At 43.6% G+C, this 272,725-nt stretch overlaps 1 protein-coding gene across 1 annotated transcript; it reads left to right on the top strand.

The window, feature by feature from the left end:
- The first annotated feature begins 41,947 nt into the window (after positions 1-41,947).
- USP12 (ubiquitin specific peptidase 12) lies at positions 41,948-253,603 on the top strand. Its single transcript, XM_029602576.1, has 9 exons — positions 41,948-42,199; positions 142,226-142,306; positions 179,750-179,963; positions 212,770-212,999; positions 216,465-216,541; positions 221,428-221,511; positions 230,754-230,951; positions 241,891-241,969; positions 251,387-253,603. The coding sequence occupies exons 1-9, from the start codon at positions 42,152-42,154 to the stop codon at positions 251,486-251,488; spliced, it is 1,113 nt and encodes a 370-aa protein (XP_029458436.1). The 5' UTR covers positions 41,948-42,151; the 3' UTR covers positions 251,489-253,603.
- Positions 253,604-272,725: the final 19,122 nt, after the last annotated feature.

The raw sequence follows: 272,725 nt of genomic DNA, 5'->3' as shown, positions 1-272,725 counted from the left end.
AGCACAGCACGGGCTGTCTGAGAAAGCAAGTATTATGCTCTGTCTGAGTCCTGGTTTTAGGCTAGCTGAAGGAGAATTGGATTGGCTGCTTCCCTTCCCTGGTTTAGCTGCTCCTGGAGTGATAGTGGTAACTCCCTCCCTCAATGGAGTTTCCCCACAGTCAGAGGCCTTCTGGAAATATCTGTTGACTCATTTTTTTTTTTCTCCCCTGATTCCTCCCCCTATTCTTCCTAATCTCTCTCCTTCCCACCCTTCCACCCTGTTTGTTCCTTTTCCAGTATTCTACAGTGGAAGATGGAGATTCCTCAATAGTCTGGCTTTTTCTTAAGGAAGAGCTCCCTTCTCTGATCTCATTCCTTGAAGGTTTTGAATATTGCAGAGAGGTGTGATACTGATTTGGCTGAGGCCCCTATTATTGTTGGTTTAAAGAGGCCATACAAAGCCTTTCTTCTTTCAAAGTCTTTAAGGAACTAATTTTGTATGGAATAGGATTCCCCAGAGGCAAACTTAGGAGCAGGGAGGCAATAACTAAGCTTTATCCCTTAAACTCTCAAAGGGAGAAGCTTATGGACCCTAAGGTGGATGCACTTGTTTGTGTTGTCACCAGGAGGACTTCTATCCTGGTGGAGGATAGTGCTTCCCTCAGGCATGTGCAGGACAAAGATAGTCTGCCCTTAAACAGGTGTTTGAAGTGGCCATCTTCACTCTGCAGGTGACTTTGTGAAGTGAGATTGTAGCAAGGGCTGTTTGCACTTATCCCAGCGTATCTAGGAAAGCTCCTTGGAGAGTATTGGCTTCATCCTGGATGCTGCTTATAATTTGGTAAGACTACAGCCAGAACTATGGCCTCCATTGTGACAACAAGGCATTTGTCATGACTGTATAATTGGTCAGCTGATTCAGTATCTAAGACTCAGCTTAGGTTTCCCTTTAAAGGGAAAATTTTGTTTTCCTAGCATGTAGCAGATGGACTTAGGACCAATGGGTATAGTGTACTCCTGCTAGCAGTTGGAGACGGATCAGATTTCAATCTGATGTCAGCCCCTAGTACATATACCCCTGCAGGAAGTGCAGCTCTTCAGTATTTTCTGTCTCCATAGCAGTTAGGGACTATCTGCATGCTCTCACAGCGTTAGAACCAAATTCAAAGAAGAAAACCAAATTTTAAAGAAACAACCTACCTGAAGACGAGCCCCACTCTCCTGCGGTGATACCCTCGGGTCCCTCCCCCAGTTGAGATTCCTGAGGTGATTTCTGTGGTCCCTCGGAGGTAAGCCTCGGTCTGGCGGCCGAATCGCGGCGAGGACCTAGCCCCCGATCCTCTGGCGCGGCTGAGAGGCAGCGGGTGCACCCTAGAGTGCGGTGGTGAAGGTATTTGCCCTCTACCCCCGCAGCCGGAGACCGCCCAGGACGAAACCGGGAAGCGCCAAAGACAAGGTAAGGTAGAAATCTTCTGCTTGATTCCAGTCTTCGAGGATCGAGGAAGAGCACAGGTCACCGGCTGGGACCAGTGCCACTGGGTTGATCCGCCCTAGCAGGGCCAGGCCCCGGCTATTTCCAAGGGTCTACCCAAGTGGAGACCCTCCGAGGGGGTCGTCATATTGCCCACGTGCTCGCTGTTGCCATCTTGGCCCTATTCGCTGCGCCGTTCGCAGTTTCGGCCCGAGCACACAAAACCGAGCTAGGCGCACAAAGCACTTGTGCGCATAGACTTACACGCACATAAAACCTTGGGCGCATAAGTTGCACGCACAGAGCTAGGCGCATATCTATGGCTGGACGCACAGCTGCGCGCACAACGCACACACTCATCTTAAGCGCACCGGAGCGCATAAGAGTTTACGCGCAGACAGCCATGGCACCACCAGCATGCCACATCAGAGCCGCACAAAACGAGGAGGCCGCCCTGTGCACGCAGTGTGAGGAGGCTCTGGGAGATCCAGTTCAGGGCCAGTCCCACCCAGGGCCGAGTACTAGCTCCTCAGGGAGTACCCCGGACCTAGCAGATCCCAGTGGGACCTCCCCACAGACAGGGACCCCCAGGGATCCAGCGCCCCTCAGCTTGGATCCAGCGTCGATCTCATGAGTGGAGTTCTTCAAGGAGATTCACGCCTTTGTTCAAATGCAAACTGAACCTCCAGCTGGTCAGCCACATGCTCCGCCGGAGGACCCTCAGGCCCCAGGCCCTTCAAGACCCAGGAACAGGCTTCCACTACCAGAAGCCCCACCTATGGGGACACGGACATCTCTGAAGAGGAAGCTGAGCCCCTAGAAGAGGGAGCTCCCCCGGGGACAGAGCCTCATCGACCCATGAGACGCTTCTTCACAAAGGATGAGCTCCCGGCCCTGGTCACCCAGTGTCTGACGGAGCTCGCTATCCCGGGCCCAGGTACTTCGGGGGAACCTAAACCGAACCCCCTGAGGGTCTTCGTCAGACCTCTCGCCATTTCCCTCTGTTACAAGTGGCACAACAGCTGATTGACCTGGAATGGAATGCCCCGGAGTCCACATTCAAAGGGGGACGAGCTTTGGCAGGCATGTACCCCCTGGACCCAGTTGATGCCATGATCTGCGCGGTCTCTAAGCGCACCACTATCCCAGTAGAGGGAGGAGCAGCGCTCAAGGATGCACATGACCGGTGTCTGGAATCCATCCTCAAACAATCATTTGATGTAGCCGCTATGTCTCTACACATTGCGGCCTGCTGCACAGTGGTGACACGTGCCTGCTTATCCCAAACCAGGAACAACACCCCGGGAGAAGACATGGAACCAGCAGTATCATTCCTTGCGGACGCTGCCTCCGACCTAGTGCGTACAGCGGCCAGAGGAGTGTCATCTGCAGTGGCGGCCAGAAGGCAACTCTGGCTCCGAAGCTGGTCGGCCGACACATCTTCAAAAACACGCCTCACAAGGATGCCCTTCAATGGATCCCTCCTGTTTGGCAGCGAACTAGAGAAATTAGCCAACAAATGGGGCGAGTCTCCAGTGCCATGCCTTTTGGAGGATAAAACAAAGAGAAACCAGCGATTCTTCCCCAGGTCCTCCCGGGGCAGAAGTTCACAGCGCTTCAATCCTTACAGGAGCAACTATCAAGTGCCATGCCCTACGAGCAGGAACCAGTCCTTTCGGAACAAGCACAACAAGAGGGGTACCAGCTCAGGTACAGGCCCCAGCTGCACCCCACAAAGAGATTCAGCCGATCCGTCCAAGGGAAGAAGCCATAGGGGGCAGACTAACCCTATTCTACCGCAGATGGGTCGAGAACTTCGGACAAGTGGGTCCTAGCCGTCATTCGGGAGGGGTACTACCTGGATTTTCTATGTACCCCTCCGGACAAGTTCGTGGAGTCCCTAGCCATGACCTCTTCAAGAGGGCGGCAGTGGAAGCTACACTGTCCAGACTACTGGCCCTCGAGGCCATAACTCCTGTGCCTCCACAAGAAATAAATACTGGACATTATACCATCTATTTTATCGTCCCCAAAAAAGAGGGAACATTCAGGCTCATCCTGGACCTCGTCGGTCAACCGCCACCTGAGGATTCCCCGCTTCCGCGTGGAAACCCTGCGATCCGTAATAAGGGCGATACAACCTGGAGAATTTCTGACATCCCTGGATCTTTCGGAGGCCTACCTACACATCTCAGTTCATCAGGAACACTAGCACTACCTACGCTTCAAAGTCCTGAACAGTCACCATCAGTTCCGGGCACTACCTTTCGGGTTAGCCACAGCACCCCGGACGTTCACCAAGGTAATAGTAGTGGTGGCGGCAACACTGAGGAAGGAAGGAATTCTCGTCCACCCTTACCTAGATGACTGGCTGATCAGGGCAAAGTCCCCGGAGGAAAGCCACCAAGCAACCAGCAGAGTCATAACTCTACTGGAGAGCCTAGGATGGGTGGTCAACACAAACAAAAGTTTCTACAATCCTCACAGTTGCTGGAATACCTAGGAGTCCGATTCGACACCAAAGACAAGGTCAGCCTGACCCCTACAAGGAGATTAAAACTGTGGAACCAGCTACATACCTTGCTTGAACGATTCTCGTTCCACAGCATGGGATTACCTGCAAGTCCTCAGGCTGATGGCATCCACACTGGAAGTTGTGCCATGGGCGTGAGCCCACATGAGGCCCCTACAGTGCTCACTTCTATCACGGTGGAGCCCACGGTCCCAGATCTACACTATCACTCCCGGGAAGAGTCCGGAACCAGCTACGGTGGTGGCTGCAGGCCAACCACATGAACTGAGGATCAAGACTATCCTCTCCAACCTGGACCCTACTCACCACAGATGCCAGTCTACGAGGATGGGGAGCACACTGCGAGGAGTTAACCGCCCAAGGGCAGTGGAACGCAGAAGAGACGGGATGGAACATCAATTGCCTAGAAGCGCAGGCAGTCAGACTAGCCTGTCTGCGGTTCGTTCACAGACTTCAAGACAAAGCGGTCAGAGTAATGTCAGACAACGCCACAACAGTAGCCTGCATCAACCGACTGGGGAACCAGAAGCCAACAAGTGTCCCTAGAAATAGACCCCCTGATGGCGTGGGCGGAAGCAAATCTCCAGGAGATCTCCGCTGTCCACATCGTCGGGAAAGACAACATCACGGCGGACTTCCTCAGCAGGGAAAGTCTAGATCCAGGAGAATGGAGGCTATTGTCCGCAGCCTTCCAAATGATAGTGAATCGATGGGGGACACCGGACATGGACCTTCTGGCAAACAGATCTAACACCCAAGTGTCCAGATACTTCAGCCGCAGGCAGGAACTGCAGTCCCAGGGGATCGATGCCCTGGTACAGACCTGGCCACCGGGGACCCTGCTATACGCCTTCCCGCTGTGGCCCCTATTGGACGCAATCATTCACAAGATACAACTACACAGGGGGCTAGTTCTTCTGGTGGCTTCAGTTTGGCCAAGAAGACCCTGGTACGCAGACATGAGAAGGCTGCTGGTAGGGAAGCCCCTACCCCTGCCTCCACACAGGGACCTGCTACAACAAGGTCCGGTCCTCCACAAGGACCCAGCTCAATTCTCTCTTATGGTCTGGCCATTGAGAGGGCCCGCCTGAGAGAGAGCAGGTACTCGGGGGCTGTAATCGACACCCTCCAAGCACAGAAGTTCTCCATATCGTTAACGTACATAAGGATTTGGACAGTATTTGAAGCCTGGTGCAAAGACCACAACATCAAGTCACGCTCATTTAAAGTTCCCGTGATCCTGGAATTCTTACAGAATGGACTACAGAAGGGACTGTCCCTCAACTCCATCAAGGTACAGGTGGCCGCATTGTCATGCTACGGCTCCAAGAGCGAGGGCGACAGCATAGCCTCTTACCCTGACGTGTCACGCTTCCTAAAAGGAGTCAAACACATTCGTCCACCACTAAAGTGGCCGGTACATCTGTGGAATCTCAATCTCGTTTTGGATTTCCTAGCGGGAACCGCCTTCAGACCCCTCCGAGGACTGTCCCTCCTCCTGTTAACCTTAAAGACGGTGTTCTTGGTGGCAGTTTGTTCAGCCTGCCGCATCTCGGAACTACAAGCACTGTCCTGCTGTGAGCCATTCCTCAGGTTCACCCCGGGAGCCATACAACTATGCACGGTTCCCTCCTTCCTCCCCAAAGTGGTCTCACACTTCCACCTTAACCAGACCATCCCGCTACCAACGACGGATGGCTTGAAGAATTCGGAAGAAGCCGTAGTCTACACCACCTCAACATCAGCAGACTCCTATCCAGATACCTGGAAATGTCAGAACCTGTACAAAAAAATGGACCACCTTTTTCGTCCTTCACAGCGGAAAGAGACAAGGGGAAGCGGCCTCGCGGGCAACCATTGCCCGCTGGATCAAGGAAGTCATCAAGGCGATCTACGTAGAAACTGGCAAGCCACCACCTCTACAGGTCAAGGCCCATTCTACCAGAGCCCAGGCAGTATCCTGGGCAGAAACTAGAATGCTGTCGCCTGCTGCTGAGAGCTGCACGACGGCGACATGGTCCTCCATCCATACCTTCTCCAGATTCTATCGTCTGGATGTTCAGGCTCGGGAGGACATGCCATTTGCAAGGACAATTCTAAGTGGGTCACAGGCAGCATCCCACCCGGTTCGGGAGTAGCTTTTATACATCTCATTGGTCTGAGTCCATCTGCTACACGCTAGAAAATGGAGAAATTACTTACCTGATGATTTCGTTTTCCTTAGTGTAGACAGATGGACTCAGCATCCCACCCTTGGCTGCCGTTATGCATGGTCTTTCAAATGATTCAAGGGTAAGCCACGTTTTCATTTACCTAGGGCATCCACCCTGCCGGGTGTTGACGCTTTCCGGTTGAGTACACTGGTGGTCTCCAGCTATAGTCAATCAACCAGTTCAAGTTAATCAAGTTTTAATGTTTAACTAAGTTATGAAGTTGATTAACTTAATTTGATTAACTTGAATAATCAGTCAGTCACACATATATCCACAATGCTCTTCGAGGAAAATACTGAAGAGCTGCACTTCCTGCAGGGGTATATGTACTAGGGGCTGACGTCAGATTGAAATCTGATCCGTCTCCAACTGCTAGCAGGAGTACACTATACCCATTGGTCCTGAGTCCATTTGTCTACACTAAGGAAAACGAAATTATCAGGTAAGTAATTTCTCAATGGGAGAGGATCTGAAAAAGTTCTTGAAGGCCTTGAGTGAGTCTCTAAGGTTCCACAGTTGCCAAAGTATAAGGCCGAGAGATCTGCAAGGCCCACACTCTCAAGGATTCATTATCATGATGCAGTTTGAGGATGGCCTAGTTAGGTTTTCAGGTGGCCAGTGTATTGGACCTTTTGCTGCGATAAAAATAGGAGGAACCAAGAAAGGGGAATCTGCAAATGTTGTAGGTGCCAGGAGTGCTCAGTGAAAGTATGTGAACCCAGCCTTTGGATGTCATTGATGGACAGCTGTCAGCCTTCTACCCGAGGTGGATCTAAATAATCTCAGATAAATGAGTTCTGGATGTGATTGAGAGCTGTGCTCTTGAATATCCCATCCTATTTCAGCTGCTTTTATGCTATCCCCTTGTTCTTCTGCTCAGAAACAGGAGGTAGGTCAGGCAAATATCGAATATCTTCTGAGGTTGGGAGCAGTTGTTTTGGTACCAGCTTCTCAGAGTGGTCAAGGAAAGGTATTCCATTTTTTTTTGTAGTTCCAAAAAAGGAGAGCTCCTTCCATCCTATTTTGGATCTGAAACAGATTAAATAGAGCTCTGAGAGTGGCTTATTTCAAGATAGAGACCTTGAAGTGTATGATGGTAGCAGTTTGATAGGGGGAATTTCTAATATCCTTAGATCTGACTGAGGTGTACCTTCATATCCCAGTTAGGAAAATGGACCAAAGGTTTCTTCATTTTGCTGTTCAGAGGGGTTATTTTCAGTTTCAGGCCACTGTCCTTTGTACTGCTCCAAGAACTTTTTCCAAAGTGATGATGATGGTGTCAAGAAGGTATTATGGTTCACCTGTATCTGGAAGATTGGTTGATCAAAGTGAAAGCTGTCACAGCCAGAGTCATGCAGTTTTTGCAGACTCTGGGTAGAGTTCTCAGTTTCAGCAAGAGTGAACTGCTGCCTTCTTAAACCTTGGAATATCTGGGAGCGTTATTCAACACCCAAGTCAGTTCGGGTACAGCTGATGGGGGTGAGAAGTCAGCTTCAAGATCAGGTCAGAGCTTTATGGTTTGTGTCTCACAGCCTGGCACCATCTGCAGTAATGCTGGATCTAGTCCCTTGGGTGAAGACTCATGCAGCTGCAACAGTGAGCCTTGTTATGAAGATGGTCCAGGATTACTCCAGGAGACATCTGTTGCAGCGCCACACCAGGAAATGTTTGGAGTGGTGGTTAATATCGCATCATCAGGAACTGGAAGTGAACCTTGAAATTCCATGGATTATACTGACAACAGATGGCAGGCTCCTTGGTTGGGGTGACATTGTTAAGAACAGGAGCCTCAGGACAGTTGGATTCAGGAGGAGGCCAGATGCTCCATCAACCATTTAGAAACCAGAGCTATAAGAAAAGCTCTCCTGCATTTTGCTCCTCTACTTCAAGATCAAGCAGTCATTAATTCTGACAGTGCTACAGCAGCAGCATATGTAAATCATCAAGGAAGATCTAGAAGACCACAAGTGGGTCAGTTGATGATCTGGGTAGAAAATGTACAGATTCTTCTGCGAGTCCTATTGCAGGAGTAGAAATTGTGCAAGCATGTCTTCTCAGCCGGAGCTCTCTGGATCCAGGGGCGCGGTCTCTGTCAGAGGATGAATTTTTCTTGATAATGTGCAAATGGGGAATGCCAGTGATGGATTTGATAGCTTCCTGCGCCAACACCAAGGTGAGCAAGTTTTTCAGTTCAAGAAGGGAACACTTATCATCAGGGCTGGATGCTCTAGTTCAGCAATGGCTGTTGGAAAGGCTTATGTGTTTTCTCCTTGGCCTTTCAGCAACCTTTTTCATAGGATCTCTGCACACTGGGGTCTTGTGATCTTAATGGTTCCCGATTGGCTAAGATGTCTTTGGTACATGGATTTGGTAATGTTGCTTTATGGCGATCCATTTAAGCAACCACAATCCAAAGGGTTGTTGGTTCAGGGTCTATTTGTACTCAAGGATCTTTCTCTGTTTTGCTTACGCCTGGCCCTTGCGAGGGTTCATTTAACTAGTAGAGGTTACTCAGAGAGGGGCGAGAGTACTCTTATGAGCCAATAAAGCTTAAAAGTCTGTGGTGAATAGAAAGGGTTTTGAGCTCTGTTTTTAGGTCATGGACTATTGGCAAGGAAAATCCAAGGATTTTGGACTTCTACGGGAGAGAGTGGATAAAAGTTTAGCCCTCAATTCTCTGAAGATTCAGGTGCCAGCTATAGCTTGTTGCAGAAGTTGAATAGGTGACAAGTTTTTGGCTTGTCATCCTGATGTGTTTCGGTTCCTGCGGGGTGTAAAGCATAATGGGCCTCCTGTAAGGGATTTGATCTCTGCTTGGAATCTGAATCTGGTTTTGAGATTTCTTTCTGGTCAACCATTTGAGCCAATGAGGAAGGCTTCTATTAAACTACTATGAAGGCTGTGTTTTTCAGTGGCAACTTGCTCAGCCTGCAGAATTTCATAAATCCAGGCTCTGTTTTATATAGAACCAATTCTTAGACTACCTCACTGGAAAAACTATTCAACTGGCGCCTTCCTCTCTCTTCTTAAGGTTATTTCAGCATTCCAGCTAAGGGCTGCATTCATCATTCTTCGCAGAAGATTGTCAAGTCACTTTTCATGTGTGTCTCATAAAAAAAACCCAATTTCTTATCCTTTTTCTCCACGTCCATGAGACTGCACTCCCGCATGAAGGAAAACAAATTACAGGGTGTTCATACATGTCCCACTTCATACAGACAAATCTAAAAAACGGTGTGAAAAAACCACTGATGTCATATCCTCCTTTTTACATGTCAATCTCTCTTATCAAATCGCTCCTATCATATAGGTAAATGTTACACATAGTGGCAGAAAAAATAGATTTAGAGTTGTCAATGCTATCCAGTTATAAAATTGTGGATACGTCAGTTTTGCCGGAGATTAGAAAAATGCATCAGTATATAATTATATGCATCGGTCTAGTTTTATTTTATTCACACGTGTGGCTACACATGACCGATTTCTGCTTTTGTTTCTTTGGACCTTCCTTATCTCTGATAATGGGGCCGATTTTAAAACATGCACGCACAAATGTACGCCTGATTTTATAACATGCGCGCGCATGTTATAAAATCCGGGGTTGGTGGGCGCAAGGGGGTGCACACTAGTGTCGAGGCCTGTGGGAGACCAGCTGGCTTTCCCTGTCCCTCCTCCCCCCCGGTACCTTTATCACACAAGTTACGCCTGATTGCCGGCACAGGAGTCCCCGGCCATGTCTCCCACCACGCCCTCGGACCATCCCGCCTTGCCCCCTGCCCGCCCATTCAGAAAAGCCTCAGGGCTTACATGCGTCCCTGGGCTTTATGCGCGCTGCCGGGCCTTTTGAAAATAGGCCTGGCGCACGTAACCCCCCCTATGCGCGTAAATCCTTGAAAATCTGCCCCAATGTCTTTCTCTCCTTGGAAAGATGTACTCAGTTTTGGAGATGGGCACTTTAATGATCTCTTACCATCTGAACTTTTTTTTTTTTTTTTTTTTAAAGACAACGCAGTCAGTGAAGATTTAAAAAAAAAATAAAAAAAAATGGGAAGACGCATCAGCAAAAGATTCATCAAGAGTAGTCTACATGCATCCACTCTTTTAGAATATTGTTGCTACAAATGTATCCCTACGGGCTTAATAATTAATAAACCTCCAAATTTGGTTAAAGAAGATCAAGCATTTCTATGATCATGGGAAGCTATTTTATATTCTTTATTTATGAATTTTCAAAACAAATTAAAATTCACATTATTCTGTTTTCAATAACACATTGAAATTTTTAGGAGAATAAGTACATAAACACTTTTTTTTTTTTACATTACTAAAAATTAAAGGAAAAATAAATTTATTTCCTTATTCCCCAATTACCAAACGATATAGGGGTCCAAAAGAGCAGACCTAACTTAATCAGTTTAAAAGGAAAAACACATTCCTAAACAGGTAAGACGAAAAAATACACAGATCTCTTTAATTCTAACTACTTTAACTAGAGGAGTCTATCACTTGACCCTGACTCCTACGATCTTCCAGGAACCTTTCCAATTCTAAAGGGTCATAATAGACATATTTTACTCCGTCTACCCTCATAATGCATTTGCATGGGAATCTTATTATGATCTGGATTCCAAAAGTTCTAGCTAAATTAGCTAACATAATAAACTTTTTTCTACGTAATTGAGTGTCTTTTGCTACATCCGGGTAAACCCATAGCTTCTGACCTAGATATAAGATAGATCTATTCTGCATAAAAAGTTTTAAAATTTTATCCCTTTCTACCGAGAGGGCAAATTTTACTATTAGTGTTCCCCTTTTTTCAATCTGGTCACTAAAAGAAGTTTCTATGAGCTCGGTAATATTCAAAGTATTTTCCTGTGGGGGAATAGTTAAATTAACATTCTGGTTTATTTCACCCAAAAAGTATGCATTAACTATAGATGGAAATTTATCTGCTGGAAGGGACAGAACTTCTATAAAATAGTTCTTAAGCTGTTCTATGGGTGAAATCATCTTACATTTAGGGAAGTTTACAAACCTTAAATTAGGATAACGTACCACATTTTCTAAATTCTCAAGTTTCCTTGCCATAATACTTTCCCCTTTTATTATAGATGTTTGCACCTCTTTTATTTTACTTATCTCTACTTCCACTACTTTAAGAGTAGTCCCATTACTTATTACCTTTGGGCTTAATCCCTGCAATGTAGTCTGCACATCTATTATATTAACATTTAATTTTTCTACATTTTTTTGTAAAGACATAATGGCTGTCCAAAGCATTTCCAATGATACTTTTTTTGGATCCCTAAGATCTGCACTTGGAGCAGATGAAGTATGCAACAATTGAGACAGTTCCTGTTCTGAGGCACTTCCAGGGAGAGGGACAGGTGCACAAGCTCCCGCTGTCGTAGTAGTTCCAATTAGTTCACCAGATCTTTGATCCAATCGCTGGGGTAGTGAGCTTTCCCACTTCCCTCCTACCTTCCCTGCTGGATCTTCATGAACTTCCTCTAACGGGTTAACCAACGCATACGCAGTCCGTAGTATTGGAGAGCCTTGATCATAAATACCAGCAGGGATCGTTGGTGGTATTGGTGTCATTGGGACCCCGGGACTAAGGCTCACTTCTCCCGACAAGGGAGATATCTGCTCAAAATCTCCACTTGTAATGGGACACTCCGAGGTCACTTCTGTGCGAGGGTAAAAACCAGTCAAGGTAGTTTGTAAAGGGCCTAGTCTGGCAGGGGTAGAGGCATCCTGCCTGACTTTGCCTTTTCTCTTAGTATGGGGCATGTCAATATTGTATATAACACCTTATGGAAGTTACTCACTCTTTCGTCGTCAATATATAGGTAGGAGGATGAGAGTCAGCAATTTTCGGCTAGTTGGAATCAGCCTCCCTGCCTGTAGTGAAGCGCACGACTCGAATCGCCGCCTAAGCAACACGCGCCGACGGCGACGGGCGCCGATTTGCTCCTCAATTTAAGGAGCGGACGCTCCACTGACGTCACTTCCGCCTCCTTTGGAATCCCGGGAACCGGGTCTCTGCTGTACCGGGGCTTACCCTGGTTGTTATCGGGCAAAGCAGCAAGTGATGGCAGGACTGGTCGCCCCTCTCTCCTCCAGCTCGGGCCCCAGGTAATGCGCCGATTTGCTCCTCAATTTAAGGAGCGGACGCTCCACTGACGTCACTTCCGCCTCCTTTGGAATCCCGGGAACCGGGTCTCTGCTGTACCGGGGCTTACCCTGGTTGTTATCGGGCAAAGCAGCAAGTGATGGCAGGACTGGTCGCCCCTCTCTCCTCCAGCTCGGGCCCCAGGTAATGCGCCGATTTGCTCCTCAATTTAAGGAGCGGACGCTCCATTGACGTCACTTCCGCCTCCTTTGGAATCCCGGGAACCGGGTCTCTGCTGTACCGGGGCTTACCCTGGTTGTTATCGGGCAAAGCAGCAAGTGATGGCAGGACTGGTCGCCCCTCTCTCCTCCAGCTCGGGCCCCCCGGGAAGCTATTTTAAATAAATGTTCCTTGGACCTCATGATTTTGATTATTAAGATGACCAAGAAGAAGAATTTAAGGATGAACTTGATGTGGATTTAGAATATTTGAAAAAGAATGATCTATGTTTTGATGTGATATATGCAGATTACAAGAAGAATCTTGAGAAATTTACAAATGATCTGAAACGTATAAAGTTAGAAAAAATCAAGTGTGATGAAATAGATTATAAGAAAAATAATGTATATACATGGCATCAGCAATCGAAACGTGTTGAATTATAAAAAGCAGAAATACTTCCCAGCGCAAAAGTCAAAACCTTATCAAAATATGGAAGGGAAAGAAAATTTACAAGAAAATAGTCCGGTTCTATAGAGGAATATTAAACATATGAGGAAAGCCTCAGAACATACTCCTGATCCATCATTGCCTTTATTCACTTCTCCGTCACATACTGCTCACCAACCTAATCTTTTCTCAAAAAATGAACGTGTATCCCAGTTAGGAATCTATAGGTCAGGATGTACAAATGGGAAAAACCAGCATAGCGAGGGAAGGGGATTTACAGAGGGAGAGGGAAAGTTTTTATTACAACCAACAAAGTCAGACAACATGGTAAAGGGTGACAATAGAATCGTAAACATTTCAGAGCGTATTTTAAAAGAAAATGAATTACAGTTTTGAACAAAGGCTTACATTTGTACTTACACCTGGATATAATGCCTTTCAAACTTGAGTAGATTTATTCAAATTTATACAGAAGTTAAAGATACTTTTTCAAATAATCAATCTAGTAACTTCACACAATCAATTGTTCACAAACCGAGTAAGTGGTTACCAATGGGCCCTACAATGTTAGTAATGAAAGATCTAGAAAAAATTGAGAGAGAAAATAATCATGTATTTTATAATATTAAAAAAGAGGAGAAAGAGGCCATTGAAGGTTTACGTAACGACAAACATTGTCATTAAACCCGCAGACAAAGGTGGGAATATAGTGGTAATGGATCGCCATAAATAAAAAGCTGGGATTAGAAAATAACTCTCTGATACGATTTTTTATGAAAAGATAGCAAATAACACAAAAGAATGCATTAAGAACATAAAAAAGAGAGTGACTGTTTACTAACTATAGCAGACAACACAAACTGTTTAACTAAAAAAGAAATAGTTTCTATATCTTACTGAAAATTCATAAATCGATTACATCACTGCCTGGTAGACCAATAATCTCAGCCATTGGCTCCCTTCTTGAGCCCCTTTCTATTTTTATAGATCATTTTTAAGACCCCATGTGCCCAAGTTACCATCATACATAAGGGATTCTAGTAATATGAGCACTACACTAGAAGATCTGGATATCAGAGAAAATAATATCATACTTGTCTGTTTAGACACTGAATCTTTATATACCAACATACCACAACCTGAAGTGCTTGCTATTATTGAAAATGTTTTACACCCATGTGATCAATACAAACATATTCCTATTTGGCTCATTTTAGAATTAGCAAAAATAGCCCTCACAAAAAACTTTTTCAGATTTGAGAGTGATTTTTTTATTCAATGAAAGGGAGTGGCAATGGGAGCTGCTATGGCTCCATCCATTGCTAATCTGTATGTCGCCAAATATGAAGAAAAAATGCAGCAGGATAAATATGAAAACAATATTTTAATATGGCGTAAATATATTGTTCTAACAATAAATCATGATATTTATAGATCCCAAAAGATCTATAAATATCTCGGACTATGGCAGATATATTGATGACATTTGTTATGGAAAGGAGACACAAACTGATTAAATTTTTTTGGATTGGCTAAACACTTTGGATATTAATTTGAAATTTAATATGTCATTTTCAGAAAAAAGTTCCTTTTTTGGACATTTTAATAACACTGGAAGATAAATTTAGGCCTGGATTTATCAAAATGCGGTATGTATCGCATGCGATAGGAAAAGGGGTGTGTTTTATACTAATAGGCAGTTTCTCAATTTGCGCAAATACCTATGCTAAGTGCTAAGATAACGCAAATTGCGATAATGTTTTCGCACTTTGCAATATGTTCCAGAACTGTTGTATTTCCTGCATACAACCACTGGGTGGACCATTTTTAAGCTCTAGGAGAGTCAGCCTAGCTATCGGGGACAAGAGAGAGAGAGAGCGCCTAGCCGTAATGCCCTCATACTAGAGAGGTATTTATAGCTCTATATGAGGCCCACCTAGTAACTCGAGGTGAGGTTTAGGTGTTAGTGTAGGGGTTAAGGGCCACTTTGACTTTCAGAGTGAGACGCACGAACAGAACAGTGCTCTCTTGTGAAGATTTGATGTCCTTCGGAATGAGGAAACTCACCCAAAGATGAGATTTGTTCAATGTTCTCTCATCTTAGCTTGATGTTACCCAGGTAGAGAGTCCATCAAGGTAGGTTGAGAGAACATTGCACAAATCTCATCTTTGGGTGAGTTTCCTCACTCCGAAAGACATCAAATCTTCACAAGAGCACTGTTCTGTTCGTGCGTCTCACTCTGAAAGTCAAAGTGGCCCCTAACCCCTACACTAACACCTAAACCTCACCTCGAGTTACTAGGTGGCCTCATATAGAGGTATAAATACCTCTCTAGTATGAGAGCATTATGGCTAGTCTCTCTCTCTCTCTCCCTAGGTCCCTGATGGCTTGGCTGGCTCGCCGGGAGCTGCTTAACGCCAATCAAAAAGGTGGTGTTAAAATTTGCGTTAAAGCCATGCGATAGGGCTTCGCAAAACTGCTAATCCAGCCCGCCCCTAAATCTTTTTTTGATTTGCATCACACCGTGTGTTATGGTGCTTAACACATGCGAAAATGCCATAATGCGATTTGATAACTGATCCCCTGAGTATGGATATTTATAGAAAACCAACTGACACAAATACATTTTTAGAATATTCCACTTGTCACAATAAGTCTATGAAGAACAATCTACCATACTCACAGTTCTTAAGCCTGTGGTGTTTATATACAAAAGATGAAGTATTTAATAAAAGAGCAATAGACATGAAAGGTTTATACAAAAAAATTACCTGGAAAATCACAAACGCTGGGTATGAGAGAGCTTTGAGACAAGATAGAAAAGAATTACTGAAACCAAAAAAGAAGGTACATTCAGATAATATTGTATGTCCTTTAAAATACAATCATATGTCACATAAAATTATTAGTCCTGAATAAACATTGGGACATTCTAAATAATTTAAAATGTTTTGAAAAAAGTAGACTTAGGGCTAGCTTTTAAGACGTACGCGCGAGCGTAGATTTGTGCATGCAACCCAGTGCGCACAAATCTACGCCCGATTTTATAACATGCGTGCGTGCACACTTGTGCGCGCTGAGCCCTAGGGGAGCCCTGATGGCTTTCCCTGTTCCCTCCAAGGCCGCTCCGAAATCGGAGCGGCCTTGGAGAGACCTTTCCTTCGGGGGCCCCCCCCCCACCTTTATTTTGTAATTTACGCCTTAACCAACAGGACTAGTAATAAGTACTATAAACTTTAATTTATGTACAATAAAAATACATTTTAAGATTAGATCATTATCTGGGTACATAAGCAAGTAGAATTTGTTTATTGAAATGTATTTTAAGTTTATGTCAATATCAAAAGAAAAAATAAAACATTTTTAAACAATTTTTTTCATTTTTATAATATATACATATAGGGGCGGATTTTAAAACCCCTGCGTGCGTAAATCCTTCCGGATTTAAGTGCGCAGGGCCGCCTATTTTGCATAGGCCGCCGGCGCGCACAGAGCCCCGGGACGAGCGTAAGTCCCGGGGCTTCCTGTCGGGGGCATGGCGGGATGACGCGGTGTTTTGGGGGCAGCGACGTGGGCGTGGTTTTGGCCTGGGGGCGTTGCTGCGGCCTCTGGAAAAGCCCCTGGGACCGGACCACGGAGCGGGGCAGCCGGCCAACAAAGGTAAGGGGGGGGTTTAGATCGGGGGTGGGGGGTGGGTTAGGGAGGGGAAGGGAGGGGAAGGTGGGGGGAGGGCGAAGGAAAGTTCCCTCCGAGGCCGCTCCGAAATCGGAGCGGCCTCGGAGGGAACAGGCAGCGCACGCTGGGCTCAGCGCGTGCAGGTTGCACAAATGTGCACCCCCTTGCGCGCGCCGACCCCGGATAAAATCCAGCGAACTTTTGTTCGCGCCTGCAGCGCGAACAAAAGTATGCAATCACGCAAGTATTTAAAATCTGCCCCATATAGTTTTATCTGATTTATTTCTATAATAAACAATTTGTTTCATCATGAAAATTTATTAAGAACTTTAAGATCATTATAAAATTTGAGATCAAGATAGTAGATTGTTTGTCAAGTCTTATAAATTATTTACCATATATATGTTGCGCACCCTGCCTGCGGTTGGCCTGCGCGCGGCCCTGCTCATCTCCATGGCCCTAGCATGACTTCCCCTGCATCTGTTTTTAGCACTGCTCGACCTCCGTGCTCCACTGCTGCGGATGCCGAGCCTGTTGTGGCACATCTGGCTCGCAGAAGACCTGCACGCGCTCCTGCTTTGTCCCAGGTTCCCAGAGCATGTTCCCCAGTGGCGGCTGCCAACTCTGGGTGGCCTCAGCGCTCTGCGACAGCGGAAGCCGAACCCTTCACCTCTTGCTGGGCCTCACGCCGGGGCTCGGTGTCGTCCATCTTGCCTACCACGCCCATGCGCGGACTGCTCGCTCTGTTATAGAGCTGAGGGCGGGACCCAGCTCTGCCTGATTGATGCTAGGATAAAAGGAAGTTCCTAGCTGCACTTCATTGCTTTGGCAATCGGCCTTGTCAGTTGATTGCCTGCCAGCTTGTTCTCTAGTCTCGTCCTAGGATTTGCTTGTTCCTGCTTTGACCTCCGCCTAACTCCGGACCTTCACTTGCTCGTTACCTGCCCTGCCCTCAGCCTGACTTCATACCATCGCTTGCTCACCGTTTGCTTTGCTTCCCTTCTACTGCGCTCATCCGGCTCTGTGGGCACATTGGACTAACTCTTCAGGAGCCCCTGCGAGGCCCACCTAAGACCAAGTGGCACTGGTCCCTATGGGCTCCTCCCGGAGGCATCTCGAGTCTCCAATGGTGAAGACACTCTTGCCTCTGTCTCCGCTTGTGCTCCGTCCCTTGAGCAGGTTCCCTCTGCTCTCTATTCCAAAGGATTTCCTGCTCCAGGACAATGGTCCACCCCCGAGCGCAACAATGTCTTATTCCCAGTAGATATTAACTTCTTTATACATTTGTATAATTGGGCTTACTGAGGTAACTATTGATTTAATATAAGTAACTTTTTCTCTGTTCTTATTTAATGTGATTTGTTTTTTCTGTTTTTTTATTTATTAATTTTCATGCAAAACTCAAAAATTAACAGGATATGGCATGCAAGATAAAGTCATACATGGAACAAGAAGAACATTTAAACAAATAACAGTATGTGGTTCTGTTCTCTCTGCTGTTGGTGGTATTTTTACATGTGTATATATCCCCCCTTTTTATAATTGATTCATTATTTATATTTAACTTCCTATTAAGATTTTTGTGTTGAAATATTTTATCTATATTTAAATTTTGTGCGAATAATTTGTTTTTCTTTTCTATATATATTTATCAAATATTAAATTATTTTCACAGCCCCTGATGCAGCCGAAAAGGCGAAACAGGGCCAGAGTCGGGCACTTTTACTTTTAATCTGAATATTACATCTGCCAAAAGACATCTGTTTAGTTTTGTTTGTTTTTTTAACAGAATCTCCTTCCAGGCACCTCTTGTGTTGTCAGCTTGTGATAACCATTACTTATATACTCAATGCCTTGGGTCTACCTTTAGGAGAAGGCAGAATATTAAATGCTTATAAGTAAATAATCTAGTAATTATTTTATCCACGTCTACCAAAAGAGTCAGGACCCCTTAACTGGTATAATTGTCTTGCTAGGACTCAATTCATTGAAGTACCCTAGTAATTTGAACCAGCTGCATCAGTTGACAGATGTAAGAACTCTGCTAGTGCTGCTGTTACCTTTTGGGATACCCGGTTGGCAATATGTCACCCAGGAACAAATTTGCCTATATGGATAAGAGTTTGGTCAACAATCTCAGAGTAGAAATGTTAGATAACATTTACTAGAAAGTTCCTGTGGATTGGACTTGTACAGCAAATCAACTCATCTTGCAAATAAAGATAGACCTGTTTCGCAATCATAGCTAATGCAGTGGCTTGGACTTATATTCCCACTGGTGAGCAGACAGTTGTAAGCACAACTAGTATCCATCTTGGAGAGACTAATCAGGCAACAGAGGATCTTCGTCAGCCTTCAACAGTAGATAGAAACATAGAAATGATCTGCCCAGCAAGCTTATGCCAATATCTGCTGCATTGTGCAGGTTACCCCCCTGCTTATCAGTTTACCAGACCATAAACATCAGGGCCCTTGGATGCTGTTTGAATCCAATTTCCCTTAACGATTGCCGTGAAAGCAGAGAGCAGTGTTGGAGTTGCATCAAAATTATCAGGCTTAGCGCTGGATTTTAAAAGCTCTATGCGTGTAAATCGCCTTACAGGTGCCAGGTCTATTTTATGAAAGCCCGGCGACGTGCGTAAAGCCCCGGGGCTTGCAAAAAGGGGCGGGGTGGGCAGGGGCGGGGCCAGAGGCCTCTGACACAGCGGCCATTTGCTGCTGTGTTGGAGGTTCGCGTGCTGGCAGGCTGCTGGCATGTGCAACCTGTGCCTGCCTCCAGGCAGGGGCAAAAGGTTTGATAAGAATTGGGGGGGGGGGGGGGTTAGAGTAGGACTAGGGGAGGGGAAGGGGTGGGAAAGTTAGGTTAGGGGAAAGGGAACGGGGGAAGCCCGTGGGTGTCGATGTGCAAGGTCACTAGTGTGCATCCCCTGGTGTGTGCCAACCCCCGATTTTATAGCTTACGTGCGCTTGTGCGCACAAGTTATAAAATCGGTCGTACATGTGTGCGCGCCAGGTAGCACGCGCACATGTATGCCTGCTTGTAGGTCTTAAAATCTACCCCTTAGTGATTAAGGGTAGCAAGGGACGCATCAGCTAGTTACCCCCATGTTTATTTGTTCCACAATCCATAAAAGTCAGAGCCCTTTTTGGTTGCTCTCTGGATCCAATTCCCCCTTTTCCCCTGCGTTGAAGCAGAGAGCAATGATAAGAGTTGCATTAACAGTATCAAGGCTTACTTGTTAAAGGTAGCAACTGCCACACAAGCAAGTTACCCCCGGTTACCCTTATGCAGTCTTCATTTCCTGCCTCTAACTTTTAGGGATCCAGTGTTTATCCTATGCCCCTTTGAATTCCTTGACTGTTTTCTTCTTTACCTCTTCCAGAAGGGCATTCCAGACTTTCACCACCCTCTCTGTGAAGAAATATTTCCTGACATTGGTTTTGAGTTGTCCTTCCTGGAGTTTCATTTCATGACCCCTAGTTCTATTGATTTCTTTCCAATTGAAAAGATTTGACAATTGTGTATCATTAAAACCTTTCAGCTATCTGAAGGTCTGTATTATATCTCCCCTGCACCTTCTTTCTTCCAGGGTGTACATATTTAGATCTTTCAGCCTCTCCTCCATAAGTCTTCCAATGTTGACCCTTCACCATTTTGGTCGCTCTTCTTTGGATTGCCTCTATCCTGACTTTATCCTTTTTTGAGATTTGGGCCCCAGTATTGAACGCAGTACTCCAGGTGAGGCCTCCTTTTTTCTTAGTGGTTATTCCTCTCTCTATGCAGCCCAGCATTCTTCTAGCTTTAGCTATTGCCTTGTTGCATTGCTTCGCCATCTTTAGATCATCAGTCACTATCACACCAAGGTCCCTCTCCCAGGCCGTGAGCATTAGTCTTTCTCCTCAGAGTCCACTCCAGCATCTGATCAACCTCAGCTATTAATTAATTAATTAATTTATTTATTTAAAATTTTTTATATACCGACGTTCATCAGGGATATCACATCGGTTTACAGTGTAACTGAAATTGGCGCCTGGGAAGGCGTTTTACATCGAACAGATATAACGAAGTAACATATAAACAAATGAGGATGCGATTTACATCAAACAGATATAACGAGTTAACATAAGAACAAATGAGGGGGGGAGATAAGGGCGGGAGATAATCAAACAAAACGTTATGAGCAATATTTACAAAAATTTTACAAATATATATATAGTATCAATATATACAAAGTATTCATAAAAATAGCAATGTCCTAAAAGGACAATTGTGTAGAGTTGGAAGAGGGAGGGGAGGGGATGGGGAGGGGGTGGAGGCGGATAAGAGGGAAGGAGGGGTGGAGGGGGGTTAAAGGAGTTATTAAGAATCCTTATTCCAGACAGATCTAACACCCCTGAACAATCTGGCTCACATTATATTATTTATATATATCTTCTCATCCTTATTAACCTCCTTCCCTGTACGTACCGGATCAGTCCAGACTCCTGGGTTTTGCCTCCGCACCAGCAGATGGAGACAGAGCAAGATTTGACTGGCTCTGCCCTATATACCAGGGTGCCACCCACAGTCTGTCAGTATTACTCTGTCTCCAGCAGAAGGTCTGGGGGCTCCACTCACAGACTGATTTAAAAAAAAAAAAAAAAAAAAAAAAGGGAGATAGGTAGTTTGTGTTTGGTTTTATTACTAATTTAGAATTATGTTCATTCTATTTAAAACAAAAAAAACTTACTGAAGTAAGTCGAGCTCTCACTTGTCGGTCTTCGCCTCCCAGGGGGTTGGCAGGTCCTGAGGGGACCATCCCCCCTGGTTCTGCAGGTGGCTGTGGCTAAGGGTCGAGGGCCCTAACTGTGCCTTGGAGGCAGCCTAGCTTGGGATGATACCGGAGAGTCCGGCTCACTCACCCCAACCAGACCACTTCAGGACCCATTGAGTGGACAGCAGAGCAGGTCAGATGGCTTTCTTTTTTTTCCTTTTATTGTGGTTTTTACTGATTCTTGCAAAAGGGAATCAATAAAGACTGACAGGTTCTAAAATTGACCCCGCAAATGAGACAATTAGTTATCCTGGTGGATAGACTAACCTTTTATGTATTTTTGGGACAGTATAAAACACTGGAGTCTGTGGATTTTTTTTTTTTTGTTTTAAAAATATAGACTCAAAAAAAAACCTAATTCGTCAGCTCATTGAAGTACCAACTCAATTTGTTGTGCTATTTTCATAGTAGGATCTCCTGGTAGGCTTTCATAATAGTCAGGATTAGACAGTTATTGCATAATTTTCCCAACATAATCCATTCTATTTTGTACCACTAGTGCTCCTCCTTTGTCTGCTGGTGTTCTAACTATTTCTTAATCATTCTTAAGTTTCTTTATCCTTTTCCTTTATAGATTAAATGCTGGTTAAATAATGATGATTATCCCCTGATGCAAAAATAAACATTCGAAACATGGGACGTGTCAGGAGAATCAAGAGAGCATTATTTCCTCGCGTCAGGACAAATGGGTATACTGTGCTCCAGATAGCAGTTGGAGATGGAGTCAGATTTCAATCTGATATCAGCACTACATATACCCGTGCACGAGGCTCTGTTTCTCAGTTTTTTCCGTCTCCATAGCAGTTCAGGACTTCACGCACGCTTGCACAGCGTTAGAAAACCAAACTCCAAATTCAAAGAAAACAGAAAGAAAGAAAGAAAAAATCTTACCTACAGACGAGCCCCGCTCTCCTGCGGTGATACCTAAGGGTCCCTCCCCCCAGTCGAGAATTCCTGATGTGATTTCAGAGATCCCTCAGAGGTAAGCCTCGGTCCTGGCGTGGACTTAGCCCCCGGTGAAGGGAGCAGCTGAGAGGCAGCGGGCGCAAGACTGAGCGCGGCAGTGAAAGTATTCCCCTCTCCCCCCACAGCTGGAGACCACCCGGAAGCGCCGAGACAAGGTAAGGTAGAAAACATTTCATCTAAGTCTCTGGTCTCCGAGGCTAGGATATCTGCACAGATTGTCCCTCCGGCACCTGTCTAATTGGGTTGAGCAGCCCCATCCGGGCTAGACCCCGATCCAGCTCGAGGGTCTTTTCACGTGGAGACCCTCGAGGGGGGGGGGGGGGGGGAGATCTATCTTGCCCGCGTGGTCGCCGGCGCCATTTCCCCCCCTTAGTCACCGCTTGTCCGCACAACTGAGCCATGCACTTAAATACTTGTGCACACAGCGCCACACGTATATACGCCGTGCATGCAGCGATTCGCACAAAGGGTACTGAATGCACAACTAGGCCCATGCACACAGCCAAGCGCGCATCTTCTGTTCCTATGCACACCTGGAACACATAACCAGGCCTCTCGGCATGTGCATCTGTACAAGATACACACGCAAATCATGGCACCGCCGTCCAAGACAGCTTAAAGGCCCAGTCCTCTGCCCGGCATGCCACCTGAGAGCGGCACAGCCTGAGGTGACCTCCGCCCTGTGCCTGTTCGAAGAAGCTCGGGGGGAGCCGAAACAAGGTCCCACTCAGCCTGTAGAGGACTCCGGGTCTACCAGCGAGACTACCCCAGATCTCTCTATTCCAGACTCGGCCCTCCCACAGTAGGGGCCCTCGGGGAGCGCAGCCGGACCCAATGCGGTCTCAGGCAACTTCACCTGGAACTTCGTGGAACTACAATCCACAGGACCACCAGCGGCACAACCAGAACCTCCCAGGGCTCTCCTGGCCTCCACCAGATGAGCCGCCCCTGGACAAATACCTCCCCTTAGGGGAAACAGATGATTCAGAGGAGGGATCAGAAACCCTGGAAGAAGGGGAACTCCCTCCAGGAATGGAACCACATCGCACCATGACGCGCTTCTTCCCAAAAGACGAATTATCGGATCTCGTAGCCACGAGTCTGAAGGCATTGGCCATTCCGGACACATGCAACACAGCAGAGTCCAAGGCGAGCCCCTTCCTGATCGGGCTCCACCAAACCTCACGCCATTTCCCTATGCTACAGGCCGTACAACTGATCGACCTGGAATGGGACGCCCCAGAGGCCACCTTCAAGGGGGGGCTGAGCCCTAGAAGCTCTCTACCCCATGGTCTCCGTGACGAAAGAATTCCTGAGGTTTCCCAAGGTCTACTCCTTGGTCTGCGCCACCACAAAGTGCACCACCATACCAGTCGAGGGTGGGGCTTCCCTCAAGGATGCCAAAGACAGACGGCAGGAATCCATCCTCAAGCAGTCTTATGATGTATTAGCTATGACCCTACAGATCGCTGCTTGCTGCGCTGTGATATCATGTGCCTGCCTGGCGATGGCCATGGACACAACTACGCCAATAGAGGCAATGGACCCGGCAATATCATTCCTCATGGATGCGACCTCAGACCTGGTGTGCACCTCAGCCGGGAGCCTCTCATCCATAGTGGCATCCAGAAGACAGCTCTGGCTCCGAAGCTGGTCAGCCGACGCGTCCTCTAAGATGAGGCTTACGAGAATGCCCTTTAGAGGATCACTCCTCTTCGGAAGCGACCTGGACAAACTAGCCGACAAATGGGGTGAGTCCCCAGTACCCTGTCTACAGGAGGACAGAAACAAGAGGAACCATCGCCCCTCTCCCCGGGCACCCAAGGGCAGAGGATCCCAGCGTTATAGACCATACAAAAACACTTACCAAGCCCCCTGCCCCGCCGGCAAGGGGCAGTCCTTTCGGAACAGACACAACAAAAGAGGAGCCGGCTCAGGACCAGGTCCCAGCCGCAACATGCAATGAGAATCAGCAGACCCATCTACAGGAAGAGATCATAGGGGGCAGGCTTGCCTTTTTCTACCACAGATGGGTCAAAATAACGTCCAACAATTGAGTCCTATCCATCGTCCAAGAGGGATACTACCTGGACTTCCACAGCATCCCTCCGGACAAGTTTGTGATTTCTCCGTGCCACGACCCCTCCAAGAGGAAGGCAGTGGAAACCACACTATCAAAACTAGTATTTACATGTTTAGACTTGATCCCAGTTCCTATATCCTTGTTTAATGTAAGGCTGATTTATAACAGGAAGACCATACCATTTATATGTTATTTTTGATCCCAGTTCCTGTAACCCTGTTTGATGTAAGGCTCTCATTTTATGCTTCCCCCATTTCGCTGTAAACCGATATGATATGTACTGTTTGCATATGAATGTCAGTATATAAAAGTTCAAAATAAATAAAGGCAATAACACCGGTGCCTCTGCACCAACAAAATTCTGGGCATTATTCCATCTTCTTCATCGTGCCCAAGAAAGAGGGAACATTCCTGCCCATACTCGACCTCAAGACCGTCAATTGCTACCTGAAGGTACCCCGCTTCTGCATGGAAACCCTGTGTGCGGTCATAAGGGCGATACAACCGGGAGAATTCCTGACCTCCCTGGATCTGTCAGAAGCCTATCTCCACTTACCGATCCATCGCACCCACCAGCGTTTCCTATGCTTCGCGATATTGGGCCATCACTACCAGTTCCAGGCTCTACCGTTCGGGCTGCCTACAGCTCCCCGAACGTTCACCAAGATCATGGTGGTAGTAGCGGCAGCACTGAGGAAAGAGGGAATCCTCGTGCATCCATACCTGGACGATTGGCGGATCAGAGCGAAATCATCAGAGGAAAGGCAGCAGGCAACCACCAGAGTCAAGGAACTACTGCAGAACCTCGGGTGGGTTGTCAACACACCCAAGAGCCACCTGCAGCCCTCCCAATGCCTGGAATACCTGGGAGTCCGGTTCGACACAAAAGGGAACAAAGTCACCCTTCCCCCGACAAGGAGAAGGAGATTGATGGAACAACTACGAGCATTGTTGAATTCCACTCTCCACATGGCGTGGGACTATCTCCAAGTCCTCGGACTCATGGCATCAACCATAGAAGTCGTCCCGTGGGCAAGGGCCCACATGCGGCCCTTACAACACTCCCTACTGTCTCGATGGAACCCGATGTCTCAAAACTACTCCGCCCCCCTCCGGCTACCGGCGAAGGTTCGGAACCAATACAATGGTGGCTACAAGAAGCGCACCTGAGAGAGGGAACAAGCCTATGCCCACTGGAATGGACCTTGCTCACCACGGACGCAAGCCTGTGAGGATGGGGAGCCCACTGCCAGGAGCTAACGGCTCAAGGGCAATGGAATGAAGAAGAGTCGGCATGGAACATAAACAGACCGGATGCCTGAGCAGTCAGACTAGCCTGCCTACGGTTCAGCCACAGACTCCGGGGCAAATCAGTCAGAGTCATGTCAGACAATGCCACAACAGTGGCCTACATCAACCGCCAGGGGGGGGAACCAGGAGCCAGCAGGTGTCCCTGGAAATAGAACCCCTCATGATGTGGGCAGAATCAAACCTACAAGGGGTATTAGCCGCCCACATCGCGGGAAAAGACAACGTCACGGCAGACTACCGCAGCAGAGAGAGTCTGGATCCAGGGGAATGGACACTGTCGACAACAGCCTTCCAGCGGATAGTAAACCACTGGGGAACACCAGCCATGGATCTTCTGGCAACCGGGTCCAACGCCCGGGTTCCCAAGTTCTTCAGCCGAAGACAGGAACCAATGTCCCAGGGAATCGACGCCCTCGTCCAGACCTGGCCTCAGGAGGATCTACTCTACGCCTTCCCTCCATGGCCACTACTGGGAGGAATCATCCGCAAGATAGAACACCACAGAGGGCAGGTACTTCTAGTGGCCCCGGACTGGCCAAGAAGGCCGTGGTATGCGGATATGCGAGGACATCGGCGGGAAACCCTCTACGCCTACCTCCACACAGGAATCTACTCCAGCAAGGACAGATCCTCCACAAAGATCCAACGAGATTCTCGCTTACGGTCTGGCCATTGAGAGGTCTCGCCTGAAAAAGAGTAGATACTCAGGACCGGTGATTGACACGCTGCTCCGAGCGCGCAAGTTCTCCACCTCCTTAACATACACACGAGTATGGAGAATATTCAAAGCCTGGTGCGAGGACCACGACATCCTTCCATGGACAGTCAAAATCCCCATAATCCTGGAATTTCTGCAGGACGGGGTGAACAAAGGGTTGCCTCTCAACTCCATCAAGGTACAACTGGCCGCCCTGGCCAACTTCAGACTCAGGGTGGACGGTAACAGCCTAGCGGCCCACCCAGACATCTCCCGCTTCTTAAAAGGGGTCAAGCACATTCGACCATCTCTAAAGTGGCCAGTACCCCTATGGAATCTCAATCTAGTGTTAGACTTCCTAGTGGGAGCCTTGTTCAGACCAACTCGCGGTCTGTCCCTGCTCCTGACCTTGAAGACGGGGTTCCTCATGGCAATTTGCTCAGCCTGTCAAATCTCCGAACTTCAAGCACTATCATGCCGGGAGCTGTTCCTCAGATTCACGCCGGGATCCATACAGCTGCGCACTGTATCCTCCTTCCTGCCAAAAGTGGTTTTGCACTTCCATTTAAACCAAACCATCTCATTGCCATCTCCAGATGAGCATAAGGACTCAGAAGACTCACTCCTTCTTCGCCACCTGAACGTTGGCAGACTCCTAGTCCGATACTTGGAAAGATCGGAACCTGTACGAAAGATGAACCATCTGTTCGTTCTTCATTGCGGGAAGAGGCAAGGGGAAGCGGCCTCGCGGGCAACCATCGCCCGCTGGATCAAAGAAGTAATCAAGGCAGCCTACGTTGAGGCAGGCAAGCCCCCACCTCTACAAATCAAGGCTCACTCCACAAGGGCCCAGGCAGTGTCCTGGGCAGAAACCAAGATGCTGTCACCCGCAGAGATCTGTCAGGCGGCAACGTGGTCCTCCAACCACACCTTCTCGAGATTCTATCGCCTGGATGTTCAGGCCAAGGAGGACACAGCATTTGCAAAGGCAGTACTAAATGGGCCACGGGCAGCCTCCTGCCTGGTTTGGGAGTAGCTTTTGTACGCTAGGAAATGGAGAAATTTCTTACCTGATAATTTCATTTTCCTTAATGTAGACAGATGGACTCAGCACCCCGCCCATGGCTGCCTTGCAATCAAGAAGCCCCGGGGGAACCTCCCCCCAAGTGCAACACAAGCACGGGTAAGCCAACCCTTATTGCTACTTTAGACACCCATATTACCAGGTGCCGGTGCTTCTTGGTTGAATGCCTCAGCGGTCTCCAGCTACACAACTGCTAAGAAAAATGTATATTTTTGTAAACCATTATGATGGCTCTACCGAATGACGGTATATAAAACTCAACAAATAAATAAATAAATAGAAACCTCGTCATCCAATCCGAGTAATCAAGTTCACCAAATTAATCAACATTATCCAAACACACACATCCATAATTGCTTTTCGAGGAGAAAACTGAGAAACAGAGCCTCATGCACGGGTATATTTAGTGCTGATGTCAGACTGAAATCTGACTCCGTCTCAAACTGCTATCAGGAGCACACTATACCCATTGGTCCTGAGTCCATCTGTCTACACAAAGGAAAATGAAATTATCAGGTAAGTAATTTCTCCAATGCATCATATAAGATGTGTGTGTGTGTGTGTGTGTGTGTGTGTGTGTATATATTTGAAAAATAGTTTTAAATACTTCAAAAAATAAAAAAAGAAGAAAAGAAAAAGTGAACATTGTAAGAACTAATGATTATGTATAAAGCAAAGAAGGTCGGTTGACGGTAGTGCTTATTATGATGGTCCAACTATTTTTTGGTGTGTTAGAAGTGGGAACAACTGTTTATATTGGCGATACCCTAGAGGAAAGGCAGGATAGCGTAGACGATTAAATATCTCTTTTCCTAGCGTGTAGCAGATGGACTCAGGACCAATGGGTATAGTGTGCTCCTGATAGCAGTTGGGAGACTGAGTCAGATTTCAATCTGACGTCAGCCTACATATACCCGTGCAGGAAGCACTGCTCTTCAGTATTTCTCCGTCTCCTTAGCAGTTTGGGACTCTACACACGCTTTCACAGCATTAGAAAATCCAAATTCAAAGAAGAGAGAAAAATCTTACCTCTACAAAATGAGCCCTGCTCTCCTGCGGTGAGACCTAAAGGTCCTTCCCCCAGTCGAGAATTCATGAGGTGATTTCCGAGATCCCTCAGAGGTAAGCCTCGGTCCGGTAGCCGGTCACCGGCGTGGACTTAGCCCCCAGAGTGGCTGAGAGGCAGTGGGTGCAGTACCGAGTGCAGCAGTGAAGGTAATTTCCCTCTCCCCCTGCAGCCGGAGACCGTCTGACACGAGACTGGGAAGTGCCGAGACAAGGTAAGGTAGAAAACTTTCTTAGTCTCTGAGGCTCGGCGAGCTGCACAGTTCGTCCCTCTGGTGTCTGTTTAATCGGGTTGAGCAGCCCTGTCTGGGCTAGATCCCGATCCGGTATGAGGATCCTTCCATGTGGAGACCCTCCGGGGGGGTCGCCATTTTGCCCGCATGGTCGTCGGCGCTATTTACCCCCCTTGACTGCCGTAGTGTCCGCACAACTGAGCCGTGCGCATAGTGGCATACCAGGCACACAAACTACTTCTGCGCTCAGCGGCACGCGCATCTGGGCCGGGCACGCAGCTAGGCCTATGCGCACAGCGGCGCGTGCATCTCCGCTACTTGCATAGGTAGCGGTCTACACGCACAGCGTTGGTGCACCCAGAGTGCACTACTAAGCCTCCCAGCGCACGCCCCTACGCGCACAGACTTTTTTGAGCTGCTCCACACGCACAAATCATGACACCGCCAGCCAAGAAGACCAAGGGACAAGCCCTCTGTCCAGCCTGCCACCTGAGAGCTGCACAATCCGAAGTGGTCTCCGCCCTGTGCCTGCAGTGCGAAGAGGCTTGGCAGGAACCTAGACAAAGCCTCTCTCAGCCAGTTGAGGAATCCGGCTCTACCAATGATAGTACCCCGGACCTCTCTATCTCCGGCTTGGCCCCTCCCCTGATGGGCCCCTCGGGGAATGCCGCTGGATTCAATATAGACCCAGGGACAATTTCCTGGGTGGAACTCTTCAAAGGACTGCAAACCTTTGTCCAGGCGCATTCGGTGCCACCTGTGACACGGCCACAGCCTCCACCAGAAGACCAAAACCTTCCAGGCCCCTCTCGACGTGCCTCCTCCGGACACAAGCTTCCCCCTAGGGAACACAGACACCTCGGAGGAAGAGCCTGACTCCCTGGAGGAAGGGGAAATCCCTCCAGGAATGGAACCATACCAAACCATGATGTGTTTCTTCTTCAAAGATGAGTTACCAGATCTTGTTTCTCTGAGCCTGAAGTCTCTGGCCATTCCAGGCACAAGTGTCACAGCGGAACCCAAGATGAACCCTGTTTTGGTTGGGCTCCGAAAGACCTCATGCTATTTCCCTATGTTACAGGCTGTGCAACAGCTGATCGACCTGGAATGGAAGGCTCCGGAGGCCAACTTCAAGGGAGGACAGGCCCTAGAAGCCCTATTACCCCCTGGAAGCCTCAGCCAAAGAGCTCCTAGGGTTCCCCAAGGTGGACACCATGGTCTGCACCATATCAAAGCGCACTGCTATCCCAGTCGAAGGAGGAGCTGTACTCAAGGATATCCAGGACAGACGTCAGGAATCTATCCTTAAACAATCATTTGATGCCGCAGCTATGAGCCTGCAGATTGCTGCCTGCTGCGCTGTGGTGACATGTGCCTGCTTGTCACTTTCCAGGGACGCATCCATGTCTGTTGAAACAGAACCGGCGATATCTTTTTTCACGGATGCAACCTCCGACCTGGTACACACCTCAGCCAGGGGCGTCTCATCCATAGTGACAGCCAGAAGGCAACTCTGGCTCTGAAACTGGTCAGCCAACGCGACCTCCAAGACGAAACTCACGAGAATGCCCTTTACAGAATCCTTCCTGTTCAGAAGCAAACTTGAGAAGTTAGCCGACAAATGGGGTGAATCCCCAGTTCCTCGTTTACCGGAGGACAGGAACAAAAGGAACCAATGCCCCCTCTCCCTGCAGATCCAAGGGCAGAGGATCCCAGCATTTTAGACCATACAAAAACACATATCCAGCACCTCACCCTGCAGGCAGGGGCCAGCCCTTTTGGAACAGACACAGCAAGAGAGGAGCCAGCTCCAGTCCAGGCCTCAGCCACACCCAACAATGAGAATCAACAGACCTATCTTCAGGAAGAAGCCATAGGTGGCAGGCTTGCCCTCTTCTACCAAAGATGGGTCGAGAGAACTTCAGACAAGTGGGTCCTAACCATCGTTCGAGAGGGATACTACCTGGACTTCTGCAGCATCCATCCAGACAAATTTGTGAGATCTCCGTGCCACCTCCTCTCCCAAAGGATGGGGAGGTGGCATGGGACCACACTGACAAAACTACTCTCCCTAAAGGTGATAACTTCGGTGCCCACACACCAACAAAATACTGGGCACTATTCCATCTATTTTATCGTCCCCAAAAAGGAGGGAACGTTTCAGCCCATCCTGGATCTCAAGTCTGTCAATCACCATCTGAGGGTACCACACTTCCACATGGAAACCCTATGCTCAGTCATAAGGGCGGTACAACCGGGAGAATTCCTGATTTCACTGGACCTGTCAGAAGCCTATCTTCACATCCCGGTCCATCACAACCATCAGCGCTTTCTATGCTTTGCGATACTGGACCAGCACTACCAGTTCCGGGCGCTACCCTTTGGTCTAACCACTGCTCCTTGGACATTCACCAAAATCATGGTGGTAGTGGCGGCGACACTGAGGAAAGAAGGAATCCTCGTACATCCATATCTGAATGATTGGCTGATTAGGGCAAAATCTCCAGAGGAAAGTCATCAGGCGACCACCAGAGTCAAGACTACTGCAGAATCTCGGGTGGATCGAAAACACAACAAAGAGCTGCCTGCAGCCCTCTCAATCACTAGAGTACTTGGGAGTCTGGTTCGACACCAAAGAAGACAAGGTTGTGCTTCCCCCGACAAGAAGAAGGAAATTGATGGATCAGTTGCGACACCTGCTGAGCTGTGCTCGCCCCACGGCATGGGACTACCTCCAAGTCCTCAGCCTCATGACATCAACCCTAGAAGTCGTCCCATGGGCAAGGGCCCACATGTGACCACTACAACATTCCCTACTGTCACGATGGAACCCGATGTCCCAGAACTACTCAGTTTGCCTCCAGCTACCGACAGAGATGCAGATCTGGCTCCAATGGTTGGCTACAAGAAAACCACCTGAGCAAGGGCGTAAGGCTATCCCCATCGACCTGGGTCTTGCTCACCACGGATGCAAGCCTATGAGGGTGGGGAGCCTAGTGCCAGGAACTGACGGCACAGGGGCAATGGGACAAGGAGAGTCTGAATGGAACATAAACAGACTGGAAGCCCGAGCAGTCAGACTAGCCTGCCTACAATTCTGTTATAGACTCTGGGGCAAATCTGTCAGTCATGTCACACAACGTCACAACAGTTGCCTACATCAACCACCAGGGAGGAACCAAAAGCCAACAGGTTTTCCCTGGAAATAGATCCCCTAATGGCATGGGCGGAAGCAAACCTACAAGGGATCTCAGCCGCCCACATCGCGGGAAAAGACAACATCACTGCAGATTACCTCAGCAGAGAGAGTCTAGACCCAGGGGAATGGACGCTGTCGACCACAGCCTTCTGGTTGATAGTAAACCGCTGGGGAACCCCAGCCATGGATCTTCTGGCAACCCGGTCCAATGCCCAAGTTCCCAAGTTCTTCAGCCGCAGACTAGAACCATAATCCCAGGGAATCGACACCCTCATCCAGACTTGGCCACAGGAAGACCTGCTGTACTCTTTTTCCCCCATGGCTACTACTGGGCGGGATCATCTGCAAGCTAGAACACCACAGGGGCAAGTACTTTTAGTGGCCCTGGACTGGCCAAGAAGGCCATGGTATGCAGACATGCGAAGACTTCTTGTGGGGAACCCTCTGTGTCTACCTCCACACAGGGACCTGCTCCAGCAAGGACCGATCCTTCACGAAGATCCAACTCTATTCTCTCTTACGGTCTGGCCATTGAGAGGACTCGCCTGAAGAAGAAGAGTGGATACTTGGGGGCAGTGATCGACACCTTGCTCCACGCACGCAAGTTTTCCACCTCTCTAACTTACATACGAATATGGAGAATATTCGAACCCTGGTGTGAGGACCGCGACATCCTTCCACGGACAGTCAAAATCCCCATGATCCTGGAATTTTTGCAGGACGGCTTGAAGAAGGTATTGTCTCAACTCCATCAAGGTTCAAGTGGCTGCGCTGGCTTGCTTCAGAGCCAAAGTGGATGGCATCAGTCTATCATCCCTTCCAGACGTCTCCTGATTCCTGAGAGGAGTCAAACAAATCCGACCACCCCTAAAGTGGCCAGTGCCTCTATAGAACCTCAACCTAGTTCTAGACTTCCTAGCGGGAGCTTCTTTCAGACCTACATGAGGTCTGTCACTATGGCTCCTGACCTTGAAGACGACATTCCTAGTGGCAATAAACTCAGCCCGTCGCATCTCCAAGCTTCAAGCACTATCCTGTTGGGAACCGTTCCTTAGATTCACACCTGGATCCATACAGCTCCACACTGTCCCCTCCTTCCTTCTGAAGGTGGTTTCTCACTTCCATCTAAACCAAATCATCTTGCTGCCATCTCCAGAAAAGCAGAAGGACTCTGAAGACTCGCGCCTCTTTCGCCACCTTAACGTCGGCAGACTCCTAGTCCGATACCTGGAAAGATCGGAATCCCTACAAAAGACAGACCATCTATTCGTCCTTCATAGCGGGAAGAAACAAGGAAAAGCGTCCTCGCAGGCAACCATAGCCCGCTGGATCAAAGAAGTAATCAAGGCAGCCTATGTAGAGGCAGGAAAGCTTCCACCTCTACAAGTAAAGGCCCATTCCACAAGGGCCCAGGCAGTGATCTGGGCAGAAACCAAAATGCTGTCACCTGCCGAGATCTGTTGGGCGGCGACATGGTCCTCCATTCACACCTTCTCAAGGTTCTACCGCCTGGATGTTCAGGCCCAGGAGGATACAGCATTCGCAAGGGCAGTACTAAGTGGGCCTCCGGCAGCCTCCCACCCAGTTCAGGAGTAGCTTTTGTACATCCCTTTGGTCCTGAGTCCATCTGCTACACGCTAGGAAATGGAGAAAGTACTTATCTGATAATTTCGTTTTCCTTAGTGTAGACAGATGGACTCAGCACCCACCTACGGCTGCCCCAAAGAAATCAGGAAACCTCGGGTGCCAACCCCCGAGAGCAAGACAAGCACGGGTAAGCCAGACTTTACCTCTAGTTAAGACACCCATAGCTGCCGGCTGTCGGCGTTCTCGGTTGAGTGCACTGGCAGTCGCCAGCTGGAAATCAATTCAACTGGGCCAAGTTAATCAAGTTAGCCAAATTATTCAAACATATATCCACAATTGCTTTTTGAGGAGAATACTGAAGAGCAGTGCTTCCTGTACGGGTATATGTAGACTGACGTCAGATTGAAATCTGACTCCCGTCTGCAACTGCTATCACGAGTACACTATACCCATTGGTCCTGAGTCCATCTGTCTACACTACGGAAAACGAAATTTATCAGGTAAGTAATTTCTCCAATGGTATTAATGTACAGGAGCTGGGCCTTTTTCAGCAGAAAGGAAGCTCTGGCATGAGGAGTCATGGGATAAGGGTGAAAGCAGGTAGATGCAGGGGTAATCCTAAAGAAATATTTCTTTACGGGGGGTGGATGCATGGAATACACTCCCAGTAGAGGTTGTGGAGACAAGGACAGTATCTGAATTCAAGAAAGCAATGGAAAAACACATAGGATCTCTTAAGAAATGGTTGGGAGTAAAGAGGTGTGGATGGGCACATTAGATAAGGTGTATGGTCTTTTTCTGATGTCATGTGCCTATGATTGTTCATTATTACAATCTAACTGTATCAAGGGTTTAATAGCCAGAATGTAGCAACATTTCAAACCATGAATTATCTCAGAGAATCCTAAGTACTTGGGAATAAGTAATTTGAAAGATCTGTATCTTATTTTACATGAGTGTTGCCATGCTAGGTCAGACTAAGGACCATCAACTCCATCACCCTGTCTCCATCGGTGGCCAATTCAAGTTGCAAGTACTGGCAAATCCCATAAAGTAGTCTAATTCCTCTTCCTCATTCCCAGTGATAGCAATAGCTAATCTACCTGGCTAATACTGTTATAGATTTTTCCTCCAGCAACTTGTGCAAACCTTTTTTAACCCTGCTATGCTAGTTACCTTGATCACATCCTCTGGCAACAGATATCACAGCTTGATGGTGCGCTGAGTGAAAACGTACCTTCTACAATGTTTTGAATCTATTGGTTGTTGGCTTCATGGAGTGTCCCTTTTGTTTTAAAAGGGTAAATAACCATTCTTTATTTACCTGATCCACCCCATTCATGATTTTATAAACTTCTATCATGACCCATCTCAGCCATCTCTATTCCAAGCTGAAGTGCCCTAGCCTGCATAGCTACTCATCATGTTATTTTTGTCACCCTCCTCTGTACCTTTTCTAGTTCTGCTATGTCTTTTCTGAGATTGGACAACCAGAGCTGCACACAATACTCAAGCTGTGGTTGCATCATAGTTTGATATGGAGTCAATATGAAATTCATTTTATTCTCCATTCCTTTTCAGATTATTCTTAACATTCTATTTGCTTTTTCGACCACTGCCACCTACTGAGCAAAGGATTTCAATATATTGCCCACAAGGACTCCAAGGTTCTTTTCCTGGGTTCTGGCTCCCACTACTGAACCCAGCATCGTGTACCTGTAGTTGGGATTGTTCTCCTATTGATGAAGATTAGGACAATGACATTAAGATGGCATTATATTGTGAAGGTGAAAGCATATTGAAAGTAGTGGGGATGAAGCACTGAAGGGTTAATGAGACAGAAGAGAGAGTTTGGAAAGGGATATTGTGAGAGGGGCAGATAGAATGGCTAGAAGTTACTGGGAGGATAGACAGTGAGTTAAAAGATTACTGAACTGAAAATGGGGAGTGAAGACAATTTAATTAGGAGAGAGATTAGTTGAGAAATATTGTTTATACAGATGGGCAAATTTGATCACAAGTCTAATTAAATTATCCTCCCCCCCCCCCCCCTACTTCTGCATTTGTGCTTCTACATCCTCTCTTTTGGACGATATCACTGCTACTATCATTTCTTTAGGAAAAACTTCACAACTTGTTATGCATATCAGAATTCCAAAAACAGAAACATTTGAAAAAATCATTTATCTGGGAATGGGTCGTCCTCAAAGTGCTAGCCATGGTAATTGCTCTTCTACTTATTTTTTTTTTCTCAAAAAAATGTGCAGAATCAAGGGAAAAACTGCTTGACAACACCTGTAAATAACCCTGACATGCACATTTTGACTACTAATTTGTCCCAGTGGGAGTTTTTTTGTTAACTGCATTACATCTGAGGTACATTTCCTTTTTCTTTTCAAAAGTAGTCCTTCCATAAAGTGGCAGATTATCTTTAAAATTTTAACTATGATCCAAAAGTAACAATGCATCACTATGTATTGCCTGACTGTTGAGAATTTCACCCTGAAAGGAACCTGAGATCAGCTGGTCAGTGCCTTATAAAACTACCTACAGTCACTATTGGTGATGTCTCCCCCTGTCATCCCCCTCTTCCTCCCCCCAAGGTTGGACAACAGGAGGCAGAAGATCTAAGGCCCAGTCCCCCCTAGTTTCCTGCAGGTCAGGTGTAGACCCAGTAGAAAAATTAAAAAATTCTGAAGCAAATTTGCAAACATTTCCATCTTTTATATTACATTATGAAACTAAAGTAGTTTTACACTACATTTATTGGTATAATTTTATATTTTTATTGGAAGGCAGCAAATCTTTAGCTAGTCTGCTGCTCTAGGCAAAGCCCTAATGTGCCTATTGACCAATCCAGGCCTGAACTACAGTTCATTCAGCTAAGCTTAGTCAGGCCCACAACCCTTTATTTATTGTGTTTGGTCCGTCACTTTGGAAATTTTCCTGAAGACTTACGGAAGGAATAGTATTTTATAACTTTTAAGGCAAAGCTGAAGACACATAAATGTGTCTTAATACAGATGGTTATTTGACTCATGCTCTGGGGTTATATTGTGTTATTTTTTTTATTCATTGCACTTTAACTTATTTTATGTTTTGGATTGTCTTCCCCTGAGTAAATTCTGTATAAGTCCTGTGTTATATAATATATTACAACAAAATAAAATAAATTTCATGTTTTCAATGATTTTTTGTATTTTATTTTAAATTGTTTTAATGCTTCGTCTTTGAATGTATTTATGTGTACTACTTAGAATAATGGATAATGTGGTATATAAATGTTTTAATAAATATGTACACATGGAGTTTTTAATTTATATTTCTTCTGGCAGAAAAATGAAGACATTGCTAAACTTATTCTTACCCACTGTGGGCATCTTTTCAGTGATAAGTTTTGTTCTATCACATTGTGCATATGTAACTTAAAAATGTTTTTTAAAATTTATATTCCACCTTTTATGACACTTCAGAGTGGATTACGTTTAGGGTATGGAATGGCTCACCTAGAAGGAAAGGCTAAAGAGGTTAGTGCTGTTCAGCTTAGAAAAAATAGAACTGAGGGGGGTTATGATTGTGTAGACCTCTATCTTGAAAGGACTTGAACGGATAAATGTGAATCGGTTATTTACTCTTTCGGATAATACAAGAACTAGGGGCCACATCCTAAAGTTAGCAAATAGTTCATTTAAAATAAATCAAAGAAAATTCTTTTACACTCAAAACACAATTAAGCTCTGGAATTTGTTGCCAGATGACGTGGTTAAGGCTATTAATATATCTGTGTTTAAAAAAAGGTTTGGATTTTTCTTGGAGCAGTCCATAAACTTATTAATCAATAGGGAATAGCCATGGGCTCTATTTAATGTTTGGGTTTTTAGCAGGTACGTGTGACTTGGATTGGCTGCTGTTGGAGACAGAAAAAGCAAATTGAGATGGATAACTCGGGCATCAGTGGCACAACTGCAAAAGGAAAGAGTGAAGTGAATAACAAATCTCAACTAAAGTCTCATAAGGAGTACAGGAAAAGCAATAACCTTAAAGAGAGTACCTGGAAAGCTATGACCACAAATGCTCATAGTTTGGGAAATAAATTACCAGATCTGCAGGCCCTAATGACAGACGCAGAAGTGGACATTGTTGCTATCACAGAGACATAGTTCACAGAATCTCATGATTGGGATACAGCAATACCAGGCTATAACTTGTTAAGGAAGGACAGAGTGGATAGAAAAGGGGGAGGTGTGGCTCTTTATGTCAGAAACAATATCCAAGCATCTGAGTTGCAAGGAAGTTGGGGCCAGGAAGAAGCACTATGGGTCGACCTAAAAAAAAATGACGGCGCATCCATTTATATTGGAGTGGTTTACAGGCCCCCGAACCAAAAGGAAGAGCTGGACAGAGACCTGGTTGAAGACATCCATAAGATAGGTAAGAAGGGAGAAGTGGTGATCGTTGGTGACTTTAATATGCCAGATGTAGACTGGAAAATCCCATCTGCAGAATCTAAAAATAGTAGAGCGATAGTGGATGCCATGCAAGTAACTTTGTTCAAACAAATGGTATTGGAACCCACGAGAGAAGGAAATATACTCGACTTAGTGCTCACTAATGGAGATAATGTCTCTGATGTCCAGGTGGGCGCCCACCTCAGCACCAGTGATCATCAAACAGTATGGTTTAATATCACTAAAAGAATATGGAAAAGAAGCATAAAGACCAGAGTTTTACAGTTCAAAAACACGGACTTTGACGAAATGGGGAAGTACCTAGAGGAAGAACTAAATGGATGGGAGAATGAGAGAGATGTGGATCAGCAGTGGACCAATCTAAAAGGAGCAATCACCAAGGCAACTACTCTTTATGTTAGAAATGTAAAGAAAAGCAAAAGAAAAATGAAACCTATCTGGTTCTCAAAGGAGGTGGCTGACAAAATTAAAGCTAAAAGAACAGCATTCAAGAAATATAAAAGATCCCAAAGGGAGGAGCACAAAGAAGAATATTTGATTCAACTGAGGGAGATGAAGAAATTAATCAAGTTGGCAAAAAGTCAAGCGGAAGAGAGGATTGCCAAGGAGATAAAAAATGGTGACAAAACATTTTTCAGATACATCAGCGAAAAGAGAAAGGTCCAAAGTGGTATAGTGAAATTGAAAGGTGGAAATGATCAATGTGTGGAGAGAGACGAAGAAATGGCAGAAATATTAAATGAATACTTCAGCTCTGTGTTCACTGAAGAAGACCCTGGAGAAGGACCATTTCTACACAAGAAGCTGGAGGGTAGTGGAATAGATGAAAATCATTTTACGGTAGAAAATGTATGGGAAGAGCTAAAGAATCTGAAAGTGGACAAAGCCATGGGGCCTGATGGGATTCATCCAAGGATTCTGAGGGAGCTCAGAGATGTGCTGGCGGGTCCACTGTGTGACCTGTTTAATAGATCCCTAGAAATGGGAGTGGTGCCGAGTGATTGGAGAAGAGCAGTGGTGGTCCCGCTTCACAAGAGTGGGAACAGAGAAGAGGCTGGAAACTACAGACCGGTTAGCCTCACTTCGGTGGTGGGAAAAGTAATGGAGTCACTGTTAAAAGAGAGAATAGTGAACTATCTACAGTCCGGAGAATTGATGGACCAGAGGCAGCATGGATTCACCAGGGGAAGATCCTGTCAGACAAATCTGATTGACTTTTTCGAGTGGGTAACCAAGGAATTGGATCAAGGAAGAGCGCTAGATGTCATCTACTTGGATTTCAGCAAAGCTTTTGATATGGTTCCGCACAGGAGACTGGTGAATAAAACGAGAAGCTTAGGAGTGAGTGCCGAAGTGGTGACCTGGATTGCAAACTGGTTGACGGACAGAAGACAATGCATGATGGTAAATGGAACTTTCTCTGAAGAGAGAGCAGTTTTAAGTGGTGTACCGCAAGGATCGGTGTTGGGACTGGTCCCGTTCAATATCTTTGTGAGCGACATTGCGGACGGGATAGAAGGTAAGATTTGTCTTTTTGTGGACGACACTAAGATCTGCAACAGAGTGGACACGCCGGAAGGAGTGGAGAGAATGAGACGGGATTTAAGGAAGCTGGAAGAGTGGTCGAAGATATGGCAGCTGAGATTCAATGCCAAGAAATGCAAAGTCATGCATTTGGGGAGTGGAAATCTGAATGAACTGTATTCGATGGGGGGGGGAAAGGCTGATGTGCACAGAGCAGGAGAGAGACCTTGGGGTGATAGTGTCTAATGATTTGAAGTCTGCGAAACAATGCGACAAGGCGATAGCAAAAGCCAGAAGAATGCTGGGATGCATAGAGAGAGGAATATCAAGTAAGAAAAGGGAAGTGATAATCCCCTTGTACAGGTCCTTGGTGAGGCCTCACCTGGAGTACTGTGTTCAATTCTGGAGACCGTATCTACAAACAGACAAGGACAAGTTGGAAGCGGTACAGAGAAGGGTGACCAGGAAGGTGGAGGGTCTTCATCGGTTGACATACGAGGAGAGATTGAAGAATCTAAATATGTACATCCTGGAGGAAAGGAGGAGCAGGGGTGATATGATTCAAACTTTCAGATACTTGAAAAACTTTAACGATCCAAAGACAACGACAAACCTTTTCCAACAGAAAAAAATCAGCAGAACCAGAGGTCACGAGCTGAGGCTCTAAGGAGGAAGACTAAGAACCAATGTCAGGAAGTATTTCTTCACGGAGAGAGTGGTGGATGCCTGGAATGCCCTTCCGGAGGAAGTGGTGAAGTCCAAAACTGTGAAGCACTTCAAAGGGCCGTGGGATAAACATTGTGGATCCATCAGGTCCAGAGGACACGTATAAAAGAGCAGGTAGCAAAACGCTGCACGGAGCGGCAGCAGCCACAGAGGCATTCACGGAGCGGGATGCCAGTGGTAGGTGTCCATCTTCACGGAGCGGAAGGATGGAGGGCTGTCATCTCCCAATTAAATAAAAACAGGGATGGGATCCATCAGGTCTAGAGGATGCATATAAAGAGCAGGTACTAAAACACTGCACGGAGCGGCAGTAGCCACAGAGGCATTCACAGAGCGGGATGCCAGTGGCCAGTGGTAGGTGTCCACCTTCACAGATAGTTAATGTGACTTTCAAGGCATACTTCACTTTCAATGCATATCCAGCATAGCTCCCTGCTTCAGTGACAGGGGGAAAGAAAAACTAATACTTCACACATGTCCAGCATTGCCCTCTGCTTCATGGCCGAGAGCTATGCTGCCGCTTACCCAACTAATCAAACTTAATATTTCACTTGGAAGCAGCTCCATCACTGCTCTCTACATTAATAGTGGGGGTGAAAAGGGAATTAGAACATAAGGTTACTAAGAGCCAAGAGAAACAGATAAGTATGAGAAAAATAAGTGTGAAGCTTGCTGGGCAGACTGGATGGACCGATTGGTCTTCTTTTGCTGTCATTTCTATGTTTCTATATGGGGCTTGATGAATCCTTGGTCTGACCCAATATGACATTTCTTATATTCTTAGGTACTGTTGGTATTTTCCTATCCTCAGGGCTTGCAATCTAAAGGGCTGATTTACTAAGGTTTATTTTCTTATTCTGTGTCTGAGAAAACAGTTTTGTAAATCAGGCCCTAGGTCTGAGCCTGAGCCAATGGAAGGTGCAACTTTATAGTATATTCTGAACTTAGGAAGATATTTTAAAATGTTTGTGCTGTGGATATGATTCTAGCTGAACTCTAACATTTTATGTTTATAAAACAATTAACATATGAAATTCAGAGCTCCTAAATGACCCAGGTCAAGAAGGGAGACTTTTGTTGACTTTTGGTTTTTAAACTTGTATCTATCCCAATGCATTATGTTATTGAGATATAGTCCCTGCTTCTAAGATTTGAAATCTGTAGTGAAGGCACCATAAAGCATTAGGATGAAGTTCTCAGAAATCCACTATTGGCCTAAAATCTGCTTTCGTGACCTGGGATACCTGGCATATTTGGAAATGCCCCTCTACATTTAATTAGCATTTTCTTTTTTAAATCTATAGCACAACTGAGATACCATCAGCTAAGACAAACATTTGGAAAATATCAAAATACATGAAATTACAAAGTAATGAACACATTACTGCATGAGCCACAGGAGGCGCTTGCCAGTTTCTGGGTATAGCATTAGGTTTCTGTAATGCATGCTCCCAGCGCCAGGACCCTGGAGAAGCCGGCGGCTCGCTACGTTTCCTGGCTTTAGGACCCTGGCGAAGAGGGCGGATCGCTGCGTTTCCAAGCATTAGGACCCTGCAGAAGACGGCGGATCTCTGTGTGTTTCAAGCGTTAGGACCCTGGAGAAGGCGTCGGCGGCTCTCGCGCTCTCTCTGGCCCGGGAGCTCGCGCTGTTCCGCAGTCCGTGAGTGGGAGCGTGCGTGCGGCTCCGCTCTCTGCCTTCCTTCGCTGTGATTGGGTGGAAGATGGCGCTGGGCGGATGGAAATCCTAATGACAGTCTCCAGAATCGCTTCTATTTGTACCATGGTAGGTGCAGCGGCGGCGGCGGCGGCTCTAGGGAGCGGGAGAAGCTGGAGGCGAGGAGTGCTTGGGGGTTGCGGTTACCTTGTTGCGGCCGGCTGCAGTCTTTGGGCTGCGCTCCCTAGCTCAGTCCCTGGATGCAATAAGGCCTAGCCCTGTCCAGCCAGCCAGCAGCGATCCCGTGCCTTTCCTTGCAGGTTGGCGGGGTTGGGCAGCAAAGGCAGAAACAAGGACCGTTCTTTTAATGGAAATGCTGGGAGTGCGGGCTGGGTGCAGGAATCTGACCTAGGAGAATAGAAAATGAAGTGTAATGATGGGTTTGGTGTAATACATTATTGAAGCAATCCAGAGCAGTTGTGAGTGAGGAATCATAATGTGAACATCAGCAAATAATCGTTCACTGTAAAGACTGCAAACGAGTTTACAGTAGTGCTGAGGTTGATGCTTAAAGCTTCTCTGTGGACGATCTTTCCCCAGTAAAGCAAATGCTGCTGCACTTTTGGCTGCCCTGATAAGCCGTAGGACAGCCGCTTGTAATCTGTTTATAGCAGAAAGGGTCTGTGTGCACCTGTGTTGGTGATTTTGTATCTCTGTTGAAAAAGCCCTGCCTTTGAATATCCATTTGGTATTGCATAGTTTATGCAGTCCATTTTTTTCCACAAATATTCAGGATTTGGAGATTAACATTCTCTTTGTATTTGGAGGGATTTGTGAAATCACAGGTGCTCTTGTTGCACTCAGAGGAATTAATATTTGGAAAGAACAATATGTAGTTTTGGGGGTGCATTACCTGTTGCCTGGCTTGTTTTAGGACTAGTACACTTCCAATGGCTACTACCCGTCAAATAATTATTCTAGTTTCCTTTCTTACTATATTTTTTCCTGTGATTTTAATGCTTTTGAAAGGTGCGTGATTGACAGCACCAGAAACCAAAGTCCTCCATTTATCAACAGAACAGCTACAGCACAGGCAGTGTAAGATAACTAGGACCTTCGTTTTCAGATTTTATTTTGCCTGGGAATTTCAATGTTACAGTAAAAAAGAAATCAGTGGAAAAATGACTTTTCCCAATCATTTTTCTCCTGTATGTAATATTAAAAAAAAAAGGCAGTAGAAAAATGACTTTAATATAACATACAAGCCAAATATGATTGAAAAAATCTTTTTTTCCACTGATATCTTTTTTTATTGTAACATTGGTATTCCCAGGCAAAATAAAATAAAAACTGAAAACAAAGGACCCCAATGATAATCCACACTGCCTCAGTCCTATTTTAGAGGTGCAAGAGGGGAATTCTGGCTTCGTGCCTGGTGTGCAATCTTTGTCTTCTCAAGGCTGTCAACAGGGTCCTGTTATCATCAAATTATGATGGTGGATTTTTAAGTGATGTGGTCACCTAGCTATCTAGCAATGAACTGAACCCACCAAATTCTTTCACATAACTTTCTTTTTCTTTTTAATTTTTTTTTAACATGGTGATGATTTCTGGTCACTACTGAGTCCTATTTGAACCGGTGACCTGAAATGGAAAGGCTCTGTAATTCTGTGCCCTTCCCCCAACCATCCAGTCCCCTCTTCTTTTCTGCTGTTTATTACATTCCTGAAGGGACAAGAATGCATTTAAGTTTATTTTTGTGTTTAAACTCCGAGTGAGGGTAATTTTTAAAGGCATTTCCACAGGTAAAATTGTGCTCTACCCATGGAAAGGATTTGTTCTAAAATTGCCTGCCTGATAATATGGATAATTTTACCTGGGGGTGGAGGTAGGGAGGGGTTTGTATTTGTATTTTTGGGTTGGGGGGTTGCATTTTGGATTTTCAAACCTATACATATGATTTTCAGAAAACTGTTTTCATATGTTTTATCAGATGCCGTTGTGTACAGATTATTTTTTGGTGGGATAAATTTCAAAGTGCTTTTCTTTTTTTGCTTTGCAAATTGCTACAACTCATGCACATATGTGGGCTGTTACAGAATTACCCCTTTTACAAAACACTTCCCCCATACAAACAAAATAGGAGAAATTCCTTAGTACCTCTCGCCCTAAATTAAGCTCCCTTTGGGCTGATTTTCTTCAGAAAAAAAAGAAAAAATCCCCAGTTCACTATGAAGAAGCTATATCAGTTTTTTCAAAGAATCAATTCTTGTTTCTTGATGCTTTGTAGTTTCAACTTTTAGACTTATTTCAAAATCTCCTTTTCAACATCTGTGTGAGTTCTTAACAGATCTAAAAAATCACCATGAAGCCGCCTCTTTTTTTTTTTTATTCCTTTTGCAGTGCCATAGAGCAGACTACGGTTCATCTCTGGCTTTCCCTTCAGTTCTTCACAATTAAAGCTCCTCCATGCATTTTTTTTTGTTATCTTCTTTAATTCTGTTACTGTTCTTGTCTCTAGCACCTTCACTGTGAAGCTGATCCATGCATCTGTCACCCTTTTTGAGAAAAAATTATTTTCTAGTGTACAGGGCAACTCTCATCCTGGAGTGCCACAAACAGGTCTGGATTTCAGGATATCCACAATGAATTTGTATAAGATCTATCGCCATACGGTGGATGCAGTGCATGCCAATATACTTCATGCATGTTCACTGTGGATATCCTGAAAACCAAACCTGGGTGGTGGCACTATAGGGCCAGAGTTGGCTGCTCCTGTCCTAGTGCTACTCTTCAGTCTCCCTTGAAGCCTCATTTCATGACCTCTTGTTCTTTCTACTGAGAGAGGTTTGCTTTTGTGCATTGTTTATACCTTTGGAAGTATTTGAATGAATTTCTCTCATTCCCCCTCTCCCCAGCTCTCCTCTTCTTTAGGGTGTACATATTTAGCTCTGTAAGTCTTATCTCACAGGGCAGACTTTGCACCATTTTAGTAGGCCTTCTCTGAATTTCCTCAGCCCTGTTTTTCCTTTGGGAGATACAATCTCTACAGTTGGATATAATACTCCTGAAGAAGTCTTCCTATCGCCATGCACAATCTTTTTTTTTTTCTTTTTCTATTGGTTATGACTCTCTCTGTGCACCCTATATTCCCTCTGGCTCTGGTCCCTTCACTGTTGTGCTATTTTACTACCTTGAGATTATTTGATTATGATCACCCAGAGGCCGTCTCTTGTGCTTGATGCACATCAGCTTCTCACCCCACATAGCATACTTCTCCCTTGGATTTCTATCCCCTAAATAATTCTGCACGTTTTTGTAATGAAACTTAGCTGCTGAGCATTAGGGCCACATCGTGAGGCTAATTTTTTATTTATTTTTTTTTGATTGCTCTTCATTCTCTCCTCTTCCTCAACACTAACCACAATGTTGCAGATCTTATATCATCTGCAAAATTGACCTTTTCCTACTAACCTTATTATAGGGCTTCCCAATCCTATCCTGGGGACTTCACAGCCAGTTGGGTTTTCAAAATATCCACAATGAATGTGCATGAGATAAATTTGCATTTACTGAGTGTCCTTGATATGCAAATTTATCTCATGTATATTAATTGTGTGTATCCTGAAAACCTGACTGGCTGGGGGGATCTCAGGACAGAGTTGGGAAGCCCTGCCCTATTACAGTAATGGTCATAAAAAGAACAGAATCAGTCCTACAACAGATCCCTAAGGCACTTTACTGATCACTCTTCTTTTTCATAGCTCACTCCATTTATTGCTGCTCTGTTTCTGATTCAACCAGTTTCCAAACCAGTTAACCACCTTGTGGGTGCACCCCTGGCCTGCCCAGTCTATTTTGTCAGCCTCTTAACCCTTGCCTTGTAAAAAAAAAAAAAAAAATTGACTGGTGCCCCACTATATCTACTCCTTGGTAACCTTTGTGGTCCTCCCAGCGTGAAGACTGAGCAAAGTATTTATTTAGTGGGGTTTTTTTTCTTTTTCAGTCTCTACATTTTTCTCTTTTTCTCCTCTTAGGCTTGCAGTTCCATCTCTTCCTTTTACCAACATGCCTGAAAAAGTCTCATCACCTTGCTTTTATTGCCTTTAGGTATTATTTTCTTTCACACCCACCTTTGCTGTCCTGACTACCTTCTCTGCTTTCCCAGATATTTTTCCCTTTCCTCCCTTTTCTCACATTTTTTGTACCTTTTTTGAATGCCGATCATTTTTGCCCATACTTTTTCAGCCTCCTCATTTTGAAACCACCCTTCTCTTTGCTTCCTTATGTGAGTGGGGAGGATGCAAAGCGTGTGCGACTTTTAAATAAAATTTGCATTTTCTCAGGTCCTAACTGAACAAGCCTTTTTTGCAGTAAATTTGCATGTGTGTGTAAGGAACTGCACGCACGTGGAACTGCAGCTCGTTGTGAAATTTAGTTTTTTGTTAGCATCTTTTCAGTGTTCTATTTTGTGTACATGGTTGTTCATAAAGAACAATAAAACGGCAAAGCTTACATCAGAAGAAATCTCACTAAAAATACAGAATGTCGTCAACAACTAACATGGACAGATACAAAGCATATAATCTGCACAATGTAAGCCTACTACAAAATAACTCATTTTACCCCCCTTTCATTATATCACTGTACACAATGCCCCAAGTGCCTGGTTCTTGTCTTCAAAACTATCCAAAGAAATGCATTAAATAAATGAATGACGTAAATAAGTAGATAACAGATAATCTTCCAATCCCCACCGTAAAATCTGTAAAGAAAAGAAGTTCCTAATTATACTTTTATCAACACACTGATACAAATTATTCACAATCAGACTCCTGGCTCAAGGAGACAGGCTCTGAGTGTATGTTTCCCATATTGCCAAAAACTTTTGTCTTCCATATGAAACTAGCACAATTATGTAACACTAATGATTCCATGTATATCAAATTGTGCAAAGAATTCTTCCATTGCCAATAAGAGGGCGGAATCTATTTCCGCCAAACTAACAAAATTGTTTTTTTTCCCTAGGCTTTGCATGCAAAGAGAATGTCTTCAGTGTTCTATTTGATCATTTCATTTTGTAATTTGGATTTGGTTTTCAATTACAAAAAATAAAGTGGTATCTACAGTAATGGCAGTTTGGTAAGAGACAACTTCAGATACCTGTGTTCATTGGAAAGGTTCAGAATTTGGTTAGATATTAGAAGTATCTACATAAAAAAAAATTATATAAAATAGTACAATGTAAATAACTTCAGTCACGTCTTAGTAAAATACAAGTACAGGATGTGAATTGAGGATAATCTCTTGGCCTTTGGGCTGAGAATGAGAATCTAATCAACAGGGGGAAGTTAATGTCCTAATACTCAGTGTTATTGGAGTCATAACGTTACGATCATTGCCGAAGTAGGAGCATTAAACCCCTTGGCAAAAAGTAGAAAAAAAATGGTGTTTCTTATTTGCTGAGGTGATAGATTGTGGTAGATTGCTTTTAGCAAAGATTGTGGATCTGTACAATATGTACCCTGACCAGTGGACATAAAACCATTTGGACCTTGGTAAAACTGGAAGGATTAAACCTCTTTTGGGGGAAAAAGCTTCTTGGCTAAGATCTGAGTCATAAACCGAGAATGCTCTGTTCTTGATTTCTTGGTAGAGATTCAGAACCTATAAAATATGGAGGGGTGAATGCCCTAACATCTAACCCCACTGGCGACTTGAAATTATTTGTCCTCTGACCAAACCTGAGGATTAAACCTCTCATTAAAAAAAAAAAATTATTTGCTGTTCAGTCTTTTTGACTAAGATCAGTTGTAATGTCGGCGGCATAAGCTAAGGATGGTCCGTTATTGGCCTTTTGTCTCAGAGTGGTAACATCAATCTCTCTGATCCCATTGGTGGAACTGTTTGGACCCTGGCCATTTTGTGAGGCCATGGTCCCAACCACTTAAAGCTTAGGCCCATGCAAGCAGGGCTACCTGACACTAGAAGAAGAGACCTGCAGGATGGCTGCTGCGGTTTCCATCCTGCAGTGGCCAAAGAAGGGAGAGGGCCTCAGCCGCTGAAGAAAGGGTTTCTCGGTGCTTGAAGTAGATGTCCTGTTTTGAGTGGGAGCCTGTGAGTGTTGGGAGCAAGTGAGAGTGCAAATGTGCGAAAAGAACTTGGCATTGCTTGGGTTGATGGTACACAACTAATGTAAATTTTTGAAACCAAACAGAAATGGAAAAGATAAATATCCTTTAACATATCAACAAATTAAGAGATGAGCCTGTGTCTTTGTAGTGCTTTCAAGGATGTTCCAGGTAGACTCCTACAAAGAATTATAGTAATCAAGGGCCTGGAGAACCAGTTGGGGGGGTCATGGCTGACAACTAGAAACTCAGGAGCCAGGTATTCCAGAGTTATCTCGTGAAAGCTGCTGCAGTGCCCTGCCCTTGAGAGGACCTGTGGACTTATTCACAGAGTGCAGCAACTGCTCTCATGATTTGGGACATGAGCTTTCTTCTAGAATCCCTTCTGCACCTCCCTTGTCTCCTGCTCGGTTCAGGGATATTGGATGTGGATGGGCATCGGGGCCAGCATGGCCTCTAGAAAGGAAGGAGACCCATCTGGAGACAGATTACTGATGCCATTTGTGTCCCCTGTCACCTTCTGGAAAGAGCCAATAGCCAAATAACACAGAATAGTCATCACTTTCACTCCAGCAGCTGTGAAGGTGGTGTATACGGGAGGCTCGGTGTGCACACTGTTGCTCAGAGAGAGCGAGCTCTGGTTAGCCTGAAATCTATGCAGGCACTCTCTCTGTCAGCTCCTCTGCATCTGACCGGGGCTGAAAGGTTCTGCTGTGGGATGCTTGGCACCTCTTGTGCTCTGCATAAAAGAGTAAATGCATTCTTGGCATCCCTGACTGGTACCTCAAATGCATATCCTCGTCTAAGCCAAATGGAAAAGAAAGCACCACCCACTTCCTTCCCCCTTTCATAATAGGTACTAAAATATTGTAAGAAAGGAGCCAAGGAGGTGTTTCAGCTGTTTTAGGTCAGCAGAAATGTGACCGTTCCACTTTAGCTCTGATGGCGTTGCCCTTTGTGGTGGCACTGAACGCACCCTGTCAAACTGGTGCTGGGTGCTGCCGCTTGGTACCTGATTGAGAAAGGGCCATGTTGGCAGAGGGAGCAGGGCCGGTGCCACCACTGCCAGATCACCCCCCCCCCCCCTTCCTCTAGCTCATCGTCCAGGACCAATATTAGGATACCTGCTGCAGAGAAAGTGGGTAAAAGACACGGGATGTAGATTTAAGCAGGAGACTTTATCATTTCGTTTACTCAAAGTGCTAGAGAACCAGAGAGAGAGAGTCAGCTGGGCAGACTGGGTGAGCCAGCAGGTCTTCATCTACTGAGTTTGCTGCGTCTGCTTAGTAAGAAAAAGAAACTGGTAATAGACGGAAAAGAAACTGTTAGTGGGCGATTTTAGTTTTACGGATCCTACGGCTTGCTCGTGCTGTTGTGAATAGGGATTACCCGTTGAGAAATATTATTACGTTGTCATTTTTGTCTGATCCAAGGAAATACACATTTGGCAGCTATAGCATTTATGAGTAATCGGAGTGGCGCTTCACGGTGAAGAGATTTTTGTGTTATTTGTTAGTGTTTTCTCTTCTCTTTTTTTAATTGCACGTGAAATGAGCAGCTTGCAAAGGGGCTTTATAGTAAACCCAACACCGCTTCCCCCCCTCCAAACTTTATTTAGCAACGCTAATACATTATGGCATATAAATAAAAGACAGCCTCGGCCAGCATTTGCTGTTTCACTGACAGGGCTGAAGCAGATCTTTTGTATTGGTGACTGATTGGTTTGTGCCTGCAAACAAGCTTCAATTGCTTTTTTTTTGTTTTTTGTTTTCACCTGCAAAATGGAAATTATTCTTTAACTTGCGGGATGATTTTTTCCTGTGTGTTAGTTTGCCTGTGGGAATGTTAAAGAACCACATACAGTAAGTGTTGCACGTGACAAGTTTTCGGGACTGCTTAGGTCTCTCCATCATGGAATGTGTGGGTTGCTTTTTTTTTTTTCAAATGTAGAAAACTTTCTACAAGTTCCTGATTATATCTGCACTGAAATTAGAAAACTCAAAGTATCTTGCAATGTGCGTTCACAATAGTGTAATTCTGTTTGCTCACAAATTCTGTTCATGAAAATATGTGCATTTTCTTCTGTTTCACCAGCTTGATTTAGCAACTTAATACACCCCTCCACCCCAAAGAATGGACCTCAAACCACAGCACTATATATACCATCGTTTTGTTTTTTTTTAATTTAATTTCCCTTCCAACACGCTTAACTTTTGTTTTATTTTGAAATACAGATCCTGTTCTTCTTAAATAGCACATTTTTAAAACACTTGTTAGCCCCAGAAAGGTACACAGAGTTCTAAAGGCAAGCTTTTGTTGTTTCCTACATATACAGCACTTCTCTTCGCTGTGATTTCAGTTTCTGGGTAAAGCATGACATACCCTCTTTAACATTTTGGTCCTGGGATCCTGGCTAGACACAGAGTTGGGAAAAGTGAGTTTTCTTTGCTGCTCACTAACGCTTAATCTTCCTTTCTTTTGGGGGAAGGTGTGACACAATACCATTCTCAGGAACAAACGATCTTTCATGAACCATCAGATTAATGAATTCTCAGAGGACAAGCAGGATGGGAGACATCATCCTGTGGAGCCTGGCCCAGAACATTTAGTTTAAAGTTTCTAGCACTTTGTGCATTACTGAGGATGCCTGGTATGATGTAAGGGCCCTTTCAGTATCTTCTTTTCATGCTTCCTCACTCTCTTACTTATAATTCTCTTTGTTTCTGAGAAATTTCATAGGCTCGTTCATCGCAGGGCCCTGCAGCATTGTTTTGTCTCCCAGTTGTTCCCTAGGTAGTTTTATTGGTTGTGTTTTCTGTCTTGGTGCCTGTTTAGCCTGCCTTTTGTGTCTGGGCATCAGTTATCTGTTGCCATCAAGTTTCATTTTGCCTCCCTTGTTTTTTGGTCCGCCATGTATAGCGGGGACATAGAGCAAGCTAGCTTCAGATGCTTTTGCTCTAATAGCGCTAGTGGTGAAGACTATTGAAAATGAAAGAAGACAGAGAGATCATGATACTCATAGCCCCATTTTGACCAAGACATATTGGCTCCCACTCCTTGGGGAGATGTCCATCAGGGAACTGATCAGGCCCGGGAACTTTTCCAGATCTCGTCACTCAGGATCAGGGTAGATTGTGCCACCCCAATGTCAGGTCCCTGGCTCTTACTGCCTGGATATTGAAAGGATAACTCCACAACCATTTGATTTGTCGGAGGATGGGTCTCGAGTTTTTAGGTTCAAGAAAGCATTCAACTAAGAAGTCCTATGGACTTAAATGGAAGAGGTTTGCCTTGTGATGTGAGCAAAAGGCCCTAGATCCTTTCTCCTGCTTCACACAGAACTACTTGATTACCTTCTACATTTATCCAAGTCTGGTCTCATAGAGTTCACTTCTGTGAGGTGGCGGCTGTCACCATTGTGTAGAAGGTAGACCATCTCTGTACCAGTCTTTGGTGTTCGATTCATGTGGGGCCTGCTTCATTTGAAGCCTCCCATCAGACCTCCACCTCAGTGTAGTTTTGTCCTAGCTGATGAAAGCTTCCTTTGAGCCAGTGCACTCATGACTTGAAGTATCGGACCTGGAAGGACATATTTTTGGTAGCAATCATTTCCAGTGCACAGGATCAGTGAACTCCAGGCTCTAATACTTATACACTTTATACCAAATTTCCTCATGAAAGGGTAGTTTCGCATAAGACGGTGCCAATTTCATCTTAACCAGTCAGTCATCCTTTCAACATTTTTTTTCCAGGCCACGGGTTCTCTCAAAGGTGACCAAGCACTGCACAGTTTGGACTACAAGAGAGCTTTTGCCTTCTACTTGGAGCGGTGTGAAGCCCATAGAAAGTCCACTCAGCTTTTTGTTTCATTTGACACCAACAAACTGGGGATTGCCATTGCCAAACAGGTTTAATTCAGTTGGCTAGCAAATATCATCTCCTTCTGTTATGTCTAGTCAAGACTGAATCTGATTGTTCATGTCAAAGTTCACTCTGTCTTAAGTCATGGCAGTGTTGATGGCTCACCTAAGACCGGTCTCCATGGAGATCTGCAAGGCAGCGATATGGCGTTGTCTCCATACATTCACATCTTGCTACTGTTAGAACAGTGATGGCCGACGCAACAGTAGGTTTGGCCAATCTGTCCTGCAGAATTTGTTTTGAGTTGTAAAATTGTAACTCCATTCCCTCCTAGGGCCTGTTTTTGTTCCAGGTTGTCCCTCATAGCTAAGGCAAAAATTAATAAAGACTTGTTGGCAACAAAAATATTTTTTTGTGCCCAGTGGCTTTGTTGTTTCCCTTTTTTTTTTTTTTTTAATTTGAGGCAGTGTGTAGCTAGGGATTCTCCACATGTGAGGACTGCCACCCTGCTTATCCTCTGAGAATGCAGGCTTGCTTTCTTGTAACAGGTGTTCACGGAGGACAGCAAGATATCAATCCTTATGAAACCTGCCTGCTTCCCCCATCCAAATTGGCTTCTCCTTATAATGCTAAGGAACAAGACTGAAGGAGCCCCCCGTATAGATGTGTGTGCTGGGCATGCTCAGTGATACACAGTCCAAACTCTAGCAACTTTGACATAAAACTTCCGGGGTGGGCTCCCTTGAATGATGTCACCCACATGATGCCCTCGAATAACACCTTTTACAGGTAAGCATTCTGCTATACCTCCAAGGAATAAATGCACAGAAGGAAGGCCTGTTTCAACCGAAAGCTCTAGAACAAGGGGGTCATAAGATTTATTTAAGATTCTGATAATTTGAGTTATTCAAGAAAAATAGTTCTAAGCGGGTTACATAGTATAAATACAGTGTAGTAAAAATAACATACAATCGATACATATTAAACACCATTTAAAATAAACAATCCATATTCATATATGAGAATGTTTATAGAAAGGGTGTTGAATGTGTGGAACAGGAAGGATAGGATCAGAATTTAAGAGAGAATGGGTTAAGCACAGAGGATCTCTGAGGAAGGCATTCTAAAACTAAGCAGACCGGATGGGCCACGTGGTGCCTCTGCCATCATCATGTGTGTGTGTTTATGGATTTGGTTATTCACTGTGAATTTTGAGAATGTGATGTGTATAGAGGAAATGGATGGCTTAGTGGATTAGGGCAAAAATCTGGAACTTATTTCCCCTTTCGGTGGCCAGTTCAAATCTGATTGGAATTGTGAGTGGCAGAAAAATACTAACATTTTGAAAACTATTTGGTGGCCTGTGTGGATTGGTGGTTTCAGTTCATTTCACCATGGACAAATAAATGTCCACATCCTTAGACAGCTTCAGTCACCCGTGGTACCCTCGTTGGCAGGAGGAGAGGTCAGATAATCAGTGGATGTGGGGACTGAATTACTCTGTCACCCTCCAGAGCAGATTTGGGGCACATTGACAAGAACAGTGTTGTACATGTTCTGTTTTCAGTTCTATTACGCAAGTGGCTTTTCATGAGCACTTGCATTCACTAGAATAATGTAAATTTTAAAAACCGATAGTAAGTGATGTAGCTGTGAATGGTGTCCTGTAGTCCTGATTCTGCACTTTCCTACCATCCTGATGCTACCTAATCTCCTAGCCGTCCCAGTGCAGGGAAGGAAGATAAAAGGCATGGAAGTCTTCACAGAATTGACAAATGCACCTGCTGTATGTGTTTTTTTTGCTGTGCTGTCCAGTGCAGGCATATGCAGCACAGAACTGGTCTGCCGGCTAAAAATCTGCGTCATTCGTTAGTTAGTATTATTTAAAGCAGAATAATTGTAAGTAAACTCATCTACATGTGATGAGGATTCACAGACCCAAACTGACTTTTTAAATAGGGCATCAAAGAAAAAAAAAACAACTGCCCCCTTCCCCCCCCCCTTCTGTCCCTGAGTGAAATGTATGGGTCTGGTGTATGGCCTGGAAAATCCAAGTTACAGCTCTTCGGAAACTTGCTGTACCCATTGTGAGCGGCATGTCTGAGTGTGGGAAAAATCATAATCTGGTCCGTAAATGTTTTCCGGGACCCGGCCTCTTCTTCTTTCTGCTGTTTCTCCTCCGTCTCTTCCTGTACCCCCTACCCCTCACCCTGCAGTAGTTATTGGGTTGGTTTTTTTTTTCTTTTCCTTCCTGAAGCTGCCAGGAAGAACACAGTTTTGTCTTTTTCTTGAGTTAAGAAGATGTCTGTTCCAAGGATAGATGCTAGCGTTGTGGGTTTGAGTGATCGCCTCCCTCCGCAAAGAAGAGGACTTGAGGCGATTTTCATCCTGTAACAATAATCTGATCGTTAGCGTGCAAGGCGTAGGAAGGGTTAACGAAGCTGAGGCAATCTGAACAGAATTCACTTGGGTTATCGCAGTTGGCTTTTCCTTTCTGATTCCAAACGGTTGCTTTAGTTGAGTGAGTGGGCATATTGGGTGCTGATAGCTTTGTCATCTGGAATGATTTTGGAACTGTTTTCCTTTTTTTTTTTTAATAACTTTATTTAACTCAGCCTCACAGAAAAAAAAAAAAAGTCAAATGACATTATTTCAAAATGCAGTTCAGATTTCAAGGAGGCCACCCGACCCATAGTCATCAAAACAAATTAACCATTATAATCCTAACAAAAGCAGGAACCCAGAAACAAAATCCCAATGTAGATCACTTTTACGCCAGTCCCAAAATTTCGTCCAAACAGAATCCTATATGGAAATATCCCCACTCAAAAGCATAGGTTATTTGCTCCATTGAGGCCATTGGTTTTCCCTTTCTGAAGCAATAAGAACATGAGAAAATGCCATACTGGGTCAGACCAAGGGTCCATCAAGCCCAGCATCCTGTTTCCAACAGTGGCCAATCCAGGCCATAAGAACCTGGCAAGTACCCAAAAACTAAGTCTATTTCATGTTACCGTTGCTAGTATTAGCAGTGGTAGTTTTTATGGCTGCTATCTGCCAACTCTGTCTTTACTTGGTATTCTTGCACGTATACGGGCTGAATCGTGCCTCTGCAGCCATTACCTTATGTCCTGTGAGGCTCAATTTATGTATTTGATAAAGCTTTGTTGTTCAGTCCCATTTATTGAGAGACGTTTTCAGGAGCTCAAAGCTGTTCAGCATGGGTGGCCCACATTGGCTTGGCACGATACAATTTGGCCTCTTTGGCAGCAGAGGAGTGGAGAGAACAGAGTTGATAAAACATTTGTGCAGTCCATTCTGAGCTTTTTAAAATAGTGACTAGAATGGTCAGGACATTTTTGAAAATGGATGGCCCCCTCCCTGAAAGCATGATGGAAGATCTGTTCACTTTCTCATGTCGTAAGAATAATTATTTTGTTTTCTTGTAACTTGTGCAGAAGTTTGACATTTTATTTATCTATTTAAAATATTTATATCTCACATTATCAAAAGATATCTAAGCATATTTCATAATAAAACAAAACTAACCAGTTAAAACATCACTAAAACATAAAAAATACATAAAAGCACCATATTCCAGCCAACCTAAATAACAGAAGTACTGCACTGATCTTCTCTACACTATATTTTAGGTAATGCAGTTAATCTTAAACGAGATCATGAAATGTCTGGGTTTGTTTCTGGTGGATTGTGATTTATACTTCTAATCATTTCTATTGTGCTTCTAGATGCAATATGCACATATGAGATAGTCCTGCTTCATGGAGCTTAGTCTGGTCAGGATGCACAGACAAGGCAGGCAGAGGGTTTAGAGAAACATTGCTCATTGCAGGCATGCTCATGTGGTATCCATTTTAATTTAGTGTGGTGGGTCAGTCAAAGGAAAAGAGCATCATGGGGGAAGGGGTTTTATTGGTGAGTTATAGGCAGAAGGGACTTTTCAATGGATTGATTTTTAGAAGCAAGTACTGTTTGTATATTGTCAAATTTGTATCTTGCTCTAGGATTTCTCATTTGTAGCAGGAAATCAAGTTGAAATTACAAATAAGTGAACCTAACCACTAGCCAGAAAGCCAACAATAATAACTAAAGCAGTTGGAATATTTTAAAATTTAAAATGCATCACTGTGTAGAAGATCCACAGCTGAGCTGTCAGGAATACATGCCAGAAAAATCTGGCCTAATAATGGCAATAGCATAAACACATACCCATATTTTTAGTAGCTAAAGAAATGTAGACCAAAAGAGATAATGAAGAACAGTGACAAAAATACCCCCAATTCAAAGTCATTAAAGGCTAAAACCCGAACGCAGCCATGCAAGTCAAGAAATGCTGTTTTACATGTGAAGTTTAAGACAAAATGTCGGTTGTAGATCCACTTTTGACCAGTGCTCACTTGCAAGTACTGGAAAAGGATTTAACTGCATTCCTTCTCAGGACAGGGACAGCATGAGCAGCAGCAGTGCCAGCATTGTTCGTTACACGTGCAGTGACCTGAGTAGCTGTTGAGCTAAGGAAGGAAGGCTCCAAATCTCTGCAAATCCACCAAGCTTTCTAGTTCCCCCTAAGATGGATCATTTTAGTAGACACAATTGTGTTTTCTCAGGGTGGGAGAAAGATGAGCACCTGTATTTCACTCTGATTTTATTAGAGGTGTTATATATACATGATGTTGTATGATGTTTTGTGCACTTGGATGTCCCAGACTGGCCAGCTGAGTTGCCAATTAAGGGCTTGCTATGGTCTTAAAAGAAAAGATAGCCTCCCAAAACATTCTTTCTGATCTTTATTGCTGGTTAAGACTTTGAGAATTGATGGACACAAAATAAACAATATACAAAATGTAAACATTTCATTGTAGTATATAAAGACACAAAATGTCAGAAAGGAGTCCTTATTAACCTAGGGGTTCTGCATGAATTTCTGCGGTGGTTGGTGAGATCTAGAATATCCAAGTTAGCCCAGATTGTGCTTCTTAATGGTTACCGATAGAAAGTTCTGAAGAGAAATCCAAATATTTGGAAGTTGTATATTTCAGCTCTCGGTAGTGAGGTGGTTTCCCGGTATTTTAATGTAAGAACTGAGAAAATGGGCCAGGTGGCCTGGGTAGCACTGCCTTTTATATAACTATGATGATCATTCATCATCAAAAATCACATAAGTCTTGGAATATTAGATGATATCTTGTCTCTTCTCCCTCAGATAAAACAAGTAATTTTACAGGGTTTTTACAGGCTTCATGTTCTTGCTGGACTAAAAAAATTGCTTCATGACATTTGATTTTCGTACGGTTCTTTGGCTTCCTACTCGGGGAACACTCTTGGGCAATACCCCCAAGCCCTACGGGGGATGTGAAAACCGCGGAGATCCAATGCTCTGGCGACTTCCTTTCCACTGTTATCCTCTCCCTTCCCTTCTTGCAAGCAAAACAAGCAAGAAAAGGAAACAGAGAGCTTAGCAGGCTGTTGTCCGGTAGGCTTCTGCGCATCTGCAGCCGCAGGGAGAGCTGAAATGCAGGATCCAGACCACGTGCATGTGAGTGCAGACAGAGAGGCAGGAAATGAGTGACACAGGACCATCTGCGATGTTAAGGGGAAGGAGATACCCCCACCTGCAGAACAAAAAGGGTCCCTCCAGTAGTGGGTTCTCTCTGCCCCTTATGCGACACTGACCCCGAGGTGGCAGAGCCAGGCCTTCACTTCTCTCTTCTGGTGGATCATGTGGGACCTAGCAGCCCTGTAGAGAAGGAGGAACAAGCTCTGGCAGAAGCAGGTATTCTGACTTTGAGTGGCCTTCCTGGGGACTGGGTAGCCTCGAAGCCCTCCTCTGTAACCTCCTCAGGGAACAAACAGGGAGTGGCCAAGGAGCTGGACCCTCCAGGTGGAGGCTCTTCACCCTTCTCAGCAGAATTTATTCTGCTAACGCATCAAGCCTTTCAGGCTGTGCAGGTCAGTCAGGAGCTACCAGGACCTTCCTCTCTTGTGGGATAGGAGCCTCCCAGAAAAAGGCCAAGAATGCCCTAGGAGGGGCTGAGCGAGCCTCCAGGGTTCTTGTGCCAGAGTTTCCAGGGGACTCTCTGAGAGGTCCGGGTTTGGACCATTCTGAGCACCAGGATTAGTCTTCAGATGAACAAAGGGACTTGTCGTTGGTTTGCCTTTTTGCAGAGATGAATTGCCAGCTTGAATTACAAATACCCTAGCAGCTCTAAAATCTCTGATTCAAGGAAAGAGGATCATGTGGATGGAGACCCCATTCTTCAGGGAATGTGGAAACTACCCAAGACCTTTCCCCTTCATCCCACTCTGAAAGAGGACATGATGGTGGAATGGGAGATGCCCCAAGGTCCCTTAAGAGGGACCAAGGTGTTAGGGGAATTTATACCTGCTGCCCAAGGAAATGAGGGAGTCCCTGTTAAAGATTTCCAGGGTAGATGCCCTGGTTTCAGTGGTTACCCATAGGACCACTATTCCACTGGAGGGCAGTACAGTGCTGAAGGACCAACAGGATAGATGGAGACCATCTTAAGGCAGTCCTTTATGAACAATTCTTGGGTATTGTAAGCAGCCATTTAAGGAGACTGTGTGGCCTGTGCAGTAGTGTGATTAGCTGCAGCAGTTGCCTGATTCAGAAAACATGGCATGAATCTAGTTGGGGGTGGCCTTTTTAGTAGACACCCTTTACAACTTCCTCAGACTGGCATCTCGATCCATAGCTTCAGAGGTGGTAGTAAGGAGACTGTTATGGCTTCGAAACTAGGCAGTGGATGAGGCCTCGAAGTCTTGTTTAGGCAAGCTTTGATTTAAAGGGGGACTCTTATTCTGTGAAGAGCTAGAAAAACTTGGGGAATCAAAACTCCATAAGTTTCTCAAAGATAGGCCAAGATCCAGCTCCAGGAGCCTGATTGATATAGATCAGGTGCTGGGAGTTCACAGAGGGCAAGATGGTCAAGAACTCAATCCTTTCGTGGAGCCAAAAGGGCAAGGAATGATCCATTGACTTTGGCAGGCTCCAGCCAGCTACCCCAGTGACAATCAAGGGGGTCCCTTTTGGGTATAGAACCAGTAGGGGAGCCATCTATGATGGTTCCATTTGGAGAGGACCCATATCATCTTGGACCGTTGGGTCTTGGAGGTCATTCACAGGGATTACACTCCTGAGCTAGCTTGGCCTGTGCCCCATATCTTCAGAGCCTCTCCCTGTTAATTACCAGCAAAGAGAGCAGCAATATAAACCACTTTGGCCAAACTGCAGGGCTTACAAGCAGTAATCCCAGTGCTGCCTCAAGAAAAGATCACAGGGACATTTTCAACATATTTCATAGTGCCCTAGAAAGACAGGTCATTTTGTCCGGTATTAGATCTCAAAGAGGTCATCAAGTGTCTTAGAGTCTCACATTTTTGAATGGAGATGCTTCTCTTGATAATCTTGGCAGTAAGGGGAGGATAATTCCTATCCTCTATGGACATAGACAAAGCATATTTTTACATCCCTATGAGGGTCTCCTGTCGGAAGCTCCTGCATTTCTGCATATTAGGCAAACACTTCCAATTTTAGTCGCTACCTTTTGGCATTGCAACCGTGCCGAGAGCCCTCAACAAGGTAGTGGTAGTGGCGACATTAAACAAACAGTGGGTGTTAGTGCATCCTTACCTGGATGATTGGCTAATCAGGGCCAAATCTGCCCTTTAAAATGAGCAGGCCATGTCAACGGTAGTGCAATTAATGGAGCATCTAGGGTGGGTAGTAAATTTCGTGAAAAGCAACCTTACACCCACTCGATCTTTGGAGTTCCTGGAAGTGTGGTTCAGAACAGAAGTGGGATGTGTATATCATACCAAGAAGAGGGTGGAGAAATTAATCTTTCACATGGTAAATTTCCAAGTGCAGCCCCCAGGGCTTAAGACTGTCTGCACTTTCTAGGACTCATAAACCTAGTCCCATGGGCCAGGGCGCATATATGCCCTCTCCAAGAGGTTCTTCTGTCCACATGGCCTTTATCCTTAATGGCCTCGAATAGCAACTGCCCCTTCAATCCCCCCCAAGAAGAGTCAGTTTAATCTGATGGACACAAACTGCCAGCCTGTTAGGGGTATGAGCTTAGCCCAGCCAGCATGGGTTATTATAACCACAGATGCCAGCAGTTTTGGTTGGGGAGCCCACTGTCAGGGCCAGATGGCACAGGGACAGTGGAATCAACAAGAGAAAGCCTGGTCAGAGAACAAATTAGAATTAAGGGCCATCAGACAGGCCCTCCTAGTCTTTGTTCCCTTAGTAAGAGGCAAGCTGGTCAGGATTCTCTCGGACAATGCAACAACAGTAACCTATGTGAACTGGCAAGGGAGCACTCACAGCTGGCCGCTAGCTCACAAGGCTCATGTATCTGCGACTTGGTGGAACAGAATCTGGAGCTTCTGTCGGCTGCCCACATCTCGGGAATTTACAATACCTAGGCGGATTTTCTAGCAGAAACAAGCTGGACCAGGGTAAATGGGAACTCCATCTAGGAGGCATTCCACAGGAACACAAGCAAGTGGGGGCAGCCAACTATAGATCTAATGGTGTCACCGGGCAATACGAAAGTAAGGAAATTCTTCAGCGAAGAAGAGAGTACGGCTCCAGCGGAATAGACACACTGATCTGTCCATAGCCACCCTAGAGCCCACTCTTTGTTTCCTCTGTGGCCCTTAATAGGAAGGATGCTGGAAAAAATAGAAAGTCAGCCTCCACTGACAATCCTAGTAGCCCTGAACTGGCCTGAGGAGACCGTGGTACATGGATCTCCTGAGGCTACTGGTGGATACCTACTACATCTTCCCGCAGATCTAGGGCTTCTATTCCAAGGCCCGGTATACATGGAAAACCCAACTCCATTCTATCTTATGTCATGGCACTTGAAAGGGCACCCCTAAGGAAGAAAGGATACTTGCCTATGGTCATATTAACTGTTGAGAGCAAGAAAGTCCTCAACTTTGTTAGCCTACGTTCAGGTCCGAGGGCTTCTGCCAGGTGGGTGGAAGGTCCCCCTGGAAAGTTCACAGAACCTCCATCCAACAGAGACCGGACAAAGGACTAGCCTTCAACTCTCTAAGAGTCCAGACAGCAGCCATCTCATGCTTTAGTGGTCCAGTAGAGGGCTTGTGAGTGGCAACTCAACTGAACGTAGTGTGCTTCTTTAAGGGGGAAAAGTGTAGTAAACCTCCCTTTCACCCTCTGGTCCCTCTTTGGGATCTTAATCTAGTACTCAGAGCCCTGATAGGCCCTCCGTTTAAGCCCCTAAAAGAGGCATCTCTAAAGGACCTTTCCTTAAAGATTTTTCTGGTGGCTGTATGTTCAGCAAGATGGATCACGGAGATACAAGTCTTTTCCTGCAGAGATCTGTACTTAGTTTTCTCCAAGGACTTGGTTACCTTTCGCCCAGCCCCATCGTCCTTGCCCAAGATTTGTCCCCATTCTATCTCAACCAGGTAATCTCTTTACCAGCCTTTGGGAACAGCAAATTGGGTAAGACAGACCTGAGGCTGCACTGCATGGACATCAGGTGGGTGCTGTTAAGATATCTTAAAGCTATGACTCCATTAGGATTTTATACAAATTGTTCATATTACATGGGGGACTGCGCAAAGGCGAAGCAGCTTCCAAGTTGACAGTAGCAAGGTGAATCAAGGAAGCAATAGAGTCAGCATACATCCTAAAGGATAAAGCGGTGCCAACAGGCTTGAGGGCTCACTCCATGAGAGCCCATGCAGCATCATGGGCAGAGGTTTCAAGAGTAATCCAGAAGAAATATCAGGGCGGCCACTTGGGCCTCACTGCACTATTTCATCAAGCACTACAGGCCAGATATGTTAACTAAGGCGGACGTGACCTTCGGGGAAAAACACTTCCCACCCCAAGGAATAATAACGTTTATATTTATTTACGTATTTTTATATACAGACATTCAATCTGACATATCACATTGGTTTACAGAGAGCAAATGGTACTGGCAACATCAGTGTCTACACATTATTTCTTACAATAAAACTTCGTGTCAACATTAACTGAGATTAACATAAAAATGAGAACTTGCTACTATGAACATTTTCATAGAGTTTCATATACATTTTCATATATGTCCCTATGGCAATGACTGACTTAGCAGGAAGAGATAAGGAAGGCAAAATTATATCTTAACCTGATTAATTTGTTTTCCTTGATGCCTGCTAGACCAGTCCAGTTCCACCCAGCGGGGATACTCGAATGGAAAAAAAGGAAAAGAGATGAGAGAGGGAAACTTTCTCCCAGGGGGAAGGGGGGGGGGGGGTAGGAGGATGGTAGCTCCTTCCGCCATATTTGGGTGGCACTTTTATCTTTTTCTTTCTGACTTCCCTAATTTCCGAGGTCATAAGTTAAAGGAGTGATCCCCAAATTTCTTGGGGTACCTTTTGAGTTTACTCACATGTTCATTATGGTCAAGCTGGAGCCATCACTTGGTTATAATTTGGTGCACTTGGGAATCCGACACCCCAGCCCCAGAGAATTGAATGTGACCTCTCTGGGCATACTTAATTCCATTAATGAACATTTATTTTCATTGGCTACAACTAGGTGAAGGCAGTCAGGCAGGGGTCGGCTTTTGCAGCCATGCCTCCTTTGGAGAGAACATGAGGTCACGTAAAAAGTCACGGAGGCATGTTCTGTCTCCACCAGCTGCGGAGAGGAAATCCCTATGGTAATGACCAGTCTGGCAGGCATCAAGGAAAGCAAATTGTCAGGTAAGATGTAATTTTGCTGTACTTGATAAGATAAATGGAGCCTGGCTACTATACATGTCAACAGGGAAAGATGGACTAGGGCCAAGGCATATTTAACCTGCTATGCACAAAGCCCTTGGGGAGAATTCTGAGATGAGAAAGAAAAGGAAAATGGTACTACGAGCGTGATACTGGCTTCATTTTTCAGTCTTCGTAAATGAGCAAGATGCTGACTCCTGGCTTCCCTTTGCTCCACAGTTCATCAGTGTTGGTCATCTTAATTTGTTTAAAATCGAAGGAGGGGGCATGTGTGTCTCAGCCGTGCTGTGATACCATGATAGTGCCAAAGCTTCCGGCGGAGGCTGCCGAGCATGCGTTCTCTGCAAGCTCGGGTAGGCGGGAGTTGGCAGCCCATTTGGGAAACATTAAGCTTTTTGCGGTACATCCCAAGCATGCTTTCTCCCGTGTACGACAGAGGGGGAAATCATCTCGCCACAAAAATAATGGAACCTGCCTTTGTTTATTTCTGTTTTTGTCTACTAAGGGGCTGCTATTTTAATATAAGATTTTTTTTTTATTATTCTTTTATAACGAAATAGGGAACTTTCTTGTTTTAGAAATACATAGGTAAACAAAATATAAGCTAGTCAAGATTGTTAGTCTAATAAAAGGGTATCACCTTTTATAGATATTTTATTTTTTAATCTTTTTTTTTTTGTAATGTGTATTCAAGTGGGCTAGCATGGCAACCACATGATTTTATCCAATGTTTTAGAATGTCATCCAACAGCTAATTGTTCCAAGTGTAAGTTTAACTTTCATTGTCTCAGACCATCTTTTCTAATAATACTTATTCACTCTCTGTCTGTCTGGGAAACATAGAAGGGCAGTGACCACAAGGTGTCAGGAGCTTCTGTTAGAGTAATAGGCATTTGTCTGCCTGATCATGCATGCATCCATGCGGAATCTGCCTGGAGCTTTGAGCCGCTGCAGGATCGCAGTATCAGAGGTTATAAACCCCAGTAATGTGTGGTGTGCTGCTTCACTGGGGAGGCAGTCTGCTGGTAGCAGCCACACCAGTGCCAGCAGGGGGCAGGCTGCATTGGGTATGCCGGCAGTGTGAGACTACGTCCGGTGTGCTGCGGGGGCGATGACCCGTGTCCTGGGGAGTTGCACAGGCTGAGGGTGCTGGGCAACTGGAGGAAGGAAAGTGGAACAGATGAAAAGGAGATTGGTAGTGGTTGGGGGAGTGTGAGAGAGGGAATCGACAGGCGTGTGTATTTGAGAGGGCACCAGGGATAGGGATTGGAAGGGGAAGAGAGAGGACTAGGGTAGGATTGCCAGGGGAAGCAGGACTGAAGCTGAGAGAGGGACCCTTCCCCTCTCAGTCTGCATCCTCTCCTGAAGCTTTACTTCTGTTAGTCTTCAGTGAATGCATAACTAGACAGCTTGTGTTTGCAGAAGTATTGTTGCAGTAAAGAGATTAATTTGACCACAAATGCTGTGCAGCTATCTGCTGGTTTACATTCATTCAGTGCTCAGTGTATGCCTGTTTTTCCAAGCATTTGTGCTTCTGCAATTTTTTTTCCCCTCCAAAACATTGCTTTTTCTTTTGATCCCTTGATTACAAGCCCTCTCTCTCCTTTTGTCCTTTCCATGAAATATTCATAATCCGTGCCAGCTCCTCGCACAGATGACGAGGTCGGGTCTACATCAAGTAGAACGATGTGTTGAAAGCACGTGATTCACAGTAGGTGAAAGGCTGCGGCGTGCGGCAGTGGGAAATGGAATAATATATCCAGTCACGTTAAAGAGACTGGTGTCAGTTTTAGGAAGGGGCTTGTCTCTCCTCTAACTAGCCCCTTTCTTTCCCTGTAAACGTGGGGTGCGTGTAATGTCTGTAGAAGAAGGTGCCCCGTGCTGCGCTTCCTTCCTGCCGACACAGTAGAAACATAGCTGTCGACAAGAGAAATAAGGAGTACCGAAAACAAAAGCTGAGGCTAGACTTTCTTTATACTTCTCTTGGGTGTCCATTTTCCTTTCTTTTTTTTAAGAGAGGAGGAGAGGCACTTTTTATAAGGTCCCAAGAGCATCTTAGTACATTCCCTCCCCCTAAGTTCTGACTCATGATCGTTGGCTTTGTGTATGGGTTACTCAGATTGTCTCCATCCAAGAACTGTAACCTCTCTGCAGCCTCTCTGGTCTCTGTCTCTGTTATATCTGATGGGCTCTTCCATCCTATGAGCTGTCTTGAGCCATGGGTATTTTGGGATGTCAGAGCAACCTCTTGAGCTTTGATGATGTCGTTGCGTGACTTGACCTGCATGACAGTAGCAGCACCACCACCGCTCTGCTGCTGCCCAAGATCAGCAGCCCTCTTTCCCCTAGCCCATTCTGGCATTGAGCTTTATGTTGTGCTGAATAATATAACCATCTACTGTGTGTGCTGCTGGCCGGGCTTCTCCTTGCCTCGCTGACACAGGCTATGGGGTAATGTGATAGTGTCTAGCGCAGTCATTTCCAGACTGCACAGAGTCTTGCTTTTCCTACCCTAGTACTTCTTGGAAGACTCTGTGTGCTCTGAGATGAAGCACTGTGAAAGATGATGAGTGAACGCGGCTCGGATTATATTATTTATTTGTGTGCAACTCTTCCCATAGTTGCTGGCCCTAGATTTAATATCTCCCTGAAATGTGAAGAGTTGCAGTTTCCAGTCTTTAGCAGCATTAATCATGTGAAAAAGCCCTACTCTGCTCTATCAGTAGTGCTGCCTGCAGCCCCAGACTATCAGCTGCCTCTTTTGGTTCTATTCCTCCAGCTACTTTACTGAATTTCTAGATCTCTTTTTATAGATTTCTTATAGCTTTTCCTCTCCAGTTTTTAAGACCGTGTACCCTTGTTATTTCCCTCTTCCCTTTTACGAGGTACCTTGTCTGCTGTGTTAAGCTGTGTTTTGGGCTTTAGATGTCTTGGTTGGTGTCGGAAAGCGCTGCATGAGCAGTGGAAGCTCACTTCTTTGTAGCTTGGGCTGGACTTACTGCATGCCATGGGATCTTTTGCCCCTGCTCTATGAAGGACCAGCGCTCTCTCTTGAGTCTGTCAGAACTGTGTGCTCTTGCTGCATGGCAGGTGTCCCCAAACTACAGCCCCCGGGCCAGACCCGGACCACCATGCTTTTCCTTCCTGTGGCCGGATCTGGCCCACAGAGGAAGTGTTTGTGTGTTGTTTTTTTTTTAATTCACGGAAGCAAAAAGACTGACAGGGTTACGCAGGCCCTGCCAGTGAGACAGCTGCTGGTGAGGGGGCCAGGTCCCACCAGTGTTGCTGCTGTCAGACCCGCTGTGAGAGAAGGCCACTGGCGGGGTGGGGAAGACAGGCCCCGCCACTAAGAGCTGGATAGACTGTCAAGCAAGGAAGGGGGGAATCAGAGGGAAGGCAAAGTTAAAAAAAAAAAAAAAAAAAGGGTTGAGGGGAGAGGAGTTAATGAAAGGAGTGAGTGAATGGAGGTTAGGGGCTGTGAGAGGGAAAGGTGGGGAGTGAATGGAAAAGGGGGTAATGTGAGAAGGGAGGGTGGGATGAGAAGTTTGAGGGAGGGGACAGGGAAGGGGTGCACCCTCCCCCCCCCCCCCCCCCCACCACCACACCAGTGGTGGGCAGATATAAGGAAAGGGGAAGACAAGGACAGAGAACAGAGTTGTCGACTTCTGAGAAACTAGAAATATTACTGGCACTCTCTCTGCCACAGCCCTGGAAACCTGTCTCCTCCCCAGTTCTTCATTTCAGATCATCCCAAGGACCAGAGGGGGGACACTGCCAGCCCACTTGGGGATTTAAAATGGCCTATGTGGTCCTTCCCTGGAAAAGTTTGGGGACCCTAGCTGTTATAGGGTAAGAGTGAGGGTTGGGGGCTGACAACTTTCTGCTGTCTTTACCTACAAAAGAAATCTACTTTTTGTAAATTCTTGACCCAGCAATGTCTTCCTGCTCTTTTGGGCTTTCTGCATTGTCTGGGACTACAGGATCGTGCAATTGTCTGGGGATTGCGCCCATCCTCCCCCCCCCCCCCCTTTTTTTTTTTTTTTTTAATACCCAGTTTTCTCCCATTAGGCTAGCTATCACGGCATCGGTCCTCGGTCAGACTGCAGCTCCCTCCAGAATCGAGTAGGCAAGCAACCTGAAGTCTAAGCACTAGGAGACTCCCTTCTCTGCAGCATAGCCGGCCCAGGGCATAGAGACGGGGCTCAGGACCCAACCCACACCTTACGTATTGCAGCTTGCAGCACTGCCCCGATTCAAGGGGAAGAGGTGACGTTTTAATGAAGGAAATTACAGACCGGTTAGCCTGACCTCAGTGCCAGGAAAAATAGTGGAAAGTGTTCTAAACATCAAAATCACAGAACATGTAGAAAGACATGGTTTAATGGAACAAAGTCAGCATGGCTTTACCCAGGGCAAGTCTTGCCTCACAAATCTGCTTCACTTTTTTGAAGGAGTTAATAAACATATGGATAAAGGTGAACCGGTAGATATAGTATACTTGGATTTTCAGAAGGCATTTGACAAAGTTCCTCATGAGAAGCTTCTAGGAAAAGTAAAAAGTCATGGGATAGATGGCGATGTCCTTTCGTGGATTGCAAACTGGCTAAAAGACAGGAAACAGAGAGTAGGATTAAATGGACAATTTTCTCAGTGGAAGGGAGTGGGCAGTGGAGTGCCTCAGGGATATGTATTGGGACCTTTACTTTTCAATATATTTATAAATGATCTAGAAAGAAATACGAGTGATGTAATCAAACTTGCAAATGAGAGAAAATTGTTCAGAGTAGTTAAATCACAAGCAGATTGTGATAAATTGCAGGAAGACCTTGTGAGACTGGAAAATTAGGCATTGAAATGGCAGATGAAATTTAATGTGGATAAGTGCAAGGTGATGCATATAGGGAAAAATAACCCATGCTAAAATTACACAATGTTGGATTCCATATTAGGTGCTACAACCCAAGAAAGAGATCTAGGCGTCATAGTGGATAACACATTGAAATCCTCGGTTCAGTGTGCTGCAGCAGTCAAAAAAGCAAACAATGTTGGGAATTATTAGAAAGGGAATGGTGAATAAAGCGGAAAATGTCATAATGCCTCTATCACACCATGGTGAGACTGCACCTTGAATACTGTGTACAATTCTGTCGCTGCATCTCAAAAAAGATATAGTTGCGATGGAGAAGGTACAGAGAAGGGTGACCAAAATGATAAAGGGAATGGAACAGCTCCCCAATGAGGAAAGACTAAAGAGTTTAGGACTTTTCAGCTTGGAGAAGAGACAGCTGAGGGGGGATATGATAGAGGTCTTTAAGATCATGCGAGGTCTAGAACGGGTAGATGTGAATCAGTTATTTACTCTTTCAGATAATAGAAGGACTAGGGACATGCCATGAAGTTAGCATGTGGCACATTTAAAACTAATCAGAGAAAGTTCTTTTTCACTCAACGCACAATTAAACTCTGGAATTTGTTACCAAAGGATGTAGTTAGTGTAGCTGTGTTTAAAAAAGGATTGGATAAGTTCTTGGAGGAGAAGTCCATTACCTGCTATTAATTAAGTTGACTTACAGGCCTATACAGTAAAGCGCGGCCGCGGTTGCCCTGTTTCTAACCCGCTTTCTACTCACAATTTGGCCGCGTTAGTCCAAGCCGCGATTCACTATCCCTTTTAACCCATCCTTACTGCTTCTTTAAATCAACGGGTAATCCTTTCCGCCCACGGCATGTATATGATATGTAAACAATCGGATTAGCTATTCCCTCCCATTCAGTAACTTGCGCCCCGATTATCGCCTTTTTAACCTGTAGTTTTGCCGCGCGTTTAACCTGCTAATTTACCACCTACCCTTACCCCTGCGTTAGTGTGGAGCGTCAGGTCAGAGAGACGACAATTCACGGGCAAACAACCCCCTCACCCCCCTCCTTTAGAGGAGCCAGGATCGGGCAAACTTTCCCCCAGTCCCTGCTCACCTGCCCTGGTCGCGTCCATGGGTGCCGATCTCCCGGGTGGGCGCACTGACAGCTCCGGAGCAGGAAGGAAGGACCTGTTGTTTCCAAGCATAACCTCTAAACCTCCATAAGTAAACTCTTGCCTGCCCAACCTAAAATCCAACGCACCAGGAAAGCCACTCTTCAGGATTGGGCAAACTTTCCCCCAGCCCTCGCTCACCTGCCCTGGCCGCGTCCATGGGTGCCGGTCTCCGGAGCAGCCCCAGTCCTCTCTCCCCTCCTCCTGGGGGCAGCCGGCGGTGAGAGCGAGGCGCGGCTTCCAGCAGCCTTCGCCGGAGATAGTGAATGAGCGCACACCGAGGTCACGGCGTACACTCATGCGCTCATTCACCATCGCCGGCGAGGGCTGCTGGAAGCCGCGCCTCACATGGGGAGTGCCCGATCCGCCCCGGGCTGCTGAAGTCGCTCTCGCTCTCACTGCCGGCTGCCCCCGGGAGGAGGGGAGAGAGGACTGGGGCTGCTCCGGAGACTGGCACCCATGGACGCAGCCAGGGCAGGTGAGCGGGGGCTGGGGGAAAGTTTGCCTGATCCTGAAGCGTGGCTTTCCCGATGCGTTGGATTTTAGGTTGGGCAGGCAAGAGTTTAGGCCGGCTGATACTTCTCTGATCCTTTTCTTTTGCTTTAAGTTGGGATCCACTTCATGGTACCTGTCATTTCAAATGTCATTTGAAATGACATTTGAAATGACAGGTACCAGCACACCCAGGATACTGTATAGGTGCTGTATACAGTATACCTTTTTACTTAAGTATACACTACTCCTAGCTTTTTTCTAGCTTCTGGCTCCTTTTTTTTATTGTTTTGTTTTTAATATACAAACACTCTTAACTTCTGCTTATTAGCTGCCTTACAGATTATTAAAAATAAACACACTACTGCTTACTAGCTGCCTTACTATTTAAAAATACAGTCTAACTTCTGTTTATTCGCTGCCTTACGACCATTAAAAGCACAAACACACTAAATAATATTCCCAAATAGTTAACTTCGCTCCAAGCAAAAACTTACTGATTCCTTTCAGCCACCAGCAGGGTGATCCTCTCCTCTCAGTGCTCCCAGGTTCATTTATTTATTTATTATGGCCCATGAAGGGTGTTTTAATCAAAATCTGTTGGAGTGTTTGCAGAATGAGCAATGGCTATTGTACAGTTTTATGTATTTGATGATGATTTATTTCTCAGTGGGTTTTTTTTTGTGATTTTAAATGTTAGGAATGTTATTTGTAAAACCACCAAGAAGTGGCAATAGCACGGTCTGTAAAGTTTTTATAAATAAATAAAACAAAATAGGGGAAAGTGAGCCAAACATTGTGAGCAGGCTGGCAGCCTCCATCAGCAGGCTTCACAGTGTGCGTATTAGTGGTTTGTGTGATGCTGTAATTTCTTTGTGTATGCAGAAAGCTTGAGCATATGCTCCTCTGAGATTATTATTGTTACACACTGTAGGGAACTGTTAAACTGTAAAAGTATAAATATTCTAGTAAAGGCCAGTAACTTGTCCTTTTTAGCACAAGGTTGGAAACTTGTGAGCAGTAGCGTCAGTGTCGAGGCTTCAACCTTAGCTTCATGTCCATTCTCACTTCCTCCATAAATTGTCACCTCTGCAGTGGCAGACCTAAAGTATTTGGCACCCCCCCCCCCCAATATTTAATTTTAAAAGTTCCTAAACTTTAATAAAATATTTCAAAACAGCAGACAAATCAAATAACACCGATAATTAAAACTAATAAGGATTTTATAAATCTCCTGCTCTCCATATCTGTCATCCTAAGGTTGTCGTAGACTGAGGACATGCATGCACAATACATGATATGCTCCCCCTCTATCACACACACACACATAATGTGCTTGGTAAGAGACAGAGTGAGCATGTGTGTGTGTGAGAGTTTTCACACACACACACACTCTTTCTCTGTACCTGACACACACACACACACACACACACACACCCTTCCTCAGTCTTTCTCACACATGAACACACGTTTCCTGGGTGTGTCTCTCACACAGTAACATACATACACGCAGGCAAAAACTGAACTGGAAACCACAACAAGCCAGTGGGCAGTGGTCATTAATAGTTCATTTTGCACTGAGCTGATGAAGGTAGCATAGCTGACTATCAAAAGTTTGTCAAATTAAAGGGTATCACCTACAATTTTTTTTTTTTTTTTACACCTTATTTCTACATATCTAGGGACTTTTTGTTTTTAATTAATTTTTTTTTGTAGCGGAATTTATCAATGGTTTCTTTTTTTTTTTTTTTTTTTTTTTAATAAAAAGAAATAATCCATGGGGAAAAAATGACTTGTCTTTTTCCCAGGTAAATATATTTGTTCTTGTAGTAAACATTGATAAATCCCCAGGAAAACTGAAAATGATGAGCCCGATATGTATCTAAGTGCATTAGTGCTGCAGCCATGCTACTTTATTCAGGACCTAGGGGTATATGCTGAATACGTCCTCCTGTTTGGTGGGCCTTGAGCCAGGGTCTGCCTGGTGGAGGGCTGGCACTCTGCTAATGAGGCCACACGATGACTTAAACTGAGGCAGCCTCAGGCCCGTGTTATCCCAGAACACAGCCATGCCCTCAAGAATCCACACTGGTCCTCGGGAGGCTCAGACAGGGTTTCTGGGAAAGGCCCAGGGTTTGGCCATCTTAATAGCTGAGGGCTGCACAGTGGAGTTGGAAGTTAAAGCTCTGCCGCTGCAGGGTAAGCTTGGATTCTGAATGGGGAATACCAGTGAAGTAACTTGTTATGATCAGACCTGGACAACACGCCGACTGTGTGCACCAGATTACTGAACCAGGGCTTGTATCTGTAAATAAAACCCTGGTATTGAATGTGTAGCAGAACTGTGTTTGTGTCTGGAAGGGACCCTAACCTGACACCTCTCTGGAGGAAAAAAGAGTACATTTAGTTTTAGAGTTGACATACTTAAGTTCTTTTTGGCATATTTTAAGCAATATAAAAGCACTTCTGTCTGTCCTTCCCGTGTATGTATGGCGCTGTAGATCCAGAGAGATTCTGAGTAACATTGCAGAAATGTTATCTATCGCTAAAACTTTTTTTTTTTTCCGATGTAGTTTGGGATAATATAATTTGAGATAGGTTGCCTAATAGTGCAGATGGTTTTTATAGAAATTATCATTGATAGCATGATTTGAATATCACATACCAGATGTATGCAGTGCTGTACAGAGACATATAACAGATAGTCCCTGCTTTACTTAGTGTAGATAAGAGCAACAGGACACAATAATAAAAAAAAAAAAAAAAATCAAATTGGAGCAACAGGACACAATAATAAAAAAAAAAAAAAAAAATCAAATCGGAGGCTCTAAGTTAAGACAATAAGGTCATGACTTGGTGCAAAGTTTCTCACACTGTCTGTGTTCTCTGTGAAACGTCTTGAGCAATAAGCTATTCAGGACAACAGATATTGACTTGGATAAGGGGCACTATTCTCCGAGTGATCCAGCTTCTGTGGTTGGCAGCTGGGATATTTATTTGTTTAGGCAAAAGCATTTATAAACTGCGCAGTTGTTAGGAGTGTAGAACACAATCACTGCTTATCCTGGAGCAACCCATTGGTCTTTAGCGGTCCTCATCTATCTATAACTTAATTTTCAGAAATAAGGGAAGCCTTTTATTTAACCATTTCTTAATTGCTTCCTCAAAAGCTGTTCAAAGAGAGGAAAAACATGACCTATAGCTATCCATACCTGATCATATAAGCAATAAAACATTCATCCAATAATAAACAACAAATACATTATACATCCAATAACGTACAATACATGGCAGACAATAGAAGAGTACTGGAAAGGGTACAAATTAATAATCCCACAATATTAATTTCTTTCCCAAGGTTTTCTTAATCATAATTTCACCTGAGCTGGACCAAAAGTATGGAATTGCAGTACTTTTCAGGAGTGAGGCTTGTGTTCAAAGGGATTATGGGTGAAACGAAAGAGCTGTCATCCATTCATGAAAAATCCTATTTTCACAGAATTTGGTGGGATGATTTATTTTGCTGACGCATATTTTTTATGGAGCAATGAAGCGTTGCGTCTGTGGCCATTTCTGAATGGTCTAGAAACCACTGATGACTGTGGGGACCCTTTTTCTCCACTGCAAACTTCAGACCTGGATGAGAAGCTGTTGCACCATAGGTTGTGCTTTCTGAATCCAGCAAATTTTAGAATTTCAGAAGTGATACTTAGAGGTGAAAAAATATTTAGAAAACTTCTGCACTAGCCACAGTTGTTTCGGAGCCATAGAAATATATTATTTTTCCCTAATTTTTGTCATGCTTTTAAATTTTTTTTTCTTTCTTTTTACCATTTGTTTTGTTTTCTCCTTCCAGGCACTAATCCCAATTACTTTGACTATTTCTTTTCCTTTTCCTCTCCCACCTGGCACTTTGGAGGTGCTCTCCCTTGAAGAAAGAAATCTCCCACCACTGCACCATGCTCTCTCCCCAATCTCGTGGCTTCTTTCCCTTCCTTCAGACTTACTCCACTAGGGCTGCCTGGAAGGAGAATATCCCTGGGCCCTGCTGGTAGTAGGATCTCTGCCCACCTTCAGGTTTTGCTGGGGGCAGTGACAGCTGCATCTGAGCCTTAGCAGCTCTGACATCTCATGATTTTTAGGTGCTAGAAGCTGAATTTTAGGTACGCGGGCTAGTTGGCACTCAGGATTATTCTGGCCCTGGAGGGAATTATTGTTCTCTTCAAAAGATTTCCTGTCCTTAATCCCTCTTAAACTGAAGCAAATGTGTGCAATGAATAGTGATTTACTGTTCCGGTTCACAGGGGTCGGGTGTACAAGCAATTCACAGAGTAAAACAAATATTGTGTGTGTCTCTGAAACCCTCATTTTGTCTAGATTTAAGAAATATACTTTGTGCAGGATGTTTTACTATGCAAGCACAATTTCTATAATGATGTCTTTAACGTATGTTGGTAGCAAGACCAATAAATGTAAATATAAATAAGTAACAGAAATAGACTGTGATTTACATTTTGAACAGCTGATTTGAGTCCAGGACAGTTGCTCACAAACAGTGAATAAGTGCAGTGCAAGTCCCTGATACAGTATATAGTGAAACATAGTACTATGTCGGGCTGAGAAACATCTGTCACATAAACAGCTTCACAGTGAAGAAAAGCCTTTACTTTGAATAGCGCTTGACAATACTTTTAATTGCAACAAAAATTTCAGAAAAAAAAAGTCTGTAAGTGTACGGACCAATGATTAAGCATGACCCATTTACAAGCAAAGGAAGTTCAAATGCAATTCTCTGAGGATAAGTAGGATGATATGGGTGATATCATCGGATGGAGTGCGGCACAGAAAACATATGTCAAAGTTTCTAGAACTTTGACTGAACCTCACTGGGCATGATCAGCATGCATTATACCACGTGTCCACACGGAGTCCCCTTCAGTGTCTTCTTTTCCATAGTGCCTCTCGTTTCATGGCCAGGTGAGAGCCTCACTTTTCTTAGAACGTTTTGGGCCTACTTTGGCCTATTTTTGGAAAACTTTAGTTTTGCAATATTTTTCTTTGCTGCCTGGTGTAGTCAAAGTGGGGTTGCCCCCCCCCCCCCCCCCTTCTCCTTTTAGCATCCTAGATAGGATTTCAATGGCTATCAGTAAATTTCTTTTCATATCAAAACCCCTAGGGCGGCAGTGCATTCAGTGCCTGCTGCCTATTGGTCACCGCCATTGATTTCAATCTCATGTCCCTTTTATTTTGCAATGACATGTCCACTTTGGGATTTAAGCGATGCCCCCTGTGCACGCGGACCATGTCTATCACGGACCTCCTTGATAGATGTGTCCTCTGCCTTGGGCGTCACATGACATCCGGGGTTGCAGCAAAAGTGCTAGGATGATCACGAAGGGCCATAAGGTCCAACTTGATAAGATGGAGCGCCTCTTGAATCCAGAGAAGTCTGAGGCATCGGCATTGAGGGATTTTGGAGTAGCACTGAGGGACACTGAGCCATCGACATCGGCAGGGCCATCTGTTCCATCGATGCTGTTGGCTGGAAGGGAAGCCAGAGACCAGCCATTGTTGGATATTTACAGGTCGAGGATGTTGGGTTCCTTGTTACCGACCTCGGCACTGGGAAAGGACCATGCCAAATACTGAGGGAATCTGAAGAACATTCAGTATTTGTCCCCGTCTATGCATAGCACCGGGCACGGGGATGCACCAGCTTCTGCTGTGATGCTCCTGAAGAGACCCCACTGTGAGGAGAGCCAGTACTCCAATGTTGGGGGTGTGCCATGGATCCATCTGGGGGATGACATTTCTGATGGTCTCCCCTCAGATCCATCTCCTCCAGAGGAGCGAAGGAAGTCCCCGCCAGGGGACCTCTCTTTCACAGGTTTTGCCCGGTTGATGGCAGAAGCCTACCCCTTTCAGTTAATGACTAAAGAGGATACCATGCACAGAATGCTCGATATCCTCCAGTTTGTGGAGCCTCCCAAGGAGATCCTTGTGGAGCTACTATTGAGGATGTGGGAAGCCCCCCCCCCCCTTCACAGTGCCTCCCGTGAACAGGAAGGCAGACAGAGCTCATTGAGAAGGCTCTCAGATTCGAGAAGCCTCCACTGCCCTGCCAATTGGTAGTAGTCTAATCCACTCTCAAGAAGGCCAGGCATTCTTGGACCCATTCCTCAGCACCCCTAAGGAAGGATCATAGAGCAATGTATGCTCTTGGGAGGAAGGTGTTCCGAGGGGCTATGCTTATTACAAGCGTAGCTGCCTGCCAGCTCTATATGAGCCAATGTATGCGGGACATCTGGAAGCAGGTGCAGGATGTTGCTGAGCAACTGCCTCAGCAGTAGCAAGACACACTCCTGTCGCTAGTGCATTAGGGCCTGGAGTGCGGAAAGTACGAGATCCGCTCGACCTATGATATTCTCGAAACAGCATCAAGGGAATCAGCGCCCGTAGACTTACATGGCTACGGGCCTCTGATCTCAGACCAGATGTGATGGAGCAACTTGCTGACTTGCTGTGCACTGGAGAGAATCTCTTCGGAGATAAGGTCAAGGACGCAGTGGCCGAAATCTGGGATCAACATGCAGCTCTCCACCAACACTTCATGGGAAAACACGAACTCCTACAAAGGTGCACCACCACCACAGCCAACTCCAACTCCACAGCCAACTCCAACTCCAACTCCAGCTGCTTCAGCAGCTCTCCACCAACACTTCAGACCCATCCCCCTCATGTAGGAGGTTGGCAAGATAGGGGCCAAGGAAGTAGCATCCTTCACCCTTTCACTCCCATCAACAACACCAGAGCTCTCACGGCCATCCAGGGTAGCAAAGAGCTCCGAAACCCTACCGGCACCTCAGTCATAGGGAGAATAGCCCAGTCGCTCATACCCAGAGCGATGGAGCAGCCGGTCGAGGGAATGCTGCGGTTCTTTATGAACTGGTGGCCCAGTGTAACCTCATACCAATGGATGCTGTTCATAGTCTGCCAAGGGTACCAATTGAACTTAATGAATGCTCCACCAAATTGCCCCCCTGAGGCTATTTTAGGGCCTGGTAGCACATCAGGAGATACTACTAATGGAGCTCGCTTCCCTCTTAACGGCCACAGCGGTCAAACCTGATCCACCAGGGCAAAAAGGGCGTGGATTTTACTCCTGGGTTTTCCTGATACCAAAGAAAACAGGAGGACTCCATCCCATCCTAGTCCTAAAGGCCTTGAACAAATTCATCAAAAAAGAAAAGTTCAAGATGGTTTCCCCGGGCATCTTGATTCTCTTTGTACAAAAATGGGACTAGCTGTGCTTTTTCGATCTGAAGGGCGTATACACTCACATCGAGATCTTCCCAAGTCCCTGGAAGTATCTCTGATTTGTGGTGGGAAAACAGTACTTCCAGTATTGCTTGCTTCTGTTTGGGCTAATGTCAGTCCCATGTGTCTTTACGAAATGCCTGGCTGTGGTGGTGGTGCACCTTTGTAGGAGTTCGTGTTTTCCCATATCTGGACGATTGGCTGGTCAAGAGCACCTCTTGACCAGCCAATGGGTCCATGCGCTCGATCATCCTGGAGTTGGAGACACTATCCCAAGTCCCATTTCAGCCTATCACCTCAATTGGATTTTATTGGAGTTCTGCTAGACACAGCTCAGGCCAAGGCCTGCTTACCTTGACAAAGGGCCATCAACCTGATGACCATTGTGGCAGGGATTCAACAGCCAGCAGGTGTCAGCTTGGCACATGTTCAGGATGTTGGGTCATATGGCTGTGACAGTTCTGTCATTCCCTTGGCATGTTTATCCATGCAAAAGGCCCAGTGGACCCTGAGGCCATGCAGAACCTCCAGGATCACATCTGAGTCACCTCATCTCTCCGGGACTCTTTGTACTGGTAGATGGTAATTTCAAATCTGGAATGGGGGATCTCCTTTCAAAGTCCCCCTACCCAAATTGTCCTCGCCACGGATGCACCAACCTTGGGTTGGGGAGCTCATGTATACTTGGCTTACCAAATTCAGTGATAAGACCTCTACAGATTTTACAGAACAGTGCGGCTAGAATTTTAATAGGCACTAAAAGAATGGAACATATTACCCCGATACTGGCCAATCTTCATTGGTTACCGATCAAACAGAGAATTCAATATAAAATCCTATGTACAATACACAAAATTTTATATGGTGAAAACGCTGATTGGCTTAACACAAAACTCCGACTACATGTCTCACAAAGAAATTTGCATTTGGCAAATAAGGCACTTCTACCAATATCATCATTGCGATCTGCATGCCTCACCCAAGTGTGTGACAGAGCAATATCACTTGCGGGCCCGGCACTGTGGAACTCGATGCCACAAGAATTAAGGTTATGCTCTGAGCACAAACACTTCAAAACAGAGCTAAAAACTTGGCTGTTCACACAGGCATTTGCATCAGAGACCAGCGAGACACAAATGAGTTAATTCTATTGGGTTTATATTTTGATGGGGTAATTCTATTATGATTTTGATTTTGTAATTTATAGTTAAATGGGATATATAGAATGAAGTTTTAGTGTATTATTTGAGATTTTATGTATAACTATTTTAATGCAATGTTTGGCACTAGCTTTAATTTTATTTCTTTTATTCTGTTTTATATTGTGTGTCCAATGTAAACCGTTGTGAAGGAATTGCTCTAAATGACGGTATAAAAAAGCAACTAAATAAATAAATGTCTCTGGTCCATCCAGGAATGTACCTATCAAATCCAATTTCCTGGAGCTCCAGGTGATCAGGTACACGCTATGGTGCTTTCAAAGATCAGCTGACCAACAAAGTTGTCTTGATCCAAACCAACAACCAAGAGGCAATGTGTATGTCAACAAGCAAGGACATATGTACTTGTACTTCCTGTGCCAGGAAGCGGTCCAGATGTGGGCATGAGCCTTGTCCCACAGGATGGTACTCGGGGCTAAGTACCAGACCAGAACAGAGAATGGTATAGCGGACAGACTGAGTCTCTGGACCCAAGGAGTCCGTATCAGATCTTTTGCCTCTGGGGAAGCCCGGATGTGGATCTCTTTGCAGCGTCTTGGAATAGGAAGGTTCCTCGGTTCTGCTCCCTATACAGGACAGGTGGCAAAACAGCCTCAGATGCCCTCACTGGCATTGGGGGCAAGAGTTGTCTGTACACATATTTTCTAGCTCCACTGGTAGCAAAGACTCTTGAAGCTTCACAAGGACAAAGGGACTATGATCCTCATAGCCCCTTATTGGCCAAGATAAGTCTAGTTTCCTCTCCTGCAGATGATGTCCATCTGGAAACCGATCAGTCTGGTTCTTCCCCAGATCTCATTATACAGGATCGAGGCAGGTTACAATATCCCAACCTCCAGGCCATGTTACTTGCAGCCTGGATATTGAACAGTTGATATAGCAACCACTTGATCTCTCGGAAGATGTCTCGGGTCTTGGTGGCTTCTAGAAAGCCTTCCTATGGTTTGAAGTGGAGAAGGTTTTCTGTGTGGTGTGAGCAGAAGGCACTAGATCTTTTCTCCTGCTTCACATAGTCAAGCAGTTTTTATCTTCTTTACCTATCGGAAGCTGGCTTGAAGACCAACTCCGTTAGAGTTCATTTGAGTGCAATTGGCATATGCCACCATGGTGTAGATCAGCGGTTCTTAACCAGTGTGTCGCCAAGCACATGCATGTGTATCTTCACACTTCCTGGTCCCCCACTGGCCCAACTGTTCCTCCTGCCTAGTGAAATGGGAACTATTCCTCCACCAGGGCTTAAAATGCTGATAGCCCGGGCGGAATGCAGCAGGAGAGCTAGAGTCAGTGACACTAGCATGATGTTTCTTCTGCCCGTACCCAGCCCCCCGGGCCCGGAAGAGGAAGTTGAGTGCAGTGGCCGCGTGTGTGGGAAGAAGAGACCATGACAGGTAAAGTGTGTGCATCATCGGCCCCAAGAAGAGCAGTGCGGCCCGGAGCAAAAGAGGAGCATCGTCAGCCCCACGGCCGATGGGACTCCTTTCTCAAGGCCACGAGGGCTGAAAAAGGATAAGGCTGTTGATGCCGCTGGTTCGGTGGGGGGAGAGAGTGAGTGAGCGAGCGAGCATATGTGTTTGAGATCGTGTATATGTGTCAGCATGTATGTAAGTGAGTGATTGAGAGCCTGTATGTGTAATCAAGATCCTTTGCGGGAGAGACAGTATGCATGTAAGTGTGATTGAGAACCTGTATTTGTTAGTGAAAGAGAGCATGTGTATGTATGATTAAGAGCCTGTGTGTATAAGAGAGAGAGAGCATGTGTGTAATTGTGTGATTGAGAGCCTATGTATACATGAGTATACATGAGATTGTATACTATGTATACATGAGTATACATGAGATTGAGAGCCTATGTATACATGAGTATACATGAGTATACATGAATATCCACAGACCGTCACTAGAAATTCTTGAACAGACATCCTCCCTGGAAATTGAATCAATAATCAAGAAAATGAAACCTTCCACTCATCCTTTGGACCAAATACCGACCAAACTACTTCTCACCATCCCTAACACCATTGCTAAACCGCTGGCAGACATCATAAATTGCTCCCTCAATCAAGGATCGGTCCCGGACTCCTTAAAAATTGCTTCACTTAAACCCTTACTTAAAAAACCCAACCTGGACCCAGCCGACCCTGCAAACTTCCGCCCCATTGCAAACCTACCTTTTATAGCCAAGCTAATGGAAAAGCTTGTCAACAACCGACTCACAGACTACCTTGACTCCCACAATATTCTCTACCCCTCTCAATTCGGATTCAGGAAACGCCTAAACAAAGAATCCCTCCTTCTTTCTCTAACGGACAACATCCTGATGGGCCTTGACAAGGAACAATCTTACCTGCTAGCCCTTCTCGACATCTCTGCCGCGTTCGACACGGTAAACCACACTATCCTCATAAACCGTTTAATGGAAATAGGCATATCCGGCTCTGCACTGCTCTGGTTCACATCCTTTCTGAACAACAGACACTACAAAGTCAAAATAAATGACAAAGAATCTCACTCCATTCCATCAAACCAAGGTGTACCTCAGGGTTCGTCTCTTTCCCCTACCCTGTTCAATATATATCTACTCCCTTTATGCCAGCTACTCAATAGTCTCAATCTCACCCACTTTATATACGCGGACGATGTACAAATCATAATCCCCATCTCAGACCCCATCTCTACTCTAAATTTCTGGAACAACTGCTTACACGCCATCAACCTTCTGCTCTCGAGTCTCAATCTGGTCCTAAATACTTCCAAAACGGAACTACTGGTTATCTCCCCTTGTGACAACAATCCCCTCGCAAATAATGCTAGCATCCCATTAGCAAACCAGGTCAGAGATCTTGGGGCCACCCTTGACTCTAGAATGAATTTCAAAAAATTCATTAACGCCACAACCAAAGAATGCTTCTTCAAGCTACAGGTCCTGAAGCAACTTAGACCGCTCTTACACTTCAAGGATTTCCGTTCGGTGCTTCAAGCCATACTGTTTTCAAAGATCGACTATTGTAACGCTCTATTACTTGGTCTGCCCGCTTCGTCCACCAAACCTCTTCAGATGCTGCAAAACGCAGCGGCTAGGATCCTTACAAACACTCGTCGCAAGGACCATATCACACCAATACTAAAAATCCTACACTGGCTGCCCATCCAATATAGAATACTTTTCAAGGCTCTCACCATCATCCACAAATCCGTCTACCAGCAATCCACTCTCCAACTCACCTTCCCACTTGAATTACATACTTCCGCAAGACCGATCAGAACTGCCTACAAAGGTTCGCTCAAGGCCCCCCCCAACAAATCATCGGTCCACAACACTATTCACAAGCGAGCTCTTTCAACAGCAGGCCCACTACATTGGAATTCACTTCCCCAAGACTTACGCCAAGAACAATGCCATTCAACTTTCAGAAAGAAATTGAAAACCTGGCTGTTCGCAGAAGCCTACCGCTGAAGGATCTCCTCAACCATCACTGACTCTCACTCCCTCACCCCTCCCCAATCCCTACCCCCCCTCTTTTCCCTCTCACGTTCCCCCCCACCCAACCTCACCCTTTCCTTCTCCCTCTGGACATACCATGCTAATAACTGCCTAGGATAAACCTATGTTTATGTATCTTACAGTTTTTTGTTGATTTATATATTTATCTCTCTCTAATTGTTTCTTAGTTTAAACTCTGTACTGTCTTCCATTGCCCAGGTTTTACGCTCCCTGTTTAATGTAACTTTACTTTCTACCTTGATGTTAATTGGTTTCCCCTCAGATACATTGTAAACCGGTACGATAAGACCTAGTCTTGAGCATCGGTATAGTAAAAGAAATTAAATAAATAAATAAATGAGTGATTGAAAGCCTGTGTGTAAGTAAGAGAGAGAGCATTGTGTGATTGAGAGAGATTGGTCAGAGAGGTGACATGTATGCATGAGAGAGACTGATCAGGGAGGTGACTGGAGTGTGTGAGAGAGAGACTGGTTAGGGAGATGATTGGTATGTGTGGCCTGCAAGGGAAAAGAGTAGGAGAACTGTTGGAGAAGGTAAGTAAAGGTGGATTTTTAAGTTCATTTTTCTTGATTGGCTGCCATTTTAATTATTGGGTAGTATGTGATGTGTTTGCTGTTTTTTAAATATTTTATTGGTGTTTGGAGAATTTTAAATAATTTTTAAGAGTTTTTAATTGTTAGATGTTCTGTTCATCAGCTGTTTTGAAACATTTATTCATATAATTTTACAATTATTTCTGTGTGAGGATCTATAGCAGCTTGGCTTTTTCTGATTTCCTAATTGGAGGTGTATTGGTGTTAAGGGCCTGGTTTAATATTTGTAGTGTTGTTCCATTTGAGTGCATGCCATAATGCAGGTGTAAATTTGTGTGGATTAGTTTGTGTGCATTATTGCAGATCCTGGAACTATCTTGTGTACTATATTTCTTTTTCCATTTCTCCAGTTTTGTACTGCATATGCAGAGTGGCTTTTTTGGGTTTCCATTCCAGTTTCTGTCTCCATATTTATAGTTTGTGGTCTTTCTGTACTTGGTGAAGGTCAGTTTTGTGTTTATGACCAAGGTGAGGTATTTAACTAGCATTTAGGCTGGCAAAATTCCTCACCTTATTTGCTGTGTTTTCTCACTAGGCCACGCATTGATGGTGAACTGCTGCCTTTTTATAAGTAGGGCTATTGCGCCTGGTAGTAGAGGGAGTTGATGTTGCTGTTATTGAGATAAAACCAGAATACCTTTTTTGTATGGTGAGTTGTACGAGGAATGTTCTAATTCTACTTTATCAATAGGCAAAAGGCGCCACCTAATTAATTATTCAAGTTGACTCGATGTATGTCAAACAAATCCAAAGGATGTAACAATGTGTATATAATTAAATATACAATATTTTGTAAGGTGCCACATCAGCAAGCCTGGTGACGTGTTCAACCATACAGAGTTGAACCATCCTGTCTGATAATCATCTGCGGCTCTTACCGGCTGTGTAGTTCTACTTTATACACATTGCTGGGAGGTGGAGGTGGGGTTCCTGTGGATGCAAAATGTACATTTACATTTAGCCTTGTGACTGAGAGGTGTTCAATATGTCACGCATGTGAGAACTATCTATCAGGTGTGTCCCAACAGAAAAAAGGTTGAGAACCACTGGTGTAGATGGTACGCCCATCTCTGTAAATCCCATAGTTGTACGTTTCATGCGGGGCCTGCTTCAGTTGAAGCCTTTCCCAAGGCTTCCCGCTGTTTCTTGGGACCTCAACATGGTGTTAGCTCAGCTGATGAAAGCTCCTTTTGAGCTGCTGCTCTCCTGTGATCTGAATTACCTGATCTTGAAAGGTCATATTTTTGGTGGTGGTCAGCAAGCTCCAGGCCTTTAGTGACTTATCCACCTTACGCCAAGTTTTTCCATGATAGGGTAGTCTTGCGTGCGCACCCTAAGTTTCTGGCTAAGGTGGTATTGGACTCCTATCTTAACCAGTCCATCATCCTGCCAACATTCTTTCCCAGGCCCCATTCGCACCAAGACTAACAAACCCTACACAGTTTGGACAACAAAAGATCCTTAGCCTTCTATTTGCAGCGGATAGAAGCCCTTAGACAGTCCACACAACTTTTTATTTCTTTTCATTGGAATAAGTTGGGCATCGCCGTTGCCAGACAGACACTTTCTAATTGGCTAGCAGACTGCATCTCCTTCTGTTATGCCCAGATGGGACTACAACTTAGGGGCCATGTCAAGCCTTATTCTGTTCAAGCCATGACAGCATTGGTAACCCACTTGCAAGCAGTCCCTAAGTAGGAGATCTGTAGAACTGTGACATGGCATTCTCTACACACATTCACATCACGTTATTGTTTGGATAGGGATGGCTGATGCAACAGTAGGTTTGGCTAGTCTATCCTTCGCAACTTGTTTGAGGTGTAGAACCCAACTCTGTTCTATCCAGTTACTTGTGTTTAGGCTGCTCCCCCCCGTTACCAACAAAACCAGTTGTGCCTATTGGTAACTAGTTTGGGTGTTTGGTCCCCTTTTTTGTTGTTAGACATCCTGTAGCTAGGGATTCACCCATGTGAGAGGTCTACCATCCTGATTGTCTTTGGAGAAAGCAGAGTTCCTTACCTGTAACAGGTGTTCTCCGAGGACATCAGGATGTTAGTCCTCACAAAACCCGCCCGCGACCTTGCGGAGTTGGGTTCCCACTACATGGGTTCTTCTCCTTTTTTTAATTTTCTCCTTGAATTCTGTATTATAAGACTGAAGGGGGACCCTGTGTGGACATGCGGTATAATGCATGCTAAGCATGCCCAATGAGGTTCAGTTAAAGTTCTAGAAACTTTGACATAAGTTTTCTGTGCCAGGCTCCATCCAACGTCACCCATGTGTGAGAGCTAACATCCTGCTGCCCTCAGAGAACACCTGTTACAGGCAAGCAACTCTGCTTTCTTCCTGGTATGGGTGTTATGAAGGTCCATTTAATTCTGCACTGAATCTATAACTAGCAATATTAATAAGTACTAAATGCTGTCTGTTTGGAGTAGTTTACATATGACAGTGCCTCAGCCTAGAATCCACCCTGTTTTTCATAACATTCCTTATATTTTCTGAAGTTGTAAAAAACTGAATTTCAGGGAAAAGGCAACTGTCCTTTACAAAGTGTTTTCTTTCCCATTAAGACTTCTTGACGGGGAGTAATGAGCTTTGAGGAGGATTATAGGTAAAAGCACTTTTGGAAAGGGGAGAAACAGTTGCCCATTCTTGAAACTCATGTAGTCTACTTTCAGACAGCATTTCCAATTAAACCATCTTGTATTCTGCAATTTCCATATTGTTCAACGCGGATTACAGTTCCAGCTGGTCTGCACCTGCAATTGTTTTGGACCCTCCCTTCCCCCCCCCCCCCCCCATACAGTTTATTACTGAATAATAAGATGTCTTGTCACAGGTTTCGTTTTTTGAAGCTAGACAATCTTAGGCATTCGGAAATGTATGAGGCATCTTTCCATGAAAGCTTTCTTACCCATAAGCCTTGCTGAAGTGGTGTAAATTTGCAGCGTGATAGAACCTTCCGGAAATAGTCCAGTTCCAGGGCACCATGGGCAAGACATTTTAGGACCCATGTTGCTTCTCATCTCTCTTGGTCTTGTGGCCTTTTTCTCTTGTGAAAAAGTGGCTGGATGAGGAATAGTGATGGTTTTTGGCCATAAAATGTATTTTCCTGAAAACTAAACTGATGGTCAGCAAGGGATAAAAAGGCAAAGCTTTCTCTCACAAAGTATTGTTGCCTGTGTGCCTTCCAGCTGAAGCAGATGGGCTGTGACTTGCTCACTTACTGAAGTTGATGCTTTGGTTTTAGAGGACTTTGGGAGGTACTTGTAGGAAAAGTAATGCCAAATTCCTGCATTTGTGCTTTCGTCCCAGTTTCAGAAATTCTAACTTGCAGCAGGAAGCTTTATTCCAGTAGAAGACGTGTTACCATTCTGATGAAGAGTCTTGTCATGAGGATGGATCATTCCCTCAGTAGGGTTTCTGAGTTTAGTGGCACCGTGTTACAGTTCATGCTTTACTTCAGCTTGCACCTTTCCGCTGAAATCAAACAATTTAACAAGGTAGAGATTCTCCGAAAGGCAGCAGCAGCAGTGGCTTGTATTGTCTCAGCCAGGAGAGTTTGATGACTGAAGTACCAGACGGCAGTTATAACTCCTTATTGGAAGGTAATCAAATTTTTACTCCTGGGGAAATTTTTGCTAAAAAAAATTTAAAATTCTGTATACTTTATATTGGTCAAAATAAGACAATATACATGACAGTCTTTAAGTAATTTAAAATGTAATACAGAAAAAAAGTTTTTACTTAAAGATGCAGAATTGTAAATATTTTGAGCAGAATTTCCCTAGAAGTTTATTGTAAGAGTGTCTCTTCCACCCTCTCTCCCTACTCCTCTGACCAGTCTCCTTTCTCTTTGCCCTTTCAGGCCTCAACTCTTCCACCTGCCATTATCTCTCTTTTCCCCTCTAGGCTCAATTCCTTCCACTCTATCTGCACTCCGAGTTTTACCCCTCTCTCAGCACTGCCCCTCACACAGGTGCTCTCTCTCTCTCTCTCGTGCAGTGGTTCTCAACCGGTGTGTCGCCACACTTCCCAGTCCCCCGCTGACCCAGCTGCTCCCCGGTCCTCCTCCGCCTGGGCTTAAAATGCTGTCAGCCCAGGCGGAACGCGGCAGAACAGCCGGAGTCAGCGGCACCGGCACGGTCTCTTCTTCCCGCCCCCCTCCCGCGGTCCGGAAGAGGAAGTGGTGAGCAGCGGGTGCGTGCCTGGGAAGAAGAGACCATGCTAGTGTGCTCAGCGTTGGCCCGAAGAACGGAAGAGAGATGCGGCTCAGAGAAAAATGAAGAAGAATGTCAACCCCCGTGGCTGATGGGACTCCTTTCTCCGCGAGGGCTGAAAACGAAGGAGGTTAGGGTTTGGAGGAGGCTGCTGCTGCTGCTAGTTCCAGGGAGGGAGGGAGAAAAAGGAATGAGCAAGCAAGTGCGTTTCAGATCCTGGGTGTGTATGTATGTGAATGATTGAGAGCCTGTATATGTGAAAGAGAGTATGTGTGTGATTGAGAGCCTGCCTGTGTGAGAGAGAGCATGAATGTAAGTTTACGATTGGGAACTTGTATGTGTAAGTTTGTGATTGAAACCTGTTTGTGTGAAAGAGTATGTGTGTATGATTGAGATCCTTTGTGTGTGAGAGAGATCATGTGTATGTATGATTAAGAGCCTGTGTGTATAAGTAAGAGAGAGAGCATGTGTGTCTGTGTGTGATTGAGAGCTGGTTTAGGTGAGGGAGCATGTCAGTATGTGATTGAGAGCTTGTGTGTAATGAGAGAAAGAGAGAGCATGTGTGTCTGTGTGTGATAAAGAGCTGGTTTAGGTGAGGGAGTATGTGATTGAGAGCCTGTGTAAACGAGAGAAAGATAGAGAGCATGTTTGTAATCATGTAACTGAGAGTCTGTATGTGAGAGAAAAAGACAGCATGTATGTGATTGAAAAGCTGTGTGTAAGTGTGAAAAGATAGACAGCATGTGTGTAAATGTGTAATTAAGAGCCTATATAAGTGAGAGAAAAAGCATGTGTATATGTGAGTGATTGAGAGCATGTGTGTTTAGGTGTGTAATTGAGAGCCAGTGTGAGAGAGAGTGCTGGTATGTGACTGAGAGAGAGAGGAGAAAGCTCCAAGCAAACCACCCCTCCTCCTGCTAATTCAAAACAATCTCAGGACACCTGGATATCAAACGTTCCCAGGTATGCAGAGCAAAAATATTTTTGTATCCTTTTTTCATTACTGGGTCTTTGTGTCTTCTATTTTGAAATATTTTAATGGTATCTAGAAAATTTTTATATGTTTTTTTTTAATTATTGGATATTCCACTCATCAGCTGTTTCGAAATAATCTGTTCTTTTTGTTAGTATGGATTTACTGCTACTGATTTTATATTTCTTGATTTGTTTTATAAGGATGGGTGATGTTTCTCTTTTCCTTTATTACACTGCATACAGAGACTCTGGCTTGTTGCAGTTTCCAATTCAGTTTTTGTCTGCATGCTTCTAGTTGTGCGTTTTGGTCTCTTTATACTTTGTTAGGTGAGGGTCAGCACATGTGATTTAGGTGAGGTTTTCTGCTGGCGTGTAGTTTCTGTGTAGGGCTCTATAGCAGCCTGACTTGTTCCGTTTTCCTAATAGGAGATGTATTGGTGTCTTAAGGCCTGGTGAAATATTTTCAGTGTTGCCTTTTCTTAGGTAAGGTGGTTACTGTTTAAGTGCTGGAAATTGGTGCTGTTTTGGTGTGGGATGTTTACTGTTTATGTAATTTCTGTTCAGACAGAATACGTATCTTTTCCTTGTGTCATTTTAAACAATAAAAATAATTACCGGACCTTTACTTTTTATTTCCGCCATGAATTGTATTGAGAATGTGTCACACTTGTGAGCATGGCCTGTCAGGTGTGTCACGATGGGAAAAAGGTTGAGAACCACTGCTCTAGTGCATGTACACACCCACTCATACAGGCTCCCTCCCTCTCTCTCGCGCACACACACACTCACAAGCCTTCCTTTCTCTCTCTTGCATACATCCTCACACAGGCTACCTATATCTCTCTCTCTCACATACTGCTGCAAACTGACTCCCTCTCTCGCTCACACCCCACTACACATAGGCTCCCTCTTTCACACACATCCCTTCACACAGGCTCACTTTCTTACACATACCCTCACACAGGCTTCCTCTCTCACAAACGAACAAGCACCCTCGCATGTACACAGTCCCTTTTTCACACACACTAGCTTCCAGTCTCTCACACACACTCTCTCTCTCACTCTCACCGGAGCCTGCTTCTTCTTCACCACGAGCGGGGCAAACTCTGCTTGTGGCACGCATGGGCCTGCTTCATGTCGCCACGAGCAGGACGGGATCTGCTCATGGCATGCCGGGGCCTGCTCCTACTTTGCCGCAAGCGTGACTGCCTCCACTTGTGGCATGCGAACGCCTGCTCCTTCTTCACGCAAGCGAAAATGGCCTTCGCTCACGGCATGCCGGGGCCTGCCAAATTCTGCGCAGAAATCAGAATTTCTGCTCAGCAGGGGGCATGCTGCACAAATTCTGTGTTCTGCAGAGGCGCAGCATTCCCCCAGGACTACATTTTTGGTTTTTAATTGGGCAGGATTTGAAAAGAACATTACTTGCAAGAAAATTGCTTGAACTGGAACACATTTTGAAACTTCCGAGCCATAGCACCAGTCATCAAAGCTATTACTAACATTGGCACATCTCTCATAAGCCTTCTTAATTCAGTTACTTTCTTAACAAGCTCCTGTGTTCACTTGCTTTATGATGGCAACAGGGGCTCAAGCTGGTAAAATAGATCAGGAAATGCTGCCTGTCCTTTTGCAAACTCCCCAGGGAGAACTGAATATCTGAAGGGAAGGGGAGTTTGTAGGGTTGATAAAAATCTGGGGAGAGGAGGGAGGGGATGGGACAGGTATGGAGGGAAGCGAGTGTTTTTCTAGGAGGCTGGCTTGGGAAGAAAGTCCAAAGCACAGATATATATATATATATATATATATATATATATATATATATATATATATATATATATATATATATATATATATAGGAAGAATTGCTACTGATCCTGTCACATTCCCTGTCTTTCTTAGGTACGTTTCTCAGCCTGGGCTAACTTTTATTTAGGCTTTCACACTTGTAAAGGGGTCCGCTTTAGTGTGAAGGCCTTTTTGAAAAACGAACCTTAAATTTGTTGCACAGTCTAAAAATTCTAGCAAACTGTACACTATTGGTCCACCCTGGTCAAACTATCAAGAAAGGTTTGTAGACCACATTTGTTTTTGTATTTCAAGGTGTGGTTGGTGAAAGAGGAAGAGAATGGGAATGGATCCCTAAACCTTTTCAGCCGATGAAACTGTATATCAGGGGGTTTCGTGGGTTGGTTAATTAGAATCCAAAATTTTCTTTTCAGTTTTTTCAAAAACTTAAGGTACATAAAAACGGGGGTCACTGAGTTAGCTTTAAATTTTAATCCTGTTATAGATGATTAGAATCTTCTTTATCCTACCACCTCCACCACTTCCAACCACACACACACACAAAAACATAAAATCAGCCAGAGAAATGGAACCGAACTAGTGTAAAAAGTAATGTATTGTACATGGGCTTATCTGAAGTCACTTGCTGGTTTCAGGAAGTAAAAAATCAAAAGAATTTTGAACTTTTGCCGAAAGCAGAGACTTTGAAGGAGTGAATGTTAAAAGATGCAGGCTATTGGAATCGGTAAGGTCCGTTCTCCATACTTGAAAGGCTGCAGCTGGGGAAAGAGTTGGTGGAAAAGTCTTCACATAGAGGCAAAGTTAAGAAGAGAATCCATCAAGAACGTTTTAGAACTCCATAACCTTTCACCTCTGGTGTGAAGATAAACATACCACAAGTACACAATGTGCTTATTTATGCAGTAAAATATCCGGTTGCTGCCAAGGAAGCTATAACATCATTTTGTCAGCTTTTCTAAGGCACTTAAACTTCTGCATCCAGGAATTACTTTTGCCAAGCTGGAATAAAAACCTAGCTCTCAACAAGTTGATGGATCCTCCAATTGAATCTGCACCAATTTTATTATACTGCTGGACTGTCGAGGTAAGTATTTTTGGAGGCATTTTTTGTTATGCTTGTAGAGTGAATAAACTCTGAGTTCTTTCCTCAGTGTATCAGTTTTTACAATTTTGTTTACAGTCAAAGCTGTATGAAGTTTCAGATTTTATTCCAAAAGTTGGTTAATATAGAACAAAGAATTAAGTCACTTCTGCATGAATTCTCAGCTCTGCAGAATAGCAAGGAATGGAAGCATCATGCTTGAAGGGCTAGAAGAGGAGTTGAGGGCTACGTACCAGGAATTCAGGCATTGGGTGTGGTGGAACAACTGCTTGTTTTGCTTGGGGTAGCAAAACAAGAGTTTGCTGCATCCAGATCACTATTTACAGACCAATTTTCAAGAATTGTATTTGAGGCTTATAAAATAAAGCATGGCCTAGTAGGCATTTCTATTTCCAGTGCAGAGTTAAAAATGCTTTCTCTTCTACCCCGTTTCCTCCACTCCTCACGAAACAAAACTTCTCTGCTGCTCTGTTCGACTTTTCCTGCCTTGGAGTGCCATTGCTCTTTCTGCTATTTTCTGGTGGTCCTTGCCTCCTCTAACATTCAGCTCCATTTTGCTTCAATTTAGATACATATGTTTGGCCTTCTTTGGATGGTGATAGGCCTTCACTGGTGACTAGGTGAGGTTTCTTTCTTGTGTTGCCTGCAGCACCCCTTTCAGCTGTTGCTTGCAGTAGGACCTGCTCTTGTCTGTTTCAGCTGCTTGGGTAATGTTCAGGCACATCTGGGGCTGAAGACCAGCTGCTGCCGCCTTATGCTCTCTTGCTTCTTCTTATACTGACTGAGAAGAGACCAGACCAGTCTCCAGTAGAGCAAACCCGTGCAGGACACATGGCATAGGGTTACAGACCTCGGGGCTTTTCCAGACAGGTTGTCTGCTACTTCCTTGCTTTACCCAGATGGCTTTTAAAAGACTTACCAGGATGTACCCCACCCATGCTGAAAAGAGAATGTGTCTGAGGAAAATCCAGATGGCCTACAACCATAGGGCAACAGATTTCGATGGCTGGTGATGGCTACTAGGCCCTCCATACATGCACAGTGCCCATTTCTGACCTCCTTCCCCCCCGCCGCCGCATACTTCCTGCCCAAACAAAGCCTACAGGAGGGAAGGGAGCTGCAGCAGGGACTGCAAGCATATACTGTCTACACGCTGGTATTCGCTGTCAGGGCGCTGCTGTTGCTTCTGGTCAGTGATTTTAGCTAGTCCAGGGCCATCCAGTTTAGCGACACGACTTCTGAGGAGAGAGTTGCTGAGGTGGTAGGATTGGGGTGGAGAAGGAGGCCTCAAGGAGAAGGTGGCAAGGAAATGGCAAATGTTCAAGCCACCTCAAGCAGCAGAAGACTTTGCACTCTGCAGAGTTCCCAAGACAGCTGTGCCCAGTCCAGGGGTACTGGTTGCATGGCATTATTTGCAGACCTGAAATAGGTAGAAAGGATAGATATACTTGCGTAAGAAAGTACTCCTCCAAGGTAGTAGCCATGTCATGTCTGTGTAAAAATCAAATGCTTCTTTTTGAGAGGTATGTAAGGCAGTTACCTGGAGAGCAGTGCATTGATTGTCAGTTCTAAAAATGCTGCTAGCGTCTGATGCAGCATTTGGGAAAAAGAGTTCTGCGGGCTGCAGTGAATTTCCTCCATAACAGCAGCATAAACGGTGCTCAGTATGTAAAATGATGGATGCCTGAAGAAGCGCTAGTGAAACACCTCAGGTTAGCATTACAATATGCCACACTGTTTTGATGAAGTAAAGATACACGGACTGTTTGCATATTCTATGGGTGATCACTGCAATTGGTTTTTAATTTCTGGCCACAAAGCTACACCTAGGGTCAGTACTGGAAGCACCCCCGGGTGCCAGGTTGCCTGGGCACCTACAGTTTGGTGCTCGATGCTTGCTTGAGGAGAGTCCCTGTGACCTGGCCTTGGAAAGCTGCCGCCGCAGGAAGAGAGAGAGACTGAAGGGGAAAGAAGCTGGAGGGAAGGGGAGAGCAAACATTGAAAAGTATTGGGGGGGGAGGAGCCAAAAAACAGGACAAGAAAAAAGCAAAAGGATAAAGTTAAGAAAAAATGTTTTCTCTGGCTTATGAAAATTCTAGGCCAGCAGCCAAATTTTCTACATATTTTTCCACCCCTGCCTATGGCATAGCCTGGTGGGGAATGAAAATGAAGTGGGGTTGTCCTTACCTGCTGCTTCCTTTTTCTTGACGTCCACAGCAGACTACACTGAGCCATGACGACAAAAATAGAAGGCTGAGAAGAGCGTGCATAAAAGATCTGGTAGTAGGTTAGTTTGTTAGGCCGAGCCTCCTCTAATGCTCAGTAAGCAAGGTCATTTTCAACGTGACTGGCTGGGAGAGGACTGGAACAGGAGAAGAGGTGTGCAGTGTCTAGGTCCAGAGATCTTGGGAGATTTAGAGGCTCATTTTATTCTCCTCTGTTCTGCCGGCAGTGCTGGGCAGGGCAGACTGGTGTGGGAGTCAATAGAAAAGGAATAGACAGGAAAAGAAATTGACAATGATCTGTAAACTTCTTTGTGAGATGTTTTGCAGGCCGTCGGTTACTTTAATTTTTTTTTTCTTTTTTACCACCTTCTGTTGTCCATACAGCGCCCCAATTATGATTAGATTTTTCCTGTTTTATAAGTTTCAGCTAAATATTTAGAGAATTGAGTCTGCTGTGTATACTGTGCTTATAGGTTAATTAGCTTCAGAAAAGCAGTCCTTGTTAAATTCAGATGCTTTGAACATTGTTTTGCTTATGTTGGGCAGAATGAGTAAACCAAATAGCTTCAAGGATAGCGTAGGTATCCTGAGTATACAGGCATATGAGAGAGAGTTTCTCTATTTATTTATTTATTTATTTATTTATTTATTTAATTAATTTTATTTAGATTTTTATTCCACTGTTCTGGCACTTCAGAGCGGATTGCATTTAGGAACCTTAAGGCATTTCACTGTCCCCAGTGGGCTCACAATCTAAGCTTTGTACCTGAGGCAATGGAGGATGAAGTGACTTGCCCAAGGTCACAAGGAATGAGAGTGGGATTTGAATTCTAGTTTAGTGTAATGATAAATGGAGAAAAATAAAGGTAGTTTGCCAGTAAATAGCTGTGAAAATACTACTTTTTTTTTTTTTTTTTAGTACATGGATTCCCAAACTGCGGCCCATGGGCCTGACCTGGCCTGCTGAGCTGTTGCTAGCAGCCCACCATGCTTTTCTTTTCCGTGGCTGGATCCAGAAGGAAAGTTTCTTTTTTTTTTTTTTTTTTAATTTTGTTTAACGTGAGGCAACAAAAAGGCTGACAGGGCTACCCAGGCCCTGCCAGTGAGAGAGAGCCTCTGGTTTGGGGGGGGGGGGGGGGGGGGGCTAGGCCCTTGCCAGTGAGATAAGACCCACTGCTGTTGCTGGACCTGTCCTGAGAGAGAGCTGCTAGTGGAGAGGGCAGGCCCTGCCAGCAAGAGAAGAAGAGCTGGATAGACTGCCAGGTGAAGAAGGGGGAAAGGAAGAAAGGAGAGAGGGACAAGTGGAGGAAAGGAGGTTAGAAAGGGGAAGGATGTGAATGAGAAGGGTGGGATGTGGGGTGAGTGAATGGAGGAGAGGGATGAGTATGGGTAAGGTGTGGAGGAGAGGAGTGAGTGAATGAGAAGGGTATGAATAAGAGAATTAAGTGAATGGAGAAGGTGAGAGGGGAAGTAGGGTGGGGAATGGGCAGAGAGAATGGAGAGGGTTAGGAGGAGAGGGAGTGAGTCAGAAGGGCATGAAGGAGAGTGAGTGAATGGAGGAGAGGTGTGTGTACGTGTGTGAAGGTGTGGATGAGTGGGGGGAGTGAATGGAGAAGAGGGGGTGAGAGGAGAGGGTGGGGAGTGAATGAGAAGATTGAGAAAGTGCAACATATCCACATCCCTACATCTATCTTAGGGTATAGGGGAAGATGGGGATAGAGAGCAGAAATCAAGAAATATTGCAGACACTCTATCTGCCACAGCCCAGGAACCCCTTTCAACTCCCTTTGAACTAGCAAGACATGCATCTTTGAAAGATCTCTCCCCAAAGGCAGCTTTTCCTATTGCTATATATTTGGCTAGACGTATCTCAGAGCCACAGCCCCTTTTATGCAGGGGGACCCATATTTAGTGATCTCAGCAGATGCCATTACCCTCCTCTCTGACCAAGGTGGTTTCTACTTTTCATTTAAATGAATCCATCTCTATTCCAGCCTTCAGAGATAACAGGAATCAGAGGGGTGACAGGAGAGATTACCTCATTTCCAAAAAACAAACAGGTTGCTCGTCCTGTTTGGAGGACCCCAGAAAGGGGAAGTAGTATCTAAAGTGACACTAGCCAGGTGATCAAGGAAGTGATTGCATCAGCTTACCTACTGAAAAGGTTGCAGCCACCATAAGACTTAAGGCGCATTCTATAAGGGCTCAGGCCTCGTCACGGGCAGAAGCATCTGCAGTACCCCCGGGTGAAATTTGCAAGGCAGTCACTCGGTTGTCCTTGTATTCCTTTACAAGTTTTACAGGCTTGACATACATGCCAAGGCAGACTTAGCCTTTGGGGTAGGGGTTAAGGCAGCCTTGTCTTCCTCTCACCTGGCCTAGGTATAGCTTAAGTACCGCCCACTTGTTGAAACTGGTCTAGCAGGAAGAAAAGGATTGTAATATTCAACCTTACCTGTTAATTTCCTTTCCTTGAGTCCTGCTAGAGCAGTTCATTTCTCATCCGGGAACATAGGGACTGTTAGGATATATTAGATCATCAAAGCATGTACCATTCTCTTTCTCCCCCTCCCTGCCTTGGTTAGAGGATGGGGTCTTGAACTCCCAAGTTGTTTTCTGTTCAGACCTAAGTTCAGAGGTTTCCTTTTTATTTCCTGATTATGTTCCTTAATATGGGTTTGGTTGTTGTCTCATTGCTCTGATAAAAGACTACGGCAACTGCCTAAGCCCACACCCGCCTTATAGCCACAGGTGATGTCTCAAAGGTAAAAGGTGTGTCTTCTGTCTCTGGCAGCTGTGGAACAAGTAATCCCACTACTTCAGATTGGTCTGGTAGGACTCAAGGAAAAGTAATTAACAGGTAAGGTTAAATTTTACATAAATCTTTTATGCACACAAAACATGAAGTTTATGTGCATAAATCATGTCAGAGAGACTCCCCCAAGTTTAAAATGTGCAATCAGCCTATGCAGAGAGCACATTTTAATTCAAATTTGTGTGCAGATTTTTGCGTTTATGCACATTTGTAACTCCTGATATATAAGCGTACCATACGCTTACTGCATCGGAAATTCAAATTTTTTTTTTTTTTTAGCGCCTGCATTAAGACACTGTGCACTGAATTTCAGCACTCAGTCTTAATGCAAGGCTTCTTACATTGGCCCCATAGTGTAGAGAGTGGATTAGATTACAGTAGAGTTATAGTCCACCAGAAAGGGAGCAAGGAGAGAAATAGTAAAGGCTGGTTTGGTGAAAACAAGCATGGTATTAAATTGGAAACTTGAGGGCATATGAGGTGGCTGGGAGTAAAGGAATGATGTACTTCAAGAGCGAGGCCTAGAATTTTAAAGCATTTCTTTCCCTTACATGAATCTGTCTTTGCTTTAAAAAAAACAAACAAAAACCCAAGAATATATGGATCAGTCATATAGCGAAGATTCATGATGACATTCTGGTCCTGATTTCTGTTAAGCCTGAATGCCTGGGAAGACTGACAACAGCCCTCAGATAGAAAGGAGCTTCAGTAACAGAGCAACAGGAACACTGACTGCATTCAGTGCACGTTCCTTCTGGCCTAGCGGTTTGTGTCTCTTGGTTTAAAGGCTGTCATTTGACTCCACACCACTGTTACTACTCGTTCTTAGGCCAGCCTTCAATTAGGGCAGAGGCCCAGAAAGCTGAAACTGCAGTGTCATGGTGCCTTAGCCTTACATTTCCTCTGTCAAAAGGCAGCAAGCAAGGTACGGGCAGGTTCCATATGCACTGGAAGAGACTGCACACACTGCATGGAGAGCCCAGACAGCACTGCTGTTTGATGGGGGGGAGGGTGTGTGTGTGTGTGTGTGTGTGTGTGCTTTTGTTTAAATTTTTGGAAAGCTGCACAGCTCACCATAGTGGTTTGTATACAAACTGCTCAGCTCACCTGGAGCCCCTTGAAGCCTACATTGAAATTGCTGAATGAAGTCTTTGTCACCTCTGGACCCTTTTGTCATTCCCCTTTCAATAGGTTGTACATGAACTGCAGAGATAGGGGAGTGCAGGTGTCCCACATGGACTTAAAAAAAAAACTCCCCCCCCCCCCCCAAATTAGCCTTTTCTGGTAACTCCCAAGATCTTTCCTTTTACTCATACTTTGTTTTCTAAATTTATTCTTTATTTCACAAAAATTGTATTTCCATTCTGCCTTTGACTAGGAAAAGCACAAGGCAGATGACAAAGGAAGATGTGAATTGCAGTATCTGAGTGCTGGGGAGAGGACATATCAACATGTGGCATGTTTTATGTTCATATTTTTATCATATGGACATGCAAGGGTCGTATCACGAATCGTTTATATAAGCTACAGAATTACAGTTCCTGATAAGTCCAATATGGAGCACAAATTACATTGTATATGCCTGTTTTAGATTTTGGTGAGTGTTGCTCATTCCAGTGACTCAGTTTCCTTCCCTTGATTACTCCAATGATTAAATTGCAGCTCAGATTGTGTGCCTAGTGGCTTAATTAACTGATTAACTGTTTACCATTTTCTGAGAGTCACACCCTTTTTCAGTAGCACTGTAGATGGGCTTTTTGTATTTACTTTTAAAATTAAAGAAGAAACCAGCTATGGGGAAAAAGGGAGGATGCTTTAAAATGCATGCAAGTTGAAAAGGATAGCCAAAAGAACTAAGGATTGCAGGGGTGCAACATAACAGTGTAGATGATGGCAGAAAACATAGTAATATCATAGCAGGTTAAAGACCAAAATGGCTATTGCTCTTTATCCAAATCAGCTTTGGTTCTTGGGCAGATGAACATACAAGCTTGCACAGCCAATCCAGTGCCCATCAGGGTCTCCCCTCCCCCATTTCTCATCTTGCTACCAAGTCCTGCACCAAAACCAGAGACTGGGCTGCTCTAACGTTTGGCAGCCAAAGTTTCCGTGGCCTTGCTGCCAGTACAAACCCCTGTTGGTTTGTGGGGAGTAGTAGCCTGCTGGTACTAGCCTGGCTACCCTATGACGTGCAGTGTTGCTATTTTATGCTTTTTTTTAGCACACCTTATTTTCTTATCATCTTGTTGGACAGTACCTGACCACTAGCAATCTGCGTGGTCTGGCCCGGTTAGTTGTGGCCTGCTGATACCAATTCATGCATTGGATTGTGTGTTATATTGAGTTTCTCTTCTTTCCAGGCTCGTATTCAGGTAGTAGCCTGGCTACCTTGTTCCAGAGAGCTTATAATCTAAGTTAGTACCTGAAGCAATGGAAGGCAAAGTGACTTGCCCAAAGTCTCAAGGAACATCAGTGGGAGAAATGGAAGCTGAACCCTAGCTTCCCTGGTTCATGGCCTGGAATATCCCTGTTCCAGCCTTTCAATCCTGTGCTTACCATTGCCTTCCATGCCTGACCCAAGTATATCTGGGTTCCTTTGCAAGCTCTGGTTTCCACCATTTCTGCTGGTAGGCTATTCCAGGCTTTATCGTCTTTCCTCTTTGATTCCTTTAGGTATTATAATTTTATTGTACATTGCCTCAAGCTATGCAATGGCCGATGAACGAAATATAAATAAATAAATTGCAGTCCCATACTTCAGCCTTCAGTCCCTCTGCCATTTCTTGCTTACCCGGTTTTTCAGCCACCAAAATTAGCGAGGACGTTGTGCAAAAACATCCGGCTTCCCCATGCTTGCTGATGTTTGGGTGTTAATCACGGGTCTTTCTTTACGGATCACCCCAGTCTTCTTGGATGCCTGATGCAGCCGTGTTACCATGGTTACGGTTGTAGTTGCCATTTTGTGCAAGTTACCCCACAGTAGCTGGAGTTTAACCATGGCAGCCTAATGCAGCCCTACCGTTGCGGTCTCTGATGGTTGTCGTGTGTTTAGCCCTCTTTAACACTCAAGCCACTGACTTTGGGTTTGTTTTTTTTCACCCATCATCCCACCACCTGTGTTACTTGTTCCCTGCCCTTGTCACTGTGCTCTGTGTCTGTCCTAAGCATGTTTAAATTGTTTCATGGTTTTATTATAGCCTGTCAGATATTTTATGGATTCTATCATGTCCCGCTGCTCTCTTTCCCTGCAAGGAATTCATTTTGAGCATCTTAAGCCTTTCTTTGCAGGGTTCACGTTGCAGGCCTTGTATCATTTTAGTAGCCCTTCTCTGAACTGTCTTCAGTCTCTCCATGTCCTTACAGAACTAAACTCAGTTCTTTAGGTGGGGCCTTGCAAATGACCTCTACAGAAGTAGTAATACTTCCTTTTTCCTGTTGTGAAATGGAATGGTGAGGCAGGCCAAAGCTGAGCCTGGCAGCAGAATTGGGATTAAGCTGTAAAAGTTTGGCGTTAAATACCCTGGCAAGAAGTGAATCTGTATAGTGCAGAGCAGTAGATTTCAAGATTTTTGTTTTTAAAGCACTCCAGACCAAGTGGAAGAAAAACACTTCATCCCCAAAATCCAAACCAAAATAGCTTCTGACTTGAGTCTTCATATAAAAACAATGAAGGGTAATAATTGCTCAATTTTAACTGTCACCTCAAATAATAACTAAAATTGGATATTGATATTACTTATAAATCATTTTAAACACCATATAACGTAAACTTAAAAAAAAAAAAAAGAGTTGTTTCCCTTACTTTGAATGTGATTTTTCCATTGGCATTACTAGATAAGTGCTACCTGTATATCAGGTCTGCAGCATTGTTTTGTTTGCGGTGCTCGGTCCCCACTGTCCCTTGTGCACTCATTATCTCGCTCCGCCTACTCGATCGCTGTGTTCCCCACCCCCACCCAGCTGCTCCACTCCCCCCTGTGCTGCTGACTGGTTTCAGCTCCTCCTGGTGCTCTGTCACTTTACACTCGATGATGACCGCATGCCTCTGCCTCTCAGTGAGCCTTGCAAGAACACCATGGGACGATGGGTATCACATGGTTCAAATCCCACTGACGCTCCTTGTGACCTTGGGCAAATTATTTTACCCTCCATTGTGTGAGGGGCAAACTTAGATCGTAAACCCTTTGGGGATAGGGAAATGCCTTACGGTACTCTAATATAATCCACTTTGAAGTATCAAAAAGCGGAATATAAATCAAATGAATACAATACTGAGAGCTGTGCAAAGCCATAAGTTGACAGCATGATGCCAAGGGAGATGCAGAAGGAATGGGGTCCATGATACAGTCTTGGTATGCCATGAGCCAGTACTGAGCCACCACCCTGAGTCTGAAAATAAGGGAATTACAAGTGCACGCATAAGGAGTTTGCAGATGGTAGGAAATAAGCAAGATTGAATTATCTGAATGTTCAAAATATGGCGATGGGGGCTTTTAGTGAAAGGATGTTCATTTTAAACATCAAATGAGCATCAGAGATGACACCAAGCTTTCCAGCAAAGGGTGATTAAGATCGATCTGTTTCATCATGCAAAAATGCTACCTGGCGATAGTGGCGGAGAGATTCAGAAAGCTGAAAATAGAAAAATTATTTTATTGGTATTATTCTTGAGGTAGTGGGATCATTCAGGTAGGGAGTTTGAAAATGAACTCTAAGCTCATTGCATTCCAGTTAATGGCAGCATAATAGCAGGAAAGGGAGACTTAACGGCTTTGTTCAATTAAGATTTTTTGCGAAGATAGAAAATGGGGAAAATTATTTTTTGAATAAGGCCCTGAGGCCCTGTTTACATAATATTTCAGATTTTTAATCTGCCTTGCCAAATAACACTCAGGGTGGCTTGCAAAATTATTACTATTCAAATACAATATGTCCCTTCCGCGATCTGAGTACATGAAACAATGGGACATAAAATGACTTGCACAAGGCCATAAGGAGTGTCCATGTTTCTCGGCTCATTGTTCTAAACAATAGGCCACTCCATGTTCTGTCTCAAAAGAACTTTATACGTGTTTCCCCTTGCTAACCACCTTAAACTGCAAGGGCCTGTTAGACCAAGGGAATATCTCGCACACTTGATCTTTTTTTTTCTTCCCTCATCGCATCCAGGCCAAATCATTAGCACCTCCCTTTCCTGCCAGGCAGGAGTGTCTCTTACCTCCTGCTGGCTCAGCATCTCTCTTAATATTGCTGCACCTTGAACTTTGAATCACACAGTGCCAGGATCAGAACAAGGATATTAGGTGCTTTAGGTGAACCTTGTGCCTGCCCCCACCCCCCTCTCCAACCCGGTCCAGGCCCTGGCTCAACTCATAAGAACATAAGAAAATGCCATACTGGGTCAGACCTAGGGTCCATCAAGCCCAGCATCCTGTTTCCAACAGTGGCCAATCCAGGCCATAAGAACCTGGCAAGTACCCAAAAACTAAGTCTATTCCATGTTACCATTGCTAATGGCAGTGGCTATTCTCTAAGTGAACTTAATAGCAGGTAATGGACTTCTCCTCCAAGAATTTATCCAATCCTTTTTTAAACACAGCTATACTAACTGCACTAACCACATCCTCTGGCAACAAATTCCAGAGTTTAATTGTGCATTGAGTAAAAAAGAACTTTCTCCGATTTAGTTTTAAATGTGCCCCATGCTAACCCCCTAGTCTTTCTACTATCCGAAAGAGTAAATAACCGATTCACATCTACCCGTTTTAAACATCTCTATCATATCCCCCCTCAGCTGTCTCTTCTCCAAGCTGAAAAGTCCTAACCTCTTTAGTCTTTCCTCATAGGGGAACTGTTCCATTCCCCTTATCATTTTGGTAGCCCTTCTCTGTACCTTCTCCATCGCAATTATCTTTTTTGAGATGCAGCGACCAGAATTGTACACAGTATTCAAGGTGCAGTCTCACCATGGAGCGATACAGAGGCATTATGACATTTTCCGTTTTATTCACCATTCCCTTTCTAATAATTCCCAACATTCTGTTTGCTTTTTTGACTGCCACAGCACACTGAACCGACGATTTCAATGTGTTATCCACTATGACGCCTAGATCTCTTTCTTGGGTTGTAGCACCTAATATGGAACCCAACATTGTGTAATTATAGCATGGGTTATTTTTCCCTATATGCATCACCTTGCACTTATCCACATTAAATTTCATCTGCCATTTGGATGCCCAATTTCCCAGTCTCACAAGGTCTTCCTGCAATTTATCACAATCTGCTTGTGATGTAACTACTCTGAACAGTTTTGTGTCATCTGCAAATTTGATTATCTCACTCGTCGTATTTCTTTCCAGATCATTTATAAATATATTGAAAAGTAAGGGTCCCAATACAGATCGCTGAGGCACTCCACTGTCCACTCCCTTCCACTGAGAAAATTGTCCATTTAATCCTACTCTCTGTTTCCTGTCTTTTAGCCAGTTTGCAATCCACGAAAGGACATCGCACCTATCCCATGACTTTTTACTTTTCCTAGAAGCTTCTCATGAGGAACTTTGTCAAACGCCTTCTGAAAATCCAAGTATATTTCATCTACCGGTTCACCTTTATCCACGTGTTTATTAACTCTTTCAAAAAAGTGAAGCAGATTTGTGAGGCAAGACTTGACCTGGGTAAAGCCATGCTGACTTTGTTCCATTAAACCATGTCTTTCTATATGCTCTGTGATTTTGATGTTTAGAACACTTTCCACTATTTTTCCTGGCACTGAAGTCAGGCTAACCGGTCTGTAGTTTCCCGGATCGCCCCTGGAGCCCTTTTTAAATATTGGGGGTTACATTTGCTATCCTCCAGTCTTCAAGTACAATGGATGATTTTAATGATAGGTTACAAATTTTTACTAATAGGTCTGAAATTTCATTTTTTAGTTCCTTCAGAACTCTAGGGTGTGTATACCATCCGGTCCAGTTTGTCAATCAGGCCTACCACATCTTCTAGGTTCACCGTGATTTGATTCAGTCCATCAGAATCATTACCCATGAAAACCTTCTCCATTACGGGTACCTCCCCAACATCCTCTTCAGTAAACACCGAAGCAAAGAAATCATTTAATCTTTCTGCGATGGCCTTATCTTCTCTAAGTGCCCCTTTAACCCCTCGATCATCTAACGATCCAACTGACTCCCTCACAGGCTTTCTGCTTCGGATATATTTTAAAAAGTTTTTACTGTGATTTTTTTGTCTCTACGGCCAACTTCTTTTCAAATTCTCTCTTAGCCTGTCGTATCAATGTCTTACATTTAGCTTGCCAACGTTTATGCTTTATCCTATTTTCTTCTGTTGGATCCAATTTTTGAATGAAGATCTTTTGGCTAAAATAGCTTCTTTCACCTCCCTTTTTAACCATGCTGGTAATCGTTTTGCCTTCTTTCCACCTTTCTTATGTGTGGAATACACCTAGACTGTGCTTCTAGAATGGTATTTTTTTTAACAATGACCATGCCTCTTGGACATTTTTTACTTTTGTAGCTGCTCCTTTCAGTTTTTTTCTAATAATTTTTCTCATTTTATCAAAGTTTCCCTTTTGAAAGTTTAGCACGAGAGCCTTGGATTTGTACACGGTTCCTCTTCCAGTCATTAAATCAAATTTGATCATATTATGATCACTATTGCCAAGCGGCCCCACCACTGTTACCTCTCTCACCAAGTCCTGTGCTCCACTGAGAATTAGATCTAAAATTGCTCCCTCTCTCGTCGGTTCCTGAACCAATTGCTCCATAAAGCAATCATTTATTCCATCCAGGAACGTTCTCTGTAGCGTGTCCCGATGATACATTTACCCAGTCAATATTGGGGTAATTGAAGTCTCCTATTATTACTACACTACCAATTTGTTTAGCTTCCCTAATTTCTCTTAGCATTTCACTGTCCTTCTCACCATCTTGACCAGGTGGATGGTAGTATACCCCAGTGACTATAGTCTTCCCCGACACACAAGGGATTTCTTCCCATAAAGATTCATTTTTGTATTTAGTCTCATGCAGGATGTTTATCCTGTTGGACTCTATGCCATCCCGGACATAAAGCGCCACACCTTCTCCCGGGTGCTCCTCTCTGTCATTGCGATATAATTTGTACCCCGGAATAGCACTGTCCCATTGGTTATCCTCTTTCCACCATGTCTCTGAGATGCCAATTAAGTCTATGTCATCATTCACTGCTATACATTCTATTTCTCCCATCTTACTTCTTAGACTTCTGGCATTAGCATACAAACATTTCAAAGTTTGCTTTTTGTTTGTATTTTCATTCTGCTTTTTAATTGATAGGGATAAGTTAGAATTTTTTAGCTCAGGTGAGTTTCTAGTTACAGGCACTTGGACTATTTTTCTAATTATTGGAACCTCACTGTTGGGATGCCCTAATTCTAATGCATCATTAGTATCCTTTGAAGATACCTCTCTCCGAACCATGTGCTGCTGAGTGACTGTCGGCTTTCCCCTTTGTTCTAGTTTAAAAGCTGCTCTATCTCCTTTTTAAAGGTTAGCGCCAGCAGTCTAGTTCCAACCTGATTAAGGTGGAGCCCATCCCTTCCCTTCACACAATCCCTGTCACACACATGTACAAACAGAGGCGCTGCGTGTGGCCCGCCGAGTGTCTGCATTTCTTGGTCACGAGCAGGATGGGCATTGCTCGCGACCTGCCAAGTCTGTACTCCTCTTGGTCATAAGACCAAAAGAATTTTTCATACTAGGTCAGACCAAGGGTCTATCAAGCCCAGCATCCTATTCTAACAGTGGCCAAACCAGGCTACAAGAACCCAGCAAGTACCAACATTAAGAAGATCCCATGCAACTGAATCCAGTAGTAGCAGAGGCCATTCCCTTAAGTCACCTTGATTAATAGCAGTTAATGGACTTCTCCTCCAAGAACGTATTCAACCCTTTTTTAAACCCAGCTACACTAACTGCACTAACCACAACCTCTGGCAACAAATTCCAGAGTTTAATTGTGCGTTGAGTGAAAAAGAATTTTCTCCGATTAGTTTTAAATGTGCTACTTGCTAACTTCATGGAGTGCCCCCTAGTCCTGTTATCTGAAAGTGTAAATAACTGATTTACATGTACCTGTTCTAGACCTCTCATGACTTTAAAGACCTCTATCATATCCCCCCTCAGCCGTCTCTTCTCCAAGCTGAACAGCCCTAACCTCTTTAGCCTTTCCTCATAGGGGAGCTGTTCCATCCCCTCTTTCATTTTGGTCACACTTCTCTGTACCTTCTCCATCGCAACTATATCTTTTTTGAGTTGCGTTGACCAGAACTGTACACAGTACTCAAGGTGCAGACTCACCATGGAGTGATACAGAGGCATTATGAAATTTTCCATTTTATTCACCATTCCCTTCCTAATAATTCTCAACATTCAGATTGCTTTTTTGACTGCTGCTGCTCACTGAGCTGATGATTTCAATGTATTATCCACTATGATGCCTAGATCTTTTTCCTGAGTGGAGCTCCTAATATGGAACCTAACATCGTGTAACTTCTGCATGGGTTATTTTTCCCTGTATGCAACACCTTGCATTTGTCCATATTAAATTTCATCTGCCATTTGGATGCATTCATCTGCCATTTGGGCATCCAATCTTTCCTGTCTTTTAATCCGCTTGTGATTTAACTACTCTGAATAATTTTGTATCATCTGCAAATTTGATAACCTCACTCGTCATATTCATTTCCAGATCATTTATATATATATATATTGAAAAGCACTGGTCCAAATACAGATCGCTGAGGCACTCCACTGTTTACCCTTTTCCACTGAGAAAATTGACCATTTAATCCTACTCTCTGTTTCCTGTCTTTTAACCAGTTTGTAATCCACGAAAGGACATCACCACCTATCCCATGACTTTTTAATTTTCTTAGAAGCCTTTCATGAGGAACTTTGTCAATGTCTTCTGAAAATCCAAATACACTACATCTACTGGTTCACCTTTATCCACATGTTTATTATCCCCTTGAAAAAAAATGAAGATTTGTGAGGCAAGACTTCCCTTAGGTAAATCCATGTTGACTGTGTTCCATTAAATCATGTCTGTCTTTATGCTCTGTGATTTTTATCTTTAGAATAGTTTCCACTTTTTTTCCCGGCACTAAAGTTAGGCTTACTGGTCTATAGTTTATCGGATCATCCCTGGAGCCCTTTTTAAATATTGGGGTTACATTGGCCACCCTCCAGTCTTCAGGTGCAATGGATGATTTTAATGATAGGTTACAAATTTTATCTAATAGATCTGAAATTTCATTTTTGAGTTCTTTCAGAAACCTAGGATGATTACCATCTGGTCCAGGTGATTTGCTACTCTGTAGTTAGGCCAGATTGACAACTACATCTTCCAGGTTTTAGTGATTTGGTTCAGTTCATCTGACTCATCACCCTTCAAAACCATCTCCGGAACTGGTATCTCCCCAACATCCTCATTAGTAATCGTGAGTGGGACGGGCTCTGCTCGTGTCCCCATATGGCTGCTCTTCACCTTGCCCTAATGGCTGGCGCCCTAGGTGAGTGCCTATTGGGATGCGCCGGCCCTGCATGGTGCCCATGAGTTTTCCCACTGCTGAACATAGGTAACTAGCGTACCCTGGTTATCCTGAAAGCCAGACCTGTTCCCAGTTCTTGAGGACCATTGTGGAGAGTTTGTGCTCTAAAATAATCCGTAAAATCTGAGGAGAGGGATGGAGTGGTGGCTCAGTAGGAGCTGCGCACTGCCACGTGGAAAGTTTCTGGTTGGATTCCAGAGTCTGGGAGGAATTGGAGTTGTCATCCTTATTAAGGGTAACACCTGGGCTGAATTTAGAGCCCATAGTACAGAGTTCCAGAAGGAACCCTGGTACATAGTTCCCAGCCTCGGGATCATTGCTGCAATATCTGCAATATCTGGCATTTCCAGGATAAAGCATATGCTCTAACCCGTTAAATTATTCGTATCATGTTATATTTATTCTACCTGCCTCTATCTTCCTTCCAGCTTGTCTTTAAGCCTCCAAGTTTTCCATTCCTTGTTGATTGTAACTTTGACTTATTCCTTTTCCTTTGTTATCTATTATTTACCAAGAATTGTTACCTCAGTTTACCCTTTGTTAAAATGTAAACCGATCCGATATGGTTATCTACTATGAAGGTCGGTATAAAAAACTGTTAAATAAATAAATAAATAAATAAATATCCAAACTAGGAAAAGTGGGAGAAGGGCTCTCTCAAAATAGCAGATAGATTCCTGCATGATTGTAAGGATCCCAGCAATGGGTCTGACTGATCAGGAAGAGAAAGGAGGTACTGCAGTTACTATCCTTAACATAAGGAATGGGGTTAACCTGCAGGGAGTAGCAGTTACAACCCTTTGCGCTATATCTGCTGTCATTTACTATGTTACTCTGCCAAATCATCAAAAAAGACCCAGCAGATTGTTGTGCGCACTGCAGGAACTCTTCCAGAAATGTGATCAGGTTTCCAGACAAAAAAGAGCTGTGTAAAACACTTGCTGGAAATATAGTAAATAGTTTCTCAAATAAAGGATTGTACATGTCTGAGTCTGCTCTCTTGTAATGCTATATGTTTAGTTTATTAATTTAATTAACCACTTTTTAATTAAAGTCAAACACATATATACATTCATAAATATTTCATCCATATATATTCTAATACATCAATACATTTAAGAGAATAAAATAAAAAGGCCTAACTTACTTATGTTATCATGAATCAATAATTCCCATACACATATATACTCGGTTCTGATTCAGCCACTGTCAAAAGAATAAAACTCAGAGAAACTAATTTAAGAACCAAAAGCTAGGGCAGATGGCCAGGTCTTAACTAACACCTTTCTGAAATCTCAGCTAGATAAGTTTTGTCCTCAAATCATAAGGCACCAAACTCCAACACGAAAGGGCTCCAGAGCTAAAGGCAGCCAGACTTGTACTCTTGAGCCTAATCCCTGATGGGAGCTGAAGCTGAGAGGAGCTGAAGCTGAGAGGAGCCAAGAGTTTGTCCTGTCTTGTAAGCAGACCGTAAATCTGCCAAATATATGTAGGCCAGCCTCTGAGAAAATAATAGCAATGACAAAAAAAAATAAGAATTCTCAATCTTATTCTTTTTTTTTTTCCCCCTGTTTCCTCTTCGGACACCCAAAGTCACATGGATCCCTGTGTTTATATCACTTTGTTCTTTTGACAGCTCAGGAGTGAAACGGACACTGAAGAACTAAACAAGATTGAAACAGGATAACTAGTATCCTAAATCAATTATAGTGATCAAGTACATAATTCAGGCTGTTATTGTTCTGCTGAGTTTGGCTATGTCCAACCTAAGTCTTTAGTCTTGTGGTTTGTCTTACCAGATCTGTCAGAGACAAACAGCCTTATGTTTGCCTAGCAGTAGTTAATTAATTCAGCATGTAATGGCTATATACAATTAGCACTATTCATCTGCCAGTCTCCATGTCAACATTGTCTATTTTGTTGGCTTGTTTACATGATGTTTTAAGGCTGTTCTGGCGGCTAAGCAGGATTGGTGTTCATGATATTCACGGAGATATATTTGCATCTGTTTGCTTCAAGAAACAGGTTAACTTTCATGTTTTGACTGTCCCAAAAAATGGATCTCTTTAGGGGGCTACGAATATTGGAGTTAAGAACAAACCCCAGATGATTACACAGATCTCGGCGGCATTTCTATAGAAAGGGGCAATAAACTTCCTGTCACTGCTGATTTTAGTGGTTAAATTTCTTAGGAAGACCTTAAGATTCTAAAGCAGTAATGTAAAACCTTTCCAAGTAAGGTCTCCTGATTTGTTTTTAGGTTTTTGGAGGGGGGTGGACGTTTACATTTAGAGGAAACTTGTGCATTGAGGGAAAGAATTATGTCTACATACTTTGCCTTGAATGTAAGAGAAAATGTGCTCAGTGGTGAAGTCAAAATGGACATCAGAAAATGTCTAGTAATAAGGTAGGTTTTAGGAAGCCTGCAGTGCTTTAAAATTGGCTCCTGACATCTAGATTTTATATCCTACCCTGAGTCCTTCTCAGTTTAAAGTTTGTGATTGCATAGACATCTTGGCTTTCAAGCGTTGGACGGTTTTGTCGTTTTTTTTTTTTTCATAGGGGGTTTAGTGTGGGGGTATGATGAGATGGAGTTATGTTTATATTTTGTGTCTGAATTAGTGTGGGTGAGTTTGTTTATAATCTTATGTGTTTAATTGTTTTATTGTCCACTTGTAAATTTCCTGGAGCGTAATAATATACAGGTGAGTAAGAAATTTTACTAAATAAATAAAAACAAGCAGGACTCCTGATCCACTTCTCAGGCTGCAGGCGAAGGGTTTAAGGCAGGTTGCCCTGATGAGCTGTAATGTCCCTGTGGTGCTTGCGGATTGCAGCCCTCCATGAGACAAGCTAGCTGCCAGCAGTGTGCTTCCTGCTGCCATGTTTTCTATGTAGGGTTCTGAATCTCTTCCAGTGCAAGAATTATTTTGAGAGAGAATTTTTGGTGTCTTAGATTCCTGATGGTAAATGCCATTTCTATTTTCATATTCTACATGATTTTTGTTTTCTGACAATATCCATGAAATCCTTTCTTTTTATTTTGGAAGGGGAAGGTATTTTGCTTCTTAGATAATTTTATATGTCGGCAAACAATTACTTTCAGCTTTTTTTTTTTTTTTTTCAGACATGTATTCTAGTTGGCTTTAATGCTTAATTTTATAGACAAAAAAGTGAAACTGTGGAATAGAAGGGAGATGGGCAGGGCCAGATGTGAACTCTCTCATACTCGAGCACATTCTTCACACTTATAACTTGCTCGCTGAGCACTGGCAGGCGAAGGACTGCAGCGGGCTGGGGCATATACAGGTTCGCTGGGGTAAGGAAGAGAAGGCTAATGGAGAGAATGGGGCTCTCTCTGACCCCTGCCTCTGCTCTGCCCTCCTGATCCTGATCCTCCATTCCCAGCCCCTCCCCATAAATTTTGCGGTGATCCTTGTCATCTCCTCCCCTCAGTGCTCCTAGAGCCCCAAGCCCCTCCTCTCCAGCAACCCTCCCCCTCTCCCTCCTCGGCCAGTAAAGTACAGGCCTTGTCTTGAAGCCTGAATCAGTTGACTCACATCTGCCTTGGGTGGGGGAGAGTGAGGGGGAGCAGACCTGGTATGCACTGCCTGCTCTCCTCAGTCTCCTTGGACACTGGTATGGGGCCTGGAATTCAAAAGCATGACCTGCTTTTTGCCTCCTTGGGGGCAGAAGGAAAGGAGCAATGCTACATCCTCACTCACTTTTTTTTCTCTCTCCCCCCACTACACCTTCCTCCACTTCCTCTGATCACTTTAATAACAGACTCCCCCCACATCTCTTAATCCCTCTGATCCTCTCACTCATACCCCATGGCACCTTTGATCCCCTGACTTACTCTTCTCCCTCTGCCCCATATAACCTACCATATAATCTCCTTTCACTCACGCTTTTGCCCTCCCACATCCCTTTATCCACTCTCCTTCCCCCTCTTTCTGATCCCTTCAGTCCTTCCACGCCCTTTCAGCCTCACCAGTGTGGTCACCAGCAGCAGAGGTGGCAGGGCCTGGGATGATAAGCAGGAAGCCAAAACACCTGAAGTGGCAAAAGCAATGGGGCTGATGCTGGGTATTCACCCTGCATCTTTTTTTTTTTTTTTTACCTTGGCTGTTGTCCCTCCCAGTCTCCGAAATTGCACAAAAACCAAAGCTATGTAGCTGTCTCAGGGTAAGAACATAAGGCTTGCCATATTTGGTCAGACCAAGGGTCCATCAAGCCTACTATCCTGTTTCCAAAGGTGGCCAACCAAGCCAGGTCACAAATACCTGGCAGGATCCCAAGGGGTAGGTAGAGTCGAAGCTGCTTATCCCGAGAATAAACAGTGGATTTCTCCAACTCTACCTTAATAATTGTTAATGGAATTTTCCTCCAGGAACTTGTCCAAACCTTTTTTTAAATGCAGCTATACTAATAGCTTTCACCACATCCTCTGGCAAGGAATTCCAGAGCATAATTATGTGTTGAATAAAAAAATATTTTCTCTTATTAGTTTTAAATGTATTACCCAGTAACTTCATTATGGTATCCCCTGGTTTATGTACTTTTCGAAAGAGTAAATAACTGATTAATGTTTAGTCATTCCACTCATTATTTTATATAGACCTCTGTTGTAACTCCCCTCAGCCATTTCTTCTCCAAGCTGAAGAGTCCTAACCTCTTTAGCCTTTCTTCATAGGGGAATTGTTCCATCCCCTTTATCATCTTAGTCGCCCTTCTCTGTACCCTTTCTATTTCTCTTATATCTTTATTTGAGATGTGGTAACCAGCAGTTCCCATACTCTCTATTCTTCTGTGGAGCAGACTGGGAGGGAACCTGGGGTAGGGCCGATTGCATCACCGTGCGTCGTTTGCAAACATTTACCGCCCCCCCCCCCCCCCCCCCGCACACGCCACCTGCACATGCGTGTGCGGATTGTAAAATCTGCACACGTACGTGCGGCCACCAGGTTTTATAACACGTGCGCGCCGTTGTTATAAAATCAGCGCGACCATGTGTGTGCGTCGGGAACCGCATGCGCATAGACGCCTGCACGCGTCTTTGAAAATCTACCCCGTATAGCTTAGGGAAAATTGTGCTTTGCTGTTTTGTCTTGCACAGTACTATGTAAATAATTCTCTGGACCCATTTTATGATTTTATAACTTTATAAAGAGGTAGCACCAGGTTTGGTGTTTGTGTAGCTGGGCTCCCTGTCCAGAACAGGCCCTTGCGACCTATATTCATATTTAGAAATCATTGCTGATCCTTACCATCCAATTAATTCCAATCTCATCGGACTTGCCCACAGCATTCTGAAATTCATTGTGGTAGGGGGGTGGGAAGAGAAGTTCTTGGTCATCATTTGCTTCGTACCTCTTTCACAATTTGCATCTATTTGTTGTGAAGAAGGAGAAAGTAGGTCAGTTATTCTGAAGACAGGTGAAGGCGAGATTCTGAAAAATTCCTAGCGCGCCCTATGTCAATTAAAGAATCTTTTGAACAGGAGTAAAACTGGAACTGAAACCTTGGATAAATGTGATGGAAGAATTGCCAGGAGAAGCAGACTTAGATTTCTTAGTGATGATACATTAAGAAGCCGTGGATCTAATTCGATCGCATGATGCACTGAAGCAGTCAACAGGTCACTAGTGTGGCTGCTGCCCGTCCCTCGGGTTTCTGCTTAATTTATTGCAAATAGCTGCTGGCACTTCAGTTTTTGAGATGTCCAGGGAGCTTCCAAAAAGATCGATCACAAAAATGTGGGCCGATAATGCAGCTAAGAAGAAAATATCAGAAGAGAAACAGCAAAATGAAAGCACACTAGGACTCCCCATCTGGGGAGAAGGATTCTGCTGCACAGAGTACCATCATTGAATCTGCAGATACCATCAAAAGGTACTTGGACAATTTTTCTGATAAGATTACAAAGAACATTGATGCTAAAATTGAAAAGTGGTTGAAGAGGTTGCTCAGCTTCTATCATCTTATGCAGATAGGAGGAAAACAGTTTGGTTTTAAGGAAATACCTACAGTACCTGAATGTAATCTGCTTTTGAAGTGCTGAAAAAAGTGCAAAAAGCAGAATATAAAAATCTAAATAAGTGTGTGATCTGGAAGACTCTCTGAGATCTTATGGGAAAAAACTAGATAGTTTGGAAAGGAAGTGTAAAATATTAGAAGAAAAAGAAGAAGATTTGGAAACAGAAACAGAAGGAATTGTATACAGTATGTATAGTTGGTTTACTGGAGCAAATGGAAGGCCAAAACCCAGTTGGCTTCCTTGCAAAACAGCTACTGGTGCTTGTGGGGCTTGAAGTGAAAGATGCCATGATTAAGGTAGCCCAAGAACACAACATGTCTGGCTCTGTACCCGGGGCATAATGGTAGACCTAGCACGATAATTGCTCAGCTACATAATTTCACAGACATTGGTGAATAAGGGAGGCGGCTCATCGGAGGAGTATTAGGAGACTTTTTATTTTTCAGGACTTCTCTTAGTCTGTGCATCAAAAGCGCCAAAGTTTTTTCCAGAAGTTAAATGACTATTTTAAGCAGAAAGGATTCACTTTTATGCACTGTTGTAACCTGCAGAATTGAGACTCCTTGATGGTGGGAGATCTCACACGTCTGACACACTAGAAACAGTTACCTCAATGTTTACAAAGTAAGGAAGGGAAATACAGAAATGTGCAATTCTAGCCAGTGGTAAAGTCTTCCGGGATAGGCGGAGCCCAATTTAGTTGCAAGATAAGTGCATCTGGGTCTCTCCTAATCTTTGACTGCTTGTTTTCAGTAGGTTTCCTTTTATTGCTGTTTCTGGTTACCATGGAGATTCTGGTTGGACTGGGACTTATGCAGTTTCTTCGGTAGATCCCATGTACATTTCGCAGTATATTTTTTTCTGGACTGCATCTGAGCTCATGAGAGCTAATTATGCCATTTTTGTAAGAGCTGGTTGAATTTCTTTTTCTTTTTTTCCTTCTTTTATTATTTATGATACTAATCCAGAAGGGTGGTTGTTTCACAGTAGGCAAACAAAGCCCCAGAACTGCTCAATTTAAAATAAATGAGCAAGACTTGAAAACATCTTTATTCATGGAGATAATACATTCCAGGCTATTTTTTTTTTTTTACTCTGTGATGCAAGAACCGAGCCTGGAAAAAGGACCCACTCGTAATGGCAAGATTTGGCGTTTGGGGTTTCTGGCAGTGTGGTTGCCATTGATGGAGTGGGAAAGGCATTGTTTCCATGGAGGGAGTTTGTGGGTGCTCTGCTGTTGCAGAAGGTTGGAAGAGAGTGTTTGGGAGTTTATTAGTTGATCAGGATGTTAGGCTCTTTAAAAGGGTATAAAGGTTCCACCGTTGATAGGGTTATGAAAGTTTAAAGTGAGAATAGAGTCTCATAAGGGGCCTTACATAAAATGGACATATTTACTGTGCCTTATTGTTGGGGAAAACATGTGTGTCTGTATTTAATGCAGGTATGTTGTGGATGGGGCATAATGTTTTCATTAAGGTTAAAAAGGGGATTTATGTTTGTTAAAACTAGACACAATGGAATATATGCTCTTTATCACCATATGAAGAGACATAGAGAAGATAATTTGCAACAGATATGTTTGGATTTATATCTGTGATTCCCGGCCTACCTACATTTGTAAGTATACAAGAATTTTTGGAAAATGAGCTCCTCAGTTGAGATTATCCTGTAGTGTTAGAGGTCTTTTTACTTTCCTGTTAAGAGAATTAGACTATATTAGTTCTTTAAAGAAACAGTATGCACAGATAGATTTTGCGCAAAAGGCACTTGACCTGGGCTGAACATGATAAATTGAACAAAGATTGGGTGAGTCAAGTAATTTCGGCCTCATATGTTTCTAAGAGCCGTGGAGTATGTGTTTTTATTCATGAGTCATTTTTCTCCTCTATCATCAGTTCTTATAGGGACCCTGAGTGGTGGTTTGTGATATCTGAAGGCGCGCTCTCTATGATGAAAATGTAACATTGGTACATGGTTTGGCTCTAACTAAGAGTGATTTAAATTCTTTATCTCAGTCTCAGATAAGTTCAGTACTTTGGTGTTAATCTTGGAGGGGAGATTGGAATATATGTCTTAATCCTCAGTTGGATAGGTCACATTCTCAAGGTATAAATATTACTATGCCTGAAGTCTATGAAATGCTGTACAGGGTTATGAGTTCAAAGACATTTGGAGAGAGTGCTATCCTAGCAGTAGGGATTATACATTTTATTCATCTAGGCATGTAGCAGACTAAACTTTTTTTTTCTAACAGAAATTCATGAGTAAAGTGAGGAATTGTGACATTCTTTCCTGACATTTGTCAGATCATCATCCGATTTCTGTTTCATTGGTATTACAAGATTTGGGAAGGATGAGAAACAGATGGAAACTAAATATTTCTTTTCTCAAGAACATATATTTTAGCAAGCTAATCCAGAAATCAAATGTGGATTTCTATAAACCTCACTTGATCAATAAATAATAATCCTATTCTCAGAGGAGAGATGTTAAAAGTGGTCTTGAGGGGGCAGTTTATTGCTTTTTCTAGACACCTTAATAAACAAAAGGTTAAACAAACAAAAAGTTCTTTTATAACAGATTAAAGAGTTTGAGATTAAACACAAGCAGGATTGTTCAGGAAAGATTTATCATGCTTTGTTTTTGGACAGAGATGAGCCTAAAACATTGCAAAGTGACCATATTGAGAGAGCAATGCGTTTTGCAAAGCAAAAATGTTATGAGAGGCAATAAGCCTGGCTCCCTGATGGCACATATAACCAAAGCCCCTGCTATGAGCACTACTATCAGTGCTATTAAGGATTTACATTTTCAGGGGCTCAACAAAAAATAGCATTATATGCTGACAATATCCTTTTATTTCTTACAGATGTAGATAGATGTACACCTGCTCTTCTTACAATATTAGGCCGTTATGGTGACCTCTCTGGATACAAAGTAAATTATCCTAAATCAACTGTTTTACAGCTGTGGTCTAAGGGAGGGGTGCTGAGATGCTTGTGTAATTTTTCATTCCTACTGCAGGATTTAAATATTTTGGGCTCAATGTCTCTCCTAACATTTAAGAGTTGATGTTAGGGGATGGTTGGGAGGAAGTTTGACCTAGTCATGGGTAGAACTTGAAAGCTCACAGGATCAAGGACATGGCTTGGCTGCTTTACTGCAGAAATCCACCGTTAATATCCCATGCGTTACGAATAAGACATTCTATACACACATTCTTAAAAAGAGGGTCTGAGAAATGTTCTCCCATTTCGTCTTTGGTAAATAATTCTCAGCTTTCCATGGCCACCTTTGCGTTGGCTGCATGGAGCTGGTAAAGGCTCAGCTTTTGGGGACAGATTTATTTATTTATTAAGGTTTTTATATACCGACTTTCTTGATACAAATCAAATCAATTCGGTTTACAATGAACTAAGTAGAATATACAATTAACCAATCAACAAGAGATACAGAGCATACAGTTACATTATAACAAGGAAGCCTTAACTTGGAGTAGGAAAATAAAGAAGGGGTGAGCGGAGCAATAAATATATAAAGTGCAATAAAATAGAATAAATACTATATACAGAGGAGGGGGCAAGGAGCCAACCTCTCTTTAATGGATATTATGCATGAAAATTTGGAAAGTTTTGTTTACAGAGATGTGTGGTGTACAATTCTAGATCAGGGAATGGAGTTTGTAGTGGGGAAGGCTTGGCTGAACAGCCATGTCTTTAGTTTCTTTTTAAAAGTTGTTAGACAAGTCTCCAGTCTGAGGTCCGGAGGCATGGCGTTCCACATGGAAGGGCCTGCAGTAGAGAATGACCGGTCTCTGATGTTTGCGTGGTGCACTAATTTGATTGTAGGAACGTGTAAAGATCCCTTGTAAGCATCCCTTAAAGGCCTGGCTGTCGAGTGCAGTCTGAGAGGATGAGACAGATCAAGCGGGGTTTGATGGTGGATATTTTTATGAATGATTGTGAGAGATTTATGGAGGATCCGGAAGTTTACTGGGAGCCAGTGGAGATCTTTTAGAATAGGAGAAATATGCTCTCTCCGATTGGTATTTGTCAGGATCCTTGCCGCTGCATTTTGTAGCAGCTGGAGCGGTTTAATGGTAGAGGCTGGAAGACCATGCAGAATGGAGTTGCAATAGTCGATCTTAGAGAACAGAATGGCTTGGAGGACAGATCTGAAATCGTAGTGGAATAGGAGCGGTTTGAGTTTTTTGAGTACTTGTAACTTGTAAAAGCACTCCTTAGTAGTGTGTTTTATAAAATGCTTTAGGTTCAGGTGACTGTCGATTAGGACTCCAAGATCTCTGGCGTGTGATATATGTGGAATATTTTGTGATTGGAGAAGTATGGGACTACCTTCTGGAGTAATTAGTAAGAGTTCGGTTTTAGAAGTGTTGAGCACAAAGTTGAGGCTGGATAAGTAGTGGTTTATAGTTTGTAGATGAGCGTTCCATAACCTGAGTGTTGAGTCCAATGATTTGGATATAGGGATTAAAATTTGAAGGTCATCTGCGTAAATATAAAATTTGAGTTTGAGGTTTGAAAGTAGGTGGCAGAGGGGGAGAATGTAGATATTAAACAGGGTGGGTGATAGGGAGGAGCCCTGGGGGACGCCAAAAGGAGCATTAGTATGCGGTGATTCCATGTTTTTAATTTTTACCTTATAGCCTCTATTACTGAGGAAAGATTCGAACCATCTGAGGGCTGAGCCTGTAATTCCTATGTCTGAGAGTCGGTTTAGGAGGATGTTGTGATTTACCGTATCAAAAGCCGCAGAGATGTCGAGGAGGGCTAAGAGAAATGACTGTCCTTTATCAAAACCAATATATAGTTGATCCAGGAGGGAGGTGAGGAGGGTTTCCGTATTGTGTTCTTTTCGGAAACCATATTGTGACGTGTGAAGTATATTGTGGTCTTCTAGGTAATTTGAAAGTTGCTTATTTACAATTTTCTCCATGATCTTAGATACAAATGGGAGGTTTGATATGGGACGGTAATTGTTGAGTTCTTCCGGGTCCAGGTTGGATTTTTTGAGTATGGGTTTGAGCGTGGCCAATTTGAGTGCGTCCGGGAATATTCCTTGTGTAAGGGAACAATTGATGATATCAGCTAGATATTTGGATATGTATTCTGGGATGAGAATCAGTAACTTGGAGGGTATTTGGTCCAGCGGGTGGGTCGAAGGTTTCATTCTTTTTATCAGCGATTCTACCTCTAAGGTGTGGGTCGAATCAAAGGAATCCAATCTTATGTCTGAGTTAGGTAGGAGAACTGTGTCCGGAAGAGTAGGATTTGTGTTGACAGGTAATCTGGCCAGGGTATTGGTGATTTTATTTTGAAAGAATAAGGCCAGGTCATTGGCCTTTGATTGAGCTGTATCGTCAGGGATATTAGGAAGAGCTGTTTTGGTAAGTTCCGAAACATAGGAGAAGAGGGCCCTCGCATCATACAGCATATCGTGGATGCGGTGAGCATAGAAATCTCTTTTTGTTCGAAGTATTGCTGATCTGTACTGGTGGAGAGTAGTTTTGTATATGGAAAGAGTGAGGGGATTAGAATTCTTCCTCCATTCTTTTTCTTTCCGTCTTAGATTTTGCTTCTGAGTGCGGAGTTCATTTGAGAACCTCGGTTGCTTATTTTTATGGGAGGGGTTTATAATTTTTTTTGACAGTGGGCATAATTCGTTAGCTATCATTTCAGTGATGTTTTGCCATGAGGTGATAGTTGAATTGGGATTTGAAAGATCCAAGTTTGGGAGATTTCTGATCAGGGATTTGCCAAGATCTTCTGAAGAACAAGTTTTAAGAACATAAGAAAATGCCATACTGGGTCAGACCAAGGGTCCATCAAGCCCAGCATCCTGTTTCCAACAGTGGCCAATCCAGGCCATAAGAACCTGGCAAGTACCCAAAAACTAAGTCTATTCCATGTAACCATTGCTAATGGCAGTGGCTATTCTCTAAGTGAACTTAATAGTTCACTTAGTAGTAGTATAGAGTTGTAGGCTGATGAGGTGTGGTCAATCCTGTCAATGACCTGAAGGTGGAGTTGATCATAAAATGATCAGATGTAGCATGGGGAAAATTTTATGTCTTTCTAAGAACTGGAAGAGGAATTTGGAATAGCAACACATTTGTATTATTTATACCTGCAACTATGTAGAGATATATTTAGAAGGTCCAAAGAAACAAACTGGAAACCGATCCAATATTGCAAGTAGCGACCAAACAAAGGAGATCGGTAAACACCAAGGAGTTTATTAATTTATAAAAATCCCCTCTTCGTTTGGTCGCTACTTGAGATGTATTTAGAGATGGAGGGGAGCTGAGAACACTTAGAGCTAGAAATGGGCTAGAAAAAATTCTCACAAAATGGGGATTATGTTTGTGATGGACAGATAGCAGAAACAAGTACAGATGAAACAATGATCTTTCCTTTGATAGGTATAGAGGACTGGCACAGTATCTGGTTTTCCCTTCTGAAGCTTTCACTCAGTAACAAAACAGTGCAGAACGTATAGGTATGCACTTTACAAAATTTAGTAATTCGAGTCCTTTATGTTGGAGAGGTTGTGATGCTCAGACCTCCTATATTTATATGTGGTGCACTTGTACTATTGTGAGGGCATTTTGGATGGATGTACAGAAAGATACCCAGTCAGTTATTGGCTACTTTGGAACTATCTGCCTGTTGGGTAGGTGGGAATTGTAGGCGTTGGCTATAAGGACTGAACTAGTTTCACCCTTGCTCCATGAGGTGAGAATTACTATAACATTCTTCTGGGAGCTGAAACTACCGCCGGATTATCTGAAAGGTGCAGTTGCTGAAATACCTTTGATGGAATGAATGAGCAGGTTTGCAGGTATATTGGTCATGGTGGAGAATGTTGGTATGATTTTGTGGTACAAATGTGGTGAAAAATGTTCATACAATGACCTGCATGGTGATTTGTAACTAATATTTAGTAATGTCTGTCTTAGAAAAATAAGAAGTTATATTAAAAAAAAAAAAAGGTGTACCATCTGAATGCTCTTTAGGCCAAGAACCCCCTGGAGCAGAGAGATGTGCAAGGACATTAACCAAATGGAGGACCAAGGCACGAGAAACACTAGAACTAAGATTGCAAATCATATTTTAAGGTCATGAAGAGGGTGAGAGTGGGTAGATGTGAGGAATCGCTATGCATCTTTGGGTGTAAGTCCAAAATGGAATGAGTTTTGTAGTCTCAGTTTAGTTGCAAGCAGTTACTTGTCCATCTTATAAAACAAACTTAGAATCAGACACTGCTCCACAGTCTGTGCTCTGGAGAATTGGAAGAGGAAGATGTTGTAGGTTGACATATGAGTTTAGTAATAAGCAAAAATCTGTACTGATCTCGTACTCTACATTTTATGAATACTAAATCTCACTAGTTGTATCTATTTAATGTGGCGTTCTGGTCACCACATCTCAAAGATTCAGCTGAATTAGAAAAAGTACCCAGAAGGGCAACCAAAATGATAAAGGGGATAGAACGATTCCCCTATGAAGAAAGAGTAAAGAGGTTAGGCCTCTTCAGCTTAGAGAAGAAACGGCCGAGGGGAGATATGAAAGTGGTCTATAAAATAAGTGGAATAGAACAAGTAAATGTTAATCAGTGGTTTACTCTTTCAAAGAGTACAAAAGACTAGGGGACATACAATGAAGTTACTAGATAATACATTTAAAATTAATAGAAGAAAATATTTCTTTTACTCAAAACATAATTAAGCTCTAGAATTCATTGCCAGAAGATGTGGTGAAAGCTGTTAGTGTAACTGCATTCACAAAAGGTTTGGACAAGTTCCTGGAGGGACAAGTCCATAAACCATTATTAAGGTGGAATTTCAGAAATCCACTGCTTATCACTGGGATAAGCAGCATGGAATGTATCTGATCCTGCCCAGGTACTTGTGGCCTGGATTGGCCACTGTTGGAAACAGGCTCCTGGATTCAGTGGACCTTTGGTCTGACCCAGTATGGCATGTTCTTATGTAATGTGAAAGTATTGAACTGACTGGGGCATGTTTTCTTCAAGTAAATCAGACTTTAAATAAAAGATATATGATGAATGCTGAAGTGATGAAAATAAAAGCTATATAACAGTAGACTGACTGTATCTTACCCTAAATGTAAACTGGAAGTCAGCTTGGCCAGACTCTCTTGCCTTGGCAGTGCCTATTATACCTGAATTCAAGATTATCATTACCCTTGGTTTCTCATGTTTCTCATGTCATTGTCTGTGACTGCTGATAATGTCATTGTATTCTACTAGAGAATCGTGTTTATGGGCAAATACATTTTATGGACAGTCTCCAATTCTGTGTCAGCCAATTACCAGACCTGAATGACTTCAGTGCAGTCCTTGATATAGTTTGTAGATCTTAAAACCAGTTTTATGTTAACATGGCTCAGCTTTCTTCTTGGAACAAGAAATAAACCAAAGGCAGAACTGTACATTCAAAATGACAGCTTTGAGAAGAAGCAGTAAAACTTAAAAAAAAAAAAAAAAAACCTTTTCTAAGGATGTAATATTAGGTTGTAACAGCCTTGTGTATAAACTCCTTGTACCAGGAAAAATAAGTGAAGTATCTACTTTCCCCAGTGGTTGATAGAAAAAAAGGTCAATAAATAACTTGTAGGTCATACTTGTTTTTATTATCGAACTGACTAAATACATTTCTGACTAACTTTCAAGAGCTTTCTGTCATTCATCAGGTCAGTACAAAATGAGCTCAGGATGATGTTGCCTGAATATACAGGTAAATTGTAGGCTGGATTACAACAGCAGTGTGACACAGAGGTTAAAAGCATTCCTAGGATTAGTCTTAACAGAAAGCTGCCTCCCCTATGCTGTGTATAATATAGTATTTTTTTTTTCTCAACCAAAGTACCATGGAACCCAAGTTTTCTCTGAATGTTCCTTAGGGGGCAGTTGTAATTTATTCCACCCACCATCTCTGCCCCTTCCCTCCCACCTTGTTCTGACACTCGCGGCTGCTCTGGAACAGCTGACGCCTGTACGCCTGCACAGGAGTTCGGGAACCATATGGCTCAAACACACTGAGAGCAATGTAGTGCTGGAAGGCAGCTGCTGCTCTTCTGGGTCTGTGAAGGTCTGAACTAGTCGAGAGCAGGAGGAAGACTGGAGACTGTGACAGGTAGTACAAGGCCAGGAGGGAGAGGGAATTAGGGTTATGTTGAATTTTATAATATATTAAATTCCTTAGCCAAAAAAACCTTGAAAACAATGGGGTAGATTTTCAAAGGGTTACGCGTGTAAGATACGCGCGTAACCCCTGAAAACCTACCCGTGCGCGCGCCGAGCCTATTTTGCATAGGCTCGGTGGCACGCGCAAGCCCCGGGATGCGCATATGTCCTAGGGTTTTAGAAAATGGGCGATCCGGGGGTGGGTCTGGGGGCGTGGTGGCGGGCGTTCCTGAGTCGCCTCAGGCAGGCGTAACTCGCCGAAATAAGGTAGGGGGGGATTTAGGTAGGGCTGGGGGGTGGGTTAGATAGGGGAAGGGAGGGGGAAAGGTGGAGGGGAGGCGAAAAAAAGTTCCCTCCGATTGGAGCGTCCTTGGAGGGAACAGGGAAAGCCATTGGGGCTCCCCTTGGGCTCGGTGCGCGCAAGATGCACAAGTGTGCACCTCCTTGCATGCGCCGACCCCAGATTTTATAACATGCGCGTGGCAGCGTGCGCATGATATAAAATCGGGCATACATTTGTGCGCGCCGGGTAGCACGCTTAAAATTTTAAATTGGCCCCAGAGGGTGTAATATCTAAAAAAAAACAAAAACAAAAAAAAACAACAAAAAAATAAAACATGGAGGACACAGGCAGTAAATAAATAACCAAACGGATTGGTAACAATTCACATTGTCTGTGAATTTAAGGTTTATAGAAGTCAATGTAATATTTTAGGTGGAAGCAGCACATCATAAGGCCTTAATAATCATAGTTCAAAGGTCCCCCAAAACAGGCTGTGTTTCATACAAAACTGTGTTGGGAGGGACCCATAAGCTACAAAGTAAAATAAAATAAAAGCAGAAGTCAATACAGGGACAAATTAATATGGCATCCAATAATGACTAATATTAAATTTACAAGAAAAACTTACCAAATCTCTGAAATCTTATGAAAGCATATTGAATGGCACATCAGAGCTAGTTGCAGATACAGAGGTTAAATGCTTGAAGCAAACCATGCCAAGGAAGGTCACATGAGTCAGAATTGTCTTCATAACACATATGTGAGTTAATGATGGTTCAAATTGGAATACTATATAAGATAAAAGAAAACAGAAATTACAACATACAGGAATAGAAAGACAAAAATTAATTATTCAGTGTAAAAACATAATTATTATTGAGGGAAGTGCAACAAAAAGAGGATCATAAAAATATGTACCAATCGATATTGAAGTTAAGTCCATGGAGAGAAACTGTTAAGAATGTGCTTCCATCTTTGCTCACACTATAGTAAAAAATGTGAGAAGTTACTCCCACATAGAGACAGGCTACAAACCTCAAAGACAAACAAGCAAAGATCAGAGGGTGTTTGAGTATCCTGCCAGTGTTTTGCAAGAGAGGCATTTTCTCGTTCAAGACGAATACAGGAGCACTCTTCGTAAATTCAAGTGCGGCTACAACAGGAAGATTTCCTGAAGTAAACGAGGGAACAAGGGCAACGAATAATGTAAACCACCCCCATGGTGGAACAATCTGAGGAAAAGTGCAATGTAAATGATTTCCCAGAGACAGGATGAGTAAAGAGCGTTAAAGATAAGGAGCAATCCTTTCAGTGGCCGCAGGGACCATGTGTTTGGTAAATAAGGGGAGTGCCAAAAGCTGCACGGTATTCCAAGGACACTAAAAAAAAAACAAAACTCATAAATTACAGACCAGGCAAAAAGCAAAATGTAAATGCTTTTGAAAAACAAGAAGTGGGAATAGATAGAATGCTGTATAAATGATGTTGATCGCTTCAGTTTTGAGGAATGTTTGAATAGAATGATTCAATGTTGAGTAGTGAGAAGACGTGATAGGGAAAAGAAAGTTGATTAATGAGAGTAATGAAATATCCAGAATCACAGACATAAGAAAGGGCGAGTAGGATGAGAGGTTTGAGAAAGTTGTCAGCAAATCAGGAGAGCGGCTCCTAAGAGAGAACAGATACCTGATATAATGATTCTGTTTATTACAGGGCCCTACTCTCTGACCCTATCTTTGATCAACAGTCTATAATTTCCTCTGTTGTCCAACAAGTCTTAGATTCCCATGTGATTATCAACCTGTGAGGCTAATGTTTTAACAAGAACCCTTTCCCCCTGTGCGTTACTGATAAAGGATAGGTTTTGTGGAAGTTGCTTCAATGTAGCACACACAGGGTTAATTTAGCTCCTTATGAGAGAGAAATACAGTTATGAGTTACAGTTATAGGATGCAGCTTTGTGCTTGTGAAAGCTTACTGTGTCACAGTCCTCCCTTTACAGCCCCCACCTCCCTTGCCTCTAGTCTGATTAGAAAACAGCCTGAAACTTCAAGGTTACAGACAGAGAAATATAAAATACAAGACTGAGGCATTACCTAGTCAGAAAATAAGAACTCCACCTAGATGTAAAATAAAACAAGCTGGCAGTTAGGGAGTTAAAATCTTGTCCTTGAAGAATAGAATCAAGCAATTCTGCTGGAGCTAAGAGCTGAGAAACACCTGGCATTTGCCTAGATTTAGTTTATAGACACAATATAAACTGCACATATGGTTTACAGACCCTATAGATATGACTGCGCTTTTAGTTTTTGGGGCACCAACATTCTTATCTATTTTGGTATTACAGTAGTGTTTGTTTCTGAAATAATAGTTATCTGATTGCCTTTATTTACATGACACTGATGATATTGATGCAGGTTTAATTACGATTCTGGGCATCCAGTAGAATGCATTAGATTTAGAGAGAATGCAGGGCTAATAGTCCCACATGTGAGAGAGAATGATGTATAAAATGGCGATGATAAGTAGTGAACAAAACACAGAAATCCACCATTTCAGAGTAGTTCTGAAACATGCAGTCGTTTTTTTTCTTAACAATTAAGTTTGGCAATACTTAAAGGAGAGCTAGTAAACCAAGAAAAAGTACAGCTCATATGCCACCCAAAGGCATAAGACCCTAACATCCGAGAGGAGGGGCAGACCCCTGCTGAGAGCTGAACCACGAGAGGCTAGCACGACCATCTCGACAAAGACCCGGAGTTCCCGGGTCTTTGTCGAGATGGTCGTGCTAGCTCTCTTTTGTGCTAGCCCTCAAAAGAGAGCCTCTAGCTGTCACACTTCTAAAGAGATAGAGGGGAAAGTGGCTGCTTCTTGCTAGACCATTTATTTATAAATTCTTTTTAGCTGGAGGACAAATTTTTTTCTTTGCTTATGTGCTAATATAAAACCTGTTTTGTTTGTTATTGTCTCAGATGTTCTTAGAAATGTCTGTGCATATATATCATGCAGAGAAATATAGCTTTTCATGTTTTCATGTAAGCCATAGTCAGGTGTCATCATTTTCTTAGTGAGTGTGTATGTGTGATCCAGATATGCAAGACAAAACCCCCAATCCTTCCACCCACGACAGCCTGTCCTTTACATTCTCCCCAAAATACACAAATCGCTTCTTAATCCACCAGAAAGGCCCATTGTATCGGGTATCAGTTCTTTCCTAGAGCTGCTCTCCTGTTTTGTTGACTACTTTCTCAAACCTCTTATCCCACTCGCCCCCTCTTATTTCCATGATTCTGGACATTTCAAAACTTTCATCATGAAATTCTCTTCCCCCGTCATCATTTCATCTTACTATTCTTGACATCAAATAGCTCAATTCAAACATTCCGCAGACTGAGGCGATCAACATCATTCATATAGCACTCTCTAAATGCCAAAGTGTTTCCCATTCCCTGTTACCATTTCTTGTTGAATTCACTAGGATTGTCCTCACCTGAAACATTTTTTCATTTGATGGCCGTATTTACTAACAAGTGAAAGGCAAGGCGATAGGGGCCACAATGGCCTCTGACATTGCCTGCCTATATGCTGCTTCTTTTGAGGCTGAGTTTCTTTATAAATCATGTTTTAGCCCTTTATATTTACATGATTATGTTATATTGATGCTATTTTCCTAGTTTGGAATGGTACCATGATACAGTTTTTTATGTTCTTAAACTGACTCAACTCCTGTAACTCCCATTTACATTTTTCTGGGGTCATCCACCATTGTCAAGTATCGTTTCTAGGTATTCTGGTCTCCTTACATGATGGTTCTTCCTTTACAACAATAGTTAGGAAACCAACGAACAAGAATACTTTTGCTGTCATTTTCCAGCTTTCATCCACGTTTGCTTTGGGAGAACATTCCAGTTGATCAATTTTTCCATCTTCGTCTTGAGATGAGTTTCTTACCCAAGCTCATGGCATGTTCAGAATTTTCTCAATTGAGAATGTCCCTATTGAGTTATTAAATGCATCTTTAAATGCACACTCTACATTAAACACAACCTCCTTTTTACCAAAACAGTGGACAATGACGATGTCATCACTTTCATGCTGCTCTACTAAGTGTCTAGCCAACATATTTGTTCCATGAATCGCCAACATTGGCCCTGTCTATTCCCACATCCTGTTGTGGAAAATCATTTACGTTTTGCTTTTCGCCAGGACTGGAATTTATGTGATTTTTTTTTAGTGTCCTCAGAATACCATGCAGCTTCCTGCATGCCCCATATCTACTAAAGACATGGTCCCTGCGGCCTCTGTAAGACTTGGCCTTTATCTTTAACTTTATCGGTCTTTACTCACCCTGTTTCTGGGAAACCATTTACATTGCACTTTCCTCTGATTGTTCCATTATGGAGGTGGTTTACATTATTCATTGCCCCACTTTCTTGTTTACGTCAGGAAAACTTCTCGTCGTATCCGCACTCGAATTTATGAACACTGCATTTGTCTTCAACGAGAAAATGCCCCTCTTGAAAACACTGACAGGATGCTCAGCACTCATCCTCTGATCTCCGCTTAACTGTCAGTGAGGTTTGCACTCTGTCTCCACGTGGGGGTAACTTCTCATGCTTTTTACCTTAGCACGAGCAAATGTGAATCCACATTCTTAACACAGTCTCTCCCTATGAACTTAATCTCGGTATTGATTGGTCTGTATTTTTATGATCCTTTTTTTGTTGCATTTCACTCAACAATGATAAATAAGTTTTCACTGAGTAATTATTTTTGTATTTGTATTCCTGTATGTTATAATTGCTGTGTTCTTTTATCTTACACACGGGCCGATACAGTACAGTGCAGTGCCATTTAATATGCTTTCCTAAGATTTCTGACTGTTAACCCACCATTGGACGTGCATTTTCCCTTACCCCTTATTCAGTAAGGGGCCAAAAATTAGCGCCTACCCAAAGGTGGGCGCTAATTTCTTCAGGCACCGGGAAAGTGCACAGAAAAGCAGTGTAAACTGCTTTTCTGTGCACCCTCCGACTTAATATCATGGCGATATTAAGCCGGCAGTCCCGAAGGGTAAAAAAAAGTTTAAAAAAAAAAAAAAATTGAAGTCAGCCCGCGGCTGTCGGGTTGAAAACTGGACGCTCAATTTTACCGGCGTATGGTTTCCGAGTCCGTGGCTGTCAGCACGCTCGAGAACCGATGCCGGCAAAATTGAGCGTCAGCTGTCAAACCCGCTGACAGCCGCCGCTCTGGGCTAGAAGGAGGCGCTAGGGACGTGCTAGTGTCCCTAGCGCCTCCTTTTGTCTGTTTCTACCGCCGGGCCTCGTTTAAATACTGAATCGCGCGCACAGCCAAGTGGGCGTTTGCCCGCTCTCCTGTGGACTTTACTGAATCAGCCCGACAGTATTTTATTTTGGACCATTATTAACTCATATTTGTTGTGATGGATAGTTCTGACTCATGTGACCTCACTATCACGTGACCTTCCTTGGAGTGATTTTTTTTTTTTTTTTAGTATTTAACCTCCTGTATCTGCAACTAATATCTGATGTGCCATTTAATATGCTTTCCTAAGATTTCAGAGACTTGGAAAGTTGTTGTAAATTTAATATTAGTCATTGTCAAATGCCATATTAAATTGTCCCTGTATTAACTTATGCTTTTATTTTATTTTACTTTGTAACCTATGGGTCCCTCCCGACAGAGTTTTGTCTGAAACACGGCCTGTATCGGAGATCTTTGACTTTGGTTACTAAAGCATTATGATGTGCTACTTCCATCTAAAATTTTAAATTGAGTTCTGTAAACCTTAAATTCATGATCAATGTGATTTATTATCAGTCCTTTTGGTTATTTATCTGTGATTTTATTGATCTGCTTTTCCTTCTCCTTCTTCTGCCTTGAATACAGGCAGTAATTCATATCTTCTGTTAGTTGTGCCATTCAAGACCAATACAGTAACTGGCATCTCTGTAAACTGATACTCTGTATTTAGGGACTTTGGTTTTCATTTTTTTATTTTATTTTTCATGGGAATTTTAGTGCTATAACAAAAAAAACATTAGATATGCCATACTGGGTCAGACCAAGGGTCCATCATGTCCAGTGTCCTGTCTCCAATAGCAGCCAATCCAAGTCACAAGAACCTGGCAAGTACCCAAACATTAAATAGATCCTATGTTACTAATGCTGGCAGCAAGCAGTGGCTATTCCCTATTGATCAATAGCAGTGTATGGACTTTTCCTCCAGGAACTTATCCAAACCTATTTTAAACCCAGCTATACTAATTGCCTTAACCACATCTTCAGGCAATGAATTCCAGGGCTTAATTATGAATTGAGTGAAAAAGGATTTTCTCTGATTTGTTTTAAATGTGCCATTTGCTAACTTCGAGTGCCCCCTAGTTCCTTATATTATCCAAAAGAGTAAATAACCGTTTCACATTTACCCATTCAAGTCCTTTCATGATTTTGAAGACCTCTATCTGTTTATTATAATAGTCATTTTTCCACTGATTATTTTTTCTTATAGCAGTGACATTCCCAGGGGAAATTAAAATAAAAACTGAAATTGAAGATCCCTACTTGTATTGCACCAACAGAAATGATGTAGTTCATTGAGCCTTCGAGAGCCCACAACTCCCATCTTCACTTGCCCTCTGTCAGGTCTTTTGCTTGCTGTGCTGACAAGCAGCCAGATGTTGAAAGAACTTGCTAGTAATGTTTTCCCTTGATACTGCCTGCTTGTGTCTGCTCAGCCTACATAGGGCTGCAGTTCCTCACCGTGCACAGAGTTGGCGTTTCTTTGTGCTTTTATGCAGGTTGGGCGTTGTGCAATTTATTTGGAGGTTTCTGAACGCCTTTGCTGTCACCCTATCCACCTGGGGGTTTCTCTAGTAGTGCACTGCTGTTTCATGCCTGGAATGCTGTTCAGCATTGCTTAGGGGCACTCTGCAAGACTGGGAGCAGAATAATGATTATTAATACGTATGCTAAACGAAAACTGACCACTCTTTCTTTTTCTTTTTTTTTTTTTTTAAGGTAGCCTTTTATATTTGTCCAAAGTAGCTTTTTAAATTTGTTTGAGAGGAGGGGGGGGGGGGAATTTTGGTCATGAGCTATGACATTCAGAAGAAGAAATCAGGGACCCATATTTTTCTGTTTGTAGCTGCATCTTAAGTTTTCCAGGTTAAGGTTTTCAGGCTTAATTCCATTGTTATTGACTGCTGCACCTTCCCCCTCCCCCCCTTTTATTTTTGTGAATTTAGAAAAATTAGACCTTCCCTAACGATGTATGCAAATGAAGTCCGTGCACCCAGAGAGTGGTGCTATCCAGTTCCAAGAGTTCACATGGATGACCAGCGTGTGTGCAGTCCTTTCGTACATGTTCGGTTTCGTTGTACAGACATTACCATTTGGCCGCACGTGAGCAGCAAAGCTGCCTCCTCCCACCCCCCCCCCCCCAAAAAAAATATTTCTGTCCAGTCAGGACAGCCTGCCTTCTGCGTGCTGATCTCTCATTGATTGATGCACGCTGCAGTTGCAGAGAAAGGTAAGACTGAAGATGGAGTATTCTGGACACCTTTTTTTTTTTTTTTTTAAAGGAGGGAGCAATTTTCAAAGGGATTTCTATGGGCAAAGGGGTGTATACCCTAGGAAAAGGGCCTTTTAAAAATTGCCCCAGGTCTTCAGTGGGAGAAAGAGTTGATGCTGTGAGTGCGGGCAACATTGGGGGGCAGGCCCAGAAAAGCAAACCATGGGGGATTTCGTTTTGAAATCCCTGCATCTGCTTCCTACTGATTTAGCCTGCACCCTTTGCACCTGTGGGCTAAATGTTCCCCGTGGCTTCGGCTCGCTGCTGGTGGATTTTCAAAGGGAAACTGTGAGGAGTCTCCCTTATTGAAAATCGGCTTACAGGTTACCTGCGGATCTGCAAGTTGCCTCCAGCCCCAGAAAATTACCCTGTTCTACTTCTTCAGAAAGTGTAGAACACTATCTGGTAGCACTATACAAACCCTGCAACAGAGTCCAGCATTCCCCTCCCTTCCCACCAAAACAATGTCATGCATACTGTCTGGGGCCGGAGTGGAGAATCAAAGATGGAGCTGGAAAAACTGGAGGTAGGGAGGAGAAAAAAAAAATTCATTTCTGCTGAGCGGAACAGGTTATCTGAAAAAGACACAATGCAAGGAACTGCAGCAATCTGAATTTAATATATAGAAAAAGTAGAATTATGTCCTCTCCCTCCTTCTTATACAGTGAAATTTATTGTTCTCTTCCTTTCAGTCAGCTTTCTATAGCTTGAATGGGCAGCACAGATGGCAAAATCTAGTTCCACTCTTCTCTGTTTGTTTATTTTTACAACCAACTTTTGCTTCTGAAATTCAGGGTGGAGTTCCTCCAGTTCTAGAAGCAGCTGCTGTGATTCCTTTGTCTCTTTTTTTTTTTTTTCTCTTTGCCCTGTGATAAAAGCACAGCTGTTCGAGTGCTCAGCCTGCATCCCTGCTTACATCTTCCCTCTATTGTCGGGTTTCTGCTTTAGCAGTGCAAAAGACAGCTGAAGTACACATACAATTGGTTTCTTAAAAAGGGAAATATTGAAAAGGGATAAGGTAAGAGTATGGTGGTGAAACCAGGATTATAAACGGGATGAGGTCATGAAGTCTTAAGCCCTCTAAACACAGTCAGTTTTGACGCAGTTCCTTGCACTGTACATTCTTTAGTTGATAGTGCTCTTCTTGGTGGAGCATCTTGGATATTTATAAACAACAAAAATATTAAATTCCTGGCTTAAAACCCACCTCTCCAAGGTTGCTCTTAAATCTTAAACCCTGGCTCTTCCAGATTTCACGCCAAAGGGTTGTCCGATATGTAGCTTTATTTGGATGGAGACGTATTCTTTATATATTATGCCCGACTCAGGCCGAGTTTTGCCCGCAACCGGGGCTGCCTCAGGGGCTAAAACACAAATAACAAATATAACTCAACAATACAGGACATACAAAAACATAATTTAAAATCATAATTAAATATACATACAAATATAATGGTAACATATAAAATGAAACAGCTTATTGGGAACACATATAGCTACAACGCAAAATAGGAAAGCATGAATCAGAGGACAACAGAAGTGGCGTGATATATGATTTTACCTGTGTGCTGTAAATCATATAATGTATATGAATATGATATCACAACAGTCTTGTCAACTGGTCTGTCTGTAAAGATGTACATATAAGAAATTAAAAATATTATTTAAAAATCCAAATATAGTTAAAAATAAGAAAGCAGTTTAAAAGATTAATAATAAAAAATCATAATGAAAAAGACGTATTTATTTACCGCGGTGTTGCTTGTATGAAAACTATTAAACAAATTTCCATTTGGTTTCTGACTTAGGTGTCATGCCCACGGCATGAATTAAAGAAACACTTGTTCTAAGCACTATAGAATATGAAAAGTCAATAACATTTAAAGGGCAAATTAATACACCGTAGACAAGGCATCGGACACGATTAGCTGACTGTGTTGCTCTATAAAAACCTAAGAGAACACACGATGTAAAATGTACATTGGGATTTAATTAAAAATCAAAATGACCCATGTTAAACTTACTTTTAAGGTGCTCAGATTGAGTGTGTTCAGTCTCCACTCTAATTGCGAAAAGAAATGTAAGAACCCAGTGAATGTTTAAAACGCCAAAAGTGCTGCCAAAATCTGTGTCAATCAAGGATGGGGGGTGTGGCCAGAAAATGCCCGTATGTGACAGCTTAGAATCAGTATGGAACGCCGTGTAATGAACCAGATCGAATCGGAAAGATTCTTTTTTATTTAGGCTTTTATTTTCTATCCCCATCTGATCAAAAGTGATCATTAATTGATTGTTTTTTAACTGTACCCCCTTTTATTATGCTCCTGTTTTTATTCATTTATGGTTTTTATGGGTTACTTTTTTAACTTTCTATCTTTTATCCCGATTCGACTAAAAGTGACCAATTTTTAATAATGCTCCAATTTCATTTATTATTTTTTTTAACTATGCCCTTTTTAATAATGCTACTGTTTTTCATTTTTGGCTCCTTATTTATTATTTGTCAGGATCCAATTCGATCTGGGTCATTACCGCGGCGTACCATACCTATTTTGTTGCCCTCACGGCTTTTTTAGATAGCCTACCCTCTTGTTTCGTCGGTTCTTCCAGATTTCAGCCATGTTCACTGCAATAGATACATTTTCTGAAACCTCTTATTTATTTTATCCATAGAAGCATAGCGACATGGTAGCAGAAAAAGATAAGGCATATCTAGTCTGCCCATCCACACCAGCTACTCAGCTGTATAATCCCTATCCCTCCGAGATCCCCTGAGCTTGCCCCATACTTTCTTGAATTCAGACAGATAACCGTCCTTGGAGGCTGTTCCATGCATCCACCAATTTCTCTTTAAAGAAATATTTCCTTAAATTACTACAGAGTCTACCCCTTTTCACTCATATCCCATGACCCCTTGTTCCAGAGCCTCCTTTCCGTTGGAAGAGGCCCACCTCTTGTGCATTGCTACCTTGGAGATATTTAAATGTCTCCATCATATTTCCTCAATAATGCCTAACCTCTAGGACAGTGGTTTCCAAACCTGTCCTGGAGGACCCCACAGCCAGTCAGGTTTTCAGGATAGCCAAAATGAATAAGCACAAGGGAGATTTTGATGCACTGCCTCCATTGCATGCAAATTTATCTTACATGTATTCATTGTGAATATCCTGTAAAGCTGACTGGCTGTGGGTCCCTCAAGACAGGTTTGGGAACCTCTGCTCTAGGGTATAGATGTTTGGGTTTTTAAATCTATCCCCATATACTTTAGAATGGAGACCAATTGACCCATATTGGTAGCCACCTTCTGGCCTAGCTCCATCGTGTTTATATCCTTTTGAAGGTGCGGTCTCCAGAACTGTAAATAGTATTCCAAATTATGTCTCACCAGGGACTTACACAGAAGTAATATCGCCTTCTTGTTTTCTGTTGACCATTCCTCTCCCTATGTACCCAAGCATCTTTCTGCCTTTTGCTGTCACCCTATCCACCTGTTTGGTCACCTTAAGATCATCAGATATGATCACTCCCAGATGTTGCTCTTCTTTTGTGCTTAGAAGAATTTCACCTTCTATACACTATTGCTCTCTTGGTTTTTGTAGCCCATATGTCTTTTGTAGAGTATAAGCCAGGAACTGTCTCTTCTTATATCTGTACTGCGGTATGTATATCTAGTAGCACTGTATAAATGATTAGCTTTGATGACATTCTTGTGCAGTTTTTTATTAGCAGGTTGTCAGGATTCACATGTAGTGGTCCTTGCCTTTTGTAAATAAATTGTGCCTACTCATAAATAATTTATGATTTGGAATGGTAATGATCAGGCCATGGGTTGGTGAATTCTGGGAATTTGGATGTGGTTCCTTTATATGTCATTAATGGGCTGCCCTTCAGCAAGTCTCTTTACTATTCTCCCTCTCTTTCTCTCTCTGCTTAAGTTTTTGATCGTGAATGCTTTGAGGGAGAAATGTGTAACCTTTTGTATTGTGTACACTTACATTGCCACATAAAGAACAAAAACGAAATAATACTAATAGGGAGGTTTTGCATTCTTGCAGGTTAGTCTCTTTACGGGGGCTGCCTTATTCTGAAAGCGCTGGGCGATTGGCAGTAAAGTTGATTACTGTTCTCATTCCTCCAGCTTTCCATCCACTCTGTTGGGGGCTGTATGTCTAAAGTAGCTTTGGCCATGTGCTTGTGGAAAAATTGTTGGGCATCGCTTCTGCCAGCCTCAAAAGATGCATTTGCTCTAACCTAGATGTTTTCTGACTCTGAAAGCATGTAGCTTTGATTTATCCTCAACTCAGCTGGGTCAAAATCATTGTTAAAAGTGAAAGTTTTGAACCAGCCTTGGAAGGCGTAACGTCTCATTTAGAGCAGTGTGCATGTTTGCCAGTGTTTGCCACTTTTATTTGGAGTCTGAGATACTATCTTGTTGCTGGCTGTTCCAGTATGTCAGTGGTCTATTTTCTAAGCCAGTCTTGGAATATCTTCTGAGTTTTTTCATTAACCTGCTCATTTTTCATTAACCTGTGTGTGTGCAAGTACACACTTTTTAGTTGAAACTAACTTCAGATAACTTGGCTTTATTGAGCCGTACTATAGTGTATGTGTGTGTGTATAGTAAATAAGAGAGGGTTCCCCACCTTTTTTGGGAATGGAGACCCCTTTTCAACTTCCAAACGTCTGTGGACCTCCACATGAGTCTCTTTAATTTTTACTTAGTTATATGTCATGTGGAAACATATTCATGTAATAAAGAAATAACAATATACATACCAGAATCATTCATAATGTATACATTTCAATATTAAGTAATGCTTACTAATATAATCTGGTGAGGATGGACAGAGAGAGATTGGTGGGGATGACCAGAGAAGAGAGAGAGAAGTGGAAATGGATAGGGAAGAGAGGGACAGTTGGGGAGAGACTAGGGGATGAATTGGGAAGAGAGAGAAGTGGAAATGGATAGGAAGGGAGAGAGACTGGTGGGGATGGACTGAAGGAAAAGACTGGTGGGGATGGACTGTGAGGAGAGGGAGAGAGAAACTGGTGAGGATGGATTGTGGGGTGAGATACTGGGGATGGACTAGGGGAAGTGGGACGGGGAGAGAAATTGATAAGGATGGAGTGGGAGGAGAGGAGTGGGAATGGACTGGGGGAGAGAGAAAGCTGGGATTGACTGAGGAAAAACGACTGGTGGGATGAACGGGGAGAAACAGATGGTAACAGACTGGGGAGAGAAACTGGTAGAGAGAGACTGAGGGGTGAGAGAGACTGCTGGAGATGGACTGAGACAGGAGAGACAGTGGTTGGGGTTGGACTGGGGTGAGAGAGGGAAGATTGGTAGGGATAGACTGGGAGGTGGAGAGAACGTGGTTGGGATGGATTGGGGAGAGAGAGAGAAGTGGAAATGAACTTGAGGAACTGGGAGAAGAGACTTGGACGGGGAGAGACAATTGAGGGTGGACTAGGGAGAGAAGTGGGAATGGATGGGGAAGAGAGAAAAACTGATAGGGATAGGCTATGGAGAGAGAGAGACTGGTGGGGATGATTTGGGAGGAGAGAGATGGGAATGGACTGGTGGAGGGAGAGAAACAACAGGGGTTAGACTGAGGGAAAGAGACTGGGGGAGACTCTGATGACAGACTTGGGGAAGAGAGACTGGCAGGGACAGACTGGTGAGAGAGATGAGGGGTTGGATTGGGATGGGGGGGGGAGAGAGACCTGGGGAAGAGACAAAAACTGGTGTGGATGTATAGTGGGGAGAGAGAGAATCTGGTAGGAATGGACTGGCGAATGAGACAGGTGGGAATGGATAGAGAGACAGAGCTGGGGAGAGACTGAGGGGAAAAAGAGAGATTGGGGATGGATTGGAGGGTGAGAGACTAGACTGGTGTGGATGGACTTTGGAAAGAGAGACTGATGGGGATGGACGGAGTGGAAAAAAGGGATTGAGACGGGTGGGGAAGAACTGGGATGGGAAAGAGAGGGACTGGTGGATGGATTGGGAGGGGGAAAGAGACTGGAAGAGGAGACAGATGAACTGGTGGGGATGGATAGTAGAGGGGGACAAATTCTAGGGGGAAAGACAACTGTGGGGAGACTGAGGAAAAAAGAGAGAGATTGGGGTGTGTAGAGACAGGACTGAAACTGGTGTGGATGGACTTTGGGAATGGTGATGATGGAATGGGAAAGAGAAGGAGAGCCTGGTGGGGATTGATTAGGAGGGGGGAAAGACTGGAGGGGGAGAGAGACTGGTGAGGATGGATGAGGGAGAGACAGATGAATTGATGGGGATAGATAATAGGGGTGGAAGAGAGTCTAGAGGGAATGGACTGGTGGAGAGAGCAAAATGGGACTGGATTGGGAGAGGGAAAAATACAGCTGGGGAAGGACAGAGGGGAAAAAAAGAGAGAGATTGGTGAGGATGGACCAGGGTGGGGGGGCGAGAGATGAGGAGAGGGAGAGACTGGATTCAGACTGGTAGGATGAACTGAGGGAGAGAGAGAGTGATAGAGATGGCTGGGGGAGGAGAGAGAGAAACTGGTATAGCTGGAATGGGGGAGGGAGGGAGCAACTGGGAAGGGTGGATTAGGGATAAAGAGAGAGTCTGCTGAGGATGGACTGTGGGGATGGGTTGATTGGAGGGGAGGAGGATAGAGAGCAAGAGACTTCTCGGGGAAGAAGGAATGAGGGGTATTTGAGACAATCCCACATCACTAAAAGGGAAAGGTGGAGAGAAATATGGTTCACACCCCTGATGTGGTACCTTTTTCTTTTCTGAGGACAAGCAGGATGGCAGTCCTCACACATGGGTGACATCATTGGATGAAGCCCAGCCCGGAACTTTGATCTCAAAGATTCTAGGCCTTTCAAATGCCATACTGAGCATGTGCAGCTGTAGCTATCACCCTGCCCCCTACGCAGAGTTCCTCAGTCTCTTTTTCTGCGGAGCTGTGTGGTCACGGTATTCAGCTTTGCTCTCTCCTCACAGTTCTTGTTGTGATTTTTCTGGAGCTGCAGGTGTCTTTCTTTCTCTTTTCCTTAGGGTAGTTTCTTTTTTTTTGTTTTATATTTTATTTTTTCTCTTCCTTTCAACTTTCTGCCAGCTGCATGGCAGGCCTTATTCACTGGCAGAGTCTAATTCTATTTCTTAATAAATAAATACTGCATCTGCGATTTAGTTTCTGTGGGCAGGATTTTAAAAAGGCCCGGCGATGCACATAAAGCCCCGGGATGCGTGTAAGTCCTGGGGCTTTACAAAAGGGGTGGGGCCGGGGCCAGAGGCCTCCGACAGAGCGGCCATTGCTGCTGTGTTGGAGGATCGCGTGCCGGCAGGCTGCCAGCGCGCGCAACTTGCGCCTGCCTCCTAAATTTTGGGGGGTGTTAGAGTAGGGTATGGGGAGGAAAGGTTAGGGGAAGGGGTGGGAAGGTCAGGTTAGGGGGAAGGGAACGGGGGAAGGCAGCGCGGCTCAGCGTGCACAATTGTGCACTGTGCCGACCCCGGCGCGCACAAGTTATAAAATCAGGTGTAACATGTGTGCGCGCCAGGTAGCGCGCACATGTACGCCCACGCGCAACCTTTTAAAATCTACCCCGTGTCCTCTCATTGCTCTTTCTGTTTTTGTGCCTTTGTCTGTTGCTGACAGGACTGACAGAATGCAGTACATGGTTGATCTGTATAGGCCACTGAGCCTGGGGACTCGCCTGAGTTCTACCTGGGCAGGAGTTTCATGTAGTTTCACAATTTGAGCGGCATCGATGGTGGACCACACTGTTCCTGTTGGGGGGGAAAGCTCATCCTCCCCACATTCTAAGGGACTAGTCTCCAAGGGCAGGAGCTCTGGATGTCGTAGCCTCCTCTCTTGCTTGCCAGTGATGCTAGTGCAGTCTCCTTGTGAGAGAGGATGAGCCGGAGCCTAGGCAAGCAGTGATGCTGCTGCACCTTCATTGATATGCCCAGTAACATGGTCACAACTTCATCGGGTACCAAGACTGCCATTGAGCGCCATGGGCATCCTTGATGCCATAGAGGTGCATGACTACCCTCGATGCCATAAGAGCCATCGACCATGGGCGCCATTGAGTGCAATGCATGCCGTTGATAGCTCTGACTGGGGGTGAGACCCGTTCCATGCCGTAGGTGTTGGCAGATGCCGTTGTGCACTGTAGATGCCATGGGCTCTCAGTGCACAAGAGGAACGGCATCGACCCAAGCGTCTTGAGCGCCAATGGGGCTCAATGCAGTGTAGTAGCAGCACCGACTTCTAGCATCACAGTCCGGACCGTGTTGGGGTCCAGGATTGCCATCGAGCTGTATGGTCACTCTTGACACCATTGGAGCCCCCTCAATGCCATGAAGGTGTGTGTCAACCCTCAAGTGCCATGGAAGCCCTTAGCTGACAGGGGATTTGGGCCTGGGGTGACTGCGACACTGTCAAGTGCCGGGGTTGCCATCAATCCAAGTCACCCTGGAGCACCAAGGCATCCAGGGTGCATCATGGTCTGGTGCCCTCGAGGCCATTATTGCGTTCGTGCCTATTCTCGCCCTCGCTCCACCCTCTCTACCTTTGTGGCGACTCCATTTGGCTCTGATGGACAGATGCTGCCACAGCTTCTCTCTGCCTCTGTGTCCCGGAGTCCTCGGGCTGGCTTGACGCTACGGATCCGCCATGTTCCTGATGACGTAAGGACACGCACGCGCTCCAGACTTGTACCGGCAAGGGCGTGAACCTCGGGGGCGTCCCCCTGTAGTGACGTCATCTGCTTCCAACATAAAATGTTTTTGTTTGCAACTACAAATTGAGTTAGCAAGGAGGAATCTTTCTCCGCTGCTCTGCCTCTACAAACTTATCTAGGGTTACCCGCTTCTCGGGGGGCCCCGCTTGCTCTCTTCTTGATTTCAGATACAGACGGAATCCGGTACTCGCTCCACGAGGGCCTACGTTCCTGAAGACTCAGAAGACTCCTATTGCCTGGAAGCAATCGCAGACGTGAACACTGTGAGTTCTATTCAGATAGGAACCGGTACTCGCTCCACGAGGGCCTACGGTCCTAATCCCAAAGACTCCTTTCTGTCTAAGACGTTATCGCAGGTACGGATATCGTGAGTTATTGCAGATAGGAACCGGTACTCGCTCCACGAGGGCCCATGTTCCTAAAACCCTTCACAAACTCTCTTCTTTCTCAGAAGATATCGCATACCTATATCTTATGGATTACTATTACAGATTGCAGATAGGATCCGGTACTTGCTCCACAAAGGCCTATGTTCCTCAACTCTCCTAAACTCTTCTATTCCAGAAGCCATCTCATACACAGTTATTGTGAGTTACTATTTCAGAATGCTTACAGGAACCAGTACTCGCCTGTGGCTCCTGTTCCTGAATACTGAAGACTCTCTGTTGCATAAGAGGACATTACAGACATCTACCATTGTGAGTGTATCATCCACTACTGGTTATGTATCCAGCATATCTTGTCTACTCACCACCTGTAGTCTCTCTCTACAGCTCAGTAACTCAGAGATCGCTATTCCAGTATCTGAAGGACTTCAGCCCTGCCGAGCACATCAGCTCACTACTGCCGCCTCTGGTGGTTCTACTTCCAGTCTAATAAGGAACTATCTGTGTTTGTCTCAATACTCCAGCCTAGCCGGTGGTTCCTCTCAGGATCTCCTCTTGGGGGCGCTGTCACCTGCCATCGGCCCAGGGATTCACCATTTCTACTAAGTGTTCATTCCTTACACTAATAGAGCGGTATTATATCATCTACCACTCTGTGGAAGCTAACCACATTAGTTCACAATTCTGCCCACGGAGTATCATCACTGTTACTCCTTTTTCAAGGGATCAGATCCATAACAGATTGCTACTTCAGTATATAGATTATATTAAGTGCTAACTCCCTAGGGGATCTGTCGCAGATTGCTCAACTCCAAAGCAGAATTATAACAGAGTGCTAGCTCTTTCATTCTACAGGAACCAGCGCATACCAGGTTGCCAGCTCTGCCCTCCTGGCGGGGTTAGCCATATCAGACTGCCAACTCCTCCCCTCAGAGGAGCTGGTCGATACGGACTGCTAACTCCACCCTCCTGGCAGGTTGAGCCACAACAGTTTGCTAACTCCTCTTCCCAGAGGAGCTGGAATCTAATAGATTGCTAACTCCGCCCTCCTGGCAGGGTGAGAAATAACAGCCATCAAGTACTGGGGGCGCCAACTAGCCCCTTTGTAGTATCCAGAAAGGACATCGAGGAGCATCAAGGTGTGCTATCTATGGCGTACGGTCGTTGGGTGCTGTGTAGGCACTTATGCTCTCAGGTGCCCTGAGCCTGTCATTCAGCGCCAAAGGTGTTGGGATAATGGGGCACTGGAGGCCCCACGGGGCTTCAAGCACAATCTGTGCTGTTGAGTACTCAGGTTTCTATTGAGGCTAGCATCAGCCATAGGTACTAGCACGGACAACTTTGAGCCCGTAGCATCAATACCCTCAAGCACATAGCTGAGCCTACAGGAATCATTGAGGATGCTAGCCATCATCAGTTCCTTGCTGCAAATATATATAATCATGGCCTTGGGTATTGATACCTAGGCCAGGCTGCTGGGCAGTCTGTTCCAAGATCAGACTGACCCTACCCTGGTACCCTTGGATGCCAGGTTAGTAAAGAAATCCTGTTTCTACAGAGGGTTGCACTTGTGGCATCTCTGCTTTCTGTCTCTTGGTGGAGAGTTTATTTTATTTAGAGGTCTTCCTCGGGGGGGGGGGGGGGTAACTCCCTATCAGCAGTGCGTTGTTTGGTTGGGCTTGATAAATCAGCTTAGTGGTTTTTTCTTATCCCTGCAACCTCGGGGTCTGCATCCTTGTATTCTTTGCTCCTTCCGACTTCTGATCAGAATGTCAGGGGTGGGAGGTGGTGGAGAAAAACTAGAGCATTTGTGTATACCTGCAGAGAATAGTACTCCACCTTTTCATATTGCACTTGTTGACCTAAGTGTCTCCCTGCTGACCTGAGCTATCTTGTGGACAGGATGGATAGGCCTACCCTTGACAGGATGGAGCATGGGTGAGCTTCAGGCCTAGCTTAACTTCCTACTTGGGGAACTTTAGGTAAGCGATCCCATTTCAGGGGTTGGCTTTCATCCCCTGACACTCTTGATGTCTGTCCTGAGTTGTCAGATCTGCCTAGTACTTTGGCACTTAAGATCTGACACAGACCTGGCCGCTGTTGCCTCTTCTTCTTCCAAGTGTTGCTTGGGTTTTTCATCTCATGTGCCAATCAGCCAAACATGGGCACACTTCTGCAAATACATTTTGTCCTTCAGATGCAAGTGGGCTACAGTTTCTTTCTGGAGAGCTTTCTGGCCCCAGTTGGTTTTTTGGTTGCCTTGGGACACCGAAGGAAACTGTGTAGTCTTCGTCCAAAAGTTCTTCTCTTAGTTGATTCTCTAGGCCTTTTCCTCTATCCAGGAGGAACTAGATTTACTTTGCTAGTCAGGCTTCACTGATCTAAAACCCTGACTGTATTAGTCCCATGAGGCAAAGTATGCATCTTGCTGCACTTCGCATCATGCCCCTGCCTTAGGCACCTCTGCTACGCATTGGAGTATTTGTGTCTCACTCTCTTCTATGGTTTTCTTCTGTAAAACCCAACTCTTTTCCCGCCTAGACCCATTTTGGGGTCAGCTGCCTCACAAGCAAATGGGAGAAAGGTGGTACTTTCAGTACTGTGGGATTCCCCGCTTCATCCTGTGCGGGCAGCTTATAGATTGGGAATCTACCATCCTGCTTGTCCTCTGAGAAAGCAGAATTACTTACCTGTAACAGGTGCTCTCCGAAGGCAGCAGGATGTTAGTCCTCATGAAACCCACTCACCTCCCCTGGGAGTTGGTTTCTCAATATATTAGCTATATCATGGACTGAGGGACTCTGCCTAGGGGGCAGGGTGATAACTACAGGTGCACATGCTCAGTAGGGCATGTTTGAAATGCTAGAATCTTTGAGATCAAAGTTCTGTGCCAGGCTCCATTTGATGATGTCACCCATGCTATCCTGGGAGAACACCTGTTACAGGTAAGCAACTCTGCTTTATCATTTTTTATTTCTTTTTTAGAAAATTACTCCTCCCTCCTGCCCTGCTTTCCCTTGCCCATGGCCCCTTCTCAAGTGCTGTAGCCACCCGCCCTCCACCCTGCCTGTTTCTATGTCTGTTTTCTCCTGCCTGTGTCCCCTGTCCTTTGTCCCTTTCCCCATCCTCTCTTTCTTGACTGCCTTCCCTTGTGTCCTGCTTTCCCTCACCTGTAGCCCCTTCCCGACTGCTCTGCCCCCTTCCCCCATGGCCCCTTCCTCAGTGCCAATGTGAAGAGGTGGGCAAATAAATATTTTAAATTGTTTTACCTGTGTTGGGGCACTCTAGGTGCCCAAGCTGGGTGGCGGTGATGGCTGTAGGATGGTCCTGGCCTGGGTGCAGTACATGCTTTTGCAGCCGGGATTCATGCCCCATTGTGGAGGTGACTGTTAGAGGAGAGCTGGTGGCTGCAGTGAAAGAAGCAGAGGTCAATCCAGTGAAAGAAGAGTAGTGAGGCTTCCGCGGCAAAGGAGAGACAGCTGGCAATGTAGAGACAGGACAGAGGATATTGACTGTGGTGCACCTACGAACCCGGTAGTGAGGTCTGGTTCATGGTGCCAGCCAAGATTGCTGCTGCGGAGCAAGGGAACGTAGATGAAAGGTCAGGGAAGGCTCCCGCTGCTATGCTACAGTCCGGTGAGAGGGGGGGGGGGGGGTCACCTGGCAGTAGGGGTGAGTGTGTGGCACTGGCTGAGATTGACAAGGAAAGGAAAGAGAAAATAGGGGAGCACTGGGGGGATCTCTCACCGCTGGTTAGGTCTCCTGTCAGCAGTCGGAAGGACTGGACTCTCCATCCACAGTGGCACTTTGTCGTGCTCCTCTCAGTACTGTATTTTTTTTCCCCCTCAGCTGCACTTGCTGCAGACCCACCCACGATGGTCTCATGGACTCCCTAGGCGTGTGTGGACCACAGGTGGGGGAACCACTGGTATATAATATACACACGCACACTATGGAATAGTTCAGCAAGGCCAAATTAATAGAGGTTGATTTCAGCTATAAGTTGCATGCTACTCTTTTTACAGGAGAGCTTCGGCCGCCATTAAGTTTTGTTTTTTTTTTTAATGCTGATAATTTGCTGTTCATAAGCAAAGTAGACTGTATTTGTGTTGCTTATGTATTCTGAAATGAGGTCTAGGACAAAAATGTTCAAGTAAATTCTAAGATATTATGTTTCCTTTTCTAGGGCGCCAATGCCTCTGCTTTAGAGAAAGAGATTGGACCGGAACAGTTTCCAGTCAACGAGCACTATTTTGGTTTAGTAAACGTAAGTTTTAGCCATCATCAGATTTTTTTTTTATTTTTCATACAGACCGTACTGAGCTAGAAAATGAATTTATTTTTTTAAATAGAAGTGGTATCACAAGCTTTGAATAGTTTTATTGTTACATTTTTTTTTTAAAGTGGATTATTATTGCTTTTACAGCACTTTTGATGTTGGAAGCTTATTGTACTAGGATTTGAGAATTAATGGGAGGCTCTTTCCGCCTTACAACTTGATCGTGTTGCGTTTGGATTTATTTTTTACAGCGTTGGGGAGAGAGAGGACATGCTGCTCTTTCTTGTAACTCCTTTTCCTGCTCAATCTTCTTGCACAGATCTTCTGTATTTAAGCTTGTATGCTGTGTATTTGAAATACATATTTGTATTTTAAGAGTAATCTATTTATTTGTCATCCCCCTACTTTCCAGAGTTCTCCTCCCTTTCATCTACCTTAACTTCTGTCTTCAATCATGAACTTTTAAGTTTTGACAGTTCTTAAAGCCTTTGAAATGGAGTTTTGTTTTTTTTATAACTCTTTATTCATACATTTTTCAACATTCAAGAAGACACAGAAGAGGGATGCAATACAATACACTCAGCAGCAGAACCTAGTACACTGCTAAATCCAGAGTATCTATCACCAAAAAGGAATGACTCAGTGAGAGGTGATTATCCAGTTACAACTGAGAATCAGAGAAAAATGGAAGAGAATATATTTAGGTAGAGACAGAGTTCTCTAGATAAGAATGATAGGGATCCCAGATGGCTCAAACTGCTTGAGTTGGAGCGCATATCGAAGGTCAGCAATGTGACAGACTTGGCGCTGGCAGTACTCAAAGCTTGGGATCCTCTTCCAAAAAGTAGCAATAGTGAAATGGGCCGCTAAAAGAATTTGGCTCACCAGACACCGAAATTTCCTCAGGCCTTCCCACCTCCCAAGCAGGCCCATAAGGGGAGCTAACTTTATAGGAACACCATTGATGTCAGCAATGACTGCAGCCACTTCACGCCAGAAATCCCTGACCCCCACACAGTACCTCGTTCCCCACAACCCCTCCAGCAGTATGGGCTGTAATCAGGAAACACAGTAGATTAATAGACAGGCGTTCTATATATTCTGTGAAACAGCTGGACCATTAATTCAACTCGTCGTTGGCAGAGAGAGCTACGATGAGCTTTGACCATATTATTTTCCACTCTGGCAGAGTGAGAGAAGTACCCAAATCTTCGTTCCATTGACGAATCAAACTACCAGAAGTGATAGAGCCAAATTTCGCATGAAGCATCCCCCAATACACTAGTGTTATACCCTTTATAAAAACATCAGGGTCCGAGAAATAACACTGCAGCCAATTTAACTCTTCTAGAGAGACCGTTAAGTCAAACAACTGAGAGAGGGCAGCACGTAGTTGCAAGTAGTCAGCATGAGTATTTGAGGGGAAGATCAAAATCAGAGCTGAGGGCTTCAAAAGTAAGGAACTTCCCATCTTCCCAAAGCTGGGCTAGGCTAATCAAAACACACTCTCTCCAAGCTTTCAACTCAGGAGCAAATGTAAGGCTCGATTTCGTGGTGCTGCCATAAAGGAAATAGCTTCCCTAGTGAACCCCAAATATCCCACAACATGTTCCCAGACCTGCAGCATGTGGGCTGGCAGCGAACTGCTCCTAGTTACTCTCCTGCGAATCGGGGAAGATTAGGGCCCAAAAGGGAGTAAAGCAAGATCCATCTCGTCAGATTGGGACTGTTCCAGGGACTGCCAAGCGGCACCAGCATGCCTAAACCATACCTTAAGTGGAAGTAAGCGGGCTGCCCAGTAATAAACCCTTAGGTTGGGAAGCGCCATCCCCCCTTATTTTTTAGGGAGCCACAATTGGCTTAACTTAATGTGTGGATGTTTATCTCCAGATAAATTTTGAGACAAGGATGTGCAAATTGTCAAAAACCCTGACTGGAATATCACAGGGAACATGCTGAAGACAATATAATAGTCATTTTTATTAGATTTATACGCCCCACCCAAGAGATTAAGTCCACCCATTTTTGCAAATTTTGGCATATATCAGCGAACAGACTTTCATAGTTAAGGGCATAAAGATGCTTGGGGTCTCAAAATATAAATGCCCAAATAGGTGAACCCATCGTGGACCACTCTGAAATTAGCCATACTTACTGGGACAACGTTACAGGGCCCTATAGATTAGATTTCCAACTTGTCATAGTTGACTTTGTACCCAGAGAGATTCCAAACCGTTAAAGGGCGTCAAGTAACGCAGGTCCTGATTCTCGCGGATTAGACAGAAAGAGCAGGACATCATCCACATAGGCAGGAGCATACTATATCTCTGTATCAAACCAGAAACCAGTGATGTCCTGCTTTGCTGAGTCCAGACCACTAGGGGCTCGATGGCCAGGTCAAAAAGAAGTGGAGAGAAGGGACACCCCTGCCTAGTACCATGGTATATAGAGAAGAAAGGAGACAGTACCCCATTTATCAAGAGTCTGGCATTAGGAGCTTCATACCTAGTGCTCACCCACTGCACGAGTCTATCAGGGAGACCCATTTTCTTGAGGACTAAGAAGAGAAATGGCCAGGAGATAGGATCAAATACCTTTTCCGCGTCAAGTGATATAATGAGCCCCGTTTTCCCCAATTTCTGGGAAAGATAAACAATGTTAAATAAGCATCTAGTGTTAACTGTGGACACTCACCCTTTGACAAACCCCATCTGGTTAAGGTGAACTAAGTAGGGGAGCATACTTTCAAGATGAAGCTGCAAAAGCTTTGCAAGTATCTTTAAGTCAGAGTTTAGCAATGATATTGGATGATAGGAATCACAATCGGTTGGAACTTTTCCAGGTTTATGAAAGAGAGAGATTGTAGCCTCACCCAAACCCCCCAAAGAGACCCCCTTCAAGCTAGCACTATTGTATAGAGAAACCAAAAAGGGGGCTATGTCCTCCAAATATTTCTTATAAAAATCAATGTGATAACCACCAGGACATTTTCTGGCTGGGAGGGCCCAGACTGCCATTTGGATCTCAAGAAAAGTGATGGGCTCAACCAGCATTTCTTTCTGGGCCTCACCCAATTCAGGGAGATCTATGCTGTCCAAAAAACTCTGAATATTTCCCTCATCTGGCCTATCAGGGGCCGAGTAAAAGTCCAAAAAACACTGTATCATTAAGCGCTCAAGCTTGCACGGGTCACAGAGTTAGTTAGTCCCTCAGGGATACCGAGGACTGTAATTTGCGATTTCCCTTGCCTCTCTTTCACTGCCCTGGCTAACAAAGTCCCCGCCTTGTCACCATGTTCGTAATAGTTAACCTGATAAACTTTGAGGCTCGCTTTATTTTCACCATTTCTAGAGAATGAAGCTCTTGTCGGGTATGTTCCAATTTGTACGTCTCATTCTTAGAGTCCCGCTTATGTTGGGCTTCCAACCAAGTGATATCAGCTAACAACGAGGTAACTTTTTGTCTTAGCTCCTTCTGGAGGTGGCTGGTAAAGCCAGTTTTTTGCCCTCTGAGATAAACCTTAAATGCTTCCCAGCAAAGCACAGGTGAGTAGTCAGCAGGAGGGTTATGTTCATTAAATTCACGCACTGTCTTTTTAACCAAATCTAGAAATTCCAATTTGCCCAGAAGGGGGACGTGTTTAACCTACACATTGGGGTACGTGGTCTGTTATTCACAGAGCAGAGCAATAGGTCAACAGAGCTGTGATCAGAGATAGTAAAAGGGAGGATGGCACAGTCCCCTGTCCCAGCTAAAAAAAATTAGGTGTACATAAAAAATAATCAAACCTACTATAGGATTTGTGCGGGGAGAGTAAAACATATAATCCCTATCAGTGGGGTGAAAGTGACGCCAAATGTCTAGTAGAGACAAGGAGGAAACTAACTCACTACAATCAAACTGGTACTGTGACAGGAGAGGGCACCAGAAAATCTGTCCAGAAGGGGGGTTCATACAAACATTTCAATCTCCTCCATACACAATTTATTATAGCCAAAGGCCACAACAGTGTCCAGCAACCTCTTTTAAGGGCATCCTGGTCGTGGTTGGGGCCATACACATTCACTAGGACAAATTTATCATTATACAGAGAGCAATCAAGGGTAACGTATCTACCTTCTGGATCGCATAATGACTTCAACACACAAGCTCTCCAGCTACTGGAGTTATATGACGAGTAGTAAACGCTACCCACCCAACCACTTTTCAATGTCTCATGTTCCACATTAGATAAGTGAGCTTCCTTCAGGAAAAGAATGTGAACCTGATTATAGCTTGCCCATTGTAAAATACATTTCCTTTTAACGGGGGACGAAATACCCTTAACATTCAAGGACTTAAGTTTAAAAGCAGACATTAAAGAGAGAGAAGATAGGCTCAATGGGGGGGTCACATATCCGGGACAGAAAGAATAAAAACACCTCAATTGACCTAGAGCCCTAACAAGTAACCTCTGGGTCCAGGATAAAAATGCCTCCAACCAGTAAGTCAGCGGATTAAGATAGTGACAAGAGTGCATGTAAACAAAAGCAGTTGAAACTAAAGAAAGTGATATCCCCACTAGCCAAGTAGTGAGTAAAGCAAACCCTCTTACCTCTATTAAAGAATCAAGTTACCATATCAACCCCCCAACCCTACCCCAACTACCAAATAGAAAACCCCTAACCACCCCACCCTTAAGGGTAACCCCACAAATCCAAAGGGTGAACAACTGGAGCCCACCCCGGTGGAAAATTTAATCAGGAACGGGGCTCCAGTCTAAAAACAGCCACCAACCCCCCCACCCCATCCCACTCAACCTTTATCAAAAAACCCTTAACGAACCTCCTCAATGACCACAAGAACGCATTCAGAAAAATGAAAAACTGGATTGACTCATGACAGTGTAAGAGTTAGCTAGGAGTACGTCGTATGGCATCCTTGGTAAGGCCAGAAAAAACAAGCAATAGCAAACAGGGCACGCCCAACATTGCAAACAAAATGAACAGCAGCTTGGAAACAGATCAGAAAATGAGCACTCCCCATCCAGACCACATTGCAGTGCATAAAGAAAGTACATGTGCATATAGATGGCATACCGAAGAAGCCTCTGCAGCTGGGACCCTTACTCGCTAAAAATAAAAATCACAATGAGCATACTAGTGAAGGGCGAAAAGCAAAAAGGCCCAATGTAGTGATCACTGGTAATCGCCACTGCAGAAATATCAGAAGGAAGTATTACCCCATAGTCTGACAGTGTCGTGGAGCCATATAGTAAGTTTAACAGACATAAAGTAAGAACATGAAAAACTGAAAAAGAAGGAACTTCGGTGAGCAACAGTACAGTCCAAATAAACCTTTCTGTCTTAACTCTTGCAGGGCGCTGTAGAGTAGTGGAAACTCAACATATATATACTGCCAATCATTCATGGCGCATCCGGCGGGTAAGTGCGATGCTTGATATCAGCCAGGAGCTGTTCCACCTCCTTCAGAGTAGAGCAGACGACCACCTTGTTATCAATGGTGACTTTCAGCTTGGCGTGATAGAGGATCATGTAAGCGAGGCCCATGTTGACGAACTCCCGCTTCACAGGCCCAAAGGCCTGACACCGTTTCTGCAACTCTGGTGAAAAATTGGCAAAGATCATTATCCTTGCCTCTGCATGGGATAAAGGTCCGGATTCTCTGGCAGCAGTGAGAACGCGTTGCTTATCTTGAAAGTTGTGAAGACGCACTATTAACGCAAGCGGAGAGCTTCTTTGAGCTGGCATAGGTGCAGCAATGCAGTACACCAGATTGATTTTAAGGGCACCATCTTCGCATGATATTTTAAGTAGCTGGGGAAGCCAACGGGCCATGAAAGCAACAGCATTGCGACCCTCATTTTTTTTTCTGGGAGGCCAATGATGTGAATATTGTTTCACCTCGACCGATTTTCTAAGTCATCCGTTTTCTGGACAACACATGTCTGCATGCACTCCATTTTTTTCCACCTTAGCATTCAGCGACATCAGCGAATCTTCGAAGTCCGAAATTTGGGTCTCGCCCTCCTCCAATCTCCCTAATTGGTCGCGCACAGTATCCACAAGCTGGGCGATTTTTGTCCACTATCACCCCTATCTGGGTGTCCAAGTATGAGGTAATCTTAGCAGTAAAAGCCTCCAGGAGGCCCTCGACTTTATCTGGGCAAGCCCCGGGCGTCACAGGGACCTCGTCCATCTTGCCCTCGAGTTTGGGCGCCATTGGCTCTTCGTCTCGCTCCGGATATTTGCCCCATGTACCTTCCTTCAGGGGCTTCAATTTCCTTTCCGCTCAGAGCACCAATATGGAGCCTTGTAAGAGATCCTTGCTCATCATTTCAGAAACAAATTAGTGGTATTTTACAAGATTTAATCAAAGAATTAAGAGTAGACACCACAGGAGCTCAGCAACAAATGTCCGTGTGGCTCAGAGCATAACTAGAAATCCCCTTGTTTTGTTTTTTAAATATTTTTACGGAAGTGGTCTGTCCATAAATAGCTCCCGTGATTAGGATTGTCAGCTAATTGGTAGAGTCTGTTCCAGTCCTGATTTAACCCCTTTATACATGTGGAAATGTAGCTGTTGTTTCCCAAAGAAAAGCGGGATTTTCTCTCTAAGCCTGAAGGGGGATAGTCCAGCCTGGAACAGCCTCTCTTTGGGCTGCCCCAAGTTCCTATAGAAACTTGCAAGAGCCTGTGGTAGGCTGCTTGGAAGAGGAGGCACGCTGTGCTTTAAACAGAAGTTTGCAAATGTATAAGAAGTATTTAAACTGCCACAGCTTGGACTCAGACTTGAAAATAAGAGGTTGTAGAGACTAAAAGAAGGAAGAAATAGAGGTCCTTTTAAAATATTATTTAGTGTAAGGGACGGTATCAGTTTAATTTGCATGTACTGGGAAAATGTGGTACTTTCAGCATAGACCACAGGACCACAGCGTCAGGAGTCCAAAGACGCTATAGAATGATAGGGGCCTCATAAGAACGTAAGAAGAGCCGTGCTGAGTCAGACCAGAGGTCTATCGAGCTCAGCATCCCCTGTCTGACATAGGCCAAATCCGGATACTAGGATTATACCTGGCAGATCTCAAAAAGTAGATCCATTTCTACTCAAAAATAATGAGCAAGTTACACACTTGAAAATCAAAAAACAATCTTCTGGACATTGTTAATTAAGGAAGGATTAAAGTAGCATTTCTAGCAAACTTTTTTTTTTTTTTAATAGTTTAGCTGTCAGATAAATCATTAAGGTGCCCCTTTTTGGGCTGACCTGTAGTTCATTATAAAGGAGATGTTAGTATTTAAAATTGTGAAAGCTCCTAATTGGCCAGTCCTAAAGCTTTTGAAGGAAAAGTAAATTGGGCTGCTTCAATGCCACTTCTGATTTCTACCTTTGGCAAGAGTCACTGATTCGAGAAATGCAGGAATATTGTGTGGATTCAGGGAAAGAAATTAAGTGGAGGGATGAGAAGAACTTCTTTTTTATTATTATTATTATTATAAAGAAGTATAACCCCCTTCCCCCCCAAAAAAGGCAGGAGATTTAGGAATAAGACCCAAAGGAGGATGCAACACAGCCAAGCCTGATATTGTGAGTAATCTGCCTGGTACAGCTGCTTTAATCTTAGATTGGCTTTGTAATTTACTCCTGTGGACCTGACTGCAATTGCTTGTCCATCATGGGCAGTCCCAGGGACTGAAGACCGCTTTGTCCATGATGCCAGTCTGGTAGTAAAAGCCACTGATCCTGGCAGGAGATGGCCTCCCCTTTCAGTCCTGCCCAGTAACGAGCACGGGGGAGAGGGAGTATATCTCGCCTGCTTAGAACAGAGCTTCTTTTTTTTTGTTTTACTTTTCTTTGTATTATTATTACTAATATTATTATTATAGATAGCATGGAACTGAAGATCCATCAGGATTATTTTGAATGTAAAAATGTTTTGCAGTTGAGCTTATCTTAAAATTACTTTTTTTTTTGGAAGGCAGTGTGCTTGCGTCAGTGTGCCAGAAAGATGCATTGCATTAGTGCTCGGGTTTTTTTTTTTTTTTCTGTAAAAGGAAAAATTACCCAGAAAGAATCTATTTCTAGGCATGAGAGAGAGAGGGCATTTTTGTTTAAAGCTTTGAGTTTTCTTTTTACTCATTTTTTTTTTTTTAAAGGAGAAGGTGTTACTGTATTCTTTTGCTTTCCCTCCTTTTAAATGTAGAAATAAAGGAGAACACAGCCTTGCTTAGCCTCCTTATGATGGTCATATGATGTGTTTAAGAATTATGGTGGATGTATCTTTTTATTAAGACTTTCAGGCCGATGCAATATAGTGCGCTCTGCTGAGCGCAAGGCTTTACATATGCTTGGACGTGCATCTAAAACCTCTCAAGCAATAAGGGGATTAGTGCGTCCAAACCAGCACATGTCTAATAGCGCTCATCACATGCATATTCATGTTGATGAGTCTCTTAGTTATTATCCTCCAATGCAAAAAATTGCTGCTTGGCTATGGAGCCCATTTTAACGCTGCAGATTTAACGCCTGCCCACCTGTGGTAGGGAAGGGAGCTCTGGCCAAGCGGTTGTAGTCGCACAGCCAGCTTCTCCTGGGCGCCTGATGCAGAGCACTAGGTATGCACAAATTACCCATTGCGCGTCCCTATTAGCTCGGCAGATCATTTTCCTGTTGCATTGCGTACCCTGGACAGAGATGGATGTGCACGCACCCAGTTTGGCTGCACGTTTTTTACGCGCTGATATTTCATTGGCCTGTTTAAGCAATGAATTGGGTTGATAGTTTGAATAGGACTTAGAAGATCAGTGGATTCGCTGCAGTGCTGCGCTGGTTGGCAGGGGAGTGTCAGCTGAGAAATCTCAGGTTAAAAGATCTCTGATCACGTGGACCATCGGTCACTCTGATTCACCAGAGATTTTTCACACATTGAGAAGACCGGCTGTACTCCACTCTGTGTATTTAATTTTGTCCCGGCACGCTGCCAGCATATTGCAGTTTAATGGGTTTGTTTTTTTTTTTCCCCTTGAATTAAAAGTTGTGTGAAATCTGGGAACAAGAATTGGAATCTCCCTTCCCTCGTTATCTCGCTTTCACTCTGCACCTCGCTTTATCCAACTGAAATTGGGCAGCCATAACTATTAGCTTACTTTCTATCCCCTAGGGAAGCTGCCACGTTGTTGAGGTACCGGAAACGTTCTGCTAAGCTATTTACCTCTGTGGTGACTGCATACATGTTGTTTTTTTTAACCCGATTTGTCTTCGCCACTTTTGAACTTTCAGTGTAATCGTAACCTGTCCCTACTGTGCCCAATGTCATTTATAACAGGGGCGTCTGAAGCTGAAGAGCCCTGGGCCTTCATTCATGGTCGCCAGTGGGGGGGAGGCAGGGATTTCCCACCCCCGTCCCTAAGTGAATTCTTCTGCCCACCCCAGAACAACGTTCTCTGCAAGGAGCCTCAGATTTACCTTGGAAGCCACCACGTGTATACCCTAACCCCTCATCTCTAGGAGTCACTGATGTGCAATCCCTCCACCTCCCCAGGGACTGCGAATGCTGCCTTTGCAGCAGCCCAACTCTGTGCTGGCCCAATGAGTAGAAACCGGATCCCCAAATCAAATCGAATTTTATAGTGCTCAGTGCTGGCTGCTTATCTTCCCTTAGGTAATTTCTGTGTAGAAAGGAGCTAATTTAAATAATATGCTTAGTGGTAGTCTTTAGAGGTGCACATTGGGTCTTAGAGTACCACCAACCCCATTTCCTGAAACTTTACTTGTTCCGTTTCTAGCCTTCTGTACGCATGTACCTTCAAACGTTTCTTTTTTCCACTCAGAGCATTCCTTTCTCCCTTTAAAATAAATGACAGTACATAACGTTTTGTTTTTTTTGCAGTGGATAAACATCCACGTGCTGTTGCATTGTGCTCCGCCATTTACCCCTCACACAGGTCGATGCAGAAAGGTGCGTTTACCTGATCGCACAGGTTTACCTGCTCTCAAATGCTTATTTGTGAGCATAAGCTTTCCTGCTGACGCTGCAAGGAGTTTTGCACTCACAAAATGAACGTTCAAAAATGTGTGGTCAGCTTAGTGCCCTTGCATGAAATTTCCATGCTAATTAGGGCATTAAGGATGCACGCCCGATGCAGAGAGATGCGCTGGTTGGACACACACTTTTTTTTTTTTTTTTTTTTTTAATGCTGGAAGCTTTACACTTGGGTGTACGGGCACATAAAATTTGAAAAAAGTAGCCTTTCCCACTCTGCCGCTGCCACTTTAGCCGGATAGGTCAGTAATTATCCGGCTATCTGGGCGCAGTTCGGATAAGTAGTTATCCCGCTGAGTAGCAGTGAACCGCGCCCAGATAGCCAGATAAATCCGTACTTATCTGCTAAGTGGCGGAGGACGTAAGAACACTTCCTCTGGTGGCTTGCCCACTCTCTCGAGTTAAAATATGCGTTCAGGCCATGCTGAACACACTTCTTAACTGGGTGAACACACAATTTAGCTCCCGATACATTAGCATACCATTAGCTTATTACAGCAGGAGTTAAAAAAACAGAAAACAAAAAAATACTGTGATTTCTGCATCGGTTTGACAGAGAATCAGATAGATAATATTTTGAACATTGTTTTCACGCATAACCATATTCTTGCCATCTTTACATGTTCCATGAGATTGTACTTCGTGTTCAGGTACGGCTGCTGAGCGACACTTTTTGGTGAGATACTGAGAATAATTTTGTATTATTAGTGAATTTAATGTTGTTTATTCGATCATTTCCTAAAGATGTAATCCCTCTTGATTGGCCTAGTGCTGGAAAGACAGAATATAAGAGCTGGAAATTAAATGAAATGCCCCGGAAGTTGGCATAAAAATGACTAAGCGAGTGACCAACCTGCAAATCTAGCAAAATATATATATATATATATATATATATATTTTGCTAAGAGCATAGACTATCCACTAAATTACTTCTCTCTCTCTCTCTCTCTCGTAATTATATATATATATATATATATATAGAGAGAGAGAGAGAGAAAGAAATAGTTTAGTGGATAGTCAATGCTCTTAGCTTTATTTTTTTATTACACTGCTCTGCTTATCTGCCTTCTAAGTGTGGAATAAACCAGAGCCACTGTGGCACAAAGGGTGGGACTAGAGCAGGGTTTACACATGGATCGCTTAATACATATGAGTGCAAATCCCTCCCGGTCTTCTGTTCCTTCAAACTAACTTGCAGTTATTCAGTTTTATCACATAGTAAAATGGTCATTGTCTGCCTGCAGATAATTTATTTCTTGGCTCATCCATCCTCTGCGGTTGTCCCTGCCTTCTGCATCACTAGAGGCCCTCCTAGGTCTCCAGCCCTTTCCACCACCAACTGCACTTGTTCCAGTCATTCTCATCTTTAAACTTATGCTATTTTATTGACAGCAAAAGGGAGAGGTGGAATTAGATCTTTTCCAGTTGAGAATATTATCTATCTTTCAGCTTAGCTTCCTAGCAAGCTCACTTTGGGCATAGGATGTGAAACAGTTTTAATGCCACACAATACCATCATTCAGAAGGCAGAATCTGTGCCTTCCTTTTTACACAGTTGGCCCCACTAGATACTGCAGATGTCTCGGAGATTTATTTAACTTGGTGTTTCATAATCTGCATCTGTCCTGTGATTCTTCAACTGTGGCTTTTTTAGTACTCTATAGTTTTTATAGTGGCTCATGGAGCTGGAATTGGTCGGTTGTCAGGGGAGAAGCATTTGGGGCTGGCCCAATGGCTCGGTGGCAGTGCTGTGAATTGCCGTGCAGAAGGTCCCCAAATCAAGACTTCCACTCCCTGGTTTGTCTATGGCTGGGAATGTTGTGGAGGCAGCGGTCACAGTCCCCGCCCCTCCTCCCTGAGGTGGGAGGGAGTCATGCTCATCATTCAAGAGTGAAATATTATTATTATTATTATTATTATTATTAATAATAATAATTAAAAAAAGATTACCCATGTGCTTCTCAATTCACAGTGGATTACATAAAAACATCCATAATAAAAACAAACTTACAAAAACCAAAACATGACATAATCGTTAACAATCCAAACATTGTCTTATCTGATATAAATGTCAAGCAAACCGGCTACTAAAAATGTTATGGGCAGGCAAGGAGTAGCTGGATTAGGGGCCCATAATGGCAGGGTTCTGGCAGGAGCCCTGTTACATGGCCCTCACTTTAAGACTGTTGCTGCAGTTGCCAGACGGGGTGCATTGGGGCAAATACAAAACAGGGGAGAACAATCTCCAGGCACTTGTGAATGAAGGCTCATGGCATCAGCATCCCGGCCCTGGTTCTGATTGGGCTGGAGGCCCAAAGGAAATTATTGGGTTAGAAAAAAAAAGAAAGTGATTGCATGCGTGTTTTTGTTAAGTGGGTTCTTTGTTACAGGGATTCAGTGGATGGCACCGATTAAACATCCCTGCTGTAACTGTTCATGGAGCCTTAGCCTGCTCTTACAAAAGGGAATCTAGAAAAATGAGTGTAAAGAACTCCTCGGCTCCCCCTCCTTTCCCCACATTTATGTACTGGAGTTCACTTTCAAAAATACAGTTTGTGAAGGAAAGAGAAACATACCCTTTAAATTAGATGATGGGGGAAAGCTGCATGGTTCTGAATGATGCATCTTTGAAGAATACTAAGAGAACTGGGAATTTAGGGCATCCTAGTAGAGAGGTTGCAATAAATGCTAAAGTGGACCAGGGGTCTTTAAGTACAGAGCAGAGAGATTCCAAATTACCCCTGTCAACTGATGAACAGGTTGTCAATTCAAACAAAAAACATACTTTTATATGTCTGTGTATAAATGAAGAAATAAGATGGAGGAGATAGAGTGTATAGCACTGGATAATTGGCATCTCAGAGATTTAGTGGAAGGAGGTATAACCAATGGGACCCTGTGATAGCGAAATGATAGGATGGATCAAATTGGTGGAGGGGTGGTGCCATATATTAAAGAAGACATTGAATCAAACAGGATTAAAATTCTGCAGAAAACAAAATGCAATGTTGAATCTTTATGGATAAAAATTCCAGTTGTAAAGGGGAATAAAATAGCAGTGGGGCTACTGTCTACCTGGCTAGAATGAACAAACAGACTGTTGCTGACAGAAATTAAGGAAGCTAACAAAATCAGCAACACAGTAATAATGGGTGATTTCAGTTATCCCAGTACTGACTAGGTGAATGTCACATCAAGACATGCTAGAGAGGTAAAGTTCTTAGACGAAATAAGACTGCTTCATGGAGCAGCTGGTACAAGAACCAACAAAGATGGAATACAGGATTTGGTACGAGAGGTAACAGTGTTGGAGCCACTGAGCAATATATTCACAACATGATCAAACTCGACTTAACTGGAGTGAGGACACTAAAGAAATCTACAGAGAAAGCATTTAACTTTCAAAAGGGTGACTGATCATATGATGAAAATTGTTAGGAAAAAACTGAAAGGAGCAGGTGTAAAGGTTAAGTTTACATCAGGCATGGACCTTGTTTAAAAATACTATCTTGGAAGCCCAGACCAGATGTTTTCCACACATTAGAAAAGGTGGAAGGAAGTCTAAACAACTATCGGCATGGTTAAAAGGCGAGGTAAGAGAGGCTATTCTAGCTATGGAAAAGGAATCCAAATGAAGTAAACAAGGAACAACATAAGCACTGGCAAGTTAGATGCAAAGCATTGATAAGGAAAGCAAAAAAAGAATTTGAAAAGAAGCTTGCCATGGAAGTAAAAACTCTTAATAAAACCTTTTTAGGTACATTCAAAGTAAAAACACCTGCAAGGGAGTCAGACCATTAGATGATCAAGGGGTAAAAGGGGCACTTAAAGATGACAAGGCAATAGCAGATAGGCTAATTCTTTGCTTTGGCTTTCACTGAGGAAAATGTAAGAGAGATACCCATGCCAGAAATTATATTTAAAGGTGATGATTCAGAAGAACTGAAAGAAATCTCAGTGTATTTAGAAGATGTAATAGGAGAAATTGACAAACTAAAGCATAACAAATCACCTGGACCAGATGGTATACATACTAGAGTGCTGAAAGAACTGAAAAATGAAATTGCGGACCTCCTATAGTTAATTTGTAAACTATCGTTAAAATTGTCTATAGTACTGAAGAAATGGGGGTTGCTAATGTAATAATTTTTAAAAAGAGATCCAGGGGTAATCCAGGAAACTATAGACCAGTGAGTCTGACATCTGTGCCAGGCAAAATATTAGAAACTATCATAAAGAACAAAATTACTGAACATATAGATAGGCACATTTTAATGGGACAAAGCCAACATGGACTTAGCCAAGGGGAATTGTGCCTCAACAATCTGCTACACTTTTTTTGAGCCCAAAATATCAAAACTTGCCACTCCGTAGATTAATAATTGATCAAACAACCATAAATACGAATGTACCCACTCTATTAAGTAAAGTTATGGTGGAAACAATCTACTCAATATTCTTTAAATACATTTAGTGAGTGGATGGTGGTAGTTTCATATATATACTATTTTTAGGTATCATCCCGGTTCCCTAAATAGTGTTACTTTTATAATCATAAACACACCACCAACCACCCTGTGCATCTGTGTTAATAGTGCCGCCAATAAAGATCTTTTTTGTTATTTTATTTGTATCTTAAAAAGACTTCATACTGCCGCCAAAATTTTAATTACAGAATGCTGCTGTATCCACATCTCGCCATGTTAAATTGCACCATAATGAAAAACTTTTTAGTCCAAAAATGTTTTAAACTAAATTGTACTTAGCTGCTTAATCTTCCCAACATGGCCACATTTCGGAGAACGTCCTTCCTCAGGGGCCACAGTATAATCGGTGATTTACTTTTGTAATGCCCTTAATATAGCAGTACTCAACAAATGTCCTTTGAAAGATGGCGGACAAGCTCCCTCACAATTTTCACATTTAAATAGACTACTATGTGACTATAAACTAATCAATGAATTTGCTTCTTAAACTAAAGACCACCAATCAAGTTGTTCGTTAAGACCTTTTGGTTGCTCTGTTTGTAATGTGTGAATCCAGTACTGCTCTCTGTAATTCAGCTGTACCAAAATGTCCCCTCCATTGCATGTGTTTTCAACTTTATCGATCATAGTCCATTTAAGATGATCAAAAGTATGATAATGTCCCACACAGTGTGATGCTATGGGGGCATTTAAATTGGTAGTCTTTAACCTAGAGCGATGTTCAATTAATCTAAGTTTGACTGCACTATTAGTCCGTCCTACATTCACTTTAAGACATGGACTTATAACCACATACACTACTCGCTCTGATGTGCAGTCTGTCCCAAACTTCCTTTTGACCCTGTATCCCTTAACCAGGTCTGTCCAAAGATAGCCCTCTATGCTGTTTTCGCACAAACTACAAAGACCACATTTCTGATGACTGCCTTTCAATTTGTCAATTTCAGTCTTTAAATAAGAATGTACTATTCGATCTCTAATATCACTGGGCAACAAATTTTCACAAAAGTCATGTTACGGAAATGATATTAGTCAATTCTTATAAATTTCCATGTGCTAAACATGAATGTGACTGTGAAAATGCAAAATTGGCTCTAGTTTTTTTGTAATATGCAATAATATAATTACATCTTGAATTGTATGCCAATAGTAGGAGACCTACAGTTAATACCGTTTGAAAAATGAAGTCATAGACTACATCTTAGATTTCTTTGCTTGTCTCTTGTACACCTGTTCGGGAGCATCTCTGCGGAGTGTCCAGCAGTAGTCAGCCAGCATGAATATTTCAAATGCTCACCCTTTCTGACTGGGCTTCATATAGTACACTGCTGACGTCAGCTTACTCAGCAGCAGCATGGCAGTAGAACTGCATTGCATCAGAAAATGATGTAATAAATTCTGGATGATGTGTGCATGATGGTATTATGCAATATGATGCAATATTACATCATTCTAGGCTTATTTACAGTCCTACTAGATAAATTTACATGACTAAACATAGAAAGTGAACTATATTAAATATCTTCAAAACGAGAGCCAATAAAACCTTTTCATGGTCATATTCGTGTTCAGCACATCAAGATACTACAGAGTAGGACCTTTTTAGGTCAGTAACACTTTCATTGTTGCCCAGTGTATTCAATACTCGTGTGGTAGCGATTAATGGAGGCTCATTGAAAATTTCATGCAAGGCTAAAAAACATGCAAATGTTTCTTAATTGATGCGGCAATGGTAGATGTAGACATACTCTGTAATGCACATACCAAACGAGCTTGATCCTTTTTAACTTGATATCTTAATAATTCATCTCGATTGCTATATTTCACTCATTTGTAAGCTTGCATGATAACCTTGTTAGGATAGCCTCGCAATCTAAATCGCTCTATAAGTATCATAGCCTGCCTCTCAAATTCATCTGTAGTGGAACAAATACGTCTTATACAAAAAAATTGCGAAACAGGCAATTAAAGTAAAGGACGTGACATAATGGCTGTGATAACGTAGCCACCCCCCCCCCCCCCCCCCGAGTTGAAAGTGCCGCTCTTACAGTGGGAGATATATAGAGTGTCAGATTGTTTCTCTAACAGTCTCTCTATCTTTCTCTCTCTTTTTTTTTTATTTTATTTTTATGCAATTTCAAAAATATACATACAAGAACCTCTTGCACTGAATCATGAGGTATACAGAAATAAATGATAAGAAATATCTTTTACCCATCATTAAAAATGGTAAAGGAAAAGGGTACTTCCACCTCACATAATATAAAGGAAAAACAGAGGGCAGCAAGAAAAAGAGCGGATTAACAGGGAACAAAGAAAAAGGAAATACTGAGAAACAAGCCAGATATTAAGCCGGCTTAATCAGGATGGAGAGTCAAACGTCCTTAGTTGGGATGGCTAGAAAAAAAAGATAATTAACATTACATTTACACAGATAACAGAGCATAGTAAATTGACCCCCTTTGGAAAGAACCTCAGAACGTAAAGAAAGAAACTTCTTTCGGTGAAGTAGTGAGACCCTAGTTAAATCAGGGTACACCCACAGCTTCTGACCGTAAAACAGCAATGATCGATTATGTAGGAAAAAATGCAAGGCATTATCCCGATCTACAGGAAAAGCAAAAGTCACCAATAGGGTTCCACGATGCTTGATCTCAATTGTTTGAGAATCTTGAAGAAAGTTAGTTAAATCTAGTGACGATTCCAAAAGCAGATTATCTCTGGACACATTCTCAGGTTGAGCTTGAGGCAAAAAATATGCCTTAGTTATTACAGGCATTAATGCACTTGGGACCTTAAGAGTCTGAGAGATATAATTCCGAAATAATTCTATCGGAGAAATGTTCTCTATTATAGGAAAACTAAGAACTCTCAAATTAAGAGAGCGCAATCCATTCTCAATGTTCTCAATCTTCTTGGAATAAACTATTTCAGATTGTACTAGTTGTTACTGTACCTTTTCCACAAACTGGAATCCAACTTCTGAATCTTTGACTCTTGCACAGATATTTCGTTAGAGCTATCCTGGAGACATTTGTTAGTGTCAATAACTACTGAGGTTAATCCAGTAATCGGAGATTCCAAATTAACCAATGAATTCCAGAGGGCGTCCAAGGTTATAACAGAAGGTCTTATAAGTTGAAACTTACCAACCTGGGCATTGGTGACCTCTCCTCTAGACATAATTCCACCTGAGCCATTCACTGAGGGCTCAGGTGGAATTCTTCACCGAGGCCTTCACCGAGGCCTAGGGAAGAGAAATAATACCAGCAGGATCTTTCATCTCGGGGTCCCTACATGCCCCAGCTGCTGCCTCCACTCCCACATCTCTTCCAGGTGCAGACTCGATGGACTCAGGGCCTCATGCAAATCCTCCGGTAGGTCCAGCGTGACTGCGGGACCATACCAGGGAGGAGATGGTGTTGCTGGTGCTCCCGGGCTTAGGGAGATCTTGTCGTCCAGCAGAGGATACTTCCGCTCTGCGTCTACTGCTGCAGCGGCCATCATTACGGGAGTTGAAGCTGGCGTTGCCCTGAAAAACTCTTCAATCTGCAGTTGAACCGGGCCAGGTAAAGGAGAACTAGTTATATTCTCCCTGAGTCTGGCCTTAAGCTTAGTACAAGGCATTTTTCTTGAGGCAATTCACAGTTTCATCAAAAACCGAGGAGAAGAGGTTCTTTCATGCGTCTCAGTAGGCGGCCATCTTGTTCCCAGCTCTCTCACTCTCTTGTCACTTGTGAGTACACGCATAGAGTCTCCACGTATACACGTGGTAAGGATATTTTAAGTGGTATGAGTGTACTTGCATGCACGATATAAAATTAAGTACATTTTTGCTCACGTACCCAATACACACATTTGTGGGCACACATGTGCTCCTTTTAAAATATCTCTGTCAAGCAAGAGTAACCCAAATTATAGCTACACAATGCAAAGTTCCATTCAGAATAAGGATCTAGGTGTCATTGTTAACATGTTAAGATCTTCTGCCCAGTATGCACCAGCAGCCAAGGAAGCAAATAAAATGCCAGGAATTAGTAGGAAAAGAATGGAGAATAAAACAGAGAATATCATAATGCCTCTCGCTCCATGATGCGACACACATTGAATAAAGTGTGCAGTTTTGGTCACCACATCTCAAAAAAAAATATATAGCAGAACTAGACTAAAATGATAAAAGGGGATGGAATGATTCCCTTATGAGGAAAGTCTAAAGAGGTTAGGGCTCTTGAGCTTGGAGAAGAGATGGCTGAGGGGAGTTAGAGAGAGGTCTATAAAATCATGAGTGGAATGCAACGAGTAAACATGAATTGGTTGTTTACTCTTTCAAAAAGTACAAAGTCTAAGGAATACAGAATGAAGTTACTAAACTGTACATTTAAAATGAATACGAGAATATTTTTTTACTCAATGCATAATTAGGCACTGGAATTCATTGCTGGAGTATGTGGTGAAAGCTGTTAGTGTAGCTGTGTTTAAAAAAAAAAGGTTTGGACAAGTTTCTTGAGGAAAAGTCCGTAAACCATTATTAAGATGGATTTTCAGAAATCTGCTGCTTATCCTCGGGATAAGCAGCATGGAATTTATCTACCCCCTTGGGATCCTGCCAGGTACTTGTGACCTGGATTGGCCGCTGTTGGAAACAGGATCCTGGGCTTGATATACTTTTGGTAAGTATGAAAAATCTTACGTTCTTATGTTCTAACTTAAAAATGTGTTCCAAGATGGGAGAGAATCAGAGATTATCTTTTTCTGCTGCCTTGCATTGTAGTTTTGCCTCACTTGAGTTATCCCCTGCTATGCTTCTGAGTTTTCTGGCAGTGTACCTATAAGCCAGTACCGGCTGGTAACAATTTTTTGGAGGTATCATTCATGCAACAAATCCAGTTGGTGGAAACCTGGGCAAGGACCTTCATGGTTGCTGGTTCTGAGCTATGGAAGTGTCCTCCGAATTATTTGAGTACTGACGTTTCATTATTCACCTTTAAGAAGCAGCTAAAAATATTCTTGCTTTCTCAGGCATTTGGAACAACAGGTTTGTCGGGTACAAACTTTGAGCAGGTTCTTAAAATGTATCTTCCAGCTTAGTGTCAGTGTTGGTTTTGTAAGTCTCTATTGAGTAATATATTCAGGTAAATTATCATAATCCGCTTTGAAGTGTCAAAAAGCGGAATATAAATCAAATAAATAAAAGAAAAAAAAAAGTTTATGATTATTTTTTACTTGTTCCCTGCCTAGAATGTTACATAGTTGCAGTCTTGTGTTTTTTGTTTTTTTTTTTAAATAAATATAGGATGTTTGTGTGCCATTGGTTGGGGCATTGTGTTACTGTGACTCAAACCTGCAATGTCCAAAAGCTGCAGAAAGGGTTGAAAGTTTTGGCTTGGCATTTTGAGACCTCTGCTGTATTGCCTGCACTTTGGCTTGTCCGTACATACTCGAGTACCATTCCTTCAGGGTCCATTTGCAACTCTTTAGTGCAGTAGAGTTCTGGGAAGTGTTGAAATTCTCCCCAGAAATACTTAATATAGCAATGTGCTTGGTAGTACTGCTACTTCTAAATGATTCCTTTGGAGGTGAATAAAAAAAAAAATACAATAAAATTGCTACCTTTCTGGGTTATCTTTTCCCTTCATATTTGTAATATTCCTGCATGTTAAATTCATTTATTTTTAAATTTCCCCCTCCTAACCAGCTGACGCAAAGTCAAATGTTTTCTGTACTACACGCCCCCTCGTGCACTCCGCTCTTCAGACAAGTCGCTCCTATCTATGCCCTCCTCTACTGCCAAGTCCAGATTCCGTGCTTTCCACCTGGCTGTATCATGTGCTTGGAATAGACTTCCTGAGCTGGTGCGTAATGCTCCCTCTCACCTTGTTTAAGTCCCATCTAAAAATCCTCCTTTTTGAGGCTGCTTTTAAATCTTAAGCCTTCAGCCTCATTACGCAACTCATTTTAACTATTGTCGTGCTGTATGAAACTCCCCTGTTCTCTTTTGCCCTGTATGTTTGTCTGGATTAGATTGTAAGCTCTGTAGAGCAGGGACTGTCTCAGATTGTTTATTGTTAAAGTTCTTACCCCGTTCTATGTAAACCGATCTGATATGGTTATTACCATGAAGGTCGGTATAGAAAAATGTTAGATAAATAAATAAATATGTGTTTGTACAGCACTGCATGCGTATATAGCGCTATAGAAATGTTTAAGTAGTAATAGTATGTGAGATCCTGTGGCATCTGCTGGCTCTGCCCCTAGAAATTGGCCTGCGCTGAAAGTTGAATGCAGGGACATGAACACCAAGGCTGGGACTGCTATCTAGTGGTAGAGCATTCAGATGTAGAAGCTATCACTATTGCATAATGCAGTTAAATAACAAAACTGCATTTTAAATTAATTTGCAAAAAAAAAAAAAAAAAGTTTAATTTTTCGCAGAAAGGTGCAGTCAGCTTCAATTGTCTGCCAGGGTATTGCAGCTGTTTGGCTAATAGTGGGATTCTATTAGAAGACTGTACCTCCATAGTCCTGAAAGCTTGCTTGCTAAAAGAGTCATTATTCTAATAAAGTGATCATCTCTACTTTTGCAGTTTTTGTTTTACAAGTCTGTTTTTAGTGCAGTTCAACTAGGGCTGAAATTACTGTAGCTGTGATTCAATCTGCCTATCTTGGGGAAAAATACGTTCCTTAAAAGACGAGGGATCAGGTCCAAACTTGGGGGGGGACGGGGGGGGACGGAAGAGGAAGGAAATGGAACATGATCCTGGCACTTAACCCTGTTGAGAATGACCATGATCGGATATGGGTGAGGTCATTTTCAGTAGGGTCAAAGTTGAAAAGCACTAGAAATTTCCTGCATTGGCATGATTTTCACTTCCTTCCTTATCTAGCTTTAGAGTACCGTGTGTCCAGAGGTAAAACCAGTAAACTAAGCATGTCTCCTCCCCAAGAGATCAGAAAGCCCTTGCTAGGCCTCTCAGGATGTAACATGCTGCTGACCATGAGGTGCTGCACCGCGTCTGCGTCCTGTCCCTCATGGTCCCTGGCCCAGTGTTGTGTCCTGCGACCTGCTGGGTCTCCCAGCCTGGCTTCTGGCATCCTGCTCCTCTGCTGCATCCTACTGCTGTAAGGGCCCATAGCAACTCAGCAGCTTTGTAAGGCCAGCACCCAGGACTTCCTGTAACGCGGACTGATGACATCAGCACTGCCTGAGCAACAGGTCCTGATTCTTTGTTCCTCTGCGTCTGGCTGTTCCTGATTCTGACTTTCAATCGAGACCCGGCCTGGTTCTTGACCTTGCTTCTATCTGCTGCCTGCCCTGATCCTTGGTTGTCTTCTGCTTCTGAATGGACTCAGCCTGCCTCGACCTTGCCTGCTTAACCATGTCTCTGGCTCACGATTCTGTACCACACCTTGGCCCTGAATATCAGCAGTCCCAGGGTCCATTCTTCCAAGTCCATAACACTGGAATGAACATGGCAGCAGACACCCTGTGGCTAGTCCAGCATGGGAAGCTAACATGCTGATTGAACGGGAATTCTGATCTCTCACTACACATTTCCCTCGCATGCAAGACAGTGCATTGCTGAAGAAGTTATGTCTAACAAGTACATTCAGCATTTTAAAATAATGCTAATCGGCAGCGGAGCATTTAGCATTCTGAGAGATATGATATATCAAAATAAGTTAATGTTGGACCTGCTGTGCTGAATGTCATCCTAGACCTGGACAAAATTGCTCGCAGTATGTCTAAAGTCTGAATATAGCATTAACAGCTGATGGATGGTGTTGAGAAGAGGCTTTGAAAACCAAATGCATGACTGTAATAAAATGTGCACACATTTCATCTTAAGTGAACAAAAACTATTGCTGTGCTTTGTTAGTCTACTTGAATATGAAAGATAAAGGTTTAGTTTAATTTTGTTTAACCACCTTTCTTATAATAATTCAAAGAGGTGAACATTGTAAAAACAAATATAATAAGATTAAAAGTCAACCAACAAATTGCAGGTGATACCTTTTTATTGGACAGTTTTAATACATTTGTGATAGTGTCCTTTCTTTAAGTCATTGCAAAATATATTAGCCCAATAAAAAGGTATTGCCTACAGTTACATATTGGAGAAAATACAATGGGCTGGGAAACTATAACCACATTATAAAGTGCGTGATTTTCATTGTCAGATATTTAAATCCTCAGTTTCACAGATAGCACTCAGATTCCACCTCAGCACCCCCCACCATCCCCAGGCACGTGCACATCTCTCTCCACATCTGTCATTTTATTCCACTACCTCTGGTCCTGGATGCAGAAGAGGGGATCCCTTCACCACCCAGTGGGAGTACCTATAGCTTCCAACACATGACTGGTGCCAGCAAAACGCATGTACTAACAAATGGTTTCTTGTGCATATCTGTCTACTGGCGGGAGGGAGAGTGAAGCAGTAGCAGAAATAAGGGGGGGGATCCCATCGTGAAGACCTCTTTTTTACGTCGCACATGCACGTGAACAGAGCAGAGCATTTTTCCCTTGAGTTCTGAGAAAATGTGCTCAGCTCTGGCCAGGGGTCAGGAAACCGCACCATAGAATCCAGTCAGGTCTGGAGAGCTGGAGTTGAAGGCGGGGGAGGGTGCCTGCGAGATACACGCATTGCCCATTGGCCTCCCAGTGCCTGGGCCCGCTCACCATGAAATCCAGTCGGCACACATTTCATCCTGCAGCCTCGAGGGCATGATCCATGTCATGTTTTTCATGACTGTAAAATTGGTAGTGCCCTACCTGTAATATTTAATATCACTTGCGAGTAAAACCTGACACTTCAGTTTCTGCCTGCTCCTTTCTACTTCCAGTTCGATTAAAACCAGAGATGGCCCCCCCCTCCCCCCCCCCCCCCCCCCGTTTCTAGATTTTATTTTATTTTTTATTCATTTCCAAATAATTAATACAAGTGAAAACTTGCTGTAAGAAACACATGGCAAAATAAACAAGAACTACCCCACTTGACAGTAATTAGCAAATCATTACAAAATCTCACCATTCATTGGACCACAACAGTGGTGAGAATAATCAGCAAAAAGAAAGAAAATAAACATTCCTGTCAAATAGCCTACTCAAACAAAACCCTTCATGAGACAGCACTTCCTAGACCCAACTGTAGCATGTCGACCTGGAAAAAAATTTTTTCTAGTTGATTTGGAGGAAAGAACATGTTTTCCCCTTGTTTTATATCCCTTTTGACATGTCTGCTGATTGAATTGACAGTTCCCGAGCCAGGGACCTTCTTGGAACCCTGCAATCATGGGCTCCGAGTCCAGCCACAGATGTCCCCATCACTCCCGCCTCCCCCCTGCCTCTGTAGCAGCTCCAGCCCCAGCCGATGTGGGGATCGAACCTGGAACCTGCCTCACGGCAGTGCCACTGAGCCACCAGGCCAGCTGTAAAACTATTTGCACAGCAGTGAGCTGCGTAAATGCAATCAGGAAATCCCTGAGCTGAGAGAGATGCAGCCAGAGGCCTTGTTGCAAAAGGACATCAGAGTCAACATTTGAAACCAATGAATTTTTGTAAATGTGTTTAGTATTAGATTAAATGATTTGAAAGATGGTAAAGACAGTTCTCTGTTCCCTTTAGATGATATTCCATATTCCAGATGTTCTCCCATAGAATAGCCCTCTGGGGATAGGGAAATTCCTACAGTATCTGAATGTAAACCAATGTGATATCTCAGTTCGAATGTCGGTATATAAAAATAACAAAATAAATAAATAGCAGCAGAAGCCATATTCCTCAAAATAACAAATTGCCTGTTTATTCTGTTTCTTGCGATCTTATTAATTCTTTTTTTGTTGTTGTAGTATATTATACCTTTTTTTTTTTCCTTAAATACTGGTTCAGGGATAGAAGTTAGAGCTTGGTGAGAAATAGTCTATTGTGAAGCAGGGAAGGTGATGAGCAGAGTGGGGGTGGGGCCTATACAGTAGCTTCGTGAGCAGTGTTGCAGAGAGATTGGAAGGTAAAGTTTGTTTCTGTGGTTGATGCTAAGCTCTGCAGTAGAGCAGCCAAGCCAGAAGGAGAAGATTGATTGAAAAGTGATAAAGAAAGCTTGAAAAATGGATGGTTGCTGGTAGCTAAGTTTAAAAAAATTTTACATATATGCATAAATTAACAACATAATAGTGCACAGGACTGTATCAATTGTTTACATAGAAATGACGGCAGAAGAAGACCAATCGGCCCATCCAGTCTGCCCAGCAAGCTTCACACTTCTTTTTTTCTCATACTTATCTGTTTCTCTTGGCTCTTAGTAACCTTTGGTTCTATTTCCCTTTCACCCCCACCATTAATGCAGAGAGCAGTGATGGAGCTGCATCCAAGTGAAATATCAAGCTTGATTAGTTAGGGGTAGTAACCACCGCAATAAGCAAGCTACACCCATACTTATTTGTTTACCCAGACTGTGTTATTCAGCCCTTATTGGTTGTCTTTCTTCTCCCCTGCCTGTTGAAGCAGAGAGCTATGCTGGATATGCGTGAAGTATTAGTTTTTCTTCTCCCCTGCTGTTGAAGCAGAGAGCTATGTTGGATATGTATTGAAAGTGAAGTATGCATTGAAAGCCACATTATCTATCAACAAATATTGAATAAGCCTAATAATTAGTAATACCTATAGCTTATGAACTCTTCGTTAATTTTACTTACTCTTGTCCACCCCTGTTTTTTTGTTTGTTTGTTTGTTTGTTTTTAAATTTGGAGATGGCAGGCCTCCATCCTTCCGCTCCGTGAAGGTGGAACACCAACCACTGGCCACTGGCATCCCGCTCCGTGAATGCCTCTGTGGCTACTGCCGCTCCGTGCAGTGTTTTGCTGCCTCCTCTTTATACACTTCCTCTAGACCAGTTTGAATGACTGATGCTCAAAACGGAGTGAGCAGTGTAATCATAGGTCATTCAAATAAACGAGCTCATGTGAATTTTTATTTTTTTTTTAATATGCAGATAAAATGCCACTGGAAGTATTATATATTAAGGGGTAGATTTTAAGAGAAGCGTGCGTGAGGTACATTTGTCCGCGCTACCCGGCGCGCGCAAATGTACACCCGATTTTATAACATGCGTGCGCTGCCGCGTGTATGTTATAAAATCCAGGGTCGGCGCGTGCAAGGGGGTGCACACTTGTGCACCTTGCGCACCGAGCCCTAGGGGAGGCCCGATGGCTTTCCCCCGTTCCCTCCAAGGCGCTCCCCCAACTTTCCTTCCCTTCCCCTATCTAACCCACCCCCCAGCCCTACCTAAATCCTCCCCCCCACCTTGTTAAACCTTTTACACCTGCCTCTGTCAGGCGTATCATGTGCGCACTGGGTGCGCCATCCCCCAGCACAGCCGCTGTGCCGGAGGTCTAGGTCCCGCCCCGGGACATAAGCGCTTCCCGGGGCTTGCACGCGCTGCCGAGCCTATGCAAAAGAGACTCGTCGCACGCGGAGGCAGGTTTTCGGGGTTACACGCATAAGTTATGCACGTAACCTTTTGAAAATCTACCCCTAAGGACATATTGGCTCTTATCTGAGAGCACTTCGGAAGATAGATACTGGTTGTTACAGATGACAAATAAATGAGTCATACAGAGGATCGCTGTTAGCTTGAATGCATCCACTTTGCCAGCTGGCGATGAAATTAACTCCGGTGCAACGTTTCGTGAGCTCAGCTCTCTGCTTCTGGAAATGTAGAATAATCTATAAATGTCCTCCATTTTTATAGTTGCAAACCAGATTTAGTGCAGGTACTCTAAAATCTAAATTTCAAAGTGAGCAAAGAGAACGCTCTGACAGCTTTCTACTAGTAGACGACAGACTCTACCCCAAAGATAAAAAGCCAGATAAAACGTTAGCGGATAAATGCTGAGCACAGCCGGATATTCAGATGGTGCCATTTAACCTCGAATTTAGCCAGACAAATGGTGCTGAACATTGAGCTCCATGTTTATCGGTAGATTGTTCTATGTTTGAGGACCTCCCACTGAGAAACAGGGCCCTAGCCTTTGAAGATTGCACCTTTCTAAGAGAGAGAATGTATAAGGAAGCTTCCTGGCAAAATCTTAATGTATGTATTTATTTATAACACTTCTATCCCACCTCTTCCTATACAATAGCTGAGGGTGGGTTACAGAGTCATACACTCATAACAGATTGATACAATAGCCAATAATCAAACATTAAAAGCATCTTGACATAATAAAGTTTTCAATTGTTTTCTAAAATTTTGTATATCACCTTCTTAAAACCACTGGTAACTTATTCCATCTAAAAGTTGCTTAAAAAAAAAAAAAAGGCCCTTTTCCTAATTACTTGTGATCAATATTCCTGACTTGGGGGTAAGGCCAACAAACTCATTCCTTCAAAACTCAAGGATCTCTTTGACTCGTATTGCTGTAACTTAGTTACAGTCATACACTTATTCTCCAAATAATGTAACTTATGAACAAGTACCATCGTTTTAAACTGTGATCGTTGGCTAACGAGGAGCCAGTGAAGCTCCCTTAATACTGAGGTTATTATGATCATATCTACTCTTACTACTTATAACCCTAGCAGCTGCATTTTGTATTGACTGCAGGGTTTGAAAAACCTTCTCTGGTAACACCACAAGAAGCCCATTACAGTAATCGATGTGGCTTGCTACTAAATCTTGCTTTGGTAACTTTTACCAAATATATATCGTGAAATACGTAATGGCTGTGTTCCAAAGTTATCTGGGTAATTTTCTTTCTTGCCAGCCTCTCTCAGTGAAATCCAGTTTAGGTGTTCTGTGTTGATACAGGAGTATTTATAAAACATTTTACTGTTAGATAATGGTACTGAAGTGTGGTAGATGGCATACGTCAATGTTTGTTTACCTCAAAATCTGGTGGTCATGCAGAGTTGCAGAATGTTGCTGAGGACCCAGCTGCTCGTGGCAGCTCGCCTGCATCCTCCCCATTAAAAAATTAAAATAAATAAGCAGTGATCTGGTGGATATTTTAGCTTTTTATGTGCAATCACAGAAAGTTCTGGGCTTGGCAACCATCTTTTTGTGACTAATTGTAATTAAATCACTACATTTTTCTAGCAAATAACCTATTTTCTAATCTAGTGAAACTCAGTCATTGTATGGCATGGCAAGATATTGCTGAACGTAAACCAATAGACAGGTTGAGCATACATGATTGTTTGTAAGGTTAGGGGGTTTTATAATTAACCAATTTTTGTTGGTATAATTCTAACAATACATATAAGGCAGCAATAGTAATACATTTTCCATCACTTTTACTAATATATCCCCAACATACAAACTTAACAAATAACACAATAATCACCTTGCAACAACAACAACAAAAAAGACCCAATATAGAGATGCATGAGAGCACTTCACTATTGCCCTCTAGAAGCAAAAGGATATTCATCTCCTGGTTAATGGGGTTTTTAAAGATGTAAACTTTTGGGACTACTTGATCATGTCCTCCTCCAGTGGTGTCAGGCAGTTTACATAGAGACAGAGAATGTGACAGCAGGTACAAATGGTGAGGCTTTCTTTTCTTTCCCACTCCAAGAGAGCCCAGCAGACCTCTGGCTTTACCTTCACGTCCCCGCATCTAAGAATAGTCTGTGCCTATCCCCTGCTTTACTGACTTTCTTTACCGTTTTTGTTACCCCCTCATTTGAGGAAGGATGTTGCGTTATCCATCAGCTTTTTTTTTTGTGAAGTCTTTTATTTTTTTGGTTATTAGCCCTTGGAGCCTTATATCATCATGCTCCTCTGTTCCAGAACTCTCTTGCTGCCTTGTGCATGATTTTTACTTTGAAGGTATTTGAGTGTCTCAGTCACAGGGATCCTGAAAGCCTGCATCCTTAAACATTAACTTTACAAAGTCGTCAGCTCTGCCAAAATACTTTATTGGTTTTCTCTTGGTTTTTTTTAATCTTGGAGGGGTAGCATGACATTCCTTTTTCCAATTTTGGGATACTGGATAATTTTGAGGAGCATCGCCATAAAGTTTGCAATGTAAAAAGAGGCGTACTTTATAAAGTGCTGTCCAGCTTAGCAATCACATCTTGGCTGTACTCCATTAGGGTCGCTCCAAATTCCCATAAACCAGCACAGTATTTATTTATTTATTTGTAAACTTTTCTCTACCGATATTAGTGGGGACATCATATCTGTTTGCAGCAGAACTAAAGTATGGAAATTACAATGAACAGGAGGATGGGAGGGATTACATAGGAACAAAGAACTAGCAAGGAAAAGAGAGAGATCAAGAATTAGGGCTGCTTGGGAACACCCATACGATCCCATAACAATAAGAGCCCTTAAAAAATAAAACATTGTAAAGCAAAACATATATGAATATATATATATATATATATATAATGTGAGTGTATAAGTATAACCAAACTATGTACACAGGTTCAGTTAAAACTGGCTTGGAGCGCATGAAGACAGGGGAGAGCTGGAGGCAGCGGTTTGAAGAGCCAGGTCTTTAAGTTAGCTCTGAAGTTGGAGGTGCATGTTTCAAGGCAGAGGTTGGTGGGTAAGGAGTTCCAGGGTGAGGGCCCAGCGATGGAGAGAATAAAGCAAGCACCCGTTTCTCTCCTTTCCGGTGCCTGCTGAGGAGGAGAATTCTTTTTTTTTGGTACTGATCATTTTCATCTTTTCTCTCAAAGAGCTCCGTTTGCCAACTTTTTAAAGTAGTCTAAAGCTACTGTGAAAGCACCATCACGGTTATATGCGAGGAATTTACTAACAAACGGAACCTGATTATGTAAAAAAGATGAGCAGTTTTTGCCTTTTCGGGATTTGGGAGAGTGAAATGAGGAGACATGCCATGTGATAAAAAAAAAAAAAGCAAGGAGAAAATTTTGTTAGTATGAATTTTTAAATTTATACACACACATGTGCATACACATACATGCACGCATATTGATTGATTCACATGTACATACACAAGCATACGCACACACACATGCATGCATGCTTTTTTATGAGGAGGTCTCAATTTTTAAAACAATTTTGGTGGTGCCTAAATGAACTCTTCCCTCCTCAGCCACGGATGTTCTCCATTTTGCTACTCTGTTGATCATCACCTAATTCAAGCCAGTCTCCGTTTCTGGTAGAGCTTCTGTTGTCCCCTGGATCATTGTTGTTGGTAACTGTCTCGCTTTGGTGACGCCTCTCTGGTGGACCGGGAGAGAAACCACACACTGAGCAAGAGAAGAGACTGGTTTAGCAGAGCGAAAAGCAGCTTTAAACCGCCTCTGAGGATGAGGGCTCCGGTTTATGGAGCATAGTTTAGTACAGGGGCTCTCAGCAAGGGCCTCAGAGAAGCCTGATTTTTTTTATTTATTGATGGATAGGTGTGGTCTGAGAACTCCTACTCTAGTGTGTGAGGTGCCTGGGATGTGCTTCTTTACCACTGCAGTTTCTCTCTTGCTTCTGTCTAATCACACCCCCTGCCATTTGAGTGCGCTTATGCCAGTCACTTAGTGCGTGAGTCACATTAGATGAGAAGGCTGAAATCTCATGATGTGAGTGGTAGGTTTCACCTTTTTAGGTATTGTTTTAGTAGTCATCAAATTATGTACTTGAAAGTGCAGAGAAATGTTTTGGATCAGACACCGGTATCTCACATCATGGAGCAGAAAAGTAGGCATGCTGAGTCAGTACTTAAAACTGAAATGTAATACAGCTTTGCTTCTGCTGTGTGGATAGCTGGCTCCAGTGCTGATCATTCAGGACGTTCTGATAAAAATCTGAACAGGGCTGTGGTTAGCCCGTGGGAAAGGAGTAATGCTGAGGGTGAACTTAAGTGTAACATCTTGTACGTCCTTGTGCTCAAGGGTGGTGGAAGTACTAATAAGAAAGATGACACAAAAACTGCCCTGGATAAGGAATGAAATAGATACAGCTGTATTTCTCTCTGTATATATGACAAGGAAATCCTAATATTATTCACTCTCACCCTTCTTCAGTTGTGAGATGAAACCTTGCAACATTGCCCTACCCTCATAAACTGGAACCAGAGGAAGAAAACATGAAAATCCACATTATAAATGCCACAAGGCAGATGATGTGCTTATAAATAAATTAAAAGTAGACTTTTGCTAATTAACAGAATTAGGTGATGCATCAAACCAAGGTGTGAACTAATTAGGTTGAAATATCTGTTAGGCATTTAAAAGACTTGGAAGGAAATAGGCAAACTCTCTCCTCCAGAAACATGAACAGAGTATATGGAGAGAAAATTGCTTGCATATTTGTTTCATTTCATCTCGCATGGATGCAGGAGTTTATCAGAGCTGATTTTATGAAGTTTTGAAATGTTAATTATCTCCAATTATTACATTTTTCTCTTTGTTAGAGAAATACAAATTCCTGCCACCTTAAGAAAGGCTTTAACCTGCTGAAATCTCTGTTGGCAGTTGATTAGTTGATAATTTTTTTTATTTTTATTTTTTTATTCCACGTCGCTTAATATAGGGGGGGCCTATTGACTGAGCTCTGTTAATGCAGAATTTGGCACATATTGTGCATTCAAACCACTCATCAATAACACTCATGCAAGATTTGCCAAAAACACAAAATTTGGTAACACACAAGGAAAATATTGAGCTGCATTGCTTATCAAAAAAGCGTAATATAGATCACAGTAAACCTCTGAACATTAGCTACACCTCAGAAAGTGCAGTTAATTTCGACCCTGAGAGCAACAGAGGCTATGATACTTAAAGGGGCAAGTAGCTCAGAGTTCAGATTCCCCTGGCACAAAATATCTGCCCCTCCCCCCCCCCCCCAACTAAAGGTCTCCCTCCATCCAACAGAGAATACTCTAGTAGCCCTACCCCTTGCATTCAGAACCTGCCCTCCACTGACTTCTAAAAATCTCCCAGGCTTCCTTGACCCCCCGCCCCCCTTACCTGAGGGCAGGTCCATCGGTCAAGAGTGATACTCAATTTTTTTCTATCCTGTCAGCTCCAAAGTTGAAAATGGCATTAGCTTGTTCAAAGCTCCTGTTTGCCTCACAGAGCACACATAAGGGAGTCTTTTTTTTTTTTCTTATGCAATTTGGATGGAAAGGAGTGGAATGCAATGAGCTGCCAGAGTATTTTCTGTTGAATGGATTACTCCGAGAGGGTGGTGAATTTTTGTGTCTGTGTGCATTGGAACTCTGGGCTAGTTAGCCTTTAAAGAATCATGTGCCAAGGGTGCTGGCAATATAAACACTTTACTGCCACGGATGCCTTCTGCTTGATACAAGCCAAGGGAATTAGTCCTGGGGGAATTCTGTGCTACTGCGGAATGCAGAATTTGTGTAGAATTCCCTCTTCCCGCAGATTCCCCTCTTCACCTTGCATGAGTGCTATCGCAGGCAGGATGGTGACAATAATTAATATTTGCTCTGCAAGCCTTGCCAGAAGAGGAAGAACATGATCCCTGGAACTTGTGGAAGGCAGCATGGATCGGGCTCATAGGAGGCAGTACAGCCTAGCTCCACGAGCCTGCCTGAAGACCATACCTGGGATGTATCTAGGGTGGGGGGAGGGATGGAGAAGGATAGCGAGAGAACACTGTACAAAGGAGAACATGACTCTATATAATACCACTGTAAGAGGGGCACTTTCAACTCGGGGCGGGTTGAGTGGGGGACTGTGCTATATTGGTCTGCCTAGGGTGCTACAGACCCTTGCTAAGTGAGAAAAATGGAAATACTGGATTGCACTGAAATACAGAATGATAATTTGCAAAAAATATTGGGGTAGATTTTAAAACCCTGGCGCGTGTAAATCCCGAGCCTTACGTGCACCGGGCCAATTTTCAAACGGGCCCAGCCATGCGCGTAAACCCCGGGACACGTGTACGTGCCGGGGCCTTAAAAGGGGGCGATCCAGGGGAAGGGCCTAGGAACGCCCAGTACAGAGGCCATTTACTGCTGTGCCGGGGGGATCGCACGCCGGCAGGGAGCCAGTGCGCGCAACTTGCTCCTGCTCCTTTGCAGGAGCAAAAGGTGAGTTAAAAAAATGAGGGGGGGTGCTAGGATAGGGGAAGGGAGGTTAGGGTAGGGGGTTGGGAAGTTCCCTCCCAGTCCGCTCCTTAATTGGAGCAGACTGGGAGGAAACTGGGGAAGGCCCCGATGTGTCGCTGCGCAAATTTGCTAAATTATACCCCCCTTGTGTGCGCCGACCTGAAATTTTACAATATGTGCGCGCATGTCATAAAATTGCGCGTCCATGTGTGCTCGTGCGTATTTTTTGAAAATCCTACCCCATTATGTTTTGACAAATCTGTAGAACTTTGCAGAATTTAGAAAATATGGGCGCAGAATTTATAATTTTTTGGTGCAGCATTCCACCAGGAGTAGAGAATGCAGGATTTATTAAACTGTATTAGAATTTAACTCAGTGGTATTCCGTCCCAGCCCTCGAGGACTGCCAACAGGTCAGGTTGTCAGGATATTCCTAATGAATATACATGATGGATGTGCATGCACACTGCTTCCCTTAAATAAAAATCTATCTTGTGTATATTCATTAGGGATATCTTAAAAATCTGACCTGCTGGCAGTCCTTGAGGGCTGGGAGTGAATACCACTGAGTTAAATTCTAATACACTCTTGCCACATCTCATGGAACCTAACTTGTATTAAAATGGTGTATTAACATTTATTATTTATTTATTTGCAATAATTTATATTCCATCTATTACCAGTAATTCCATGCTAGTCGGATTACAAAAAAGAACAATAAAATAACATACAAACAAAATTCTGTCAAATACTAAAGTCTAAAACATTCTCATGATTATTTATTTATTTATTTATTTTTATTTATTTATTTAAAATTTTTATATACCGACGTTCATCCGGGATATCACATCGGTTTACAGTGTAACTGAAACAGGCGCCTGGGATGGCGGTTTACATCGAACAGATATAACGAATTAACATATGAACAAATGAGGAGGGGGGAAAAAAAGGAGGGAACTAATCAAACAAAACTTATGAGCAAAATTTACAAATATATATAGAATATCACTATGTACAAAGTATTCATAAATACAGCAATGCCATGGAAATACAATTGTGTAGAGTTATATTATAAAACTATAAAAGCCTCCCGAAACAAAAAAGATACTAATAACTCTCTAAAAGATTTACGGTATAATCCTGTATTTGACCTAACTGATGGAAGGCTATTCCACAAAGCATGCTTAGACGTCAAAATGTTCGAGGCGAGTCTCTTGCAGTCAAACAGCCTTTACACAATAAACTGTCAGCAATTGCAAACCTGCTGATTGCAGGGGACATTTTGGGTAATACCAGATCTTTCAAATAAGCAGGAAGTCATTGTGCAGCATATGAAATGCTGAAAAAGGGATCTTAAATGTTATCCTTTGCTCAATGGGGAGCCAGAGAAGGGCTTTTAACCCTGGAGAAATGTGCTGTCTAAGCGGACATCCAGAGACCAAATGAGCTGTAGCATCACCCCTGCCCCCCTGACCTTACTCCCCCCCAACTCCTACCCTTCCCATTGCCCACCTTCTATAGCATTCCTGAAACCTGTATATATATACTATTTATGTTAAACTATTTATACCGCCTTCTTCTCTTCAAATGTTTAATCACTCTTGTTACTTAAGACATAACAGAATGTTTACCATGTTATTGTGTATATTTTTACCATGTTATAATGTAAAATAGGGCGGACCTCCCCCCTATTTCTCAGTTTCCTGTAAACCGATGTGATATTTCGATCGAATGTCGGTATATAAAAGAAAATAAATAAAATAAATAAATAAAATTTAACAGCTGCAAAGCTGGTCCATATATAAAGCATTGCAATAATGCAGAGTAGTCAAAACAAAGGCCTGAATAACTGACCTAAAGTCACATTTATCCAAGACATACTTAAGTTGCTGTAATTTCCTCAGATTAAAAAAACAAACAAACAGCTTTAACTGCTACTTTCAGCTGTGTTTGAAAAGTAAAATTGAACCTCCAAAGTCCCTAACAGAAAAGAGAACCACCAAGCCTTTGAACAACTGTCGGGTCGATACAGTAAGGCTGCGTTAGAAAGAGTGCGGCAGTGCCGGGCGCACCCTCGTTTGCCCCACGCACTGTTCTGATCACATACCGCTCGATACTCTATTTAAATTGCTTGCAAATGCAAGCCGCGTATGCAAAGCGTTAGGTGAAGCGTTAGGCCCGCGCAACCCATTTTACTGTATAGGCGCTTAATACAGCGCCTATACAGTATCCTGGGTGCGCTGGTATCTGTCATTTCAAATGACATTTGAAATGACAGGCACCAGGAAGTGGATCCCAACTTTAACCCAGGAAAACCTAAAAACCGAAAATCCCCTCCTCCCAAAGCGGCTCGACATGTGCCAACTTACCTTTTGTTGCTTTTCAGCCCCTTCCCTTCTCTGCCGCCCTCCGGAGGGGGCAGCCGGCGGCGAAAGCGTCTCGCAGTGGTCCCCCCCGCGCAGGTCCCAGTTCTCCTGGCTCGGCAACAGCAGTACAACAGCTAGGGCTCCATCCACCCCAATCCTTCCTTCCTTCCTGGCTCGGACAAATTGTGAAGTGGCTTGCAGCGTTCTTCTCCCCCCCCCCCCCCCCCCCCCCGCGCAGGTCCCGGTTCTCCTGGCTCGGCGTGAGGTGAGAGCCCACTGTTCTGTGCCCTCTCCGGCACGAGCGGAGCGAAGCGTTCTTTCGTTGGCTGGTGTGCCCGTCGATTTGGGCGCTCCGGCCAATGAAAGCACATAGACGGGCGCACGTGATGCACGTCTATGTGCTTTCATTGGCCGGAGCGCCCAAATCGACGGGTGCTCCGGCCAACGAAAGAACGCTTCGCTCCGCTCGTGCCGGAGAGGGCACAGAACAGTGGGCTCTCACCTCACGCCGAGCCAGGAGAACCGGGACCTGCGCGGGGGGGGGGGGGGACGGACGCTGCAAGCCGCTTCACAATTTGGCCGAGCCAGGAAGGAAGGAAGGATTGGGGTAGATGGAGCCCTAGCTGTTGTACTGCTGTTGCCGAGCCAGGAGAACCGGGACCTGCGCGGGGGGGACTGCTGCGAACCGCTTTCGCTGCCGGCTGCCCCCTCCGGAGGGCGGCAGAGAAGGGAAGGGGCTGAAAAGCAACAAAAGGTAAGAAAACAACAGAAAGTAATGTCGAGTCGCAAGGGGAGGAGGGGATTTTAGGTTTTTAGAGGTTTCCTTTTGGGGGAAAGTTTGCCGTCTACCATTACCCCTGCCTCTAACGCAGGGGTAAGGGTAGGTGGTAAGTTAGCAGGTTAAACGCGGGGCAAAATGGCAGGGTAAAAAAGCGATAGTCGGGGTGCGCGTTACTGTATGGGAGGGAATAGCTAATTCGATCGTTTACATCTGATATACATGCCGCCTGCGGAAGGGGTTACCCGTTGATTTAAAGAGGCGGTAAGGATGGGTTAAAGGAGATAGTGTATCGCAGGAAGGGCTAATGCGGCCGGAAAGTGAGTAGAAAGCGGGTTAGGAGCGGGGTAACCGCGGCCCCACTTTACTGTATCAAGCTGTGTGTAAGAGAAACAGTAGGTTGAGAATGAGAGATCCATAAGTCTTAGCAATGTTCATCAAGAGCCCATTCTCCCTCATTCATTGATGTACATTCATTCATTCATTCATTCATGTACAATACTAGAAACCTGCACAAGTGTATCATCCATAGTCGTCGTATATCATCAGCATAAGCTTCAAAAACAATTCCCAAATCTGGTAATTTGTCATAAAGAGAGAGATCTTTATTTATATTTTAAAACTTTTATTATGCATATTCCAAAAGATCACAGCGGATTACAAAAAATATACAGAAAACAAAACAATTACATAAAACATATGTATAAAACATTAAATAAAATACAAATTCCATATTAAAATACAAGCCATATTAAATAGTGTGCCAGCAGGGTTGAGCTCTGAGGCACACCCGAGTTTATAGGTATCCAGGCAGAGATTCACTGACCCACACGGAGTTGCTGGTACCGCCCGTTCAAAAAAGGAAGTAAACCAATGACTGGTTATATCACCGATTCCTATTTGTGCTAGCCTCTGCAACAAAATAGAATGAGAGACAGAATCAAAAGCTGCTGAAACATCTAGCAGTACTGCAATGATAGAACACCTTTAATCCAACTTACATAAAATAAAATCGGCTACAGAAATCAGCAAAGTCTCTGTACTGTGACTGTCGCAGAACCCACACTTAATGGCTCTTCAAAATCCTGAGAAAATTACCAGTTGTGTCAGCACAACTTTTTTCTAGAATCTTCCCAAGGGAAGGAAGAACCAAGCTCTGTCTATAGCTAGGCGGTTCATTAATATGAAGGCTGGAATTCTTTAAAATTGGTCAAACAATCACCTTTTCGAATTGTTCAGAGACCATACCTTCCCATGCCGTTTTAATGCAGTTTATTAAATGGGCCCCTCAGTGAGATGCTTCAGTTTGAGACAGAAAAATCACATTTCAGTTTTGTGGTATTTTCTATTTAGATTTTCAGGATTGGTAGTTTTTTGGGGGGTTTTTTGCTCCATTTCTATTTTATGTGGACTGATGAGTATAGTCTGTTGCTCCTCATAGTTGGGGAACAGTGAGAGATGGTATTATGGTTGTCCTATTTTACATTCTCACTTGTGATCCTGCAACTTTTTATCTCTGTTCTGTTTGTCATTTGTAGATTGATTTTGTTCCTTTATTTTCATTATTGGACAAAGTCTTCCCATTAAGTCCTTTCTTATCTTTCTCCTGCCTTGGGGGAGGAGGGAAAATAAAAACCTTGATGTCATGTGATGATAAACACTAATCCAGTAAAACTGTGTTCTTTTTTTTTTCTCTCTTCCCTTTTTATGTTCTAGTTTGGGAATACCTGCTACTGCAACTCTGTCCTTCAAGCACTTTATTTTTGTCGACCTTTTCGGGAAAAAGTTCTAGCCTATAAGAGCCAGCCTAGAAAGAAAGAAAATCTGCTCACCTGCCTAGCAGACCTCTTCCACAGCATAGCCACCCAGAAGAAGAAGGTTGGAGTGATACCCCCAAAGAAGTTTATAACACGGTTGCGGAAGGAGAATGGTAATTGTTTACCTTGTTTGCTCTCATCGATGATATATGTCAGCAATACAAGTTTGCGACTTTGGTGAGAAAGGCACGTTTGTTCATGTGTTGGAGGTTAGTAATGCCTCCATCTTACTGAAATGCTTGGAAAAGTGCCGGTAGGTGATGTCTTTCTCCTCTTCTTGTTTAGTGGTAGGTATGCAAAACTCTGAGCATTTTTCTATTTGTAGAGTCTGAATGTGACTGAAATTGAAACAGGTCTGTCCATAACTGACATTTCTGTTTATGAGATTTAAGAGTGAGATTTCAACTGCCATTATGTTTCAGTGGTCACGTGGAAGAAGTAGCTGGTTTGTGGACTTCAAAATAAGCTTACCTCATCCACTGCCTGTCACATAGACACCGGTGCTATATTTTCTTTCAGATTATTTAGACCCCCTTAAATACTGAGAGGTCAGTTTTGAAAACTGATTTTCATGGGTAAAACACTTTTTTTTTTACCCGCGTAAATCAGCTTTTTGAGAATTGTCCAATCTTAATGTGTACAAAAATATGCACGATGTTCTCACGAGGTCTATCCAAGGGCATGCTTAGGTTGGGGGAGGAGAATGTGCATAAATTGCATTTTCAAATCTTACGTGGACTAGTTCCCTTTCTGAGGAAAAAGCAGGATGGCAGTCCTCACACATGGGCAATATCATCCAATGGAGCCCGGCATGGAAAACCTATGTCAAAGTTTCTTTAACTTTGAGCCTCACTGAGCATACATTATACCACGCATCCACATGGGGTCCCCTCAGTCTCTTCTTTTCCGCAGACCTCGTGTGTTGTGGAAATTTTGGGGTCTGTCTAAAAACTTTGTTGAAGTTGCTTTTTTCTCGTAATTTTCTCACAGGAGCACGCAGTTGCCACGGGGTTCCACTCCCAATTTTTCCCTTATCTATAGCCAGGTTTATCAATGTTTTTGGGTAAGTTTTCTTTTGCAGATTTATTTATTTAAGGCTTTTCTTTACCGACATTCTTCAGAGACATCATGCCAGTTTACAATGCAAAATCAGGGGGAAATAGAAAGAGAAAATCAGTTACAAAATAATATGGATCCACAAAATGGGAGAAGAGATCTCCAAGCAGCAGTATATTCTGTGTCCACCAGCCATCAAGCGCCACTGCCATGGATTTCACTATTGTGTTCCTTTTGTTTCGTGACAACATGTTTGCATCTGGGTTTAAGCAGTACCCTTGGTGCATGAGGACGATGTCTATCAGGGACCCCCCATGATAGATATGTACTCTGTCTGGGTTGTACTTGCTGCAACCCACGATATCCAGGGTTGCAGTAAGTGCACCCAGATGACCCCCGAGAAACGTAAGATCCAGTTCGATAAGATGGAATGACTCTTCACACCAGCATCGAAGGTGTCAGCATCAGGGGACTTCAGAACCTCATCGATAGACACCGAGCCATCAATATCGATGAAGCATTTGGTTCTGTTGGTGTTGTTGGCTGCCAGGGTTCCCAGAGATGGGCCATCATCTGCCTCCCCTGGTCAAAGATATCTGGTTCATCATCTTCGTCCTCTGTAACAGGGAAGCATTGAGGGATGTCAAAGAAGCATTGGCATTGGTTCCCGTCAATGCAACGTGCTAGGCGCAGGAATGCACCAGCTTCTGCTGTGATATCCTCAAAGCATTCCTGTGGGGAGGAGCGTCAGTCCTCTTTTGATACCCAGGATTTGCCGTGGTCTCCACCAGTCCCGATGCCTGCCACCACTCCTCTCAGTTCCAAAGAGGATCTGGACACACATCTCCTGTGTCCCAGTCAGTCTTGGCATTTGTGCTCTTTGAGGAGGAACTGGAGAGGTGCAATCAGATGGTAGTGGAGAAGGCTGTTTAAGGCCTCAGCATTGGGGTATGGATGGCACCGAGGCCAGCATCATCCCTCCTTGAGCCGCTGCTAGAATCCCTGCATGCGCTCATTGGTGTATTACCTAAATAGCTGGTGTAAGTACCCAGGACTGCATTGATGCTCAGTGGGGCATTGGTGGTACCCCCAGCTGTCCAGTGTCTGTCCATGATTCCTCAAAGGAGGAAGCTTCCCCGGTGAAAAGGGTGACACTGGGGTCCAAGCCCCCAAGACCAGTTGAGTTGGTTCCTATACCCCTGGCTGGAGGTTGAGCACCCAGGACCCCAGCCCCTGTATATGACAGTGAGGATGAAGGCCCTTATGACCTCTGAGGGGAAGATTCTGATGTGTCGGATGGTCTCCCTCAGAGCCATCTCCTCCCACCAACAGAAGGACGTCTCCTTCAGAAGACCTCACATTCGCAGAGTTTATCAGGGTGATGGTGGAGGCCATCCCATATCAGTTGCAGACTGAGGTGGATACTCAGCATAAGATGCTAGATATCCTTCAGTTCATGGAGCTTCCCAAGGAGATTGTAACAGTCTCAGTGCACAAAATCCTTATGGAGATACTGTTGATGATGTCGGAACACCCCCTTTCAGTTCCTCCCATTAACAGGAAGGCAAATATGATTTATCCTATCCAGAAGGTTCTAGGATTTGATAAACGTCAGCTGCCCCACCAATCGGTGGTGGTCTAATCTGCTCTCAAGAAAGCTAAGCATACTCTGACTCATTGCTCGGTGCCCCCAGGGAAAGATCAGAGGGCCATAGATGCTCTTGGGAAGAAAGTGCTTCAGGGTACTATGCTCATTGTCTGCATGGCAGCCTACCAGCTCTACATGGGCAAGTATATGTAGGACATCCTGAAGCAGGTACAAGAGGTGGCCAAGCAGCTGCCTCAACAGCAGCAGGACACCCTCCAGTTACTGGTTTATAAGGGTCTGATATGTGAAAAACATGGAGTCCAGTTCACCTATGATGTTTTTGAAATGGCATTGAGCATCTCTGCAGCAGGGATAGGCGCCAATAGACTCTTATGGCTGTGTGTTTCGGATCTCTGTCAGGAAGTGCAGGAGTGACTTGCTCATGTGCTATGCACTGGAGAAAATCTTTTCGGAGATAAAGTGAAGGACAAGGTGGCCCAAATAAAGGACCACCATGCGATACTCCAGCACCTCTCTTCTGGAACTCAGAACCCATCCTCTGCTAGGAGGTCCTTAAGGTCTGGTCAGAGGAAGCCTTTCTTCCACCCAAGGAGATACTATCCTCTGCCTCCTCATCCCCGTCAGCAGCGGTAGGCCCCTTGTAGTCGTCCCAGGCAACAGAGGGCCCCAAAGCTCCAGACAGCACCACAGTCAACTCCAGGGTTGGGATTCTGACTGGATTGCAGGGAGCATAGCCATGTCTGCCATACCCTGGACGATGGAAACTCTAGTCGGGGGAGGCTGTGATTCTATGCATACCAGTGGCCCAGTGTAACCTCAGACTAGTAGGTTCTGGCCATTGTTCATAGAGGGTACAAATTAAATCTATTAAGTACCCCACCAAATTGCCCCCCAAGTGCATATCAGGAGGTACATCTCATGAAGCAATTCTAGTCGCGGCATCTCAAAAAGCATATCAGGATGTACTTCTCATGAAGCAGTTCTGGTTGCTGCATCTCAAAAAAGATATAGTTGCAATAGAGAAGGGCGACCAAAATGATAAAGGGGATGGAACAGCTCCCCTATGAGGAAAGACTAAAGAGATTAGGACTGTTCAGCTTGGAGAAAAGACGGCTGAGAGGGGGATATGATAGAGGTGTTTAAAATCATGAGAGGTCTAGAATGGGTAAATGTGAATCGGTTATTTACTCTTTTGGATAATAGAAGGACTAGGGGGCACTCCATGAAATTAGCATGTAGCACTTTTAAAACTAATCGGAGAAAGTTCTTTTTCACTCAATGCCCAATTAAACTCTGGAATTTGTTGCCAGGGGATGTGATTAATGCAGTTAGTGTAGCTGGGTTTAAAAAAGGTTTGGATAAGTTCTTGGAGGAGAAGTCCATTACCTGCTATTAATCAAGTTGACTTAGAAAATAGCCACTGCTATTACTAGCATCAGTAGCATGGAATAATCTTAGTTTTTGGGTACTTGCCAGATACTTATAGCCTGGATTGGCCACTGTTGGAAACAGGATGCTGGGCTTGATGGACCCTTGGTCTGACCCAGTAGGGCATGTTCTTATGTTCTCTTAATGGCCAGAGAGGTTGAGCCTATTCCGACAGGACAAAGAGGATGAGGATTTTATTCCTGGTACTTCCTGACTCCCAAGAAAACAGAAGGACTCTGTTCCATCCTAGACTTGAGTGCGGGGAACAGGTTTCTAAAAAAAGAGAAGTTCAAGATGGTTTCCCTAAGTACCTTGATCCTCTTCTTTGCAAAAATGGGACTGACTATGCTCCCTCGATCTAAAGGATGTGTACACTCACATTGAGATCTTGCCCAGTCACTGGAAGTATCTCTGATTTGAGGTGAGAATATAGCACTTCCAGTACTATGTTCTGCCGTTTGGGCTAGCATCAACCCCACATGTCTTCACAAATGCTTAGGTGTGTTGGCGGCATACCTTCACAGGCTGGGAGGTCATGTTTTCCCCTATCTGAACAATTGGCTGGTCAAGAGCAGCTTTTGGGCAGGGGCTGTGGAGTCCATGCACTCGATCATCCATGTGCTAGAGTCACTAGGGTTTGTCATCAGCTATCCCAAATCACATCTCAGCCTGTCATTAAAATTGATCTTCATTGGAGACCTTCTAGACATGGATCAGGCCAAGGCCTTCCTGCCCCGGCAATGGGCCATCAATCTGATAGCCATCAGGCAGTGATTCAAGTTAGCCAGCAGGTTTAAGATGGCACGTGTTAAGACTGTTGGGCCATATGTCCGCCTCAGTACATGTTATTCCCTTGGCATGTTTGCACATGCAAAGAGCCCAGTGGACCCTAAGGTCCTAGTGGCAACAAGCCATGCAGAATCTACAGGTCTGCATCCATATCACCCCATCCCTCTGGGACTCCTTGTCCTGGTGGTGGGTAAATTCCAGTCTGGAATGGGGGATGTCCTTCCAAAATTCTCTGGTCCAAATTGTGCTAATGACGGATACATCCATCCTGGGCTAGGGGGGGGGGGGGGAGGGGCTTATGTTGATGGGCTCCATACCCAGAGTCTATGGTCTGCCTTTGAATGACTGTGTCAAATCAATATCGTGCAGCTCCAGGCGATCAGGTATGCTCTGTGGGCTTTCAGAGATCAACTGTCCAACAAAATTGTGCTGATACAGACCAACCACCAAGTGGCAATGTGGTATGTCAACAAGCAGAGAGGCACAGGATAGTACGTACTGTGCCAGGAAGCAGTCCAGATATAGTCATAGCCCTCTCCCATGGGATGGTGCTTAGAGCCATGTATCTGGCCAGAATGGAGAATGAGATTGTGGATGGACTGAGTCACTCCTTCAGATTGGTCTCTGGATCAAGGCATGGCGAATCGAATCTTCCACCTGTGGGGAAGCCCGGAGGTGGATTTGTTCATTATGCCTTGAAAAAGGAAGGTTCTTCAGCTCTGCTCATTGTACAGGCACACGGCAGACCAGCCTCAGATGTTTTCATCCACTATTGGGGTGCTGATCTCCTGTAAATATTTCCTCCAGCTATGCTGGAGGTGAAGACTTTGTTGATGCTTCATGAGAAAAAAAGGGACTATGATTCTTGTAGCCCCTCATTGGACAAGGCAGGTTTGGTTTTCACTCCTTCCGGAGTTGTCCATCAGGAACCAGTCAGACTGGGGTATTCCTCAGATCTCATCACCCAGGATTGGAGCAGGTTGAGGCATCCCAACCTCCAGGCCCTGTTGCTCACAGCCTGGATGTTGAGAGATTGATTCTACAACCACTCAATCTCTTGGAGGATGTGTCTTGGGTCCTTGTAGCTTCCAGAAAGCCTTCCACTAGAAAACCCTATGCACTGAAGAGGAGTGGTTTTCTGTGTGGTGTGAACAAAAAGCCCTAGGTCCTTTCTCCTGTTCTCCACAAAAACTGCTAGTCTACCTTCTACACCTTTCGGAAGATGGTCTGAAGATCAACTCAGGGTTCTCCTGAAGGTGATTGACGCATATCAGCACAGTAAAGAGGGTAAGCCCATCTCTGTACAGCCTATAGCTGTACGGTTCATGCAAGGTCTTCTTCAACTGAAGTCTCCCCTAAAGCCTCCCGCTGTTTCTTGGAATCTCAATGTAGTTCTACTTTAGCTGATGACAGCTCCCTTTGAGCCACTGAGTTCTTGTGACGTGAAGTACCTGACCTTGAAGATCATATTTTTTTGTGGTGGTCAGTTCAGCACGCAGGGTCAGTGAGCTTCAGGCCTTAGTGACTTATCCACCTTGATACTAAGTTTTTCCACGTTAGGGTGGTTTTTCCTAAAGTGGTGTTGGACTTCCGTCTTAACCAGTTCATCGTCCTGCCAACATTTTTTCCTAAGTCCCATTGACACCTGCAAAGTTTGGACTGCAAAAGACCCTTAGCCTTCTATCTGCAGCAGACAGAAGCCCATAGACAGGCCACCCAACTTTTTCTTTCTTTTGATCAGAACAGGTTGGGGATAACTGTTGCCAACCACATGATTTCCAGTTGGCTAGCAGACTGCATCTCCTTCTGTATACCCAGGCAGGATTGCATTGTGGGGGCCTGCTGTGTTCAAGCCATGCAACATTGGTGGTCCACTTGCAAGCAGTCCTTATGGAGGAGATATGCAGAACTGCGACGTGGAGTTCCATTTACTCATTCACATCTTATCACTGTCTGGATAGCAATGCCTGATATGATAGCAGGTTTGGCCAATCTGTCCTTTGAAACTTGTTTAAGGAGTAGACCCCAACTCTGTTCCCTCCTAGGGCCTGTTATTTTTGTTCAGGCTGCCACCCTCCTGTTACCAACAAAATATTGTTTTTCTTGTTGTGCCTGTTTGGTACTTGTTTTGTTGGTCATTTGTTTTGTTTGGGGGGGGGGGCACTTTTAGCTAGGGATTCATCCATTATGAGGACTGCCACCCTGCTTGTCCTTGGAAAAAGCAGAGTTGCTTACCTGTAGCAGGTGTTCTCCAAGGACAGCAGGATGTCAGTCCTCATGAAACTGCCTGCCACCCCACAGAGTTGGTTTTCCAGTTTGTGGGTTTTATTCTTATTTTATTTTATTATTTTAATTCTCAATTCTATGTTATAAGACTGAGGGTTCCCTGCAAGGATGTGTGGTATAATGCTTGCTCAAAACTTTGACATAATGCATTCTAGAAACTTTGACATCAGTTTTCCATGCTGGGCTCCATCAGATGATGTCACCCATGTGTGAGGACTGATATTCTGCTGTCTTTGGAGAATACTTCTTACAAGTAAGCAACTCAGCTTCATATTTTTTATCCATACAAAATGCAGACAAATACCATGGTTGTTTACTTGGTACTTGTAGCAATAATCAAAGCAAAGCTGTGCAAGTCATTTTGCTCTGATTGGTAAAAATCCTGCAAATAAACTGTACTCACGGTATTTACACCAATATAGGCAGTTTAATTATTGCCTTCTATATGTTTCATTTGAATAAAATAATTTGCATCCAGTTCAACTGGCTTAATTGACCTGTGGTTAATATTCTACATGGGACACCCAATTTTGGAGCTCTTTTGAATTTGTGTGCCCTGATCAAAATATGGAGTAGGATTAGTTTCTCTTAATGAGAAGCAATATATAGAAACATAGAAAATGATGGCAGAAAAAGACCAATCGGCCCATCTAGTCTGCCCAGCAAGCTTCCACACTTATTTTCCCATACTTATCTGTTTCATCAACCTTGTTGGTAACTGTTTGATTTACATTTCCTGCCATCCCCTTTCATTGATGCAGAGAGCAGTGTTGGAGTTGCATCAAAGGTGAACAGAAGGCTTTTGGTTAAGGGTAGCAATCTCCGCATCCAGCAAGTTACCCCAATGCTTGTTTGCCCAGACTGCACAGATCGATGCTTTGTTGGATGTTGTCTGAATGTAAATCCTTTTTTTTTCATTTCCCCGTACCGTTAAAGCAGAGAGAAACACTGTATATGCTTTCAAAGTGATGTATTAGGCTTAATTGGTTTAGGGTAGTAACCGCCGTAATAAGCAAGCTACCCCCACGCTTATTTGTTTACCCATATTATGAAGTTCAGTCCTTTTTGGTTGTTGTCTGAATGCAAATCCTCTTTTCCACATTTCCCCCTGCCCTAGAAGCAGAGAGCAACGCTGTTTATGTATTCAAAGTGATGCATCAGGCTTAATTGGTTTAGGGTAGTACCGCCATGATAAGCAAGCTATCCCCACTCTTATTTGTTTAGCCAGATTGTGAAGTTCATGTAAGTATATCTTACCCCATATACTCTGGCTAGTAAGCCTGTACTCTATAAAATGCTCTTACAAGACTTTGCAGAAATATGAGCAGAAATGAGGAGAACTTTGCCACATGTTTATTTTTATTTATTTTATTTAAAAACTTTTCTATACTGTCGTTAAGTTAGATAACCATCACAACGGTTTACATAAGGGCACAACAATGAAACATATGGGTGGTATAGATTACAAATTGGTTATGTGCCATCATTGTACGGTAACAATTCATAATTATAAACTAAGTGTGTATGTTAAGCTGGTTTGTTGGGAACATTTAGGTGGTTTGGTTTTACCATTACTGTGCATTGGTAGGTTAAAAATAACAGCTTCTAACTTAGTGCATCTTTATTCATCATCTGTTTTTCTCCTTCTCTTTATTTTTATAAAAAGCTTGTTTAAAAAGCCAGGTTTTCAGATTGGTTTTGAAAATTTTCAAATTTCTCTGCAGTCTTATTTCAGGTTGCATGATGTTCCATAGTACGGGACCAGCCAGTGGCAGTGCTCTTTCCCTTACTTGCGTGAGATGTGCTGATTTGACAGAGGGGATGGTTAGAAGAGCCTTATTAGCAGATCTCAGGTTTCTCTGTGGAACATGGACGCGTAGTGCTGTGTTAAGCCAGTCGGCTTTTTCATCGTGGATTAGTTTATGGATTTATACATAATGCCTTATATTGTATTCTTTGTTCTATTGGAAGCCATGTACCTCTTTTTTTTCCTACCCAGGTGTATAGCTTGATGTAGTTAATGTTCTCAGTCAACAAGCAGGCATGAGTGACATCATCTGACAGTGCCAACGTGGACCCAGCAATCAGAGCTCTGTAAAAATCTTACTGAGCATGTGTGCTGCTCTGTGAGCACCTCAGATTATCTTCGTTCAAGCTACAGCATGGATATGTTCCCAATCTCTCTCTCTCTGATTTCTTTGCCTTTTGGCTTATTTTTTACCTATTTTCTGCCTCTTTCCAGTTGTTTTCTTATTGCTGCCTTAGCACTCCTCAACAGAACCTTCAAAAGCAGTAAAATCAGAAGATTTTGAAGAAGCCTAAAGACCAAGAAGACCGTGGTCAGTGGTTTTAAGGCCTGCATATGTAGGCTCCAGATGTCGAGTACAGATTCTCTTTCTGTCTGCTATTGCTTGTTTGGGCCTGCATCATAATACCTCCAACTGCTCTGGTTGTGGTTGGATATCCCCGCAGGCGCAGCAGCATTGTGCCTGGAAAGTGGAGGATCCTTGGAGGGCGCCGATGGATAGAAGCATGGCTCAGTTGCGCAAAGAGGTAGGGCGGCAGAACCACTTTTCTACCTGGAGCAAGGTGTCGACAGACTCCCAGTGCAGGAAGTCAAGGCAGGATGCCTCTCCCTCCTTATGCCACAAATCGGAGCATAGGGAGGGAGAGGCGCCACTTCCCAGATCCATCATTGGTCAGAGGGTGAGGTTAAGGTGCCAGCTATGGTGCAGAGAGCAAGACATCCAAGTGACCTGAGGGATCCCCTCATGGACCATCTGAACTGCTATAGATGCTCTTTGTGCTCGACTGGAGTGCTAGTCTACGCTATGCATTCCCACCGATTCCTCTCATTGGGGCCATTGTAACAAGGCAGGCTAACTTTAGTGCAGGTTTTTACTCCTGTTTTAGGTTTGAACTCCTGAAAAAAAAAAAAAAGTTTGCTTAAAGCAGGAGTAAAAAGATCAGCGTAGATGTATATAAATTCCATATAAAAGAAAGCATTAGCAATTCCTCTGCAATGCAGGGAGGTGCATTAAAGTTACCCAGCTTAAAGCACCTTTTCTTAACGCTGGAATTTTAACTCCTGGGTTCGAGCAGGCATAAAGCTTCAGTCACTTTCTGGCATATTATACTAGCCCAGTGTGATAGTGTCTAGCTGCTTCTACCACACTGGACATAGCAATAGAATAACTTTGGCCACTAGAAATGTGAGTTTACTCTCCCTCTGACTCAGAAGTTTAATTTCCGGGGCACTCAGAGAGGGCACCTACAGTTGAACAGTACATTGGTGTTGCGTATCCAACATCTGTTACTGTTTAACTGTAAGATACTCACCCCAGGGAGCTTACACTTTACATATGGATGGTAAACTCTGTCATCTGAACCTGTCATTGCTGGGCCTCATGGCATGGATGTTGAGCAAGCAGTAGTGTGCTCTTTACTCCATTCAAAGGAGGAAGAGGATGTGCTGATTTCAGCTAGAAAGCCTTCAATTTCACATGGAGGAGGTTCTCAACTTGGTGTGGGACCAACTGACTAAACACACAATGCAAGAAAAATTGTGATAAAGGAGAAAAGCACATGAGTAACATTACTAGAGGAAGTGTCAGTACCAAGCCACGATTCTTTGGAACATATGACGACAGAGAGAGAAGATCCTCAAGTACCAAAAGATGCCATTGGAGACAAAATATGGCAGAAAGATACCAGAAATAGCCCCAACTGTATTGGGTGTCACTGGCCTGCTTAAAAAGAACTGCCAGGCTCTTGTTGCCCATACATATTACATCTTGTGAACTCCAGAAGGAAGGTTTTTTGTTTTTTGTTTTTTTTTAATACAGTGCAAGGACATTAGCAATAAATTTGAGAAACTGAGGTCGTGTCCAATGTGCCTTGGAGTATGAGTGAGGGTCCTTCCTATCATGATATGTGCAAAAAAAGAATCCATTTGAAGACATTTCCAAGAGATATAAGGAACTAAAGATATAGAAGAAAGAGGGGAAAGGGGAGTTGATGCAGACATTCAAATGTCTTGCAGGCTTTAATAGTAATGAGGTGACTGTGTAGCTTTTACTGAGCAATGGTTGCAGGGCAGCGGTGATGCGGCTGTATCGTGCTTTGTGGATGGCATGGGGAAACTGCACGGAGCAGTAGTTGCAACTCTGAAGGGGACACAGTGCGAGTGGGGATTGAGCACCCTATGGGAATTTGATCTACTGTGCATAAATTTGCATAAAATCACTGCTGGGTGTAGACTAGATGGACCTTCTGGTTGTTATCTTCTTCCATTTACTATGCTAGCATTTTCCATTGAATGAAAAGCTCAAGGATGAGATTTTTATATAAGGCTGAAGAGGAATGTGAAAAAGTACTTTTCACTGAGAGGGCGGGCGATGGATGCCTGGAACAAACTTGCAGCTGGGTTGGTAGCAGCCAGAACAGCCACAGAATTCCAGCGTGCTGGGGACAGACACAGAATGAAATTAGTAGCAGTTGGAGGAAGTGGGGAGATTACAGGTTGAATAAGACCGCAGCCCTGGCAGAAGGAGACCAGTTTCAGGCTGCATTTTCTTCTTCCACTTGTGGACAGACTCGGTCTGAACTGTGCAACTCTGGCCCTGGGCAGCAGAAGAGGAGGAAAAACCTGGTCTCTTCCTGCAGCCTGTGGAGGGAAGGAGAACGGGAGATTGCCTGGCAGTTGGGGGAGGACAGGAGGATAAAAACATGAGGGAGCAAATAGGAGAGAGGGAGAGAGGCTGAGGAGGGTAGAGAGGAGGAAAGTGATATCTATGAGAGGGAGGGAGACTGTAGTGAATAGATGGAGTAGGAAGACAGTGAGAAGGAAAAAAAGGAAAAGAATGAAAAAGAGAATGAAATGTAATAAAGGAATAATGTAAACAAAACAAAAGGAGTCATTAAGAGACATGCAAAGGTTTGAATAGTTTTAGATTTTTATTTTTTTCAAAGTAAGTTTTAAAAATGTGTAGATTTTCAATAAAAACTGTATTTTGTACATATTTAGAAAAAAAGCAAATTTTTGCAGATGTGCTGCAAAATCTACTCTTGAGCTGCCACAGGAGACCAGGGGACTATGGCGATAAGACCTGTAGCAACTCAGTGGGCAGGCACAGATGGGCAGATGGGATCTTTATCTGCCAACATCTGCTATGTTTTACTGTGATTGCTTTCGCGCTCAGTGTATTCAGATTAAACTCTTTTGTAATCTTCTCCTTTGTTTTGTTCTAAGACATTTTATTGTTTATTTGTGAAACAAGGATTGACTGAAGTTAATATTCCTCCTATAATTAGAAAAATTGGATTTCCATCCTGGAAAACACATTACCAGTATATATTCAGGCTCCAAATTAATGCTGTTCTTGCCTTTTTCTGTGGCAGTTTTCTTGCCAAAATTCAGTATCATATTTATATTACAGGTATGTTATCTTGAACAATCTGCTAGCAAGGGGGATTTTTACTGCATTTAAACCATTAGTGTAATGCTAAATTTCACATTTTGTCATTCTGTTGTGGTTGACTATTTGACTTCCCTTGCTCTTAGGGTAGGGCATAGCTGCATTTGCTGCATATGGTTCCTTTCTGCTCTTCTTTGTCAGTTTAGTACAGTGGTTCTCATCCCAGGCTTCGGGATCCACCCGACCAGTCAGATTTTCAGGGTATCTTCAATAAATATGCATGAGTTATCTTGTGCATATTCATTATAAATATCTGAAAACCCAACTAAACAGACGTTTCTGGGTCCTAAGGACCAAGTTGAGAATCACTGATTTAGTGCATGGTGCGATGAGGAATCACGGGCAAGAAAATCAGCCACATTCATCGTTATCAGTGAGTAGTGTGGGGCCCCTTCACACTTATCATTATAGATAGAGCAATAACTTATCCATTGAGATGAGATAAGAGAAGAAGATGATTGCAGTTCCTTCAGAGGAAAAGATCTTCTGAGTTGTAGCCACTTCAATAAACTCTTTTTAAAAATTAAACTAGATGAGGCTTTTGTTGATGCCCCCAGTGCCTGAGGACCATATCCCTTATGGATCCTCATGAGATATGTGTCCTCTGCCTGGGGGCATCGCATGACGTCCAGTTGTCGCTTGTGCGCCAAAATGACCCTGAAGGGGCATCTGCTTCAATTCAACAAGATGGATCAGCTCTTTGGGTCAAGGAAGTCTGAGCCACACCGATGGACACCACGCATTCGACAGGACTGCCGGTGCCGTCGGAGGATAGGGGCACCAGAGACAGACTGTTGTCAATCACCCCAGGCTAAGGATGCCAGTTTTCATCATCTTAGGGCTCTGCAGCAGGGAAGGACCAGGCTAAGCATCGGGGAAAGCCTAAGAAGCATTGGCACCGGTCTCCAGCGTGGGAATGCACCGGCTTTTGCCACGATGCCCCCGAAGTGACCCTGCAGCGAGAAGGGCCCATCCTCTATCGATGCCAGGGATCTGCGATGGTCTCCACCGGTTTTGATGTCAGACACCAATCCATCTCATGGGTCCAAATAAGATCTGTCAACCCCTCTTTCCTCCCAGTTGATGTTGGCACGGGGATGTTGGCACAGGGTACTGAGGCCACCCCCTACCGATTCGGTAGTTGCTGGTTCCTCCAAGGAGGAAGCTCCACCAAGGCCGACAGAGAACCGAGGCCTGTAGTCCCACATCCAGTTCTATTGATGCCTGTATCTCTGGACAAAGGCCGAACATCTAGGGCCCCATCCCCTGTAGCATACAGTGAGGATGAGAGTCCCTATGACCCTGGGAGTATGATCCGATAGAGTCCTCCTCCAAAGGCTGTGATGGTCTCCTGTCAGATCCTTCTCCTCCAGATGAGCGAAGGTATTCCCTTCCTGAGGACTTGACTTTTGCAGGGTTTTGTGAGGGTAATGGCGGAGGCCACCCTGTTTCAACTTTTGACAGAAGAGGACCAAGTGCTCTCGGACCGATTCTTCGGTGCCCCTGAGGAAGAACCACAAAGCAATGGATGCCCTTGGGAGGAAGGTGTCCAATGGCGCCTTGCTTATTGCCCACATTGCTGCTTACCAGCAATAAATGAGCCAGTACTTGCAGGAAATCTGAAAGCTGATGCAGGAGGTAGCTGAGCAGCTGCCTTAACAGCAGCAAGATACCTTCTTGGCACTGGTACACAAGGGCTTGGAGTGCAGAAAACATGAGGTCCGTGCAACCTATGATGTTTTTGAGACAGTATTGAGAGTCTCTGCAGCAGGAATCGGTGCCCGTGGAATGGCATGGCTGCGGGCCTTGGATCTTCGACCAAAGATACAGGAAGGACTCGTTGACGTTCCGTGTACTGGAGAGAATATCTTCGGAGACAGGGTGAGGGATTCTGTGACCCAACTTCGGGACCACCATGAGACCCTCCAACAACTCTCTGCCAGTACTCCTGACCCATCGTCCTCATCCAGAAGGCCCTCAAGACTGGGGCCAAGGAAGACTTTCTTTCACCAGAGAAAGTACTATCCTCCACCTCCTCACTCCCGTCAACAACTTCATGGCTCTCAGGGCTGTCTTAGGCAACAGAGAGCCCCCAAGCCCCAACCGGTTCCTCAGTCAATTCTGGGAATGGGGTTTTGACTGGGGCATAGGGAACTGCAACCTGCCTCCCTCCAGTCGGGGGCAGGTTGCAGTTCTTTGTGAACCAATGGTCCAGTGTAACCTCTGATCAGTGGGTTCTGTCCATCATCCGCCAAGGGTACTAATTGAATCTATTGGATATCCCGCCAAATTACCCTCCATACTCATATTGGGAGCCAGTAGCGCAACAGGAAGTACTACTAGTGGAGCTCTCCTCCCTCTTAATGGCCAGAGCAGTCGATCCTATACTACCAGGGCAAAGAGGGCAGGGATTTTGCTCCAGGTACTTCCTGATTCCAAAGAAAACAGGAGGAATCCGTCCCATCCTAGACCTAAGGGTCTTGAACAAGTTTCTAAAAAGAGAAAAGTTCAAGATGGTTTCCCTGGGCATCTTGATCACCCTTTTGCAAAAAGGGGACTGGCTATGCTCCCTCGATCTAAAGGATGCACACACTCTATTTGAGATCTTCCCCGGTCACAGGAAGTATCTACAATTTATGGTGGGAATACAGCACTTCCAATACCGGGTGTTGTCATTCAGGCTTGCGTCTGCTCCACAGGTTTTTACAAAATGCCTGGCTGTGTTGGTGGTGCACCTCCGCAGACTTGGAGTACATGTCTTCCTGTATCTGAACAATTGGCTGGTCAAGAGCACATCTCAGGTAGGGGCCATCAAGTCCATGCGCTTGACCATTTGGGTTTTGGAGTCACTAGGGTTCATTCTCAATTACCCAAAGTCCCATCTTAGCCCGTCACCTCATTTGGACTTCATAGGAGCCCTGCTAGATATGACTCCAGCCAAGACTTTTCCGCCTCGCTAGAGGGCCATTGTCTTGGCAACCATTGTGGCAGAGATTCAACAGAACCAGCAGGTGTCAACCTGGCACATGTTGAGGTTGTTGGGCCATATGGCTGCAACTATCTATGTCATTCCCTTGTCATGTTTAAACATGTGCAAAGCCCAGTGGACCCTGTGGTCACCGTGGCACCAGGCCACTTAGAGCCTCCAGGATTGCATCTGAGTCAACCCATCTTTCTGGGACTCATTGTCTTGGCGGCAGGTACTTTCCAATGTGGAACAGGGGATCTTGTTTTTAGAGTCTCTCTACTCAAATTGTCCTAACCACAGATGCATCTACTATTGGGTGGGGAGATCATGTAGATGCGCTTGGTACCCAGGGTTTCTGGTCCACTCAGGAATGTTGTTGTCAAATAAACTTCTGGAGCTTCGAGCACTATGGGCTTTCGGAGATCTGCTGTCCAACAAAGTTGTCCTCATCCAGACCAACATCCAGGTAGCCATGTGATATGTCAACAAACAGCGTACCTCTTGTGTCAGGAAGCGGTCCAGATATGGTCATGGGCCCTGTCCCACGGGATGGTGCTTAGGACCATGTATCTGGCCAGGTCGTAGAACGTTGTTGCGGACAGACTTGAGTTGAGCCTTCAGACCCCAAGTGGTCCACCTTTGGAAGAGCCTAGACATAGATCTGTTTGCATCCCCCTGCAACAGGATGGTGCCTCAGATCTGCTCTCTGTACAGGTCAGATGGCAGACCAACCTCAGACACTCTTTCCCCTCATTGGGACAAGGGTCTTCTGTACGCATATCTTCTGATTCCCTTAGTGGTGAAGACTCTCTCATTGGCTAAGACCAGTCTGTTTTCCACTTCTATGGGAGTTGTCCATCTGGAGACCAATCAGTCTGGGGACTTCCCCCAGATCTCATCATACAAGACCAAGACAGGCTGCAGCATCCCAACCTCCAGGCTCTATCACTTACAGCCTGGATGTTGAGAAGTTAATTCTGCAGCCACTTGATCTTTCAGAGGCTGTGTCTCGGGTCCTAGTGGCTTCTAGAAAGCCTTCCACTAAGCTGCCCATAGACAGTCCACCCAACATTTTGTTTCTTTTGATAAGAATAGGTAAGGTATTGCCATTGCCAAACAGATACTATCCAATTGGCTAGCAGATTGTATCTACTTATGCCCAGGTGGGACTGCATCTTGGAGGTCATGCCATGGCTCATTCTGTCAGAGCCATGGCAGCATCGGTGGCCCACTTGTGAGCAGTTCCCATGGAGGAGATCTGCAAAGCTGCGACACGGAGTTCTCTCCACACATTCACATCTCATTACTGTCTGGATAGGGATGGCTGACATGACAGTAAGTTTGGCCAGTCTGTCCAACTCTCTCCCACCTAGGGCCTGTTATTTCTCAGTAGGCTGTCACTCACTCTCTCTCTGTTACCAACATCACCATTGTTGGGTGTTTGTTAGTCCCCTTTTATGTTGGGGGGGCAGCCTGTAGCCAGGGATTCACCCATGTTTGAGGACTACCATCCTGCTTGTCCTTGGAGAAAGCAGAGTTGCTGTAACAGGTGTTCTCAGAGGACAGTAGGATGTTAGTCCTTATGCAACTTGCCCACCACCCCATGAAGATGGGTTTCTTCTATTTTTTTATTTTAATCATAATTCTATGTGACAAGACTGAAGAGAGACCCCCATGTGGACACGTGGTATTGGACATGCGGACATGCTCAGTGTGTCCAGTCAAATTTCTAGAAACTTTGACATAAGTTTCCGCATCAGAGCTCCATCCAATGATGTCACCCATGTGTGAGGACTAACAACCTGCTGTCCTTGGAGAACCTTTGCTACAGGGTAAGCAATTTTGTTTTCTGAGTGATTAGAAGTGTAGGAAGCCCAATTAATAGATTAGGATCTGCTCTGATCTGTTTCTTAGAATTGGAAGATACTGTTTTTTTCACCTGTACAAGATACAGTGCCTTGTAAAAGATTTTGCATCCTTGTACATTTTTCACATTCTGCTGTCTAAAAAATATAAATAAAATGCATTAAAGTAGGAGTTTGTTTTGCTGATCTACACAAAGTATTCTATCCTTTCACTGTGAAAGAACCAGTGGCATACTAAGGGGGATGGGGCCAAGGGGATGGTCCGCCCTGGGTAATAACAAAGGGAAGATTGCCATTGCTGCTGGCATATACAAAGGTCCCGCAGTGGCGTGGAGTAGTTACGTCCTGGCGGGGTTTGTACTCCCTGCCTACAAAAGTGAGGTCCTGCAGCAGAAGAAGAGGCCCTACGGTGCCATCAAAGTTTCTTCCAAGCCGGTAGAAGAAGAAGAGGCTCTGTGATGCCGCCGACGTTTCTTCCGAGCAGGTGGCAGAAGAAGAGGCCCTGCTCTGCAGCCAGCAGCCAAAGAAGCAGTCTAAAATGTGAATGAGAGAGTGAGAGATTGGCCCTGTGAGAGTGAGTGCCTGTGCATGAGAGGGGTGTGTGTGTGTATATGAGAAGGTGCTGGTGTTTGAGAGGGTGCCTTTATGTGTGTGTTTGTGTGTGTGTGTATAAGTGGGCCTGTGTGGGTTTCTGTGAGAGAGTACTTCTGCATGTGAGAGAGTGCCTGTACATGTGTGCCTGTGTGCGAGAGGGGTTAAAGTTTGTGTGCTCTCCTCCAATCCATGACAATCTCAGGATGTCTAGAAATCTAAAGTTTCCAGGTATGGGGAGAGAGATATTTTTTAAAATCTTTTTTAGTTTTAATTATTAGATGTGATGTCTCTTATTTTGAAATATTTTATTAGTGTTTGGTAATTCTATTCATCAGCTGTTTTGTTATGTATATGTTTTTAGTATGGTTTCACTATTCTGATTGATTAATATTTATTGATTGTATTGTTTTGAGGAATAGTGATGTTCTGCTTTTTGCATTATTGCACTGCATACAGAATCTGGCTTGTGGTTTCCACTTCAGTTTTTGTCTGCATGTGTGTCTACTAAGTGTATGTGTGTGTGAGAGGAATCGTGTGTGGGTGAGAATTAAAGGAAGGTTGCCTGTGTTGTGAGAGAGAGACATACTTTCTCTATCTCTTTTTCTTAAGTACACAGACACTGCCTCTGTCTCTTACCAAGCAAGTATGTATATGTGTGTGTGTGTGTGTGTGTGTATTAGAGAGAGGGCATATATTGTGTATGCATGTGAACCCCGAATCTACAACAATCCTAGGATGATAGATATGGAGAGCAGGAGATTTTTAAAATCCTTATTAGTTTTTATTATTGGGTGTTATTTGATGTCTGTTGTTTTGAAATATTTCATTGATGTTCAGGAAATTTTAAAATTATATATGGTGGAGGGTGCCAAAGGAAGTATCGCCTCAGGTGCCAACTACTTTAGGTATGCCACTGGAAAAAACAAGTCTAGAAATATTTCAAAAGTAACTAAGAATAAAAAACCAAAAGGCTTGATTGCATAAGTCTTCATGCCCCTTGACTTAGGCCTTGATGGAAGCCCCTTTTGCAGTAATAACAGCCATGAGTCATATAGGACAAGTGTCTGCCAACTTCATAGTGGTATGGTGCATTTTTTGCCCATTTTTCTTGGCAGAAGAGCTCAAGCTCTTTCAAGTTGGCTGGGAATTGTGTGTGTACTGCAAGTCTTGTTACAGATTTTTTTATTGGATTCAGATTTGAGCATTGACTGAGTCACTAGAGGATAGTCAGCACTCCCTCTGGAGTGCTGATTGCAGAACTTTGATCTATTGGTGGTAAGTTGGACTTGCTGAGAAGGAACACTTGAAATCTAAAACAAAAAGAAAATCTTAAAGGGTTAAACTAATACTGGCTGTATGTAGCCTATACACTTATGCCTCTTCTCATCATATTATTGTATTATCTAATTTGTTCAGTTATGCCTTCTATCGCTCCGGCTATCCTAGCCCTCCAGGTTAATACCCCTTGTTATATGTAACTTTCATTTCTTGTTATATGGTTGACTTTGTTATTCCCCTCATGTTATCTGTAAACCGATCTGATATGAATTTTCTTTCATGAAGGTCGGTATATAAAAATGTTAAATAAATAAATAAATAATATGTAAGTTTTAAGGCTAATATTTGTTTGCAAGTGTTAAGAATAGTGCGTATTTAGAAATAGGATTTTTGGTTAATTTTGTGAGCTTATATAAATTAGTATTATTTGCCATTTTGAGAACTGGAAGAGTTTAGAGAAAATAGGCTCTGAGCTAATTTTGTGAGCTTGAATAAGTTAGTATTTTTAAGTATTAGAATTGTGAGTTTGCAACGGTCACTTACTTGATTTGAAAAGATAAGAATATTGGTTCCTGATGTTGCATGTGCCGGCCACGGCAGGCCTGTGGCCAGGCCCTCTTACTCTCTGCTGCCTAATCCAGCGTCTGGCTCCACTTCCTCGGCGCTCCTGGTTCTATGATGGACTCTGTGCTCCGTGGTGGGCCTCTCCGCGTGGTCTGCGGAGAGACGCTGCCATCCAGCATCGCACCCCTCCCTAGGTGCACATGCGCATCTCTGCTTCCTTTAAAGGGCCTGCAGCGGGAACTTGGCCGTGGCCCCGGATGATGACGTCGCTGAGGTTCCAGTATATAAGGCCGGGCTCAGCTCCTGTTAGTCGCCTTTGCAACAGGTCTCCACGCTGGTCGTGTACTTCATTGCCTCCTGGTGATTCCTTCGAGTTCCTGCTCCTGGTTTGTTGTCTTCATTCCTATGTTCGTACTACCCAGCTTTCCTTACAGACTGATCTCCTGGACCCGACCACTGCTTTGCCTGACTACGCTATTGATCTTCTCCTTGACCCGACCACTGCTTTGCCAGACTACAATACTGATCTTCTCCTGGACCCGACCACTGTTTTGCTTGACTACACTATTGATCTTCTCCTGGACCCGACCACTGGTTTGCCTGATTACGCTCCTGATCTTCTGGATCCGACCACTGTTTTGTCTGTCTACGCTACTGATCTTCTCCTGGATCCGAGCACTGCTTCACCTGACCACACTACTGATCTTCTCCTAGTCCAGACCTCTGCTTCGCTTGACCATGCTATTGCTTCTCGGGCTTGACCTCAGCCTTGCCTTGCCACCATTCCTTGATAGACACCTGCCCCGACTTCAGCTTGTTCTTCGACGCCTCCAGTCTTCATCCTGGACGTGGCCTTTCAGGCTTCGGCCTGTTCTTGCTTGGGTGCCCTCTGTCAGACTTTGCTTCCTTATTTGCGCCCAGGTCTCCGGGACCCTGCCTCATCGAGTACAGACTCTTCAGTTTCACTGTTGCTGCCTCTGGGCTGATCTTTCCATCTTCTCTTTGATGACTACACACAGAAGCCCACCTAAGTCCAGCCGGCCCCGGTACCCAAAGGGCTAGTATTGGCGAAGCTCCAGCCAGTCTCCATCAGTCAGCCCACTCAGCCTGCTGATAGTGGGGACCCGTAGGATCCTTCCTACGGGTAACGTCAACCCCACTTTGGCCCAAGGGTCCACCTTGTGCGCAACACCTGAGCAATTAGTCACTAGTTTGCTTTCCTTCCACCCTCCTCCCCATTTCCCAGCTACCCCAAGCACTTTTTCTGTTAGATACCCCCCCCCCCCAAAGTTAGGAGGAAAATCTTCAAAATAATATTCAGTTAGTGATTTTGAATGTCATACAGTTAACCCTGATTTAAAGATCGATTTATTTTAGTCTTGTTGCTGATCATTCACAAATTAACATGAATGACCTAGTTATCAATTTAAAAACCTTAGATTTTAAAAGACACCAGCCTGATCATTAGAAATGTAGATAGCTGGGTGATTGGTGGGTGTGAGAATCGCTTGATAACTTGCCTGTCCTGATGTGAAGGTAATGGACCTCATGCACCACCTAGATAAAATTTTTGAGAGTGCTTTGGAGAAGCTGACTGTCATGGTACATGTGGTTACCAATTACATAGGAAGGTGTAAGAGGGAGGTTCTCGAAGCTAAATTTAGGCTGTTAGGTGGGAAATTGAAATCCAGAATCTCCAGAGTTGCATTCTCAGAAATTATCCCTATTCAATGCACAGGACCCTAGAAGGCAGCCTGAGCTCTGGAGTCTCAATGTGTGGATGAGACTATGGTGCAGGGAAAAGGATTTTAGGTTTGCTAGGAACTGGGAAATATTCTGGGGAAGAGGGAGCCTATTCTGATAGGATGGGTTCCACCTTAAAGGAACCACGGACCATCTTTTTTGGCCCCCCTAGCCTGGAGATGTAGAAGTCAAACCCTCACCCCGCTGTGATGCTGATGTCATCAAGCAGCACCCCCAGCTTGCTGGTTATTGAGACCTTGCCCCTCTGGCGTTTGAGTGGGGATATTTTCAGGGAGCTGTGTCAGTCGGGCTGAGCTACTGTGAAAGGAGCCACAGATCATCTTTTTTCGGCCTCCCAGCCTGAAGATGCAGAAGTAGGACCCTTCCCCCTGCTGAGATGCTGACATCATCAAGCAACACTGCCACTTTCTGGCTATTTAAGACCTGCCCCTGCAGAACACAGAAGTTTGTGGGGAATTGTTAGATGGGAAAGAAAAGAAAAGTTAAGCTTCTCCAGATGATAGACCTGGTATAGGAGCTATGGATTGACATTTACAATGATCAGCAGCAGAATCTTTTAGGTCCATGAATTTAGGTTCTTCTGATTTATCTGGTGCCTCATTGAGCTCTGGCTTATCCCAAACACCACCCCAGCTATCAGATCAGTCCTGCTTTGTGCTCATGGGAATCTGTCCTGAAGCAGGAGATTTAGGGACCCATCCTTGGATTGGATTCTTTGTTACCAGTAAGTCTTAATATATCTACCTTCTTGGAAGCATATATAGATGATATTCCTCTTAGGGGTACATTTTTAGTCTCATTTTGTTCTGAAAGTCATAAGGATTTAATTTTTCAGAAGTATTTTAAGAATATGGATTTCCTATTTGTGGTCAGAAAATGCAGGTATTTACTCATGTTTAGCGAGTAATTCAGTTTTGAAAGAAGCATGTTCTTCATTTGAGGCAGAGAGTGATATCTTTAGGTGCTACCTTCTTCTTCAAATTTCCATGTAAATGTTTAGTGAGTTAGTAAATTTGTTTTTTCTGACCTTTTACATATGGAAACATTTCTGTTAGATAAGAATGGATAATCGTGAATGGGGTTGTCAGTATTAAGACTGTGTAGTTTGTATTTTTTCTTTCCTGTTCTTATTTTTTCCCTTTATTATGCATCTCCAATTTTTTTTTAATGCGACCTTTTTTTTAATTCTGATTGATATATTTGTGACTAGACCACCAAGGATGTATTTTTGTGTTTGTCAGGTTCTGGGGGTGTTGGGTGGGGTGGTCCACTGGACCATCAGGGCTGTATGTTTCACTAAGGGGGAGTCTGGGTGAGGGAGAGGCTTGCAACCCTCCTGGGGACAGATTTTTCAGTGAAGGGGTTGGGGGCCGGGCTTCTGCTGTTGCTTAAAAGGTTATTTCTTTTACCTTTTCACCATAACAGCTGCCTCCAGGAGTGGCGAGGGGGGGAGTCTAAACAGATCACCAGAGTTTATCACTCAGGGATGAGCAGCCCCTTTAAGGGTAGGTCATGGGTGTATCGGGACATACGTTAACATCCTAAAGCACCCATGGGAAATTAGCTACAACTCATGAATTGTGGCTAATTTCAATTCAAATATTGCAGCTTGTGAATTTTTCAGCAAGCTGAGTTGATTAGCACAGTTTAGGGTAGTAATGCAATAATTAGCATGTATATGCATACTAATTAACTTGTTTAAATACATGCAGTGCCGGGACTTAGGTAACACAAGATATTTGAAATATCTCACATTATCCCTGAGTTAACCTATTTACTGCGCAAAAACCAGCATTTTTTTGTGCGGTAAATGGTAGCATGTCTTAGTGAATGAAGCAATGCAGGGTAAAATCACTAGGCTACCACTCCACTTTCCCCCCAAAAGAAATCGTGGAAAAGTGACTTTGATATAACAAACGAGAAAAATCAGTGGAAAATTAATTTTTTCCTCCAATTTTTTAGCTGTTGTTGTTGTTGTTGAAACATTGACGTTCCGAGGCAAAATAAAATAAAAACTGCTGTAGGAGTAATGAAGAGCTTTCATCGCAGGCAGGAGGAGGGAAGGCAAAGAGCGCAAAGAGAGCTTGACCTCCCGAGCCTCTTCCTTTTATTGTACATTCATACAAAGGCAGATGATGTGTCATTACATGATTGGCTACTTTCCCATAGCAACAGAAGAGTCATTACACCATTGGCTTTGGCTCAGGGGGTGTGCACGGATCATATCATTGGCTGCTGAAATCTATACCTCCTGACTTTGTCCTGCCTCTGACTAGGGAACACCCAGCCCTTCTTTCAGGCTAACAGGATTAATTATAAGCCAGAGAAATACATGAAGTCAGGTATCCTCTCCTAGGCAGAGACTTAAGCACAAGTGATGCTTTTATTCAGGCAAATGTCAGGGAGAAGGGAAGTTAGTGTTTAACCCTGATGAAATGGCTTGCTGGCAAGCGCATATTTCCCACATCTCACCCTTTTTGTTTTTGTTTAGGGCAGCTCAGTAAAGCTTTAGACCCTTACTGAAATCTGTTATGTCTTGGTATGGGCTGGAAATAGGGGAAGAGGGATTATGGAGAGAAGAAAGCTGATTCGGCGTGGTGTGCCAGCTGCCGATGAGCTTCTGAATCTCCATATCACCCAGAGCAGGTGCAGGTGGTGTGCCAACTCTGCAGGGCTCCGGATTCCCTATTAGGCATCTTACAAGACATCTTTGTATTCGGGCTGAGAGCAAGGTTTCAGTATGGATATGAGGTTGGGTATGCACTGAATACAGCATCACAGGCAAATAATTAAGATAATTACAGTAATTATAATAAGAAATCACCCCTTTTGAGACCAGAAATATCAGGGAGTCAGGACCATAGCCAGTCCCATGGAGAAGTTGGTATTCTGTCTGAAAGTGGTGCATCAGCAACCATGGTTTCTATCTGCTCTGTGGTATGTCTGAGGTTTGCTTTATAAACTGATATGTACACACAGCAATGAGATCCAATTAATGCACAAACACCACCCTTTAAGGCTAAAATGGTTTGTAAGGTATAGCTGTTCTGAATGCTACTTCTCTAATCTGAGAGACTTCTGTTGTGAGTAGTTTTAATGCATGAACTGTCTGATTAAATATGGCAGTTGTCCAGTTAGCTAGGATGTGTAAGTCTCTGTAATTCATAGCTGTTCCCATTGGAGGAAACAGGCTTCTAGCTATCTGAGTTTCTGTATACTTTTCTATGGGATTATTTATCGCCTCCCTTTTGTTACGGAGCCTTGCTTTGGGTAAATTTTTGACTGCATAGTACGAGGGAAGGATGTAGCCTAAAGTGCATCTGTCTCTCCATCTTGGGGAAATGTACATATATGCTCTACGCCCACATAACATCCATATGTTTCCTAACAGATTAGTGGACATGTCATTGGTTATCATTTGGGCTATATAACTACAAAAGGTAAATCTTTCATCCCCTCTATACTTTCTGTACCTGCTTGGGTCTCCCACTGCACATCCTGAAATCTGCCAATTGCATACATATATGTGGTATAACTATGCAAATGTTCAGTGATTAATACAAATTTTCGGTTACAATATGGATATTTCCCACCTGAATTCCCTTTCCCATCCCCTGTATCATAGTCCCAACAAAGAGCGGCAGTCTCTTGAATACAGCTACCAATGTGTAGTATGGTATTACCACTGGAGAAGTAATGAAAACCTCTCTGTAAAGGATAATTAGTCCATACTGTAAGGTTAAATGGTACAGCATGTATCAGTAGTTCTCCGCAGGCTTGGGTTGGCATGTGTGTGCAGATCCAACAGTCTGTTCGATTCAACAGGTGTGAAAAGTTCTGTGCATGTTGTTCTGTCAGAGTCCTTGTTCTGAAATTGCCATAGCTGGAGAAATAAGGCAAAGGATGAGGATGCAGAACACAATTGTTAATGAGTTGGCATTCAGGCAAGAAAAAGCGGCTAATAAGTTCTCTGGAGTTTTCTCAAGGCCTTGCTGTTCTAAGAGTTGTGCAGATTGGTTGGATAGGGCCTTGATCTGTCCCCAGGTCATGTGGCGCAGCTTTTTGCAAGGAGTCCGATCTCTGTCCTTCTGAGGGCTGTGGAGGCTCAGGGAGAAGTTTGGGATCGGGTCCTGTAGACCTGGACACCTTTCCATCTTTCCACGGCTTGATACCTGTGGAAGCAAGCAGAGAAACATATCCTCGTTCCCCATTTTAAGGGAACGGGACCATACCAGACATTAAATATTCTATACAAAACTGATGGCTGTGGGTGACTAACCCTAGTCCCATAATGATTACTCATGGCTGTGGTCTTAAATTTATTTTAAGTGATTTAAAACAATACTTTGTTCAGCCAATCCTGTTTAGGGGAAAATCCAGGGGCAATCCCCCTTTTTTCTTTTTGTTTGGTCCAGAGCTCTTAAGGGTATGATTTGCTCTCTCCACAATGGCTTGCCCTGTGGTGTTGTAGGGGATGCCAAATAAGTATTTAATATTCAATTAACAAAATTCATGCAAAGGAATGGCTGCAGTAAGCAGAGCCATTTTTAGTTTTCAGAACATAGGGTAGGCCCATTATCAAGAATTTTTTATGCAGTGATCAATTTTCATTCAGTAAAATAGCAATAAATGTAAATTAATCATTTAAAGGAAAAGTCATTTGCAGTAAGCAGAATCAAATGACAAGTATATTAGACATTACATTAAACATATGTTACACAAGACTGACATATATTCATTCATCTTGCAAATATTAATTTACACAAAACTGACACATTCATCCATATTCATTCAGTCTTCTTGGCATCAAGACAGACTACAGATAACACATAATATGAGCTAAAAATCTTATCAAAAAGTTATCAAAAACAAAATTAGATCAAGGATCAAAAATCAAAAGGCGTTAGAAAAATGTTTGAAAATGTTAAAATAAACTGCAAAGTGTCCATCTTCACATCTCTTCATGGCAGTGTCAATCTGGAAAATATTAAAAACTGGCATACAGCAAAAATTTATTAAGGTAAGGATTAAAGTGAAATTCTTACTTTTTTAACCTTGAAGAAATCAATTCTATCAATCAATTTAATAAAATCAATTTGGATTTGCAAGAAAAGGCTTGTGAGGGATTGCTTTATATGTAGCAACCTCTGTCAGTAAAAATTTTAAGGTTCAGAATTCTGTAAAAATTTGTGAAAAAGAAAATAAAACTGAAGTGTCCTTAATACAGAAGGTCTGTAGGCCTGAAAAATAAAAACTATTATACAACAGAATTATTAAAACAATAATATAATATAACTTGTAGAATAACATAGCGCCTCCTAGTGGAGACCTCATCATTACATTATAGATTGCAACTATTGTTCCAGGTTGCAATCAATAATACTCTGAGCTTAAATTCAATGTGGAGTATCAGAATAGAATTTCTTCTTATAATTATTAGAATAGGAAATTAAACACGCTGTTTGCTCAGCTCTGTCTGCTGCATGCTAAAGTTTGAAAGTATTAAAAGGATTAATAACAGATGAAGGGCTAGTGTAGTAATGCATTGAAGGTTGAGGGAAAAGATTTGGATCAGCAGGATATCTGAACTGTCTCGTGCCCCCCTTTGAAAGCTGCAAGCACAGTTAAAGAAAAGTATTAGTTATAACAAATATAGAAACTAGAGAGAGAAACTGCAGTACTAAGTCCAGGTTTTTTTCTTTCTTTTCAAAAGTTCTCCCTCCCTCCCCCATGAGTGGCTAGCAAGAGTTACAGAAAAAGGGGGGGAGGAGCAGTGTTTCTCAAAAGAAAAGAACTACACCCAAGGAGTTAATCCTTCAGTCAATAGAAACTTAAAGATAGCTTTGTTTAACAAATGACCACAGACAATGGCTGGCCCAGGATTTGCTGATTCTTTGCAGACAGATACTATTTTTCTCCTGTAGAGAAAATTGCAATAAGAATCTGAGCGCTGGCAATTCAAGCAATTGCTTATAAACTTAAATCTCAGAGAAATGGAGTCATTTTTAAATGTGAGCCAAATAAACTTTGCAAAAGGGAAACTTTCACATGTAATTTACACAGAATATTATTCAAATCTCAGTACAGTTTTTAACATAAGCTCTGCATACACTTTGTGGGGGAAAATATTCTCAAAGTATGCAGATTTTTTGTAACTGAATTAAAATACTAATAGAAACCATTTTTTCCAAATTTGTACTGTCTGCACAGTTACTTTGCCTAATCTGTTCTGCAAGAGGTCATTGAAGTGTATAATTAAATCAATTTTTTCATAGTGATATTTTCTTTGCTTGTAACGCAGGAGTCTAATTAAATCCTTTTTTTCATAATGATATTTTCTTTGCTTGTAAAACAGGCCCAAGGTCTTCTTTGAAGACCTGGGGGCATAGTCACTGCACATGGCACTCAACTCTATTGCTGCCACACCTAGTTCTTTGTTTCTTTCTGTAATGGGAAGGACTTGAATCCCTTTCAATAATTCCTCTCTTGTGAGATTTCCATGTTCTAGGTGAAATCCCATGGTGGTTGGTGGGGGAAGGGCTTGCAGGCAAGATGGAGGAAAGCTAGTTTTTCTGACCTCAGTGTTTTCTATTTCCTGGGGCATTTTCTCTGAGGTGGATGCAGAGGAAGCCACAGGAGCCATGTGAGTGTGTGTCCCCAGATGTTCTATTTCATTTTCTGTCCCCCTTTGTTCATGGTTCTTTTCTGAGATGGGGAAGGCTTGAAGTCCTTCTAATAATTCTGTTTCTGTAAGGTTTTCTTTCTGCAGTTTCTGCTGAAATTCAATGCTAATCGCCCCACCCAGGCCAGGTGGTGGCTCTATTGTTCTCAAGGGTTGCTTTTCTGAAGAAATGGGGAAGGTGTGAATTGGTTTGGGTGTGGGTAGTTGAGGATACAAAGAATTTGCTGTCTCTGAGGAAGACTGAGAAGATGGGGGAAGGGTATGTCTGCCTGCTTCTAAAAGCACATGGTTTGAAACTGCTGTTTTTAAACCTTTTTTTTCTTTGCATTCGATGGCTTCTGTACATTTTTGCCAAATTAATAATTGCTTGATGGGAGCTCTTGGAGCTGTATGAAGACTATTGCCTATTAAAATCCAGTCCTGGATATTCAGAGTTCCAGCCTCTATTGAATACCATGGGCAGCGGCAAGCTATTTCACTTATCAATTCTTCTAAATCCCCTATTCTGACTTGCGCTATTTCCCCCCTGGTGACAAAATAATGATTCTTGATTATTTTCTGCAGCTTTCTTGCATGACACGTCTGCTTAGCTGACAGATTTCCCCCCATACTCACGATTGTTGGGAGCAGATTTGCTGAAAAATTACTTACGATTAGGGAGCAAAATTCTGCTGCTATGGTAGCTACCTAGGCTGTTCCAGCCGAGTGAGCAGGGAGCATCACGGCGCGGGTCACCACATGTAGGAGTAATGAAGAGGCATCAGACAGCAGCATTCATGGCAGGCAGGAGGAGGGAAGGCAAAGAGCGCAAAGAGAGCTTGACCTCCCGAGCCTCTTCCTTTTATTGTACATTCATACAAAGGCAGATGATGTGTCATTACATGATTGGCTACTTTCCCATAGCAACAGAAGAGTCATTACACCATTGGCTTTGGCTCAGGGGGTGTGCACGGATCATATCATTGGCTGCTGAAATCTATACCTCCTGACTTTGTCCTGCCTCTGACTAGGGAACACCCAGCCCTTCTTTCAGGCTAACAGGATTAATTATAAGCCAGAGAAATACATGAAGTCAGGTATCCTCTCCTAGGCAGAGACTTAAGCACAAGTGATGCTTTTATTCAGGCAAATGTCAGGGAGAAGGGAAGTTAGTGTTTAACCCTGATGAAATGGCTTGCTGGCAAGCGCATATTTCCCACAAACTGCAAATGAAAATCTCTAGTTATACTATATTGTGTTATATTTCTTTAGGGATTTTTTGACCTAACCTCCATAATTGTGGACTGATAGAGCAGAAGACATAATTGGGTTTTTTTGTTCTTCGTTTCCTTTTATTAAGTATATCATGTGCCCTTCTCAAAAAGGATTATTTGGATGTATTGATGAAAACTGATAAATTAAAAAAAAAAAAAAAAAAAAAAAAAAAGGAAATGAACTTGCCCAGATACCCTAATTTTTTTGCATCCAATGGACAAGTAGAAAATCAAATTAAATCAACCACAGTAAAGAAAAAGCAGTGGCCCAGTAAATGAGTTTAATAATATAAATCAAAAGTACCATTTTTAGGTTTTAAACCATACTTGCTCCCTACTTTGCAGTTTCACCTCTTTGCCAGCCCCTTAGTCTCTCACACGCACACACACACACACACCATTCCGTTTGCTTTTTTACATCTTGTTCAGATGGTAAGAAAGGTGTCTTCCTCCTTCCCATCCTTTCCTGGTCCCTGAACATAGATCTTTTTCCAGGCCTAGATTGGGTCAGAGTCTCGGATACAGGTCACAGCAAGGGGGATGGAGCTTCTCCCAGGATTAGACTGAGAACCCCCAGGTCCAAGATTCCGGGAGCAGTTCCTCCACTTGAGCTGTTTTCGGTTTGTCTCCCAGGATGTCGGTATGTTTGGAACACTGTCGCAAATTACCTAAAATTGAATGGGATCCAGTGGCTCAGTCGGTGTCTCAGATGACTTTTGTGGCATCATAGCTAATATAGACTAATCCAGCCCAGTGAGTGAGATAAAAAATGAAATTCTTTTACTGGCATGGCTGTTTCCAAAGTTTCGGGGAAATTACAGGGAAGTGATTTAAATAATTTTGGAAAATGGTAATTTGTAGTTAAACCTTTATGGTTAGGAATGGAGAGGAGCTGGGTATGAGCTAAATAGGGGATCGTGTATGTTCATTTCTCCAAAATGATGGGATACAGAGGATAAAGACAACAAAAACTGTCTTAGGCGCAAGGGGTGATATCTTACCAGCAGTCATGCTGAATGACTGATAATGGAGATATATCTTGAGCAGTGTGAACAGGGATAACTGGGCAGACTCAGTAGGCCACTTGTAGAGGTTTTTTTGCCATTATGTCATCTCTGATTTGGCAGTAATATTTTCAAATAGTAGAGGATGAGTGTTACTGATTACTGACTGTATTTTTGCATAGTACACAGGTTAGGACTTTCTTTTCAATGATTGATGCCAGGATTTCACATGGGCATACAGTAATTCAGAGCAGATTTTTAGGCTCTGATTCCTTCTGAGCTCATTTTTTCCCTGTAGTACATAGATTTCAGTAGCCCTCATTTAGCCGAAAGAGATTGTTCAAAACAGATTTTAAAAATTCTATAGGTAGTTTGTACCCTTATTTGATAGCTGAATTCTGGTTGACCTGTAGTGTCTTGGGTGTTGTCGCTGAAATGTTCAGTTTTCTACATTAAACTATTGATGGCATGTGCTTGTGACAGCTGAAATGAATGGAAGACCCTGAAACACAAGATACAGTAAATCCAATGAATTGAGCACCTGCTCTGATTTATCGGGCAGGGCTTTGTCCTTTTTTTTTCCCAAGTGTAAAAATTTACAGTAGCCTGGAAGTAAAATGTTCCTTAGTATATATATATGTGTGTGTGTGTGTGTGTGTGTAGGTACAGCTGTATTTTTCTTTTAACCTGACAGCTTCCTGCTCAGTCGGAAGCTGCCCTATGAGGGACAGAGTGGCGTGAGCCTTCCTTCATAACCTCATTGGGGGGGGGGGGGAGAGGTGGTTCTAATGCTTATTTGTTATCGCGCTTCCCTTTTTCCTCTATAGCTCGGCCATTGCAGCAGCTGTGACTCCCTGGTACAAAGTGCAGCTTGGATCTCACTCGGAGGAGTTACTGTTGTGTGCTGGCTAGTATTTCTTCCCAGGGGCTGTTCCTCAGTATATCTTATACTCAACAAAATATATTTTACGTGCCTCAGCTGGGAGGTAAAAATAATTGAAATGTGTCAAGTCTTTTTGTTAGAATGTAAACAGAGGTGATTTGTAACGAGAATTTTGTTAGAATGTAAACCGAGGTGATTTGTAACTTGTTACATGAATATCGGTATATAAAAGTGCCAAATAAATAAATAAATAAGTCTATAACGTCATCAAGCACCATATTAGCTTAGCCAGCCAAAAAATTGCAGTGGTCACGTTTCAGATTAGCAAGTGACTCTGTTTTTAAGTTATTTATTTTGCAGTTTTTGGTGTTTCTGTCTGATTTTATGCTTTGACCTTTTTAGCTTTGAAACTTTCTGTCTTCCTCTTTTGTAAATTCTTTTAAGTGTCTTTGTAACTCATGCAGATATTGTGGGATGTTTTCATGTGATCTCCTGCTTTCATGTCTCATTGATTATTTTAGTGGTTGAAAAGCTGGTAAAATTATCTTCTTCGGATAAACCCTGCTGGAGAGCTCTTTATTATCAAACAACTTTGAGAGCTTGATTTATTAAGGGTTTTCTCCATTCTTTGTCTATGGGAAAAGCCTTTGATAAGTCAAGTCCTTTTTGTTGTATTCTTTAAAAATGAAGTTTTACGCTCATAGGGGTAGATTTTAAAAGAAGCGCGATCAGCCTACTTTTGCTTGCGCATCAGACTCAAGCAAAAGTACGCTGGATTTTAGTAGATACGCGCGGAGCCGCGCGTATCCACTAAAATCCTGGATCGGCGCGCGCAAGGCTATCGATTTTGTATAGCCTGCGCGCGCCGAGCCGCGCTGCCTCCCCCCGTTCCCTCCAAGGCCGCTCCGAAATCGGAGCGGCCTCGGAGGGAACTTTCCTTTGCCCTCCCCTCACCTTACCCTCCCTTCCCCTACCTAACCCACCCACCCGGCCCTGTCTACACCCCCCCCTTACCTTTGTCGGGGGATTTACGCCTCCCGGAGGGAGACGTAAATCCCCGCGCGCCAGCGGGCCTGCTGCGCGCCGGGCCGCGACCTGGGGGCGGGTATGGAGGGCGCGGCCACGCCCCCGGGCCGTAGCCACGCCCCCGTACCCGCCCCCAAAACGCTGCCGACACGCCCCCGGAACGCCGCGACGACCGGGCCCGCCCCCGACACGCCCCCCTCCGAGAACCCCGGGACTTACGCGAGTCCCGGGGCTCTGCGCGCGCCGAGGCCTATGTAAAATAGGCTTCCCGGCGCGCAGGGCCCTGCTCGCGTAAATCCGCCCGGTTTTGGGCGGATTTACGCGAGCAGGGCTCTGAAAATCCGCCCCATAAATTTTAATCAGCTTGTATAATTAATTTCTTTTGTATTGTAGAGCTGTTTGACAACTATATGCAGCAAGACGCACACGAGTTTTTGAACTATCTGCTAAATACGATTGCTGATATTTTGCAAGAAGAGAGAAAACAAGAAAAACAAAATGGCCGTATACCCAATGGCAATATTGACAATGAAAACAATAACAGCACACCAGACCCTACTTGGGTTCATGAAATCTTTCAGGGAACATTAACTAATGAAACCAGATGTCTTACTTGTGAGACTGTAAGTACATATCTGTTTTTAAGAAAACTTTCATTTTATTAATGTCTGCTTTAGATGGACAGGCAGTTAAGAGTTTTTAGATTGGTTACTGGTTTGGCATAATCCTGTTCTCTGAGTAGATTGGGAAGGTAATGTTGATTGCAGCTATTTTGTTTTAATTTTAAAAATGGTTTAAAAATAGACCTGATGCTGAGACATCAGAGAAACTCAAGTTGTGGGACATTGTCTTTGAAGTGCTAGAAGTCCCATGGAAATACTCTGCATCATTTCTGATAGTAGATGTAATTCCCAAGTTTAGCTACTTTTTTTGTTCTTGGATGTGGTAGACTGTTTTTGAAAGGCAACAGACCGGGTTTGAAAGTCCAGAGCAGTGCCAGCTTCCTTTTCATCTCAACCTCACTTAAAAGGGGGGGGGGGGGCAGGTTGTATGTCACAGCTATCATGTTTGTGTGCACTCAGGACCCCCTAAGGCCCTGGAAGGGGAGCATATTAGAACAATCCAGTCAGGCAGGGAAAGCCTGGTGAGTTTTTAATGCAGATTTTTCCTTTCTGCAATTATTTGAGTTTTTCACCTCTGAATAAAACCCATTTACATTTAAAAGGAAAGAGAAAGTGGGGTTCAAAGGAATATTAAGACAGTTTTTAAAATATTTTCAATCTTAGTATTCTTGAATTGTCCCATCAGTTGTTTGTGTGAAGGCCTGCTGGAGGCCACCTAGAATAGATAGCTGGGCCAAGTTTCTGTCACTTAAAGGAATGGGAGGTTTTTATTTTTTTTTTAAAGAAATTATAGAATAAGTACAAAGTTTTTCTTAAAAATAAATTTATTTATGGATATTACATTGCCTTCTTTTGCTATTTCCTTTAAAGGCCAAGAGGAACCCAATAATATGAAAGAGAAACACTTTTTAAGGGCAAAGTTCTTTAGTGTGGCTGTGCCAAATATATGTATTTCAGAGGCATGTTGACATTATTATTTATAATTTACCAAAGAGATTAGACCTGATAGCTTCCATACTTTTTTTTTCTGAGCCTGTGTAGTATAGTGTAGTACAGTGGTTCTCAACCATTTTTCTGTCGGGGCACACCTGACAGATGGTTCTCACATGCATGACACACTGAACCCATGATCGTCACAGGGCTAGATGTAAAAGTACAGTTTGCATCCACAGGAACCCCCCTGACCCAAAATAATGGATGTAAAGCAGAATTACGACATTCCCCATACAACTCACCCTACAAAAAAGATGTTCTGGTATCATCTTAGAAGCAGCAACTCAAACTCCTTCTACTAACCAGGCTCAATAGCCCTACTTATGAAAAGACAACAGTTTACCACCAATGCGTGTCCTCTTGAGAAAACACAACAAATAAGACTGATACAAACACTTACTTGCTAGAAAATATCTCATCTCAGTAACACACACAGAACTGACCTAACATACTCCCAGGATCTGCAGTTATGCACATAAACTAATCCGCACACATTTACACCTGTATTATGGAATACACTCAAAAAGGAACAACCCTATCTATGAATAGGCAACATTACAAATATTAAATCGGGCCCTAAACACCAATACACCTCCTATTAGGAAAACAGAACTAGCTAGCAGCAGAAATAATTGTAAAACTATACTAATAAGCAGAATAAATGTTTCAAAACAGCTATGAACAGAATAACATCCTACAATTAAAAACTCATAAAAACTATTAAAAATTATCCAAACACCAATAAAATATTTCAAAAAAGCAGACACGTCACATAATATTAATTAATTAAATTGGCAGTCAATCAAGAAATATAAACTTAAAAAACCACCTTTACTTACCCCCTCCAGCAACTCTTCTACTCCTGTCCTCTTCCATGTAGGCTGTAGCACACAACAGAAGCAGCAGTAGTGGCTAAGCTCTATACTCATGGTCCTCTTCCTTAGGGCCCATGACCAGTCTCTCTGTCTCTCACACGCACACACCATACCAGTCACACCCCCATGACACCAATCATCTCCCAACCAGTCTTTGACACACACACACACCAGTCACCTTCCTGAACAGTTTCTCTCATGCCATACATACACAGGCTTCCCACTCCCGTGTTCTATCTTACATATACGGGCTTCTCACTCCCATACTGTGTCTCACACACACCTAGGTTTTCTCACTCCCATGCTCACTCTCTCCACATGCACAGGCTTCTCATTCCCATAATCACTTTCTCTCTCTTACACACACACGTACCAGTCTCTCTCTCATTCCCATGCTTGCTCTCTCCACATGCACAGGCTTCTCATTCCCTTAATCACTTTCTTTCTCTCACATACACACACCCCAGTCTCTCTCTCTCACACACCGTCACCTTACGAACCAGTTTCTCTCTCATGCATGCACACACACACACAGGCTTCCCACTTCCAAGCTCTCTCACATATGCAGGCTTCTCAGTCCCATGCTTTCTTTCACATACACCCACAACACTAGGCTTCTTACTCCCATGCTTTCTCACATACCCAGATTTCTCACTTTCATGCTTTTGTTCTCTCTCACACACACACCAGTCACCTCTCCGACGAATCTCTCACACACACTCCAGTCATCTCCCTGACCAGTCACTTTCATTGTCTCTCACATATACACACATCACCTCTCTGACCGGTTTCTCTCAATCACACACATGCTCTCTCTCACACACTTACACACATGCGCTCAATCAAATACAAGCTCTCAAATCACATGCACATTCTCTCACTTACAGGCTGGCTGTCTTCTCTCTCTGTCACTCACAACCCTCTCCCCCCCCCCCCCCGAGCACAAATGGTAGCTGCAGCAGCCTCCTCCAGCCCCTGCAGGCCAAAAAAGAAGAATCCCATTGGCCACAGGAGGCTTATACTGCTGTCTTCTTTGCCGATTGCCGGCTGCTTCGATTGCTACTGGCCACGCTACTGCTTGGGGGCCGATACTGCTGCTGCTGCTGCCACCGCTGCTTTTCCACGCGGCATGGCTCTTTCTCCTTCCCGTGCACTGCACTGCATATCACATCCTGTTCCAGGGCAGGCGCAGGAAGAAGAAAAGGCCAGCCGTGGGTGCCACAGCTTCCTCTAACAATGCTGCCATTCCCATTGGGCTTGAACGTGCTGTTAGCCTGGCGGCAACGGCAGCAGGGAAGGAAGAGCAGCGGGAGAGACCGGGAGCACGCGACACACCTGCCGGTGCTTGGTGACACACTGGTGTGTCGCGACACACCGGTTGAGAAGCGCTGGTGTAGTATATGTCTGCTTCACAGAAGACTATACCATCTCTGATTTTTTGCAACAGAATCCACTCTGCTTCCAGGGCCTTATTGGTTGTTTATTTAAGGTGTTGAGCCCTAATGCCTCTGGTTTGCCTTCTCTTGCATTCTGAAAATGTTTCCTATGTTCTGTTTGCGTTTTGTTTTATAACTAATTTTATTTTTTATTCCCCCAGATAAGCAGCAAAGATGAAGATTTTTTAGACCTTTCTGTTGATGTGGAACAAAATACATCAATCACTCACTGTTTAAGGTATATGTGCAGATTTTTAGAGCAGATGTATTAAAGAGATATTTTTTTCCATTTTGTATCTATGGGAGAAGTGTTTAGGTCCCTGTTTACATATATCTCGGCTCATTGTTATCCTGTCTAATTACCCAAACAGAAAAATAAGTTGAAAATGTTTGTTTTTATTTATTTATTGAAACTTTTATAGATATATATGCAAGTACAGCATCTTGAAATAGAGATGACATAAGCATTCAGAAGCAAAATACATCATTCACATATTGAGAAACTATAATCCTGGTCTGTGCTCATCCAAGTCCTCAACAAAGTGGAAGAAAGTTAGATCCTTCATTTTGAAGAATTAAAAAGATAGAAAATAAGAAACAGAGCAGATTGATAGCCACAACGGAATACCATCAATGCTTAAAACCTGCCGTGCAATGACGACATTAGGAACCTATACATTAAAGCTGTGCATGCATATTATGAGTAGCATGCTATGCATGATGGCCTAGTCTTCCAAGCTGTTGGCAGCAGTGCACTAGAATGAACATGTAACTGCAGATAAATGAAGGAGCAAGACAAGCAAAAGAAAGCGCAGTATGCTGTCCTCCACACACTGACAATTTTAACACGCGCCTGGGAACAGGTGTTAATTCTTTACTGTGCATGCTAAGGCCTAAAACCGTGTAACTGTCCTAGGAAATAACTATGCTAATTAACCCAAAGTGAAAAGGCAAGTTAACAGCCTGGGGGGGGGGGGGTGGATGGGGGCAGGTAAATCTTCCACTCCCCCTGAACTTTGTTTCTCCAAGGAAAATCTGCCTCTCCTGATAGCCATTCGACGGACATCTCCCCCTCCAAATTCCATCCCTCCAGTCAGCATCATACATTATGGCCGTCCTCCATGAGCCCCTTCCATTTCCTCCAGCATGAAGCACCCTCCTTCTGCATGATGGTCTTCTTCCTTCCCTCTCACATACATACCATATATACTCGTGTATAAGTCGATCTCATGTATAAGACATGGGTGTTTTTTGGGCCCCAAAATCAAGATTTATCTGTCACCCATCGATAAGTCGAGGGTAAGATGTCATTATTCTAATGGCTGTCCTTGCTTTCTGAATCCTTCCCTCCCACCCCTATGGCTGCCCTCCCTGTTTGAATCCTTCCCTCCCTCCCCATGACTGTCCCTCATGACCCTAGTGGTCGGGGGGGGGGGGGGGTGGCCAAGGGCCAGGAGCGTTCAGAATTTTTTTTTCAGCAAAATTTTGTTAAAAAATAACACCCCAAAACCTGCCCCAGCCCTACAAACTTCATTAAATATAAATCCCCCCCCCCCATCCTCTCAAGATTCACCCAAAGTCCCTGGTAGTCCGGGGGGGGGGGGGGGGGGGGGAGCCTGGGAGCGAACTCCTGCTCCCGGGCTGTCGGCTGCCAATAATCAAAATGGCGCCAGCAGCCTTTGCCCCTTACCGTGTGACAGGGGCTACCGGTGCCATTGGCTGGCCCCTGTCACATGGTAGGGGCCATCAGTTGCTCCTACCATTGCTCCTGGACCCCCTGCTGAACCACCAGGAACTTTGGGTGAGTCTTGGGGGGGGGGTCGGGAGGGGGGGGAGATTTATATTTAATGAAGTTTGAAGGGTTGGGGCTGGTTTTGGCGTGTTTTGACAAAAGAAACTGTGCATAACTATACTACGCATGTATAAGTTGAGTCAGATTTTTTGGGCTTATTTTCTGGCAATAATTTCTCAATTTATACACAAGTATATATGGTATATCCAGAATGAGGGCTTACCATTTCAGAGCATCTGACGTCATGGGCAGTAGGAATATAGGAGGGCCTCCTTTCTGCACCCCTACATCTGCCAAATGCACAGCTAATGTAGATGTAAAATATTAAACAGTAAATAAACCTTACCATTTAATCTATATTTATCCGTTTAATATTTTCAGTGCTACTGCAGGGAGCCTGAGATCCATTCCGGTTAACCTGCTGCTGATGTCTGAGTTTATTTCCCAGTGTGTTGCGTGATTCTCCAACTGGGCCACTACTGGCCAGCTTAGGGGGGCACTCAGGCATGTGGTGGTGGCAGCCCTGGACCCTCTCAACTTCAGGCAGCTCAAGTGTAGCTGTTGTTTAAATGGTTAACCATTTCAGTTTCTTGTTGAAACCGTTTTCTATTTAATCAGCATTTACATCCTTAACCACTAGGCAGAACGTCACCTTTCGTATGGCGTGTTAGCCGTTCATTGCATTAACTTTGCTGTGCCATTGAAGTAGTGTCAAAACGTGTATTCACACTAAATGATCCCCGCGGCTTCCTTTAGGTGCAGCATGGGAAATTGTTAAACCTTAAGACAATCAAAAGTGAGGAGACCTAAAAAGACCGCAAGGGTAACCACTATAAGAAAAAAGTGTGCAGCAGCAAATTGCAGAAGTGTCCTGAAAAGTAACTGCGTAAACTGACAGCTGTTTACCTTGTGTAATTAAATTATCTAAATTTTGCTGGATTTCTATACATTTCAGACTTTATTTGTATTCATTGTTGAATTATTAAGACTCCGTAATGCTTTGGGGAAATTAAATTCATCGAATTAAAAAAGTTCATGAGCGCCTTCTTGAGTAATCATGCTGTCCCACAGACATTTTTAGTAGGATTCATGGAAGTGCAGCATTTTTGCCCAGCATCCAAGTGAAACTCGTGACTTTTCCATTGTGCAGAGAATAAGCTCCCTGTGACTGATACCTTTCAAAAGATGAATCTTGCAGGATATAGAGACAATGGAAGACACGTCTGAGAAACTATTTTAATAGCTCTGAAGACGAGAATGTAACCGTCCGGTTTGGGTTGTTTTTTTTTAAGGATATGAATTGTATTGTGAAGCTGAGTGTTATCTTGTCTCAAGCTTTGTATGTACGAGACATTAACCGCCAGTTATATGACCCCATTAATCCAAATTGGCTAGCATGCTGGTTTATAAACTGAGCAGGAGGCACATTTCCTTGATGTAAAGTGCCTACAGCTTCCAGTTATATGCATATATTAATATGTAAAATATTTAAAAATTCAACAACATTTTAAAAATCTTATAATTTGAATTACACAAGGAAAATAGCTGTCAGTTTAAGCAGTTATTTTTAGGGACACTTTTGCAATTTGTTGCTAATCACTTTTATTTTCTTATGAATCTTTAAATTCTCTTTTACCAATTTTGTGAGGGATACCATGTCCTTTTCATAAAACTTGAATGAATATCTAGGAGAGAGGAGACACAGCAACAGCCAAGAGAAAGCAAGAAGCACTATCATGTCTGTTTCCCCTCCACCAGTCTTTCACCAGTGCACCTCTCCCTGGCTCCCAACCTGTTACATCTCTCTCCTCCAGCGCTTATGGCTCCCAGCGCACCTCTCTCTTCTTCTGGTTCCCACATTTCTCTCCTTTTAGCTCCAGAGGCCTCATCTTACCTTTCTCTCCTCCTGGCTCCTATTACTTTGTCCTCTCAGCTGTTATTGTCTCTGATGCATCATGCTGCTCCTCCTGTTTCCTTCCAAGCTCCTAGCACTCTGTCATCTCTTCTCATCTCCATGCTTCCTTGGCCCCCGACGCACCACCTTTCTCCCTAATCTGGGTTGAGAGAAGGGGCAATGCTATAAGAGAAGAGAAGTAGAAAGTGGAAGGAGACAGCGAGCGAGGGCCGCTGATGAGGGAGTCGAGTAGAGGCTGGAATGAGAGCGGGGCAATACTGCTTTCTCTATCCTGGTGGGTGCTGAGAGCGTTCTCATCTCTACCAGAGTCTTGCATTGCCACCAGACCCTCACTTAAACTTCAGGAAGAATGATATGGTGCCACCAGAAAGAATTTAAGAAGCTGCTAGTTTGTGTATTAAATAATTAGAGAAAGGAAGCATCCTACAGCTTTACAAATAATTAGAACAGTTCTGTCAGAGCCTGACGTCTTCTGAATGGCAGTAAGACATTTTGACAGTGTCGCTCTAAAACTGCATAGCCACTCTCACTTCTGGTGTTCAAATATGACAGTCGTCGGTTTACCTTGTTAACGACTGATGGCCATACAGTCCTATAAGTGCTAGCCTTTTCTGCTGGATTTCATTGGAAAGCTTCAGATGGTACTAACCCAAAGTGGTAGTTCTATGTCTTTAGAACGGTTATGAAATGGTAAATTTGAGATGCTGCTTCCTCGTGACCCCCTACCCCAACCTTGAGCTCGGAAATGCTTAAGTAGGGGAATATTATTTAAATACAGACAGAATGGCTTATTTTCTCTAAATATGTCGACTTTTTTTTTTTCTTTTTATTGATGACCCCTTTTCAGCAGTGCTTCATTTGCAGTGAGTAAATCAGGTTGGGTTTCATTCGATTTGAGGTTTGAGAGCACAAATCTAATGTAAAGCTTCATCAGTGTGTCTGGTTAAGTGAGTATTTTTAAGCCCTCTCTCCAGAAGCAGTCACACGAATCAGGCACCAACTTATTAACCCAGCCATCCACTCCAGAGGTGGCTCTGTGTATATGTTTCTGATAGAGATGAGCAGTTTAATTACAACTCTATGTGGAAAACAAAGCTCTGATTTTATCTGGATATTCCCAGACAGATGGGGACAGGGTGCTAAAATCAAGAACATAAGATCTGACAAAATAGCAAAGAGAATAACTTTTTTTTTCTTTCTGTTTTCACAGATCCTATTTCTTGTGATTCTAAATGTCAGAGATTGTAATTAAAACACACCCACCTGTCTGGGAATACTCAAACAATGGCCAACGTATTTGCCTGTGATATAGAATTGAAAACTATTCAGTCATCTTTATGTAATATCACTTTAAAGCACATTGCAAATCTGCTTTAATTTTATATGTATATATATTCTGTTGTTTTTTGGCATCCAGGGGTTTCAGTAACACAGAAACACTGTGCAGTGAATACAAATACTACTGTGAAGAGTGTCGCAGTAAACAGGAAGCACATAAGAGGTAAGGTGTTCTTATAAATGTTGTTAAGTTTTAACAATGGGAGTGATTTTCAGCAAAAAAAAAACCTGAGTATTATTGTCATCTAAGGACAAACACAAAAAAAATAGACATCTACTCATGTGGATGTTAGGGAGAGAGAAACCAGAGCGTAGGAGGATCTGGAGAAGGATGCATTTTTAATTAAGCAAACCTGTACTTCATGATCATCTTAATACTCTTGACATATTTCACAAACTCCTACAGAGAATGACAGTAATCTGGATTATTCACAACTGCCAGTGTGTTTTAAAACTGTGTATATTTTATGTCTGATAGTTTAGCAAGCAATAGATTAGGACAAGAGAGCGTGACAAGATTCGGTGCTCTGTTTCTCTAGTTGAGATGACAATAATCAGTCTCCCGTCATGTTGAGAGGACTCTGTTATTGTAGGTCCCATTGTGTGCATGGAGAAGGTTAATGCACATATCAGAGAGACTAATCATTGCATTCTTGATATGGTTTCTCTAAAACTGAGAATTGTAGAAGATGCCTGAATTAAAAAAAACAAAAAACACTTGCTCCATGCCGTCAACCCATTTATGCTTACTAGCTCTACTGTCATAGGTCTGTCCAGATCTGTGATCTTCCCCTTCCTCTATGGTTCCTTTGGTGGGAAATATTCATGTGCCTGACGAGGTACAAGGTCTGTGGGTAATTTTTCTGAGGGAACCTACCCGGGTAGTTTGTCATTATTTGTGGCTCCTCTTTTCTCATCTGGCTAAAAGCATGTGCATTGTGAAAATACCCACCTACCTTTTGCTGTTATGTGGGGTACAGTTTTTACCCCCATCGTAACGCCATAGTTATTCATTTGTTTAAAAATTCTTTTATTCTGCTCATAGCAGGCCAAACTGTGCTGAGCAAGAGTATGGTTTGTCTATGTAATATGTTTTTTTTACTATGAATTTTTTTTTGGGATCTGAAATTAGGAAGGTGTGGAATATAAATGTTTGTAAATACATATATATATATATATATATATACATTCATAATATAATGTACAAAGCAATAAACAAACAGTTAAAATGTAAAATAAAACAAAGACACAAACATTAAATTTTGCATACCCAGTTATCTATCTAGATAAGAACATAAGTTCTTTGCTGAAGTCTCAGGGAGGAAGGCTTAGTGGAAACCTAAGAAAATACATCTTTAGTGAGAATAGCCTTTCATTATATCTGGTGGAAACCAATACTACAACCGACTTCAAGCATGCTTGGGACAGGTGTAGAGGACAGTGCTAGTAAGAAAGTTAGAGGATTGCAGTATTGCAAACAACCCATTCTTCATTTCCTCGAGTGCAGAGACCAAGAGGAAGGTGTTAAGGATAAAACAAGATGTGTAAATAAATAAAGCCCAAGCTAGTGACACAGCAGGCCATAGAATAACCAGATAGAAACCAGCAGGTTACAACTTTCCAGAAACCAACTGTGCCAGCAGATTGGTGTTGCCAGTTACCATCCAGCAATAGCCATAGGGACATAAGCAGCCAGATGTTTGGGCAACACCCTCAGTTTTGATGGTTGGTTAGTTTATTTCAATGAAAAGAAAAATATTGGTTACAGCATGCATCAACATATCACTAACCAAAAGAAATGCGCACATACATTTAAACAAATTATCAATATCATGAGTATATTGATATACCCAACAAAGATCAAAATATCTTAAACAATATATAAAACTACCCAAATCATATCCAAAACACTCATAACGTAATATCCAAAATATACAATATCCACAATGTACAAAATTGAGAGACAAAGAACACAAAACACAAAAAAATATTAATACCCAATTATAAAAAAGCAGTTCTTCAGATTTTGCAGCAATTTCAAAAAACCTGTTATCCAAATTTCCACTTCAAACTTTTTTGATCTACAAAGTTTTGACTTTTAAAGCCCAATATATTTTGCCAAGGATGGCTTCATCAAGGGCTGTGGTGAAGAACAAACCGAAAGATCAAATCCACCTCAAAGTCTAAAGTCGAGCAATGCAGAGAGTGGTAACTTTCTCAATGAGCTTCAACAGCATAGCAGGCTGCAGTATGCTGACTCAACCGGTGTCACTCAGATGGAAAATTTCTTTTCATTTTAATATCCAGCTGTCAAATATTTCAAGTGAGCCCCATAGAATCATCACTGTACAGAAAAAGACAAAATCACAAAATGTGATCATTGGAGCTATTCCCTATTTAAAAAAAGAAAGTTATTTTACCTGAAAACGCAACTTCAAACTTCTCAAGTAAGCAACAAACAATCCGCCAAAGCGGACAAGCGAACATACTCGCAAGGCCAATCAAATTTAAATGGATTAGTGACATCACCCATATGACCAATCACATCATCTGTTAATAAAATCAGCCAATCACTCAAACTCCCATACAACTAATCACATCCTTCATAGAAAAACAGCCCACTCAATAGGATATTTAAGCCAAACGGGTTCAGTGAGTTGTTTAAAAATCCATCTTTATTCACATCTCAAAAGCATTACAACAAATTGTGTCAATATTGTTCCCATTGACACAATTTGTTGAATGCAAAAAAATGAATATTATCAACCCCATGGTTTTAATCTAACCAATGTGATGTCAAAGGTGCTTCCATGTAATGGAAGCACCTTTGACATCACATTGTATAATGGAGCACTCTGATGCTCCATTATACAAGCCTTCAGTGATCCCATAGTTTTCCCTTCTTATATTTGTATGCAAGGACAATGAATCACATATATCACTTGAGTGGAAATATAAGAATGTAGATGATAATCCTTATGTGGTGTTTGAAATAAGTAAGAGACAAAAAAAGATGGCAGATGCCACAAAGCCCACAGCACTCATGACTACCTGTACTAGCCTTCTTGCTGAATGTGTGAACCTAGATGAAACCAAAACATGATGATCTGGAAAGGAATGCAAGTGAGATAATCAAATTTGCAGATGATAAAAAATTATTCAGCGTAGTTAAATCACAAGCGGATTATGATAAATTGCAGGAATACCTTGTGAGACTGGAAGATTGGGCCTCCAAATGGCATATAAAATTTAATGTGGACAAGTGCAAGGTGTTGCATATAGGGAAAAGTAACCCATGCTGAAGTTACACAATGTTAGGTTCCATATTAGGAGCTACCCCCCAGGAAAAAGATCTAGGTGTCATATAGTGGATAATACATTGAAATAATTGGCTCAGTGTGCTGCAGCAGACAAAAGAAAGCAAAAAGAATGTTAGGAATTATTAGGAAGGGAATGGTGAACAAAACAGAAAATGTCATAATGCCTCTGTATTGCTCCATGGTGAGACCGCACTTTGAGTACTGGTACAGTTTTGGTCACTGTATCTCAAAGATATAGTTGCACTGGAAAAGTACAGAGAAGGCCTACCAAAATGATAAAGGGGATGGAATGGCTCCCCTGTGAGGAAAAGCTAAAGAGATTAAGTTTGTTAAGCTTGGAGAAGAGATGGCTGAGAGGGGATCTGATAGAGGTCTATAAAATCATGAGAGGTCTTGAACGAGTGGATGTTAATTGGTTATTTACACTTTTGAATAATAGAAGGTCTAGGGGGCACTCCATTAAGTTAGAAAGTAGCACATTTAAAACAAATTGTAGAAAATTATTTTTCACTCAACACACAGTTAAGCTCTGGAATTTGTTGCCAGAGGATGTGGTTAGGGCAGTTAGTGTAACTGGGTTTAAAAAACGCTTGGATAAGTTCTTGGAGGAGAAGTCCATTAACTGCAATTAATCAAGTTGACTTAGGGAATAGCCACTACTATTACTGGCATCAGCAGCAAGGGATCTACTTAGTGTTTGGGTACTTGCCAGGTTCTTATAGCCTTGATTGGCCACTATTGGAAATAGGATGCTGGGCTTGATGGACCCTTGGTCTGATCCAGTATGGCAACTTCTTATGTTCTTATCTCTTAAATTACAGGCTAGCTTGAAGGTGAGCGGCAAACAAATCATGGGTCTCCAATGAGTGCCAATGTTTCTTAATGATATGGACAACTTGTGGAGTACATACTTTATGTGGCAACACAGAGAGGTGCTTTAGGAGATTGAACAAACAGTTCTCTATTAATATACAACCCCCTCTTATACACTTGTTGAACAACATGCCAAGGGTAATCCCTCGCCAGAAAACGAGTCTGCAATACCAGGGCTTTAGACTTATACTCTTGTACATTGGAGAAAATTTGTCTTAAGCAAAAGAATTGCCCTATGGTTATATTATTCAATAAGTGTCTGGAAGCAAACCATTGCAACTGGTAGGCTTGGTGTATATAGAGTAGTACAGAGATTGGTGCCCTCATGAAAAACCCACATATCTAAAACAGAAATTTGATGTTGATTCATAGTATATGTGAATTTTAAATGTTCAAAAATTGAAAAACTCAGATTGAACGCCTTGCCACAGTAAAATAAATAAATAAATGCACGAATAAATATATATATATCATCAATAAACTACATCCACAGCAAAATCTGTGGCGAAAATCGTGGTGTACACCTAGATTGCTTCAAAAGAAGCTACGTACAAGCAGGCAGTGTCAGGGGCCATTGTGGCCCCCATTGCTGGCCCTTTAATCTGCTTGTACATAGCACCATCAAACTCAAAATAATTCTCAGTGAGGGCCAATGAAATTAGTGAAATTAAGAAAACTGTCGCATTCTGCACAGAAGTGAACGTTGGTCCAAGACTTCATGTACCACTTGAACAGCCTTGCATTTGAGGTATGTAGGAATAAGGTGCTTCTGTATTCAAACTTATCAGCCACAACTCTTCTATGCCTAACAAAACCCGTTGCAAACACTCAATGAAATGGGATGAATCTTGGACATAAAAAGTAGCCAAGCTGACAAATGGCTGCAAAATTTATTAAGCAGTTCAAGAATAGAATTTAACTCAGAAACAATGTCTCCCAGGTGAATGATCCAATTGTTTACGTATCTTAGGAAAAACATTATTTATTTATTTATTGGTTTTTTTATACCGCCGCTCATCAGAGATATCGCGTCTGTGTACAGAGAACAAAAACATATGCCGGAGCGTTATACATGGAACAATAAAAATAGTCGAAGTCTAATACAAGGCAACTAATAAAAAACAGAGATATAACTTATAAAACATATTTATAAGGTAACATATAGAGCTTAAATTAACGGAAAAAATGGGGAGGCTGGGAGGGAAAAAATATAATTTGAAAGAGAAGGCTAAGCAAGACGTTGAAACTTAGAGAGAGCATTAAAACAAAGAATACATGGATATGATTCCACCAAAAACACAGAATCTTTCTGAGCAATCTGGCCTGAACACAAAGCCTTTTTTACTATCTGGGAGATTAGTTGTGCCATGCGAGGGGTCGGATCAACAGAAAGTTTCTCATAATAAGAAGCATCCCTCAATTGTCTATGAACCTCATTTAAGAAGTCCAAAGTATCCAAAATCACAATACAACCACCCTTGTCTGCTGGCTTTATAACAATATCAGAATCTGATGATAAACAGAAAGGGCTGCCCATTCAACTTTAGAAAGGTTCAAGTGATGAACCCGTCCCATACTTCCAGAGCACAAGGATCTGTCTCAACCAGCTTTGCAAAAGCCACCACTGTAGGGTCTCCCTGTCCTGGAGAGCACCAAGTGAATGGACAATAAAGGGCAAAGACGTCCGTCGTAGAACCTTCTTATCCTTGAAATACTAATTTTAGATTCAAAGAATGAAAAAAATCTAAAAAGATAAGTTCATAGAAGAAAAGCATCATGAAAGCCATAGGGACAAATGACAAACTCCTACACAATACTCTTGCTTCCACATCTAAAATAGGGTGGTAGCAAAGAATGATATAAGGGCCAAAATACACATACGCAGGGGCGTGACCATAATCTGATTGGACTCCGTCCTCCTGATCGCTATTGCTGACCATGGGAACTCCACGGTTGCCTGTGGGGATACTCCAAAAAAGATGAGTTTAAGTCCTTCCCAGATGAATGATCTGAGGAGGAGTTAAAAGTATACAGTATCTTTTGGCAGCAACTCCCTTGTTTAAGAATATTGAAGTTTAAACTTCAGAGAACGAGAAATTTTGAAGTCGAAATTTGGATAACATGATTTTTGAAATTGTTGTGGAAGTTTGAAGAGCTGAATTTTTATAATTGGTTATAAACATTTTTTTGTTTGTGTTTATATGTTATGCATTGGTGGGCCCTTGTCTCTCATTTTTTTATATTGTGTAATATGTATATTTTGTATAGTGTGTTACGAGTGTTTTGGATATGATTTGAGTAGTTTTATATATTGTTTAGGTTCATTTGATCTTTGTTGGGTATATTGTTTTATATACTTACTAGCAGTACCCAGCCACGCGTTGCAGTGGCAGAGTCAGGTTCTTTACCCTCCCTCCCCCTCCCCCTTCCCCTTGCTCATTTACCACAATCACTCATCCTCCTCCCCCTTGGTCACTCATCCCCCCTTCCCTCCCCTGTCCCCACTCCAACTCTCTCCCCTCACACTCACCACCCCCCTCATTCTCCCTTCCCTCACTGTCACCTCCCCCCGCCTACTGCCTACACTTCAGATCAGAAAACCTTTGTCTTTCTATTTCTGTGGGAACCCCCTCACCCCCCCCAAAAAAACCCCCCCAATCCCAACCCTTTAAGTCAAATAATAACCCCCCACCCTCCTGCCCCCTCCCAAGACCTGGGAAATTAAAATTGTTGGTGCTACATGTGGTCTGTCCCTGGGCGTCTGTGCGCATTATGTAGCCAAATAGGGGAATGCCTAACCAAATTTGCTCTTCCAAATTTGTTTTGTGGTCTGGGGAGGGCTATTTTGGTGCATTCCCGAGATCGTGCAAGTTTAGTGTATGTATTTGTGTGTGAACCTCCCCCAAAAAACAACCCTATGAGAAAAGTTATCTTAAACTAACCACCCCACACTCTCCTGCCCCCCTCCCCCAGCCCTGCAAAAAACAGTAGCCCACCCCCTGCCCCCCCCAGAGTTGCTGAATGAATGAATGAAACCTACCCCTCCCCAAGATGTTTGCAATAAATTCATTACCACCCCCCACCCTCCAGACCCCCCCGAGACCTGATAAAAATGTCTGTCGGTGGAGCGGGCGTTCAGGAGTGGTCTGGGAGCGATGTATTGGCGTTGGTCCGTCGGCTGCGAGCACTGAAACGGGTTCCGACGGCCCTTTGCCCTTACTATGTCAGTGGGGTGGAGCAATGGCAGCGGTAGGTCCTCTGACATAGTAGGGGCAAAGGGCCGCCGGCTGCCAGTCCTGAAAATGGCGCCGAGGGGCCCTCGCCCTTACTATGTCACATGGGCTACTGCTGCCATTGGTGTCCCCGAGTGGCATAGTAAGGGAAAGGGCCGTCGGCGCCATGTTGATTGCTGGCAGCCGACGGCTGTAGTGCAGGAGATGTGTCCCGGACAAGTCCTGACTCCCTACTGGAGCCTCCCGGACTTCTGTCAGGTTTTGTGTGTGTTGTGAGGGCCTGGGAAGTAAATCAATTTGGCATGTGTGTGGGGGGTGTGAGGAGGGTGGTGGGTGTGTTTTATCTGTAAAGGAAATAGTTATCTTCCAGCGAAAAAAGTGCGCAAATGTGTTAAAATGGAAGTGAAACGTGGACCTGGACTGGCGAAATGATTAGTGTAGCGTGTGTTAGTGTAAGGTGTAACAGATGGCGCTTACGTCCAGCAGATGTCGCTGTTTTCTAGAAAAAAATTGTAAACCTATTTTACCTGTCACAGATGTGACATATCTGTAATGTAAGTACAGAAGAACCTTCCTGTATGCGAAATGAAGGTTGTGTCCAAATTTGAAAGCAATCGGTTCAGTGGTTTCTGAGATTAGCGATTTTGTCCAAACTATTTAACATTTTTATTTATATAGAAGATGTGATGTGTGGGGGATGGGTGTCTGTGAATTTATTTATAATGTGATGTGTGGGGGAGGGTGCGTGTGAATGTGATGTGTGGGGGATGGGTGTGTGTGAATGTGATGTGTGAGGGATGGGAGTATGTGAATTTATAAAGTGATGTGTGGGGGATGGGAGTATGTGAATTTATAATGTGATGTATGGGGGATGGTGTGTGTGAATGTGATGTGTGGGGGATGGGTGCGTGTGAATGTGACTGTGTGGGGGATGGGTGTGTGTGAATGTGATGTGTGAGGGATGGGAGTATGTGAATTTATAAAGTGATGTATGGGGGATGGGAGTATGTGAATTTATTTATAATGTGATGTATGGGGGATGGGAGTATGTGAATTTTATTTATAATGTGATGTGGGGGATGGGTGTGTGTGAATGTGAATGTGATGTGTGGGGGATGGGTGTGTGTGAATGTGAATGTGATGTGTGGGGGATGGGTGCGTGTGAATGTGATGTGTGGGGGATGGGTGCGTGTGAATATGATGTGTGCGGGATGGGTGCATGTGAATGTGTGTGCGGGATGGGTGTGTGTGAATGTGTGTGCGGGATGGGTGTGTGTGAATGTGATGTGTGTCGGGGATGGGTGTGTGAATGTGATGGCTGTGTGTGAATTTGAAATGATTAGTGTAGCGTGTGTTAGTGTAAGGTGTAACAGATGGCGCTTATGTCCAGCAGATGTCGCTGTTTTCTCGAAAAAAAATTTTAAACCTATTTTACCTGTCACAGGTGTGACATATCTGTAATGTAAGTACAGAAGAACCTTCCTGTATGCAAAATGAAGGTTGTGTCCAAATGTGAAAGCAACCGGTTCAGTGGTTTCTGAGATCAGAGATTTTGTCCAAACTATTTAACATTTTTATTTATATAGATGATGTTAATAAAAATTTGTTTAAATGAATATGTGCATTTCTATTGGTTAGTGATATATTATTTCAATGCTTAGTGGTAAGATATGGAGGATGGGAGGGTCTGGGTTTTAAGCCCCTTGTATGCTCATCTATGTGTCTTGCTATCTCTGAAAAAGCAAACAAGGGTATTTAAAAATGTAAAAGCTGACTTGTATTAGGAGCGATTATACCACAAGTGGTCAAGCTTTTATGGCTGGCAGCTAGGGTACCTTCTTAATAATGTCCTCCATAATAAGTGGGCAGATTCGATGTGGCCAATTGGTTTTTATCTGCCATCATCTACTATGTTATTGTGGATTGAAAACCTTTTTCAAGCTTTGCTCTTTGGGTGTTGGGGTGTTTTTCATTTTTAGGATGAAAGTTAAAAAACTACCTATGATTCTAGCACTCCACCTGAAGAGGTTCAAGTATATGGATCAGCTGCATCGATACACCAAACTCTCCTATAGGGTAGTTTTTCCTTTAGAGCTACGACTTTTTAACACATCAGGCGATGCCACCAACCCTGACCGAATGTATGACCTTGTGGCTGTGGTAGTTCACTGTGGAAGGTAAGGGTCACCTTTCATTGGACAATTTTTTTTTGGCCCTTGGTAAGAGGATAGCAGCAGTCAAAAGAACTTGTCTGTTGCCTGGTGGAATTTTTCTTCGAAAGTGAGGCACACAAACTGAAAATACTACTCCAGAGTTGCCCCAGCAGATGGTGAGAATGGTCGGGTAGTCAGCATATGGTCCTTACAAGGATGGAACAGGCAGTGCGCGCAGGGCTCGGCGCGCGCAGGTTGCACAAATGTGCCCTCCCTTGCGCGCGCCGACCCCAGATTTTATAAGATATGCGGGGCTACCCGCGTATCTTATAAAATCCAGCGTACTTTTTTTTTCGCGCCTGGTGCGCCAAGAAAAGTACGCCCTCGCGCAAATTTATAAAATCTACCCCTAAGTGTGTGTGGCCCAGTGAGTCAATGAGAGAGTGTTGACTCATGGGATATCCTTTTATCTTCAGCTCAGAGATGGAGTGTTTTTGATTTGGAGCCAGACAGTTATAAAATCAAATCCAAAAGATCCTCTCTTGGAAAGATACATTGTAGAATTGTTAATCACTGCATCCTATGTAAAGTGCCCTCAGCATCACTTAAGGGTAGATTTTCAAAGACGCGTGCACATGGAAGCGTGGATTTTATAACATGTGCGCATTGCCACACACATGGTATAAAGTACAATTCCTACGTGCTTATGCGCACCCAATTTTTATATTGGTGCGCGCAAGTGTGGGCGGATCGCAAGTAACGCACGCAAGGGGGGATTTTAGTTAAAAACACGCAGCGATGTGATCGGGCTTACACCAGTTCCCTCCCAGTCCGCTCCAATTAAGGAGCAGACTGGGAAGGAACTTTCCTATTCCCTTTTTCCCCTCTCCTCCCCGACACTTAAACCTACCCTAACTAACCTCTTTTTTTTTATTTTCGAACTTACCTGCGCCTTCGAGCAGCAGTAAGTTCCGTGTGCCGGCGTGCACTTCCCCGGGACAGGGTCTAATGGCCGCTGGCCCGGTTGGCCCCCGCCCGCCTCTTTCACAAAGCCCGGCACTTCCGCACGTATTAGGAGATACGCTCGTGGCTGGGCCATTGTGAAAATGCGCTCGGCGCACACATAGCCCAGCCACGCGTGTACCTTCCAGTATTTGCACGCGCCGGGCTATTGAAATTCAGCTTTTAGTGTCCCTGGATAATTTCCATGACTTTTCTTCTGTATGTATGAGTATTTGTAAAGATAATTCAGACAATAATCTCTTGAGATGAGTACTTCACTGATACCTTGTCTAAAACTGACTGCAGTTTCACCTGAGCCTTGTATTTTCCACACTGCATTTGTTAAATTATGTACAATTTGTTTTTTAACCATTTCTCTTGTGCCAGAGTTTGGAAAAATAGAGGAATTTCTTCTTTTTGACCCAGCAGTTTTCTCCTTGCTTCTTTGAACTTCCAGCTCAGTCAGATCCAGCTGCCCAGAGATTTCTCCCTACCTCCAGTCTGCCTAGCCGGGTCATTGCAGCAGTACTCCCTGGCTGGTAGCCATGCATTAGACAGAGCTTCTTCCGCAGTCCTGCAGTCATGAGCCCTGACACCACGGGTCTCCCTTAAACAGTGACCACTCCCTTTCCCCACCCCCTCTAGGGGCTGTGAACTCTACTTCTGCAGCTTCCCAAGCTGATCCAGGGAATGGATTGAACCAGAGACTTTCTGCAGTGCAAGGCCACTGGGCCAGCCCAGAAAAATATAGTTTAATGTGGAAAAACTAATACTATCCCAGCTTTATATCCCATGGCAAAGCCCATTTTTTTGTTAATGGTTACTGCAGATTATACAAGGGATCTGAAATAAAGGAAGACTCCCATTTTCTAGATGGTTTTTTATAGGTTTATTTTTTTGTGTTTTATTTGTGGCCTAATTTGTCTGGAGGGTAAATGTTCATTAAGGAAAAGCCAGATAATTGTTTTATCTTCCAGTGAATGCTGAGAAGTTTGAAGGTCATTTTTGGTTGGTGAACCTAAACTTTTTTTTAATAACACTCTGGAGGCAATATTTAGTAGCCCACCTTTGTGCAAAATCTGCAGGTGATTTTGTATCTATAGATCTGGTAGGCAGTTTTCAAAGAAAAGTGTGTGTGTGTGTGTGTAATTTTTCTTTTGAAATTTAATTTAGGTGGGTACATTAGTATAAAAGCTCCTGCAGACTTTTCACTTCATTTTTCTTCGAGCAGAGTAAAGGTGAGGGAGGGAGGGAGGAATTCGCACAGATTTGAATATGGTACGCTGCATGTGTACTTTACTCTCTCAGCCTAAACATGCCCTCTCTGTGGGGTTGTGGTTTGTCAGCACAATGGCTGGGCTAGATGGGATGTAGGTAAAAAATGGGAGGAAAATATTTGGTGTAATTGCAAATAGTGCTGCAGCCCCAGCAGAGATCAGTTCCAGTTGAACTGGAAAGCAAAGAACCAGGAGGAAACTGCTGGTATGAAAAAAAAGAGTAGTATTTGAGTGGGAGACCATAGCAACAAAAGAGTAGAAATTCCACAGCAGGAATTAATCTGAACTTCAGCTTCCTCTGAGGTTGAACTCTTCAGCCCTGCGTATATGCCAGCAAGGGTTGCTTTTTCCCTCCGGGCTCAGTCACCGCAGCTCAGCAACAGCCTAACACCCCACTGGTCCGGGTAAACTGGGAGCCTAAACTTAATGCTAGCACATAGCCCTATAACTTGATGGCAGCACTATCATCCAACATGTAGGATACGAGATCACAGTATTGTCTTAAACACGCTGTATTGTACATCTGGCAGGAGGGTGGTGCCTCTTGCGAAGATGATTATGCTTTCTCAAGATAAGCTGTAATATTTTGTAGCAGAACCTTGTTTCATGAGTAGGCCAATGTATTAATTTAATTTATTTGCCAAAATATTTTTCTCACAGGACAAGCAGGATGGTTGTCCTCACAAATGGGTGACATCGAGGATGGAGCCCACCATGGAAAACTTCTGTCAAAGTTTAAACAGAACTTTGACTGGCCCCTACTGGGCATGCCCAGCAAGGCACTGACCCTGCAGCCAGCAGGGGTCTCCCTTCAGTCTTCTTTTTTCCGCGCAGCAGTTGCCACGCGGTGAAAGGAGCTCTCTTACCACGTTCCTGACAGGAATTCGGTATTTTTCTTTCCGAAGAAAATTTGCCCCTCAGGGGTCTCCCTTCGACAAATTTTTGTCACCTCCGCGGAAACCGGTAAGTTTTTTGCCTTTTTTCTTCGACTACCGTCGAATTTGGCCCTTGAGGCCTGTTGGCAATTACCGAGCCCGCGACTAAATTTGGCCTTAAGCCATGGCGACGGGGTTCCGTCGATGCCCGGATTGTACCCGGACTATGTCAATCACTGACCCCCATAGGATTTGTGTTTTGTGTTTGGGAAGTGAGCATGATGTCCTGACTTGCACCAAATGTGCCCTAATGACACCTAAGGGTCGCAAAGCCAGGATGGAGAAGATGGGGCTCCTCTTCCATGCACCTACCCCAACGCCATCGATAGCATCGACGTCATCGGAACCGGCACCGTCGAAGTTGCACCACCATCGTCAACCCTCCGGTGACCGTCCACCATCGATGACTTCTCGGCCGTCGACTCCTGTCCCCTCCCCGGATGGGCGAGGAGACCGGAAGGACAAGCATCGCCATCGACGGCACAAGTCTCGGCCTGTCGAGGATCCACAGTCATCGACCTCTGAACAAGCCGAGCCACCGACTAAGAGGCCTCGATCAGACTTGGCACCGTCCACGTCTCGTTCGCAGGCATCGAGGAAACCCTCACCTTCTCGGGGTGTGGGAGCCGTGATCCCACCGGTTACGGTGGTCCCTCCGGCTCTGCCTCAGCCTCCCTCTCCCGTCGAGCCGGGTATTGTTACCCCTGGTCTCCGGGCAGAACTGGACCGGCTGGTCCAGGAGGCCATCGAGAAAGCGATGCAAAAATTCCAACCTCCATTGGCACCGTCTCCGGCACCGATTCCGGCACCGCCACCGGCATCGACCCCGGCACCGACTCCGCCACCGAGGAAGGAACCGACCACTGAACCTTTGGTGGAAGCGCTGGCACCGCTACTACAACGTATGGAGGCACTTGTACATGCCCTTCCATCGATGATTCCAGTAGCACCGACAGCGCCATCGTCTCCGACTGGATTTTCATCGGCGGGAGAAACACCGTTCCTGATTCCCCCTTCCGGGGTGGTCCCATCGGTGCCTTCTCGAATATCTCCACCGATTTATCCTTTGACTCCATCGGTTCCAAGACCGGCACCGACTCCATCGGCAGCACCGAAACCCTCGATGCCGTTCCCAGTACCGATTGTACCACCGGTTCCTCCAAGGTTTCCTTCGATGCCTTTGGATCCTCAACCTGGTCCATCGGGGCTTCAACCCCCAAGTGATCCCTATGATACCTGGGGTGATACATCTTCTGACACAGATTTACCATCACCGCCTTCTCCTACAGAGAGTAGAAAAAGATCTCCTCCAGAGGATCTCTCCTTTATTAATTTTGTAAAGGAGATGTCCGAAATTGTACCTTTTCAGCTGCAATCTGAGACCGATGACAGACACCAGATGATGGAACTGCTTCAATTTTTGGATGCTCCAAAAATCATCGCTTCCATCCCCATTCACCAGGTGTTTCTCGATCTCTTAAAGAAAAACTGGGAACCTCCTTCCATCTGTATCACCAGTTAACAAGAAGGCTGACTCCACATACCTCGTCCAGTCAGCACCAGGCTTTCAAAAGCCTCAACTGGATCATCGCTCTGTTGTGGTTGAGTCCGCACAAAGAAAGGCCAAGCGTCTAAAGCCACACTCCTCCACTCCGCCGGTCAAGGACAATAAATTCCTGGACAGTGTGGGACGGAAAGTGTACCATGGAGCTATGCTGATTTCTCGCATAGCCTCATATCAACTCTACATGACGCATATAACAGAGCCATCCTTAAACAGATGCAAGATTTTGCTGACACATTACCTGACCAATACCAGCCACAGCTTCAGGCCCTTCTTAACAAAGGGTTTGAAGCAGGGAAGCACGAGATCAGAACGGCTTATGACATCTTTGATGCCTCCACAAAGGTTTCAGCTACTGCCATTTCGGCCAGACGTTGGGCTTGGTTAAAATCATCCAACCTTCGCCCAGAAGTCCAGGATCGTTTAGCGGATTTACCCTGCTTAGGGGACAATTTGTTTGGGGAACAAATTCAGCAAATTGTAGCTGAATTAAAAGATCACCACGAGACGTTGAAACAACTTTCTTCTGTTCCGTCTGAGGTTTCCTCCAAACAACCACTTAAGAAGGACTCTAAGAAGTCGTTCTTTCGGCCACGCCGTTACTACCCTCCATCGGCCAGGCCTCGTCCAGCTCGATCCTCTACTAGGCCTCAGCCGCCTCAGCCTAGGAAACAAAGGCCTACTGTAGCCCCTCCACCTGGGCCTGCGGCTGGCCTTTGACTCCCTTGTAGGGAACACATGCCAAACCCCTCTTCCAGACATTCCTGTAGGAGGTCGACTGTACCATTTTCTACAACCTTGGTTGCAGATCACCTCAGATCAGTGGGTACTAACAATTATCGCACAGGGTTACCACCTCAACTTCATAACTCTTCCAGCAGACTCCCCGCCTCTTCAAGCGTGGAGTCTATCCACCCATTTGGCTCAATTACAACAGGAGTATCTCTTCTTCTGCAATCAAATGCTATAGAACCCGTTCCTCCCTCTCAACGAGGCAAGGGATTCTATTCCAGATACTTCCTAATACCAAAGAAATCAGGGGGACTACGTCCCATTTTGGACCTTCGAGCCCTCAACAAATACCTTCAAAAAGAGAAGTTCAAAATGGTAACCCTAGGCGCGCTGCTCCCTCTGCTACAAAGAGGGGATTGGCTGTGCTCTCTCGACCTCAAGGACGCTTATACCCACATTGCGATCACACATTCCCATCGCAAATATCTGCGGTTTCTAGTAGGCCACGACCATTATCAATACCGTGTCCTACCTTTCGGTCTGGCTTCTGCCCCACGAGTCTTACCAAATGTCTCGTAGTGGTAGCAGCATTCCTAAGGAAGAAAGGTGTCCACGTCTATCCCTACCTGGACGATTGGCTTATCAGGCCTCCACCCAACAGATAGCTCAATCCTCCCTAAAATTGACAATTCAAACACTCCTTTCCTTAGGGTTTCTTGTCAATTACGAGAAATCTTGCTTAGTCCCATCTCAAACCTTATCCTTCATTGGGGCAGACTTGGACACCTTACAGGCAAAGGCTTACCTTCCTCTTCAGAGGGTCCACACCCTAATATCCCTGGCTCGCCAGCTCCAGTCTCAGAACACTGCCACGGCTCGCCAGTTCCTCATTCTCCTGGGACACATGGCATCCTCGGTTCAAGTCACTCCCATGACCCGTCTAGCCATGAGAAGTAACACAATGGACTCTGCGACACCAATGGATTCAAGCTTTTCAGCCTCTGTCCTCCATAGTCACAGTCACACAAGCGCTGCGCCTATCCGTAACCTGGTGGACGACTCAGGTCAACCTCCTTCAGGGCTTGCCTTTCTTCCACCGGATCCGCAAGTAATCCTAACCACCGACGCTTCTCACAATCGGTTGGGGAGCCCATGTGGACGACTTTCAAACCCAAGGGTTATGGTCCAAACAGGAAGCCGAACACCAGATCAATTTCCTGGAACTTCGAGCAATCCGCTATGCGCTCCGAACTTTCAAAGATCATCTATTTCATCAGATAATCTTAATCCAGACGGACAACCAAGTGGCCATGTGGTACATAAACAAGCAGGGAGGCACAGGCTCCTTCCTTCTGTGTCAGGAAGCTGCGCAGATCTGGGCGGAAGCCCTCTCCCACTCCATGTACCTCAGGGCCACTTACCTGCCGGGAGTAGACAATGTATTGGCAGACCAGCTGAGCCGTGTCTTCCAACCACACGAGTGGTCACTCGATCCTCTGGTAGCGACCTCTCTGTTTCACAAGTGGGGTTCTCCCCGCATAGACCTCTTTGCGTCCCCTCAGAACCACAAAGTGGACGATTACTGCTCTCTCATTCGGAGCCAGCACTCTCGGCCGAGAGATGCATTCTCCCTCAAGTGGACAACAGGTCTGCTCTATGCATTCCTCCACTCCCTCTTGTGTCAAAGACTCTCGTGAAGCTAACGCCAGGACGGAGGAACCATGATCCTGATAGCACCTTACTGGCCACGCCAAGTATGGTTTCCAATACTCCAGGATCTCTCCATCCGCAGGCACATTCCTCTGGGAAAGGACCCGCATCTGCTCACTCAAAACGACGGATGCCTCCTCCATCCCGACCTCCAAGCCTTGTCCCTGACGGCATGGATGTTGAAAGGTTAGTCCTTCAACCATTTAACCTTTCAGATTCCGTTTCTCGGGTCCTGATAGCTTCACGAAAGCCTTCCACAAGAAAGTCTTACTCATACAAATGGAAAAGGTACACATCATGGTGCACTTCTCAGTCCCTTGATCCCCTTTCCTGTCCAATCTCCAAATTTTTGGACTATTTATGGCATCTCTCTGAATCAGGTCTTAAAACCTCTTCTATCAGAATGCATGTCAGTGCGGTAGCCGCCTTCCATAAGGGTATTGGGGGTAATCCTATTTCAGTACAACCCCTAGTAACACGCTTTCTTAAGGGCTTACTCCATCTAAAGCCACCCTTGCGTCCTCCGGCCCCATCCTGGGACCTTAACCTGGTTCTTGTCGTCTCATGAAACCTCCTTTCGAACCTCTGCACTCCTGTGACTTGAAATATCTCACTTGGAAAGTGTTATTCCTTTTGGCTGTTACTTCAGCTCGCAGGGTTAGTGAATTACAGGCCCTAGTTACCTATCCGCCTTACACTAAGCTCCTGCAGGACCGGGCGGTACTTCCGCACTCACCCTAAATTTTTACCTAAGGTAGTTTCGGAGTTTCATATCAATCAATCTATCGTACTACCTATCTTTTTTCCCAGGCCCCACTCCAACTCTGGAGAGCAGACCCTGCATACCCTAGACTGTAAACGGGCTCTAGCTTTTTACCTTGACCGTACAGTTTCCCACAGGAAGAGCACTCAATTATTCGTCTCTTTCCATCCTAATAAGTTGGGACAACCTGTGGGTAAGCAGGCTCTTTCTTCCTGGTTGGCGGACTGCATTTCTTTTTGCTATGAGCAAGCTGGCATTCCTTTTCAAGACCGTGTTAAAGCACACTCTGTGAGGGCCATGGCGACGTCAGTGGCACACCTTCGATCGGTGCCGCTTCCGGACATCTGCAAAGCTGCAACCTGGACTTCTCTCCATACTTTTGCAGCCCATTATTGTTTGGACAAGGCTGGAAGACAGGACTCCATCTTCGGCCAGTCTGTCTTGCGTAACCTTTTTCCAACCTGATGTACCAACACCCTTCCACCTACCCGGTTGGGTGCGGATGCCCTTTCCCAAATTTCTCCTCACTTATTGTGCCTGCTGCACACCGTTGGGTACATTTGGTGCAAGTCGGGACATCCTCAGCTCGGTACTCACCCATTTGTGAGGACAACCATCCTGCTTGTCCTGTGAGAAAGCAAATGTTGCTTACCTGATGTAACAGGTGTTCTCACAGGACAGCAGGATGTTAGTCCTCACGAAACCCCGCCCGCCTCCCCGCGGTGTTGGGTTCGTTTTATTCTTACTTTCTAGGCACTGCCTGTAGCTTTGAAAATCAGACTGAAGGGAGACCCCTGCTGGCTGCAGGGTCAGTGCCTTGCCTGGGCATGCCCAGTAGGGGCCAGTCAAAGTTCTGTTTAAACTTTGACAGAAGTTTCGTGGTGGGCCCATCCTCGATGTCACCCATTTGTGAGGACTAACATCCTGCTGTCCTGTGAGAACACCTGTTACATCAGGTAAGCAACATTTGCTATACTGCCTCTTTGAACAAAAGAACACCCAAAGCAGTGAACAGCAAAATATGTAAACCATATATAAAAGCAGACTATACCATCAGTTTACATAGTATTAAAAAATATCAATAAAAGCATACAGACAATGCCCAGGAATTATGCTAGACCACTCAGAGCCCTCCCCCCCACCCCCCCGTGCTATGGAAGGCTACATAATTTACTTTCTGCTTGCCCCCATGGGTAAATTTTTCTGTAAAGTTGGAGAGGCATTCGCAGATACCCTTGATCTGAAACGTACCAGACGCATTTCTTAAAATATCTCAACAAGCCCTCTGGGAAGAACAAAGTTCACACTTTGGTGTATACCATTCTGATCTATTTACTAGATGAGAGAGAGCACTTTACACTGAAAGTAAGTGCTAACAGTTTGGCTTTTAGTGGGGGTGAGAGCGAAATTTAATATAGCATATGAAATAAGGGGGCAGAGTTTGTTCATTTGGAGCTACCAGTCATCCCATGTGCTGCAGAATTTTATTTGATTTGTAGAATGAGTCAACCTGGCTGGAAGCCCATATGGTGGTTGATTTGACCTTAAAACCAATGAGTACATTATCATTTTTTAAAGCTCGTTGGTTCCAGAACAATCTTAGTTGCCTTACTAACCTTAATTTAGCATAAGTTCCCCCCCCCCCCAAAAAAAAAGTATAGATCGTACCTGAATCTGCAACATTAGACTGAAGTCCATTTTGACTCCCAAGTTCTTAACTTCTGCTGCTGGGATAACATGCACACCATAGACTGTAACAGATACCTGCTACGCTGGCACATTCACATCCCCCACAGTCAAGACCACCTTCTTTCCACTACTCATCACCAGCTTACTGTTCCTGAACCATTCCACCAAAGCCGACCAATATCTATTGAGCTGTTCAGTAGTAAGATCAAGATCCTCTTTCAAGGGACAATAATCTTGACATCTGCAGAAAACTGAACATTATCAGCTCAAACACGCATATAAAAATGTTGAAAAGGAAGGGAGAGAATGAAGAACTTTATGATATCCTGTTTCCAGGATACCTGGAGGCTGATGCGATACCATTAACTTCTGCCCTGAATATTTAGCTTCAAGTGATTTCTGGCTGAACTTTAAACCTGCTTCTGGGCAAGATTAGATTTAAACAAAAATATTAGTTTGGCTAACTCTTAATAAGTTATTTGGCTAATTTAACCCTGCCCCTGGAATGCCTTCAAAACGTCCCTGACTTATTTGGCTAAATTTTAGCCCGATAAGTATCGTGAATATTCGAAACTCACCATTTAGCCGAGTAATTTGTAAGTTAATCCAGCTAAAAGGCTTCTTAATATCTTGGGCCTAGGATTGTTTGTCTCCTTTTCACGTGACACTTAAACATATACCATTTGTCTAGTAGAAATTGTTTTCACTGTGAGTTACAGAAATCCCTTTCCTCACTCATGATTAATAAGTAAAACATTATTTTGTATCTTTTAAACTGCTGATATATAGGAAATAGCAGACAGATCAATGATCAGACAGTGCAGTCATGTTTTGGTATCTCCCGGAGAAACAACCAAGTTCTCAAGATAAAATCAGCCAGGCAGAATCATATTACAGGCTAGAATACTAGTTAAAAGACAATTTCTTACTGCCAGTTTTGAAAAGTAAATAGAAGCCATGAATGCTAGTAATTCTGTGTTTTTCATTTCTGCTTCATCTGTGAAATAAGGTCAGTATTACACAACACTTTGTCAATTTGTAGTGTTACATTTAAGAAATTTCTCTGTCCTAAGTGCTGCTTATTTTTATTTTATTTTTGCTCTATAATTGAATCAAATCTGTACTTAATGCATTATAAAGGATTACAGTGCATATGTATTGGTATCCTGAAAGGCCAAGCATTTTTTTTAGCTGTGCAAATTTGATGCATAAGTCACTCAAAGATTTGTTGCTCTGTTATAAGGACAACTAACAAAAATATCACATTAAGTGTGTGGGTTTTTTTTCACAGTGGTCCTAATCGAGGACATTATATTGCAATAGTAAAGAGTCATGATTTTTGGTTGCTGTTTGACGACGATATTGTAGAGGTAAGTCTTATTTTAATGATTATCTTCTTTCTGTCAAATAGCAAAACATGTTTTTGGTAACTGTTTTGTAAAATTCAGGGTGCGCCATAAAAGAAAGTTTTTCAAATATCTTGCATTTTGATCCACTTTCTGTTCTAATTTTAACTTTTCCATTTAGAGATTGCATCCTTCTATTACATGCTCTGCAGAGCATCTCTGGCTAAAATTCTATGCCCATTCTGACTTCAAACATTTAAAATTCATATTGATGACCTTCTAGTCTGCTATTCTCCTTGCCAAGCAAGGCTTCTATATCTATCTTATAAACTTCCTTGCCTGCAACCCTCACTGTGTTTTTAGGAAGGATTTTTTTTTCTAAAAATGCTTTCTTCTGGTGCATCTTTGAAGTTTTTGAATATCTGTCCTATCACTTCCTCTCTCTCTTCTCAACAATGTACATATTTAGGGCCTTATATTTCAGCTCATAGGATTTATCTTGCTTAATTTTGTTAACCATTCTCTATATTGCCTGAATTCAAACTCTGGAGGCGATTAAGCCTCCAGAGTTGGACGCAATACTCTGTACTAAATCTTATCAATGATTTTTATATAAACATGTAATCATACTTCCTTTTTTTCTGCTGATTATAGCCAGGGCTCCTGGTTTCCTGCAATTCCGTGGCCATGGGAAAGCCACAAAAAACAACACTTTCCATGGAATTCCTTCTCTGTGGTTTTGCCACAGCAGACCAGGGGCTAGCACAAGTAACAGGCAGTGACAGTGGCCACTACATCTTTCCTACCCTCCCCTATTTCCTACTTAACTCACTTCCAGTTCCTGCTTCCTTAAAACAGCATATAGCAGCAGTAATGCAGCACAATGGGCTGCTTCCTCTTCCATTTCCTGTGCAGCCTGAGGCAGGAGCATTGTGCTTTGAATCATGCTGCAGTACAGCAGACCTTGCAATTCAAAGCATGATACTCTGGCTCTGAGCTTCAAAAGCAAAGGCACTGCGTTGCTGCTGCTATACACTGCTTTAAGAAACCTAGGATTGACACAGGTGGGTGAAGCGAGAAAGAAGGTTTCAGTGTGGAGGGGAATAGAGAGGAGGTGAAAGTTAGAGAGGGGCCGTGGATGGGAGGTGTTGGGGGATGTGTAGGGAATAAAGGAATTAGTGTTATGGTGAGAGTGAGTGAGGGGTCAGTGGGGGGTGTAGAGTATATGTAAGAGTGAGTTGAGGGATTGTGGAAGGGAGGGAAGGATGAAATGTGTATGTGAATAAGAGGATTAGAAGTGGTGTGGAGTGTATGTGTTGAGAGGGTTTGAGGTTTATGAGAATGAGTGAGAAAATGGATTTTCCGGAGGAAGGATTTGAGATTAGATTTGTCCTCCAAACCCTTTCCTGGTCCAGAATCCCCTCTTTCTTTTCCCTCCGTCCCTTTCTTCATCCCCTTTCCTTTTGACCCTCCCCCTGATTTCCCTTCTCCATCTGCTTCCAAGATCCCCTCTCCTAGAGTGAGTGAGAGGTGCAGGGGGCTAGCAGTGGGTGTGGGGAGATGGGAGGGAGGGAGTGAGTGAGTGAGTGATGGGATTGGAGGTGCTATGGAATTTGAGTGAGGGAAATGGCATGATTGCATTACCCCTTACTCTCCTGATCTCAGATCTCACCCTTCCTTCTCCTCCCACTGTATTTCTGTCCACCTCTATTCCTTATCTCTATACGCATCCTGCCTGAGATCCCTTCTTCATTTGAAATCCCCTCTTCCCTTCTTTCTGTGCAACACAAATGACTTAAGATCCCTTCTCCTCTAATATATAACCAAATAAATTGGACACAGCAATGTCAAAAACTACTTTGTTTTTATAAAGGAAGGGGAAAATATTCCCTTTTTAAAGATACAAATATATGCAAAATTATGCAAATTTGCCACATCATTGTCTCAAAATTATGAAAAGCTGCCACAGAGTTTCCTAATTTTCACTGCAGAATCTTGAAAAATCTGCCACAGGAAACCAGGAGCACTGATTATACCTCTCTACCTATGTACCCTTGCTCTTCAGTGCCTGTCCCTACTGCCTTGTCACACTATGTGGAAACCTTAATTATCAGGTATGTGTAACCGGACCAGCCCAATATTGGTGTCCGTCATCCCTGAGCAATTCTTCTGCCTGGATGTGAGACAAGGACCACATTCAGGAGTTACAATAAAGCCTTTATTTCTGACAGAGCAATTACTTGTACAAGGAGGTAGCCAAAGATTTCTGTGCCTAGTACCAGGTACCACCTCTTTTATAATGCTCAGAACAATAGTGGGAATTTGCAGTGCAAAGAGATCACATAGCTCACATGTGTACAAGATACTAAACAGGCAAAGCAAGTGTCAGAGGTGTTAAGAGGCCACCTAACCACAAGACTAACTGTTAGCTCTGCTTACTGAGAAAACATGAAGGTACGTTCCACACCTGGACTCTTGAGAGCAGGGTCTTTCCATACGTATGACAGCCAGGGGCTTCTCGTACTCCTGATACCTGTGACATGCTTATAGCATAAATGATAATGATGAATTTGACCACACAATTTCCTGTCTGCTACAGCTAAAGTTATATGATATCTAAGATACAAATATCACAGCCTTGAGCAAGTTACAGATATAGGTATTTTCTACCATCTTCTGCTTAGCCTATAGCACGGTGTAATATTGCTAGGAAAGAAGTATAACTCTGCCAAAGGTCAACTGACCCTTAATAATCTTCAAAAATTCCCTCCTCTTATTCTTTTAGGCTAGCAATTTCTATTCTTTGATACTTATGCCATGCAATTATCTAAAATAGTTCAGTCCTATGAGAAGCAGCTCTAGGTTTCCTCAAACTCCAGGGCATCTTTTATAGATTCCGGACAAGAATCTGGGCATTCCACTAGGACATTTGATTGCATCACCGCCTTCCTACAGAGGGAGAGAGAGCACCAGACTCAAAAACAAAGGCACAACAATAGAACTGATATAACCACAACCAGAAAGACAAATGAGGCAATTTTCCTATCTAGGCCCCCAAACCAAGAACCTATACCTAGAAAGTCCTAGTACCACCCACTAGGAAGGAGGTTGAATTTATGGGCCTGAGAGGCCAGATCTTGGAGAGTGGTGATGGAATGTTGTATCTACCCTGAATTGCCAATATAAGGGCTCCAGGGGTGATCTGGGAAACTACAGACCGGTTAACCTAACTTCAGTGCCAGGAAAAATAGTGGAAAGTATTCTAAACATCAAAATCACAAAACATATAGAAAGACATGATTTAATGGAACAAAGTCAGCATGGCTTTACCCAAGGCAAGTCTTGCCTCACAAATCTGCTTCACTTTTTTGAAGGAGTTAATAAACATGTGGATAAAGGTGAACCTGTAGATGTAGTGCACTTGGATTTTCAGAAAGCATTTGACAAAGTTCCTCATGAGAGGCTTCTAGGAAAAATAAAAAGTCATGGGATAGGTGGTGATTACAAACTGGCTAAACGACAGGAAACAGAGTAGGATTAAATGGACAATTATCTCAGTGGAGTGCCTCAGGGATCTGTTTTGGGACCCTTGCTTTTCAATATATTTATAAATGATCTGGAAAGAAATACAAGTGAGGTAATCAAATTTACAGATGATACAAAATTGTTCAGAGTAGTTAAATCACAAGCAGATTGTGATAAATTGCAGGAAGACCTTGTGAGACTGGAAAATTGGGCATCAAAATGGCAGATGAAATTTAATGTGGACAAGTGCAAGGTGATGCATATAAGGAAAAATAACCCATGCTATAGTTACACAATGTGGCAATCCTAACCTCTTTAGTCTTTCCTCATAGGGGAGCTGTTCCATTCCCTTTATCATTTTGGTCGCCCTTCTCTGTACCTTCTCCATCGCAATTATATCTTTTTTGAGATGCGGTGACCAGAATTGTACACAGTATTCAAGGTGCGGTCTCACCATGGAGCGATACAGGTTCCATATTAGGTGCTACTACCCAAGAAAGAGATTTAGGTGTCATAGTGGATAACACATTGAAATCGTCGGTTCACTGTGCTGCGGCAGTCAAAAAAGCAAACAGAATGTTGGGAATTATTAGAAAGGGAATGGTGAATAAAACGGAAAATGTCATAATACCTCTGTATCGCTCCATGGTGAGACCGCACCTTGAATACTGTGTACAATTCTGGTCGCCGCATCTCAAAAAAAGATATAATTGCGATGGAGAAGGTACAGAGAAGGGCGACCAAAATGATAAAGGGAATGGAACAGCTCCCCTATGAGGAAAGACTAAAGAGGTTAGGATTGCCATACTAGGACCAAGGGTCCATCAAGCCGCATCCTGTTTCCAACAGTGGCCAATCCAAGCCATAAGAACCTGGCAAGTACCCAAAAACTAAGTCTATTCCATGTTACCGTTGCTAGTAATAGCAGTGGCTATTTTCTAAGTCAACTTAATTAATAGCAGGTAATGGACTTCTCCTCCAAGAACTTATCCAATCCTTTTTTAAACACAGCTATACTAACTGCACTAACCACATCCTCTGGCAACACATTCCAGAGTTTAATTGTGCGTTGAGTAAAAAAGAACTTTCTCCGATTAGTTTTAAATGTGCCACATGCTAACTTCATGGAGTGCCCCCTAGTCTTTCTATTATCCGAAAGAGTAAATAACCGATTCACATCTACCCCTTCTAGACCTCTCATGATTTTAAACACCTCTATCATATTCCCCCTCAGCCGTCTCTTCTCCAAGCTGAAAAGTCCTAAAATCTTTAGTCTTTCCTCATAGGGGAGCTGTTCCATTCCCCTTATCATTTTGGTAGCCTTCTCTGTACCTTCTCCATCGCAATTGTATCTTTTTTGAGATGCGGCAACCAGAATTGTACACAGTATTCAAGGTGCGGTCTTACCATGGAGCGCTACAGAGGCATTTTGACATTTTTTCGTTTTATTCACCATTCCCTTTCTAATAATTCCCAACATTCTGTTTGCTTTTTTGATTGCCGCTGCACACTGAACCGACGATTTCAATGTGTTATCCACTATGACGTCTAGATCTCTTTCTTGGGTTGTAGCACCTAATATGGAACCTAACATTGTGTAACTATAGCATAGGTTATTTTTCCCTATATGCATCACCTTGCACTAATCCACATTAAATTTCATCTGCCATTTTGATGCCCAATTTTCCAGGCCCACAAGGTCTTCCTGGTCTCCAGTCTCCAAGGTTCAAACAGCTGTACTGTCCCTCCTCCAACGAGGTTTAAATCGGGTTGAGCAGCCTCCTTTGGGGCAGGCCCCAATTTGGTGCGAGGGTCCACACACGAGACCCTCTGAGGGGATCGCCATCTTGCCTTCGGGGTTGCCGGCGCCATTTTCCCCCTCCAACCGATGGTACACGCGGGGCAGGCCAGAGGCCCGAAGCATATAACTTAAGTGCTTAAGTACGGTTTGAGTGCACAGCACCGCATACTTCTGAGTTGTGTGCACAGCGATGTGCACAACTGGATGCATAACTGTGCCGCGCGCACAGAGTTCTTTGCCCGCAAGCACAACTAGTGCGTACTTCGTGCGCATAACTTCTGTGTTTCCAACGCTCACAACTAAGCACATCCGCGCGCATAACTCCAGGCACAGGTGAATTCCTAAGCCCTACACGCACACAAATAATGGAACCGCCATCCAAGAAAACCAAGGAACCCTTCCTTTGCCCAGCCTTCCACTTAAAAGCCGTGCAGCCTGAATTGGAGTCCCTCCTGTGCCAACAGTGCGAACAGAACCAGGGAGAACCAAATCAAGATCCTCTACAGTCAGGTGAGGGATCCGGTACCAACTCGGCGCCCCCACAGGAAATTCTACCAATACAACCCCTCCTGGGATCAACATGGATCCAAGAACCTTCTCCTGGGTGGAATTTTTCAAAGGGCTGCAAACCTTTGTCCAGGCACAACCATCCCCTGCTGTCCACCTGACTCAAACCCAGCCGGAAGCACAAGTCCTTACCAGCACCTCCCGGGCTTCTCGAGACATGCCTCTCCTAACCAAGAGCCTCTCTGATGGGGATTCAGATACCTCAGGACGAAACAATTCCCCCAGGGATGGAGCCATATCTGACCATGCTCCGATTCTTCCACAAGGACGAATTATCAACCCTAGTGTCCCAGACTATGAAGACACTGGGTCTCCCAGGCACGGAGTCCACAGTGAAACCAAAGAAGAATCCCATGCTGGTGTACCTCCGTAAGGCCTCATGCTATTTCCCTATGTTGGAGCCCATTAAGGAATTGATTGACCTGGAATGGAATACTCCAGAGCCACTTTCAAAGGGGGGAGGGCTCTAAAAACCCTATACCCGCTGGAACCCAAGGCTAAGGAAATTCTGCGTTTCCCCAAAGTGAAGCTATGATCTGTGCAGTCTCAAAACGCAATACAATCCCAGTGGAGGGAGGAGCGGCACTGAAGGACGCCCAGGATAGAAGGCTGGAAACCATCCTTAAGCAGTCCTTTGATGTATCAGCAATGACGCTACAAATTGCTTCCTGCTGCGCCTTAGTGGCACATTCCTGTTTGATCCTTACCAGAGACGCAACCATGCCCGGAGAAGCGATGGAGCCTGCGGTCTCCTTCCTCACTGATGCTACTGCAGACTTCGTGCGCACCTCATCCAGGGGTGTCGCCACCGCAGTGGCGGCAAGAAATCAGTTATGGCTCCAAAATTGGTCGGCTGACGCGACTTCCAAAGCAAACCTCACAAAAATGCCCTTTAAAGGATCCCTTCTGTTCGGGAGTGAACTGGAGAAATTAGCCAATAAATGGGGTGAATCTCCAGTACCCCAATTACCTGAGGACAGGAACAAAAGAATATATCAGCGCTCCTCCCCCAGAAGAACCAAGTGTAGAGGATCGCTACGCTTTAAGCCTTACCAGGAATACACAGTCCCAAGCTCCTTGTCTTTCAGGAAGGTCCTTTCGGAACAGGCACATTAAGAGAGGAGAAAGCTCAGGGGCAGGCCCCGGCCGTACCCCACAATGAGAAGACGCAGACTCATCCACAGGAAGAAGACATAGGAGTCATTCTTACCCTCTTCTACCAAAGATGGGTCAAGATAATGTCGGACAAGTGGGTCCTAACCATCATTCAAGAGGTGTACTTGCTGGAATTCCAAAGCATTCCCCCAGACAAATTTATGGAATCGTCGTGCCACTCCCACTCCAAGAGACTGGAGTTGGAAACCACGCTAGCATGACTACTCAGCCTGAAGGCAATAGCCCACGCTTCCACAAAATACTGGCCACTGTTCCATCTATTTTATCATTCCCAAGAAAGAAGGAACATTCCGACCTATCCTGGACCTCAAGGCCATCAACCATTACCTGAAGGTTCCTCACTTCTGCATGGAAACCCTACGCTCCGTTATAATGGCAGTATAACTAGGAGAATTCTTAACCTCCTAGACCTATCCGAAGCCTATCTTTACATTCCGGTCCATCAGAACCACCAGCGTTTCCTGTGATTTGTGATACTGGGTCGTCGTCATCAATTCTGAGCGCTACCCTTCGGATTAGCTACCGTCCCCAGAACCTTCACCAAAATAATGGTGGTAATGGCGGCAGCACTGAGGAAAGGAGTCCTGGTACATCCTTACCTGGACGATTGGCTTTTGAAAGAATTGATTTGCCTGTTAATTCATCTTTTGCATTTTGTGTTCTGAATTTAAACATTCAATCTTACATGCAATGATAGGGAACAATACTATGGTTCTGGAGGAGCTGGTATCTCTGGATGAATGTTAACCAATACTGAGTTACTAATCTGTTTTCACTCTGGAAAAAACCCAGCTGTAATCTTTGATAGCTGTGCTGAATGATAAAACTGCAAACTCTAGGAAATGCTGGTGCAGTGTGGTATGACAGAGGGGTTAAAGGGGCTCTTAGGGAAGATAAGGCCATTGCAGAAAGACTAAATGAATTCTTTGCCTCCGTGTTTACTAATGAGGATGTTGGGGAGATACCAGTTCCGGAGATGGATTTCAGGGGTGATGAGTCAGACGAACTGAACAAAATCACTGTAAACCTGGAAGATGTAGTAGGCCAGATTGACAAACTAAAGAGTAGCAAATCACCTGGACCGGATGGTATGCATCCTAGGGTTCTGAAGGAACTAAAAAATGACATTTCTGATCTATTAGTTAAAATTTGTAACCTATCATTAAAATCATCCATTGTACCTGAAGACTGGAGGGTGGCCAATGTAACACCAATATTTAAAAAAGGCTTGGCTGCACATTTTACTTACAGTATCCCGCGGGGATAACTAATAAGCTCGTCAACATGCATTTGCATGTGATGAGCACTGTTAGTTTCGGGGGGTGGCCGTGGCCGTGGCCGTGCATGTGCATTTTCCACGTGCTATTGTCCCTTACAGTATAAGGGGTAATAATAGAGCATGTAAAATGCAGCCTGTTAGAAAATGTGAAGATACTTTCCACACCTAGACTGAGAGCAGGGACTTTCCATACTTCTGACATCTGCTACATGCTTACAGGAGAAATAATGATGTCACGTTAGCTCACACAATATCCTGTCTGCTACAGCTAAAGCTGTATCTTATCTAAAATGCAAATGCCATGGCCTTCAGCAAGTTACAAATATAGAGATTTTCTAGCATTTTTTACTTAGCAATATTACACTGCACTATAGGCTAGGACAAAAGTATAACTGTCGAGGGTAAGCTGACCTTTAATAATCTTCAACAGGTATGAACTGAGTATTTTAGTTTAGTGATCTTATATTTCTTGTTCTTTGCTAAATATCCTCAGTAAGAAAAACAATTGGGCTAAACAAATTGTGTATGTTACTGGAAGGAAGAGTTATAATCCCATACCAGAGGAAAACTCGGCAATTATATAATGCCACACCAATTTTTTATTCAATATACAAACAATTTTTTACATACATTTATCCACACTATATGTGGGCCATTTGTACGTCTTCAATTAATAAAATTTTAACAAATGCATGTTATACATCATCATTTGTCACTCATACTCATCTCATTCACACCATTCATTCATAAAATTCAAGTTACTTGTGCATCCATATACCTTTATACATGTGATACTTCAACAATTATAAATGTTTATACATAAAATTCTCCAACTATTATGAACTTAAATCGCCTAACTCGTTGTATCCTATTCCCATTTGTTCATATAAATCCACTAAAACATTATATGCCGTTCCCAAGTTTTGTGTAACTGGAAGGAAGAGGACATTTCCACATGAATTTTTCTCCTTCAAAATTAAAACAATTTGCTGCTTTCAGAATCAGGTTGAAGCCATGCAGCTCTAAAGTTTTGTATAACATTTTTCCTTTGTTCTGAAAACTGCCATTAAAAATTGCTTTCTGTTTCCTGCAGAAAATAGATGCACAAGCTATTGAAGAATTCTACGGGTTGACATCGGACATCTCAAAGAACTCTGAGTCTGGTTACATCCTCTTCTATCAGTCTCGAGACTGAATGGGAACTGTGATGAAGAAATATTTTCTGCCTCATTTCTTCTCTGGTTATTCCGAGGGAAAAGGAGCAAGCACTGATTAAAAAAAAAAAATAGAGAGGAACGCAGTGAGCTCAGGGGGCAGTAGCGCTGTTTGCACACACAACGAAGCAAAGAACATGGATACAAAAGAGGTCATATCATGGTAGTAGGTTTATTTGCTCAGGTATCATGCTGACCACACAGTTCTACCAGTGCTATAAAGTTAAAACAGAGATGCCAGCTTCTCTTGAAAGAGCAGCCTTCCACTAGTTCTAAATGTGTATTTTCTCTTGGGCAACACCTCAGCATTTTAGTAGAACGCCAGTGAAGTGCAGTGGAAGCCCATCTTACTGATCAGTCTTTGAAAGAAGGAAAAGACCAGGAGTGGGCTTTGATTGTGAACCCTCCCATGCCAGACTTGAAAAGCATGTGCAGCTGTAAGAATCGAGGAATAGTTTGGGCCCAATGCTTACGATTGTCTTCTTGATTACAAAGTAGTGAGAATAACAATCTAGTACTGCCAAGGAGACACGTATGATTTTTGCTTCTCTTTAGAAGCTTATAATGTGTATTACACAAGTTATAAGTTCGGGAACAGTTAATTGACACGGTGGCTTTTAAGTTTCCTTTGTTATTGGTGATGACTTCAGTATTTACTCAAGTTATTTGACTGGCTAGAATCTTCAGGTATGTTTAATTGTTCTTGATTCAAATAATAAGTCTTTGACAGACTTGTTTTAGACAATTTTAATTCTGTTTAAAGTTCCGCTTCAATGTTTTCTATTCTGTTCTCTTTTGAAAGAATTGATTTGCCTGTTAATTCATCTTTTGCATTTTGTGTTCTGAATTTAAACATTCAATCTTACATGCAATGATAGGGAACAATACTATGGCTCTGGAGGAGCTGGTATCTCTGGATGAATGTTAACCAATACTGAGTTACTAATCTGTTTTCACTCTGAAAAAAACCCAGCTGTAATCTCTTGATAGCTGTGCTGAATGATAAAACTGCAAACTCTAGGAAATGCTGGTGCAGTGTGGTATGAAAGTCTTTCTAGTTCTTGGTTGTATTGATGATGGGGCATATTGGGAATGAGTTAGTAATGTTCTGGATTGTAAAAGGAAAGTTTCCAAGAAACACCATTCCCTAATATTACTATTGGATCACCTTTCAGTAATTCCAGAAGCTTGGATGTTCATCTCCATAACCTTTTAATATGACAGTGAAGTAAAAAAAAAATAATATAGGAATCCCAAAAAATTGTGTTTTTGTTGTTTTTTTTTACTCCCACCCCCACTTTTACTGGAAAACATTTTCAGATGTTTAAAAATGTATAAAAATAGAGTTTATTTTATTATTTTTTATTTTGGGGGGGGGGGGAGGTGCTGGGATAAAAAAACCTTGGAGATTTCAATCATGGCTGCGCTGAATACTATATGTAATGTACAGTGTGTGTGTGTAACCTCTTGTGATTGACACTTCTCATGCATTGAGATGTTGTCTGAAAGTGACTGAATGTAATTCCTGGAAAGTGGTCAGATGCGTATTCCAGACAGTGGCAATCAGGCAAGACAGATGTTGTTGCCCATTTTTGTCTCTGCCCTTTTCACCATGTGCTCTGGCTGTAAATTTTTCAAGATTGTTTTAATGGATACCATTATAAACCTTTTAAAAGATTGTCTTCTGTCTGCTGCTGCTGCTACGTTGCTGAAAGTAACACATTTTACGCGGTCTGTATCTTTTGGCTCAGGAAACCGCCTTCATCTGCTTGTGCTGTTGAACCAATGTTGCTGTCAACAGGGTCTTTCAGTAAATCAGGTTACTTTAACAAATGTGACAAGCAAGAGGTGCTGATGTAGGAATTTTTATCACAATTTGCTTTAGTAATGCAAGGCCTTTAAAAGAGGCTTGGCTCATGCTGGTTGCATAGCCTTTTTGAACTACCAGCATTGCAAAAGAAAACAGCAGTTTAACCCAATCAAAAGAAAAACAGCATTTTACCCATTTACAAGAAAAACACGCAAACAAAAAAAAAAAAGGTTTACGAAGAAACAGAAATTTTGTTGTTTTCAATTTAATGGCTTCGACCAAATTATTTGGGGATTCTAAAACTGTGTTTCTGCAGCCTTCAGTGGGGAAAGCTAGGCGAGTTGTAACAGCTGATCTCAGGTCTGTGAAGCTACAAGTGTGCATGACTGAAAGGAGGGGGAGAAAGAGTAATGTCTCTGACACAAAGGTACGGCCTTGCAAAACCTTCTGTCATATTAGTTTTTATTAACTGACAATTGTTAATTTTATGTCATTTTTACTTTTAAAAAAATTTTTGGTTAGCAAAAGTGAAGGTTTGTGGCTAAAATATATTTTATACAGTAGCAAATAAGAGAAGTATTTTTGTTGCATTTAAGTAATAAGTTGCAGGGGGTATTTTTTTCCATCACATCTATGACCCATTTAATAAAATATTGACTTTTTTATGTTTTCATATTTTGGGGATTGGCATTTCCAAATGGCATATTCATTTTTTGTTTTAATTTTTACTTCTAGTGCAGCTGAAAATGTAAGTTCTGAAAAAGATGAAGTCTGAAATTGCAGTTTATTAAAGAATAAAGTATAGTAACCAAGGAAACTGACCATCATATAAAGCATTATAGGGGTTATCTTTTGATTCAGGGTCACGATGGGGAAATTTTCAGTTGTAAATGGTGGAGCTGATTGCTGTGTAACTATATAATTGTTCACTTGGACTGCAGTCCTCTATTTTGTATATTGGAACAAAAATTTCTATTAAATAATGTATGTTATTTGTTAACATACTAGATGTATTAAACAGCATATTATAAATTATAAAAATGTTGCACTTTTGATACAGATTTATAGGTGTTTGGCGGGTGTATTTAAGAGGTTGCTCAAAATAGCCTGTTGTGTTATGATTTCCTGTTCTAAAGAAATAAAAAAAAATATGGGCAACACTTACCTATTTGTTTGTCTTTGTCACTGAATGGGAGTTGTTCTTTTATTTTATTTTTTTTTTGTTTTAATTTTTTTATTATTAATATATGCAACTTATAACAAAGATACTTCACATTGGACTTAGAAAGTATATAATAACCATGCAATTTGCAAACATTTAGTCATAATGGAAGTATGAAATAATCAAAAAGCATGTACATAACATAGTGTACTTAGGCAATCCAAAGTCCTACATAAATAAATTAGAGAAGGAGAGGGGAGAAGAAAAGAAGATAATAGAGAGGTGGAGAAATATAGAAAGACAGCAAAAAAGATCTGGGTGTCAAAGAGAAGAGGCATAGTGTCAATTTACTTGGTACATTTTGGTAAAGATAAAACATAGTCGTCTAACAGCTTCCACACTTGAGACCATGTAGCCAGCCTATTACATGTAATAGCCATAGTCTTTTCATATTTACTGTATAGGCAAACCGAATTCCACCATAGATGATGCGAAAGCAGGTCATTACGTTTCCAGTTAGACATGTTATGTAATGCTACTGTAAATAGGAAGTCGAGTAACTTCCGCTGGGGTAAGGAGAGATCCAGGGAAGGATTTGCTCCTTTGAAAAAAACCATAAGTGAGAGGTTGGGTAAAGAAGAAAATGGATGATATGGTTTGCCAAATTTGCAGCCAAAAATTGTGGACAAATGAGTATGAGAATATCATATGCTGCAAGGTTGCATTGGGAGTAAGACAGGTCCAACAACTATGTGACATAAGAAGACCCGCTCAGTGCAATTTCCATAGAGTCCATGCAGCTCTATGCATAATAAAAAAAAAAAAAAAAAGAGGATTGAGTCAAACTGGAGGATAATGAAATGCGCGTGGATACGGACCATAAATGTCGCCATATTTGTTTATTTATGGGAGCATTAATGTCCGTAGTCCAAGCAGAATCTAAACTATTTTGTTTGGGAGATATGGAAAACTTGGTTATGATTTTATATAGTCTAGAGGCTAAGTGCCCCTTTGTTCCGTACTCTTGATAAAAGCTGAGAAGAAAGGGACACTTATTCTCCCAGTGAGCTAGTAACAAATTGGAATAAAGAATGCTCCTTAATTGTAGCCAAGCATAGAATTGGTTCTCTGGTAGGCCAAACTTCACTTGAAGTGCAGGAAAGGACAACAACTTAGAACTTTCAGTTACTGAGGAAAGAAACCAAATACCGTTAGCTTGCCAAACAGGCCAATTGAGAGGATGATTCCCGGATTTCAATAAAGGGTTGTGCCATAGAATTATTCCAAGCCACTCACCCTTAGGACAAAAGGAGTTGAAGGTTACATATGCTTTGTGCAGGGATCGTAGTGTGGGATTGGATGCATGCTGGTGAAGCAATTTCATACCAGGAAAACAAGAAGTTGTATATGGGGCAAGAAGGCTACTTTCCATCCTTAGCCATCTGGGTTGTTCCCAGGGGTCTCTCTCAGTAGTAAAGTAGTGATAAGCCTGCTGTAGTATAAAAGCTTGATGGTAGGTGAAGAAATCAGGGAAATTGACCCCCCCATCAATCTGTGACACCTTCAATTTAGACAAGGCAATTCGAGAAACCTTGTTTTGCCATAGGAATTTGGTAAGCAGTCTATCGATATGTTTGTAAAAATCCAGAGTAAAAATTATGGGCAACAAGGAGAGAATATATGTGATCTTAGGTGCAATAATCATTTTAATTGTTTCCAGCCTGCCCCACTAGGTTAGGTGTAGAGGAGACCATCAGATCGCTAGCTCACGTATGGTAAGCAGTATGTGGGACTCTGCATTACTAATAGTAACTTGTGGGTCAGAAAAAAATTTGACCCCTAAGTATTTGAGGCCATGAAGAACCTTTTGGATCGGAGACTGAGAGAGATCTACCAGGGAACCCAAGTAGTTTAGGAGAAGAAGCTCAGTTTTATTCCAATTTATTTTGTATCCAGATATAGAGGAATAAGATGCTATCAGATCCAGCAGATGAGGGAGGGATACGTCTGGATTTAGAAGGAATAACAAAACTGCATATGCTGAAAGTTTAAACATATCGGGACCAATTGGCACCCCTTCAATGCGTGAATCCTGTCTAATTGCAATAAGTAGTGGTTCCAAAGCCAGGTTAAATAATAGAGGGGAAAGGGGGCAATACTGACGGGTTCCTTTATGCAATGAAAAGGATGGCGATCTTTGGTTGTTTATATAAAGAAAAGCCGTAGGGGAGTGGTATAAAAATTGAATCTAGGAAACAAAAGTAGGGCCAAAGCCAAATTTGCTTAAGGTGGAGAATAGGAAAGGCCATTCGACACGGTCAAAGACCTTTTCTGCATCCAGAGCTACCGCTACCGCAGGGGAGAAAAGTGATAAGGTGGCATCGTGAATATGAAGAAAGAGGTGGGTATTATTGGCAATTAAGCGGTTTTTGATAAATCCAGATTGATCAGGATGGATTAGGGAATACATGATTAAAGACAACCTAGTGGAGAGAGAATTCTTTGGACTTGCAAAACGAGGTGGAAAGACCTGCTCTTTGTCCCGGGGGTAAGGCCTTGCTCGACCTAGCCCTGACGGCGATCCAGAAGCCCCGCCCTCCCGTGTGACGTCAGCCCAGTGGGAACTTTTAGCTGGAGCTGCAACAGGACTTTTTGAGAGAGAATTCTTTGGACTTGCAAAAGGAGGTGGAAAGACCTGCTCCGTGTCCCGGGGGTAAGGCCTTGCTCGACCTAGCCCTGACGACGTTCCAGAAGCCCCGCCCTCCCGTGTGACATCACTGTACTAGGGTTTTTAGTTCCGGGAAGGCAGCAGCGCATCGCGTCCGCTGGCACGTTGCCTAAGCCGTGCACGACCAAGGGGCGCGCGCGACTTAGTTTCGACTTTGTTTCTGGATTTTCTTCTCGATTGTTTTTTAAGATAGAATATCTCTCTCCTTCTCAGAGGAAGTTGGGGGAATTTAGGAAGGAGATTCTGGTAAGGAACCTTTAATAGTAATTTGGTAATTTATTTGATATGCCTCATACTAAGCGGAAGGGACGAATAAGGTCTGAGTCCATTGCCTCAGCTTTAAACTCTCCCATCCAAACAAAAATAAAAGGTTTCTTTACTCCGGCTGCAGCCTCTACACCGGGAGAAATGTCCGCTGAGGGATCGGTTAAGGAACAAAACCTATCCCTCATCGACAACCAAACATCTTTGTCCCCAGGTGCACCAGTTTTTCCCCCACCCCCAAATCTTGGAAATTCATAGGAACCACTCCAGGACCTTGAGGATGGTGTCAAGGAGACTCTGGAGGCAGAGGGGGTCCCTGTGGAAGGTACAAGATATACTACGGAGGAGGGAGGCAATTTCAAATGATTTCCCAAACCTGCCGAGTGGGAATGGTATCTGCTGGTATAAATATACTTAATATAGATAAACCTAAGGTAATAACACTAGATACAATATGGCAGGCAATAATAACATTGGAAAAATCAGTCTCTTTATTAGCCACTTCTATGAATAATTCTCAAGTTATGTTATCGATAAAACCCAAGGTAAATGAACATACAGAGCAATTTGTTGTGATTACAAATAAGATAACATCTGTTCAAAAGATTCAAACAACAATGATTCAATCAGAGTTGGGACTAAGAAGGAGGTTAGAAAATGCGGAGAATAAACTGCGATATTTGAATTTGAGAGTTTTAAATTTTCCTTTTGTTAAAATAATTTCTCCTAAAGAACAATTTAAGAAATATTTAAAGGAAGTATTATTAATATCCTCTGATTAAATTGCCGCAGATTTCAAAACTATTTTTTATTCCTTTGATAAGAAATAGAAGTGAAGGAAAGAAAGATATTTCTAATATAAATCTTGATTTAGATTTGACTGCTTATTTAGAAACCCCTTCAGAAGAACAAATTGAACAAAGAGGTACTTTATTTGTCTCATTTGTCTTATCATCAGATAGAGATTTGGTTTTAAGAACCTTTTTGAAAAATAAGAACAAATTGTTCTTAGGTAAAAAATTACAGATATATCCTGATATTGTAAAGGAAACACAGATTCGTAGAAAAACCGTTGTTGGCCTAAGTCAAGAGGCTAGAAAGTTGGGGGCACAAGTTAATATTAGATACCTGTGTAAATGTTTGATGCAATATCAAGGGAAAACGCATATCTATTATGAACCTGAATATATGAAAAGCTATTTAGAGAGTATAAAGAAATCTCCAGCAAATGCCGAACCAACTGGTGAATAATTTGAAACAGCTGCAGTATTTTCTCCTAATATTGTAAATTATGATTTATAGTTATTGTTCCATTTACTTCTCCTCGACTCTTCTGTATCTTTATGAATTGTTAAGTGGAATTTAAGTTTACTGACATATGGATGTGAACTGTTTTTTTCGCATTGTATGAAAAATGATAAAGAATTAAAAAAAAAAAAAAAAAAGACAACCTAGTGGCCAATATTTTAGTGAAAATCTTATAATCCGAATTCAGAAGAGAAATTGGTCTATAGTTACCAATATGGGACTCGTCTCTGCCTGGCTTTGGAAGCACCACCACACACGCCTCCGAGAAAGAGGAAAAAAGATTTGGCTGTAAAGGAGCTGCTGAGTAATAGGCATGTAAATGAGGGATTAGGTCTTTCTGAAAAGCTCTGCAAAGGTCTGTAGTAAATCCATCTGGTCCTGGTGCCTTGCCCGTGGATAGAATAGTGATGGCCTTAATGGTTTCCATAGGTGTTACAGGCTCATCTAAACTTGCCATTTGTTCCGATGTTAGTGAGGGATGAAAGATGGTAGAGAAGAAATTTTGAACAGCCGCATCCGTTATGGTCATTTCAGATTTATATAAGGTGTCATAGAAGTCCCGAAAAGCTTGCAGGATTTCCGCATCAGTGGTCAAGGATTGATTGGATGGAGAGAGAACTTTTACAACTCTTTTTTTCCGTTCTTTTTTTCAAAGAAGATGCCAATAAATGCCCACATTTATTATTTTCTGCGTAATATAGAGCATTTGAATGAGATGTATGTAATCGCACCGAGGCAGTTAGCTTTTGATTATAATGGTACTTTGCCTTTAGAACAGCATCTAAGGAAGCTTTTGTGGAGGTTTGACTATGAACTGATTCGAGTGTAGCTACTTCTTGCTGAAGAGTTTCCAAGGAGCTTCTTTGTAGTTTCCGCAAATATGATGAATAGCTGATAATGTCTCCTCAAATTGTGGCTTTAAACGCCGCCCACAATGTGGAATCTGAGAGTTCCCGATCAACGTTGAATTGAAAATATTCCAAGATTTTCATGCGAAGCATTTCAACAAAGGTTGGTTCTGAGAGCAAAGAGGAGTTGAAACGCCACATCTGATCAATAGAGACTGGATTCTGCAGTTTACATGAAATGAGAACAGCTGCATGATCAGAAATCAAAATAGGAGCACAGATGCCGAGATAATCCGAGGTATTAGGTGATGTGAGGTTAACAAATAGTCAATCCTTGAGTGTGATGAGTGAGGGAAGGAGTAAAACGTATAGTCTTTAGTAGTGGGGCGTAGTAAGCGCCAGGGATCAGAGAGACCAAATGAAGACATAAGGTGTTTAATCGCTGTACAAGATTTGAAATAGGTGGGGCGAGCTGTAGATTTCTTGTCAAGAAAAGGATCCAAAAGCTGATTAAAGTCTCCTCCTGTAATATTCTGCTGAGAGTCTACTGCAAGCAGATGAGTGAACGTATTGTGAAAAAAGGAAGGGTCATCTACCGTGGGAGCGTAGATGTTGAGGGTAGTAAACTGTTCCTTATAAATAGAAACCTGAATGTAGTTCCATCTCCCATCAGGATCCGCTGCTTGTCGCGATACACTGGCATCTAACCTTTTATGTAGAAGAATAGCAGTACCTCTTGTAAGCAGCATAGAAACATAGAAACATAGAAATGACGGCAGAAGAAGACCAAATGGCCCATCCAGTCTGCCCAGCAAGCTTCACATTTTTTTCTCATACTTATCTGTTTCTCTTAGCTCTTTGGTTCTATTTCCCTTCCACCCCCACCATTAATGTAGAGAGCAGTGATGGAGCTGCAACCAAGTGAAATATCAAGCTTGATTAGTTATGGGTAGTAGGGGAAGTAACCGCCGCAATAAGCAAGCTACACCCATGCTTATTTGTTTTACCCAGACTGTGTTATTCAGCCCTTATTGGTTGTTTTTCTTCTCCCCTGCCGTTGAAGCAGGGAGCTATGCTGGATATGCGTGTAGTATCAGTTTTTCTTCTCCCCTGCCGTTGAAGCAGAGAGCTATGCTGGATATGCGTGAAGTATCAGTTTTTCTTCTCCCCTGCTGTTGAAGCAGGATATGCATTGAAAGTGAAGTATCAGGCTTATTTGGTTTGGGGTAGTAACCGCCGTAACAAGCCAGCTACTCCCCGCTTTGTGAGTGCGAATCCTTTTTTCTTCTCCCCTGCTGTTGAAGCAGAGAGCTATGCTGGATATGCGTGAAGTATCAGTTTTTCTTCTCCCCTGCCGTTGAAGCAGAGAGCTATGCTGGATATGTGTGAAGTATCAGTTTTTCTTCTCCCCTGCTGTTGAAGCAGAGAGCTATGCTGGATATGCGTGAAGTATCAGTTTTTCTTCTCCCCTGCTGTTGAAGCAGGGAGCTATGCTGGATATGCGTGAAGTATCAGTTTTTCTTCTCCCCTGCCGTTGAAGCAGAGAGCTATGCTGGATATGCGTGAAGTATCAGTTTTTCTTCTCCCCTGCCGTTGAAGCAGAGAGCTATGCTGGATATGCGTGAAGTATCAGGCTTATTTGGTTTGGGGTAGTAACCGCCGTAACAAGCCAGCTACTCCCCACTTTGTGAGTGCGAATCCTTTTTTCCACATTTCCTCTTGCTGTTGTAGCTTAGAGCGATGTTGGAGTCACAGTAACCATGTGTATGTTTATTGAATAAGGGTATTGTCTCCAGGCAGGGCTAAAAAATACCTGCTGTTTAAGCTTAAGCGATTCCACTGCAGTGAGATGTGTTTCTTGGAGCAGAGCGACGTCGGTATGTAGGGATTGTAGATAAGTAAGAACCTTCTTTCTCTTGATGGGGTGTGAGAAGCCGTTGACATTCAGAGAAACCACTGTAATGGATGAAATCTTAGTCGCCATTTGGAGAAAAAAAAAAGCATATGATATATAAACAACACTATGATCCACAATTTAATTATTATTTTTATTTAGGTTTTTTTATATACCGGCATTCATGATAAAATCACATCATGCCGGTTTACATTCGAACAAGGTGTGCAAAAAATACAAAAACTGAATCTAGTGTAGAGGAGTTACAGTTACAATGAAACAGGGGTAATGGAACTGGGACAAGAGAGAAGCAGAAGAAGGTTAACATCCTAAATTAATAATTATTTACAGAACCGGAGTGGCTACATTCTTTGAGTATATAGGTTATGATTCAGGTGTGGTCAGGGAAGGCTTGTTTGAATAGCCAAGTTTTCAATCTTTTTCAGAAGGTTGGCAGGCAAGGCTCCTGGCGAAGGTTTGTGGGGATGGAGTTCCAGAGTGATGGTCTGGCTGTCGAGAAAGCCTGTTCTCTTGAGGTTATATGCCACGTGAATTTCGTATTGGGTATCTGGAGGGATCCTCTATAGGCTTCTCTGGTCGGTCTAAGGGAGTTGTGTGGGCTGAGCGGGTATTGAAGGTCAAATGATGTAAGGTGGTGGATGGACTTATATATGATGATAATGGATTTGTAGATGATTCTGAAGTGAATAGGGAGCCAATGGAGATCTTTTAAGATGGGTGAGATGTGGTCTCTTCTACTGGTATTCGTGAGTATTCTTGCCGCCGCGTTTTGGACCATCTGCAGAGGTTTAGTGTATGAGGATGGGAGTCCTAGTAGGATAGCGTTGCAGTAATCTAACTTTGCGAAGATTATTGCTTGTAGTATTGTTCTAAAGTCATGAAAATGGAAAAGTGGTTTTATCCTTTTCAACACTTGGAGTTTGTGGAAACAGTCCTTTGTAGTGCGGCTAACAAATGCTTTCAAATTCATCTTGTTATCGATTGTAGCTCCTAAGTCTCTGACTTGAGAGGAGAGAGGAATGTTTGGAGGGGTGCTGGAGTTATTGTTGTTTTCTGGGGAAATTAGCATGAGTTCCGTTTTGGTGGAGTTTAAAATGAGGTTTAGGCTGGCGAGCAGGTCATTGATTTTTGAGCGGCATGATTCCCAGTATTCGAGAGGTTTGACTAGAGATTCTTTAAGAGGGATCACTATCTGGATGTCGTCAGCATAGACAAATTGTTTGAGTTTTAGATCTGTTAGAAGCTGGCACAGCGGGAGTATGTAAATATTGAACAGGGTGGGTGATAGGGAGGATCCCTGTGGGACTCCTACTGGCGCGTCATGGCGGGGCGATTCTTTGTTCTGGATTTTCACTTTGTAGCCTCTATTATTAAGGAACGTTTTGAACCAGGCTAGCGCTGTACCTGTTATTCCAATGGCTGAGAGTTGGTTTATGAGGATGGCGTGGTTGACTGTGTCGAAAGCTGCAGAAAGGTCTAACAGAATCAGTAGGAATGATTGTTCTTTGTCAAGGCCCAGAATTAGGTAGTCTGTCAGCGAAACAAGGAGGGATTCTGTGCTGGAACCCATATTGGGATGGGAAGAGGAGTTTGTTGTCTTCAATGTATTGAGAGATTTGAATGTTAACTAGTTTTTCCATGATCTTGGCTATGAGTGGTAGGTTGGCGATTGGGCGGAAGTTGTTCGGGTCAGCGGGGTCTAAGTTTGGCTTCTTTAGGAGAGAGGTTTGAGAGAAGCCAGTTTGAGATCGTCTGGGTAAAAGCCTTGAGATAAAGAGCAGTTGATGATGTCCGCCAGCGTTTGCGATATGGTGTCTGGAATTGTCAAGAGTAGTTTGGAAGGGATGTGGTCTGCAGGATGTGATGATGGCTTTATTTTCTTCATGAATGATTGGATGGCTTTATTTTCTTCATGAGTGATTGGATCTCTTCGGCTGAGGTGGGTTCGAATGATTCAAGGTATATGGATTTGTTGTTTGAAGGTTGGAGTGAGCTCAGGTGCAGGGGTGGCATTGGGCAGCTGAGTTAGGAGCTTTATGATTTTGTTGCGGAAGAACAGGGCCAGTTCTTCGGCTTTTGATTGTGCTTGATTGATAGGGATGACTAGTGCGTTGATTTGTGTTAAGTTGGAAACGAAAGCGAAGAGAGCTTTGGCGTCGAAGACGAGATCGTGAATCATTGAAACACATATGATGACACCTTGAAACACATTGAATGACACATTGAAACACATATGATGACACCTAGAAAAGAAAAAGAGAAGAGCAAAGAGAACAAACAAGAGCTTAAGAAAGAGAGAAAGAAATAGAAAAAGAGACCGGTATATAGACTGGTTACAGAAGTGGGACTGAGTATGCATCGAATGTGCTACTGCACTAGTACTCAAAAAAAAAACCCAACAAAGAGCCTCAAGGCGGACCACTGGCCCCTCGAGACCGCGACTCCCTATATATTTGAAATTAAAGCTGATGAAACCAGGAGAAATGGCAAGGACATTATGATAACATATAATCCTGATAAGGCTGCAGGGTAATTCCAAAGATAAGAGAAGCGGATATGGGCATTAATCCGCTGTAATGGTCACTTTTATATTAAGTGGATACCAAATATTTTCGAAAATAATTAAAGACCAAAGCTAAAAATTAGGACATTCTCCAGTCTCTGAAAAAAGTATCTGTAACTGTAAAGCTTATAGTGGCAAGGTAGAGATAAGGAACTAACTTTTGCTCTTCAGGTGACCATTGATTGCACTGTTTCAAAGGATTGTAGATAGTCATCCAGATCTTGTGGGCTATGAAATAGTTTAGTTTGGTTATGGCAGGTTAGCCGGGTAGAGCAACCCATACTTAGCTCCCAACGCTTGCATGCGAGGTCTCATGGCTAGGAAGGCCTTCCGCTTATCCGCCGTTGTTTTAGCCAGATCTGGGACAAACAATATGGTTTGCCCTTGGAATTGTATTGGAGCTTGCGTTCTTAAAAATAGCCAAAACCTGAGGATAGCGCAGCACTTTAAATATGATTGGTCTGGAATATTTCAAGTTTGTGAGAGGTTTTGTCGGGATCCTATGCGCTCTCTCCAATTCGAATGGATTATCCAGGTCCAAACACAAGCTATCATGCGAGACAAAAATTGCATCATATCAGATCCCTCGGATCCTTCTGGGATCCCCAGAATTCTTATGTTGTTACGTCGATTGCGATTGGAAAGGTCTTCTAATATTTGTTGCATCTTTTCCAGATCTTTTGTGAGGCGGGGAACCGAAGCGGTAGTTAGGAGGAGAAATGAAATTTGATTTTCAACGTTATCGATACGGGTTTAAAATGCTTCCATTTTCACCGACATAGATTGTAAATCGCCCCGAATAGCTGTTGTCACCTCAATATTAACTTGAATTAAATCTTTTAATTGTTTGAGCTCTGTGAGCACTAAATCCACTGACACCATTACCTTCGTGGGTGGGGCCTTGTCCAGCGATGGATGATCTGCTTTTGCTCTTTTAGAGCAGGAGGCAGCTGCAAAGGCGGCTTCAATTTTCCCTGATTTATTGGTCGCCATCAAAGAAAGTACGGGTGAAGTTAGAAATCTAGAAATGTTCCGTTGTCCGGCCGATTTTCCTTGTTAAGGAGCGAGGTCTGCTGGAGCTGCGGGCTTAAGCGGCCATTTTGGTTGCTGCTCAAGAGCGCCCCCTCCCCCCGGGAGTTGTTCTTTTATAACTAATGCCTTTATGGAGGAAAAAATTTAAAAAATGATAAAGAAATATATATACTCCTTCAGTGACCCCAGCCTACCAGTATTCTCCCTATAAGGATTGCTTCAGATTTTGGAAGGAATTTTTTAAATTTAATAAAGAAAAGCCCCACTCTTCCACGGTGATACCAAGTGCTCCTTCCCCCAGTTGAGAATTCCTGAGGTGATTTCCGTGATCCCTCAGATGTGTGCCTTGGTCCGGTAACTGGGTTTCCCGGCATGGACTTAGCTGATTATACAACTTAAAGGCAGCAGTGCAGGAGACCAAGCGCAACAGTGACGGCAGATGCCCTCTCCTCCCCCCCCGCAGCCAGAGACTGTCTCTGTACTCAGCCATTAAGCAATGAGCTCAAGTAAGTTTTAAAAAAAAAAAAAAGGAAGTTTTAACATCCGAAACAAAGACAGGTTAGAGGGGTTTTGTTAAGCGCCAAGCCATGCTTTATGACGCTTACCCAGGGATACACGAACACTTTGATTTTGTAGAAAGTATAATTTTTTATTGAGCAATATAAGAATTCTTGGGAGATGCTGGATGCCATTTCTCTAACAAACTGACCACCATCTCGTTGTATACATAAACTGATTGATCCTTCTTTTATAGGTAAAATACTAGGTCAGAAATTCTGTACCTGCGTGACCACCCAGAGAATCATTTACATAGATTGTCATGTCAACAGAATGATAGATTATCCCTAAACTACCCTGATTATTTCTCCAAGGTGGAGCCCATTTACCATCACTCTTTAGATAGTCCTTTGTTCTGTTAGAATCTTGTTGGTCAGGGCAATTATCACATCTTAGGCTGTGTTTACAGATGCCCCTGTTAATGGTGCCCCTGTAGTGACAGTCTAGCCTGAAGTTCCAACCATTGCCTTCTGCTTTTGTGACCCTATAATTAGGCATCACAAAATGTGGCCAGCTTCAACTGCTGCCCAAGTGTCCTTGGAATTCCTCCAGGTCAGGCTCAGTAAGGCATTTAAAGTTCACATAGCCAGGAAGGCTAAGATAGCACAGGATTCTGGGTCAGTTGCTATCTCCATGTTGGTCTCAAGCTCAGACACGCATCAGTTTTTATGACTTTCTTCGGTCTCTGTGCTCAGCATGTCATCGCAGCGTTCATTCCCAGTCCTGTTGGAGTTGGGGAATCTGGCAGACTGGCTGGTTGAGCAGCCCAGGTGGGCTAGGCCCCACAGTTAGGTTTCTTGCCTGCGAGCTGAGTGGTAGGCCGCAGCAGTGTTTTTCACTTGCTCCTGTGCGTGTTTTACTGCCCTCTATAGGATGTTGTTGTGCACAGTTGATGGGTTCAGTTTGGGCACACCTTTTGTGCACTTAAGTTTTTAGAGTGGTAATACGCTCAAGCCTTGGCACACAAGCTGTTCCTATGTTTTGGCGGCACTTTTGAAGCGCTTAAATTTTGTGCTCATAAATATTTTGAGTGCATGCCATTTGGACGCACATTCACTGCCACTGACTGCACCGGTGAACCAGAAGTCTAAGTGCTTTTCTCTCTGTGGGGGTCTGTCATATTCGGCCTTCTCAGCCTGACTTGGATTCTAATGTGTAAGTGCTGTTTGGATGCTCAGGGGGAGTTGTTTTGCTCTGACTTTGCTAAGCCTGGATCCTCCCATCCTGATGATGTTTTGGTTGCGGCCTTGTCCGGAGGAACGCCAGACCTCTGTATTTCCTTGACTGGCTCCTCCACAGGTGATGGCAATTCTGTGGGCCCTGCTCCAGTTCCTTTTGAGTTTGAACCGGAACTGGCTGCTTTTTCTTGGGTGGAGTTTTTTCAAGACTTACAAGCCTTTTTTTAGGCGCAGTCCTCTGCTTCGCCCAATCCTGTCAGGCCGGACCCTCAGCCAGTGGCTCCTTCCTCTTCCAGTCCTACGGTTAAGTGCCGGGGCTTGTCTCAGTTCACTGTGTGTATCCGCAATAGAAACCTGGATGGTACTGATGATGAGGGCAGTTCCTGATTCTCTGGAAGATGTTACGGTTCTTTCATAGAGATGAGCTGCTGGCTCTGATTTCCTAGACCTTGAAGAATTTGGTTGTTCCTGAGACGGGTGCCATATCTGAGCCGAAAAAGAATCCCATTTTGATTTCCTTACATGAAGCCTCTTTTTTTTTTTCTCTCTGTTATGGATGCTATTCAGGAATTAATTGATCTTGAATTGGATGCCCCAGAGGCAAATTTCAAAGGGGGTCGGATATTGAAAGGCCTGTACCTCCTGGATCCAGATGTGAGAGAATGTTTGCGTTTTCCCAAAGTGGATGTGCTGGTCTGTGCCATCTCTAAGTGGACGACTATCCCTGTGGAGGGAGGAGCAGCCTTGTAGGATGTGCATGATAGGAGGATTGAAGCTATCTTTAAGCAAACTTTTGAGGCAGTGGCGATGACTTTTCAGATAGCTTCTTGTTGCACCCTAGTGGCACAATCTTGTTTGCTTCTCTCTCAGAAGGTTGATGATTCTGGAGTGAATTCTGGAGTGGTCATGGAGCCCGCTGCTTTTTGGGCATACGCAGGCTTCGATTTGGTCCATACCTCAGCCAGAGGAGTGGCTTCGGTGATAGCGGCCAGACTTCGATTACGCTTGCGAAATTGGTCAGCTGACACAGCTTCCAAAGCTAATCTTACGAAGATGTCTTTTAAGGGCTTGCTCTTGTTTGGGAGAGTGATGGAGAAATTGGCCAGTAGGGCGAATCTCCAGTTCCTCACTTGTCGGAAGATAAGAAGCAATTGCAGTGCTCCTTTGGTATGAGGGATCATCTCCAAGGTTCCAAGCGGTTTTGTCCCTACAGAGGGGAGACCTTTCAGAGGACTTGGCCTTTCAGTAGGTCTCAGTCCTTTTGTCCCAAACAGCCCAAGAGAGGAGTGGGATCAGGTGGCGGTCCTACCTGAGCTTTCCCAATGAAGGTTTCCCAACCCACCTTCCGGAACAAGAGATAGGGGGATGCCTCTCTTTTATCAGAGGTGGGTCAAGATCACATCGAACCAGTGGGTCTTGGAAATGATACGAGAAGGATATGCGCTGGAATATTGCAGTATTCCTCTGGACGTGTTCATGGTGTCTCCTTGCCACTCCCCTCAGAAGAAGCAGGCAGTGGAATCTATGTTTCAAAGGCTCCTCAGGCTCAAAGCTGTAGCTCCGATACCCACGTCTCAAGAAAGTATAGGGTGATATTCCATTTATTTTGTTATTCCCAAGAAGAGGGGTTCCTTTCATCCCATCCTGGATCTCAAAAGGGTCAACCGTCATTTTCGCATGGAAACCTTTACACTCTGTGATAATGGCCTTGCAGTCAGGGGAATTTCTCATTTCTCTGGATCTGTCCAAGGCCTACCTTCATATTCTCATCTGTTTGGCATACCAACGTTTTCTACATTTTGCAGTGTTGGGGCACCATTATCAGTTTCGGTTGCTGCCCTTTGCTCTAGCCTCCGCCCCAGAACGTTTTCAAAGGTTATGGTGGTAGCGGTAGCGCTGAGAAGAGAAGGGATCTTGGTGCACCCATACTTGGACGACTTGCTGATTCAAGCCAAGTCTCAGGAAGAGAGCTGCCTGGTGACACACAAGGTGATCTCCTTGTTGCAGGAGCTCGGTTGGGTAGTGAACCTGCCCAAGAGCAGTCTTCATCCATCTTGATAGTTGGAGTAGCTGGGGGTTCGGTTTGACATGGGACAGGACAAAGTTTTCCTGCCAGAGGTTCAGATTCAGAAACTGATGTTGCAGGTACATATTTTGATGAACACTATACGCCCGACAGTGTGGTCCTATCTTCAAGTACTTGGTTTGTTGGCAGCAATCCTGGAAATGGTGCCATGTGCCAGAGCACATATGAATCATCTTCAGTGCTCCCTGGTGTCTCGTTGGAACCCGCAGTCTCAGGGCGATTTGGTTTGGTTCCACTTACCGATGGAAGTCAGCTCTCGCCTCCAGTGGTGATTGCAAGAGGCTCATCTGAGAAAGGGAGTTTCCTTGTCCTTCCCGACCTGGTTGGTACTCATGACAAATGCGAGTCTCCAGGGTTGGGGAGCTCACTATTAGGAGCTGGAAGCCGAGCAGTTGAGTTGGCATGCTTGCAGTTCAGCTGCAGGGTTGAGTGGTCCACGTGATGTTGGACAACACAATAATGGTGGCCTACATCAATCGCCAGGGAGGAATCAAAGGCCGGCAAGTGTTGCAGGAAATAGACCAACTTATGGAATGGGCGGAAGGACATCTACAGATGATATCGGCCTCTCACATTACAGGAAAAGACAACGTAAGAATGGACTTTCTCAGCAAGGATAGTCTCGACCCAGAAGAATGGGTGTTGTCAGCCAAGGCGCTTCAGCTGATTGTGGATTGCTGGGGCCTTCCATTCCTAGACCTGCTGGTGACTTCTCACAGTGCGAAAGTTCCTTGATTCTTTAGTCGCAGGAGAGATCCATGGTCCTTGGGCATAGATGCCCTCATACAGGCCTGGCTGGAAGTCAGGATGCTTTATGCTTTTCCTCCATGGCCCCTGCTGGGCAGGATAATTTGCAAAATCAAAGGCCATATGGGGCTAGTACTCCGGGTGGTGCCGGACTGGCCCAGGCGTCTGTGGTATGCAGATCTGCAAAAACTCCTAGTGGACATCCCCCTTCGTCTTCCGCTGCACATGGATCTGTTGCAGCAGGAACTAGTTCTTCACGAGGATCTGACTCTGTTCTGTCTTATGGTTTGGTCCTTGAGAGGGCTTGCCTGCTGAAGCGAGGATATTTTTCTGCAGTGATTACCACCTTACTTCGCGCTCGAAAGTTCTCCACTTCCTTAGCCTATGTGCGGGTTTGGAGGGTTTTTGAGGCCTGGTGTGAGGAGTATGGTGTCTGCCTCGTTAGTTAAGATCCCGCTTATTCTTGGCTTTTTGCATGATGGATTAAACAAAGGATTGGCTCTTAATTCCTTGAAGGTGCAGGTTGCAACTCTTGCCTGTTTCAGAAACCCAGTGAATGGTGGCTCCTAGTCTCATCCTGATGTGGTTTGTTTTTTGAAGGGAGTAAAGCATCTTAGGCCTCCCTTGCAACCCTTATGGAGTCATAACTTGGTGCTGGATTTTTTGGCGGGCCCTACGTTCTGACTGCTGCAAAGCCTTTTCTTGCGGTTATTGTCCTTGAAGACAGTGTTCCAGGTGACTATATGTTCTGCGTGTCGAATTTCTGAGCTGCAGACCTTGTCTTGCCGGTAGCCGTTCCTTGGATGATTCCAGGGACGTTACAGCTGCAATACTGTTCCATCCTTCTTGCCCAAAGTGGTCTCTGGAGATTAGGGATGCAAAGGAGTATTGCCTCCTGCACCCCTTAGATGTCAAGAGACTTATTGCGCAATATCTGGAGGTTTCTGAACTTTTCTGGAAGACGGATCGCCTGTTTGTCCTCCATGGCAGAAGTAAGCAGGGTGCTCCAACTTCGCAGGCTACAATAGCTTGCTGGATTAATTAGGTGGCCACGTATAGGCAATGGCTTTACAACATCCTCACTCAGGTTCAGGCTTATTCCACTAGAGCGCAGGCAGTGTTATGGGCGGAGGTGAGATTGTTGTCTCCTGTCGATATCTGCTGAGCTGCGACATGGTCCTCCTTACATACTTTTTCCAGGTTTTATCATCTGGATGTGCAGGACGCAGCCATTGGACATGCAGTGTTGACTGGACCGTGGGTAGCCTCCCACCCTGTTCAGGAGTAGCTTTGGTACATCCACTAGTCCTGAGTCCATCTGTCTACATGCTAGGAAATGGAGAAATTACTTACCTGATAATTTCATTTTCCTTAGTGTAGATGGATGAACTCAGCTTCTCACTTTCGGCTGCCAAATGAGTGTGTTGATAGTCCTCCTGTGGGGCTCCGGTCCCAAGGGATTACTGGTGAGTGTTCGTCCAGTCCCTAGTTTGGGGTGCCTAGTTCTTACGTGAGTTCAGTGTTTATTGTTGGTTGGGTATAGAATTGGTTTTTAATCAAGTTTTTTGCTAGTCTGTCCACAGTTCCTATTGAAGATAATATTGGCAAGCTCGGGTCACTGCAGGAGTATATATACTGTTATGTCAGCTTGCTCCATCTCCATCTGCTGGCAGGGGAGCATAACCCACTGGTCCTGAGTCCATCTGTCTACACTAAGGAAAACAAAATTATCAGGTAAGTAAGTTTAGTGATTTACATAGAAACATAGAAATGATGGCAGAAGAAGACCAAACGGCCCATCCAGACTGCCCAGCAAGCTATGTACTTTTTTTTTTTCTCTCTCTCTCATACTTGTTACGCTTGGCTTCTAGTACTCTCTAGATCTATTTCCCCTCCCCCCACTATCAATGTAGAGAGCAGCGCTGGAACTGCATCCAAGTGAATATCCAGCTCAATTAGGGGTAGTAACCACTGCAATAAGCAGGCAACACCCCTGCCCCCGTCCACCCAGACTATGCAATCCACATACAGAGCCTCCCTTCCTCATTCCCCCTGCCGTTGAAGCAAAGAGCTACGCTGGACATGCATTGAAAGTAAAGTATCTGCCCAGCTACACCTCGCTTCCCTGTGAATACAAATTTTTTTTTTCTTCCACATTACCTCTTGCCGTTGAAGCCCAGAGCAATGATGGAGTCTCATCAACTGTGTGTATGTACACTGAACAAGGGTATTATCTCCAGGTAGTAGCCCCCATTTCCGCGAGCCACATTAACAAACAACAAATATTGAACAAGCCTAATAATTGGCAATACCTATAGCCTATGACCTCACCGGTAATTTTACATAATCTTACCCACCCCTGTTTTTTTGTTTTGATTTTTTTTGGAGATGGCAGGCCTCCATCCTTCCGCTCCATGAAGGTGGAACACCGACCACTGGCCACTGGCATCCCGCTCCGTGAATGCCTCTGTGGCTACTGCTGCTCCGTGCAGTGTTCTGCCGCCTCCTTCCACCTTTGGGCTTGCGGGCCCCGGTTATTGATCCCTGTGTCTGCTACTTTTCGTGGCTGTGACAACTGCCCCCCCCTCCCCCCACAACAAGACCTTTAATTAGGGTTTCAAGGGCTGCTGCTTCTCCCTTTTACTGCATCAGGTCTGAGGCGATCTCTAGCTCAGCCTTTCTGCGCACTTCGGCAGCGGCTGTGGCAGCAGCGGCTTCCTGTTGTTCTATTTTGAGCCCTTCTATCTTGAGGGCTGCTGCTTGTTCAGAATTCTGTATGCGAGCCACCCCCTCTTTATTCATGTCTTCTAGACTTGATGGATCCGCAGTGTTTATCCCATGCCCCTTTGAAGTCCTTCACAGTTTTTGTCTTCACCACTTCCTCCGGAAGGGCATTCCAGGCATCCACCACTCTCTCTGTGAAGAAATACTTCCTGACATTGGTTCTTAGTTTTCCACCCTGGAGCCTCAGCTCGTGACCTCTGGTTCTGCTGATTTTTTTCTGATGGAAAAGGTTTGT

Source organism: Rhinatrema bivittatum, chromosome 5 (assembly GCF_901001135.1).
Source record: "Rhinatrema bivittatum chromosome 5, aRhiBiv1.1, whole genome shotgun sequence".
NCBI lineage: Eukaryota > Metazoa > Chordata > Amphibia > Gymnophiona > Rhinatrematidae > Rhinatrema > Rhinatrema bivittatum.
This window is presented reverse-complemented; position numbering and strand designations above follow the sequence as displayed.

Bases quoted from the DNA above. Each gene is read 5' to 3' on its own strand.
- USP12 (XM_029602576.1), top strand. From the start codon at position 42,152: ATGGAAATCCTAATGACAGTCTCCAGAATCGCTTCTATTTGTACCATG. The intron at 221,512-230,753 runs GTAAGGTGTTCT...TTTCATTTTTAG, and splicing joins AAACAGGAAGCACATAAGAG to GATGAAAGTTAAAAAACTAC. The intron at 230,952-241,890 runs GTAAGGGTCACC...TTTTTTTCACAG, and splicing joins GTGGTAGTTCACTGTGGAAG to TGGTCCTAATCGAGGACATT.